This window comes from Oncorhynchus clarkii, chromosome 29 (assembly GCF_045791955.1).
Source record: "Oncorhynchus clarkii lewisi isolate Uvic-CL-2024 chromosome 29, UVic_Ocla_1.0, whole genome shotgun sequence".
Classification (NCBI taxonomy): domain Eukaryota; kingdom Metazoa; phylum Chordata; class Actinopteri; order Salmoniformes; family Salmonidae; genus Oncorhynchus; species Oncorhynchus clarkii.
In genome coordinates this window covers 19,694,261-19,982,618 of record NC_092175.1, presented here as the reverse complement: position 1 = coordinate 19,982,618, position 288,358 = coordinate 19,694,261, and the positions used below count along the sequence as shown (strand labels likewise).

Here is a 288,358-nt window from a genome sequence, read left to right as displayed (position 1 = left end):
GCCTGATCTGACTGTGTCATTACAGCCTGGCTGCAGCAGTGGAGGATGGAGAGGGACCCCAGCGTTATGTGTCTCTCTCCTCAGACATGGGTTCCCACACAGGGGCCAAGAGCCACCTTTGTTACCCACTGACCCCTCAGACAATGGTGCAATCATCAGATAATAACGTTTAGAGAAGGGGAGACGGAGGAAAGGGAGGGAGACAGAAGAGGAGGAGGGAGGGGTGATGTAACAGACAAACATAGAGGCATCATAGAGAACATTAGGGCGTTGGCTAGCTTTATCTGTTAATGTGCTGGAGGGGAAATAAAGAAGTGAAACAAATCCTGCCGGAGTGAAGATGATAAGCATCACTTATCACAGTGAGAGCCGGGCCATTATCAGTCACTGCAGCACTGCATTAGCACTATCAGTAGTTATGATGAGCAGGCCCAGTGTCCTAGATGTTTCTGGAGGTAATCATGAAACATCACAGCCAGTGTGTGAGTGACACAGATTTTACATTAATCTATCACAAACAACCTAGTTTCACGTCATATAGGGTAATACGATGAAACATAGTTCAACCATTGTAGAAATACGTTATACTACATGACCAAAAGTATGTGAACACCTGCTCGTCAAACATCTCTTTCCAAAATCATGGGCCTTAATATGAGGTTAGGACTTGCTTCCATTCAACCACAAGAGCATTAGTGAGGTTGGGCACAGTCGGCGTTCCAATTCATCCCAAAGGTGTTCGATGGGGATGACGTCAGGGCTCTGTGCAGGCCAGTCAAGTTCTTCCATACCGATCTCGACAAACCATTGCTGTATGGACCTCGCTTTATGCATGGGGGATTTGTCATGCTGAAAGAGGGAAGGGCATTCCCCACACTGTTGCCACAAAGTTGGAAGCACATAATTGTCTAGAACGTCATTGTATGCTGTAGCGTTTCCAACACTGGAACTAATGGGCCTAGCCCGAACCATGAAAAACAGCCATCCTCCACCAAACTGTACAGTTGGCACTATGCATTGGGGCAGGTAGAGTTCTCCTGGAATCCGCCAAACCCAGATCCATCTGACTGCCAGATGGTGAAGCGTGATTTATCACTCCAGCAAATGAGTTTCCACTGCTCCAGAGTCCAATGGTAGTGAGCTTTACACCACTCCAGCCAACGCTTGGCGTTGCACATGGTGATCATAGGCTTGTGTGCAGCTGCTCGGCCATGGAAACCCATTTCATGAAGCTCCTGACTAACAGTTTGTGTGCTGATGTTGCTTCCAGAGGCAGTTTAGAACTTGTTAGTGAGTGTGCTACGCTCTTCAGCACTGTGATCTAGTGTTGCCTACCACTGTTGTTGGCAATGGCAATGGCATCTAGGATTTGATACCAGCAACCCTACAGTTGCCAACTGACTTCCCGCCAGATCTTTCCCGTCGGACCTGGGATTCAACCTGCCAACCCTCCTGACTCGCTGCTCTAACCTCTACTCACCTGCCGCTCCTGGGAGAGTGAGAGTGTAAGAGAGATAACAGTTTAGTACTTTAAGATTTTTTTTCATACTCAAGCCACTTCATTTCCCTGTACCTGGAAAATTCCAATTCAAAATGTGAATATCATTAGTGTCACCAGACAATAGGCCCTCCCTCAATACCTGTGGATGTTAGGACCCTCCCCTTTAAGTAGTCTCTCTGGCTATTGGTAAGGTCACAGGTCAGGATCCCTGTCACTGTCTCTGCCTCCTCTCCTGCCCTGAAGCTGGAATGGATTAGGTCTTAAAGGGGAGGAGGTCTAGCAATAATTACTGTCTGACCCCTGCACTCTGCACTGGGAGATGGCTCTCTGGAGGGCCCCATGTCTCAATGAAGGGAGTGGGGTATTGGGCTGGTGTTGGTATGGGGAGGGGAGGTGGCTGGTGAGGCAGCAGCACACTGGTTCTCTCTCTATTTCTCTTTTTCTTTCATTCTCTATCTCTATCTCTCTCTCTCTCTCTCTCTCTCTCTCTCTCTCTCTCTCTCTCTCTCTCTCTCTCTCTCTCTCTGTCTCTCTCTCTGTCTCTCTCAGTCTGGAGAGACTCAGTCTGGTCTGGGTATAGGAAGAGCAAGACATCCAGGCTGAGGATCATGATAGCTATGAACACTAGGGCTCATTGTTCTTGACGCCCCCTACCCCTCTTCCCCCATCCCCTTACTTCCTTCATCATAACATGCCACACCACCACCACCACTCCCAAACACACACACACACACACCACCCTCCAATCCCCACACACATCCTCCCCAACCCACGCCGTGCCGCTCTCCTCCTGATCGGATGACATCATTAACAATCATTACTTGGACACCAGGAAGTGGAGAGATCTCCGGCTGGGGCTGGGGCTGGATCAGGTTAGCCTACTGGAGATGAGAGATTTGGAAATTAAATGAAAACTGGGATGGCCATTTTCAATACCTGGACAGAAAATCACTTCAGGCCTGTGTGAATTGTGTTGTTATTCTGACAACCTACCATGAAAATGAGCATCAAGGCTGTACTTTAGTTGGAAAGGAGCATAAGGATTACTGATTGAAAAAAAATCTGTAATCTTAAAGATGCACTATGCAGAAACGGCGGACCTAGTCGCTAAAAATCTAATCGTTCGGTGAATTTCAGTTTATGTAAAAAACAAGCAATGTGTAGTGTAGATAATCATTGTACCATCTAAACCGCTGTGAAATATATTTTCCATAACCCCCCCAAAAAAATATTTTCAGGTTTTTGAAGCTGGTGTACAAAACCGAAAGTAAAACATCCAAAAACTAAACTTAAAAACGGGAAGCATAGAAATAGTGCAAAGAGAATAGATCAACCGCTTCTTAGACTTGCTTTCAATGAGAATGACAGATCTATAACTATTACATTTTGTCGGTTCGCCAAATAAGTTACGTATTACAGCTTTAAGTCTCAACTGTGACATCGCCTGGAGGCATCAAGATGACAAGGATGCCTAATCAAATATTAAAGGCCATACCTTAACATTACACCACCACCCTATATTAAGTTGAGGGTTTTGATGGTGAATACCTCATGGTCGGGACAGTGGGGGTGGGGGTGATCCTTGTTTTCTAGCAGGCCTATTTGAACTGGATACCGGCCTGTGGCTTTGTGGCCATGCCTTGTGTGTGTGTGTGTGTGTGTGTGTGTGTGTGTGTGTGTGTGTGTGTGTGTGTGTGTGTGTGTGTGTGTGTGTGTGTGTGTGTGTGTGTGTGTGTGCGTGCGTGTGTGATTTGGGTGTGATTTGGGTTGGAGAGTGTGTGTGCGATTGAGCTCTGGTGTTCAAGATGAAAGGCTTTCACTTTCAGGCTGGGGGAAAGCCGACACCCAGAAGTCAGTCAGTCAGTCAGTTACAGGCCTGGCCTGGTCCATTGACGTTTCAATAACTGTCGTTCTTGTATGACACTAACCACAACTATTGCAGGACTGCTGCTGCTGTTACTGCTGTCATAGAGCATGCTGCCATGCAGAGGGCTTTCTTAGAGCTACCATTCAAGTGTAGTCAGTGAGGCGTAAGGGTGTGTGTGTGTGTGTGTGTGTGTGTGTGTGTGTGTGTGTGTGTGTGTGTGTGTGTGTGTGTGTGTGTGTGTGTGTGTGTGTGTGTGTGTGCCTGTGTTCTTGTTTATGTGTTTAATAGCATCCTGACAGGGTAGGGTATATGTAAGCTATAGAGCTCAGTGCTCTCTGAGAGAGGGGAGGAGGGAAGAGTGACACCTACTGTAAGAGTGAGGCCAGTCCTGGTGTACAGGACATCAGCTCCCTGACTATACTGTACATACAGTATGTACTGGCCCAGGATTACTACGTTAGAACACATGCTGTATATCGGTGCTCCTCATTAAGTAATAAGTCTTGAGGGGGTGTGGTATGTGGTCAATATACCACGGCTAAGGGCTGTTCTAATGCACGACGCAAGTGGAGTGCCTGGACACATCCCTTAGCCGTGGTATATTGGCCATATATCACAAATACCTGAGGTGCCTTATTGCTATTATAAACTGGTTACCAACATAATTAGAGCAGGAAAAATACATGTTTGTCATAGCCAATCAGTATGCAGGGCTTGAACCACCCAGTTTTTAATACTGTTTAACACACGTAGTACAGTGAAGTTCTGTGTGATACCAAAATATATTGTCAAACCTTACATTACAGCAATCATATGTCATTCATACTAGCTATTATTCACATCTATCACATGAGAATCAAGGACAGCATTACAGGTAATTGCAGTTGATGACATTAGCAATGTATGTTGTGTTAAAATCACTGTACATATGCTCCTAAATTGCATTCTACAAAGCATATTATTTGAATATGGTTTGACAGAAGGTGGTCCTCATTGATGAATAGGGCCCAGGTCTTGATAGGAGAAGGCTGTGCTGCACAGTGGAAGCCCTTTGAAAAGAGAAACAAAAGCTTCCCAGCTACAGTACTATGATACAGCCATCTCCAGAGACCAGGCTTGGGTGTGCTGAGCCTTTCAAACAATCAGCTCACTATACAATACTAACTCTGGCCCTTCCCCCCCAGCCATACCATTCAACTGTCCCAGCTGTACGTCATCACACTCAGGTGTCACCCCAACTAATGTTTTTTATAATTGCAATAATAGTATTAGCTCATGTTTCCCCTTTAACAGTCGATGTCTCCCCTGTGTCTTTTGTTGGTGAGGTCGCACTGACGTCTCTCTGGCGTCCTCCTAATTGACTGAGCGTGTCTCGTGAAGGGGTTCAGACTGAGCTGGTTTTCTTAAATCTGTGTGTATTGGTTTGCCTTACAATGGAGACTGACTGAGGCAGTACATTACTCTTTGTTCTCCCTCGGGTGTTGAGTGGGGTGAGGGAGCTGGTCGTTGGTCGTCTCGCCTCCAGACGGGTGAGGTTTGTGTGTTTGTGTGTGTGTGTCCTCAGCACGTTCTTTGATTCATTGTATAGACTTTAGTTACCCTTGCTGCCTTTTAGCCAAGGAAATGTATAACGTTCGTTACTTTTAATAATGTGTTTCAGTTCTTTTTTTCTTGTACTTATAATGCAATTTATTCCCTATATTTAACACCATCAGACTGAAAAACCGCCACAGCAAGAAGGTAAATGACAGAATTAGTCTTCAGTGAATCATTGTGTGCTCTAAACAATAAGACTTATGGTTCGTGGCGCAGTGGTCTATGGCACTGCGTCTCAGTTCTAGAGGTGTCACTACAGACCCTGTTTCAATCCTGGGCTTTATCACAACTTGCCATGATTGGGAGTCCCATAGGGCGGTGCACAATTGGCACAGTGTCATCCAGGTTAGGGTTTGGCCGTCATTGTAAATAAGAATTTGTTCTTAACTGGCTTGCGTGGTTAAATAAAATAAATACCAGATTATTTATGACTTGTTTATTATCGTAAATTATGAAATCAAAGCAGATGTGACAAAATAAACAAGTCAGCCACAATATGGTGTTTTGAATGCTCACGTCTTTATTTTTACAGAAATATTTTGTTTTGTTTACGAATGTGACAGAAGGATTAAATTATTTCAAATATATGACAAGAAATTGATCGGGGTGTTACATTTATTTCAATTTCAATATCTTGTAAGGGGCTCTACTTCTTGAGAAGGAAACAGATTCCTTTTGGCTTCAAAAAGTACCTGAGTTTTTAATCTCTCCAAAATCTGACAAACAAGATTACTGGTAATCTATTGCATCAAAGATACAGAATCCCTTTTCTAATATTGGATCTTAACACAGGATTAAAACAATGTACTGTCACTATACAGGTCAGATGCTCCCGAGTGGCGCAGTGGTCTAAGGCAATGCATCGTTCCAAACCAGCCTGCATTGCATCTGGCTGTGATTGGGAGTTCCATGAAGTGGTGCACAGGGTAGGCAGTCATCGTAAATAAGAATTTGTTCTCAACTGACTTGCCTAGTTAAAGGTTTAAAATATGTATTTTTTTTAAGACACAGCACTGGAAGGAACATTTCAGATTCCCTACAGGAGAGTATTGGTATCCTTTTGCCTATCGAACCTCCTCCCTCAAATGTCAATTGTTAATATATTCATAAATTTACTGTATTCCATTTATATTGTAAATGTATAGCAAAGACAATAATTTCAGACTGATAATAACTTGCTGATAATAACTCAACCACACATGCACATGAACTCACATACAGCATAATGAATAGACAGTTTTGATTTCAAAACATTGTGTTTACAATTTCACGTTTCAGAGAGTTGACTGGAGCAACAAAGCAACCAGCCTCACATTACTGTATGTCTTGTCTTGTCACATTGAAGGAACAGGTGCTTGAAGCCACACAGATCAGTGTCAGTCCAGGATTAAACATGTCTTGCAGGGATTGTGAACAGAGTTAAGAATCAGAACAATAGGACGCAAGATTACAAGTATAGATAAGATGCGGACAGTGCTACATTTGTGAGATAATCCGGCAGTGTGCCGTGGCAGAAATATCCTGGATGTGAGAACCGATTTAAGCCGAAGGGGAGTCAAACGACCTGAGGCAGGGTAGGAAAAAAAGAGGGCTGATTTCATGACTACTCTGTATCTAACACTACTGTGTGTGTTTCTGATGTTACTCATATTCCCAAAACAGTAGATGCAGTATGGGTTTCTCCAATGCAGTGTGAGCAGCCTGGTCAAATTCATAATGGGCTCAGTCTGGTAGTGTATATACAACAGTGAGAGCCTCAGAGGTGAATGGTTTGGAGAGAATTCATTAGCGTGTAGACAGGTGGCTAGTGTTACACTCCTCAAGTGAAAGTCTGCAGCTCAGCCCCTGTCCTAGTCTCTCCCTGGCCTAATGCGGTAAGCAATACTGCAGGATGACATTTCCAAAGACAGCAGGCTGCTGATTAGAAAATGGTCTGCCCTGAAACAACAGACCCTGATCTTTATCAAAGTTTAACATCCCCTTTCTTTCTTTCTTTCTTTCTTTCTTTCTTTCGTTATTTCTTTCTCTCTCTCTCTCTCTCTCTCTCTCTCTCTCTCTCTCTCTCTCTCTCTCTCTCTCTCTCTCTCTCTCTCTCTCTCTCTCTCTTGCCCTCCCTCCCTCCCTCCCTGTTATCTATCCGTTTCAGAGACCTGTGTCTCCTGGGAGACGACTATAAGTACTCCATCAGGCAAACCGCATTAGTGTAATTTTGTCCCAGGAAATTAGCAGAGCAGAGCGGCGCCAATTAGAAGTCAATAGCTGGCTTTATTAATCGAGCTAGCCATCGCACTTGATTAGATTAGGTTGGGGTGGGCTGTGTGTGTGTGTGTGTGTGTGTGTGTGTGTGTGTGTGTGTGTGTGTGTGTGTGTGTGTGTGTGTGTGTGTGTGTGTGTGTGTGTGTGTGTGTGTGTGTGTGGACTGAGAAAAGCAGGTGCAGCTGACTTGCTGATCCTGTCTCATTGCTGCCTGTCTGCGGGTCTGTCTGTCAGAGCTCAGTAATATGTTGATATTGACCTCTTCGACTGGAGGCACTTTGCAGAGACTGCAGAGAGGGCGGGAGTTAGCCTCAACAGCTATGCAGACTGACCACTCAATCAGACAAATACACTGATTGATCACCACTACCTAGAAAGCAGCAGGTAGCCTAGTGGTTAGCGCGTTGGGCTAGTAACCGAAAGGTTGCTCGTTTGAATACCCGAGCCAACTAAGTGAGAAATAAGTGAATCTGCCCTTGATCAAGACACTTAACCCTAATTGCTCTATGGTCTCTGTCAATAATGGCTTGGATGTGCAAAAATCGCATTTCCATTTCACACCATGCACACAGTATATGAATAAGGAGTGTACAGCAGAAGTCATATAGGATGAGCCATGACTAGAATACAGTACATGTGGGTAAAATAATATGTAAAGAACAGGAAAGCCTGCACACTCTTTAAGCTGCCAATTCCCCGCTTTATTGACTACGTTTCGATACGAGACAGATCTTTATCTGGCCAAACATATTGATTGCTAGTGCTCACTTCCCAAAATATATAAATTTCACTACACATGGTGGGTGTGAAAACAATTCACTTTTGTACATAGTCAAACAATAGAGAATGACATTTGCTGCATATCGAAAACCCCTTCTCGAGCAAAATCCACCTTTTGTCCGCCCAGATACAGAAATCCCTCCCTAGAAACATACTGCAGAATGGTGGAATCAGATTCTGAATTAGAAACAAGACTACAGATTCTAAAATAATCTCCCTAAAGAACAGAGGCAAGCATTGGATGAATAAAAATGACTCCACTTGGAGTGTGTAATGGTGTTGTCAGATGTGTGCGTACTGGTAGCGAAGTCAGGTGCAGGAGAGCAGAGATTTGTGATTAGGGCGGCTTCCCAGGACTCCTCCACAGGTCTGAACCAATCGTCCACCGCAGGAGCCTCGGTTTGACTCTGATGCCACGGTGCCAGAACCAGCTGGTACCCCAATACACACTGAAACGGGGAGAGGTTGGTGGAGGAGTGGCGAAGCGAGTTCTGCGCCATCTCTGCCCAGAGCACGAACGCCGACCACTCCCCCGGCCGGTCCTGGCAATAGGACCGCAGAAACCTGCCCACATCCTGGTTCACTCTCTCCACCTGCCCATTACTCTCGGGTGGAAACCTGAGGTGATGCTGATCGAGAACCCCAAACATTCCATAAACACCCCCCAGACTCTCGAAGTGAACTGGGGACCTCGATCAGACACCCGTTAGTGCCGGAAGATGTGTGTAAACAGGGCCTCCGCAGTTGGTACGGCCGTAGGGAGACCGGGCAGAGGGAGGAGACGACAGGACTTAGAGAAACGATCCACAACGACCAGGATCGTGGTGTTTCCCTGTGAGGGAGGAAGATCTGTTAGAAAATCCACCGACAGGTGTGACCAAGGCCGTTGTGGAACGGGTAAGGGATGTAGCTTACCTCTGGGCAGAATGCCTTCATATTCTGGGAACCTGGTCTGTAGGACAGGGTAAACACAAAACAGGTAAAGAACAAGGCCAACCTTGCCTGACATTCAGTCTCCTCGCTGCCCGGATGTACTCCAGGTTGCGGTGGTCAGTCCAGATGAGGAAAGGGTGTTTAGCCCCCTCAAGCCAATGTCTCCACGCCTTCAAAGCCTTAACCACAGCCAACAGCTCCCGGTCCCCAACATCAAAGTTCCACTCCGCCGGGCTGAGCTTCTTCGAGAAAAAAGCACAGGGGCGGAGCATCGGTGGCATGGCGGAACATCGGTGGCGTGCCCGAGCGCTGAGAGAGCATGGCTCCGATCCCAGCCTCGGACGCATCCACCTCCACTATGAACGCCAAAGAGGGATCAGGATGGGCCAGCACGGGAGCCGAGGTAAACAGAGCTCTTAGGTGCCCAAAATCCCTGTCCGCCACAACCGACCACTGCAGGACCCCCCTTCAGCAGTGAGGTAACGGGAGCAGCCACCTGGCCAAAACCCCGGATAAATCTCCGGTAGTAATTGGCAAACCCTAAAAATCGCTGCACCTCCTTTACCGAGTCGGCCAATTACGCACGGCTGCAATGTGGTTACTCTCCATCTCCAACCCGGATGTGGAAATGCGATACCCTAGGAAGGAGACGGCCTGCTGAAAGAACAGGCATTTCTGAGCCTTGACATACAGGTCATGATCCAACAGTCGTCCAAGTACCATGCGCACGTGTAGCGGAGTATATCAGAATGTCATTGATATACACCACTACACCCTGCCCGTGCAGGCCCCTGAAAATCTCATCTATGAAGGATTGGAAGACTGATGGAGCATTCATCAACCCGTACAGCATGACTAGGTACTCATAATGCCCTGAGGTGGTACGACCACCCCATGAGAGCCCTCTGTTGCCAGGAAATGGTGGGGTTATGATGAGCCAACTAGGGAAGGCCTAGTACCACGGGAAACACAGGAGAGTCAATGAGAAAGAGACTGATTTTCTCCTCGTGACCCCCCTGGGTCTCCATGGCCAGGGAGATGGTGGCTTCCCTGATTAGCCTGGACCCTAATGGTCGACTATCCAGAGCGTGAACTGGGAAAGGTCTATCCACAGGAATAATGGGGATCCCTAAACTAAGAGCTAACGCTCTGTCGATAAAATTCCCAGCTGCGCCTGAATCGACAAGCGCCTTATGCTGGGAATGCAGGGAGAACTCAGGGAAACAACCAGGTACAAACAGGTGGACAACAGAGGACTGGATGAGAGCGGTGCAGACTCACCTGGGATGACGCCAGAGTGCCCTGCCTGCTGCCTCGACTCCCAGAGGGACCAACCCGGCACCGACCGGCAGTGTGCCCTCTGCGGCCACAGTTGGTGCACGTGAAGGCCCCTCCTCCAGCCTCCCTACGCGCAGCCCCTCCCAACTCCATGAGCACCGGAGCGGGAGTGCTGGGAGATGGAACCGACAGAGCACCCTCAGGACGTCCAGCAGGTTATCCAACTTGATGGACAGATTCACCAGTTGGTCAAAGGTGATGGTGGCATCCCTGCAAGCCAACTCCCGTAGGACGTCCTCACGCAGGCTGCATTGATAGTGGTTGATGAGGGCCCTGTCGTTCCATCCTGCTCCGGCGGCCAAGGTCCGGAACTCTAGCGCAAACTCCTGTGCGCTCCTCGTCCCCTGCCTCTATTGGAAGAGTCGTTCCCCCGCCGCTCTACCTTCGGGCGGATGGTCAAAGACGGCCCGGAAGCGGTGGGTGAACTCCTCAAAGTGGTCCAACGCTGCGACTTCCTCTCTCCTCACGCCGTTTGCCCACTCCAGAGCTCTCCCCGAGAGGCATGAGACGAGGGTGGATACTCTCTCCCTTCTTGAGGGAGCTGGGTGAACGGTGGCCAGGTATAGTTGTAAAATTTGTTAAAGGAACCCCTCGCACTGTGCAGCCGTCCCATCATACTCCCTGGGAAGGGAGAGACGCATCCCACTGGAGCTGGATCCGGACGGGACGGGTAGAGGTTACCTTGGTTGCGCTGGTCCGAGGCGCTGGAGAGACTTCCTGTCTCTCCCAGCAGTCCATGGTCTGGACAACGCGATCCATCATGGCACCGAGATGATGTAGCATTGCTGCGTGTTCCTGGACGCGCTTCTTGACTCCTCTGACCGGGATACCTTCTCCTGCTGACTCCATGGTAGGGGTGTGATATTCTGTCAGATGTGTGTGTACTGGTAGCGAAGTCAGGTGCAGGAGAGCAGAGATTTGTGAACAGCTCACTTTATTTAGGCAAATGTGCAAAACGGGCAAAACATTCACAAGAATTATGTTTAACAATAAACATCTTCGTGAAAAATTACACGGAAAAAGCAAGCCAGTCTGGTGTGTCAACAATACACACGTAACACAAGCAATCTTACACAAAGACATGATGTGGAACAGGGGAATAAATACATGTAGATTGATTGGGGAATGAAAACCAGGTGTGCAGGGAACAGGACAAAACAAATGGATACATGAAAAATAGAGCAGCGATGGCTAGAAAGCCGGTGACGTCCGAACAAGGAGAGGAGCCAACTTCGGCGGAAGTCGTGACAGCTGTTAAGGCCGAAGTTGGTTAACCTTAATGACTATGGGAATGAGATCCGGGGACAATTGAACAATACCATTTTCTATCAGAAACTGTCACGTGACCCCACACCACTGTTCAAAGATGAGATTCACTGTAAGTTGAATTCTCTTGTTGAAAGTTGAGACATTACGCAAAAAGAATATGAGTTGATGAAAGTAGACAATCCAATCACAAGCGTTATCCATGCCTTACCAAAAATCCACAAACGACTGGATGAGCCACTAGGTAGACCTACTGTGGCCTATATTGGCTCATTGACTGAAAATATTTATTTCTAAAAACCCAGTGTGGCAATTCTGTGGACATGATTAAAACCCTTAAGACAATGCACAATTGAGAGATGGAGAGATGCTTATGGCTTGGATGTTGAATTCAGGTATAAAAATATCCCCCACCAGGGAGGCCTAGAACCTTTAGCACACTGTCTTAGTCAACGACCCACTGGTACGACCCACTAGCACTAACTGTAATGTTGCTGAGATTCTTCTGACTAAGAACTTTTTCATGTTTGAACATGACATGTTCATTCAACAGAAGGGAACTGCTATGGGTAGTAAAATGGCACCGAATTAAGCCAATCTGTATGTGGGGTTGTTTGAATGGATTTGAATGGATTTCTGCAAATATGTAAACACCACAGGAGTCCTCTTACATTTGGGAACTTTACAGTCCTATTGATCAAACAACAATGAAAAGGTAGGCTCCCTCTCCCTCACTTATGCACATCAACAACAACAAGATCAACAACAAATGCTAGCCAGGGCAAGATGAGCTAAAAATCTAACGAAGGAACATTAGATAAACCCTCTCAAACTTTTCAGCTAGTTGGCCGTCAAAATTGCACTGATAAACGATGGGGAATTGTAGCCTCCTCGTCCTTCTGCAGCTTGCCTTCCAGTGCATGCATGCTTGTCCCCACCAAGTACTCAAGCTAACTGGCTAAGGTTGGCTAGCTTGCTAGCTAGCTACTTCCAGACACAAATGAGAGAACACTTCATTCTGACCATTTTACTCGCCGTAGCAGAGCTGGTTAGGCTGTTTACATGTTATCTAGAGCGTTCTTGACTAACTATTACTTTTTCTGCATTCTTTTACTGATACTGGTCATATACAGTTTGTAAATTCATCAGTTCTGTGCTCTGGCACATTCAGACGAGAGTCTGAAATCGGAGTAGATAGCCAGAGAATTTGCGAATGCAAGAGATATACTAACTGTATAACAGTCGTTCAAGTTCTTGCTAGCTAACCAAATGACACCTGCATTTCTGGCTGTGTATAGCCACTGAAAAACGATATGCTGTGAAAAAGTCTGTCTCTCACCTACTCCTCCAATGACATGACATGACATCCTCGTAGCCGCTAGCGAGCTACAGTAGCTATCTAGCTAATGTTAGGCTTTGTGTTTTGAGCTTGCTACATAAACAGATACGCTAGCCAATTAACCACGTTATGCCTGACTTGGGATCATTGACCTTGCTAGTTTGATTGTATTGACATTTCCAGCTCTAGTTACATTCGTCAGTTTTGGTCCAGATATTGAGTTATTGAAACTAAAACTGTGAATCTCAAATGGAGGCAGCAAACAATGTACCAGGCCAGCTGTAATTTTCAACCCGATAGCAATATTTTTGCACTACCAAGAAATGTATTGGTGAATTATATTATAACCATGCATTGAACTGCATCCATCTATTCTGCCAGCAATGCCTTAGTGTACGTTACGGAACACCGAGTCAAATAGAACCTATTTTTAGGCCTATTTTTAAACCTCTTATAAAGTTGGTTTTGTAGCATACATGTGGAATTTGATATTTTTTACTGATATTATGATTGTCTGTTTGTTTCATATCTACAAAGTAGTTAAAACGCTATCAGTTCCACTTTAAACGTTAGGTCACCGGTTACTTTGTGTGCTAAACGTGAAATGTTTTTTTTGCAATGTTCACCACTGTATTAACCTGTCACACTGAGGACCTATAGGTTCACCACAGTACTAACCTGTCACATATTAATGTTTCAAGAAAGGAGTGTATACAGCCTTATTCTAAATGGATTCAATTGGTGTTTTTTCTCATCAATCTAAACACAATACCCCATAATGACAAAGCAAAAACTTTTTTCCCTTCAAATTCTTGCTAATTTATTCAAAACTAAAAACTGAAATATTACATTTACAAAAGTATTCAGACCCTTTACTCAGTACTTTGTTGAAGCACCTTTACAGCATTGAGTATTCTTTGGTATGACGCTACAAGAGATTCTCCCATTCTTCTCTGCAGATCCTCTCAAGCTCTGTCCGGTTGGATGGTGAGCTTTGCTGCACAGCTATTTTCAGGTTTCTCCAGAGATGTTCGATCATGTTCAAGTCCGGACTCTGGCTGGGCCACTCAAGGATATTCAAAGGCTTGTCCCAAAGCCACTCCTGCATTGTCTTGGCTGTGTACTTAGGGTTGTTGTCCTGTTGGAAGGTGAACCTTTGCCCCAGTCTGAGGTCCTGAGTGCTCTGGAGCAAGTTTTCACCAAGGATCTCTCTGTACTTTGCTCCCTTCATCTTTGCCTCAATTCTGACTAGTCTCCCAGTCCCTGCCACTGAAGAACATCCCCACAGCATGATGCTGCCACCACCATGCTTCACTGTAGGGATGGTGCCAATTTTCCTCCAGACGTGACGCTTGGCATTCAGGCCAAAGAGTTCAATCTTGGTTTCATCAGACCAGAGAATCTTGTTTCTCATGGTCTGAGAGTCCTTAGGTCCATGATGTTCTTCTTGGCCTTCCTTTGACACCGGGTGCTGCAGATGTCCTGGAGGGCACACACTGTGCCCCTGGTGATGCGTTGAGATGATCGCACCACCTTCTGGGTGCAGGCGGTGAAGTTGCCATACCAGGCGGTGATACAGCCCAACAGAATGCTCTCGATAGTGCATCTGTAGAAGTTTGTGAAGGATTTAGAGGACAAGACACATTTCTTCAGCATCCTGAGGTTAAAGAGTCACTGTTGTGCCTTCTTTACCATGCTGTCTGTGTGGAGGGACATTTCAGGTCCTCAGTGATGTGCACGCTGAGGAACTTGAAGCTTTTGACCCTCTCCACTGCGGCCCTGTCGATGTCTCCTGTAGTCTACGATCAGCTCCTTCGTTTTGTTGAGATTGAGGGAGAAGTTATTTTCCTGGCACCACTCTGCCAGGGCTCTCATCTCCTCACTGTGCACTGTCTCATTGTTGGTGGTAATCAGGCCTACCACTGTTGTATCGTCAGCAACTTGATGATTGATTTGGAGACATGCTTAAGCACAGAGTCAAGGGTGAACAGGGAGCACAGGAGGGAGCTGAGCATGCACCCCTGTGGAGATCAGCGTGGCTGATTTCCTACCTTCACCAGCTGGAAGTTAGGAAGTCTAGGACCCCAGTTTCACAGGAAGGTGTTCAGACCCAGGGCACTGAGCTTAGTGATGAGCTTGGAGTGCACTATGGTGTTGAAGGTTGAACTGTAGTCAATGAACAGCATTCTCACACAGGTATTCCATCCTGTCCAGGTTGGATAGGACAGTGTGTAGAGCAATGGTGATTGCGTTGTCTGTGGATCTGTTGGGGCAGTATGCATGTTGCAGTGGGTCTAGGGTCTTGGATAAGGTGGAGGTGATATCAATCGTACTAGCACTTCATGATGACAGAAGTGAGTGCTTACAGGGCCATAGTCATTTAGTTCGGTTACCTTTGCTTCCTTGGGTCGAGTAACCATGGGGGACATCTTGAAGCAAGTGGGGACAACAGACTGGGATAGGGAGAAATTGAATATGTCCGTAAACACTCCAGCCAGCTGTTGTGCATATGCTCTGAGGACGCAGCTTGGGATGCTGTCTGGACCGACAGCCTTGCGGAAGTTAAAACACTTAAATGTCTTACTCACGTTGGACACGGAGATGTGTTGATAGAATATCGGGAGCATTTTCCTCCGATTGTCTTTATTAAAGTCCCCAGCTACAATAAATGCGGCCTCAGGATATGCGGTATCCAGTTTGCACAAAGTTCAGTGTGTTTCCTCTGGGATCAGGGACACATCCTACTGCACCTGTTCTGCAAGGAAGACATTAAGAGATAAGGAAGGAGTGGAAAACAGAAGGATTGGAGGTGACAACATGTCACCTGTGCAACTAGAGATAAAACAAAAAACTCTAGATCAACTTTACTCCACACACAGAAATGTATACAAATCTCTCCCTCCATTTGGCAAATCTGATCATTACTATACTGATTCCTGCTTACAAGTAAAAACTCAACCAGGAAGTACCAGTGATGCACCCAATAAGGAATTGGTCCGATGGATGCTAAGATACAGGACTGTTTCGCTAGCACAGATTGGAAAGGCATCCAAAGGCATTGAGGAGTTTACCACATCAGTCATGGCTTCATTAATAAGTTAATCAATGACGTTGTCCCTACAGAGACCGTACATATCCCAACCAGAAGTCATGGATTACAGGCAACATCCACACTGAGCTAAAGACTAGAACTGCTGCTTTTAAGGAGTGGGACACTAATCCGTATGTTAATAAGAAGTCCCCCTACAACCTCCTACAAGCCATCAAACTGTAAAAGCGCCAATACAAGACTAATATCAAATCCTACTATGCTCATCGGATGAGGCAGGGCTTGCAAACTATCATGGATTACAAAGGGAAACTCAGCTGCTAGCTGACAAGTGAAGCTATCCAACCAGCTGAGCTAAATGCCTTCTTTGCTCACTTCGAGGCAAGCAACACTGAACCATGCATAAGAGCACCAGCTGTTCTTGATGACTTTATGATCACGCTCTCCATAGCAGATGTGAGTAAAACATTTAAATAGGTTAACATTCACAAAGTTGCAAGGCCAGGCGGATTGCCAGGATGCATACTCAGAGCATGCGCTGACCAGCTGGCAAGTGTCTTCACTGATATTTTCAACCTCTCCCTGACCCAGTGTTTAATACCTACATGTTTCAAGCAAACCACCATTGTCCTTGTGCTCAAGAACGTCAAGGTAACCTGTCTAAATGATTATCACCCAGTAGCACTCATATCTGTAGTCATGAAATGCTTTGAAAGACTGGTTTACATCAACACCTCCCTCTGCAACTGGATCCTGGAGTTCCTGACGGGCCACCCCCATGTGGTGAGGGTAGTCAACAACACATTTGCCATGCTGACCCTCAACACAGGAGCCCCTCACGGGTGCGTACTTAGTCCCTCCTGTACTCGCTGTTCACCCATGACTGCATAGCTGCGCATGACTCCAACCCCATCATTACATTTGCTGATGACACGACTGTGGTAGCCCTGATCATTGACGACGATGAGACAGCCTATAGGGAAGAGATCAGAGACCTGGCAGTGTGGTGCCAGGACAACAACCTCTCCCTCTATGTCAGCAAGACAAAGGAGCTGATCGTGGACTACAAGAAACAAAGGGTCGAGCATGCCCCCATTCACATCGACGGGGCTGTAGTGCAGTTGGTCAAGAGCTTCAAGTTTCTTGGTGTCCACGTCACTAAGGAGCTATCATGGTCCACACACACCAACACAATCGTGACGGGGAATGAAAAGATTTGGCATGGGCCCTCAGATCCTCAAAATGTTATATGTTCTTGATGTGCTGCATCACTGTTTGGTGTGGCAACTGCTTGGCAGCAAGGCACTACAGAGGGTAGTGCATGCAGCCCAGTACATCACTGGGGCTGAGCTCTCTGCCATCCAGGACCTGAGGAATGCCCTAAAAATGATCAAAGGATTTCCTTCCAGAGGGACATCAGATTCTGCAACGTACTCTGTTTTTCTGAGACTTGACATCCAAGCAGATTATGTACCAACAGCGGGTTTTACAGTTTTTTGAGCGGGCTCTCTTTGGCAAGAACAAAGGTGGTGAGCTCTGCTTTATGACCAACAACATAAGGTGCGAACGGGGAAACGTACAGGAACTTGCAAACTTCTGCTCTCCCGACTTGGAATACTTGGTAATCAAATGTTGCCCTTTTTACCTTCCAAGAGAGTTCTCAGGGATTATAGCCATGGCTGTGTACATCCCACCCCAAGTCGACACATAAAATGCTCTCAAAGATCTTAATTGTTGCGGGGAACTTTAACAAAAGTAATTTGACCACTGCTACACGCCTTTTCGACACGTGGATAAGGCCCTCTCTCACCCTCCTTTTGGCAAATCTGACCACGACTCCATTTTACTTCTCCCCACCTACAAACAAATACTCAAAATGGAAGTTCCGGTGGTCAGGTCTGCACAGTGTTGGTCCGACCAATCAAAATCCACGCTCCAAGACTGTTTTGATCACGTGGATAGGAATACGTTCCGGTTTGACTCTGGGAATAACAAATAAAATAAAATACATTTGTATTTGTCACATGCGTTGAATACAACAGGTGCAGACCTTACAGTGAAATGCTTACTTACAAGCCCTTAACCAACAATGCATTTTTAAGAAAAAAACATTTAAAAAAGTAAGAGATAAGAAAAACAATGAATTGAATGAGCAGCAGTAAATAACAATAGCGGGGCTATATGCAGGGGGTACCGGTACAGAGACAATGTGACAATGTGTCGAGGTAATTGTGGTAATTATGTACATGCAGGTAGGATTATTAAAGTGACTATGCAAGGTTAATAACAGAGAAGCAGCAGCATATGGGGGGTGAAAATAGTCTGGGTAGCCATTTGATTAGCTCCTCAGAACTCTTATAGCTTGGAGATAGAAGCTGTTAAAGCATCTTGGACCTAGACTTGGTCCTCCGGTACTGCTTGCCGTGCGGTGGCAGAGAGAACAGTCTATGAGTAGGGTGGCTGGAGTCTTTGACACCCCGTGGTATCGAGGTCCTGGGTGCCAGGAAGCTTGGCCCCGGTGATGTACTGGGCCGTACGTACTACCCTTTGTGGTGCCTTGCAGACGGAGGCTGAGTAGTTGCCATACCAGGCAGTGAGGCAACCTGTCAGGATGCTCTTGATGGTGCAGCTGTAAAACCGTTTGAGGATCTGAGGACCCATGCCAAATCTTTTCAGTCTCTTGATGGGGAATAGGTTTTGTCGTGCCCTCTTCACGACTGTCTTGGTGTGCTTTGACCATGTTTGTTGGTGATGTGGACGCCAAGGAACTTGGAGCTCTCAACCTGCTCAACTACAGCCCTGTCTTTTCCTGTAGTGCACAATCATCTCCTTTGTGTTGATCACATTGATAACGAGGTTGTTGTCCTTACACCACACGGTCAGGGTTCTGACCTCCTCCCTATAGGCTGTCTCATCGGTGTTGGTGATCAGGCCTACCACTGTTGTGTCATCAGCAAACTTAATGATGGTGTTGGAGCCGTGCTTGGCCGTGCAGTCATGAGTGAACAGGGAGTACAGGAGGGGACTGAGCACGCACCCCAGAAGGACCCCCGTGTTGAGGATCAGCGTGGCAGATGTGTTGTTAGCTACTTTTACCACCTGGGGCGACCCGTCAGGAAGTCTTGGATCCAGTTGCAGAGGGAGCTGTTTAGTCCCAGGGTCCTTAGCTTAAGGGAAGGCAGGTAGCCTAGTGGTTACAGCATTGGACTAGTAACTGGAAGGTTACAAGATCGAATCCCTGAGCTGACAAGGTAAAAATCTGTTGTTCTACCCCTGAACAAGGCAGTTAACTCACTGTTCCTAGGCCATCATTGAAAATAAGAATTTGTTCTTAACTGACTTGCTAGTTAAATACAAGTGATGAGCTTGGAGGGGTCTATGGCGTTGAACACTTAGCTGTAGTCAATGAATAGCATTCTCACATAGGTGTTCTTTTTGTACAGGTGGGAATGGGCAGTGTGGAGTGCAATAGAGATTGCAGCATCTGTGGATCTGTTGGTGCGGTATGCAAATTGGAGTGGGTCTAGGGTTCCTGGGATAATGGTGTTGATGTGAGCCATGACCAACCTTTCAAAGCATTTCATAGCTACAGATGTGAGTGCTACGGGTCGGTAGTCATTTAGGCAGGTTACCTTAGTGTTCTTGGGCACAGGGACTATGGTGGTCTGCTTGAAACATGTTGGTATTACAGACTCAGACAGGGAGAGGTTGAAAATGCCAGTGAAGACACTTGCCAGTTGGTCAGCGCATGCTCGGAGTACACATCCTGGTAATCCGTCTGGCCCAGCGGCCTTATGAATGTTGACCTGTTTAAAGGTCTTAGACACATCGGCTGCAGAGAGCATGATCACACAGAACAACTGATGCTCTCACGCATGTTTCAGTGTTACTTGCCTCAAAACAAGCATTTACTGTAAGTTATTTAGCTTGTCTGGTAAGCTTGTGTCACTGGGGAACTCTCGGCTGTGCTTCCCTTTATAGTCTGTAATAGTTTGCAAGCCCTGCCACATCCGACGAGCATCGGAGCCGGTGTAGTACAATTCGATCTTAGTCCTGTATTGACCCTTTGCCTGTCTGATGATTCGTCAGAGGGCATAGCGGGATTGAATGTGCCATCAGTGAACATCAGTGAATAACATCAGTGAATTTACCGAATATGCCAAAAATGCATGGCTGATGTGATACCGGCAAGGTGACCGGGAAAATAGTATGGTAAACACCTTTCTATTTATTTATATTCTTTATTATTACATATCACTTTGACCTGCATTGTTGGTGCTGAGAGCTTAAGATTTTCACTGTACCCTGTAATTACCCATGCAACTAATCACTCTCTCTCTTCCTCTTGCTCAAAAACCAAAAACAAATAAGCACCCAAGAAAGTGTAGACAAAAGGACATAAATGCACACAAAGATACACACAGGCTGTGTACAAGATTCCTTTACAAGGAACTTACTGTACTGTATAAAGGGTTGTAATACTACAGTTTTCGCTCAGATTTGGGTATTTTGGATCGAGATACAAGTTTTAATCACTTGTCAAGTTCCAATACCACTAAGTACAGGCCCTTCGGTACTAAGTTTCTCTTAGTGAAATCAATTTGAAATCATAGGCCCCTGGGTCTTACCAAAACATGGTGTTGAAGAACCACAACAGGGTCAACACAGCCCGCCAGCACTGAACCACAGAAACCCCACCGACTGGAATAGAAACACACACAGAAATATCTCCAGCAAGTCTCCCTCCCTCTGCAACCCAACTCTGGGGCGCCATGAGAATGAAAACCCAGTTGTACATCAGGGTGTGAATTCTCAGAAAAAAACTGTTAGGGAACATGGTGGAGTCGGTCTTTTAACACCATGCATCAAGCTATCCAGCCACCAGTGTAGTGGAGACTCCAGACGGCACCGGGAGTCTTTATTGGGCTCCGCTGGCCCAGAAATGACAGCTCCCGCTGGGCCTCATCCACAGGCTAGTGGCTAAGCTGCTATGACAGCTACATCCTTTAACATTTGCATTTCTCATTGACCATCCTCCTGGGCCCAGATCAGTGAGAGGGACTCTGGAGGGACAGAGCACTGCCGGGGAGCCCAGTGAACAACGCTGGCTGCTGGCAAAACATTGCCCTAGGTGATGGGTCTCAAATACAGGGTGGCTGCTGACGTTGGTGACGTTGTTGCTCTTACAATAATTGATCAATTATATGTGTTTATTATTTAGAGTCTAAAGCATATTTCAGTGTGCTTCAGTACATTTTAAGTGAAAAATAGATTATGAATACTGTATGTGAGTGATACAGCGAAGCCATACAGGTGGCAACCCTTTTAAAGATGGAGAGTGAACTTTGATTTGGTGATGTACAAGTCTTCTTTTCAACTTCGACGAGTTGCTAGAGAGAATTAGAAGGCCAAACCCCACAAACACACCATCTATATAAATCAATGTGACTGTCTTAATACATGTGCCAAAATATCTCTCTGCACACTTCTGACTCTGAAGTAGTGAGTTGAATAGGCAATGCAAACCCCATATAGTAAGGGCTCTATTCAATCTGCATCGCTGAAGTGTTACAGATTCCGGGATCGAAATGTTAAGGTAATTTCCGATTGAGCCGACATAAGCAGTGTTTACCGTGAATGCAATCTTTGCTAAAGTGGGAACATTATCTTTAAATTTCAATCACGCTGTGTAGCTGAATTTCCATGATGCGGATTGAATAGAGCCCTAATACTATAAATCTGTTTAGCGATGCTTGATAACAATCTATTCAACGATTTACAGCTTTAGGACTTTGTTGATCATTTCAATATGACTCTATTGTTTCCAACTCCACTCAGTGCTTTGCAAATAAATCAAATGGTCTACATGCAATCTCATTGAGCAAAATGGCCCAGTGCACTCAGCCAGTTGGACAGCTATACAGCTCCAGCCTCTGTGATCTACTGTAGGTCTGTAGCCTGCCAAGGCAATTTACTTCTCAGGACCTGAAAACCTTACACCCAATCAAAAGATCAGGAAACACCACTTCCAACCAAAATTGAATCAACGGACAACAATGCAAGTGTAGGAAAACAAAACAAAACAAGACAAAACAAGACACACTTCATATGGATCTCCCCTGTGCCCACTGGCACTGCCCAGTACCAAAGTGTGCCAGAACGCCAGGCAGGACAGGCTCTGGCATTGGGGATGTTGGAGTTTGCCAAACTATCTTGGGTTTCAAAAGGAAATGAGATCACAGATCAGATTGGTTTGTGGAGAGTTAAAAGGAAAATTGATGTCAATGTCTGAAATCAATCATTTGTGAAAAGTATAATTTCATATTTGAGGAGTTTCATCTCAGAAGCATGCTTATGATTTGTATATACATTTAGGGTGACTGATAGTGTGTCGGGAAAAAAAGATGTCTAAAAATCACTACTGCTCTGTATCAGCCTTTCTAAATCATGAAATTGTTGTTGCTTGCTTCAATAAATGTAATATGTTCTCACCCTAGTTTAAAAATACATTTTAAAATCCCCTTAAAGCTCCATCCCTGACCCTATCCAACAATGACCCCTATTCACATTGGGAACATCATGTGAGACGTACCGCGAGTTAACACGAGGACATGGCCTACTCCTAACCCCTGTAATGTCGACTCCAATGTGCCTAGAGACACGTAGAATGTGAATAAATAAAACACAGCGTAAACAAACAAAAGCCATAATCCCGGGGTTTGAACATGATACACGCTGAGTTGTGGATCTTCATAATGCTGGTTCTGTATATGTAAACTGTATATAAATCAACCGGTGATGGGTGAAGACACAAAGCATACGAGGAAAGAAAAGATGTGGTCGAAAGAGAAGTAATCTTTGGGTCTCCTACATGTTTAGAAGTCATCTAAACATGCAAGAGAAAACAATCTACCACCATAACCACAACCACAGTCAAAGCATTGGCCTGGAATACGAGGCCAGGAAGGGAGGGAGACACTTTTTCTGCTGTGTTCTACTTGACTATTCTCCCTTTGAGTAACTGCCCTGTTGAGTCACCGAAAAGTCTCCCCCTTTGTGTTTGGAGTGGCTTGTTTTTGGAGTGTCTACACGCCTATGTGTGTTTTTCCCGTCTGTAACGCCACTTCTTCTCCATCAAGTCTCATGGAGTGAGAAGAGTTTGTGTGTGAAGAGTTGTGACCTGCCGGGGCTAGTTGTCCTGCCTTATCTTTCACCATGCAGTCTGTCTGCTGTCTGTGGGAGGCTTGGCCCCCTCACCCTCAATACACATAGCTGCATTTCAAGCAGGGAGAGAACAACCGGGGTCAGCCATTAGATGACCCTGATTGAGCTGGTTGGAGGTTCCACACAAAGACATTCTAGAAGCCCTCTAGCATCCAGTCTAAACGAACAGAACGACATGCTTCCTTCTCCACCAATTACGAGGGAGTTTAGGAGGGGGAGGGTGGAGCTGAGGTTGTAATTGGTAAGGATTACCAGGGGATTATTCTACCTATAGAAACAGTAAAACATACAGATTGCACCAGGTTAGGGAGTTTAGGGAGGTGTAATTAACCACAGAGCAGGTATGTCACCGCGGTGGAGAGCAGTGAGAGGGAGATTTCTCCCAGCGTCTCCCGAAGTTGGCCATTCTTCTGTAAATCATGTGATAGGGTGAAGTTTGCGTTGGAATGCGAGTGCGTGACAGTGATGAAAGCGAGTTGCTAGACGCGCGGCGGTTGAGCTGACATGTAGCGTTGCAGACCTGTGACATGAGGAGAGCGAAGCCGCTAGCGATGAGCAGAGTCAAACAGGTTATGAAGCCAGGCAGAACAGCTGGGAGGTGACAGAAACCAGGAGCTGTCAGAGGAAGTACAAGACGTAATGTCGTCAACACGGGCGCCACCCCTTTGATGAATTCCTCCCAGACAGCTCAGGACAGCCACAGCCTGATGTACGACGTGTGTATTCTTTACACTGTCAAGAGTATTTGCACACAACAGAAGCACAGAACCCATGATGTTTAATAATCTTTACAAAGAACGTAGAAATACCTGTTTTGGTATTTCTGATGGACTACACCATTGTTTTGTTTTTATTGATTTTTAAATTGAACCTTTATTTAAGTAGGCAAGTCAGTTAAGAACAGTGGGTTAGGGGCAGAACGACAGATTTTTACCTTGTCAGCTCGGGGATTCGATCTTTCGGATACGGGCCCAACGCTCTAACCACTAGGCTACCTGCCGACCCCAAAATATCCTCCTTCGAGCCAGATTTATTGTAGTTTTGTTCATGACAATTTCCTGACAGTTTCTCCACACTGTTATTTTGCTGTTTTCACTTGTTGGATAACAAAAAGTACCTTGGAGAATAAAAAATGACGTATCATGCTACGAGAGCAAACCCAGATCAGGCAAGGTACAGAGTGGAAAGTCTTGGTACAGTATTTGGCAGCACGTTGTTGATACCATCATCTTCTCTGACAGTCTGTTACCATGCCTGAGGTACCTTTGACGTTAACAGATAGATTGGTGGCTAACCATTGTTCACGCTGATTAGAAGATTGTTTTAGCTGTCCAGGGTTTACAGACTTGTTCTGCTCTGAAAAATGTGTTTCTTATAAAAGCTTCTCATGACAGTGGGCAATTGCAAAATATGCCTTTGTAACTTGGCCTCTAATTTCAAAGAGGGTATTGAAATCCTTTGTTTAGATGGCTTACCAGAAACCTATCATGGCTCAAATAAAAAAAAAAGGTCTTTCATTGGAAATGGCAGGACTACAAATTGCTGTTATTGTGTGTTCTGTTGAGAGATAATTAGGGCTTTCTTGATGAGCTGAGGTCTCCTTAGTGCAGTGTCTAGGGTCTGGAGAGAGGTTGTGTGGAGGTAAAGGACAACTATTGGGTTTAGGACCCACTCATTATCAGTGAATAACAATGACATGAAATTTGGTATATTTTAATATACTTTAGATTCCATTTTCCAATGTTTCCTTCCCTTTCAGATAAGATTACCACTATCTGAAATTGCAATCAATTATATTAAGAAGAAAGAAATCATCTTAGATACATAAAAAACAGTGATGTAAAGTACTTAAGTAAAAATACTTTGAAGTACTACGTAAGTAGTTTTTTGGGGTATCTGTACTTTCATTTACTGTTTATATTTTTATTCCATTACAATTCTAAAGAAAAGGTGTACTTTTTACTCACATACATTTTCACTAACACCAAAAAGTCCTTATCGAATGCTCAGGCAGGACAGAATTATGGTACAGTTCACACACCTATCAATATAACGCCTTGTCATTCCTACTGTCTCTGATCTGGCGGACTCACTAAACACAAATACTTTGCTTGTAAATTATTTCTGAGTGTTGGAGTCTGTCCGTAAATAAAATAAAACACTATAAAATCATGCCGTCTGATTTGCTTAATATAAGGAATTTGATGTATAGCATTTACTTGTACTTTTTACTTTTACTCAAGTATGACAATTGAGTACTTTTTCCACCACTGTACTGAAGTACATTTTAAACCAGATACTTTTAGAGTTTTACTCAAGTAGACTTTTACTTGAGTAATTTTCTATTAAGGTATATTTACTTTTACTCAAGTATGACAATTGAGTACTTTTTCCACCACTGTACTGAAGTACATTTTAAACCAGATACTTTTAGAGTTTTACTCAAGTAGACTTTTACTTGAGTAATTTTCTATTAAGGTATATTTACTTTTACTCAAGTATGACAATTGAGTACTTTTTCCACCACTGTACTGAAGTACATTTTAAACCAGATACTTTTAGAGTTTTACTCAAGTAGACTTTTACTTGAGTAATTTTCTATTAAGGTATATTTACTTTTACTCAAGTACGACAATTGAGTACTTTTTACACCACTGATAAAAACCTTTCAAAAAAGCAGAAACTGGATGTACAGTATCAGGATATCAGGACTTGAGAAAGACCATGGCCATCTCAACTCATCACGACACCTGTCAATCACATACTGCTTACTAGATTATAAAAAGTAGTAGAATATCATTTCAGTATAAGTATCATAATGATTATAGACGGATCACCGGTTTGTTTGACCTATTCACTTTATGTAGACTGTAACTAGATGACTCATGGGAGCGGTAAGGCAAAGCTTCACGACTCCAGAGTGTCAAAAAGTTGTGTGCTGTGAGCTTTCTGCCTCAAACCAGGCAATTCACCTCTTGGGAAAGACAAGCCACACAATAAGGAACATCTGTTGGATACTCTCCAGAGGCTGAAACAGTCTTTCAATTGATCAGGCCGCAGTGTCTTAGGGCCGCTTCACGTTGAGTGTGAACTTGGAGGAGTTCGCCCTCTCCGAGTCATGTCCCCACCATGCCCTTCCTTTCTGACACACACACACACACTCCCACGCAAGCACATACATGCAAGCACACACCCACACCCAAACAAACACACACACACACACACACACATGGAAGCATGCATGCCTGTAGGCACACACACGCGCGCATGCACGGCACGTACACACACCGAAATGTAAGCGCATGCACACACACATGCACAGCCCCCTTACCCTTTCCCCTCTCCGTGCATGACTATTTATCTAAGTCTCCATCCCTGGTTGAATGGCAGTCTTTGTTGGTGACTGAAAAGTTTAATGATAGCTGCAGGCCTGATGCATTTGTGTCTGTCACTGGAAGACATTATTCTCAAGCTGAGAGTCTTCCCCATTCTGGCTTGTAGGGGAGAAGGGTTGAAGTTACGGTCAAGCCCCAAATGGGGCTGCCGTCGGTGCATTTTGACCAATCACAACGTCTCCTTCGCCCATATATCAACCGGTGTTGGTGTCAGGTCAGCTGACACCAAGGGATGACACCACACTCTCAAATACACACACACAGACTGCACTGTACACACGTACTGTACATGTTGAGCAGTCTAGCATCTTGTCATGTCCACCAATGATCAAGTTTCATATAGTGCTGACAGTTTACCATGTACTGTGACCCCAATAGAAATGAGGAAAGCTTCCTTAAACTGTATGTGTTCATGCAGAAGCACCCATTGGCTGAGCTGTTAACATGCAGTAAACAATATATACTTTAGTAGCTGTAGTTTGTCATCTCAAATTATATTGCCTTATGAACCTTACTCTGTAGACACTGCCACGTTTCTTGTTTTGTTTTCGTTAGTTTGTTCATGTATCAATAAATTAATGAACTCGAGGAGGATTGACATGGGAGGACATACTGGTATGAGGAGGCAGCGCGGCGTCGTGGATTATGATTCAACTATTCCACCTCGCCGCACTGGCAGGGCGACCGGGACCATTCAACCACTCACATGTCTCTGATTGAGAATCATACTTAGGTAGCCTGGGTTTGACTACATATGAACTGCCCTTAGTGATGGTAAACTCTGTTAGATGATCAACAGTAACCAACGAATAGGGTGATAGCAAAGGGAAGGAAGAAGCAAAAAAAGTGTAAGGGTGAATGAATGCGTCAGTAGGAGAGTACACATCATGCAGTTAGACAACATTTATTAGGGCTCCTTTGCATCAGACAGACACCTTTCATCCAAAAACGAACAAGCATCCTTATAGAACACAACAGGTAATGTGTTAGTGCCTCCACACAGCCACGCTCACACTCCTATGTCCCAGCCCCAGACAAAGTAAAGGTATCTATCTCTGTTGATCTGAAGTCACAGGAACCATTGCCTTCACCCGCCCAGCCATTATCGTGTTATAGATCTAACCCTGTGAGTTAAGTGCCCTGCTAAAAGCATATGTACACAAACATCCCTGAGTGGAATGTGGTGCGAGGCCTTTATCTCCAAGTGAATCACCCATGGAAGAATTTGAATAGAGACAATAAGTTACAGTTGACAGTTTAGGAGGAAATTGGGCAATCGTTTCAACCAGCCAGGGTGTTGTTCAACGGAAAGTGCTTGAAGACAAAAATATCTGGAGAAATGAAAACACCAACAGCGTTATGAGTTGTTAAATATATGGACGACAGCTGGGGATGGTAGTGGCTCCAGAGTCTCATCCTGTTGATGGCTGGCTGGGCTGGGAGCTGGACGCTGGGCTGGGTGCTGGGCGCTGGGCTGGGTGCTGGGCGCTAGGCTGGGAGCTGGGCCGGGAGCTGGACGCTGGGCTGGGTGCTGGGCTGGGAGCTGGGCTGGGAGCTGGACGCTGGGCTGGGTGCTGGGCTGGGAGCTGGGCTGGGAGCTGGGCTGGGAGCTGGACGCTGGGCTGGGTGCTGGGCTGGGAGCTGGGCTGGGAGCTGGACGCTGGGCTGGGTGCTGGGCTGGGAGCTGGGCCGGGAGCTGGACGCTGGGCTGGGTGCTGGGCTGGGAGCTGGGCTGGGAGCTGGACTGGGAGCTGGGCTGGGAGCTGGACGCTGGGCTGGGTGCTGGGCTGGGAGCTGGGCTGGGAGCTGGGCCGGGAGCTGGACACTGGGCTGGGTGCTGGGCTGGGAGCTGGGCCGGGTGCTGGACGCTGGGCTGGGTGCTGGGCTGGGAGCTGGGCTGAGAGCTGGGCCGGGAGCTGGGTGCTGGGCTGGGAGCTGGGCCGAGAGCTGGGCCGGGAGCTGGACGCTGGGCTGGGTCCTGGGCTGGGAGCTTGGCTGGGAGCTGGGAGCTGGGCTGGTGTTGGGGTGGGGTGGGAAGATATATAAGCAGAGGGGAGAAAGGTAACATGAGCCAGTGTGAATGGACTCATTGTTTCTGCAGCTTAATTAGGCGAGACAAGTGAGGCGTGAACAGATTCCCATCATTAGGGCCCTAAAAAGCCCATTAGAATCAATGCCACGCTCTGGTCAGACTCAATGTCTGCCATAGCAGCCCGGGCCAAGCAGGCCACTGGATACGATTACAGCCGCGCGGCTAAAACAAGGCAACTCTATAGCCACACTAACACCCGAGGTAATGCAATTGACGCCGCGTTCTGGAAAAGGGATGAGAGGTGGGCTGGGGTGAAGGGTGTGTGTGTGTGTGTGTGTGTGTGTGTGTGTGTGTGTGTGTGTGTGTGTGTGTGTGTGTGTGCGTGCGTGCGTGTGCGCGTGGTGCATGGGTGTCTGCATGTGCGTGTGTGTGCGCACATACATGTCTGCATCCGTGTGTGTGTGCAAGTGGGTGGCTGCCTGTGTGTCTGTTTGTGTAGATGTGTCTAGATTGTAGCCGGCAGGGTCCTGATAAACTGATAAACTGCTGGGATTAATGGCCACTTCTGGAGCCCAAGTGGCTCTATCAATACAGGGAAGAGCTGCCCAATCGGCCCATTGATCTGTTGTCTCGCTGGGTGCTGGGTGTTATTCCAGCACCCTGGGCCTGAGTGTTCCACAGAGGGTAGGGGCTGGGGGAGATTGGACTAATGGTGGCGCCATCCATAGACTCTCCTGGATTTGAGTACTCAGTGCATACTGCCTCTATTGCTATATGTGCAGTAACAGACTAGCTGATCCCGTACAGTTGGCTACAGCACAGTAAAGCCTGATCAAATTACAGCACATAGAGCTATGGAATTAATATAAATTAATACCAGTTAAACTTGCCCATGAAGGTGATATCCTTTGGGGTAAAGAGGTGTACAGTAGTTATCCATAAAGAAATTGAGGGTGTGATCCCTGTACATTATACTACATACATGGCAAATCTGTTTGAGTCTAAAGAATCAATGTGGTCTCAGGGCAATTCGTATCATTCTGTATGTAAATTTGTAACACTCCGTTGAGTTTGATATGTTACGTTATGTTAGGTTACATTATGAATGGAATAGCGGTCGTACGATATCATACCAATTAGAGGACGTATAGTATTATACATCTTACCCTGTCATACAATAGCATATGAATTGGAGACCAGGTTGCTTGTTGCCGTAATAACAAATGAGAATTACGTTGGCTGTTAGTGGAACTAATGACAAAGGTTAGGAGAGTTAAAACAACAAAGATTGGGTCAAGTTACATAGCAGGTGGAACATGTTAGACGGTAGCGGATTACACCAACCCATCCTCTCGACCATCCTCCCTACTTTCATTTTTAATCGTAACTAGACTATTACATAATGTACATATTGTATGTCTCTGAGGCCAGGCTGAAAGAATGAGTCTGTACAATTGTATCTGTCTGTTTTTTCCACGTGAAATATGCCAGGATTTTGTGTGAGACTAACTGACAACAAGAACATGGCTTCTGTCATAACAACAGTAGCACTTCTCTAATCCCCATTTGTCAGAGCTAAGCCTCATGCCTTTCTATATGAGGTAGTCCCAAGTAAAATCCCAATTTATTGTTCCATGGTGCATGACAGTCATGCATAGATACCATCACAGACAACAAGGGAGGGATGGAGAGGGAGAGAAATGAAGGGAGGCCGAGAAAAGGCGAGAGAGATTGAGACGGAGGGAGAGAGGGAGGAGGGAGGCAGCCTTTATCTGCTCACCTCAGGCTGTTGTTTTTGCTCCGCGGTGGCAGTCTGTGGTGGAGGGATCTCACACACTGCCTGACTGAATGGTCCCTGACCACACACACACACCCATGGTTTGCAAGATACCACACACACATACAAGTGCACACACAGAAAACCACATCTCTCCTAATGCCCTGAAGCCACATAGGGAGAAAGAGAGTGAAAGAGAGAGGAGGGTGAGATAGGGGCAAAGAGAGTGAAAGAGAGAAGAGGGTGAGATAGGGGCAAAGAGAGTGAAAGAGAGAGGAGGGTGAGATGGGGCAAAGAGCGTGAAAGAAAGGAGGGTGAGATTGGGGTAAAGAGAGTGAAAGAGAGTGAAAGAGAGAGGAGGGTGAGATGGGGCAAAGAGAGTGAAAGAGAGGAGGGTGAGATAGGGGCAAAGAGAGTGAAAGAGATAAGAGGGTGAGATAGGGTTGAAATTACTATAAAGACAAGAAGTAGAGAAATAGAGACAAAAATAGGTATTAAGAGAGACTGACAGAGAGAAAAGACGAGGTAGAAAGAGAGAAACATATTGCGAGAGAGTGAATGAGGTAGGCAGGTAGTTTGGCGCCTTCACTCTGCCCAGCGCCCCCCGGTGCAGGAGATAAAGGCCTGCTGAATATTTCATGTCTTTGACTGACAGCTCCTCAGGGTCTTAGGAGAGCCATGGCGCCCACTTTACAGCCCAGAGGAATCTCCCAGACAACCTCAACACACATCATGTGACAACACACACACACACAAAGACGCAGACACATACACGGCAGACACACACATGCACGGATGCGCATGCAGACGACACACACACACAATTCACTCCAGGCCCTGTCACCCCACCGCTATGTCTGGTGCTTAGGTGTACCAGCGGTCATCAGGTTCCAGGTATGTTTGGCATTGTGTGACTTTCAAATGTTCTTATGATTTTAAGCACATCCTTTGTAACTTGAATTGTTTCCACTCGTTAAAATACATCTGATTAATCAATTCATTATTAATGCATGATAGAGTAGACAACATGAAATCAAATAATTATTTGTCACATGCTCCAAATACAACAGTGCAACTGTCAGCAGACCTTACCGTGAAATACTTACTCACGAGCCCTTCACCAACAATGCAGAGTTCAGGAGCCTGTAAAACGGCGGCCATCCCCACCGGCGCCGTTCTCTAAAATCAATAGGAACTGTTATGTTAACGGGAAGTCACATGCTGGTTCTCTTGGTCTCTGATCAACATGTTGTCAAAACTAAAAGCATGTGTCTTCATCTTCACATTCCCTAAACCACATCTTCAACAATGTGCTGTATTTACCAAGTACCAGTACGTCACCTCTCATGTTATACTTAGTAAATCACCTCAAAATACTTTCTCACCTTAAAACCTCTTACGTATTGTGGTTCCTGTACAGGAACCAAAGTCAGCGGAAATTTCAGAGCGCCACTCGTAGTACTCGATAAAACTCAAACTTTCATTAAAACACACATGCAAGGTACTCAATTAAAGCTACACTCGTTGTGAATCTAGCCAACATGTCAGATTCGTAAAATGCTTTTCGGCGAAAGCATGAGAAGCTATTATCTGATAGCATGCACCCCCCCCCCCCCCCCCCCCCCCCCCCCCCAAAATACCTGAACGAGACCTAAACAAAAGATTTTGCGGTAGCCGGCGCTACACAAAACGCAGAAATAAAATATAAAACATTCATTACCTTTGACGAGCTTCTTTGTTGGCACTCCTATATGTCCCATAAACATCACAATTGGGTCTTTTTCCCGATTAAATCCGTCAAAATATGCCCAAAATGTCCATTTATGAAGGCCGTCTGATCCAAGGAAAATTCAACTTTACAAAAGTTCACTTTTTAAAATTAAAAAAGTTGCCTATAAACTTTTACAAATCACGTCAAACTACTTTTGTAAGCCAACTTTAGGTATTAATAAACGTTAATAATCGATCAAATTGATCACGGGGCGATCTGTATTCGATAGCAGCAAGTCTTGAAATCATCGTCCATTTTTTTCACTTTCATAATTTTCTGGGTGCACCCCAAGACAGGAAGTGCCTATACGTCATCCCACCAAGGATAAACTCGCAACGAAATGCCAGTATTGGCGACATCGTGTGGAAGCTGTAGGCGTTGTAAACGGAACCTCATCTATTTTCTATCTACACAATTTAAAGACTGGCGGATGAATATTTTTTGTGTGTTTTTGGTGAACAGTTTTCCCTGGGATTTTTACTCCTGAACACGTTCTGTTATAGCCACAGACATGATTTAACCAGTTTGAGAAACTTCAGAGTGTTTTCTATACACACATACTTATCATATGCATATACTATATTCCTGGCATAAGTAGCAGGACGTTGAAATGTTGCGCGATTTTTAACAAAAAGTTGCGAAAAGCTGCGAGAATCCGTAACAGGTTTAAAATTATTTCCATCGGTTACCTCCTGAGTCTTTCAGAGGTGAATGAAATTCCTATTTGATTAAAGTTTGACCAGGAATGACAGTTATGTCTTATATAATCGCAGTGAGTGTGATCATGTGGGCTTTTGAAGGGCTAACGGCAGAGCCATGCTACGGTAGTGTGTTGGAGTGAAATTACACTTGGCAGCCGTGTCACATTTTCCAAAAAGCTCTCTGTGATTCTCTGACAAAAAGTGTGCTCCTAAGACATTAGATCCTTTTCTTTCTTCCTTATTAGGAGGGAGCTCGGGTCAAGGTAATTTTCTGACAGTACTGGCAGCACTACTCACTAGCAGGGAATCTGCAGTAAATCAAAGAGAAATCCCTCCTAACTCTCCCTCCTCGGCCTCTCCCTACACTTCCCAGGATCCATCTCTTCTCCCATTAGGATGCATGGAGAGGCTCCTAAGCCTGAATCCCAAGGAACCGTTTCCCCGCCCCGCTGTCACATCTGACCACTCGGCCCCTGATGAGATCATTGTCTGCAGATTGCTTCCCCGTGAGGCCCCTTGGCACCCGGCTGTGTCTGGTGTGTGTGATGTGTGCTGCGTCTGGGGAACAGGCAGGCGGTTCCTCTAATCATCTCTGACACCAGTGGCTCCGCCCTTCCTAGGTCCCCACCGCCTGCCTGCCCTGGCCCAGTCTAGCCAGCCCAGCTAACTCCAAACACACCTTCCTCTTCCATCCTCTGTCCAATTGGTCTGACTGACAGATCAGCCACTCATGGGCCACAACCAGGCCCAATCACTCTCGCTCATTGACGGAAAATGGCTTCCAGAGCTGCATGTGCCGAAGGAATTAGTTCCCAGTGAGAGCTCATCCAGAGGTCAGATAAAATTGGTGAGGCAGAGAGGGGGTCATCCTGTACCATACACCCCCTCCCCCTCCCCCTCTCCCATCATCCCTCCTTCTTTAAAGGAAGAGGAAGTCAGGGGTCTGGTCTAAACAAACTCAGGATGTTGAGCAGCGTGGGGCTTCAGAGCTTTGCTTCCACTGAGGATCAAATCAGTCCCACATCCCCATCATTCGCAGGAGAAAGAGACAGAGATATCGAGAGACGTAGGTCGGGGTGCTTTGTAAGGATCCGAAGGCAAGTGGGCAATCTGCCTTTACCATCAGTCCTATTGGCCAATGTACAATCATTGGATAACAAAATAGATGAGCTACGTTCACGAAAATCCTACCAATGGGACATTAAAAACTGTAATATCTTATGTTTCACCGAGTTGTGGCTGAACGACGAGATGGATTAAATTCAGCTGCTGGGGTTTACACTGCACCAGCAAGATAGAACAGCAGCTTCTGGTAAGAAAAGGTGTGGCGGTCTGTGTATATTTGCAGACAACAGCTAGTGCACAAAATGTAATATTAAGGAACTGTTGAGGTTTTGCTCGCCTGAGGTAGAGTATCTCATGATAAGCTGTAGACCACACTATTTACCAAGAAAGTTTTCATCTATATTATTCGTAGCTGTCTATTTACCCCGACAAACTGATGCTGGTACTAAGTCCACACTCAATGAGCTGTATAAGGCCATAAGCAAACAGGAAAATGCTCATCCAGAGGCGGCGCTCCTAGTAGCCAGGGAATTTAATACAGGGAAACTTAAATCGGTTTTACCTCATTTCTACCAGCATGTTAAATGTGCAACAACAGGGAAAAAAAACTCTAGACCACCTTTACTCCACACACAGAGACACGTACAAAGAGACACGTACAAAGCTCTCCCTCGCCCTCCATTTGGCAAATCTGACCATAAATCTATCCTCCTGATTCCTGCTTACAACAAAAACTAAAGCAGGAAGCACCGGTGACTCGGTCAATAAAGAAGCGGTCAGATGACGCAGATTCTAAGCTACAGGACTGTTTTGCTATCACAGACGGGAATATGTTCTGGGATACACCACATCAATCACTGGCTTCATCAATAAGTGCATCGATGATGTCGTCCCCACAGTGACCGTACGTACAGTACATACCCCAACCAGAAGCCATGGATTACAGGCAACATCTGCACTGAGCTAAAGGGTAGAGCTGCCACTTTCAAGGAAAGGTACTCTAACATTCACAAGGACGATTACCAGGACGTGTACTCCAAGCATGCGCTGACCAACTGGCAAGTGTCTTCACTGACATTTTCAACCTAATATTAATAATATGCATGTAAATCTCTCCTGGCTGAAAGTGGAGGAGAGATTGACTTCATCACTACTATTATTTATGAGAGGTATTGACATGTTGAATGCACTGAGCTGTATGTCTAAACTACTGGCATACAACTCGGACACCCATGCATACCCCACAAGACATGCCACCAGAGGTCTCTTCACAGTCCCCAAGTCCAGAACAGACTACGGGAGGCACAGAGTACTATGTGGAGCCATGACTACATGGAACTCTATTCCACATCATGTAACTGACGCAAGCAGTAAAATAAAAAAAATAAAAAATAAAAAAGATTTAAAAAACACCTTATGGAACAGAGGGGACTATGAAGCAACACAAACATTGGCGCATACGCACACACACACACACATATACGATAACATACGCACTATACATGAACATGGATTTATTACTGTAGATATGTGGTAGTGGTGGAGTAGGGACCTGAGGGCACACAGTGTGTTGTGAAATCTGTCAATGTATTGTAATGTTTCAAAATTGTATAAACTGCCTTAATTTTGCTGGACCCCAGGAAGGGTAGCTGCTGCTTTGGCACAATAAATACAAATACAAACCTTTCCCTTACTGAGTCTGTAATACCAACATGTTTCAAGCAGACCACCATAGTCCCTGTGCCCAAGAACACTAAGGTAACCTGCCTAAATTACTACCGACCCGTAGCACTCACGTCTGTAGCCAAGAAATGCTTTGAAAAGCTGGTCATGGCTCACATCAACACCATTATCCAAGAAACCCTAGACCCACTCCAATTTGCATACCGCAGCAACAAATCCACAGATGATGCAATCTCTATTGCACTCCACATTGCCCTTTCCCATCTGGACAAAAGGAACTCCTACGTGATAATGCTATTCATTGACTCAGCGTTCAACACCATAGTGCCCTCAAAGCTCATCACACATCTAAGGACTCTGGGACTAAACACCTCCCTCTGCAACTGGATACTGGACTTCCTGACGGGCCGCCCCCAGGTGGTAAGGGTAGGTAACAACACATGCTGATCCTCAACACAGGGGCCCCTCAGGAGTGCGTGGTCAGCCCCCTCCTGTACTCCCTGTTCACCCACGCCTGCATAGCCAGGCACGACTCCAACACCATCATTAAGTTTGCAGATGACACAACAGTGGTAGGCCTGATCACCGACAACGATGAGACAGCCTACAGGGAGGAGGTCAGAGACCTGGCCGTGTGGTGCCAGGATAACATCCTCTCACTCAACATGATCAAGACAAAGGAGATGATTGTGGAATACAGGAAAAGGAGGACCAAGCACGCCACCATTCTCATCAACAGGGCTGTAGTGGAGCAGGTTGAGAGCTTCATGTTCCTTGGTGTCCACATCACCAACAAACTATCATGGTCCAAACACACCAAGACAGTCGTGAAGAGGGCACGACAAAGCCTATTCCCCCTCAGGAGACTGAAAAGATTGGTCATGGGTCCTCAGATTCTCAAAAACTACACCTCCACCATCGAGAGCATCCCTGCCTGATATGGCAACTGCTTGGCCTCCGACCACAAGGCACTACAGAGGGTAGTGCGTACGGCCCAGTACATCACTGGGGCCAAGCTTCCTGCCATCCAGGACCTCTATACTAGGCGGTGTCAAAGGGGGGCCCTAAAAATTGTCAAAGACCCCATTCACCCTACTCATAGACTGTTCTCTCTGATACCACACGGCAAGCGGTACCTGAGCCTAAGTCTAGGTCCAAAAGGCTTCTTAACAGCTTCTACCCCGAAGCCATTAGACTCCTGAACAGCTAATCAAATGGCTACCCAGACTATTTGCATTGTCGCCCACCAAATATTTTATGCTGCTGCTACTCTCTGGTTAATATCTATGCATGGTCACTAACTCTACCTACATGTACAGATGCAATCTGAAGATTACATACACTTAGGTTGGAGTCATTAAAACTCGTTTTTCAACCACTCCACAAATTTCTTGTTAACAAACTATAGTTTTGGCAAGTTGGTTAGGAAATCTATATTTTGCATGACACATCATTTTTCCAACAATTGTTTACAGACAGATTATTTCACTTATAATTCACTCTATCACAATTCCAGTGGGTCAGAAGTTTACATACACTAAATTGACAGTGCCTTTAAACTGCTTGGATAATTCCAGAAAATTATGTCATGGCTTTAGAAGCTTCTGATAGGCTAATTGACATAATTTGAGTAAATTGGAGGTGTACATGTGGATGCATTTCAAGGCCTACCTTCAAACTCAGTGCCTCTTTGCTTGACATCATGAGAAAATAAAAAGAAATCAGCCAAGATCTCAGAAAAAATTCTGGTTCATCTTTGGGAACAGTTTCCAAACGCCTGAAGGTACCATGTTCATCTGTACAAACAATAGTACGCAAGTATTAAAACCATGGGACCACGCAACCGTCATACCGCTCAGAAAGGACACGCATTCTGTCTTCAAAGGGGGTGACACCCGAGACCTATATCCATCCTGCCCTGCCTATCTAGAGTATTCGAAAGCCAAGTTAATAAACAGATCACTGACCATTTCGAATCCCACCGTACCTTCTCCGCTGTGCAATCCGGCTTCCGAGCTGGTCATGGGTGCACCTCAGCCACGCTTAAGGTACTAAACAATATCATAACCGCCATCGATAAAAGACAGTGCTGTGCAATCCAGCTGTGCAATCCGGCTGTGCAATCAGAGACCTGGCCATGGACCTGGCCAAGGCTTTCGACTCTGTCAATCACCATATTCAGACTCTATAGCCTTGGTTTTTCCTAATGACTGCCTCGCCTGGTTCACCAACTACTTTGCAGATAGAGTTCAGTGTGTCAAATCAGAGGGCATGTTGTCCGGACCTCTGGCAGTCTCTGTGGGGGTACCACGTTGTTCAATTCTCGGGCCGACTCTTTTCTCTGAAAGTATCAATGATGTCGCTCTTGCTGCGTGCGATTCCCTGATCCACCTCTACGCAGACGACACCATTCTGTATACTTCTGGCCCTTCCTTGGACACTGTGCTAACTAACCTCCAAACGAGCTTCAATGCCATACAACACTCATTCCGTGGCCTCCAACAGCTCTTAAACGCTAGTAAAACCAAATGCATGCTTTTCAACCATTCGATGCCCGCACCCGCCCGCCCGACTAGCATCACCACCCTGGACGGTTCCGACCTAGAATATGTGGACAATTATAAATACCTAGGTGTCTGGCTCGACTGTAAACTCTCCTTCCAGACTCATAATAAAAATCTCCAATCCAAAATCAAATCTAGAATCGGCTTTTGCAACAAAGCTTCCTTCACTCACGCCGCCAAACTTACCCTCATTAAACTGACTATCCTACCGATCCTCGACTTCGGTGATGTCATCTACAAAAAAACTTCCAACACTCAGCCAATTGGATCTAGTCTATCACAGTGCCATCCGTTTTGTTACCAAATCACATTATACCACCCACCCCTGCGACCTGTATGCTCTAGTCGGCTGGTCCGCTCTACATATTCGTCGCCAGACCCACTGGCTCCAGGTCATCTATAAGTCTATGCTAGGTAAAGCTCCGCCTTATCTCAGTTCACTGGTCACGAGAACAACACCCACCCGTAGCACACGTTCCAGCAGGTATATCTCACTTATCATCCCCAAAGCCAACACCTCATTTGGCCGCCTTTCCTTCCAGTTCTCTGCTGCCAGTGACTGGAACGAATTGCAAAAATCGCTGAAGTTGGAGACTTTTATTTCCCTCACCAACTTTAAACATCAACTATCTGAGCAGCTAACCGATCGCTGCAGCTGTACATAGTCCATCTGCAAATAGCCCACCCAATCTACCTAACTCATCCCCATACTGTTTTTATTTTATTTACTTTTCTGCTCTTTTGCACACCAGTATCTCTACTTGCACATCATCATCTGCTCATTTATCAGTCCAGTGTTAATCTGCTAAATTGTAATTATTCACTCCTATGGCCTATTTATTGCCTACCTCCTCATGCCTTTTGCACACACTATATATACTTTATTTTCTCTACTGTGTCATTGACTTGTTTATTGTGTCATTGGCTTGTTTATTGTTTACTCCATGTGTAACTCTGTGTTGCTGTCTGTGTCACACTGCTTTGCTTTATCTTGGCCAGGTCGCAGTTGCAAATGAGAACTTGTTCTCAACTAGCCTGTCTGGTTACATCTCAAGACATCAGTCAGGAAGTTAAAGCTTGGTCGCAAATGGGTCTTCCAAATGGACAATGACCCGAAGCATACTTCCAAAGTTGTGGCAAAATGGCTTAAGAACAATAAAGTCAAGGTATTGGAGTGGCCATCACAAAACCCTGACCTCAATACCATAGAACATTTGTGGGCAGAACTGAAAAAGCGTGTGCGAGCAAGGAGGCCTACACACCTGACTCAGTTACACCAACTCTGTCAGGAGGAATGAGCCAAAATTCACCCAACTTATTGTGGAAAGCTTGTGGAAGGCTACCTGCATCGTTTGACCCAAGTTAAAAAATTTAAAGGCAAGCTACCAAATACTAATTGAGTGCATGTAATCTTCTGACCCACTGGGAATGCGATGAAAGAAATAAAAGCTGAAATAAATAATTATCTCTAATATCATTCTGACATTTCACATTCTTAAAATATAGTGGTGATCCTAACTGACCTAAGACAGGGACTTTTTACTAGGATTAAATGTCAGGAATTATGAAAAACTGAGTTTAAATGTATTTGGCTAAGGTATATGTAAACGTCCGACTTCTGCTGTACATATTACCTCAATAACCTCGACTAACCTGTGCCCCCGCTCATTGACTCTGTACTGGTACCCCCTGTATATAACCTCGCTACTGATATATTACCGCTGCTCTTTAACTATTTGTAATATTTTGTATTTTTTACTTTTTTCCATATTTTACTTTACTCTTATTTCTTAAAACTGCATTGTTGGTTAATGTTATAGCCTCTTGTGTGCCTCAAGTTACTGTGTATATTTGTCCCTGTTAAAGTGCTAAATCATTACTCCTGTCAAAATATCATTGTTATTTACAGAAGAAGTCAGTGAACTTAGTGTTTCGCAGCGTAAATCATTTTCTAATTGAAATATCTAACACCTGAGTTCACTCCACCCCTAGAGAGATTTGATTGGCTGCAAAGGGATTCAACTCTTCCCCTAATTCCTGGCCTCCATGTTCTGTCTGTTGGAGACGATGTTGATGGAGAATTATGTGTTGTTTGTTTTAGTTTGGGGCGAGAACATATTCCGCGCTGTGAAGGTGACATGGCAGGGTGAGTTATGTGTCGTGAGGGGAGGAAATGTGAGCCTTTAAACCTTTTGAAGTGATTCCCTCACTGTCCTGCTGGCCTCAGGCAAGGCTTGTTTGAACACACTGTAGAGGGGCAAAGGGAAGACATGGAAACAAAGTGATTTGTGTGGTGTATTGTGAGACATGTGGCCGTAACCTTAACTTGTAAACCCAAATTGCATTTAATGAAATGCTTAACATGTAGTTCTAGTGCATCGCAATCAAGCTAAGAGATTTATCCACTAGCATGCCCTTTAATTTGGAAAGGTATAATAAAAAATGTAATGTACATTCCTCACAAATGTTAATGTTATATTGTCATTAATTGCTTGTTCTACAGTGATAACCCAAATAAACCCAAAGTAATTATTCACCTGTTATAACCTGACCATATTGTGAGAATTGCCTTGAGATATGAGTCTGGGTTAAAGTAGCAGATGTCACTTGCGTAACAACAATAGTCTTTAAACTAGCTGTACGCCGCCTGTGAGTACAGTAGCTTATTAACTAAGTGTACATGCTGTCTGGTGAATAACCTGACTGTACTGCCACCGATTCAAAGTTCACATTGGGGACATGACCTCAGAGGTAAATGGTGTGCACCCTCTCCTCTCTGAGACAAAAGCTAATGATGCAGAAAACAGACCAGGGACTTTCCTGCCATGCAGCCTGAGTATCTCCCAATGCTGTGGCTTGTTGAAGGGTCTGGTAAGAAGGAATAATAAGAAAATCATCCAGCATGCACATGGGACTGGGAAAACACCCAGTGAAGTGATGCTAGGCTAGAGAAACAATCATATGCACTATGGGCTCTCAGGCACTCCCAGGGCCGGGCTGTGCTGTCTGCTGGCTGAGGATCTTGTGCCTGTCTTGGAGCCTCTCCAGAGTGAAGAAGAGCCCCGGTAATTACAATGGGAGGCATGAGGAGTCATTACAAGTCATGTCCCAGGCATGGTAGACTGTGACCTCTCCCAAAACGCACCAAACCGGAACCATACATCACCCCTTCATCCTCACACCCTCTCATTTGGAACATTTAGAAGCCCTGGGGTTTTGGCAAGGAGAGATGGAGCTTCATGTGTGTATGTGGATGTAAAAGTGCCTTGTGTTCTGTCTCTCTGTGTACAGTGGAGGGAGTCCCATGAGTAAGCATCAGCATGTGTGCGGAGCGGAGCGGCACGATTCTCCCCTCCTTTCTCTGCTCTCTGTCTCCTTCACCTCATCACCCCTCTCACTCTCTCTCATCGGAGGGAAGGTAAGGAAGCGGATGGAGCATTGCAGCCTGGTTTATTTAGCGGACAGGGGTTCAGAGTTGAAAGGGAAGTGGGTGTGTGGTGGGGAGATGGAGGGAGGAAGGGAGGAGGGGTGATGTGTGAGCAGGGGAGTGTGTGGTGTGGTGGGCGTGGGAGAGAGGGATGAGATGGGACCACATATCTCTAATGGAACGTTATGTTTGACATGGGGGCTGGCTGATATAGGAGGAGGATGGTGGAGATTCCTGGAGTTTGGCTGACACACACACACTCACACACATCCCCCTGAAGTGTGCCCCTCCGTGTCAGCCGAGTGGCGCTGTGCTTTGATCTCAGCTCCGAGGGTCAGAAATATCTCCCTCTCTCTCTCAATCTCTCTCTCTCTCTCTCTCTCTCTCTCTCTCTCTCTACCTCCCTCCAGCCATCTGCCTGCCAGGGAAGAGGCTCGACTGCCTCAGGGTGTTTAGGTTTAGGAGGGATCCTAATTTCCTCTTCTAATCATGACATCGTCCTGCCTGAATAGGTTAAAGATGTTGCCAGGATATTCTCCGCTTCCTCACTCCAGCAGGGCCCAAATTAGACACATTACATACTTCCCCAGTGTGAGATAACATTTAACCCATTTCCTCGCTGAAAAACCGTAAGTGTGTGTGTGTGTGTGTGTGTGTGTGTGTGTGTGTGTGTGTGTGTGTGTGTGTGTGTGTGTGTGTGTGTGTGTGTGTGTGTGTGTGTGTGTGTGTGTGTGTGTGCGTTTGCGTGTGTGTGTGTGTGTGTGCATATGCACGTGTGTATCAGTGGAAGCTGCTGAGTGGAGGACGGATCATAATAATGGCTGGAAGGGAGCAAATTGAATGACATCAAACCACATGGAAACCATGTGTTTGATACCATTCCACTAATTCGTCTCCAGCCCGTCCTCCCCAATTAAGGTGCCACCAACCTCCTTTGGTGTGTATATGACTGTGTTTGTCGTATGTGGCCACAAACTAGCATTCCCCATATGGTGGGATCAGATTCTGAGGTAATTCAATAGTGGAGAATAAGTTGAGTTGAGCTCCTCCCCCATCACGGACATGATTAAAGACTTGACTGATTAGAGGTGAAGAGTGGCCATGGCCCACTCAGCTTGTCAATAACAGTTAGACTCACCTCAATGCTGTTCTGACCAGCCTGTCTCTCTGTCCCCACCACCCACTAACCATTTTCCATCTGAAACGTAACGCCTATCTGTCATGCATTTGACAGTTTACAGTTGATACACATATCAATAGTTCAAATTTTATACTCATGTTAAATACAGTATTTGCTAAATGTGAATACTAGTATTTGCAACAGAATTTTTTTTTAAATGCATTGAATTGATAGGTTTTCACCAAACTTTGACAGTGTGCAATCAGCCCTTCTCAGTCCAGCGTGTATGGCACAGGTTCAAAACCCAGCGGCTTTGTTTCGATCAGAATCTCTCCAGGGCCTTGTGAGTAATGAGAGGCCTAAATTAGAATCCTAACTCTTCATTTCAGCTGCGTCTGTGCTCGGCCATCAACTAAACAATACAACAATGACAATTACATAATTCAAGCCCTGAGAAATGTGTCCATATTGCCACAATGAGTGTGGTTCAAGAAGTAGCAAGGCCACAAGATATGACTGTCTTTCATCCCAGATCTCGTACACAATTGACTCATGTTAAACGCATGGTCTCTGGTCATAAATGCCGGAGCGCACAGTTTTCCACAGCAGGTCAAGCAGACATGATTTATTTGCTTTAGCACTGTTGAACTGCAATGCAGAGTCTGTACTCGCATCACGAAGACATGATGACATGATAAAGAGAGAACTGCAAATTATACATACCAATCATCATAACATATGTATAGACTCTCCATCTCCTACTATTTTATCTAGATGTTGCATGAATAGGTATGTGGGTATGTATGGAGGAGTGGGATGAAGAATAGTGCATCCATAAAGATTTTCACCTCAAACAACCATGTGTTTTCCATAAAATCATACTTCACAGGATTTTTATGACAGGGCTGTTGCTTCGAGATCTCTCTGAGGCAGTATCTGTAGTCCGTCCCTGAAGGCAACACACACTACTCGAGGCCTGAAAGACAGCATGACAGAGCAGCACCAGTTAAGGAGAGGAATGTTCCGGCTTCTTCTGCCAAACAACATGGGGAGAATCCAGTCCAGTTCCTTTTTGTAGTTCTGGTGTTTTGCGTGAGGAGAAAACATGCTTGAAAACAGGAATGAATTAGAAATGGAACTAAATTAAAGCGTTATGATATTTCAACATTTGTGGTTTGTTTAATATTAGTACTAGTCGATCCCAATGCGCTGCATTGAGTTCTGTGACTTCATAATATGTTCTTTCACAAAATGCAACTTTTTGTATCACAGTTTTTTAACTCATAATTATGGACAGCATGTAGAATGCAGATCAAGTAGACTATATTCCCTAAATATAGTATATATATTCTATATTCCCTAAATATACTATATACATACTGTATTCCCTCTTGGGCTAAGATTTTCTTGTACATTATAATAAACTTGTGCCTGACAGCATTGAGAATGCTTTCTACAAATGAAGAGTTTATTTACAAAACGGTATATCCACCAATTTTTCACATTTGTTTTTTTTGCATCAGAAATGATTGCTTATGGGTACCTTTATCTGCATGTAAAATATTACTGTTCTCAGATTTAGAACTCATAGCTTTTAGAAGTGTATTAAAATCAGTTGCAAAACGCTATGTCAATTTCTTAGCTGGAATGGGATGTTATATATGCTGTATATTTAACATATAAATTAAACCCATCATAAATCCAGCTTCATGCTATAGTGCAGGGGTATACATGTATATATATATATATATTATATATACTGTATATATATTAATTTAGTCATGTCACATACAGCGAAAGACACTCATTCATTGTGATGAATTAGCATTGAGCAGGAGAGATAGTTTTATTGAGAAAAGCAGAGGGAAGTTTCAGTAGCATTTAGCATGTACAATACATAACCTTTCAAGTTGGTTTTACATTAGGAAATAGGAGAATGATAGTGTGCATGAACTCTGCATGTACTAACCTTTATAGGGGGATAACAGAGGGGTACAGGGAACATACAGCCGGTTTCAGTCTCTTACCTTCGTCTTTCACTCACCACGGAACCTCTGGAGTCTACACTCCATATGCTTTAGGAAGCAAATAGTCCCAAAAGAACATCCGAAATGACAAACTGCTGGTAAGACCAGCCTGTTGAGCAAGTTAACATGATTCATCTATGCTAGTAAGTCGTAGAACCCAGTACACATAACTTTTTTTATATGCCGTCATCTAGAATCTATCACATATACCAAACAAACCATTTATTTTGTTCCACTATCTATTTGTGTGTTTACCTTTGACTGTCGTGTGTACCCTTTGAGTGAAAGATGAGAGAAAAGGTCGGAGGGAATTGAATTCTTTGTAGCCTGCTGTTCCCAGTCTCTATGGCGTAGACAGCTGGGCGCCCTGTACAGTTAAGATCACAGGCCTTGATAACCTGGCCCTTGATTTATGGACAGCATGAGCTTTTGCAATCACCTAATGAGGGAAACTAGAGTGTTTACATGTTTATTAAATAGCTAGAACCAGCTGGGACTGGTCGAGAAAACAGCATCTATAATAATATTTCTGTTTCCGTCACAGCCCACCTTAACCCCATGCTGGACAGTTTGGTCTCACTGAATCAGATGGCTTTGAATAAAGAGAGAAATCGAGGCTGTTTGGCTGTTAGCTGTGTGGACTGGACAGAGAGGATGGTTGATTTGGAGAACACCTCACAGTCAATGTGGCACCATGAGTAATTGAGTGATGGCATGGCCACGTTGGTGCTGAAAATACCTGTAACCCTGTTTCACAGTTGTGGTTATTGTAGCAGCTACAATGTCGCTATTGAAGTCACTGTTGCGAAGAGGTACTTCTGTTTACAACTTTCCTCTAATTGGAGGGCTTTGCATCAAGAATGACCTCAATGTATTAGAAATAGAAATGGTAAGCAGTTTGTGCATAATTTGTTGACTACTTTTTGTTCCAAGTAACCTTGCAGTGTTGTGTTAAGGGCTGTACCCTCTAGTTTTCCTGCCAAAGGTACTATAAGGAAAGGCTCATGGTTCTAGGAACAACAATAATACCAGTGATACTAAACTGGATTTTCCTGAAAACAGAATGCCCTTTGATGGGGTCAGCCTGGGAAAAAAAGAATGCCCCATATCTCTGTGTTTTCACATGCTTAAAAAAAAAAGAAAGGATCACAAATCGATAAAGGGGAAAAGAACACAAACCTGCATGTTTTCTTCCTCTTTGGCCAGGCATACATATTTTACGATCTCCAACAGTCCTGTTGTCGGTTTCCCCCCCTGAACGAAATACTTTGCTGTTCTCATTACAGGAGGTCATGCAAAGTTTTCTCAGTAGGGGCCTGTCTACCCCGAGGCTGTTCTCAGCCAGAGAAGCCTGGAACTCACATGGTACTGTACTCACAGCCAGCCCTTGGCTTCAGTTACCGGGACTTAAATGTTTAACAGCTCTCAGTCGACTAACATAAACAAGCTACTTGCAGGCTCTTTTTGGGACACGTAAAGACACTTTCAGGAACAGTGCTCGCTGGAAATTATATCTTGTAATCCCTGCTCTTCGTGCCTCTCTTAAAAGTGCGAGTAGGAACAAGTGGGGGTCATGCTTTTTACTGCAGTGGCGACAGGGGGGCTTTCGCTGCACTCGTATCAACCCTCTCCCTCTCTCTCTTGCCTTCGTCTGTTCCCCCGGCCTGCCGAGATGAAGACGAGACCCCACCACCGCCCTTCAAACCTCCACCTCATCCTCCACCCCCTCTCTCCTCCTGGCCCTTCCCATCACAGTCTCTGGAATACCTCAGCACCTGGGAAAGATTCCCTGCAATCCAAAAAAGTTAATGCACAACAGACGCCCTTTCTCCATTTGGCCTTGTAAAACCTTTGCACACCAATTCCTCTTTCCATCAGAGCGATGTAATTGTCCGTTTTCTTTAAAGAAACGGGGGTAGCAGCCGAGTGGTCATGAAGGCTTCCAGAGCAGCATGTCTGTCAACCAGCCAGAACCACTGACCTACAACCACTGGCTCTGGGGGGGTTATAGAGTATGTTAGTCCACTGGCTCTCGGGGGTTATAGAGTATGTTAAACCACTGGCTCTTGGGGGTTAAAGAGTATGTTAGTCCACTGGCTCTTGGGGGTTATAGAGTATGTTAAAACACTGGCTCCCTCCCTGGGGTTATAGAGTATGTTAAACCACTGGCTCTTGGGGGCGGGGGTTATAGAGTATGTTAAAACACTGGCTCTTGAGGGTAGGCATGGCATGAGAGTTCAAGATTACATTGATTTGACAATGTTCCTTTGTATTCCTTTGTACACAAAAAAACTATTGTACAATTTCACATAACTAGTTCATCTCATACTCATCCTTTAGATATTTGTTTGACCAAATATTCCCTCTTACAGCAATAACAGAAACATGAAAGAAATCCACTCCACATTCATCACAACTAAGTTAGTTACTCAGTTAGTTTAGTAACTATAGTCACAGACCTTCAAAGTCCTGCTGTGTTTTGGGTAGTCATTTTCCCTCTTAGGGATTAGCACCTAGAGCTACAGGCACATTTATGTCTCATCCAATCACCAACGGCGCTTAATAAATCCAGACCTTGGGTGTACTGAAACCAGAAACACACTCCCCCTATGAATCTAACACTAATGGTTCCTACAGGCCCCCACCTCCTATTTACACACACACGCACACATGCACGCACGCACGCGCACACACACGCACGCACGCACGCACACACACACACACGCACGCACGCACGCACGCACGCACGCACACACACACACACACACACACACACACACACACACACACACACACACACACACACACACACAGCAGCCATGGCAGCAGATTAACACAGGCTCTGTTCACGGCAGTGCGACCTTGGGACACCACTAGCGCCAGACCTAGTCTCCAGCTACTCCCTCAGAGGTGGCGTGGAAAGGCAGCCGGCGCTCCCAACAAGTCTCTGCCCCAGCAAATCACTCATTTTCATACAATTACCTCCCTCTCCCTTCCTGCGCATGGCTGGGTGCGAGTGTCGCCCGTCTGCCTGCCATTGTGTGCTAATTTTAGGCCCATTATTTGAAGTAACAAATGTGTGCCGGGCAGAGTCACTTTCACATTAATACATTGCACCCGAGGGGAAGTCTTCCCCCAGCTATGGATCAAAGGTCCCCTCTATTGTATGCAACTTCCTGTTTCCCTTTTTAGTTGCAGGTTGTTGTTTTTTCTCGCCCTGCTCCTCCTGTTGGTTCACAGCCCACAGCACTGAACCTCCTCAGACGACGCCATGACGGACAAGCGTGAGAATCTGACCTTTCACCCCTCGGCGGCGTGAGGGAACAGGTGATTTGTGGGAAGAAGAACAGGAGGTGACAAGAGGAGAGCTCATGATCCTCACATATATCTTGGGTCGCAGGGTAAAATCTGTTTTCCATTGTCTTATTCTCAGTGGAGGAGGTCATTTATGGCAAAACACCTCATCATACTGTATATCTGTGGTTCATCGGCTGGCCGCAGTGTTTCGTGTTAGATGATTTAAGACAAAGTTGCCTTGGCCTTATGCGGAAGTCTTTTCCAAGTGAGTTTAATCTCATAAATCGAACAATATACTGTATGTTAGATTAATGGTACCAAAACAGTTCTGCAGCATTGAAGGTCCCCAAGAACACAGTGGCCTCCATAATTCTGAATTGGAAGAAGTTTGGAACGACAAAGACTCTTCCTAGAGCTGGCCGCCCAGCCAAACTGAGCATTCGAGTGAGAAGGGCCTTGGTCAGGGAGGTGACCAATAACTCGATAGTCACTCTGACAGAGCTCTAGAGCTCTTCTGTGGAGATGGGAGAACCTTCCAGAAGTACAACCATCTCTGCAGAAGTCCACCAATCAGGCCTTTATGGTAGAGTGGCCAGACGGAAGCCACTCCTCAGTAAAAGGCACATGACAGCCCACTCTCTCACCATGAGAAGCAAGATTCTCTGGTCTGTGAAAACCTGGCACCATCCCTACGGTGAAGCATGGTGGGGGCAGCATCATGCTGTGGGGATGTTTTTCAGCGGCAGGGACTGGGAGACTATTCAGTATCGAGGCAAAGAAGAACGGAGCAAATTACATAAAGACCTGCTCCAGAGCTCTCAAGACCTCAGAATGAGGGCGAAGGTTCACCTTCCAACAGGACAACGACCCTAAGCACACAGTGGCTTCGGGACAAGTCTCTGAATGTCCTTGAGGGGCCCAGCCAGAGCCCGAACTTAAACGTGATCAAACGTCTCTGGAGAGACCTGAAAAAGCTGTTCAGCAACGCTACCCATCCAACCTGACAGAGCTTGAAAGGATCTGCAGAGAAGAATGGGAGAAACTCCCCAAATACAGGAGTGCCAAGTTTGTGGTGTCTTACACAAGAAATCGCTGCCAAAGGTGATTCAACAAAATACTGAGTAAAGGGTCTGAATACTTGTGTAAATGTAATATTGAATGTTTTACATTTTTTATAAATTAGCAAACATTTCTAAAAACCTCTTTTTGCTTTGTCATTACAGGGTATTGCGTGTATATTGATGAGGGGGGGAAACAATTTCATCAATTTTAAAATAAGTATTTTTTTAATTTTTAATTTTACTTCCCTTTTTTCTTCCCAATTTCGTGGTATCCAATTGTTAGTACTATCTTGTCTCATCGCTACAACTCCCGTACGGGCTCGGGAGAGACGAAGGTTGAAAGTCATGCGTCATCGATACACAACCCAACCAAGCCGCACTGCTTTTTAACACAGCGCGCATCCAACCCGAAAGCCAGCCGCACCAATGTGTCGGAGGAAACACTATGCACCTGGCAACCTTGGCTAGCGTGCACTGCGCGCGGCCCGCCACAGGAGTCGCTGGTGCGCGATGAGACAAGGATATCACTACCGGCCAAGCCCTCCCTAACCCGGACGACGCTATGCCAATTGTGCGTTGCCCCAAGGACCTCCCGGTCGCGGCCGGTTACGACAGAGCCTGGGCGCAACCCCAGGGTCTCTGGTGGCACAGCTGGCGCTGCAGTACAGCACCCTTAACCACTGCGCCACCCGGGAGGCCTAAAAAATAAGTCTTTAACCTAACAAAATGTGAAAAAAGTCAAGGGGTCTGAATACTTTCCGAAGGCACTGTACATGTAATGTTGACCTTGTACATCTGTTGTTGTACTATGACCTCACCATCAAACTGATCTGAATCTATTTGACCTTGTCCTCAGAAACCTTTATTTTACAAGCATCTGTCCTTTCCTATTCCACCACATACACACACTACTCTCCAGTGCCCTTCACTCTGGCCTTATGCCTCAGAGTTTGTGGGCAACAAAGAGCGATGGAGCAATTGACAGCTAAGCAGAGAGAAGTCTCACTCCCTCTAGCATCACAGAGTGACCATCACGCCATTGTGCTCGAATGAAACGCCCTTGAAGCCTGTGAAACCAAGGACGTTGTGAGTTCACGACATCACTTCCTGAGCCCTTTGATGAGAGCTCATACGGGGAACGTTTGTGAAGGATTATAGAAATGTTTTGCATTTGGGCAATACCGCTGCAATGTTGCCACTTATAAATGTCTTTATAGTTTCCTCTGTGTAGTCATTGTAGCATGCTGACCGAATTAGCAAGAGAGACGCACTGATAAGCAACTAACGGGGCATTTGGTGGAATGGTTATTTCACGGAATGGTTGTTTTTTGTTTGTCATCATCTATTGAGAAACAATGGGCTCAAATCTTGTCTCGAAACCTGAGCTTTCTTGAACATTTAATAAGGGTAAATTAGAACGTTATGCCTAAAATGTATTGGTCTAACGAGCAAAGAAGCTTAATAGCGGGAAAAACATCATGATCTGTTTATAGCAGCCCTTTCAAGTGGTTCCCCTGTCCCTCATTTAGGCTTTTGTTCTCCAACGACAGAGCATAAACATAAGAGTATAAACCTGGTTAATGAGTGATGTCACAAAAGCCCTGTACCCAATGCCAGTTCACCAGAAAGAGCCTGAACAACAGCCTTTGAGTAACCTCCACTCACTAACAGGGTCATACACACCCACATGTATACACACACGCACACGCACAGATACACACACGCACAGATACACACACACACAGTCTGAGTCAGAGGTAAACAAAAGGCAGGATATGAGTGCGGTGGCATAGGGGCCTGTATGGCCAAAGACTGAAGGTGATAGGGACTCTCATCCAAACTTCTCATTAGAGAGAGGAGTAGGGCCTTGGAGGGGGTGAGGGTGGGGGTGGAGGAGGTGGGAGTACTCTACCAAAGCCCTGTGGACTCTTATGATGAGGGAGTCGCTCGCATTGCTCATGAGACTTTAGGTCAAACACTCCACTTCCAGGTCTCATGAGCCTATGTGTGTCACAACTGCATTGCGGATGGTCACAGAGGAATATAGGGTTTAAAAATAAACGTAATTCCTTTCCTTCTTGGTATAGTAATGTATTATGTACTGTAGATGTGCAGTGATATCTCCAAAGGGTTACAGGTTACATTTATGATCAATTCATGAGCCAACAAAACATCTTCATTTTGATAAGCAGAAAAAGCTGTGGATTAATGTTAGGCGCACAGGCCAAATTACTGTTACCTAATAAGATTTAAAGACCAAACAAATATCATAAGAGATAGGAAAATTGATTGATTCAAGTTGGCACGCTTCCAGTATAACACTTTCTACACACAGTAGTAAGAAGATGTTTTTTTCCTGAAAAGTGCAACGCTTCATTGAAGTCATGTAAAATAAAGTACAGACCCCCCAAAATATTGCCATTATGAATGTAACTGTTATACATTCATTTGCAGTACTGGAGATGGATACTGACCAAGTGATGGCTCACCCGTGGTTTGTCAACCTCTCTGCTGGGCCCTGCATGTTTCTCCCGTATCAGTCCTGAAGCAGACAAATGTCTCACCCTGTTACCAAGCTGACTCCCTGTAAGACCACAATCTGTTCTGAAGAACAAATACAGACAAATTGACTTTATCCTCTTTTTCTAAAGTTCAGAGGCCTGACACACACAGAGGCACAATGTCTTTGAGCATGTGCGTGTCGCGGAGGGGCTTAAGGGGACATGGGTAGATGATGGGAGGGTGGAGTGGTGAAGTGGGGGGTAGCGGGTTACTGCGGGGAGGGGAGAGTGGGGGTCACCGTGCCCCTAGGCCCAGGCTCTGCGTTTGGCCACAGAGGCCAGCATTGGGGATGGGGGCTCTGGGAGTTAATTGCTAGTTTGGAGGCTGAGGCTAAGTGGTAGTGACAGTATATGTGGCTGGAGCCAGTGAGCTCCTGCTGCATATTCACTCTGTCTAACAGCATCGCAGCATCTGTCAGTGCTGCGCAGGCGGCGGGGCCGGCCGGGGTCCTACAGTACACAGTGCAGCAGGGAGAGACCGTGTGGGGAGGGAAGGAGGGGACATGGAAACAGGCATGGGGATGGACAGGGTGATTCAATAGGACTGGATAGACTTATAGATGATGGTGTGTGTGTGTGGGGGTTTACACTTGACAGAAACATCTGTCAGAAAGAGCAGTGAAAAAAGCCACAACAGATCTGAAACACCATTACAGCCATCGAGGTGATGAAAGCTGAACTAAAAAGATACTGTCAGTTGTCATCTGAGATGACCACATGCATCAACAGGAAGTTGGCATACCTGGGCAGTGGGCACGCAAACCAAGGGCTGTGGTGGTGTCATTACAGCAAGAATAGACATAACATAAGTAGAATTGAGCAGGGTTAGGTTACAACCAACTGCATTTGTTGCAAGACAAACTGTCTTTGAATCTACTGGATCAGACAAATACAATTAGTCTATAAGTATTTTCATCCAAACCCATCTTCTCTAGTCCATTCCTTTGTCCTCCTGCTATATGAGACAACTCAAGGCTGGCCGTGAGGTAGCATCTGGCTTCATGCCAGCATTCACCTGCCCTTGGAGCATGAAGAGCATGAGGTCTAGGGGCATGAGGAGGAGGTCAGGGAGGGAAGAGCCAGACAGCAGTGGGGGCCCAGTGGAGGCCGAGGGGGTCTGATGCAGCGAGGGCTGACTCAGTGCGGCCCTCGTGCTAATTGTGGCCCTGAGATATTATTGCACCCCAGGTCCAGGTCAGGCCTGGCCCCAGTAAGGTTACACTGGCCCTCTTAAACCTGTTGTTGCCCGCCGCTCCATAAAAATAACACCTCATAAATATGGCCCACTTGGGGGTTGGTTTACCTTGGAAAGCGTCAACTCTGAACTCTGCCCTTTGAACTCCTAGTCACCTTGGTCCAGCCGCCTGCCTGCCTGTCTGCCTGCTTACCTACTAACTACCTAACTTCTTGCCTGACTGCCTGCATGCATGCCTGCCTGCTAACTGCCTGCCTGCCTGCTAATGTCCCATCAGTTCAGTGTCTAGTTTTATGTACATTTGATTGAATTGTCCGCTAACGTAAATTCAACATGAAATCAACAAAACATATTAACCCTGTCATTGGAAAAATTAATTCCTTTATGTTGATGACTTTTTACACATCCAATCAGTTTTGCACATTGATTCAACATTACCACATTAGCTAGGTGGCTAGGTGGCCAACATTAGCTAGGGTAGGGGTTGGGGTTAGGGTCAGGGGTTAAGGTTAGGGTTAGGGTTAAGGGTTAAGATTAGGATTATAAGGTTAGGGCTAGGGCTAGGAGTTAGGGTTAGGGGTTGTCCGTGATGTGATTCGAACATGCAATATTTGGGTTGCTTGACGTTTGCATTATATTCCAATTTGTTGTGGCTAATGTTAGCTAGGTGGCTAGGTGCCTAATGTTAGCTAGGCTAGGGGTTGGGTTTAGGGTCAGGGGTTAGTGTTAGGGTTAAGGCTTGGGCTATGGGTTAAGGTTAGGGCTAAGGTTAGGTTTAGGGGTTAAGATTAGGATTAAGGTTATGTTTCAAGTTAGGCTGAGGAGTTAGGGTTAAGGTAAGGGTTAGGGGAAGGGTTAGCTAACATGCTAAGTAGTTGCAAATTAGATCAAATGTAGTAAGTTGTTGCAAAGTTGTTAATTAGCTAAAATCCTTAAGTTAACCGCGATGTGATTCGTACACGCAACCTTTGGGTTACTAGACATTCACGTGAAACACCCATCCATCCTCCCAGATCAACTTCCCTGGTTTTGTTTTTGACTTAACTAACCTTCTGTCTTACATAACCACACCAAACATAACATCATACTAATTTGAGTGTCACAGATTTACGTTTACTATGTTACCTCTTGTCGTTGAGGCCAGCCTGGCCCAATGGGGTCTGCCTGTCTGATTGCCTGACTACCTGGGGAGCAGGGGAACAGAGGAGAGAGTCAGCTGTATGCGTCTGACCCTTCGTCTGACTATTCTGAGAGGAACGGTGTACAGGTCCAGTGATAACTCTCTAACCTGTCAGTTGTGAGTACAGTCCTTTGCTGAGGTACTCATGGAAACATCACAAGCAACCTTTCAGACATTGACATTTATTTTTTCCACTTGGTCTATAATTCTTAGGTGAAGGTGTATTTATATATTATTTGTATATCAAAATACATGACATTTGAGAAAATCACATTCAGGTTCCATGCCAATGTAAAATGCGAAAGCATGTAATTCTTCAATGCAACCTCTAGCATTCTGCAATACTAAACATTGGATACTGTATTCCCATTGGAGATTAGTCAGTCTCTGCCAGATTATTCTTCACAATTGTTGGAGACAATCCCCATTGAGAAATGGCATACAGTACATAACCCCAGTAATGTTAAACCACAGTCATACCACAGCATCCCAGACTCTTCAAAACTGTATCGTATTAGCAGGCCTCCTGTCAAATCACAGCCATTGTTTTTTCCTGTATCATAAAGATGAGGAAAGTATGAGGTTGTTTTGTATCATACACGACTCCCTGAGCAATTGTGGATCACAGACTTATTTCAAATGCACACATAAACACTCTCTTACTCTCAACCTCAACTAGTGAAAGAGCCTGGGTTTGGCCATAGCATTCATGCGTGCCCTATCCTTGTAACAAGGCTGATTTTAATAAGGCCTTATTTGTCATTAAGGTGAGTAATGAGTATACTGGCCGAGTGGGCCCAGAGGGAGGCATCAAAACAGTTCATATTGTTTTAGACCATATTTATTCAGCTGCAGGAGCCTCATTACCAAAGCCCTATTCTCCCCCGCTCTCTCTCCCTCCATTTTCTCCTTCTTTTGCTTCTTAGGGTCCTACATAGGAACAATAGGTGTACAATTAGCCAGGGCCGGGAGGGCGAGCGTTTGATGTCCCCCTGGAGTGGTTGCTGTGGTGGTGAGGCTAGGAGGGCCAGGGATGGCTGCATGGGCTCTTGCTTTACTGGTTTCTCTGAAGCCTTATTTGCTCCCAGCACACAAAAGCCAGGCTATAAATAAGCTGCTGGCGGCCACAATATGCCAGAAATAATGTTTATCTTTCCCTCCTAAAGCATAGGGCCCTCATTAGCTCCCGAGGGCGCGGGGAGAGAGGCGGGAGCCGCCATTCAGCCACTTTACCCCCTCTGCCCTCTGCTCCTCTTTACTCTCATCCTCCCATCTCTCACTCCGCCTGTCATTAGACGCCTGTAGTGTAGTGTAGTGCTGGGAGTAGTGGTGCCTGTGTGGTACATGAGAAATCTCTGTGGTAGGGGGGCTGTGATGGTGGAGATTCTCTGACTCTGTTTTTCAAACATTCATATATCCAAGAGAAGAACCACATTCAAATGAATCAATAAAATGCATTGTCATCTTGAAGTGCAGTTCAAGTACAGGTACCATAAAACCATTGCCAAGCATGGCATGCATTTTCATGGCAGAAGTACTTGACAGAAGAATGACACACATAATTTGGATTTAATATTACTTCCAAACAGTACCATCTTCCCTCAACTTACACAGAAAGCTTTATTACATCAAAAGTATTGTTATTTATTTTGTTTGTAAACAAAAGATGCTTCCTATAAATTAAATCTGACATTTAATTTAATCGGGATGTCAACTCCTTTCAAATCCTTACAATCATTTATCCCTGTGATCTGCGCCATCACTATGACATCACTAAGCCATCACTATGCCATCACTGTGATAATAAGACTCTACTAAAGGCAACCGGCCCTTACAGGCGTTAATTTGATCCAATGTAGTTAAATATTTTAGGACAGACAGTAAAGCTACCACCAAATAACAAGCTCAATTTGGTCTATGCTAATCTTCTCAAATCCAGAGCATTTTAAAAAATATGTTTAAAATTTCCTGTGGGATCATGCTTTCCCTTGGAAATTCAATGATTTGATAGGCCTACAATGAACCCATGTCACCCACAACTTAATACATGCCTGCAGTAGGCCAAGGCCAAATCTTTAGGCTAAACCATTTATTATTGAATTCGCACAGAAAATGATTTGGTTGCAAATGCAATTGAGGTCATGTAAATAATTGTTAGGCTACTCATTTTGTATCCACAGGTGGCACGCTGTGTGACCATGAAAGCCTGCATCTGAACCTGCGCTGTAAAATCATGTGGCTGCGTACTAGACCATGGAAGGCCCTTCATCATTGACATAAAAATTACTAATGTGTTGCATAATTGCCATTGCAATTTGGAATGCTCTTAGGCACTGCATCTCAGTGCAAGCGGTGTCACTACAGTCCCTGGTTCAAATCCAGGCTGCATCACATCTAGTCGTGATTGGGAGTCCCATAGGGCGGCGCACAATTGGCCCAGTGCTGGCCGGGGTAGGCCGTCATTATAAATAAGAATTTGTTCTTAAATAAAGGTTAAATAAAAAAATAGAAAATATAAAGTTCAGTCAAAGAGAATTATGGGTTTACAAATTGGCCGTGAAAGCAAGGTTACCCATAATAAGGATCATTCCATAAACAGAAAAAGAATGGTTAAATAGCACGAAAAACAGAGGAATATAAAGAGGCCAGCTGTATGTCCCCGGACAACAATCTTCTCTTGAACCTAAACTGAAGGAAATTGGCACAAAGTTGTTGGAGAAAACCCCACTGTCAGTTTGTGGCTTACTGTATTATAATATAGATCATGATCTCAACCCCTTTTAAATCCTTTCTAAGATAATGTATCACCGTGATTTACACCACCACCATGCCATTACTGTGGCAATAAGACTCTATGTTTGCTTACTAGTCCCGCTCACCTGCCGACAGCCTGATCAGTGGCTACCTCTCTCAGTACCCACGTCCCTGTGGGGCTCAGATGGCATGCACTGCTTTGACGTCCCCAATACGCCCCACCAAAAGGCCAACCATTCAGAGCTAAAGGCCAGAGTGGGTCCCAGCCAAGGGGGTGGAGCGGGGGTTTCTCGAATGGAAACTCAGGCCTGTAACAGGGCCAATTCGTGGGTGAACGTGAAACACAGAGCGGAAATTTAATTGCATGCATGCTTTGTGAACGCACAATGGAGTCCTGTAACATTTTAGGAGCCATATGAATTGGTCTGAAAGCGGGTTGTTGAAAATGTGCAGTGTTCAGTCCCCATCAGCTGCCCTGGCAACGGAGTGCCGGAGCATTTCCATCGTGATGGAGGCCAAGTTCATGGGATTTGTTGCATGACAGGGGCCGTAGGTTTACTATCATACACATTTCTTTATATGTGAGTGTGCGTTCACTGACATTCAGTGTTACTGGTAAAACAGGGTACGATCAGCACGGACAGTTTTATTGTCAAATTTTTCACCACTGTGACCACTTCATTGTGGAACCGTACTATAATGGATTGGAATGCTCCCATCACTATGAAGTCGACTGAAATACTAAAGGGAGAGAGTGTTTTCTATAATGAATATTTTTGCTAGATAGGTGAAAAGTAGTGTTTGAACATAAACATCAAGCAAGTGATCCATCCCTGATCATATCATACTGTATCTTGGCTGATTCTGCCAGTGCAATGACATGCTACATGCTAATGCAGTGCATGAGGAAAACATGTTCTGTGGGCATTTGATCGTGAATTTGACATTGATGATAATCTACGCCTGGCATAATGCTCTGTGTGTGTGTGTCTGTATATGTGTGTTCATGTGCATGCGCAGGGTAGGGGTAAGTGCAGTGGCATTGTTTCATGTATGCTGTGACAGAGCTGTTCTAATTGATTTCTGTCTGAAAAAGCCCTGCACTTATTTTAGCGTGTCTTTGTGTAGCAGCAGAGTGACAGAGTCAGCTCCAAAGAGCTGAAGGTTGTTTTTTTGGCTGAAATAAAGAGCCCTGCAGTGCACACACACACACACACACACACACACACACACACACACACACACACACTTAAGGTTTAGTGATGCCGGGTGTTTGTTATAAATTTCACTCTAACTTCACTGTGACTTTGATCTGTGATGCTGCTGACGGGAGACGGTGTGGGGGACTGTTTGATTTCGTAAAGGATGAAGGAGGATTTAGAATATGGTACATAAAAGCGCATTTCTTTGTTGGGAAAGCAAAGGGAGATAGAATGGTGTATTGAAGTGCTGGGGTGATGAGGAGGGTGTTGAATCATTCTTCTCCTACACACACAGACACACTCACACACACTCACACACATTGGATAGAGACCCTATTGAGGGGAATATTATAGATGGACCTAGTGTTCACAGACCAAGGACTGAGCCTACCTACCTCACAATGCCATCCCACACAAAGCTTCAGTCGCCCTCAAAACAAATTGATAGTTTTTTACACTGATGGTAAGGAGAACACGCATGGCAGGAGAGAATGCAATAAAGGCCATCGTGATGATCACAGAAAGTGGGATGACATTGAATGAGATTAAACATTTCACTGCACGACCCACAGTGGAGGCTTTATTTTATGGGGTGAATGTTTTTTTTTAACATGGTCAATCTCTTAAGACTGCCAAAGAGTTTCCATTCCCCTGTCACATTCTAGCCTTTCTTCTCCTCCCCACCCATCCACTCTGGATGCTAATCTCTAGGCTGAGGTGTAGCCCTGCTTTCGCATATGGGTGGGGTATTGGGGGTCAGGCAGGCTGGGAGTGTTGAATACCTCCTCATGACAGGCTTTTTAATGCAAGTCAGGCAAGAGAAAGTAGTGGGAGAGAAATAGAAGCGGAGAGCGAGAGAGAGAGATAGAGAGATCTCAGTATCTCCATACTTATGGCATAAGGTATGAATACACACACACAATACAAACTATGACAAGAGGGCCAAAGCACTGGAAACCTGTATACTGCAGTCTTATTCACAGCACAACAGGACCGCTTCTATGTGCCAAGTTTTTCTTCAATACCAGGTGAAGGAGGGGAGAGAGAGAGAGAGAGAGAGAGAGAGAGAGAGAGAGAGAGAGAGAGAGAGAGAGAGAGAGAGAGAGAGAGAGAGAGAGAGAGAGAGAGAGAGAGAAGTGGGGAGAGGCTGACCCCGCTAAGGCAGTCTAGTCCAGTAATATCTCTATAATAAATCAGTGCGCAGCATGACAACAATAATCCCAATGAGAGGATTGATTGGTAGGGCCCAAACAAACTAGGAGATTGAAAAACGATGATGTACTTTGCATATGTTTTTATGAAACAAGTGCTATTTGTATTGTTGGTGCTAGCTGTTATGGAGTATGAAGGAGGAGTCAAATGCCAATACAGCCTCTAGCCAGATCTCTCAACCTGATGAAACACAAGAATAATCAGATTTGGACAGAGGCTTTCGGGAGTGGCAGTTCACGGTCCCTAAGTCCTGGGTGATGATATGTCTGTAGACAGAACAATAAGTACTTCTAAGGATGAAAGTCCTGGCTAGGTTTTCCTCCGAGGGGGGGGTGTATTGTGACTTGTCACTACATCATCTGAGCAACTTCCAAGGAAACAGGGAAGGGAGAAAGCAATGATGTAGCAAGCACAGCATAACCTGAGATTGTGTGTGCAGAAAGTAATGGTGACTTCAAGTTAAGTTTGTGTTTTTGAACATATGCACACTGTACAGGGTGTATTTGTGGGATGTCATGTTCTATGCGTGTGTGTGTGTGTGTGTCCCACATTGTCCCTTGTAGAGGAAACCTTGGGTGTCAATCAGTCAGTAACTCAAAGTTGTTCAAAGTTGTTGTAAATGTCGAGTTTGTTTAAGGTTAAGAAATCTTACGGTTAGGCATTTACTAAGAATGGTTAAGGTAAGGGTTGTTTGGAATAGGCTTCAAACCGAAATATCAAAAAAACACTTTCTATCACTGCATTTGAATCAGTGGCAGATGCTGACGCACATCAGCAATCCCCGTCCAGCAAAACCCAAACCTACTTGAAGGTAACAGCGCTCAATGTTGCCCCTAGTGGCCGGTTTCCACATCATCTCCCGACGTCCTCAGACATGTGTGGACGTCGAATATGGACTTGTATAACGAGTGACCTGGCTGGGTGGGATACCATTCAGTTAGTGGAGGATTGAACCCCTTATGCAGATGAAAATTGGTTATGGTTCAAGGGTCAAATTATTCATAAACAAAGGACTGAACTGTACAGGCCAAGTGTAGCTTGTTATAATCATTGTTAACATGGCCTACTTCATTTTTCGTATAGGTACCTAGCCAATGCATTACACAATTGCCCTTTACCTGTTGTAGGATTTGACCTTCTTGGAGCTCATTTGCAGGGGTATAATATATTAGCAAAATTCAACTGAATATAAACTTTGGGCTCTATTCATTTCAATAGGGAAGTTTTTTTGGAAACACTTAACAACATGTTTCTTTCACTGGCAGAATATTATTTAGCCTTATCTGAGAATCTTGAGAATAGCAGTTACTTTACTATAGAAGATTGGGCCAGGCTACACAATGTGACAGTCTACCATAAAGCACGTCACATTCAGGAGAGATTTTCAGGTGATGGCAGAGCAAATGTCTGTGTAACCAATATTGATCCATACTGCTTAGCTTGATGAATGAGAGAGGAGAAATAGAAGGATAGAGAAGAGGAGGAGGAGGAGGAGATGTGAGGGGAAGTGAGTGAGTTAGAGCGATTCCAGACGATTGTAATTCCAGGAACTCCATTTCGTGGGTATTGGTGATAACGTCTGTGGAAAGATGATTTGTAACCTTGCCCATATCTCTCACCCCAAAGTTACTGCACCACTGTACACTTTGATGTTAGGGAGGGGAGGGCATTCTAGTTTTTCGGTGTGAGCGTGGTGTGCATGGTTGTGTGAAGGCGAGCAGTATACTATACAGCAGCAACAGAGCAAAGAAGGTCTTGGCTCATAAAAGCTTTCCTGTGGAGCAGTGAGAGAGAGAGAGGCAGATACTGAGAGAAAGAACTCCATCTAAAATGTATTTCTAAGGTGACTCAAACCTGACTGGTTTATAAAGTCATATAGCAATAGGCCATTTTCATCTACATAAGAGAAAGGAGATATAGAACTTTGATGATCAATAAAAACGAATGAGCAACTTTAAATGAGTACTGAATATTGTCACTGCTATAATAAGAAATAGCCTAAAATACTTTAATATAGAATAAATGTTCAATAAAATCAATAAGATTTAAATCATATTATTGCCATTGTCAAGATAAAAACGGGATCAAAGGTCATATAAATCCAATTCAAAAAGCATTATTAAAAAATATAGCGTTTACAGTATGCATACGGGACTACACTGTCCTGAACTGGGTTCAGTTGCATGCTGATAAATTGCACTAATCGATGTTAGTCTTTTTTCGGCATAGACCAAAATGTGTCAACTTCTTAACGTTTCTGTCTGACAAACAACTGCATTTAAAAAGTAGCTAGCTATGTTACCTGACAAATTAGGTTACTTGGAAAAGTGTGGACGTGGCCGAAATGTATACACCTAATTGGGACATAAAAATAAAAAAATTCAGTAATGAACAAAATGACACTATTATTTAACACACTGTTTAATCTCGATTATCCATCAGGCTTTATTTCAAGTTGAAATAAACAGTAGCATTCTCTAATATTTTAAAAACAAATATCAAACTTTAAAGGTTATATAATCTATACAATGACTGCCTCCATTTCTGCCGCTCCAATAAGATTCCTTAACGGTTATTTATCAAACAGTATTGTAATTAGTATTATTATGATTTTCATATATCCTATGTGTAGGCTTATTGTGATAAATATGTGTGAATATGATTATGATAAAACGGTGCCTTAGCGCCATGCAGTGGTGGGATACATTTTCAAATAAAATACTTTGAACCTAGAGGGTCAGAGACTACTTACATGGAGCTAGTTGATTTATTGAGCACCGTGTGTAAACCCGTTTCTCGGTGTTGTCGTAGGAAGTGTAATTGTATAACATTTTATTAGTTCACTTTAATAATGCTATTCTAAATCTGATCTATTGCGTGCCTATCTAAATAGGCCTGTCTAAGTAAATATGCATTAGCCAAAGTTGGTGTACATTTTTAGACAGTATAGCCTATATCTTACAGTATTTGTTTGATGGAAAATACGCTATGTAAATGTAGGAGGGTGAAATGTCTACACTTTTCAGTTAATCATAATAAGAGCATTGGTCCATTGACATATTCTCAAGTTTTAAGGGTATTTAAATATCCTATAAAGTGTCTCATGAAAATAATCTAAACAAACTTTGATTCATCCTAAAAGTCTACATTGATGTAGAAAAAGTAAAAGCTACAAGTCTGTAAAAAAAATCCATCGGAGAAAAATGGGGTCGATCAGGTAAAATTGTTAGAATAACTTCCGCTCTCCTCGCCAATTGCTAAGAAAACTCAGAAACCCCTGCCTCCTATATAATGACCCAGGCAATTTTAGCTCCAGGAGACATGTACTGGGGAAAGTAGAAAATGTTCAAGGCGACCTTTTGAGAATATGTTTTTTCTCTCAAAAAGTTTGAACAAGTTCAGATGCCACGCTGACGGAGATGGTCTTCAAGTAATGACGGCTGCGGTGTTGGTGGGCGACTGACTCCGGGTGTCACCAGCTCTGGGTTTTAATTTTGACACAAGCAGTTCTACCTAACCCGTTTTTTAAATGCTTATTCATTTCTGATGTAATATGTTCTAATATAATAACGTTATGTATTAATTGTTCGTTTTTTCTAAAAAAGAAAAACATTCATGTTTATACATCTTTATTGTAGGCTATTGTATATGTACATTTGCATAGCCGAATGAAGGACTTTTTCCTCGTTTATTTTGCATATCCTGATTGTTAAATAAATAAACAGTGATGATATCAAAATGTCAGTGAAATATCTTCTCACACAGCAAATATCAAAGTGTCCGTCTAAAATAAACAGATCAAATAAATAAAACCAACTACATTTCAAAGGAATATATTATTAAACTTCGTTGTTTAGGCATATTAAATGATAGGCTGTGAATTAACAATTATAAATGAACAACAACTAGCTAGTGTAGCCTAATGTAAGTTGTTCTTGTATATTTCATGGTATAAAAATGTAAATTATTGAAGCTGATTAAATTGGAAAGCAGTGTTAGTGATCATGAAAAATAAGAATTTCACGGTGGAATATAATTTAGCTCTCATAGTTCTTGTCAAGCCAATAATGTATGCTTGCAGTCGCTTATCTGTGTCCGCATGCCTTCAGCAAAGATTTTTCTGCCACAGTTTCAAAATCAATTGCGGCACAGACATTCAGGTATCTAATATCACTTCCACGTCTTTTCAACTGTTTAGACATTTAGGAGATACGGGTGTGAAAAGTTTCCAAAATTATGGTTGCAAAATAGGCTAAATCAGTTGTAGGAGAAATATAATTTAAGCTGATTTTATTATTCTATTTTCACACCAAAGAAACAGAAATAGACTATAAAGTGAAATTAGGTGAATTGTGCATATTATAATACTTTTTTGGAAGGCTTTCAAGTTATGCATACAGTAGGTAGAAACAATCCCTTAGTTAAAATCCTATGGTGATTTATTTTTGAACAGGTTAAGGTGAAATCAAAACAACAAACTGTTTGCCTTTATCTTCCTTCTCTTATGTTCTACCATTCATTACAGCCAAACATATCCTGCAACATTATTCTCAGCTAACAACAGCATGCACTCTCCACAGGTTGTGAGGACCCACAAAACAACCTAGTGTATACACTGTGTATACGCAGTATACACTGCATATACAGTATGAATATAATGTGCATTAAAAACACTGAATTCATACTCTGCTATGAACTATGGGGTCATACAATAATACCCTCCAATCAACATCAAATGCCTTCAAGTTCTTCTCAGAATTCCCTCTTTGTTGGAGATAGTCTACATTCATTGAATGAATCATCAAACTGGCCACAGACAGCATAATAATTCTCACTCCTTTCTCTTATTTTTCAGGGTATTTTTTCATGGAAGTTTTGCACATGGAAAGCCATCAATTAAACCTTTTTTTCCCCCACCATTAGAATTAGATATGGAATGGAGCAGAGGAGTGTAGAGTGGCGACTGTTCCTCACTAACGCCTGGCCGGCCGGCGGAAAGGGGAAACCCCACATGCAACTGTTTAAAAGAAGAGTGCGCTCTCCATCTTCCTTTGTCAGAGGCCCTACTGACAGTGGGACACATCTGTTGCATAGAAATAGAGACTGCTGACTAAAAACATAGGCAGTCAGAAGGCTGCCAGCTTAAAAAGAGAATGTCAAAACATTAACCTCACTCTCCAACAGGTACAAGATAAGAAGCTTGACTCTCCAAAGTCTCTTCTTTACCCTTCAGTGTCCTTATCTATCAAGCGTGTATCTGTCTGGGTCTGTGTCTGTCTGTGTGTATGCACATACGCGTGTGTCTGTTTCCGTGCATAGGTGTGTGTGTGTGCGTGTGTGTGTGTGTGTGCGCGCGCGCGCGTGTGCATGTGCGTGTGTGTGTGTATGTGTGTGTGTCCGTGTCCATGCATGTGTGTGTGTGTGTGTAGCTCATGTATGTGTGAGCAACTGGAGCTACCACGTCTACAGTACTGTTTCTCTTCTGTCTCCTTGCCATTTGATCTGGGAGCAGAGAACCTTTCCTTTGTGTTCCTTGTTGTGTTTGTCCACTTGAGTGAAAAAGGAATTTTTAGGGGCTCATTTCTCCTCTCAGTTTACCCTACAACGGCTGCTTGGTGATGCTTTTATGATTAATAAGGCCAAATTAAAACCAGAGAAGGCAGAGAATAGAGATAGAGGAGCTACAGTGGTCTGCTAGAAAGCATTAGAAACAAGGCAGGATCCGTGGGATGGCTATTTCTGCTATCGATGACGTGCTCTTCTCTAATGAAACCTGTTGAAAAAGACAAATGGTTGTGGCGTTATTGTAATGAGTGTACAGACTTCCACTTTGTAGTGCTTTTAGACCAACAGTGGGCCGATAGCACACGTAAACAATGCATTTTTTGCTTGCATGCCGTCATCAAGGCACTCTAGCAACAGTATTAGTCTATCAGTTGAAATTAGTTTGGCAAACATTAGTGTTGTTTTACAGTGCAATGCCAAATGCCAACCCAAATGAGGTAGAGAAAATAAAACATGCAAATTCTCTGCTTCTAGTCATGCTTAGTTGATTATATTTTAGATATAGTTCTGGGGAATATGCAAGGATAGAAAGCTAGTTAATAGATTCAATATGTCTTCCTTGTTGCCTATCTATGTAATGATCAAGAGAAGATCCTGGCTTTGATATCAATCACGTTTTCAAATGAAACTTGAATGGACTAGCAGAGGAGAGACAGAGAGACAGAGAGACATATTTTCAGGAGATTGCAGTGTAAGTGCCTGCAGCAAGACCTTGCATTTATGTGGCACTCTGAATTGGTGCCTCGCTCTGTGGGTGTGTGCCCATGGGTGTGTGCCCATGACAGTTTGTGTGGTTACACCCATTGTTAATTTCAGATCCCATTAATTAAGAAAGAACATCATGTGAAATAACTTGAATGCGAGCTACTGCAGTGTGGCTTATAGAAATGTAATGGCTCATCTGTCTCTGTGTGATCTGTTGGACAACAACTCTCCCTTGTGGAGAAATAAAGCACTGCGGAAGTGCAAAACAAGGCAATCCTCACAGTCAATTGTCCTGTGGTCTCAAAAACATAACCTTTAGGATCCTATTTCATATGTCAAATCCTTTCTAATACTTGAGTTTAATTGAGTTTTGCCTGGAACAATGGTGTCAATAGACTAATCCCAAAAGTGCAAATCCCAAACTATATCAAGCTCGTTAACATATTTGACTGTTGTTTACTAATAACTGGCCTTGTATTGTTACTGACTTACAGAGTTTTAGAGGGGTTTCCCTTCACTTAACCTCTGTGGAAATTTGGATGTTCAATGTTGATGTAAAGATTTACAGTAACAATGTGCTCTAATCTAGAATCCACCCATCTCAGGAGCAAACACTCAGGACTATCCTGATCAAATTATTTGTGCTCGGCTGTTTGATTAAATCCATGAAAACAAAAAATGTGCTTTTTGGTCTTCATTTAAGGTTAGGGTTAGGCATTAGGGTTAGCATTGTGGTTAAGGTTAGGTTTAAGGTTAGATTAGGTTTCAAATCAGATTTAATGACTTTGTGTCTGTGCCAACTAGTGGACACTCTGCAGAGCTGCCTCCAGAACAAGATTCATGATGAAAAACACTAACCTGCGCTTTTTTTTTCATCACATACTGTACATCCCCTCATGACTACCACTTAACCCATTTCAATAAAACCAGGAAAACAGAAACCATCTCTTTTGCCAAATGTGCAACCCAAGCCCCAGATTCCCCTCAGATGTGTCAAATTCCATTCAATAAGAATCTCAACATCCCAGCTGCCTAAGCGCTCTCAGGTAAATCTTCACTCTGTGCATCATCACAGGGGATTAATTCGCTTCAATATTTTATTCCCAGAGGAAATGACAGATTGTTTTTGCGTGGAGCCTATTTGATGTTGGCTCAGAAGAGACTAATACTCTGGGCTTTGAAGTCCCCAGCGCTTCTATCTCCCTCTATTTACTTTGGCTGAAGTGTTAAGTGGAGTTTTCATTTGGCCTGAAGGATGTAATAGCCTGCGAATGAAAGATTTACAGGAAAGGAAACTGCAACACTGCCACTGCGCACTCCTTTTAGGCCCCGGAAACGAAAACGATTTATGCAAATGTAGAACAGAGTCCGAAAACACTTGCAGACAAAATCAGATGTTTTCCAACAGGCTGCCAAATTGGCAGATTTTCTATCGCTTCAACAGGGAGCCTGTAAACAAAAGCTTTTAATGGCTCTCTGCTTGGAGAGGAAGCTTTGCAGGAGCTAGTCCTTGTAGCCATCTGGAAGATAACACAGGTTTTAGATGGCTGGCAAGCCTCACACAGGGAGACTGGAGATCGATCTTAGGAAATAATATTAGGGCTAATATAAGATACAGTACTTGCTCTGAGAAAATAGTGATGTTTCACTCGGATTTTGGGTGTGTTCTTCTTTTTTTTGTCTCCATGGGAGTTAAATGTAGGATAATTAGTTGACAGAGATGAAATATCATTACACTTTTGAATAATAAGACTTCCATGTTGATAATCTTTTATCATATTATAGCTTACAGACAGGTTTCCCCATGGTGGCCTGCTGGTTGTTATATTTTGTTATACAAAAAAGTATATATATATATATGTGTGTGTGTGTGTGTTTATTATTGTTTATTTTTTCATGGCTGTGCATAAAAGACTGTAAAAACACCAGGATATCAGCTCCAACTGATTAAAATGTTGGAAATCTGTTCCCATGATTTCCCACACATAATACAGAGACATGTGATCGTATACAAATGTAAGCAATATTATGTTTTAGACAAAATGTTATCTGTTAGGGCTTCTTGCAGTCGATTTGCAGTCTATAAATGATTTGTAATTATGTTCCAGCCCCCCCGTCCATCCACTCAAGAACAAATTGGCCCGCGGCTGAATCTAGTTGATGATCCCTGCTATAGAAGATGCCGAGGTCTAATCCTTTAAGGTGATGCTTTACAAGTTGATGGCTGACCATCTTACAACAGGTAATGATTTTAACTGTACACATCAGTAACTGAGGCACATAGTAGACATGTGGTCAAGGTGAATGGCCAGTAGTGGAGGCTGCTGAGGGTAGGGCGGCTCATAATAATGGCTGGAACGGAGCAAATGGAATGGCATTTAATACCATTCCACTTACTCCACTCCAGCCATTATCATGAGCCCGTCCTCCCCAATTAAGGTGCCACCAACCTCCTGTGATGGCCAGGCCCTGCCCCAGAACGGGACTGACTGACCCTCTACAGTGGTCATAAATCTAACTGCCTTTGAAAAGCAACATCTAAAACGTGTCTGTGCAATAAATATGAAAACAATGTGAAGCACGGAGGAGAATCCTGCCATGACCCTAAGCAGCAGACCCTTCAGATCATAGCTCCAGTCGCAGTCAAGTCCAGGGTGTTTGGCAGGGTGCGACTCACAGAGACCAGAGCCCCCCTTCTAGCCATTGCTACGCTGACGCCGTGCCTCAGTATATGTGTGTCTGTCTGTCTGTCTGCATGAGCGGCCCTTTGGTGTTGAACTGATGATGAATCAAAGTCTGCACCTGTCACCTTATAAACCCCACAGACCCCCAAACTACTCCAGCCCAGACTACCCATGCCCCCCTCCAATGCTGAGCATCAACCCTGACCTACAGCACGGCTCCAGTCCCTCCCCTGACCTCTCTGTGACCCCCAGAGTATCAGGACTCAGCTCCAAATCGGACCCACCACGTTGTCCCTGGCCATGACAGACGCCACACAGCCATCCGGAGCTGGGGAGACCCCTGGTCCCGGACAGACAGACGCCACACAGCCATCCGGAGCTGGGGAGACCCCTGGTCCAGGACAGACAGACGCCACACAGCCATCCGGAGCTGGGGAGACCCCTGGTCCCTGGCAGACAGACGCCACACAGCTATCCGGAGCTGGGGAGACCCCTGATCCCAGACAGACAGACGCCACACAGCCATCCGGAGCTGGGGAGACCCCTGGTCCCGGACAGACAGACGCCACACAGCCATCCGGAGCTGGGGAGACCCCTGGTCCCGGACAGACAGACAGACAGACCACCAACTCTAAAGTGTGTGTGTGTGTGTGTGTGATGGGGCATGTTCATCCCAGCTTCACCACATGCACAAACACATACACACACAGGGGCACACACACACACACACACACACAGGGGCACACACACACACACACACACACACACACACACACACACACACACACACACACACACACACACACACACACACACACACACCATCTCCATATCCACACCAAAACAGTGAAGCTACAGCCCCCAGCTGCCTCCACATCTGAGGAAGAGGAGATGTCAACACAGCACATGACTCTCTCACTAAAGTCACACCTGAAACAGTCTGGACCATCTGGAGCGACAGCCTGCCTGGCTGAAAAAAGGACGGCTTGATAAGCTCTGTTCACCAGACTCTGTTTGGGAACAATGTACCAGGCAGGAGTACAATGTGAGAAGAGGGAGACAAAAGTTGTTGTGAAGAAAACACTTGAGATGTGAATGTCAGAGCAGTCTGTCTTATCTTCACCTAGCTTTTGACAACAAAGACTATTGTAGGTAACATGTATAAACCTAGGTCCCACTTCAATCGAATAGTCCCCGAATGGATGTTCTATAGATGATAATACTACCAACAAACCACCTACTGCAAATCTGTTGACACCCAACAGCTTGGTTAGGGTTAGTTAAGGCATTACTGCTGTAAGTAGTATTGTATTACTATGTATTACTATAGGGTTAGGGTTGAGGGTGAGGGTTGAACTGGGATGCGGACATGTAGCTACGGTTTGGGTTAGTGGACACCCAGTGGTAGAGGACTATCCAAGTGTTACCCATTCTTTTTTCAGAAGTCGTTCCTTGTTTTCCCTGCAGCCTGCACATTTAGAATCTAAGTACACTAAATCTATCTGCAAATTATTCATAATTTGTTGGGGGAAAGGATACCTTATAAACAATATTGAACCTCTATAGTGACCTCTATACGATACCACTATAGAGAACCTTGTCCCTCATTTAGGCAGACGTTTTTCAGGAGGGGATAAAATGTAATTGAGTGCTAATTGTATTTGCGCTAACAGCCACATTTTCAGGGCAGGTCCTCAGTTGTATTGTCCAGTCTGGAGGCCATTTGACTGCAGCCGCGAGTGGCGGTGAGGCACATACTGTAGCAGGTGAATGAACATGTCCTAAAAGCCATCTGTGGATAGTGCAACAACTCAATTAGTCAACTTCCTCTCGGCACGGCCGAACAGTGGCCATTAGACAACCTTGCCACACCAGGAGTGACTCTTCAGTGCTTTTCACCAGACCTCGTTGTCCTCCTCCTCCATGTGCCTGCTGCCTTACATCTTGACTTTTCATTTGACCCTGAGTCTCTGACCTCCACTCTGGCTGGAGGGAGAATCATTAGGCAACACTTCCGTGCACTCATGCTCCTGAGTCCTGCACTCTCTGAAACACAACAGCACTCCTCCCTTCTAACCTGCACTCTAAAGCCACAGGATGTGGTGCTTTAAAATAATTAAATACGCTGACACAAAAAGGGTGCACCTTGAAAACAGCTGGTCCTACAGAAGGTATTTTCCTTTCATCTGATTGATTAGAATATATCGAATAGACATGCTACTAAGCAGGTTTCAACAGCTGAGCTGCACCCCGCTGCATTGCCACCGATGGACCCTCCTTTGTGTGATGAGTTAAAGACATGCAAAGGCAGGACAACGTCTCAATCAGCACGAGGTCGACTTAATCAAATTTCAGTGTTGCCGCTGGCCTGGAGCTTACAGTAGCCTTCTGCTGGATTGATAGATGGCTCATTTGGTAAATTGTGATTAAGAGCTGGCATTTTGATGGGAATTAATGTGGGAACACCTTGTTTTGCATACAGAGCGTGTGGCACTGCCCGGGCCCCGGCAATCTGTCTCAGTCTGTCACGGACACAGACAACTGTCTCTGAGTGTCACTGCTAATGTGAAGGTCAATGTGACCACAATATATTCCTCCAAAAACATGATTCACATAGGAAGTGTCACCTATACTCCCTCTCCGCCCTCTAGGTCATCAGGCTGCTGATTATCCCGCGAACCTGTCACCATCGTCTCGCGCACCTGCGCCTCATGACACTCACCTGGACTCAATCACCTCCTTGATTATCTTCCGTATATCTGTCACACCCATTGGTTCTTTCCTCAGGATAATTGACTGTGTTTACATGTTGGTGCGTTGTTTGTGGTTTGTGTTCTTTGTTTCTTAATTTATTAAAACACTAACTCCCTGAACTTGCTTCCTGACTCTCAGCGCACTCGTTACAGGAAGTCCTGACCTGTGGCACAGAAAAACAGATCTACAATATGTGTACAGTATGCACTGTGTGTAGAGGTGCAAGGCAACTGACACTATCTGTCATCTTTCTGTTTTGTTTCAATGAGTCAGAAACAGAACTGTTTTTGTAAGCACAACGGTGTCATACTGATAATCATCTCCGATAAGGGCTGATGAAGATGTGGTGTTAATGAGAGAACAAGGGCTGGTACAGTAACACTAAAGAGCAGCTCTCAGGATGTCTCCCACATAGTCTGTAATATGGAGGCCAACTCTCAGCATGTCTCCCCCATAGTCTGTAATGTGGAGGGCAGCTCTCAGCATGTCTCCCACATTGTCTGTAATATGGAGGGCAGCTCTCAGCATGTCTCCCCCATAGTCTGTAATGTGGAGGGCAGCTCTCAGCATGTCTCCCACATAGTCTGGAAATTGGAGGGCAGCTCTCAGCATGTCGCCCCCATAGTGTGGAAATTGGAGGGCAGCTCTCAGCATGTCTCCCACATAGTCTGGAAATTGGAGGGCAGCTCTCAGCATGTCTCCCACATAGTCTGTAATGCGGAGGGCAGCACTCAGCATGTCTCCCACATAGTCTGTAATGTGGAGGGCAGCTCTCAGCATGTCTCCGCCATAGTCGGCAATGTGGAGGGCAGCTCTCAGCATGTCTCCGCCATAGTCGGCAATGTGGAGGGAAGCTCTCAGCATGTCTCCCCCATAGTCTGTAATGTGGAGGGCAGCTCTCAGGATGTCTCCCACGTAGTCTGTAATATGGAGGGCAGCTCTCAGCATGTCTCCCACATAGTCTGTAATATGGAGGGCAGCTCTCAGCATGTCTCCGCCATAGTCGGCAATGTGGAGGGCAGCTCTCAGCATGTCTCCGCCATAGTCGGCAATGTGGAGGGAAGCTCTCAGCATGTCTCCCCCATAGTCTGTAATGTGGAGGGCAGCTCTCAGCATGTCTCCCACATAGTCTGTAATATGGAGGGCAGCTCTCAGCATGTCCCCCACATAGTCTGTAATGTGGAGGGCAGCTCTCAGCATGTCTCCCACATAGTCTGGAAATTGGAAGGCAGCTCTCAGCATGTCGCCCCCATAGTGTGGAAATTGGAGGGCAGCTCTCAGCATGTCTCCCACATAGTCTGGAAATTGGAGGGCAGCTCTCAGCATGTCTCCTACATAGTCTGTAATGTGGAGGGCAGCTCTCAGCATGTCTCCCACATAGTCTGTAATGTGGAGAGCAGCTCTCAGCATGTCTAATACATAGTCTGTAATGTGGAGGGCAGCTCTCAGCATGTCTCCCACATAGTCTGTAATGTGGAGAGCAGCTCTCAGCATGTCTCCCACATAGTCTGGAAATTGGAGGGCAGCTCTCAGCATGTTTCCCACATAGTCTGTATTGTGGAGAGCAGCTCTCAGCATGTCTCTGCCATAGTCGGCAATGTGGAGGGCAGCTCTCAGCATGTCTCTCCCATAGTCTGTAATGTGGAGGGCAGCTCTCAGGATGTCTCCCAAGTAGTCTGTAATATGGAGGGCAGCTCTCAGCATGTCTCCCACATAGTCTGTAATATGGAGGGCAGCTCTCAGCATGTCTCCCACGTAGTCTGTAATATGGAGGGCCGCTCTCACCATGTCTCCCACATAGTCTGTCATATGGAAGGCAGCTCTCAGCATGTCTCCCACATAGTCTGTAATATGGAGGGCAGCTCTCAGCATGTCTGGCACATAGTCTGTAATATGGAGGGCAGCTCTCTGGATTTCTACCACAGTCTCCAATAAGGAGGGCAGTATCTCAGCATGTCTCCCACATAGTCTGTAATATGCAGGGCAGCTCTCAGCATGTCTGGCACATAGTCTCCAATATGGAGGGCAGCTCTCAGCATGTCTCCCACATAGTCTGTAATGTGGAGGGCAGCTCTCAGTATGTCTCCCACATAGTCTGTAATATGGAGGGCAGCTCTCAGCATGTCTCCCTAATAGTCTGTAATATGGAGGGCAGCTCTCAGCATGTCTCCCACATAGTCTGGAAATTGGAGGGCAGCTCTCAGCATGTCTCCAACATATTCTGGAAATTGGAGGGCAGTTCTCAGCATCTCCCCCACAATTCTGTAATATGGAGGGCAGCTCTCAGCATGTCTCCCACATAGTCTGTCATATGGAAGGCAGCTCTCAGCATGTTTCCCACATAGTCTGTAATATGGAAGGCAGCTCTCAGCATGTCTCCCACATAGTCTGTAATATGGACGGCAGCTCTCAGCATGTCTCCCACATAGTCTGCAATATGGAGGGCAGCACTCAGCATGTCTCCCACATTGTCTGTAATATGGAGGGCAGCTCTCAGCATGTCTCCCCCATAGTCTGTAATGTGGAGGGCAGCTATCAGCATGTCTCCCACATAGTCTGTAATGTGGAGGGCAGCTCTCAGCATGTCTCCCACATAGTCGGGAAATTGGAGGGCAGCTCTCAGCATGTCGCCCCCATAGTGTGGAAATTGGAGGGCAGCTCTCAGCATGTCTCCCACATAGTCTGGAAATTGGAGGGCAGCTCTCAGCATGTCTCCTACATAGTCTGTAATGTGGAGGGCAGCTCTCAGCATGTCTCCCACATAGTCTGTAATGTGGAGAGCAGCTCTCAGCATGTCTCCTACATAGTCTGTAATGTGGAGGGCAGCTCTCAGCATGTCTCCCACATAGTCTGTAATGTGGAGAGCAGCTCTCAGCATGTCTCCCACATAGTCTGGAAATTGGAGGGCAGCTCTCAGCATGTCTCCCACATAGTCTGTATTGTGGAGAGCAGCTCTCAGCATGTCTCCGCCATAGTCGGCAATTTGGAGGGCAGCTCTCAGCATGTCTCTCCCATAGTCTGTAATGTGGAGGGCAGCTCTCAGGATGTCTCCCACGTAGTCTGTAATATGGAGGGCAGCTCTCAGCATGTCTCCCACATAGTCTGTAATATGGAGGGCAGCTCTCAGCATGTCTCCCACGTAGTCTGTAATATGGAGGGCAGCTCTCACCATGTCTCCCACATAGTCTGCAATATGGAGGGCAGCACTCAGCATGTCTCCCACATTGTCTGTAATATGGAGGGCAGCTCTCAGCATGTCTCCCCCATAGTCTGTAATGTGGAGGGCAGCTATCAGCATGTCTCCCACATAGTCTGTAATTTGGAGGGCAGCTCTCAGCATGTCTCCCACATAGTCTGGATATTGGAGGGCAGCTCTCAGCATGTCGCCCCCATAGTGTGGAAATTGGAGGGCAGCTCTCAGCATGTCTCCCACATAGTCTGGAAATTGGAGGTCAGCTCTCAGCATGTCTCCTACATAGTCTGTAATGTGGAGGGCAGCTCTCAGCATGTCTCCCACATAGTCTGTAATGTGGAGAGCAGCTCTCAGCATGTCTCCCACATAGTCTGGAAATTGGAGGGCAGCTCTCAGCATGTCTCCCACGTAGTCTGTCATATGGAGGGCAGCTCTCAGCATGTCTGGCACATAGTCTGTAATATGGAGGGCAGCTCTCTGGATTTCTATCACAGTCTCCAATAAGGAGGGCAGTATCTCAGCATGTCTCCCACATAGTCTGTAATATGCAGGGCAGCTCTCAGCATGTCTGGCACATAGTCTGTAATGTGGAGGGCAGCTCTCAGCATGTTTCCCACATAGTCTGTAATATGGACGGCAGCTCTCAGCATGTCTCCCACATAGTCTGCAATATGAAGGGCAGCACTCAGCATGTCTCCCACATTGTCTGTAATATGGAGGGCAGCTCTCACCATGTCTGCCACATAGTCTGTCATATGGAAGGCAGCTCTCAGCATGTCTCCCACATAGTCTGTAATATGGAGGGCAGCTCTCAGCATGTCTGGCACATAGTCTGTAATATGGAGGGCAGCTCTCTAGATTTCTACCACAGTCTCCAATAAGGAGGGCAGTATCTCAGCATGTCTCCCACATAGTCTGTAATATGCAGGGCAGCTCTCAGCATGTCTGGCACATAGTCTCCAATATGGAGGGCAGCTCTCAGCATGTCTCCCACATAGTCTGTAATGTGGAGGGCAGCTCTCAGTATGTCTCCCACATAGTCTGTAATATGGAGGGCAGCTCTCAGCATGTCTCCCACATAGTCTGTAATATGGACGGCAGCTCTCAGCATGTCTCCCACATAGTCTGGAAATTGGAGGGCAGCTCTCAGCATGTCTCCCACATAGTCTGTAATATGGAGGGCAGCTCTCAGCATGTCTCCAACATATTCTGGAAATTGGAGGGCAGTTCTCAGCATCTCCCCCACAATTCTGTAATATGGAGGGCAGCTCTCAGCATGTCTCCCACATAGTCTGTAATATGCAGGGCAGCTCTCAGCATGTCTGGCACATAGTCTCCAATATGGAGGGCAGCTCTCAGCATGTCTCCCACATAGTCTGTAATGTGGAGGGCAGCTCTCAGTATGTCTCCCACATAGTCTGTAATATGGAGGGCAGCTCTCAGCATGTCTCCCTAATAGTCTGTAATATGGAGGGCAGCTCTCAGCATGTCTCCCACATAGTCTGGAAATTGGAAGGCAGCTCTCAGCATGTCTCCCACATAGTCTGAAATATGGAGGGCAGCTCTCAGCATGTCTCCAACATATTCTGGAAATTGGAGGGCAGTTCTCAGCATCTCCCCCACAATTCTGTAATATGGAGGGCAGCTCTCAGCATGTCTCCCACATAGTCTGTCATATGGAAGGCAGCTCTCAGCATGTTTCCCACATAGTCTGTAATATGGAAGGCAGCTCTCAGCATGTCTCCCACATAGTCTGTAATATGGACGGCAGCTCTCAGCATGTCTCCCACATAGTCTGCAATATGGAGGGCAGCACTCAGCATGTCTCCCACATTGTCTGTAATATGGAGGGCAGCTCTCAGCATGTCTCCCCCATAGTCTGTAATGTGGAGGGCAGCTATCAGCATGTCTCCCACATAGTCTGTAATATGGAGGGCAGCTCTCAGCATGTCTCCCACATAGTCTGGAAATTGGAGGGCAGCTCTCAGCATGTCGCCCCCATTGTGTGGAAATTGGAGGGCAGCTCTCAGCATGTCTCCCACATAGTCTGGAAATTGGAGGGCAGCTCTCAGCATGTCTCCTACATAGTCTGTAATGTGGAGGGCAGCTCTCAGCATGTCTCCCACATAGTCTGTAATGTGGAGAGCAGCTCTCAGCATGTCTCCTACATAGTCTGTAATGTGGAGGGCAGCTCTCAGCATGTCTCCCACATAGTCTGAAATGTGGAGAGCAGCTCTCAGCATGTCTCCCACATAGTCTGGAAATTGGAGGGCAGCTCTCAGCATGTCTCCTACATAGTCTGTATTGTGGAGAGCAGCTCCCAGCATGTCTCCGCCATAGTCGGCAATTTGGAGGGCAGCTCTCAGCATGTCTCTCCCATAGTCTGTAATGTGGAGGGCAGCTCTCAGGATGTCTCCCACGTAGTCTGTAATATGGAGGGCAGCTCTCAGCATGTCTCCCACATAGTCTGTAATATGGAGGGCAGCTCTCAGCATGTCTCCCACGTAGTCTGTAATATGGAGGGCAGCTCTCACCATGTCTCCCACATAGTCTGTCATATGGAAGGCAGCTCTCAGCATGTCTCCCACATAGTCTGTAATATGGAGGGCAGCTCTCAGCATGTCTCCCTAATAGTCTGTAATATGGAGGGCAGCTCTCAGCATGTCTCCCACATAGTCTGGAAATTGGAGGGCAGCTCTCAGCATGTCTCCCACATAGTCTGTAATATGGAGGGCAGGTCTCAGCATGTCTCCAACATATTCTGGAAATTGGAGGGCAGTTCTCAGCATCTCCCCCACAATTCAGTAATATGGAGGGCAGCTCTCAGCATGTCTCCCACATAGTCTGTCATATGGAAGGCAGCTCTCAGCATGTTTCCCACATAGTCTGTAATATGGAAGGCAGCTCTCAGCATGTCTCCCACATAGTCTGTAATATGGACGGCAGCTCTCAGCATGTCTCCCACATAGTCTGCAATATGGAGGGCAGCACTCAGCATGTCTCCCACATTGTCTGTAATATGGAGGGCAGCTCTCAGCATGTCTCCCCCATAGTCTGTAATGTGGAGGGCAGCTATCAGCATGTCTCCCACATAGTCTGTAATATGGAGGGCAGCTCTCAGCATGTCTCCCACATAGTCTGGAAATTGGAGGGCAGCTCTCAGCATGTCGCCCCCATTGTGTGGAAATTGGAGGGCAGCTCTCAGCATGTCTCCCACATAGTCTGGAAATTGGAGGGCAGCTCTCAGCATGTCTCCTACATTGTCTGTAATGTGGAGGGCAGCTCTCAGCATGTCTCCCACATAGTCTGTAATGTGGAGAGCAGCTCTCAGCATGTCTCCTACATAGTCTGTAATGTGGAGGGCAGCTCTCAGCATGTCTCCCACATAGTCTGAAATGTGGAGAGCAGCTCTCAGCATGTCTCCCACATAGTCTGGAAATTGGAGGGCAGCTCTCAGCATGTCTCCTACATAGTCTGTATTGTGGAGAGCAGCTCTCAGCATGTCTCCGCCATAGTCGGCAATTTGGAGGGCAGCTCTCAGGATGTCTCCCACGTAGTCTGTAATATGGAGGGCAGCTCTCAGCATGTCTCCCACATAGTCTGTAATATGGAGGGCAGCTCTCAGCATGTCTCCCACGTAGTCTGTAATATGGAGGGCAGCTCTCACCATGTCTCCCACATAGTCTGTCATATGGAAGGCAGCTCTCAGCATGTCTCCCACATAGTCTGTAATATGGAGGGCAGCTCTCAGCATGTCTGGCACATAGTCTGTAATATGGAGGGCAGCTCTCTAGATTTCTACCACAGTCTCCAATGAGGAGGGCAGTATCTCAGCATGTCTCCCACATAGTCTGTAATATGCAGGGCAGCTCTCAGCATGTCTCCAACATATTCTGGAAATTGGAGGGCAGTTCTCAGCATCTCCCCCACAATTCTGTAATATGGAGGGCAGCTCTCAGCATGTCTCCCACATAGTCTGTCATATGGAAGGCAGCTCTCAGCATGTTTCCCACATAGTCTGTAATATGGAAGGCAGCTCTCAGCATGTCTCCCACATAGTCTGTAATATGGACGGCAGCTCTCAGCATGTCTCCCACATAGTCTGCAATATGGAGGGCAGCACTCAGCATGTCTCCCACATTGTCTGTAATATGGAGGGCAGCTCTCAGCATGTCTCCCCCATAGTCTGTAATGTGGAGGGCAGCTATCAGCATGTCTCCCACATAGTCTGTAATGTGGAGGGCAGCTCTCAGCATGTCTCCCACATAGTCTGGAAATTGGAGGGCAGCTCTCAGCATGTCGCCCCCATAGTGTGGAAATTGGAGGGCAGCTCTCAGCATGTCTCCCACATAGTCTGGAAATTGGAGGGCAGCTCTCAGCATGTCTCCTACATAGTCTGTAATGTGGAGGGCAGCTCTCAGCATGTCTCCCACATAGTCTGTAATGTGGAGAGCAGCTCTCAGCATGTCTCCTACATAGTCTGTAATGTGGAGGGCAGCTCTCAGCATGTCTCCCACATAGTCTGTAATGTGGAGAGCAGCTCTCAGCATGTCTCCCACATAGTCTGGAAATTGGAGGGCAGCTCTCAGCATGTCTCCTACATAGTCTGTATTGTGGAGAGCAGCTCTCAGCATGTCTCCGCCATAGTCGGCAATTTGGAGGGCAGCTCTCAGCATGTCTCTCCCATAGTCTGTAATGTGGAGGGCAGCTCTCAGGATGTCTCCCACGTAGTCTGTAATATGGAGGGCAGCTCTCACCATGTCTCCCACATAGTCTGTCATATGGAAGGCAGCTCTCAGCATGTCTCCCACATAGTCTGTAATATGGAGGGCAGCTCTCAGCATGTCTGGCACATAGTCTGTAATATGGAGGGCAGCTCTCTGGATTTCTACCACAGTCTCCAATAAGGAGGGCAGTATCTCAGCATGTCTCCCACATAGTCTGTAATATGCAGGGCAGCTCTCAGCATGTCTGGCACATAGTCTCCAATATGGAGGGCAGCTCTCAGCATGTCTCCCACATAGTCTGTAATGTGGAGGGCAGCTCTCAGTATGTCTCCCACATAGTCTGTAATATGGAGGGCAGCTCTCAGCATGTCTCCCTAATAGTCTGTAATATGGAGGGCAGCTCTCAGCATGTCTCCCACATAGTCTGGAAATTGGAGGGCAGCTCTCAGCATGTCTCCCACATAGTCTGTAATATGGAGGGCAGCTCTCAGCATGTCTCCAACATAGTCTGTAATGTGGAGGGCAGCTCTCAGCATGTCTCCCACATAGTCTGAAATGTGGAGAGCAGCTCTCAGCATGTCTCCTACATAGTCTGTAATGTGGAGGGCAGCTCTCAGCATGTCTCCCACATAGTCTGAAATGTGGAGAGCAGCTCTCAGCATGTCTCCCACATAGTCTGGAAATTGGAGAGCAGCTCTCAGCATGTCTCCGCCATAGTCGGCAATTTGGAGGGCAGCTCTCAGCATGTCTCCCACATAGTCTGAAATGTGGAGAGCAGCTCTCAGCATGTCTCCTACATAGTCTGTAATGTGGAGGGCAGCTCTCAGCATGTCTCCCACATAGTCTGTAATGTGGAGGGCAGCTCTCAGTATGTCTCCCACATAGTCTGTAATATGGAGGGCAGCTCTCAGCATGTCTCCCTAATAGTCTGTAATATGGAGGGCAGCTCTCAGCATGTCTCCCACATAGTCTGGAAATTGGAGGGCAGCTCTCAGCATGTCTCCCACATAGTCTGTAATATGGAGGGCAGCTCTCAGCATGTCTCCAACATAGTCTGTAATGTGGAGGGCAGCTCTCAGCATGTCTCCCACATAGTCTGAAATGTGGAGAGCAGCTCTCAGCATGTCTCCTACATAGTCTGTAATGTGGAGGGCAGCTCTCAGCATGTCTCCCACATAGTCTGAAATGTGGAGAGCAGCTCTCAGCATGTCTCCCACATAGTCTGGAAATTGGAGAGCAGCTCTCAGCATGTCTCCGCCATAGTCGGCAATTTGGAGGGCAGCTCTCAGCATGTCTCCCACATAGTCTGAAATGTGGAGAGCAGCTCTCAGCATGTCTCCTACATAGTCTGTAATGTGGAGGGCAGCTCTCAGCATGTCTCCCACATAGTCTGAAATGTGGAGAGCAGCTCTCAGCATGTCTCCCACATAGTCTGGAAATTGGAGAGCAGCTCTCAGCATGTCTCCGCCATAGTCGGCAATTTGGAGGGCAGCTCTCAGCATGTCTCTCCCATAGTCTGTAATGTGGAGGGCAGCTCTCAGGATGTCTCCCACGTAGTCTGTAATATGGAGGGCAGCTCTCAGCATGTCTCCCACATAGTCTGTAATATGGAGGGCAGCTCTCAGCATGTCTCCCACGTAGTCTGTAATATGGAGGGCAGCTCTCACCATGTCTCCCACATAGTCTGTCATATGGAAGGCAGCTCTCAGCATGTCTCCCACATAGTCTGTAATATGGAGGGCAGCTCTCAGCATGTCTCCCACATAGTCTGGAAATTGGAGGGCAGCTCTCAGCATGTCTCCTACATAGTCTGTAATGTGGAGGGCAGCTCTCAGCATGTCTCCCACATAGTCTGTAATGTGGAGAGCAGCTCTCAGCATGTCTCCTACATAGTCTGTAATGTGGAGGGCAGCTCTCAGCATGTCTCCCACATAGTCTGTAATGTGGAGAGCAGCTCTCAGCATGTCTCCCACATAGTCTGGAAATTGGAGGGCAGCTCTCAGCATGTCTCCTACATAGTCTGTATTGTGGAGAGCAGCTCTCAGCATGTCTCCGCCATAGTCGGCAATTTGGAGGGCAGCTCTCAGCATGTCTCCCACATAGTCTGTAATATGGAGGGCAGCTCTCAGCATGTCTCCTACATATTCTGGAAATTGGAGGGCAGTTCTCAGCATCTCCCCCACAATTCTGTAATATGGAGGGCAGCTCTCAGCATGTCTCCCACATAGTCTGTCATATGGAAGGCAGCTCTCAGCATGTCTCCCACATAGTCTATAATATGGAAGGCAGCTCTCAGCATGTCTCCCACATAGTCTCCCATATGGAGGGCAGCTCTCAGCATGTCTCCCACATAGTCTGGAAAATGGAGGGCAGCTCTCAGGATGTCTCCCACGTAGTCTGTAATATGGAGGTCAGCTCTCAGCATGTCTCCCACATAGTCTGTAATATGTAGGGCAGCTCTCAGCATGTCTCCCACATAGTCTGTAATATGGAGGGAAGCTCTCAGCATGTCTCGCAGGTAGTCTGTAATATGGAGGGCAGCTCTCAGCATGTCTCCCAAATAGTCTGTAATGTGGAGGGCAGCTATCAGCATGTCTCCCACATAGTCTGTAATGTGGAGGGCAGCTCTCATTATGTCTCCCACATAGTCTGGAAATTGGAGGGCAGCTCTCAGCATGTCGCCCCCATTGTGTGGAAATTGGAGGGCAGCTCTCAGCATGTCTCCCACATAGTCTGGAAATTGGAGGGCAGCTCTCAGCATGTCTCCTATATAGTCTGTAATGTGGAGGGCAGCTCTCAGCATGTCTCCCACATAGTCTGTAATGTGGAGAGCAGCTCTCAGCATGTCTCCTACATAGTCTGTAATGTGGAGGGCAGCTCTCAGCATGTCTCCCACATAGTCTGTAATGTGGAGAGCAGCTCTCAGCATGTCTCCCACATAGTCTGGAAATTGGAGGGCAGCTCTCAGCATGTCTCCCACATAGTCTGTATTGTGGAGAGCAGCTCTCAGCATGTCTCCGCCATAGTCGGCAATGTGGAGGGCAGCTCTGAGCATGTCTCCCCCAAAGTCTGTAATGTGGAGGGCAGCTCTCAGCATGTCTCCCACATAGTCTCCCATATGGAGGGCAGCTCTCAGCATGTCTCCCACATAGTCTGGAAAATGGAGGGCAGCTCTCAGGATGTCTCCCACATAGTCTGTAATATGGAGGTCAGCTCTCAGCATGTCTCCCACATAGTCTGTAATATGGAGGGCAGCTCTCAGCATGTCTCCCACATAGTCTGTAATATGGAGGGAAGCTCTCAGCATGTCTCCCAGGTAGTCTGTAATATGGAGGGCAACTCTCACCATGTCTCCCACATAGTCTGGAAATTGGAGGGCAGCTCTCATGATGTCTCCCACATCGTCTGTTATATGGAGGGCAGCTCTCAGCATGTCTCCCCCATAGTCTCCAATATGGAGGGAAGCTCTCTCCATGTCTCCCACATAGTCTGTAATGTGGAGGGCAGCTCTCAGCATGTCTCCCACATTGTCTCCCATGTGGAGGGCAGCTCTTTAGCATGTTCCCACAGTCTCCAATATGGATGGCAGCTCTCAGCATGTCTCCCATGTAGTCTGTAATGTGGAGGGCAGCTCTCAGCATGTCTCCCACAAAGTCTGTAAAATGGAGGGCAGCTCTCTGGATTTCTACCACAGTCTCCAATAAGGAGGGTAGCTCTCAGCATGTCTCCCACATAGTCTGTAATATGGGGGGCAGCTCTCAGCATGTCTCCCACATAGTATGTAATATGCAGGGCAGCTCTCAGCATGTCTGGCACAGTCTGTAATATGGAGGGCAATTCTCAGCATGTCTCCCACATAGTCTGTAATATGGATGGCAGCTCTCAGCATGTCTCCCACAAAGTCTCTAATATGGAGGGCAGCTCTCATCATGTCTCCCACATAGTATGTAATATGCAGGGCAGCTCTCAGCATGTCTGGCACATAGTCTCCAATATGGAGGGCAGCTCTCAGCATGTCTCCCACATAGTCTGTAATATGGATGGCAGCTCTCAGCATGTCTCTCACAAAGTCTGTAATATGGAGAGCAGCTCTCTGGATTTCTACCACAGTCTCCAATAAGGAGGGCAGCTCTCTCCATGTCTCCCACCTAGTCTGTAATATGGATGGCAGCTCTCAGCATGTCTCCCACAAAGTCTCTAATATGGAGGGCAGCTCTCATCATGTCTCCCACATAGTCTTGAAATTGGAGGGCAGCTCTCAGGATGTCTCCCACATAGTCTGTAATATGGAGGGCAGCTCTCAGCATGTCTCCCACATTCTCTGTAATATGGAGGGAAGCTCTCAGCATGTCTCCCAGGTAGTCTGTAATATGGAGGGCAGCTCTCACCATGTCTCCAACATAGTCTGGAAATTGGAGGGCAGCTCTCAGGATGTCTCCCCCATAGTCTCCAATATGGAGGGAAGCTCTCTCCATGTCTCCCACATAGTCTGTAATGTGGAGGTCAGCTCTCAGCATGTCTCCCACATAGTCTCCCATGTGGAGGGCAGCTCTTAGCATGTTCCCACAGTCTCCAATATGGATGGCAGCTCTCAGCATGTCTCCCATGTAGTCTGTAATGTGGAGGGCAGCTCTCAGCATGTCTCCCACAAAGTCTGTAAAATGGAGGGCAGCTCTCTGGATTTCTACCACAGTCTCCAATAAGGAGGGCAGCTCTCAGCATGTCTCCCACATAGTCTGTAATATGGAGGGCAGCTCTCAGCATGTCTCCCACAAAGTATGTAATATGCAGGGCAGCTCTCAGCATGTCTGGCACATAGTCTCCAATATGGAGGGCAGCTCTCAGCATGTCTCCCACATAGTCTGCAATATGGAGGGCAGCACTCAGCATGTCTCCCACATAGTCTGTAATATGGAGGGCAGCTCTCAGCATGTCTCTCTCATAGTTTGTAATATGGAGGGCAGCTCTCAGCATGTCTCCCACATAGTCTGTAATATGGATGGTAGCTCTCAGCATGTCTCCCACATAGTCTGTAATATGGAGGGCAGCTCTCAGCATGTCTCCGACATAGTCTCCAATATGAAGGGCAGCTCTCAGCTTGTCTCCCACATAGTCTGTAATATGGAGGGCAGCTCACAGCATGTCTGGCACATAGTCTCCAATATGGAGGGCAGCTCTCAGGATTTCTTCCACATAGTTTGTAAAATGGAGGGCAGCTCTCAGCATGTCTCCCACATAGTCTGTAATATGGAGGGAAGCTCTCAGCATGTCTCCTACATCGTCTGAAATGAGAAAGGCAGCTCTCAGCATGTCTCCCACATAGTCTGTAATATGGAGGGCAGCTCACAGCATGTCTGGCACATAGTCCCAATATGGAGGGCAGCTCTCAGGATTTCTTCCACATAGTTTGTAAAATGGAGGGCAGCTCACAGCATGTCTGGCACATAGTTTGTAATATGGATGGTAGCTCTCAGGATTTCTTCCACATAGTTTGTAAAATGGAGGGCAGCTCTCAGCATGTCTCCCACATAGTCTGTAATATGGAGGGCAGCTCTCAGCATGTCTCCCACATCGTCTGAAATGAGAAGGGCAGCTCTCAGCATGTCTCCCACATAGCCTGTAATATGGAGGTTAGCTCTCAGCATGTCTGCCACATATTCCCAATATGGAGGGCAGCTCTCAGCATGTCTCTCTCATAGTTTGTAATATGGAGGGCAGCTCTCAGCATGTCTCCCACATAGTCTGTAATATGGATGGTAGCTCTCAGCATGTCTCCCACATAGTCTGTAATATGGAGGGCAGCTCTCAGCATGTCTCCGACATAGTCTCCAATATGAAGGGCAGCTCTCAGCTTGTCTCCCACATAGTCTGTAATATGGAGGGCAGCTCACAGCATGTCTGGCACATAGTCTCCAATATGGAGGGCAGCTCTCAGCATGTCTCCCACATAGTCTGTAATATGGATGGCAGCTCTCAGCATGTCTCTCACAAAGTCTGTAATATGGAGAGCAGCTCTCTGGATTTCTACCACAGTCTCCAATAAGGAGGGCAGCTCTCTCCATGTCTCCCACCTAGTCTGTAATATGGATGGCAGCTCTCAGCATGTCTCCCACAAAGTCTCTAATATGGAGGGCAGCTCTCATCATGTCTCCCACATAGTCTTGAAATTGGAGGGCAGCTCTCAGGATGTCTCCCACATAGTCTGTAATATGGAGGGCAGCTCTCAGCATGTCTCCCACATTCTCTGTAATATGGAGGGAAGCTCTCAGCATGTCTCCCAGGTAGTCTGTAATATGGAGGGCAGCTCTCACCATGTCTCCAACATAGTCTGGAAATTGGAGGGCAGCTCTCAGGATGTCTCCCCCATAGTCTCCAATATGGAGGGAAGCTCTCTCCATGTCTCCCACATAGTCTGTAATGTGGAGGTCAGCTCTCAGCATGTCTCCCACATAGTCTCCCATGTGGAGGGCAGCTCTTAGCATGTTCCCACAGTCTCCAATATGGATGGCAGCTCTCAGCATGTCTCCCATGTAGTCTGTAATGTGGAGGGCAGCTCTCAGCATGTCTCCCACAAAGTCTGTAAAATGGAGGGCAGCTCTCTGGATTTCTACCACAGTCTCCAATAAGGAGGGCAGCTCTCAGCATGTCTCCCACATAGTCTGTAATATGGAGGGCAGCTCTCAGCATGTCTCCCACAAAGTATGTAATATGCAGGGCAGCTCTCAGCATGTCTGGCACATAGTCTCCAATATGGAGGGCAGCTCTCAGCATGTCTCCCACATAGTCTGCAATATGGAGGGCAGCACTCAGCATGTCTCCCACATAGTCTGTAATATGGAGGGCAGCTCTCAGCATGTCTCTCTCATAGTTTGTAATATGGAGGGCAGCTCTCAGCATGTCTCCCACATAGTCTGTAATATGGATGGTAGCTCTCAGCATGTCTCCCACATAGTCTGTAATATGGAGGGCAGCTCTCAGCATGTCTCCGACATAGTCTCCAATATGAAGGGCAGCTCTCAGCTTGTCTCCCACATAGTCTGTAATATGGAGGGCAGCTCACAGCATGTCTGGCACATAGTCTCCAATATGGAGGGCAGCTCTCAGGATTTCTTCCACATAGTTTGTAAAATGGAGGGCAGCTCTCAGCATGTCTCCCACATAGTCTGTAATATGGAGGGAAGCTCTCAGCATGTCTCCTACATCGTCTGAAATGAGAAAGGCAGCTCTCAGCATGTCTCCCACATAGTCTGTAATATGGAGGGCAGCTCACAGCATGTCTGGCACATAGTCCCAATATGGAGGGCAGCTCTCAGGATTTCTTCCACATAGTTTGTAAAATGGAGGGCAGCTCACAGCATGTCTGGCACATAGTCTGTAATATGGATGGTAGCTCTCAGGATTTCTTCCACATAGTTTGTAAAATGGAGGGCAGCTCTCAGCATGTCTCCCACATAGTCTGTAATATGGAGGGCAGCTCTCAGCATGTCTCCCACATCGTCTGAAATGAGAAGGGCAGCTCTCAGCATGTCTCCCACATAGCCTGTAATATGGAGGTTAGCTCTCAGCATGTCTGCCACATATTCCCAATATGGAGGGCAGCTCTCAGCATGTCTCTCTCATAGTTTGTAATATGGAGGGCAGCTCTCAGCATGTCTCCCACATAGTCTGTAATATGGATGGTAGCTCTCAGCATGTCTCCCACATAGTCTGTAATATGGAGGGCAGCTCTCAGCATGTCTCCGACATAGTCTCCAATATGAAGGGCAGCTCTCAGCTTGTCTCCCACATAGTCTGTAATATGGAGGGCAGCTCACAGCATGTCTGGCACATAGTCTCCAATATGGAGGGCAGCTCTCAGGATTTCTTCCACATAGTTTGTAAAATGGAGGGCAGCTCTCAGCATGTCTCCCACATAGTCTGTAATATGGAGGGAAGCTCTCAGCATGTCTCCTACATCATCTGAAATGAGAAAGGCAGCTCTCAGCATGTCTCCCACATAGCCTGTAATATGGAGGGCAGCTCTCAGCATGTCTGCCACATAGTCCCAATATGGAGGGCAGCTCTCAGCATGTCTCTCTCATAGTTTGTAATATGGAGGGCAGCTCTCAGCATGTCTCCCACATAGTCTGTAATATGGATGGTAGCTCTCAGCATGTCTCCCACATAGTCTGTAATATGGAGGGCAGCTCTCAGCATGTCTCCCACATAGTCGACAATATGGAGGGCAGCTCTCAGCATGTCTCCCACATATTTTTAAATTGGAGTACAGCTCTCAGCATGTCTCCCACATAGTCTGTAATATGGATGGTAGCTCTCAGCATGTCTCCCACATAGCCTGTAATATGGAGGGCAGCTCTCAGCATGTCTGCCACATAGTCCCAATATGGAGGGCAGCTCTCAGCATGTCTCTCTCATAGTTTGTAATATGGAGGGCAGCTCTCAGCATGTCTCCCACATAGTCTGTAATATGGATGGTAGCTCTCAGCATGTCTCCCACATAGTCTGTAATATGGAGGGCAGCTCTCAGCATGTCTCCCACATAGTCGACAATATGGAGGGCAGCTCTCAGCATGTCTCCCACATATTTTTAAATTGGAGTACAGCTCTCAGCATGTCTCCCACATAGTGTCCAATATGAAGGTTAGCTCCCAGCATTTCTCCCTCATAGTCTGTAATATGGAGGGCAGCTCTCAGCATGTCTCCCACATAGTCTCCAATATGGAGGGCAGCTCTCAGGATTTCTTCCACATAGTTTGTAAAATGGAGGGCAGCTCACAGCATGTCTGGCACATAGTCTCCAATATGGAGGGCAGCTCTCAGGATTTCTTCCACATAGTTTGTAAAATGGAGGGCAGCTCTCAGCATGTCTCCCACATAGTCTGTAATATGGAGGGCAGCTCTCAGCATGTCTCCCACATCGTCTGAAATGAGAAGGGCAGCTCTCAGCATGTCTCCCACATAGCCTGTAATATGGAGGTTAGCTCTCAGCATGTCTGCCACATATTCCCAATATGGAGGGCAGCTCTCAGCATGTCTCTCTCATAGTTTGTAATATGGAGGGCAGCTCTCAGCATGTCTCCCACATAGTCTGTAATATGGATGGTAGCTCTCAGCATGTCTCCCACATAGTCTGTAATATGGAGGGCAGCTCTCAGCATGTCTCCGACATAGTCTCCAATATGAAGGGCAGCTCTCAGCTTGTCTCCCACATAGTCTGTAATATGGAGGGCAGCTCACAGCATGTCTGGCACATAGTCTCCAATATGGAGGGCAGCTCTCAGGATTTCTTCCACATAGTTTGTAAAATGGAGGGCAGCTCTCAGCATGTCTCCCACATAGTCTGTAATATGGAGGGAAGCTCTCAGCATGTCTCCTACATCGTCTGAAATGAGAAAGGCAGCTCTCAGCATGTCTCCCACATAGCCTGTAATATGGAGGGCAGCTCTCAGCATGTCTGCCACATAGTCCCAATATGGAGGGCAGCTCTCAGCATGTCTCTCTCATAGTTTGTAATATGGAGGGCAGCTCTCAGCATGTCTCCCACATAGTCTGTAATATGGATGGTAGCTCTCAGCATGTCTCCCACATAGTCTGTAATATGGAGGGCAGCTCTCAGCATGTCTCCCACATAGTCGACAATATGGAGGGCAGCTCTCAGCATGTCTCCCACATATTTTTAAATTGGAGTACAGCTCTCAGCATGTCTCCCACATAGTCTGTAATATGGATGGTAGCTCTCAGCATGTCTCCCACATAGTCTGTAATATGGAGGGCAGCTCTCAGCATGTCTCCCACATAGTCTTTAATATGGAGGGCAGCTCTCAGCATGTCTCCCCCATAGTCTGTAGTATGGAGGGCAGCTTTCAGCATGTCTCCCACATAGTCTGTAATATGGAGGGCAGCTCTCAGCATGTCTCCCACATAGTCTGTAATATGGAGGGCAGCTCACAGCATGTCTCCCTCATAGTCTGTAATATGGAGGGCAGCTCTCAGCATGTCTCCCACATAGTCTCCAATATGGAGGGCAGCTCTCAGCATCTCCCACATAGTCTGTAATATGGAGGGCAACTCACAGCATGTCTGGCACATAGTCTCCAATATGGAGGGCAGCTCTCAGCATTTCTCCCACATAGTCTCCAATATGGAGGGCAGATGTGATCGGGGGTCTGAGGTGTTGATCCAATTCACAGGCTCCTGTGTTGACAGAACAGAGGGAAAGCATTGAAACATGCTAACAGGCCCTCTCCTCCCCTTTCCTCTTTTCTACTTAAAGGCAGATAGCATAATATTGGTACACCACACCATTCCAAGCACTTGACATATAATCAGTGACAACATGCCAATGGAATCAATGTCTGGGACTAATCACGCAGGCTGTCTCAAATTTAATGAGAGTACTCTGAGTGGCACTGTCCCAAATCATATAAAGATATCAAAAGATTAATGAATCCAGTGTCAAATAGAAGAACACACACACTCAAAGGGAATTCATTTGTCAAGAGTTTTAATAATTTACTAAAAAAAAGAGTGTAAAAGTCACAGATCTCTTCTCCAAGATTGATCTGTCTCATATTCAAAGTGATGGCAGATGTAACAAATTTGCAAACTTGTCCTCTTTTGTACTTTAGTGTACAAGTATTGGCATTACACCCTTGGCTGTATTTGAATGAGACTTCATATGCATATATTTATATTTGAAAATACTTCATAGGAATCACTTAATATAAAGTAAATCAAACCGACGTGAAATGTACAGCCTTGAGAAATTCCCAAAACACAGCTGAAAATTGTATACAAACATGCTAGGAATTGTACAAATAGCAGGGCTATTTGAGTGGAGGGGCTCAAGGAATAGGCTTTTCTGATGGTTTGCTTGACATCATTTGGGACCACCACTGAAGTAAAGCATATTAGTTAAATATACAACACCCAAGTAACTCTCAAATACATAACATTAAAGTCTATTGCCTATTTCAAGTTTATTTAGCAGGAGAAGAGAGACACTTTATAAATATATCTTTGCAGTATTGAGAACCTTAACTGAAACGGATTCAATAAAAAGGCTAAAAGTCAACATTTCAATAATTGAAAAAGTTTAAAAGTATAGAACTAAAATGCATTGTCTTTAATAAAAGATGTATACTGTATTTGCCTCTTCAAAAAGAAAGTTATGTATAAACACCCACCACCATCACCATCATGTGGTTGTTTTAGAGAGGTAATATATATATATATTTATATACATATATATATATTTGAATTTATATGCATTATATACTATATATAAATATGGCATTTTAACAATTTTTGTTACAATTTCCTTTAAAAGGACAATTTCCATTTCCGACCCAAAGGCGATTGATATTAAATTTGGAAAGGGCCTTGATCATTTTTCTGTGTTCAAAATGGGTTTTAAATATTAAAAATAAGTCTCAATTCTTTGCAAATATTTTTTTTTACACTATAAAGATTTGTCAACTAGTATTCAGTGTGTTCATATCTACAGCAATACAACTGTCACTTCCAAAAGTAAGGAAAAAGTGTCATTATCAAATGCTTTTCCCCTCATAGGAAATGTTTGTGTTCTTCACCCTCTTATGAATGTTGGTATGAATTTCATTACTAAACTTTGAGTCATTACAACCACAGTTCTATACAAATGTGTCAAATCGAAGGTAAGAAGCTGCTGTGTTGCTGTGGTCATTTGGTTCCCTGGTTGTGCAGTGTGGGGCAGATACAGGACTTTTATGCATGTGACTCCCAGGCTCCCATCCTACATGATTTTATAGCTCCCAGGGTATCACTGTCATGGCTGGTAAGGGACAAGGTCCAATTCTTCATGCAGGACCATACTGTAATTCACATAGTCCACCCTTTAACATGTCTTCTCCATGGCTTCAAAACATCTTCAGTCTCACAGGAACAGGGTGGAAAGTCCTCCTGTACAACAATGCTGATCTGATAATGACAAGTGTAACACTGAAATGTCCTATTATGACAATAAAAAGGGCATAGTTGGATATCTCCATCTTCTCTCTCAGGCTGTATGTGCCTTTTCAACGTACAATGGTTGTTGGCACATCACCACATCTTACAAGAGACGTTTTCTAAAGGTAAGAATTGCACTAGGCTGGTCTCACGGCTGACCAAACTGTTCATGTTCAAAAGTCTCTGTACTGTACATAGGCGTTTGTTTGTTTTCCCAACCAAGGACCATCTGTTGTTCTCCTGCCACCATTTTGGCCATCAATCCACTGAAATATGGCCACGATTCGATCACAGATCGCATGATAACACCAGGTGTAAAAGGGGTCCATAAATCTCGTCCCATGCGTTCATTCATTAAAAGAAAACAGACCTCCAGCGCTCTCTGGTGTCCAGGCAGAGGCATTGCAGGCAGGCAGGCACACATGACCTCAGAGGCCATGGATTGTACAGTACTCAGTTTCCTCAGCTGTCTGTCGGTAAGTCCCATCGCTAGAGCATGTTGAGGATGGCATTGTACATCTGTGTGAGCACGGCCAGGTGGACGGGCAGGCAGGAGCGGCGGTCCTGGGTGGCAGGGTTACACGTCAGCCACGAGAGGGCGTTGTACTGCTCCAACACAAACCTACAGCAGGACGCAAGACATGAGCACCAGGGTTTGGGGTTAGAGAACACATAACATGAACATACATCATAGTAGATGAAGTGTTGTCCTCAACAGCCTACACATGATGCAGGCATACAGCTACTACTTCACCATAGAGGACAAGTCAGTGACAATGACAACTTATGTGTCGGAGTGAGAGAAGAGGAGATGTTGGGGTGTTACACAGTAGGAGAAGGTAGGATGGGATGGGCAGTGGGTACAGGACATACAGCAGAGACCTACTAACCTGAGCACGTCAGAGGTGGTCTTGGAGTCCAGAGGGTGAGGCGTCCTCTTAGCGGTCTTGTCTGAGCTCGTCTGAGTGGGCTCGTCTGATTGGGCTGTGGCGATGGAGATGTGGTGGTGTAGCGATGCCTGGAGGGAGAAAACACACAGTAAGTGGCTAAACACACACAGACGTACACACACAAAAGAATGAATGCACACGCCCCCCACCGGCACAAACAAAATCAACGAGTTCATGGATCCCTTACCTTGAGGAAGAGTGGACACTGGTTCTGAGCCTGAGGGCAGGAGGCCCAGAACCAGTGAGGCAGGCTGTCGGCCTGGGCAGTGGAGACGTAGTATCCAAGGGCTAGAGGCTGCTGCTTCAGCTCCTCCGGAGGGTTCTCCCTGGACAGAAGCCTCTCTCCCTGACTCTGGAGGAGCACATGGGACAGACGGAACATTAATACTGGGGGCAACATGGCTGCCAAAGACCAGACCACACAGCTGCTCTATTTTCGACTATAACAGATGTCTGTGTACTGAACATTACAAGTACACCATAGGATTTTAGTTATGGACCATAGCGCCACACCATAACACAGGCGAAACTCACCCCGCTGAAGAGTAACAGGCTGACCACGTGGTTCTAAGTAAATGTAGAAATCTATGTTATTAAATTATTGCACCCACACTGCTCGAGCGCGCCAAAGAGCGTCTGAGTTGCCAAGGGCTAAAATAGAAATCAGTTCTATTTCTGACGCATATCGCGCTGCAAGTCCTGCCTCTCCCATCTCCTCATTGGTTTATAGAAGCAGGTACCCACGTGCCATCTCCTCATTGGTTATACCCACGTGGGTGACTGAAAGACGAATGAGGTCTGTGGTGTTAATGCACCTAATTTATGAAAGTTGTCAATTGCAATATAAAGTCAAGAGAAGAAAAGGCCTGGAAGGAAGAGAGATGACTAGAAACAATTCGGTTGATCATTTTATGTGTGGATTAATTGGTGGAGTAGAGGACCTGCATTTCAGGTAAAATAACAACTCAATGTTTATATCCCAGGACAAATTAGCTAACAACAGCAAGCTAGCTAAATAGGACAAATTAGCTAGCAAGTGCAAGCTAGCTAGCTAAATTGCCATACATGTTTAATGCTTTTCAACCTGTCCCCAAATTAATATAATTGGTTCAGAGTTTGTTTTGATATTTTAACCTGCGTGTCGTGATCACGTTTGATGTGGGGGGACAAAATACATTTATGCACAATGGCGCACAGCCGGATTGGGTTCCGTGTAACAGATTCCGTGATAGAAATGTAAGGTCATTTCCAATTGAGCCTGCATTCGCAGTGTTTCCCGTGAATGCAATCTCTGCTAAAGCGGGAACATTGCCTTCAAATTTGAATCACACTCTAAAGCTGATTTTCCACGATACAGATTAAATAGGGCCCTCACTGTTATTTTAAAGCAGGATTCTAGAACATTCCAATATTCTAGAATCCACCAACAGTATCAGGAAAAGTTCTGCATAATTCACATGAATCGAGTCCCAGCCTGGTTCCTGAACTCACCCTGTTATGCTGGAAATGTGAGCTTCCCCCCATGCCAGAGGGGGAGCCAGGGGAGGGTACTGGGGAGGTGTTCGGGGAAGGGTGAAGGTTGAGAATGTCATGTCCTATGTCATTCTCCAGCTCATCGGGGAAAGGCAGGTCGAACATGTCATCTGGAGACAAACACAGTCAGCTATAGACGTACACATGTAACTTGTCATACACAAGAGGTGTAGACTACACCGTGTAGTCCAGTGTATCTTCTTCTGAAACCATTAAGGCAGTGACAGTTCCAAAGGGAGCATGCAAACAATCCTTAGACAATTGTGCACCCTGGTGGGTTTTCATTTCTTTTTAAATCAGCTTTTTGCTTTGGCGGACGTTATTTTTACATTGACATTTGTCTATAAAACTCACGAATGCAGCTGTTTATGTCAAATGATTTTGTTTCGTACTTGTAGCACTGTTTTTCCTGAAAATAAAATGGCATTGTGAGGCTAACTATAAGGGCTGGTCATGCGGATAAATGAAGGTTTGATAAATGAAAAGCCTTTTTTTGCTGGGGCCTCGGGACTGACAGGGATAAAAATAGATAAATAGGTAGGCACTTATGTGTGAACTGCATAGAATAATAAATCCAGCAACAGCTACTGTAAGATACTGAGTACACAATACCTAGTTACTGATATTAAACCTTGCGATTTCCAGCTCAAGTATATAGTTTTAGATATTTTTATTGTCTCTAACATCTAGGTTGTATTGATTAACCTTGCATCTAAATGCACTCTGCACTATGCTCCAGTATGACACTCCCAGTTAGGGAGTGCCAACATGGAGGTCTAATGTGGAGCCCTTACCGGCGTTGTCCTCTGTGGGGTAGGAGCTGGCGGCCAGCTGGGTGGTGGCGGAGGTGGGGAATACCAGGATGTGGGTACAGGAAGCATCCTGAGGGGTGTTCAGCTGGGACGTCTGCAGGTTGAGGGCCGTGCTGCGACCAAACACCGAGCCCATTGTAACCGCATCTGCACACACAAACAATTTATTATCAATATGTTATGTAAGGTTGCATTGTGATTTACCTCAATAGAGCTTGCGGTGTGTCGGCAAAGACATCAGTTGAGAGTGCTAAAGTTTCTATTGCTGTGCACAATGTCTTGCAGTGCAGAGTGTCTGTACTGTAAAATCCACTTGGCAGAACCTTGCAATCTCTATTATGTCTGCATTACCGTGTGCTGTGAAGTGAGTGTGGCAGAACAAAGTGCTCCTTCAATGTGTGGAAGTGTAATGTGTTCCCTGAGCGCAGTAATGTGTCTGCTCCTTGGTGTTGTGCAGAGCTAACCCTCCACGCATTACTACTGCCATCTCTATTAAGATCGTACAACCTCTGTACTGTACTGTGCATTGGGGCTAAACACACTATTACACTGTGCACCTCTGGGTCATAACATGGTGTATCTGCAACCCCAGGGCTCTTAGAGTGAGCTTCTAAAACATCTATTAATTATGTCTATTCCATTTTTAGATCTGAAAGGTACATTAAACACATCATCAATGGGCCGGCCCAGCGTGCTGATGCTGCTGTTGCTAACCTGGCATTACCACGATGGAGCCCTGGGGCTCCATGGCAACCAGGCAGGCGCTGAGGATGGAGGGGGAGTCCGCGGAGGAGATGCCGCACATACGACACGCCTCCTTCAGCTGGCGACTGATGGAGTGGAGGGAGTGCTCCCCCAGGAGAACGCTCCAGTCTGGAGGGAAGGAGGCATGGGAGAGGGGGGGAGAGGGGGAGAGAGTTAGGTCAATACAGGGAATGGTTCTACAGTCTACTGTCATCTCCTCTGGATCAACTGAAATGATGTTGCTGAAAATATAGAGATTTAAAAAATCTGCCCTAAACAATATCAGTAACAATACCACCAGCTTCAGCTTAACTTAAAACGTTGTCATGATCCACCTTGGAGATTTCTACAGCAAACAGCAAGGGCAATGAGACAGAGTTAGGCATTCTATACTGTTCTATACTGAACTCACCTTTCAGTTCCCCGTGTCCTAGTCTGCCCAGCCGACCAATCACGATCCTCCATGGCAGTGAGGTCATCTGGATGATGCCGACACACCAGTCCCATAACTTCTGCAGCCCCATCTTCCTGGCCGAGACCTTGGGCCGCCGCACTCTGAAGAGGAGCAGGGAGAGAGGAGAAGAACATTTGGTAATGTCTGCATAGCATTACCATGGCATAACCTGTATTAATTCAACAACCAAATAGGTGCAGATTGTGAAATGCTACAATAGTGTCTGACTTTACTCAATTTAATATAGCCTAGCATACTTTGAAGACACAATGAAGGACAAAAAAGCCCAGGGTATATTTCACATTATCACAACTAGCACATTATCACAATTAGCACACACCTCTCCATTGATATCCTCCACTCTCCCAGGCCCTGAGTAACTGAGTGACTGACTGATTGACTGACTGTACCTGTTGGGCACGTCGATGTTGATGATGCAGGTCTCCAGTAGCTCTCCCTGTTGGTCGGTGCAGGAGACCAGGATCCAGCGCTGGTCGTGGGACAGGCAGTAGCCCACAAACAGCACGTTGTACCTAGGAGGGATCTCTGCCCACACCTCCCCTGGCTCCGGCATCTTGGCACGGGTAGGACCCAGAATGTACGGGGGAGAGTAGCCCTGTAGAGGGCTGGGGTGCTGGGGAGGGGACAGGGGGAGAGAGAGAGAGAGAGAGGTAGAGAAAGAGAGTAGGATTGTGAGAGAGTTGAAATGTTTATTTACAAGTTAACACAATGAGTCCCCTTCTAAACATTGTGTGTGATTGTCACGTTCACTGGAATAATTATCGGACCAAGATGCAGCGCGATATGGTTTCCACATATTATTTATTAGAAACGCACAAACAACAAAGCAAGAACGAAACAAACAACGAACCGTAACAAAGAGGTATAAAACACAGGTGGAAAAAATTGCTACTTAAATATGATCCCCAATTAGAGACAACAATAGCCAGCTGCCTCTAATTGGGAATCATACCAAACACCAACATAGAAAAACTAAACTAGAACCCCACATAGAAAATAATAACTAGAAAACCCCCCAGTCACGCCCTGACCTACTCTACCATAGAAAATAAGGGCTCTCTATGGTCAGAACGTGACAGTGATACCAATCATAAGTCTGTGTGATTACCGGGGACTACGCTAGAGTTGTGAGACAAGGGCTGATCATGAAGGGGCCTGGGGCCGAGTCTTTTATACTAAATCTGTAGAATCCAAATGGTTTGAGCTACAAACTACTAAAAGCTGAGACTCATGTTCAACATGTTCTACTCTATGATGCTCACAAGCTACACAAGAGTGGTTAAAAGGTAAGGAAGGGGTTATTCTACATAGATCATAGGAAATCCCAGGACATAGTGTCTATAGTACTGTAATTAGCTCACATAGTTGCTGTCAAACTCCAAACGCTTGTCACTGACTAGTTGGACATTCATTTCCCAGTGAGCAAACAATGTCTGTACTTACAGCATTCATATACATTCATTTTTATCATGTTTTTGCTTTGGCGAACCTTCATTTTATATTGACATTTGCCATTGAAACTCATGAATGCAACTGTTTATGTCAAGTTGTTTGGTTTTCTACTTGTAGCCCTGTTTTTCCTGAAAATAAAATCGTAAAAAACACTTAATTGGGAGGCTAAATATAAGGGCTGGTAATGTAGATAAATGAAGGTCAGGTAAAAACGAAAAGCCTATTTTTGCTGGAGTCTCGGGGACTGATAGGGTTAAAAATAGATGAGAGATGTATAGATAAATGGCTAGGCACTTATGTGTCTAAAGCCTGTGTCTGTTTAAATGGGTGTCCATGTCTCAGCCCCCGGTAATCAGCCCCCGGTAATCACACAGACTTATGGTTGGTCTCACACATAATGCTTAGAAGGGTTTGGGGGTAGCAACACATCTACCACGCTGATCCTCAATACTGGAGCCCCTCAGGGGTGCATACTCAGTCCCCTCCTGTACTCCCTGTTCACCCATGCCTGCATGGCCAGGCACAACTCCCACACCAGAAATTAAGTTTGCAGACGACACAACAGTGGTAGGCCGACAACGACGAGACAGCCTATAGGAAGGAGGTCAGAGACCTGGCAGGGTGGTGGCAGAATAACAACTTGTCCCTAAACGTAATCAAGACAAAGGAGATGATTGTGGATTACAGGAAAAGGAGGACCGAGCACGCCCCCATTCTCATCGACAGGGCTGTACTGGAGCAGGTTGAGAGCTTCAAGTTCCTTAGTGTCCACATCACCAACAAACTATCATGGTCCAACCACATCAAGACAGTCGTGAAGAGGGCATGACAAAACCTATCCCCCTTCAGGAGACTGAAAAGATTTGGCATGGGTCCTCAGATCTTCAAAAGGTTCTACAGCTGCAACATCGAGAGCATCCTGGTTGCATCACAGCCTGGTACGGCAACTGCTCAGTCTCCGACTGCAAGGCACTACAGAGGGTAGTGCGTGCGGCCAGTACATCACTAGGGCTAAGCTGCCTGCCTTCCAGGACCTCTACATCAGGCGGTGTCAGAGGTGGCCCTAAAAAAATTTAAATTTCCCAGCCACCCCAGTCATAGACTGTTCTCTCTGCTACCGCATGACAAGCGGTACCGCCTACAAGTCTAGGACCAAAAGGCTTCTCAACAGCTTTTACCCCCAACCCCTCTTCTACGCTGCTACTACTCACTGTTTATTATCTATGCATAGTCACTTTAACTAAACCTACATGTACATATTACCTCAATTAGCCCGACTAACCGGTGTCCCCGCACATTGGCTACCATGACTATTTGCATTGTGTCCCGCCACCCGCCACCCCCCACCCGCCAACCCCCTCTGTGACATTGCTGCTACTCTCTGTTTATCATCTATGCATATTCACTTTAACTCTACCTACACGTACATATATCCTCTATTAGCCCGACTAACCGGTGCCCCCGCACATTGACACTGTACCGGTACCACCTGTATATAGCCTCGCTACTGTTATTTTCACTGTCATTTTACTGTCTTTTTTGTATTTCTTTACTTATCTATTGTTTACCTAATACCTATTTTTTTACTTAAAAATTGCACTGTTGGCTAAGGGCTTGTAAGTAAGCATTTCACTGTAAACCTGTTGTATTTGGCACACGTGACAAACAAACTTTGATTTGATTTGAAGCCTTACCTCTGGGCTCTTAAGCACAGATTCTAGAGTGGAGGCGGGGCCGAAACCGGTCAGAGACTTGATGTGTGTCTTTGTGGGTAGGAGGCGTCTGCACTGAGAGTAGGCTGAGAAGGCCAGGGAGCGCAGGTGCTGCAGGTACAGAGGGCTCTCACCACTGGCTGGCTGGAGCAGGTACTGACAAGGCACCACCTGGACAACACATAGGGAATGAATGAACACTGGTATGAGAGCAGCTTGACCTGGGGAGATATTCATTACTGTTGGAAGAACATGCCAGAATACGAACATGCCAGAATACGTCTGAAATGGAACCCTATTCCGTATATAGTACACTCCATTTGACCAGAAGGCTCTGGTCAAGAAGAGTGCACTATACAGGAATTAGGGTGCTACCCACAGTCTCTGTCTCTTTACAATCTATACAATCATAATATTTAACGATACAGAAGCTATAGAGAGAACAGTAGGGTATATGAACCTACCTGTAACACCAGAGCTGGTCTCATGCTCTCCGGCAATGTCTTTAGCATCTCTGTGTAGCAACGCATCAGCCCTAGTAACCACACACTGCCCACCTCCACCTCCTCTCCCTCCTCCTCCTCTCCACCTCCTCCGCCATCCCTCGCTCCGCCTGAGCAGAGGAAGGGGTCCACCACATAGATCACGATGGCCGGGGGGTGGGCGTGGCTATCGGCCGAGTCCGCCAAAGTGGGAATGCCGATTCGCTCCCGCTCTGCCAAACTGGTAAATTAGGAGAAGACATGATTAATATCCCACTATCATAACAACATAGAATACTGAATAATAACATAGAATACTGAATGATAACATAGTAATACAATAGCAATATAGAAGCATATATGCCCTAGCATAGATTTTCACCTCTCAGGGGTCTCTGCTGGCTGGCTGGGTGGGGGTGGTGGTGGTGTGGCATTGGGGGTAGTCTTGGCCTCAGCGGCCCCTCCTTGGGTAATCTCTGCTGGGCCTGGTTGGTCCGAGGCTGCTGCCGTGGGGGTGGGGGTGCTTCCTGAGCTAGGGGCTGCCGCGGGCTCTCCCTCAGCAGGGGCCCCGGGGCCAGAGGGGAGCTGGCTGGAGGAGGGGGCAGGCTGGGCTGAGGAGGGTGTAGGGGCTAAGGGAGGCTGATGCTTGGGGGGTATAAACAGACTACTGTCCAAAGACAGGGCAGACAACTGTGGACCTGGGTGGAGGAAAACATAGAGGGGAAGTTAGAGATGAAATGCACAGAGTAGTTTGTGTAATACCAATTTAGTAAGACCTGAAAAACACTACATGACAAAAAGCATGTGGACACCAGTCTCCACTCTTCTGAGAAGGCTTTGCATTCAGCCACAAGAACATTAGGTGTTTGATGGAGTGAGGTCAGGGCTCTGTGCAGGCCAGTCAAGTTCTTCCACACTGATCTCGACAAACCATTTCTGTATGAACCTTGCTTTGCACACATGGGCATTGTCATGCTGAAACAGGAAAGGTCCTTCCCCAAAGTGTTGCCACACAGTTGGAAGCACAGAATTGTCTGGAATGTCACTGTATGCTGTAGAGTTAAGATTTCCCTTCACTGGAACTAAGGGGCCTAGCCCAAACCATGAAAAACAGCCCCAGACCATTATTCCTCCTCCAACAAACTTTACAGTTGGCACTATGCATTGGGGCAGGTAGAGTTCTCCTGGCATCCACCAAACCCAGATTAGTCCGTCAGACTGCCAGATGGTGAAGAGTGATTCATCACTCCAGAGAACATGTTTCCACTGCTCCAGAGTACAATGGTGGCGAGCTTTACACCACTCCAGCCGACGCTTGGCATTGCGCATGGTGATATTAGGCTTGTGTGCGGCTGCTTGGCCATGGAAACCCATTTCATGAATCTCCTAACAAACAGTTATTCTGCTGACATTGCTTCCACCGGCAGTTTGGAAATCGGTAGTGAGTGTTGCAACCGAGGACAGACGTTTTTTTTACACGCTTCAACACACGGCGGTCCCATTCAGTGAGCTTGTGTGGCCTGCCACTTTGCAGCACTTACAGTTGACTGGGGCAGCTCTAGCAGGGCAGAAATGTTATGAACTGACTTGATGGAAAGGTGGCATCCTATGACAGTGCCATGTTGAAAGTCACTGAGCTCTTCAGTAAGGCCATTCTACTGCCAATGTTTGTCTATGGAGATTGCATGGCTGTGTGCTCAATTGTATACATCTGTCAGCAAAGGTTGTGGCTGAAAAAGCCATATCCACTAATTTGGAGGGGTGTCCACATACATATGTAAATATAGTGTCTCCACAGAGAGTTAGGTCTATATCACATAAACATCACAAGGGGAGGGTTAATAGGTACAGTAGCATAAACGATAGAATAGAATGCAATCATAAAGCTCAGTTTCTTACCTAGCTGCCTTCTGCAGGCTCGGGCATAGAGTTTAAGTTTTCTGAGGTTGTCGATGTGTTGCTGTCCAGCCCAGGGCCCTGTGAACCACTGGTCTATCTGCTCCTCCTCCTGCCTCTCCTTCTCTTTCTCCTTCTCTGTTTCTGTCTCTGTGTCCACTGCCCCCACACGCACCAGGCCATCTCTGGACACCTTGGCCAGGGGTCTGTGTTTCCCCAACCGACATGTCTGAAAATGGACATAGGCAGGGGTCAAGGGCTATAGATCATATACGTAGTATCTCAGCTTGATTGCATACATCTTCACATATTTACTGTATATTCTGAAAGAAAAAAGTAAGAATTTCCTGGACAAGAGGGTTGTGATACAGTAGATGTAGATGACAGGACCTACCTCGTAGACAGCGCTGAGCTCCTGGAAGAAGACCTGTGCCCCAGCCAGCAGGGTGTCAGAGTTGGGGCAGAGCACCAGGAAGGCCACGTCTCTCTGTCCCCCGTACGGTTCCAACAGCAGCTTCTCCCAGAAGGGCAGCGCCAGGGGCGACAGCGCCAGGAAGTTACGGTCATAGTAGTCGTAGTAGCCCAACAACAGGGTGGGAATAGGCAGAGGCTCTGGCGACTCCTCGGACCCTGGTCAGAAGCAAGATGATGCATGTGAGACATTGTACTGCATTATGGGATGCTTGACTGGACTAGCTAAAGGTCTAATTTTCTAAAATTCTTATTCGATTACATTTCTCATGTCATCCTTTGTACTGGCAATATCAATATAATACAGGGCCTACTCCTACATTGACATAAGAGCATGATCCAGTAAGGGCTGCTAAGAAACATTGCAAACCAAATCAAATATCTTTGCACTGACAATATTGTTAATATAACGTAGGGCCTACTCTGTCAGGTCGACTCCAAAACTCCTAATCTTAAATTCACATCTCACTTCACATGCTGAAATCCAGACGAAAATCGGGCCCAAAGTCATCCACAGTTAATGTGGCTGCTAAAATACACCACAAAGCAAATCACTAGAGACTGAACAGTGTCCCTGGTGGCTTACCGTAGGAGCCCCGTCCAGCCATCTTGTGGAACTGTTGCCATGTGAGCGGTCCTTGTACGTGCTGGATGTTCTCCCAGGTCCGGCCCATCCGTTTCTTCTGGATGGCGTCCTGGAGGTAGGGCTGCAGCGACAGCAGCATACGCACCACGTCCTGGGATGACAGCATACTGATGTCCAGCACTGGGGAGAGACAAGGAGACACACACACACACACGCACACACACGAGAACACAAACAAATACATACATTACATAAATACACATCATACACATTGAACGTCACATCACACAACAGTCCGAAACTTACAAAGAGAAACATGGATTTAAACTTTGAGTGAATGGATTGATCTTGCTTGTTTTTCCCTTATAAGAAAAAAAAGGCATTTGTCTCTATAACTCTGTAATCAGTTCACCACACATAGACATCACCACTGGCACCCTCCTACTACTACACTCTTAGAAAAAAGGGTTCCAAAAGGGTTCATATGTCCTCATAGGATAACCCTTTTTGGTTCCAGGTAGAACCCTATGGGGACAGCTGAATGAACCCTTTAAGGTTCTAGGTGGCAACGTTTTTTCTAAGAGTATATCATCTCTTGGCATCCTTTTATCATCCCAGCCAGATCACTCCTCCTTACTATTGGTGTGAGGCCAGGAATGTAGAGCGCTGCTCCTCACAACAGCCGGATCTACTTTCCCTCCGGCGGGGTTATCCACATACTGCTGTCCCTGTACCAGCGCGTTGTAACACTCCACACACGCATCACTGCCATCCGCCCACTGCTTGTCAGCCATCCAGCTCTGGAGCAGGGCCCCCTGGCGGCCGTTGCAGGAGCAGGAAGGAGGGAGGTGCATGGAGGCTAGGGAGGAGATGGGCTGGGAGCACTGCTGCTGGAGGAGCACCATAACGGAGGAAGGGGCAGGGGAGGAGTCCTGGGGGCGCTTGGCCCGGGGGTCTGCCATGGGTGGGTCTCTGCGGCAGAGCGCCAGTCTCCTCTCAGCCGCCTGGCCCACCTCTGAGCCCCTCCCAAAGATGTCCAGCTCGTCCTCCAGGAAGAGGCCCGTGCCGTGGGCCAGCCGGCGGTTGACGATGGCGCTGAAGCCACACATGCAGCGGTACTGGTCCTCAAGCGTGGAGTCTGGGATGTACACGCCCACGTCAGCGCCCTTCACATTCATGTTGCAGGCGCAGATGCAGCAGCTGTCAAAGTTGCGGTCTTTGAAGACATTGAGGACTGAGTCAGAGAGAAGCAGGGCGGCGTACAGGCTGTGGGCCTCGGGTATTGGGGGGCTGGACGTATGGGGCTCAGCTACGGAGCTCATAGGCAGGCTGGTGGAAGGCGTGGAGGTAGGGGAGCTCAGCTCTGTCCCGGTGCCCTCCTGCTTCACCGAGCCCTGCCCGCTGGCCGTGCCAACGCCTCTGGGGGTGCGGGGGGTACGAGGGGTGGGGACAGAAAAGCGGGGGGTGGCAGGGGAGGGTGAGGGGAGGATGCCACCGGTGGTGCCCACGGACAGGGCGCTGGCACTCAACTGGGCATACTCCTGGTCCCCAACACTGGGGATGTTGCTGGAGGACAAACACACAAAGAGGAATTGGTGATCAGACAGAGCAAAATACTTATCCCCAAACCTTCAAATTATACTGTCCATAAAAACTCCTCCTTAACATTTTATTGATAGCTGTAAATTTAGTATGGTAACGCTTAATAAATATTTTATGAACATCCATCCACCTTTAATAGAACTGGTACAGTACTTACACATATCCATCTCTGATGAATGGGGTGTGATGAGAGGGCGGCAGGGAGGAGTAGTGCTCCATCTTGGGCAACAGGGCCCAGGAAGGCCGGTAGTAACACTGGTCAGGCAACTTGAGGGGGGGCAGACACTGGCTGGGGAGGGTCCGCAGCGGAGCAAACATGGAGCAGCCCATCTGTGGCTGGACGGAGGGGACACGGTACACAAATGAGAAGTCCTGAAGAGGGGGATGGGGAAGGAGAGCTCATTGCAAATGGGTCCCCACAGTAACAGGTCACAATGAGAGACAATTAGCACTTAATTAACACTGTCATGAGTTCAAACAGGCTGTGTGAGATTTGAGGTGTATTGAGAGGTTCAGGTATTTGGTTCCACATACCAGTAAGTCCCCTAGCAGGCCAGGTCAGCAGGTACAGTATAAACATGCTACAGCAACATCAGACAAGATCAAACCAGGCAGTAAGGTTTACATTAAGACTGGTAGGCTGCATAGTGCCCTGTAGCTACTTTATTTTAAAGGCCCAATGCAGATATAATTTATGGGTAACCTGTAAGTACCTTTTTTGCCAATTTTTCCATAAAAATGGGAAAAAATAGTTTTTTAGCAAATAACTTTTTCTCAAACAATAATTTTGATACGACTGTCTGGGAGTGGTCTAAGGGGTGAGGCAAAACTGAAAATTAGATGTTATTTGGGGAGAGGTTTGGAACTCTCTTTGTTATTGGTTTATTAACTAATATACCACATGGTGATGTCACCATGGAAAGCCGAAATTCCCGCCCATGCAAACCTGCTGATTAGAAGGTCCTGTGTAGATTATACTTTCAACCAGCAACTATAAGGAAATAACACTGGTAAAAAAAATCACACTTTAAGCGTTAGTTTCATCACCTGTTGTACAATATGATACAAAAACAGGAAAACTGAATTTGGACTGCACTGGGCCTTTAAGCCTTTTCACCATTCTATCACTAACCATACCACTAACCATATCTACCAATTTGACAACATCAATAGATTACATGGTGTCACTTTTCATGGGACTCATCTCACTACACAAAGTCAAACATATTATTTTTTAACATGGTAAAGTAAAACATAATTGTCTGTAATCTACAGTAGTCTTTCTGCATATACTACAGACTTAATCCTGTCCATTCCCATTGCTTCTGTGATGCCTCACCTTGATGTCCTCAGGTTTGGGACTGGCCATGCCCTCTTCCACCTCCATCCGGTACTCCTGGAGCTGGGTGGAGGACAGGGGGCCCAGGGGGTGGTCGGAGCCCACCGAGGGGGCTGGGGGCTCTTGGCTGGGGATGTCGCGGTATGTCATGATGGGGGAGAAGGCCGGGTGCTGCTCCAGGGAAGGGGGTGTGGGAAACATCCGCTGGAGGTCTGCTACTGCTGAATGGAGAGAGAGAGAGAGATGGGGGGAGGAGATGAGGGGTGGAGCGAGAGAGAGAGAAAGAGAGAGAGAGAGAGAGAGAGAGAGAGAGAGAGAGAGAGAGACAGCGAGAGACGGACAGCGAGAGATAAGAGAGACATAGAGTGATGATGTGAGAGAAGGAGTAGAAAAAACAGATGATTTTTCCCAGGTCACGCTAAACTCAGCTAAGATAACATGCATAAGATAACAAACAAATCACGTATACATGTAAAGCTGGACTCACTTGAAGGATAGGGCACAGCCACCCTCCCTTCCCTCCGATCTTCACTTCCTGATACCAGGACCCTGGCTGTGTGCTGGTTGGGGCAAGTAGTCTATATATTATTATAAAACACAGATGTAAGTAGCCTTGGATAAAAGCGTTTGCTAAATAATATATATTATGTATTGTGTATTATGTATTATGTATTGTGATGTTGAGTGTATTACATTTTGTGTAAAGCGGGAATGAAAATGGAACAGATTTTAGACATGCAGTAATTCTTAGAATGTTTCTCACCCTAAGTTCCTCCTCATCCTCGTCGAAGATGTTCTCCAGGTCTGAGATGAGGACCACCAGATCAGTCTCCCTGGTTAGAGAAGGGTTTTGGGCTTTGGCCGCCGCATCATCCTCCTGCGGTGAGTCATCATCTAGAAACGCACAAACAAGACCATCAAAGACAACGCTCAGAACACACACTATGATCAATGTGTTGGGGAACATTTTTCATTTAGAATAGAATTTGTATTCCTCACCAGCTTTGGGAGCAGAGCTAAAGATGGACATGGCGTCTTTCCCATCAGGCAGTGCACCGTTGCTGATCTCCTCTCCCTGGAAGACAGACACACTGTATTTAATTTATTCGCCCTTTCTAGCTTGGGTGTCAATCAACAAATGGAACTTTCACTGGTAACAAGAGCCTTACTTTGGGGCCTCTTTTGTTGGGGTCTCTGCCCTGGCCCTTCAGTCTCTTGGAGGTGGGGAAGCTGTACTCGATGTCTCCCTCCTTGAAGTCGTAGGGGTCATCCCCGGGGTCCCCCGGCTGATGCAGGAGACCCAGGGTCTGGATGTGTGCCCTAACACACTCCTCCGAGATCTTGAAGCGCTTCTGTGTCTGCATGAATAGTCTGGAAGGAAATAAGAAAGGAAACTTAGAGTGATCAAGTCTGTGCGTATGTGTGTCTTTGAATGAGTAATTAATGCACTGATCTCACTCTCTCTCACCTCTTCAGTGCAACTCCCTCAGTGGCCTGCGTCTCTGTCTTTACTTCCACTCTGTCACTGGGGAGCTCTGGAGGCCTGAACCCAGCCTTATCAGCCCTGGGAGTCCTGAAGCCTCTCCACCAGCCTGCCCCAGCCTCCCTCTCCCTGGGCCCCAGAGGGGCTGCATACAAAGCCGTCTCACTGGGTTCCATCCCCCCCATCCCTGACGCCCCATCCGGAAAGGGGGCCATGCCCAAAGAGGTGTTCAGTACCTCAGGGTCCTGTCCCCCCCGTGGATGGGGGCTGAGCGTGGGGGGTAATGGGGAGACAGGGGAGTGGAGCAGGGACTCTGGAGCTTTCCTGCCGGCGGAGAGGGGCTTGGGGTACTTGCAGCTGGGCATGGGATCCAGGGGAGGGTCCAGGCTGACTAGGCCGAGCTGGGACCCTCCAGATGAGTCTTGTTCCAGGCAGGCCTCCTGGCCCACAGAGAGGCGGTGGTGGAAGGGGGTCATGGCGGCGGCTCTCTTCGGCTGTTTGTCGGCTTTCTCGGGTTTGTCCGTGGCCTTGTGCTTGGGCAGGGAGGGAGGGGGGAGGGCCGGGCCAGAGGAGGGGGTGGGGTTGGCACCAGACGGAGGGTTGGCAGAGGAGGTGTTGGTCTGCTGCTGCTGTTTCTGCTGCTTTAACCTTCAGGAAGAGAAACAGGATCAGATGGCAGACAGAACTAGAGTGGCAGGTGAGGATGCTGTTTTTAAAACTTTTCGTATATTGTACACGTTCAACCCGTATTGTACACGTTCAACATATCTGAATCATATCATATAAAAAATACCAACATTCAGAAGACAAATATATATATTTTCACCATGTTCACATTATTTCTACACAATCTATTTCAATATGCTCCACATAAGTAGCACTAGACTTTCGGTTAAAAGCCTAAAAATGAAGCCCAGATGTCTAGCTGGCTGGTGCCATGCTGCCGTGCTAAACGGCTGGGGCACTACCCCCAGATGCCAACCCCCATGCCAACCTGGAGCAGCTGCATGGTGCCCTCTCCTCTGGGTCGGTGAAGTCCCAGGTGGGCACCCCATTTGGTGCCTCCTTCTTTGGCGTCACGCTACTGGGCCCACTGTATCTATGGGCACACAGAGAGGTGTGAGGGCGCCAGTCGTGTCACTGCACATCAACAATAACAATCCCACAGCAGATGCCAGAAGATAAATAGTGCTTTGCCTGGATCTGGGCCTCGGTTAGCCAGCAGCCAATCTGGACACTCACTTGTGTTGCAGTTGGTTAAGATAACACTCCTTCCACGCCTGATGCACCACCTGATTGGTCAGTTTCTTCCCAGAATGCTTTGGGCTGTTGGTGACCCCCATGGCACTCTCCTGGGCAGGGAGGACGCTGGACACCGTTGTCACAAAGCCACTGTCCGCTGAAATAAACAACAGATGACATTATTCAGTGGAGTTTGCTCCCTTGGGCAAGGCTGTGGGTGGATGTTTTAATAGTGCATAGCAGGATACACTTTACTAGGACTCTTCAGCCATTGAAAAATTGTAATAAGACACTCAAGATTTACTCTGCAGCTATAGCGGTGTTTGTTTGTTTGTATCAGCTGTTTTATCTCCTAATTTGTAAGACTTTCATTAAGAAGACTTAATTGAATGTGGATTAGGATGCTGAGGATTCAGTTTCAGTGAGTTACAAACCAATCTCATTTGTCTGAGGTCCTACATCTTCAGCAAAATATCTGTATGTGCAGCCCAATTCTCAAAGACTTTGTCCTAGATGAGGACTCCATAATACACACAGTAATCAATATAGTAACTTCTTCTGTGCGTTATTTCATATGAAGCGTATGGATTGAGTAATGAGGACAATTATATGGATTGTATTGCATTTAGAGTTGAGTCATGGATTGCAGTATTGAGTTGTTTTGTTGAGTAAATAGTGCTGATTCAGAGATTATGTTATTCGTTCTGGGAATGCAATTATTTAGGGTGAATTTCTGGAGTTTTTGGTGGTGACATGGTGTGTGTGTGTGTGTGTGTGTGTGTGTGTGTGTGTGTGTGTGTGTGTGTGTGTGTGTGTGTGATTGCATGGGTGGGTGGGTGGGTGTTTGAGTATGTGCTCTATGTCTATTTAAGTGTAAATGTGTACGGACATGAGCATGTGTGCACAGTATGTGTGAGCACCTGCGTGTGTCTGTGTGTGTGTTTCAGTACCTGAGCAGGGCTGTTCAGGTGAAGTGGGGGGTGTGAGGGGAATGCTGCAGTGTGATGGGTCTCTGCTGCCCCCCTGGGCTCCCGGTGCAGGTGGGGGCTCCTCCACAGGCAGGTCGCCTTGGGCAACCAGCACAAAGGCTGCTGGGTAGATCATCCTCACACCACCTACAAGAAGACGAAAGAGTTGAGTTTAAATCCCTCCAAACACTCACACCTATACACGTCACATACTTTCCCTGTAGCCTATACAACCAGGGCTGCATTGCATTAGCTTATCCTTGCATGGCCTACAGTTGCTGGCTGGTGCTGGGGCTTAGGGAGGTCTGATTCCAAGCAGTCCTAATCAATGATGAGGGGTCAGGCAGCCAGTCAATGGGTTGATTAGATGGTGCTGTGTGTCTGTCACTTCCTGGAGCTTCCTTGAAGTCTCCTCTCCTTTACTCCCCTGGCTTCTCTTCTCCTTTCATTTTAACTCCTCTCTCCTTCCCTCCTCTCCCCTAGTCTTTCCTCCCCTCCTCTAGTCTTTCCTCACCTCCTATTCCCTAGTCTTTCCTCCTCTCCTCTCTCCTAGTCTTTCCTCCTCTCCTCTCCACTAGTCTTTCCTCCCCTCCTTCCCCTAGTCTTTACCCCTCCTATTTCCTAGTCTTTCCCCCTCCTATCCCCGAGTCTTTCCTCCCCTCCTCTAGTCTTTCCTCCCCTCCTCTCCTCTAGTCTTTCCTCCCCTCCTATCCCCTAGTCTTCCCCCCTCCTCTCCTCTAGTCTTTCCTCCCCTCCTATCCCCTAGTCTTTCCTCCCCTCCTCTCCACTAGTCTTTCCTCCCCTCCTATCCCTTAGTCTTTCCTCCCCTCCTTCCCCTAGTCTTTCCCCCTCCTATCCCCTAGTCTTTCCTCACCTCCTCTCCTCTCCTCTCCCCTAGTCTTTCCTCCCCTCCTATCCCCTAGTCTTTCCTCCCCTCCTCTCCTCTAGTCTTTCCTCCCCTCCTCTCCACTAGTCTTTCCTCCCCTCTCCACTAGTCTTTCCTCCCCTCCCCTCCTCTAGTCTTTCCTCCCCTCCCCTCCTCTAGTCTTTCCTCCCCTCTAGTCTTTTCCCCCTCTCCTCTCCACTAGTCTTTCCCCCCCTCCTCTCCTCTAGTCTTTCCTCCCCTCCTCTCCACTAGTCTTTCCTCCTCTCCTCTCCACTAGTCTTTCCTCCCCTCCTCTCCTCTAGTCTTTCCTCCCCTCTTATCCCTTAGTCTTTCCTCCCCTCATGTCCCCTAGTCTTTCCTCCCCTCCTATCCGCTAGTCTCCCACAATCTCTCTCCTAGTCTTTCCCCCCTCCTATCCCCTAGTCTCCCCCCATCCCCTAGTCTTTACTCCCCTCCTATCCTCTAGTCTCCCCCCCCCTATCCCCTAGTCTTTCCCCCCCTCGTATCCACTAGTCTTTCCTCCCCTCCTATCCCCTAGTCTTTCCTCCCCTCCTCTCCACTAGTCTTTCCTCCCCTCCTATCCCTTAGTCTTTCCTCCCATCCTTCCTCTAGTCTTTCCCCCTCCTTCCTCTAGTCTTTCCCCCTCCTCTCCTCTAGTCTTTCCTCCCCTCCTCTCCTATAGTCTTTCCTCCTCTCCTATCCCTAGTCTTTCCTCCCCTCCAATCCCCTAGCCTTTCCCCCTCCTATCCCCTAGTCTTTCCTCCCCTCCTCTCCACTAGTCTTTGCTCCCCTCCTATCCCCTAGTCTTTCCCCCTCCTATCCCCTAGTCTTTCCTCCCCTCCTCTCCACTAGTCTTTCCTCCCCTCCTATCCCTTAGTCTTTCCTCCCCTCCTTCCCCTAGTCTTTCCCCCTCCTATCCCCTAGTCTTTCCTCACCTCCTCTCCTCTCCTCTCCCCTAGTCTTTCCTCCCCTCCTATCCCCTAGTCTTTCCTCCCCTCCTCTCCTCTAGTCTTTCCTCCCCTCCTCTCCACTAGTCTTTCCTCCCCTCTCCACTAGTCTTTCCTCCCCTCCCCTCCTCTAGTCTTTCCTCCCCTCCCCTCCTCTAGTCTTTCCTCCCCTCTAGTCTTTTCCCCCTCTCCTCTCCACTAGTCTTTCCCCCCCTCCTCTCCTCTAGTCTTTCCTCCCCTCCTCTCCACTAGTCTTTCCTCCTCTCCTCTCCACTAGTCTTTCCTCCCCTCCTCTCCTCTAGTCTTTCCTCCCCTCTTATCCCTTAGTCTTTCCTCCCCTCATGTCCCCTAGTCTTTCCTCCCCTCCTATCCGCTAGTCTCCCACAATCTCTCTCCTAGTCTTTCCCCCCTCCTATCCCCTAGTCTCCCCCCATCCCCTAGTCTTTACTCCCCTCCTATCCTCTAGTCTCCCCCCCTATCCCCTAGTCTTTCCCCCCCTCGTATCCACTAGTCTTTCCTCCCCTCCTATCCCCTAGTCTTTCCTCCCCTCCTCTCCACTAGTCTTTCCTCCCCTCCTATCCCTTAGTCTTTCCTCCCATCCTTCCTCTAGTCTTTCCCCCTCCTTCCACTAGTCTTTCCTCCCCTCCTCTCCTATAGTCTTTCCTCCTCTCCTATCCCTAGTCTTTCCTCCCCTCCAATCCCCTAGCCTTTCCCCCTCCTATCCCCTAGTCTTTCCTCCCCTCCTCTCCACTAGTCTTTGCTCCCCTCCTATCCCCTAGTCTTTCCCCCTCCTATCCCCTAGTCTTTCCTCCCCTACTCTCCTCTAGTCTTTCCTCCCCTCCTCTCCTCTAGTCTTTCCTCCCCTCCTATCCCCTAGTCTTTCCCCCCCTCCTATCCCCTAGTCTCCCACAATCTCTCCCCTAGTCTTTCCCCCCTCCTATCCCCTAGTCTCCCCCCTATCCCCTAGTCTTTACTCCCCTCCTACCCTCTAGTCTCCCCCCCATCCCCTAGTCTTTCCCCCCCTCCTATCCACTAGTCTTTCCTCCCCTCCTATCCCCTAGTCTTTCCTCCCCTCCTATCCCCTAGTCTTTCCACCCCTCCTCTCCACTAGTCTTTCCTCCCCTCCTTCCCCTAGTCTTTCCCCCTCTTCTCCTCTAGTCTTTCCTCCCCTCCTCTCCTCTAGTCTTTCCTGCTCTCCTATCCCTAGTCTTTCCTCCCCTCCTATCCCCTAGTCTTTCCTCCCCTCCTATCCCCTAGTCTTTCCTCCCGTCCTATGCCCTAGTCTCCCCCCTCCTATCCCCTAGTCTTTCCTCCCCTCCTCTCCTCTAGTCTTTCCTCACCTCCTCTCCTCTCCCCTAGTCTTTCCTCCCCTCCTCTGCACTAGTCTTTGCTCCCCTCCTATCCCCTAGTCTTTCCCCCTCCTATCCCCTAGTCTTTCTTCCCCTACTGTCCTCTAGTCTTTCCTCCCCTCCTCTCCTCTAGTCTTTCCTCCCCTCCTATCCCCTAGTCTTTCCCCGCCTCCTCTCCTCTATTCTTTCCTCCCCTCCTATCCCCTAGTCTTTCCTCCCCTCCTCTCCACCAGTCTTTCCTCCCCATCTCTCCTCTAGTCTTTCCTACCCTCCTCTCCTCTAGTCTTTCCTCCCCTCCTCTCTTCTAGTCTTTCCTTCTCTCCTCTCCTCTCCTCTAGTCTTTCTTCCCCTCTTATCCCCTAGTCTTTCCTCCCCTCCTCTCCACTAGTATTTCCTCCCCTCTTATCCCTTATCCCCTAGTCTTTCCCCCTCCTCTCCTCTAGTCTTTCCTCGCCTCCTCTCCTCTAGTCTTTCCTCCCCTCCTCTCCTCTAGTCTTTCCTCCCCTCTTATCCCTTAGTCTTTCCTCCCCTCCTATCCCCTAGTCTTTCCCCCTCCTCTCCTCTCGTCTTTACTCCCCTCCTCTAGTCTTTCCTCCTCTCCTATCCCCTAGTCTTTCCTCCCCTCCTATCCCCTAGTCTCCCACAACCTCTCCCCTACTCTTTCCCCCCTCCTATCCCCTAGTCTCCCCCCTATCCCCTAGTCTTTACTCCCCTCCTATCCTCTAGTCTCCCCACCCTATCCCCTAGTCTTCCCCCCTCCTATCCACTAGTCTTTCCTCCCCTCCAATCCCCTAGTCTTTCCTCCCCTCCTCTCCTCTAGTCTTTCCTCCCCTCCTATCCCCTAGTCTTTCCTCCCCTCCTCTCCACTAGTCTTTCCTCCCCTCCTATCCCTTAGTCTTTCCTCCCCTCCTTCCCCTAGTCTTTCCCCCTCCTCTCCTCTAGTCTTTCCTCCCCTCCTCTCCTCTAGTCTTTCCTCCTCTCCTATCCCTAGTCGTTCCTCCCCTCCTATCCCCTAGTCTTTCCTCCCGTCCTATCCCCTAGTCTCCCACAATCTCTCCCCTAGTCTTTCCCACCTCCTATCTCCTAGTCTCCCCCCTATCCCCTAGTCTTTACTCCCCTCCTATCCTCTAGTCTCCCCCCATCCCCTAGTCTTCCCCCCCTCCTATCCACTAGTCTTTCCTCCCCACCTATCCCCTAGTCTTTCATCCCCTCCTATCCCCTAGTCTTTCCTCCCCTCCTTCCTCTAGTCTTTCCCCCTCCTTCCTCTAGTCTTTCCCCCTCCTCTCCTCTAGTCTTTCCTCCCCTCCTCTCCTCTAGTCTTTCCTCCTCTCCTATCCCTAGTCTTTCCTCCCCTCCTATCCCCTAGTCTTTCCCCCTCCTATCCCCTAGTCTTTCCTCCCCTCCTCTCCACTAGTCTTTCCTCCCCTCCTATCCCCTAGTCTTTCCTCCCCTCCTCTCCACTAGTTTTCCTCCACTCCTATCCCTTAGTCTTTCCTCCCCTCCTTCCTCTAGTCTTTCCCCCTCCTTCCTCTAGTCTTTCCCCCTCCTCTCCTCTAGTCTTTCCTCCCCTCCTCTCCTCTAGTCTTTCCTCCTCTCCTATCCCTAGTCTTTCCTCCCCTCCTATCCCCTAGTCTTTCCCCCTCCTATCCCCTAGTCTTTCCTCCCCTCCTCTCCACTAGTCGTTGCTAACCTCCTATCCCCTAGTCTTTCCCCCTCCTATCCCCTAGTCTTTCCTCCCCTACTCTCCTCTAGTCTTTCCTCCCCTCCTCTCCTCTAGTCTTTCCTCCCCTCCTATCCCCTAGTCTTTCCCCCCTTCCTCTCCTCTAGTCTTTCCTCCCCTCCTATCCCCTAGTCTTTCCCCCCTTCCTCTCCTCTAGTCTTTCCTCCCCTCCTATCCCCTAGTCTTTCCTCCCCTCCTCTCCACTAGTCTTTCCTCCCCTCCTCACCTCTAGTCTTTCCTCCCCTCCTCTCCTCTAGTCTTTCCTCCCCTCCTCTCCACTAGTCTTTCCCCCCCTCCTCTCCTCTAGTCTTTCCTCCCCTACTCTCCTCTAGTCTTTCCTCCCCTCCTCTCCTCTAGTCTTTCCTCCCCTCCTATCCCCTAGTCTTTCCCCCCTTCCTCTCCTCTAGTCTTTCCTCCCCTCCTATCCCCTAGTCTTTCCCCCCTTCCTCTCCTCTAGTCTTTCCTCCCCTCCTATCCCCTAGTCTTTCCTCCCCTCCTCTCCACTAGTCTTTCCTCCCCTCCTCACCTCTAGTCTTTCCTCCCCTCCTCTCCTCTAGTCTTTCCTCCCCTCCTCTCCTCTAGTCTTTCCTCCTCTCCTTTCCCCTAGTCTTTCCTCCCCTCCTATCCCCTAGTCTCCCACAATCTCTCCCCTAGTCTTTCCCCCCTCCTATCCCCTAGTCTCCCCCTATCCCCTAGTCTTTACTCCCCTCCTATCCTCTAGTCGCCACCCATCCCCTAGTCTTTCCCCCCTCCTATCCACTAGTCTTTCCTCCCCTCCTATACCCTAGTCTTTCCTCCCCTCCTCTCCTCTAGTCTTTCCTCCCCTCCTATCCCCTAGTCTTTCCTCCCCTCCTATCCCCTAGTCTTTCCTCCCCTCCTCTCCACTAGTCTTTCCTCCCCTCCTATCCCTTAGTCTTTCCTCCCCTCCTTCCCCTAGTCTTTCCCCCTCCTCTCCTATAGTCTTTCCTCCCCTCCTCTCCTCTAGTCTTTCCTGCTCTCCTATCCCTAGTCTTTCCTCCCCTCCTATCCCCTAGTCTTTCCTCCCCTCCTATCCCCTAGTCTTTCCTCCTGTCCTATCCCCTAGTCTCCCACAATCTCTCCCCTAGTCTTTCCCACCTCCTATCCCCTAGTCTCCCCCTATCCCCTAGTCTTTACTCCCCTCTTATCCTCTAGTCTCCCCCCTATCCAATAGTCTTTCCCCCCCTCCTATCCACTAGTCTATCCTCCCCTCCTATCCCCTAGTCTTTCCTCCCCTCCTCTCCACTAGTCTTTCCTCCCCTCCTATCCCTTAGTCTTTCCTCCCCTCCTTCCCCTAGTCTTTCCTCCCCTCCTCTCCACTAGTCTTTCCTCCTCTCCTATCCCTAGTCTTTCCTCCCCTCCTCTCCTATAGTCTTTCCCCCTCCTATCCACTAGTCTTTCCTCCCCTCCTCTCCTCTAGTCTTTCCTCACCTCCTCTCCTCTCCCCTAGTCTTTCCTCCCCTCCTCTGCACTAGTCTTTGCTCCCCTCCTATCCCCTAGTCTTTCCTCCCCTACTGTCCTCTAGTCTTTCCTCCCCTCCTCTCATCTAGTCTTTCCTCCCCTCCTATCCCCTAGTCTTCCCCCCCCTCCTCTCCTCTAGTCTTTCCTCCCCTCCTATCCCCTAGTCTTTCCTCCCCTCGTCTCCACTAGTCTTTCCTCTCCATCTCTCCTCTAGTCTTTCCTACCCTCCTCTCCTCTAGTCTTTCCTCCCCTCCTCTCATCTAGTCTTTCCTCCCCTCCTATCCCCTAGTCTTTCCTCCCCTCCTATCCCCTAGTCTTTCCTACCCTCCTCTCCACTAGTATTTCCTCCCCTCTTATACCTTAGTCTTTCCTCCCCTACTATCCCCTAGTCTTTCCCCCTCCTCTCCTCTAGTCTTTCCTCGCCTCCTCTCCACTAGTATTTCCTCCCCTCTTATACCTTAGTCTTTCCTCCCCTCCTATCCCCTAGTCTTTCCTCCCCTCCTCTCCACTAGTCGTTGCTAACCTCCTATCCCCTAGTCTTTCCCCCTCCTCTCCTCTAGTCTTTCCTCCCCTCCTCTAGTCTTTCCTCCTCTCCTTTCCCCTAGTCTTTCCTCCCCTCCTATCCCCTAGTCTCCCACAATCTCTCCCCTAGTCTTTCCTCCCCTCCTCTCCTCTAGTCTTTCCTCCCCTCCTCTCCTCTACTCTTTCCTCCCCTCCTCTCCACTAGTCTTTCCCCCCCTCCTCTCCTCTAGTCTTTCCTCCCCTACTCTCCTCTAGTCTTTCCTCCCCTCCTCTCCTCTAGTCTTTCCTCCCCTCCTATCCCCTAGTCTTTCCCCCCTTCCTCTCCTCTAGTCTTTCCTCCCCTCCTATCCCCTAGTCTTTCCCCCCTTCCTCTCCTCTAGTCTTTCCTCCCCTCCTATCCCCTAGTCTTTCCTCCCCTCCTCTCCACTAGTCTTTCCTCCCCTCCTCACCTCTAGTCTTTCCTCCCCTCCTCTCCTCTAGTCTTTCCTCCCCTCCTCTCCTCTAGTCTTTCCTCCTCTCCTTTCCCCTAGTCTTTCCTCCCCTCCTATCCCCTAGTCTCCCACAATCTCTCCCCTAGTCTTTCCCCCCTTCCTCTCCTCTAGTCTTTCCTCCCCTCCTATCCCTTAGTCTTTCCTCCCCTCCTTCCCCTAGTCTTTCCCCCTCCTCTCCTATAGTCTTTCCTCCCCTCCTCTCCTCTAGTCTTTCCTCCCCTCCTATCCCCTAGTCTTTCCCCCCTTCCTCTCCTCTAGTCTTTCCTCCCCTCCTATCCCCTAGTCTTTCCCCCCTTCCTCTCCTCTAGTCTTTCCTCCCCTCCTATCCCCTAGTCTTTCCTCCCCTCCTCTCCACTAGTCTTTCCTCCCCTCCTCACCTCTAGTCTTTCCTCCCCTCCTCTCCTCTAGTCTTTCCTCCCCTCCTCTCCTCTAGTCTTTCCTCCTCTCCTTTCCCCTAGTCTTTCCTCCCCTCCTATCCCCTAGTCTCCCACAATCTCTCCCCTAGTCTTTCCCCCCTTCCTCTCCTCTAGTCTTTCCTCCCCTCCTATCCCTTAGTCTTTCCTCCCCTCCTTCCCCTAGTCTTTCCCCCTCCTCTCCTATAGTCTTTCCTCCCCTCCTCTCCTCTAGTCTTTCCTGCTCTCCTATCCCTAGTCTTTCCTCCCCTCCTATCCCCTAGTCTTTCCTCCCCTCCTATCCCCTAGTCTTTCCTCCTGTCCTATCCCCTAGTCTCCCACAATCTCTCCCCTAGTCTTTCCCACCTCCTATCCCCTAGTCTCCCCCTATCCCCTAGTCTTTACTCCCCTCTTATCCTCTAGTCTCCCCCCTATCCAATAGTCTTTCCCCCCCTCCTATCCACTAGTCTATCCTCCCCTCCTATCCCCTAGTCTTTCCTCCCCTCCTCTCCACTAGTCTTTCCTCCCCTCCTATCCCTTAGTCTTTCCTCCCCTCCTTCCCCTAGTCTTTCCTCCCCTCCTCTCCACTAGTCTTTCCTCCTCTCCTATCCCTAGTCTTTCCTCCCCTCCTCTCCTATAGTCTTTCCCCCTCCTATCCACTAGTCTTTCCTCCCCTCCTCTCCTCTAGTCTTTCCTCACCTCCTCTCCTCTCCCCTAGTCTTTCCTCCCCTCCTCTGCACTAGTCTTTGCTCCCCTCCTATCCCCTAGTCTTTCCTCCCCTACTGTCCTCTAGTCTTTCCTCCCCTCCTCTCATCTAGTCTTTCCTCCCCTCCTATCCCCTAGTCTTCCCCCCCCTCCTCTCCTCTAGTCTTTCCTCCCCTCCTATCCCCTAGTCTTTCCTCCCCTCGTCTCCACTAGTCTTTCCTCTCCATCTCTCCTCTAGTCTTTCCTACCCTCCTCTCCTCTAGTCTTTCCTCCCCTCCTCTCATCTAGTCTTTCCTCCCCTCCTATCCCCTAGTCTTTCCTCCCCTCCTATCCCCTAGTCTTTCCTACCCTCCTCTCCACTAGTATTTCCTCCCCTCTTATACCTTAGTCTTTCCTCCCCTACTATCCCCTAGTCTTTCCCCCGCCTCTCCGCTAGTCTTTCCTCGCCTCCTCTCCACTAGTATTTCCTCCCCTCTTATACCTTAGTCTTTCCTCCCCTCCTATCCCCTAGTCTTTCCTCCCCTCCTCTCCACTAGTCGTTGCTAACCTCCTATCCCCTAGTCTTTCCCCCTCCTCTCCTCTAGTCTTTCCTCCCCTCCTCTGCACTAGTCTTTGCTCCCCTCCTATCCCCTAGTCTTTCCTCCCCTACTGTCCTCTAGTCTTTCCTCCCCTCCTCTCATCTAGTCTTTCCTCCCCTCCTATCCCCTAGTCTTCCCCCCCCTCCTCTCCTCTAGTCTTTCCTCCCCTCCTATCCCCTAGTCTTTCCTCCCCTCGTCTCCACTAGTCTTTCCTCTCCATCTCTCCTCTAGTCTTTCCTACCCTCCTCTCCTCTAGTCTTTCCTCCCCTCCTCTCATCTAGTCTTTCCTCCCCTCCTATCCCCTAGTCTTTCCTCCCCTCCTATCCCCTAGTCTTTCCTACCCTCCTCTCCACTAGTATTTCCTCCCCTCTTATACCTTAGTCTTTCCTCCCCTACTATCCCCTAGTCTTTCCCCCTCCTCTCCTCTAGTCTTTCCTCGCCTCCTCTCCACTAGTATTTCCTCCCCTCTTATACCTTAGTCTTTCCTCCCCTCCTATCCCCTAGTCTTTCCTCCCCTCCTCTCCACTAGTCGTTGCTAACCTCCTATCCCCTAGTCTTTCCCCCTCCTCTCCTCTAGTCTTTCCTCCCCTCCTCTAGTCTTTCCTCCTCTCCTTTCCCCTAGTCTTTCCTCCCCTCCTATCCCCTAGTCTCCCACAATCTCTCCCCTAGTCTTTCCTCCCCTCCTCTCCTCTAGTCTTTCCTCCCCTCCTCTCCTCTACTCTTTCCTCCCCTCCTCTCCACTAGTCTTTCCCCCCCTCCTCTCCTCTAGTCTTTCCTCCCCTACTCTCCTCTAGTCTTTCCTCCCCTCCTCTCCTCTAGTCTTTCCTCCCCTCCTATCCCCTAGTCTTTCCCCCCTTCCTCTCCTCTAGTCTTTCCTCCCCTCCTATCCCCTAGTCTTTCCCCCCTTCCTCTCCTCTAGTCTTTCCTCCCCTCCTATCCCCTAGTCTTTCCTCCCCTCCTCTCCACTAGTCTTTCCTCCCCTCCTCACCTCTAGTCTTTCCTCCCCTCCTCTCCTCTAGTCTTTCCTCCCCTCCTCTCCTCTAGTCTTTCCTCCTCTCCTTTCCCCTAGTCTTTCCTCCCCTCCTATCCCCTAGTCTCCCACAATCTCTCCCCTAGTCTTTCCCCCCTTCCTCTCCTCTAGTCTTTCCTCCCCTCCTATCCCTTAGTCTTTCCTCCCCTCCTTCCCCTAGTCTTTCCCCCTCCTCTCCTATAGTCTTTCCTCCCCTCCTCTCCTCTAGTCTTTCCTCCCCTCCTATCCCCTAGTCTTTCCCCCCTTCCTCTCCTCTAGTCTTTCCTCCCCTCCTATCCCCTAGTCTTTCCCCCCTTCCTCTCCTCTAGTCTTTCCTCCCCTCCTATCCCCTAGTCTTTCCTCCCCTCCTCTCCACTAGTCTTTCCTCCCCTCCTCACCTCTAGTCTTTCCTCCCCTCCTCTCCTCTAGTCTTTCCTCCCCTCCTCTCCTCTAGTCTTTCCTCCTCTCCTTTCCCCTAGTCTTTCCTCCCCTCCTATCCCCTAGTCTCCCACAATCTCTCCCCTAGTCTTTCCCCCCTTCCTCTCCTCTAGTCTTTCCTCCCCTCCTATCCCTTAGTCTTTCCTCCCCTCCTTCCCCTAGTCTTTCCCCCTCCTCTCCTATAGTCTTTCCTCCCCTCCTCTCCTCTAGTCTTTCCTGCTCTCCTATCCCTAGTCTTTCCTCCCCTCCTATCCCCTAGTCTTTCCTCCCCTCCTATCCCCTAGTCTTTCCTCCTGTCCTATCCCCTAGTCTCCCACAATCTCTCCCCTAGTCTTTCCCACCTCCTATCCCCTAGTCTCCCCCTATCCCCTAGTCTTTACTCCCCTCTTATCCTCTAGTCTCCCCCCTATCCAATAGTCTTTCCCCCCCTCCTATCCACTAGTCTATCCTCCCCTCCTATCCCCTAGTCTTTCCTCCCCTCCTCTCCACTAGTCTTTCCTCCCCTCCTATCCCTTAGTCTTTCCTCCCCTCCTTCCCCTAGTCTTTCCTCCCCTCCTCTCCACTAGTCTTTCCTCCTCTCCTATCCCTAGTCTTTCCTCCCCTCCTCTCCTATAGTCTTTCCCCCTCCTATCCACTAGTCTTTCCTCCCCTCCTCTCCTCTAGTCTTTCCTCACCTCCTCTCCTCTCCCCTAGTCTTTCCTCCCCTCCTCTGCACTAGTCTTTGCTCCCCTCCTATCCCCTAGTCTTTCCTCCCCTACTGTCCTCTAGTCTTTCCTCCCCTCCTCTCATCTAGTCTTTCCTCCCCTCCTATCCCCTAGTCTTCCCCCCCCTCCTCTCCTCTAGTCTTTCCTCCCCTCCTATCCCCTAGTCTTTCCTCCCCTCGTCTCCACTAGTCTTTCCTCTCCATCTCTCCTCTAGTCTTTCCTACCCTCCTCTCCTCTAGTCTTTCCTCCCCTCCTCTCATCTAGTCTTTCCTCCCCTCCTATCCCCTAGTCTTTCCTCCCCTCCTATCCCCTAGTCTTTCCTACCCTCCTCTCCACTAGTATTTCCTCCCCTCTTATACCTTAGTCTTTCCTCCCCTACTATCCCCTAGTCTTTCCCCCTCCTCTCCTCTAGTCTTTCCTCGCCTCCTCTCCACTAGTATTTCCTCCCCTCTTATACCTTAGTCTTTCCTCCCCTCCTATCCCCTAGTCTTTCCTCCCCTCCTCTCCACTAGTCGTTGCTAACCTCCTATCCCCTAGTCTTTCCCCCTCCTCTCCTCTAGTCTTTCCTCCCCTCCTCTAGTCTTTCCTCCTCTCCTTTCCCCTAGTCTTTCCTCCCCTCCTATCCCCTAGTCTCCCACAATCTCTCCCCTAGTCTTTCCTCCCCTCCTCTCCTCTAGTCTTTCCTCCCCTCCTCTCCTCTACTCTTTCCTCCCCTCCTCTCCACTAGTCTTTCCCCCCCTCCTCTCCTCTAGTCTTTCCTCCCCTACTCTCCTCTAGTCTTTCCTCCCCTCCTCTCCTCTAGTCTTTCCTCCCCTCCTATCCCCTAGTCTTTCCCCCCTTCCTCTCCTCTAGTCTTTCCTCCCCTCCTATCCCCTAGTCTTTCCCCCCTTCCTCTCCTCTAGTCTTTCCTCCCCTCCTATCCCCTAGTCTTTCCTCCCCTCCTCTCCACTAGTCTTTCCTCCCCTCCTCACCTCTAGTCTTTCCTCCCCTCCTCTCCTCTAGTCTTTCCTCCCCTCCTCTCCTCTAGTCTTTCCTCCTCTCCTTTCCCCTAGTCTTTCCTCCCCTCCTATCCCCTAGTCTCCCACAATCTCTCCCCTAGTCTTTCCCCCCTCCTATCCCCTAGTCTCCCCCTATCCCCTAGTCTTTACTCCCCTCCTATCCTCTAGTCGCCACCCATCCCCTAGTCTTTCCCCCCTCCTATCCACTAGTCTTTCCTCCCCTCCTATACCCTAGTCTTTCCTCCCCTCCTCTCCTCTAGTCTTTCCTCCCCTCCTATCCCCTAGTCTTTCCTCCCCTCCTATCCCCTAGTCTTTCCTCCCCTCCTCTCCACTAGTCTTTCCTCCCCTCCTATCCCTTAGTCTTTCCTCCCCTCCTTCCCCTAGTCTTTCCCCCTCCTCTCCTATAGTCTTTCCTCCCCTCCTCTCCTCTAGTCTTTCCTGCTCTCCTATCCCTAGTCTTTCCTCCCCTCCTATCCCCTAGTCTTTCCTCCCCTCCTATCCCCTAGTCTTTCCTCCTGTCCTATCCCCTAGTCTCCCACAATCTCTCCCCTAGTCTTTCCCACCTCCTATCCCCTAGTCTCCCCCTATCCCCTAGTCTTTACTCCCCTCTTATCCTCTAGTCTCCCCCTATCCAATAGTCTTTCCCCCCCTCCTATCCACTAGTCTATCCTCCCCTCCTATCCCCTAGTCTTTCCTCCCCTCCTCTCCACTAGTCTTTCCTCCCCTCCTATCCCTTAGTCTTTCCTCCCCTCCTTCCCCTAGTCTTTCCTCCCCTCCTCTCCACTAGTCTTTCCTCCTCTCCTATCCCTAGTCTTTCCTCCCCTCCTCTCCTATAGTCTTTCCCCCTCCTATCCACTAGTCTTTCCTCCCCTCCTCTCCTCTAGTCTTTCCTCACCTCCTCTCCTCTCCCCTAGTCTTTCCTCCCCTCCTCTCATCTAGTCTTTCCTCCCCTCCTATCCCCTAGTCTTCCCCCCCCTCCTCTCCTCTAGTCTTTCCTCCCCTCCTATCCCCTAGTCTTTCCTCCCCTCGTCTCCACTAGTCTTTCCTCTCCATCTCTCCTCTAGTCTTTCCTACCCTCCTCTCCTCTAGTCTTTCCTCCCCTCCTCTCATCTAGTCTTTCCTCCCCTCCTATCCCCTAGTCTTTCCTCCCCTCCTATCCCCTAGTCTTTCCTACCCTCCTCTCCACTAGTATTTCCTCCCCTCTTATACCTTAGTCTTTCCTCCCCTACTATCCCCTAGTCTTTCCCCCTCCTCTCCTCTAGTCTTTCCTCGCCTCCTCTCCACTAGTATTTCCTCCCCTCTTATACCTTAGTCTTTCCTCCCCTCCTATCCCCTAGTCTTTCCTCCCCTCCTCTCCACTAGTCGTTGCTAACCTCCTATCCCCTAGTCTTTCCCCCTCCTCTCCTCTAGTCTTTCCTCCCCTCCTCTAGTCTTTCCTCCTCTCCTTTCCCCTAGTCTTTCCTCCCCTCCTATCCCCTAGTCTCCCACAATCTCTCCCCTAGTCTTTCCCCCCTCCTATCCCCTAGTCTCCCCCTATCCCCTAGTCTTTACTCCCCTCCTATCCTCTAGTCTCCACCCATCCCCTAGTCTTTCCCCCCTCCTATCCACTAGTCTTTCCTCCCCTCCTATACCCTAGTCTTTCCTCCCCTCCTCTCCTCTAGTCTTTCCTCCCCTCCTATCCCCTAGTCTTTCCTCCCCTCCTATCCCCTAGTCTTTCCTCCCCTCCTCTCCACTAGTCTTTCCTCCCCTCCTATCCCTTAGTCTTTCCTCCCCTCCTTCCCCTAGTCTTTCCCCCTCCTCTCCTCTAGTCTTTCCTCCCCTCCTCTCCTCTAGTCTTTCCTGCTCTCCTATCCCTAGTCTTTCCTCCCCTCCAATCCCCTAGTCTTTCCTCCTCCTATCCCCTAGTCTTTCCTCCCCTCCTCTCCACTAGTCGTTGCTAACCTCCTATCCCCTAGTCTTTCCCCCTCCTATCCCCTAGTCTTTCCTCCCCTACTCTCCTCTAGTCTTTCCTCCCCTCCTCTGCTCTAGTCTTTCCTCCCCTCCTATCCCCTAGTCTTTCCCCCCTTCCTCTCCTCTAGTCTTTCCTCCCCTCCTATCCCCTAGTCTTTCCCCCCTTCCTCTCCTCTAGTCTTTCCTCCCCTCCTATCCCCTAGTCTTTCCTCCCCTCCTCTCCACTAGTCTTTCCTCCCCTCCTCACCTCTAGTCTTTCCTCCCCTCCTCTCCTCTAGTCTTTCCTCCCCTCCTCTCCTCTACTCTTTCCTCCCCTCCTCTCCACTAGTCTTTCCCCCCCTCCTCTCCTCTAGTCTTTCCTCCCCTACTCTCCTCTAGTCTTTCCTCCCCTCCTCTCCTCTAGTCTTTCCTCCCCTCCTCTCCCCTAGTCTTTCCCCCCCTCCTCTCCTCTAGTCTTTCCTCCCCTCCTATCCCCTAGTCTTTCCCCCCTTCCTCTCCTCTAGTCTTTCCTCCCCTCCTATCCCCTAGTCTTTCCTCCCCTCCTCTCCACTAGTCTTTCCTCCCCTCCTCTCCACTAGTCTTTCCTCCCCTCCTCTCCTCTAGTCTTTCCTCCCCTCCTCTCCTCTAGTCTTTCCTCCTCTCCTTTCCCCTAGTCTTTCCTCCCCTCCTATCCCCTAGTCTCCCACAATCTCTCCCCTAGTCTTTCCCCCCTCCTATCCCCTAGTCTCCCCCTATCCCCTAGTCTTTACTCCCCTCCTATCCTCTAGTCTCCACCCATCCCCTAGTCTTTCCCCCCTCCTATCCACTAGTCTTTCCTCCCCTCCTATACCCTAGTCTTTCCTCCCCTCCTCTCCTCTAGTCTTTCCTCCCCTCCTATCCCCTAGTCTTTCCTCCCCTCCTATCCCCTAGTCTTTCCTCCCCTCCTCTCCACTAGTCTTTCCTCCCCTCCTATCCCTTAGTCTTTCCTCCCCTCATTCCCCTAGTCTTTCCCCCTCCTCTCCTATAGTCTTTCCTCCCCTCCTCTCCTCTAGTCTTTCCTGCTCTCCTATCCCTAGTCTTTCCTCCCCTCCTATCCCCTAGTCTTTCCTCCCCTCCTATCCCCTAGTCTTTCCTCCTGTCCTATCCCCTAGTCTCCCACAATCTCTCCCCTAGTCTCCCCCTATCCCCTAGTCTTTACTCCCCTCTTATCCTCTAGTCTCCCCCCTATCCAATAGTCTTTCCCCCCCTCCTATCCACTAGTCTATCCTCCCCTCCTATCCCCTAGTCTTTCCTCCCCTCCTCTCCACTAGTCTTTCCTCCCCTCCTATCCCTTAGTCTTTCCTCCCCTCCTTCCCCTAGTCTTTCCTCCCCTCCTCTCCACTAGTCTTTCCTCCCCTCCTATCCCTTAGTCTTTCCTCCTCTCCTATCCCTAGTCTTTCCTCCCCTCCTCTCCTATAGTCTTTCCCCCTCCTATCCCCTAGTCTTTCCTCCCCTCCTCTCCTCTAGTCTTTCCTCACCTCCTCTCCTCTCCCCTAGTCTTTCCTCCCCTCCTCTGCACTAGTCTTTGCTCCCCTCCTATCCCCTAGTCTTCCCCCCTCCTATCCCCTAGTCTTTCCTCCCCTACTGTCCTCTAGTCTTTCCTCCCCTCCTCTCATCTAGTCTTTCCTCCCCTCCTATCCCCTAGTCTTCCCCCCCCTCCTCTCCTCTAGTCTTTCCTCCCCTCCTATCCCCTAGTCTTTCCTCCCCTCGTCTCCACTAGTCTTTCCTCTCCATCTCTCCTCTAGTCTTTCCTACCCTCCTCTCCTCTAGTCTTTCCTCCCCTCCTCTCATCTAGTCTTTCCTCCCCTCCTATCCCCTAGTCTATCCTCCCCTCCTATCCCCTAGTCTTTCCTACCCTCCTCTCCACTAGTATTTCCTCCCCTCTTATACCTTAGTCTTTCCTCCCCTCCTATCCCCTAGTCTTTCCCCCTCCTCTCCTCTAGTCTTTCCTCGCCTCCTCTCCACTAGTATTTCCTCCCCTCTTATACCTTAGTCTTTCCTCCCCTCCTATCCCCTAGTCTTTCCTCCCCTCCTCTCCACTAGTCGTTGCTAACCTCCTATCCCCTAGTCTTTCCCCCTCCTCTCCTCTAGTCTTTCCTCCCCTCCTCTAGTCTTTCCTCCTCTCCTTTCCCCTAGTCTTTCCTCCCCTCCTATCCCCTAGTCTCCCACAATCTCTCCCCTAGTCTTTCCCCCCTCCTATCCCCTAGTCTCCCCCTATCCCCTAGTCTTTACTCCCCTCCTATCCTCTAGTCTCCACCCATCCCCTAGTCTTTCCCCCCTCCTATCCACTAGTCTTTCCTCCCCTCCTATACCCTAGTCTTTCCTCCCCTCCTCTCCTCTAGTCTTTCCTCCCCTCCTATCCCCTAGTACTTCCTTCCCTCCTATCCCCTAGTCTTTCCTCCCCTCCTCTCCACTAGTCTTTCCTCCCCTCCTATCCCTTAGTCTTTCCTCCCCTCCTTCCCCTAGTCTTTCCCCCTCCTCTCCTCTAGTCTTTCCTCCCCTCCTCTCCTCTAGTCTTTCCTGCTCTCCTATCCCTAGTCTTTCCTCCCCTCCTATCCCCTAGTCTTTCCCCCCTCCTATCCCCTAGTCTTTCCTCCCCTCCTCTCCACTAGTCGTTGCTAACCTCCTATCCCCTAGTCTTTCCCCCTCCTATCCCCTAGTCTTTCCTCCCCTACTCTCCTCTAGTCTTTCCTCCCCTCCTCTGCTCTAGTCTTTCCTCCCCTCCTATCCCCTAGTCTTTCCCCCCTTCCTCTCCTCTAGTCTTTCCTCCCCTCCTATCCCCTAGTCTTTCCCCCCTTCCTCTCCTCTAGTCTTTCCTCCCCTCCTATCCCCTAGTCTTTCCTCCCCTCCTCTCCACTAGTCTTTCCTCCCCTCCTCACCTCTAGTCTTTCCTCCCCTCCTCTCCTCTAGTCTTTCCTCCCCTCCTCTCCTCTACTCTTTCCTCCCCTCCTCTCCACTAGTCTTTCCCCCCCTCCTCTCCTCTAGTCTTTCCTCCCCTACTCTCCTCTAGTCTTTCCTCCCCTCCTCTCCTCTAGTCTTTCCTCCCCTCCTATCCCCTAGTCTTTCCCCCCTTCCTCTCCTCTAGTCTTTCCTCCCCTCCTATCCCCTAGTCTTTCCCCCCTTCCTCTCCTCTAGTCTTTCCTCCCCTCCTATCCCCTAGTCTTTCCTCCCCTCCTCTCCACTAGTCTTTCCTCCCCTCCTCACCTCTAGTCTTTCCTCCCCTCCTCTCCTCTAGTCTTTCCTCCCCTCCTCTCCTCTAGTCTTTCCTCCTCTCCTTTCCCCTAGTCTTTCCTCCCCTCCTATCCCCTAGTCTCCCACAATCTCTCCCCTAGTCTTTCCCCCCTCCTATCCCCTAGTCTCCCCCTATCCCCTAGTCTTTACTCCCCTCCTATCCTCTAGTCTCCACCCATCCCCTAGTCTTTCCCCCCTCCTATCCACTAGTCTTTCCTCCCCTCCTATACCCTAGTCTTTCCTCCCCTCCTCTCCTCTAGTCTTTCCTCCCCTCCTATCCCCTAGTCTTTCCTCCCCTCTTATACCTTAGTCTTTCCTCCCCTCCTATCCCCTAGTCTTTCCTCCCCTCCTCTCCACTAGTCGTTGCTAACCTCCTATCCCCTAGTCTTTCCCCCTCCTCTCCTCTAGTCTTTCCTCCCCTCCTCTAGTCTTTCCTCCTCTCCTTTCCCCTAGTCGTTCCTCCCCTCCTATCCCCTAGTCTCCCACAATCTCTCCCCTAGTCTTTCCCCCCTCCTATCCCCTAGTCTCCCCCTATCCCCTAGTCTTTACTCCCCTCCTATCCTCTAGTCTCCACCCATCCCCTAGTCTTTCCCCCCTCCTATCCACTAGTCTTTCCTCCCCTCCTATACCCTAGTCTTTCCTCCCCTCCTCTCCTCTAGTCTTTCCTCCCCTCCTATCCCCTAGTACTTCCTTCCCTCCTATCCCCTAGTCTTTCCTCCCCTCCTCTCCACTAGTCTTTCCTCCCCTCCTATCCCTTAGTCTTTCCTCCCCTCCTTCCCCTAGTCTTTCCCCCTCCTCTCCTCTAGTCTTTCCTCCCCTCCTCTCCTCTAGTCTTTCCTGCTCTCCTATCCCTAGTCTTTCCTCCCCTCCTATCCCCTAGTCTTTCCTCCCCTCCTATCCCCTAGTCTTTCCTCCCGTCCTATCCCCTAGTCTCCCACAATCTCTCCCCTAGTCTTTCCCACCTCCTATCCCCTAGTCTCCCCCTATCCCCTAGTCTTTACTCCCCTCTTATCCTCTAGTCTCCCCCCTATCCAATAGTCTTTCCCCCCCTCCTATCCACTAGTCTATCCTCCCCTCCTATCCCCTAGTCTTTCCTCCCCTCCTCTCCACTAGTCTTTCCTCCCCTCCTATCCCTTAGTCTTTCCTCCCCTCCTTCCCCTAGTCTTTCCCCCTCCTCTCCTCTAGTCTTTCCTCCCCTCCTCTCCTCTAGTCTTTCCTCCTCTCCTATCCCTAGTCTTTCCTCCCCTCCTATCCCCTAGTCTTTCCCCCTCCTATCCCCTAGTCTTTCCTCCCCTCCTCTCCTCTAGTCTTTCCTCACCTCCTCTCCTCTCCCCTAGTCTTTCCTCCCCTCCTCTGCACTAGTCTTTGCTCCCCTCCTATCCCCTAGTCTTCCCCCCTCCTATCCCCTAGTCTTTCCTCCCCTACTGTCCTCTAGTCTTTCCTCCCCTCCTCTCCTCTAGTCTTTCCTCCCCTCCTATCCCCTAGTCTTTCCCCCCCTCCTCTCCTCTAGTCTTTCCTCCCCTCCTATCCCCTAGTCTTTCCTCCCCTCGTCTCCACTAGTCTTTCCTCTCCATCTCTCCTCTAGTCTTTCCTACCCTCCTCTCCACTAGTATTTCCTCCCCTCTTATACCTTAGTCTTTCCTCCCCTCCTATCCCCTAGTCTTTCCTCCCCTCCTCTCCACTAGTCGTTGCTAACCTCCTATCCCCTAGTCTTTCCCCCTCCTCTCCTCTAGTCTTTCCTCCCCTCCTCTAGTCTTTCCTCCTCTCCTTTCCCCTAGTCTTTCCTCCCCTCCTATCCCCTAGTCTCCCACAATCTCTCCCCTAGTCTTTCCCCCCTCCTATCCCCTAGTCTCCCCCTATCCCCTAGTCTTTACTCCCCTCCTATCCTCTAGTCTCCACCCATCCCCTAGTCTTTCCCCCCTCCTATCCACTAGTCTTTCCTCCCCTCCTATACCCTAGTCTTTCCTCCCCTCCTCTCCTCTAGTCTTTCCTCCCCTCCTATCCCCTAGTACTTCCTTCCCTCCTATCCCCTAGTCTTTCCTCCCCTCCTCTCCACTAGTCTTTCCTCCCCTCCTATCCCTTAGTCTTTCCTCCCCTCCTTCCCCTAGTCTTTCCCCCTCCTCTCCTCTAGTCTTTCCTCCCCTCCTCTCCTCTAGTCTTTCCTGCTCTCCTATCCCTAGTCTTTCCTCCCCTCCTATCCCCTAGTCTTTCCTCCCCTCCTATCCCCTAGTCTTTCCTCCCGTCCTATCCCCTAGTCTCCCACAATCTCTCCCCTAGTCTTTCCCACCTCCTATCCCCTAGTCTCCCCCTATCCCCTAGTCTTTACTCCCCTCTTATCCTCTAGTCTCCCCCCTATCCAATAGTCTTTCCCCCCCTCCTATCCACTAGTCTATCCTCCCCTCCTATCCCCTAGTCTTTCCTCCCCTCCTCTCCACTAGTCTTTCCTCCCCTCCTATCCCCTAGTCTTTCCTCCCCTCCTCTCCACTAGTCTTTCCTCCCCTCCTATCCCTTAGTCTTTCCTCCCCTCCTTCCCCTAGTCTTTCCCCCTCCTCTCCTCTAGTCTTTCCTCCCCTCCTCTCCTCTAGTCTTTCCTCCTCTCCTATCCCTAGTCTTTCCTCCCCTCCTATCCCCTAGTCTTTCCCCCTCCTATCCCCTAGTCTTTCCTCCCCTCCTCTCCTCTAGTCTTTCCTCACCTCCTCTCCTCTCCCCTAGTCTTTCCTCCCCTCCTCTCCACTAGTCTTTGCTCCCCTCCTATCCCCTAGTCTTCCCCCCTCCTATCCCCTAGTCTTTCCTCCCCTACTGTCCTCTAGTCTTTCCTCCCCTCCTCTCCTCTAGTCTTTCCTCCCCTCCTATCCCCTAGTCTTTCCCCCCCTCCTCTCCTCTAGTCTTTCCTCCCCTCCTATCCCCTAGTCTTTCCTCCCCTCGTCTCCACTAGTCTTTCCTCTCCATCTCTCCTCTAGTCTTTCCTACCCTCCTCTCCTCTAGTCTTTCCTCCCCTCCTCTCATCTAGTCTTTCCTCCCCTCCTATCCCCTAGTCTTTCCTCCCCTCCTATCCCCTAGTCTTTCCTCCCCTCCTCTCCACTAGTATTTCCTCCCCTCTTATACCTTAGTCTTTCCTCCCCTCCTATCCACTAGTCTTTCCCCCTCCTCTCCTCTAGTCTTTCCTCGCCTCCTCTCCACTAGTATTTCCTCCCCTCTTATACCTTAGTCTTTCCTCCCCTCCTATCCCCTAGTCTTTCCTCCCCTCCTCTCCACTAGTCGTTGCTAACCTCCTATCCCCTAGTCTTTCCCCCTCCTATCCCCTAGTCTTTCCTCCCCTACTCTCCTCTAGTCTTTCCTCCCCTCCTCTCCTCTAGTCTTTCCTCCCCTCCTATCCCCTAGTCTTTCCCCCCCTCCTCTCCTCTAGTCTTTCCTCCCCTCCTATCCCCTAGTCTTTCCTCCCCTCCTCTCCACTAGTCTTTCCTCCCCTCCTCTCCTCTAGTCTTTCCTCCCCTCCTCTCCTCTAGTCTTTCCCCCCTCCTCTCCTCTAGTCTTTCCTCCCCTCCTCTCTTCTAGTCTTTCCTCCCCTCCTCTCCACTAGTCTTTCCTCCCCTCCTCTCCTCTAGTCTTTCCTCCCCTCCTCTCCTCTAGTCTTTCCCCCCTCCTCTCCTCTAGTCTTTCCTCCCCTCCTCTCTTCTAGTCTTTCCTCCCCTCCTCTCCACTAGTCTTTCCTCACCTCCTCTCCTCTAGTCTTTCCTCCCCTCCTCTCCACTAGTCTTTCCTCCCCTCCTCTCCTCTAGTCTTTCCTCCCCTCCTCTCCTCTAGTCTTTCCCCCCTCCTCTCCTCTAGTCTTTCCTCCCCTCCTCTCTTCTAGTCTTTCCTCCCCTCCTCTCCACTAGTCTTTCCTCACCTCCTCTCCTCTAGTCTTTCCCCCCCTCCTATTCCCTAGTCTTTCCCCCTCCTCTCCTCTAGTCTTTCCTCCCCTCCTCTAGTCTTTCCTCCTCTCCTTTCCCCTAGTCTTTCCTCCCCTCCTATCCCCTAGTCTCCCACAATCTCTCCCCTAGTCTTTCCCCCCTCCTATCCCCTAGTCTCCCCCTATCCCCTAGTCTTTACTCCCCTCCTATCCTCTAGTCTCCACCCATCCCCTAGTCTTTCCCCCCCTCCTATCTACTAGTCTTTCCTCACCTCCTATACCCTAGTCTTTCCTCCCCTCCTCTCCCCTAGTCTTTCCTCCCCTCCTCTGCACTAGTCTTTGCTCCCCTCCTATCCCCTAGTCTTTCCCCCTCCTATCCCCTAGTCTTTCTTCCCCTACTGTCCTCTAGTCTTTCCTCCCCTCCTCTCCTCTAGTCTTTCCTCCCCTCCTATCCCCTAGTCTTTCCCCGCCTCCTCTCCTCTATTCTTTCCTCCCCTCCTATCCCCTAGTCTTTCCTCCCCTCCTCTCCACCAGTCTTTCCTCCCCATCTCTCCTCTAGTCTTTCCTACCCTCCTCTCCTCTAGTCTTTCCTCCCCTCCTCTCTTCTAGTCTTTCCTTCTCTCCTCTCCTCTCCTCTAGTCTTTCTTCCCCTCTTATCCCCTAGTCTTTCCTCCCCTCCTCTCCACTAGTATTTCCTCCCCTCTTATCCCTTATCCCCTAGTCTTTCCCCCTCCTCTCCTCTAGTCTTTCCTCGCCTCCTCTCCTCTAGTCTTTCCTCCCCTCCTCTCCTCTAGTCTTTCCTCCCCTCTTATCCCTTAGTCTTTCCTCCCCTCCTATCCCCTAGTCTTTCCCCCTCCTCTCCTCTCGTCTTTACTCCCCTCCTCTAGTCTTTCCTCCTCTCCTATCCCCTAGTCTTTCCTCCCCTCCTATCCCCTAGTCTCCCACAACCTCTCCCCTACTCTTTCCCCCCTCCTATCCCCTAGTCTTTACTCCCCTCCTATCCTCTAGTCTCCCCACCCTATCCCCTAGTCTTCCCCCCTCCTATCCACTAGTCTTTCCTCCCCTCCTATCCCCTAGTCTTTCCTCCCCTCCTCTCCTCTAGTCTTTCCTCCCCTCCTATCCCCTAGTCTTTCCTCCCCTCCTCTCCACTAGTCTTTCCTCCCCTCCTATCCCTTAGTCTTTCCTCCCCTCCTTCCCCTAGTCTTTCCCCCTCCTCTCCTCTAGTCTTTCCTCCCCTCCTCTCCTCTAGTCTTTCCTCCTCTCCTATCCCTAGTCTTTCCTCCCCTCCTATCCCCTAGTCTCCCACAATCTCTCCCCTAGTCTTTCCCACCTCCTATCTCCTAGTCTCCCCCCTATCCCCTAGTCTTTACTCCCCTCCTATCCTCTAGTCTCCCCCCATCCCCTAGTCTTCCCCCCCTCCTATCCACTAGTCTTTCCTCCCCACCTATCCCCTAGTCTTTCATCCCCTCCTATCCCCTAGTCTTTCCTCCCCTCCTTCCTCTAGTCTTTCCCCCTCCTTCCTCTAGTCTTTCCCCCTCCTCTCCTCTAGTCTTTCCTCCCCTCCTCTCCTCTAGTCTTTCCTCCTCTCCTATCCCTAGTCTTTCCTCCCCTCCTATCCCCTAGTCTTTCCCCCTCCTATCCCCTAGTCTTTCCTCCCCTCCTCTCCACTAGTCTTTCCTCCCCTCCTATCCCCTAGTCTTTCCTCCCCTCCTCTCCACTAGTTTTCCTCCACTCCTATCCCTTAGTCTTTCCTCCCCTCCTTCCTCTAGTCTTTCCCCCTCCTTCCTCTAGTCTTTCCCCCTCCTCTCCTCTAGTCTTTCCTCCCCTCCTCTCCTCTACTCTTTCCTCCTCTCCTATCCCTAGTCTTTCCTCCCCTCCTATCCCCTAGTCTTTCCCCCTCCTATCCCCTAGTCTTTCCTCCCCTCCTCTCCACTAGTCGTTGCTAACCTCCTATCCCCTAGTCTTTCCCCCTCCTATCCCCTAGTCTTTCCTCCCCTACTCTCCTCTAGTCTTTCCTCCCCTCCTCTCCTCTAGTCTTTCCTCCCCTCCTATCCCCTAGTCTTTCCCCCCTTCCTCTCCTCTAGTCTTTCCTCCCCTCCTATCCCCTAGTCTTTCCCCCCTTCCTCTCCTCTAGTCTTTCCTCCCCTCCTATCCCCTAGTCTTTCCTCCCCTCCTCTCCACTAGTCTTTCCTCCCCTCCTCACCTCTAGTCTTTCCTCCCCTCCTCTCCTCTAGTCTTTCCTCCCCTCCTCTCCTCTACTCTTTCCTCCCCTCCTCTCCACTAGTCTTTCCCCCCCTCCTCTCCTCTAGTCTTTCCTCCCCTACTCTCCTCTAGTCTTTCCTCCCCTCCTCTCCTCTAGTCTTTCCTCCCCTCCTATCCCCTAGTCTTTCCCCCCTTCCTCTCCTCTAGTCTTTCCTCCCCTCCTATCCCCTAGTCTTTCCCCCCTTCCTCTCCTCTAGTCTTTCCTCCCCTCCTATCCCCTAGTCTTTCCTCCCCTCCTCTCCACTAGTCTTTCCTCCCCTCCTCACCTCTAGTCTTTCCTCCCCTCCTCTCCTCTAGTCTTTCCTCCCCTCCTCTCCTCTAGTCTTTCCTCCTCTCCTTTCCCCTAGTCTTTCCTCCCCTCCTATCCCCTAGTCTCCCACAATCTCTCCCCTAGTCTTTCCCCCCTCCTATCCCCTAGTCTCCCCCTATCCCCTAGTCTTTACTCCCCTCCTATCCTCTAGTCGCCACCCATCCCCTAGTCTTTCCCCCCTCCTATCCACTAGTCTTTCCGCCCCTCCTATACCCTAGTCTTTCCTCCCCTCCTCTCCTCTAGTCTTTCCTCCCCTCCTATCCCCTAGTCTTTCCTCCCCTCCTATCCCCTAGTCTTTCCTCCCCTCCTCTCCACTAGTCTTTCCTCCCCTCCTATCCCTTAGTCTTTCCTCCCCTCCTTCCCCTAGTCTTTCCCCCTCCTCTCCTATAGTCTTTCCTCGCCTCCTCTCCTCTAGTCTTTCCTGCTCTCCTATCCCTAGTCTTTCCTCCCCTCCTATCCCCTAGTCTTTCCTCCCCTCCTATCCCCTAGTCTTTCCTCCTGTCCTATCCCCTAGTCTCCCACAATCTCTCCCCTAGTCTTTCCCACCTCCTATCCCCTAGTCTCCCCCTATCCCCTAGTCTTTACTCCCCTCTTATCCTCTAGTCTCCCCCCTATCCAATAGTCTTTCCCCCCCTCCTATCCACTAGTCTATCCTCCCCTCCTATCCCCTAGTCTTTCCTCCCCTCCTCTCCACTAGTCTTTCCTCCCCTCCTATCCCTTAGTCTTTCCTCCCCTCCTTCCCCTAGTCTTTCCTCCCCTCCTCTCCACTAGTCTTTCCTCCTCTCCTATCCCTAGTCTTTCCTCCCCTCCTCTCCTATAGTCTTTCCCCCTCCTATCCACTAGTCTTTCCTCCCCTCCTCTCCTCTAGTCTTTCCTCACCTCCTCTCCTCTCCCCTAGTCTTTCCTCCCCTCCTCTGCACTAGTCTTTGCTCCCCTCCTATCCCCTAGTCTTTCCTCCCCTACTGTCCTCTAGTCTTTCCTCCCCTCCTCTCATCTAGTCTTTCCTCCCCTCCTATCCCCTAGTCTTCCCCCCCCTCCTCTCCTCTAGTCTTTCCTCCCCTCCTATCCCCTAGTCTTTCCTCCCCTCGTCTCCACTAGTCTTTCCTCTCCATCTCTCCTCTAGTCTTTCCTACCCTCCTCTCCTCTAGTCTTTCCTCCCCTCCTCTCATCTAGTCTTTCCTCCCCTCCTATCCCCTAGTCTTTCCTCCCCTCCTATCCCCTAGTCTTTCCTACCCTCCTCTCCACTAGTATTTCCTCCCCTCTTATACCTTAGTCTTTCCTCCCCTACTATCCCCTAGTCTTTCCCCCTCCTCTCCTCTAGTCTTTCCTCGCCTCCTCTCCACTAGTATTTCCTCCCCTCTTATACCTTAGTCTTTCCTCCCCTCCTATCCCCTAGTCTTTCCTCCCCTCCTCTCCACTAGTCGTTGCTAACCTCCTATCCCCTAGTCTTTCCCCCTCCTCTCCTCTAGTCTTTCCTCCCCTCCTCTAGTCTTTCCTCCTCTCCTTTCCCCTAGTCTTTCCTCCCCTCCTATCCCCTAGTCTCCCACAATCTCTCCCCTAGTCTTTCCTCCCCTCCTCTCCTCTAGTCTTTCCTCCCCTCCTCTCCTCTACTCTTTCCTCCCCTCCTCTCCACTAGTCTTTCCCCCCCTCCTCTCCTCTAGTCTTTCCTCCCCTACTCTCCTCTAGTCTTTCCTCCCCTCCTCTCCTCTAGTCTTTCCTCCCCTCCTATCCCCTAGTCTTTCCCCCCTTCCTCTCCTCTAGTCTTTCCTCCCCTCCTATCCCCTAGTCTTTCCCCCCTTCCTCTCCTCTAGTCTTTCCTCCCCTCCTCTCCACTAGTCTTTCCTCCCCTCCTCTCCACTAGTCTTTCCTCCCCTCCTCACCTCTAGTCTTTCCTCCCCTCCTCTCCTCTAGTCTTTCCTCCCCTCCTCTCCTCTAGTCTTTCCTCCTCTCCTTTCCCCTAGTCTTTCCTCCCCTCCTATCCCCTAGTCTCCCACAATCTCTCCCCTAGTCTTTCCCCCCTCCTATCCCCTAGTCTCCCCCTATCCCCTAGTCTTTACTCCCCTCCTATCCTCTAGTCGCCACCCATCCCCTAGTCTTTCCCCCCTCCTATCCACTAGTCTTTCCTCCCCTCCTATACCCTAGTCTTTCCTCCCCTCCTCTCCTCTAGTCTTTCCTCCCCTCCTATCCCCTAGTCTTTCCTCCCCTCCTATCCCCTAGTCTTTCCTCCCCTCCTCTCCACTAGTCTTTCCTCCCCTCCTATAGTCTTTCCTCCCCTCCTATCCCTTAGTCCTCCCCTTTCCCCCTCCCCCTCCTCTCCTAGTCTTTCCTCCCCTCCTCTCCTCTAGTCTTTCCTGCTCTCCTATCCCTAGTCTTTCCTCCCCTCCTATCCCCTAGTCTTTCCTCCCCTCCTATCCTCTCCTCTCCCACAATCTCTCCCCTAGTCTTTCCCACCTCCTATCCCCTAGTCTCCCCCTATCTAGTCTTTACTCCCCTCTTATCCTCTAGTCTCCCCCCTATCCAATAGTCTTTCCCCCCCTCCTATCCACTAGTCTATCCTCCCCTCCTATCCCCTAGTCTTTCCTCCCCTCCTCTCCACTAGTCTTTCCTCCCCTCCCTAGTCTTTCCTCCCCTAGTCCCTCCCCTCCTCTCCTCTAGTCTTTCCTCCTCTCCTATCCTAGTAGTCTTCCCCCCTCCTATCCCTAGTCTTAGTCTTTCCTCCCCTCCTTCCCCTAGTCTTTCCCCCTCCTCTCCTATAGTCTTTCCTCCCCTCCTCTCCTCTAGTCTTTCCTGCTCTCCTATCCCTAGTCTTTCCTCCCCTCCTATCCCCTAGTCTTTCCTCCCCTCCTATCCCCTAGTCTTTCCTCCTGTCCTATCCCCTAGTCTCCCACAATCTCTCCCCTAGTCTTTCCCACCTCCTATCCCCTAGTCTCCCCCTATCCCCTAGTCTTTACTCCCCTCTTATCCTCTAGTCTCCCCCCTATCCAATAGTCTTTCCCCCCCTCCTATCCACTAGTCTATCCTCCCCTCCTATCCCCTAGTCTTTCCTCCCCTCCTCTCCACTAGTCTTTCCTCCCCTCCTATCCCTTAGTCTTTCCTCCCCTCCTTCCCCTAGTCTTTCCTCCCCTCCTCTCCACTAGTCTTTCCTCCTCTCCTATCCCTAGTCTTTCCTCCCCTCCTCTCCTATAGTCTTTCCCCCTCCTATCCACTAGTCTTTCCTCCCCTCCTCTCCTCTAGTCTTTCCTCACCTCCTCTCCTCTCCCCTAGTCTTTCCTCCCCTCCTCTGCACTAGTCTTTGCTCCCCTCCTATCCCCTAGTCTTTCCTCCCCTACTGTCCTCTAGTCTTTCCTCCCCTCCTCTCATCTAGTCTTTCCTCCCCTCCTATCCCCTAGTCTTCCCCCCCCTCCTCTCCTCTAGTCTTTCCTCCCCTCCTATCCCCTAGTCTTTCCTCCCCTCGTCTCCACTAGTCTTTCCTCTCCATCTCTCCTCTAGTCTTTCCTACCCTCCTCTCCTCTAGTCTTTCCTCCCCTCCTCTCATCTAGTCTTTCCTCCCCTCCTATCCCCTAGTCTTTCCTCCCCTCCTATCCCCTAGTCTTTCCTACCCTCCTCTCCACTAGTATTTCCTCCCCTCTTATACCTTAGTCTTTCCTCCCCTACTATCCCCTAGTCTTTCCCCCTCCTCTCCTCTAGTCTTTCCTCGCCTCCTCTCCACTAGTATTTCCTCCCCTCTTATACCTTAGTCTTTCCTCCCCTCCTATCCCCTAGTCTTTCCTCCCCTCCTCTCCACTAGTCGTTGCTAACCTCCTATCCCCTAGTCTTTCCCCCTCCTCTCCTCTAGTCTTTCCTCCCCTCCTCTAGTCTTTCCTCCTCTCCTTTCCCCTAGTCTTTCCTCCCCTCCTATCCCCTATCCACAATCCCCTAGTCTTTCCTCCCCTCCTCTCCACTAGTCGTTGCTAACCTCCTATCCCCTAGTCTTTCCCCCTCCTCTCCTCTAGTCTATCCCCTAGTCTCCCACAATCTCTCCCCTAGTCTTTCCCCCCTCCTATCCCCTAGTCTCCCCCTATCCCCTAGTCTTTACTCCCCTCCTATCCTCTAGTCTCCACCCATCCCCTAGTCTTTCCCCCCTCCTATCCACTAGTCTTTCCTCCCCTCCTATACCCTAGTCTTTCCTCCCCTCCTCTCCTCTAGTCTTTCCTCCCCTCCTATCCCCTAGTACTTCCTTCCCTCCTATCCCCTAGTCTTTCCTCCCCTCCTCTCCACTAGTCTTTCCTCCCCTCCTATCCCTTAGTCTTTCCTCCCCTCCTTCCCCTAGTCTTTCCCCCTCCTCTCCTCTAGTCTTTCCTCCCCTCCTCTCCTCTAGTCTTTCCTGCTCTCCTATCCCTAGTCTTTCCTCCCCTCCTATCCCCTAGTCTTTCCTCCCCTCCTATCCCCTAGTCTTTCCTCCCGTCCTATCCCCTAGTCTCCCACAATCTCTCCCCTAGTCTTTCCCACCTCCTATCCCCTAGTCTCCCCCTATCCCCTAGTCTTTACTCCCCTCTTATCCTCTAGTCTCCCCCCTATCCAATAGTCTTTCCCCCCCTCCTATCCACTAGTCTATCCTCCCCTCCTATCCCCTAGTCTTTCCTCCCCTCCTCTCCACTAGTCTTTCCTCCCCTCCTATCCCTTAGTCTTTCCTCCCCTCCTTCCCCTAGTCTTTCCCCCTCCTCTCCTCTAGTCTTTCCTCCCCTCCTCTCCTCTAGTCTTTCCTCCTCTCCTATCCCTAGTCTTTCCTCCCCTCCTATCCCCTAGTCTTTCCCCCTCCTATCCCCTAGTCTTTCCTCCCCTCCTCTCCTCTAGTCTTTCCTCACCTCCTCTCCTCTCCCCTAGTCTTTCCTCCCCTCCTCTGCACTAGTCTTTGCTCCCCTCCTATCCCCTAGTCTTCCCCCCTCCTATCCCCTAGTCTTTCCTCCCCTACTGTCCTCTAGTCTTTCCTCCCCTCCTCTCCTCTAGTCTTTCCTCCCCTCCTATCCCCTAGTCTTTCCCCCCCTCCTCTCCTCTAGTCTTTCCTCCCCTCCTATCCCCTAGTCTTTCCTCCCCTCGTCTCCACTAGTCTTTCCTCTCCATCTCTCCTCTAGTCTTTCCTACCCTCCTCTCCACTAGTATTTCCTCCCCTCTTATACCTTAGTCTTTCCTCCCCTCCTATCCCCTAGTCTTTCCTCCCCTCCTCTCCACTAGTCGTTGCTAACCTCCTATCCCCTAGTCTTTCCCCCTCCTCTCCTCTAGTCTTTCCTCCCCTCCTCTAGTCTTTCCTCCTCTCCTTTCCCCTAGTCTTTCCTCCCCTCCTATCCCCTAGTCTCCCACAATCTCTCCCCTAGTCTTTCCCCCCTCCTATCCCCTAGTCTCCCCCTATCCCCTAGTCTTTACTCCCCTCCTATCCTCTAGTCTCCACCCATCCCCTAGTCTTTCCCCCCTCCTATCCACTAGTCTTTCCTCCCCTCCTATACCCTAGTCTTTCCTCCCCTCCTCTCCTCTAGTCTTTCCTCCCCTCCTATCCCCTAGTACTTCCTTCCCTCCTATCCCCTAGTCTTTCCTCCCCTCCTCTCCACTAGTCTTTCCTCCCCTCCTATCCCTTAGTCTTTCCTCCCCTCCTTCCCCTAGTCTTTCCCCCTCCTCTCCTCTAGTCTTTCCTCCCCTCCTCTCCTCTAGTCTTTCCTGCTCTCCTATCCCTAGTCTTTCCTCCCCTCCTATCCCCTAGTCTTTCCTCCCCTCCTATCCCCTAGTCTTTCCTCCCGTCCTATCCCCTAGTCTCCCACAATCTCTCCCCTAGTCTTCCCACCTCCTATCCCCTAGTCTCCCCCTATCCCCTAGTCTTTACTCCCCTCTTATCCTCTAGTCTCCCCCCTATCCAATAGTCTTTCCCCCCCTCCTATCCACTAGTCTATCCTCCCCTCCTATCCCCTAGTCTTTCCTCCCCTCCTCTCCACTAGTCTTTCCTCCCCTCCTATCCCCTAGTCTTTCCTCCCCTCCTCTCCACTAGTCTTTCCTCCCCTCCTATCCCTTAGTCTTTCCTCCCCTCCTTCCCCTAGTCTTTCCCCCTCCTCTCCTCTAGTCTTTCCTCCCCTCCTCTCCTCTAGTCTTTCCTCCTCTCCTATCCCTAGTCTTTCCTCCCCTCCTATCCCCTAGTCTTTCCCCCTCCTATCCCCTAGTCTTTCCTCCCCTCCTCTCCTCTAGTCTTTCCTCACCTCCTCTCCTCTCCCCTAGTCTTTCCTCCCCTCCTCTGCACTAGTCTTTGCTCCCCTCCTATCCCCTAGTCTTCCCCCCTCCTATCCCCTAGTCTTTCCTCCCCTACTGTCCTCTAGTCTTTCCTCCCCTCCTCTCCTCTAGTCTTTCCTCCCCTCCTATCCCCTAGTCTTTCCCCCCCTCCTCTCCTCTAGTCTTTCCTCCCCTCCTATCCCCTAGTCTTTCCTCCCCTCGTCTCCACTAGTCTTTCCTCTCCATCTCTCCTCTAGTCTTTCCTACCCTCCTCTCCTCTAGTCTTTCCTCCCCTCCTCTCATCTAGTCTTTCCTCCCCTCCTATCCCCTAGTCTTTCCTCCCCTCCTATCCCCTAGTCTTTCCTCCCCTCCTCTCCACTAGTATTTCCTCCCCTCTTATACCTTAGTCTTTCCTCCCCTCCTATCCACTAGTCTTTCCCCCTCCTCTCCTCTAGTCTTTCCTCGCCTCCTCTCCACTAGTATTTCCTCCCCTCTTATACCTTAGTCTTTCCTCCCCTCCTATCCCCTAGTCTTTCCTCCCCTCCTCTCCACTAGTCGTTGCTAACCTCCTATCCCCTAGTCTTTCCCCCTCCTATCCCCTAGTCTTTCCTCCCCTACTCTCCTCTAGTCTTTCCTCCCCTCCTCTCCTCTAGTCTTTCCTCCCCTCCTATCCCCTAGTCTTTCCCCCCCCCTCCTCTCCTCTAGTCTTTCCTCCCCTCCTATCCCCTAGTCTTTCCTCCCCTCCTCTCCACTAGTCTTTCCTCCCCTCCTCTCCTCTAGTCTTTCCTCCCCTCCTCTCCTCTAGTCTTTCCCCCCTCCTCTCCTCTAGTCTTTCCTCCCCTCCTCTCTTCTAGTCTTTCCTCCCCTCCTCTCCACTAGTCTTTCCTCCCCTCCTCTCCTCTAGTCTTTCCTCCCCTCCTCTCCTCTAGTCTTTCCCCCCTCCTCTCCTCTAGTCTTTCCTCCCCTCCTCTCTTCTAGTCTTTCCTCCCCTCCTCTCCACTAGTCTTTCCTCACCTCCTCTCCTCTAGTCTTTCCTCCCCTCCTCTCCACTAGTCTTTCCTCCCCTCCTCTCCTCTAGTCTTTCCTCCCCTCCTCTCCTCTAGTCTTTCCCCCCTCCTCTCCTCTAGTCTTTCCTCCCCTCCTCTCTTCTAGTCTTTCCTCCCCTCCTCTCCACTAGTCTTTCCTCACCTCCTCTCCTCTAGTCTTTCCCCCCCTCCTATTCCCTAGTCTTTCCCCCTCCTCTCCTCTAGTCTTTCCTCCCCTCCTCTAGTCTTTCCTCCTCTCCTTTCCCCTAGTCTTTCCTCCCCTCCTATCCCCTAGTCTCCCACAATCTCTCCCCTAGTCTTTCCCCCCTCCTATCCCCTAGTCTCCCCCTATCCCCTAGTCTTTACTCCCCTCCTATCCTCTAGTCTCCACCCATCCCCTAGTCTTTCCCCCCTCCTATCCACTAGTCTTTCCTCACCTCCTATACCCTAGTCTTTCCTCCCCTCCTCTCCTCTAGTCTTTCCTCCCCTCCTATCCCCTAGTCTTTCCTCCCCTCCTATCCCCTAGTCTTTCCTCCCCTCCTCTCCACTAGTCTTTCCTCCCCTCCTATCCCTTAGTCTTTCCTCCCCTCCTTCCCCTAGTCTTTCCCCCTCCTCTCCTCTAGTCTTTCCTCCCCTCCTCTCCTCTAGTCTTTCCTGCTCTCCTATCCCTAGTCTTTCCTCCCCTCCTATCCCCTAGTCTTTCCCCCTCCTATCCCCTAGTCTTTCCTCCCCTCCTCTCCTCTAGTCTTTCCTCACCTCCTCTCTCTCCACTAGTCTTTCCTCCCCTCCTCTCCTCTAGTCTTTCCTCCCCTCCTATCCCCTAGTCTTTCCCCCCCTCCTCTCCTCTAGTCTTTCCTCCACTCCTATCCCCTAGTCTTTCCTCCCCTCCTCTCCACTAGTCTTTCCTCTCCATCTCCCCTCTAGTCTTTCCTACCCTCCTCTCCTCTAGTCTTTCCTCCCCTCCTATCCCCTAGTCTTTCCTCCCCTCCTATCCCCTAGTCTTTCCTCCCCTCCTTTCCACTAGTATTTCCTCCCCTCTTAAACCTTAGTCTTTCCTCCCCTCCTATCCCCTAGTCTTTCCCCCTCCTCTCCTCTAGTCTTTCCTCGCCTCCTCTCCTCTAGTCTTTCCTCCCCTCCTCTCCACTAGTCTTTCCTCCCCTCTTATCCCTTAGTCTTTCCTCCCCTCCTATCCCCTAGTCTTTCCCCCTCCTCTCCTCTAGTCTTTCCTCCCATCCTCTAGTCTTTCCTCCTCTCCTATCCCCTAGTCTTTCCTCCCCTCCTATCCCCTAGTCTCCCACAATCTCTCCCCTAGTCTTTCCCCCCTCCTATCCCCTAGTCTCCCCCCTATCCCCTAGTCTTTACTCCCCTCCTATCCTCTAGTCTCCCCCCCATCCCCTAGTCTTCCCCCCTCCTATCCACTAGTCTTTCCTCCCCTCCTATCCCCTAGTCTTTCCTCCCCTCCTATCCCCTAGTCTTTCCTCCCCTCCTCTCCACTAGTCTTTCCTCCCCTCCTATCCCTTAGTCTTTCCTCCCCTCCTTCCCCTAGTCTTTCCCCCTCCTCTCCTCTAGTCTTTCCTCCCCTCCTCTCCTCTAGTCTTTCCTCCCCTCCTCTCCTCTAGTCTTTCCCCCCTCCTCTCCTCTAGTCTTTCCCCCCTCCTCTCCTCTAGTCTTTCCTCCCCTCCTCTCCTCTAGTCTTTCCCCCCTCCTCTCCTCTAGTCTTTCCTCCCCTCCTCTCTTCTAGTCTTTCCTCCCCTCCTCTCCTCTAGTCTTTCCTCCCCTCCTCTCCTCTAGTCTTTCCCCCCTCCTCTCCTCTAGTCTTTCCTCCCCTCCTCTCTTCTAGTCTTTCCTCCCCTCCTCTCCACTAGTCTTTCCTCACCTCCTCTCCTCTAGTCTTTCCTCCCCTCCTCTCCACTAGTCTTTCCTCCCCTCCTCTCCTCTAGTCTTTCCTCCCCTCCTCTCCTCTAGTCTTTCCCCCCTCCTCTCCTCTAGTCTTTCCTCCCCTCCTCTCTTCTAGTCTTTTCTCCCCTCCTCTCCACTAGTCTTTCCTCACCTCCTCTCCTCTAGTCTTTCCCCCCCTCCTATTCCCTAGTCTTTCCCCCTCCTCTCCTCTAGTCTTTCCTCCCCTCCTCTAGTCTTTCCTCCTCTCCTTTCCCCTAGTCTTTCCTCCCCTCCTATCCCCTAGTCTCCCACAATCTCTCCCCTAGTCTTTCCCCCCTCCTATCCCCTAGTCTCCCCCTATCCCCTAGTCTTTACTCCCCTCCTATCCTCTAGTCTCCACCCATCCCCTAGTCTTTCCCCCCCTCCTATCCACTAGTCTTTCCTCACCTCCTATACCCTAGTCTTTCCTCCCCTCCTCTCCTCTAGTCTTTCCTCCCCTCCTATCCCCTAGTCTTTCCTCCCCTCCTATCCCCTAGTCTTTCCTCCCCTCCTCTCCACTAGTCTTTCCTCCCCTCCTATCCCTTAGTCTTTCCTCCCCTCCTTCCCCTAGTCTTTCCCCCTCCTCTCCTCTAGTCTTTCCTCCCCTCCTCTCCTCTAGTCTTTCCTGCTCTCCTATCCCTAGTCTTTCCTCCCCTCCTATCCCCTAGTCTTTCCCCCTCCTATCCCCTAGTCTTTCCTCCCCTCCTCTCCTCTAGTCTTTCCTCACCTCCTCTCTCTCCACTAGTCTTTCCTCCCCTCCTCTCCTCTAGTCTTTCCTCCCCTCCTATCCCCTAGTCTTTCCCCCCCTCCTCTCCTCTAGTCTTTCCTCCACTCCTATCCCCTAGTCTTTCCTCCCCTCCTCTCCACTAGTCTTTCCTCTCCATCTCCCCTCTAGTCTTACCCTCCTCTCCTCTAGTCTTTCCTCCCCTCCTCTCCTCTAGTCTTTCCTCCCCTCCTATCCCCTAGTCTTTCCTCCCCTCCTATCCCCTAGTCTTTCCTCCCCTCCTTTCCACTAGTATTTCCTCCCCTCTTAAACCTTAGTCTTTCCTCCCCTCCTATCCCCTAGTCTTTCCCCCTCCTCTCCTCTAGTCTTTCCTCGCCTCCTCTCCTCTAGTCTTTCCTCCCCTCCTCTCCACTAGTCTTTCCTCCCCTCTTATCCCTTAGTCTTTCCTCCCCTCCTATCCCCTAGTCTTTCCCCCTCCTCTCCTCTAGTCTTTCCTCCCATCCTCTAGTCTTTCCTCCTCTCCTATCCCCTAGTCTTTCCTCCCCTCCTATCCCCTAGTCTCCCACAATCTCTCCCCTAGTCTTTCCCCCCTCCTATCCCCTAGTCTCCCCCCTATCCCCTAGTCTTTACTCCCCTCCTATCCTCTAGTCTCCCCCCCATCCCCTAGTCTTCCCCCCTCCTATCCACTAGTCTTTCCTCCCCTCCTATCCCCTAGTCTTTCCTCCCCTCCTATCCCCTAGTCTTTCCTCCCCTCCTCTACACTAGTCTTTCCTCCCCTCCTTCCCCTAGTCTTTCCCCCTCCTCTCCTCTAGTCTTTCCTCCCCTCCTCTCCTCTAGTCTTTCCTCCTCTCCTCTAGTCTTTCCCCCCTCCTCTCCTCTAGTCTTTCCTCCCCTCCTCTCTTCTAGTCTTTCCTCCCCTCCTCTCCTCTAGTCTTTCCTCCCCTCCTCTCCTCTAGTCTTTCCCCCCTCCTCTCCTCTAGTCTTTCCTCCCCTCCTCTCTTCTAGTCTTTCCTCCCCTCCTCTCCACTAGTCTTTCCTCACCTCCTCTCCTCTAGTCTTTCCTCCCCTCCTCTCCACTAGTCTTTCCTCCCCTCCTCTCCTCTAGTCTTTCCTCCCCTCCTCTCCTCTAGTCTTTCCCCCCTCCTCTCCTCCAGTCTTTCCCCCCTCCTCTCCTCCAGTCTTTCCTCCCCTCCTCTCTTCTAGTCTTTCCTCCCCTCCTCTCCACTAGTCTTTCCTCACCTCCTCTCCTCTAGTCTTTCCCCCCCTCCTATTCCCTAGTCTTTCCCCCTCCTCTCCTCTAGTCTTTCCTCCCCTCCTCTAGTCTTTCCTCCTCTCCTTTCCCCTAGTCTTTCCTCCCCTCCTATCCCCTAGTCTCCCACAATCTCTCCCCTAGTCTTTCCCCCCTCCTATCCCCTAGTCTTTACTCCCCTCCTATCCTCTAGTCTCCACCCATCCCCTAGTCTTTCCCCCCCTCCTATCCACTAGTCTTTCCTCACCTCCTATACCCTAGTCTTTCCTCCCCTCCTCTCCTCTAGTCTTTCCTCCCCTCCTCTCCCCTAGTCTTTCCTCCCCTCCTATCCCCTAGTCTTTCCTCCCCTCCTCTCCACTAGTCTTTCCTCCCCTCCTATCCCTTAGTCTTTCCTCCCCTCCTTCCCCTAGTCTTTCCCCCTCCTCTCCTCTAGTCTTTCCTCCCCTCCTCTCCTCTAGTCTTTCCTGCTCTCCTATCCCTAGTCTTTCCTCCCCTCCTATCCCCTAGTCTTTCCCCCTCCTATCCCCTAGTCTTTCCTCCCCTCCTCTCCTCTAGTCTTTCCTCACCTCCTCTCTCTCCACTAGTCTTTCCTCCCCTCCTCTCCTCTAGTCTTTCCTCCCCTCCTATCCCCTAGTCTTTCCCCCCCTCCTCTCCTCTAGTCTTTCCTCCACTCCTATCCCCTAGTCTTTCCTCCCCTCCTCTCCACTAGTCTTTCCTCTCCATCTCCCCTCTAGTCTTTCCTACCCTCCTCTCCTCTAGTCTTTCCTCCCCTCCTATCCCCTAGTCTTTCCTCCCCTCCTATCCCCTAGTCTTTCCTCAACTCCTTTCCCTAGTATCCCCTAGTCTTTCCTCCCCTCCTATCCTCTAGTCCTCCTCTCCCTAGTCTTTCCTCGCCTCCTCTCCTCTAGTCTTTCCTCCCCTCCTCTCCCTATCCACTAGTCTTTCCTCCCCTCCTATCCCCAAGTCTTTCCTCCCCTCCTCTCCTCTAGTCTTTCCTCTCCCTCCTTTCCTATCCCCTAGTCTTCTCCTCCCCTCCTCTCCACTAGTCTTTCCTCCCCTCCTATCCCTTAGTCTTTCCTCCCCTCTAGTCTTTCCTCCCCTCCTCTCCTCTAGTCTTTCCTCCTCTCCTATCCCTAGTCTTTCCTCCCCTCCTATCCCCTAGTCTTTCCTCCCGTCCTATCCCCTAGTCTCCCACAATCTCTCCCCTAGTCTTTCCCACCTCCTATCCCCTAGTCTCCCCCCTATCCCCTAGTCTTTACTCCCCTCCTATCCTCTAGTCTCCCCCCATCCCCTAGTCTTCCCCCCCTCTTATCCACTAGTCTTTCCTCCCCTCCTATCCCCTAGTCTTTCATCCCCTCCTCTCCTCTAGTCTTTCCTCCCCTACTCTCCTCTAGTCTTTCCTCCTCTCCTATCCCCTAGTCTTTCCTCCCCTCCTATCCCCTAGTCTTTCCTATCCTCCTCTCCTCTCCTCTTTCCTCCCCTCCTCTCCCCTAGTCTTTCCTCCCCTCCTATCCCCTAGTCTCCCCCCTCCTCTCCCCTAGTCTCTCCCCCTCCTCTCCTCTAGTCTTTCCTCCCCTCCTCTCCACTAGTCTTTCCTCCCCTCCTTCCCCTAGTCTTTCCCCCTCCTATCCCCTAGTTTTTCCTCACCTCCTCTCCTCTAGTCTTTCCTCCCCTCCTCTCCACTAGTCTTTCCTCCCCTCCTCTCCTCTAGTCTTTCCTCCCCTCCTATCCCCTAGTCTTTCCTCCCCTCCTCTCCTCTAGTCTTTACTCCCCTCCTCTCCTCTAGTCTTTCCTCCCCTCCTATCCCCCAGTCTTTCCCCCCCTCCTATCTCCTAGTCTTTCCCCCCCTCCTCAATACTAGTCTTTCCTCCCCTCCTCTCCACTAGTCTTTCCTCCCCTCCTATCCCCTAGACTTTCCTCCCCTCCTCTCCTCTAGTCTTTCCTCCCCTCCTATCCTCTAGTCTTTCCCCCCCTCCTATCCCCTAGTCTTTCCCCTTCCTATCCCCTAGTCTTTCCTCCCCTCCTCTAGTCTTTCCTCCCCTCCTCTCCTATAGTCTTTCCTCCCCTACTATCCCCTAGTCTTTCCTCCCCTCCTCTAGTCTTTCCTCCCCTCCTCTCCTCTAGTCTTTCCTCCACTCCTCTCCTCTAGGCTTTCCTCCCCTCCTCTCCACTAGTCTCCTCCCCTCCTATCCCCTAGTCATTCCTCCCTCCTATCCCCTAGTCTTTCCTCCTCTCCTATATCCTAGTCTTTCCTCCTCTCCTATCCCCTAGTCTTTCCTCCTCTCCTCTCCCCTAGTCTTTCCTCCTCTCCTCTCCCCTAGTCTTTCCTCCCCTCCTCTCCCCTAGTCTTTCCTCCCCTCCTCTCCTCTAGTCTTTCCTCCCCTCCTATAGTCTTTCCTCCTCTCCTCTCCCCTAGTCTTTCCTCCCATCCTCTCCTCTAGTCTTTCCTCCCCTCCTATAGTCTTTCCTCCCCTCCTATCCCCTAGTCTTTCCTCCCCTCCTCTCCACTAGTCTTTCCTCCCCTCCTATCCCCTAGTCTTTCCCCCTCCTATCCCCTAGTCTTTCCTCCCCTCCTCTCCTCTAGTCTTTCCTACCCTCCTCTCCACTAGTCTTTCCTCCCCTCCTATCCCCTAGTCATTCCTCCCCTCCTATCCCCTAGTCTTTCCTCCCCTCCTATATCCTAGTCTTTCCTCCTCTCATATCCCCTAGTCTTTCTTCCTCTCCTCTCCCCTAGTCTTTCCTCCTCTCCTCTCGTCTTTCCTCCCCTCCTATCCCCTAGTCTTTCCTCCACTCCTATCCCCTAGTCTCCCCCCTCTCCCCTAGTCTATCCCCCTCCTATCCCCTAGTCTCCCCCCTCCTCTCCTCTAGTCTTTCCTCCCCTCTAGTCTTTCCTCCCCTCCTCTCCCCTAGTCTTTCCTCCCCTCCTCTCCCCTAGTCTTTCCTCCCCTCCTCTCCACTAGTCTTTTCTCCCCTCCTCTCCACTAGTCTTTCCTCCCCTCCTCTCCACTAGTCTTTCCTCCTCATATCCCCTAGTCTTTCCCCCTCATATCCCCTATTCTTTCCTCCCCTCCTCTCCCCTAGTCTTTCCTCCCCTCCTCTCCCCTAGTCTTTCCTGCCTCATCTCCACTAGTCTTTCCTCCCCTCCTCTCCCCTAGTCTTTCCTCCATTCCTCTACTCTAGTCTTTGTTCCCCTCATCTCCACTAGTCTTTCCTCCCCTCCTACCCCCTAGTCTTTCCCCCTCCTATCCCCTAGTCATTCCTCCCCTCCTCTCCTCTAGTCTTTCCTCCCCTCCTCTAGTCTTTCCTCCCCTCATATCCCCTAGTTTTTCCTCCCCTCCTGTCCTCTAGTCTTTCCTCCCCTCCTCCTCTCTAGTCTTTCCTCCCCTCCTCTCCTCTCCCATAGTCTTTCCTCCCCTCCTATCCCCTAGTCTTTCCCCCTCCTATCCTCTAGTCTTTCCCCTTCCTATCCCCTAGTCTTTCCTCCCCTCCTCTAGTCTTTCCTCCCCTCCCCTCCTCTAGTCTCTCCTCCCCTACTATCCCCTAGTCTTTCCTCCCCTCCTCTAGTCTTTCCTCCCCTCCTTCCCCTAGTCTTTCCCTCTCCTATCCCCTAGTCTTTCCCCCCTCCTATCCCCTAGTCTTTCCCCCCTCCTATCCCCTAGTCTCCCCCCCTATCCCCTAGTCTTTCCCCCCCTCCTATCCCCTAGTCTTTCCTCCCCTCCTATCCCCTAGTCTTTCCTCCCCTCCTATCCCCTAGTCTTTCCCCCCCTCCCCTCCTATCCTCTTTCCTCCCCTCCTCTCCTCTTTCCTCCCTTCCTCTCCCCTAGTCTTTCCTCCCCTCCTATCCCCTAGTCTTTCCTCACCTCCTCTAGTCTTTCCTCACCTCCTCTCCCCTAGTCTTTCCTCCCCTCCTCTACCCTAGTCTTTCCTCCCCTCCTCTCCCCTAGTCTTTCCTCCCCTCCTCTCCCATAGTCTTTTCTCCCCTCCTCTCCTCTAGTCTTTCCTCCCCTACTATAGTCTTTCCTCCTCTCCTCTCCTCTAGTCTTTCCTACCCTCCTCTCCACTAGTCTTTCCTCCCCTCCTATCCCCTAATCTTTCCTCCCCTCCTATCCCATAGTCTTTCCTCCCCTCCTATCTCCTAGTCTTTCCTCCTCTCCTATCCCCTAGTCTTTCCTCCTCTCCTCTCCCCTAGTCTTTCCTCCTCTCCTATCCCCTAGTCTTTCCTCCCCTCTTATACCCTAGTCTTTCCTCCCCTCCTATCCCCTAGTCTCCCCCCTTTCCCCTAGTCTATCCCCCCTCCTATCCCCTAGTCTCCCCCCTCCTCTCCTCTAGTCTTTCCTCCCCTCTAGTCTTTCCTCCCCTCCTCTCCCCTAGTCTTTCCTCCCCTCCTCTCCCCTAGTCTTTCCTCCCCTCCTCTCCCCTAGTCTTTCCTCCCCTCCTCTCCACTAGTCTTTCCTCCCCTCCTCTCCACTAGTCTTTCCTCCTCATATCCCCTAGTCTTTCCCCCTCATATCCCCTAGTCTTTCCTCCCCTCCTCTCCTCTAGTCTTTCCTCCCCTCATCTCCACTAGTCTTTCCTCCCCTCCTCTCCCCTAGTCTTTCCTCCCCTCCTCCCCACTAGTCTTTCCTCCCCTCCTCTAGTCTTTCCTCCCCTCCCCTCCTCTAGTCTCTCCTCCCCTACTATCCCATAGTCTTTCCTCCCCTCCTCTAGTCTTTCCTCCCCTCCTCTCCTCTAGTCTTTCCTCCCCTCCTTCCCCTAGTCTTTCCCTCTCCTATCCCCTAGTCTTTCCCCCCTCCTATCCCCTAGTCTCCCCCCCTATCCCCTAGTCTTTCCCCCCCTCCTATCCCCTAGTCTTTCCTCCCCTCCTATCCCCTAGTCTTTCCTCCCCTCCTATCCCCTAGTCTTTCCCCCCCTCCCCTCCTCTCCTCTTTCCTCCCCTCCTCTCCTCTTTCCTCCCGTCCTCTCCCCTAGTCTTTCCTCCCCTCCTATCCCCTAGTCTTTCCCCCCCTCCCCTCCTCTCCTCTTTCCTCCCCTCCTCTCCTCTTTCCTCCCTTCCTCTCCCCTAGTCTTTCCTCCCCTCCTATCCCCTAGTCTTTCCTCACCTCCTCTAGTCTTTCCTCGCCTCCTCTCCCCTAGTCTTTCCTCCCCTCCTCTCCTCTAGTCTTTCCTCCCCTCATCTCCACTAGTCTTTCCCCCCCTCCTATCCACTAGTCTTTCCTCGCCTCCTCTCCCCTAGTCTTTCCTCCCTTCCTCTCCTCTAGTCTTTCCTCCCCTCCTATCCCCTAGTCTTTCCTCACCTCCTCTAGTCTTTCCTCGCCTCCTCTCCCCTAGTCTTTCCTCCTCTCCTATCCCCTAGTCTTTCCTCCCCTCCTATCCCCTAGTCTTTCCTATCCTCCTCTCCTCTCCTCTTTCCTCCCCTCCTCTCCCCTAGTCTTTCCTCCCCTCCTATCCCCTAGTCTCCCCCCTCCTCTCCCCTAGTCTCTCCCCCTCCTCTCCTCTAGTCTTTCCTCCCCTCCTCTCCACTAGTCTTTTCCTCCCCTCCTTCCCCTAGTCTTTCCCCCTCCTATCCCCTAGTCTTTCCTCACCTCCTCTCCTCTAGTCTTTCCTCCCCTCCTCTCCACTAGTTTTTTCCTCCCCTCCTCTCCTCTAGTCTTTCCTCCCCTCCTATCCCCTAGTCTTTCCTCCCCTCCTCTCCTCTAGTCTTTACTCCCCTCCTCTCCTCTAGTCTTTCCTCCCCTCCTATCCCCCAGTCTTTCCCCCCCTCCTATCCCCTAGTCTTTCCCCCCCTCCTCAATACTAGTCTTTCCTCCCCTCCTCTCCACTAGTCTTTCCTCCCCTCCTATCCCCTAGACTTTCCTCCCCTCCTCTCCTCTAGTCTTTCCTCCCCTCCTATCCCCTAGTCTTTCCCCCCCTCCTATCCCCTAGTCTTTCCCCCCCTCCTCTCCTCTAGTCTTTCCTTCCCTCCTATCCCCTAGTCTTTCCTCCCCTCCTCTCCACTAGTCTTTCCTCCCCTCCTATCCCTTAGACTTTTCTCCCCTCCTCCTCTCTAGTCTTTCCTCTCCTCCTCTCCTCTCCCATAGTCTTTCCTCCCCTCCACTAGTCTTTCCCCCTCCTATCCCCTAGTCTTTCCCCTTCCTATCCCCTAGTCTTTCCTCCCCTCCTCTAGTCTTTCCTCCCCTCCTCTCCTATAGTCTTTCCTCCCCTACTATCCCCTAGTCTTTCCTCCCCTCCTCTAGTCTTTCCTCCCCTCCTCTCCTCTAGTCTTTCCTCCACTCCTCTCCTCTAGGCTTTCCTCCCCTCCTCTCCACTAGTCTTTCCTCCCCTCCTATCCCCTAGTCATTCCTCCCCTCCTATCCCCTAGTCTTTCCTCCTCTCCTATATCCTAGTCTTTCCTCCTCTCCTATCCCCTAGTCTTTCCTCCTCTCCTCTCCCCTAGTCTTTCCTCCTCTCCTCTCCCCTAGTCTTTCCTCCCCTCCTCTCCCCTAGTCTTTCCTCCCCTCCTCTCCTCTAGTCTTTCCTCCCCTCCTATAGTCTTTCCTCCTCTCCTCTCCCCTAATCTTTCCTCCCATCCTCTCCTCTAGTCTTTCCTCCCCTCCTATAGTCTTTCCTCCCCTCCTATCCCCTAGTCTTTCCTCCCCTCCTCTCCACTAGTCTTTCCTCCCCTCCTATCCCCTAGTCTTTCCCCCTCCTATCCCCTAGTCTTTCCTCCCCTCCTCTCCTCTAGTCTTTCCTACCCTCCTCTCCACTAGTCTTTCCTCCCCTCCCATCCCCTAGTCATTCCTCCCCTCCTATCCCCTAGTCTTTCCTCCCCTCCTATATCCTAGTCTTTCCTCCTCTCATATCCCCTAGTCTTTCTTCCTCTCCTCTCCCCTAGTCTTTCCTCCTCTCCTCTCCCCTAGTCTTTCCTCCTCTCCTCTCCCCTAGTCTTTCCTCCCCTCCTATCCCCTAGTCTTTCCTCCCCTCCTATCCCCTAGTCTTTCCTCCACTCCTATCCCCTAGTCTCCCCCCTCTCCCCTAGTCTATCCCCCTCCTATCCCCTAGTCTCCCCCCTCCTCTCCTCTAGTCTTTCCTCCCCTCTAGTCTTTCCTCCCCTCCTCTCCCCTAGTCTTTCCTCCCCTCCTCTCCCCTAGTCTTTCCTCCCCTCCTCTCCACTAGTCTTTCCTCCCCTCCTCTCCACTAGTCTTTCCTCCTCATATCCCCTAGTCTTTCCCCCTCATATCCCCTATTCTTTCCTCCCCTCCTCTCCCCTAGTCTTTCCTCCCCTCCTCTCCCCTAGTCTTTCCTGCCTCATCTCCACTAGTCTTTCCTCCCCTCCCCTAGTCTTTCCTCCCCTCCCCTAGTCTTTCCTCCCCTCCTCTCCCCTAGTCTTTCCTCCATTCCTCTCCTCTAGTCTTTGTTCCCCTCATCTCCACTAGTCTTTCCTCCCCTCCTACCCCCTAGTCTTTCCCCCTCCTATCCCCTAGTCATTCCTCCCCTCCTCTCCTCTAGTCTTTCCTCCCCTCCTCTAGTCTTTCCTCCCCTCCTATCCCCTAGTTTTTCCTCCCCTCCTGTCCCCTAGTCTTTCCTCCCCTCCTCCTCTCTAGTCTTTCCTCCCCTCCTCTCCTCTCCCATAGTCTTTCCTCCCCTCCTATCCCCTAGTCTTTCCCCCTCCTATCCCCTAGTCTTTCCCCTTCCTATCCCCTAGTCTTTCCTCCCCTCCTCTAGTCTTTCCTCCCCTCCCCTCCTCTAGTCTCTCCTCCCCTACTATCCCCTAGTCTTTCCTCCCCTCCTCTAGTCTTTCCTCCCCTCCTCTCCTCTAGTCTTTCCTCCCCTCCTTCCCCTAGTCTTTCCCTCTCCTATCCCCTAGTCTTTCCCCCCTCCTATCCCCTAGTCTCCCCCCTATCCCCTAGTCTTTCCCCCCCTCCTATCCCCTAGTCTTTCCTCCCCTCCTATCCCCTAGTCTTTCCTCCCCTCCTATCCCCTAGTCTTTCCCCCCCTCCCCTCCTATCCTCTTTCCTCCCCTCCTCTCCTCTTTCCTCCCTTCCTCTCCCCTAGTCTTTCCTCCCCTCCTATCCCCTAGTCTTTCCTCACCTCCTCTAGTCTTTCCTCACCTCCTCTCCCCTAGTCTTTCCTCCCCTCCTCTACCCTAGTCTTTCCTCCCCTCCTCTCCCCTAGTCTTTCCTCCCCTCCTCTCCCATAGTCTTTTCTCCCCTCCTCTCCTCTAGTCTTTCCTCCCTTACTATAGTCTTTCCTCCTCTCCTCTCCTCTAGTCTTTCCTACCCTCCTCTCCACTAGTCTTTCCTCCCCTCCTATCCCCTAATCTTTCCTCCCCTCCTATCCCATAGTCTTTCCTCCCCTCCTATCTCCTAGTCTTTCCTCCTCTCCTATCCCCTAGTCTTTCCTCCTCTCCTCTCCCCTAGTCTTTCCTCCTCTCCTATCCCCTAGTCTTTCCTCCCCTCTTATACCCTAGTCTTTCCTCCCCTCCTATCCCCTAGTCTCCCCCTTTCCCCTAGTCTATCCCCCCTCCTATCCCCTAGTCTCCCCCCTCCTCTCCTCTAGTCTTTCCTCCCCTCTAGTCTTTCCTCCCCTCCTCTCCCCTAGTCTTTCCTCCCCTCCTCTCCCCTAGTCTTTCCTCCCCTCCTCTCCACTAGTCTTTCCTCCCCTCCTCTCCACTAGTCTTTCCTCCCCTCCTCTCCACTAGTCTTTCCTCCTCATATCCCCTAGTCTTTCCCCCTCATATCCCCTAGTCTTTCCTTCCTCCTCTCCTCTAGTCTTTCCTCCCCTCATCTCCACTAGTCTTTCCTCCCCTCCTCTCCCCTAGTCTTTCCTCCCCTCCTCCCCACTAGTCTTTCCTCCCCTCCTCTAGTCTTTCCTCCCCTCCCCTCCTCTAGTCTCTCCTCCCCTACTATCCCATAGTCTTTCCTCCCCTCCTCTAGTCTTTCCTCCCCTCCTTCCCCTAGTCTTTCCCTCTCCTATCCCCTAGTCTTTCCCCCCTCCTATCCCCTAGTCTCCCCCCCTATCCCCTAGTCTTTCCCCCCCTCCTATCCCCTAGTCTTTCCTCCCCTCCTATCCCCTAGTCTTTCCCCCCCTCCCCTCCTCTCCTCTTTCCTCCCCTCCTCTCCTCTTTCCTCCCTTCCTCTCCCCTAGTCTTTCCTCCCCTCCTATCCCCTAGTCTTTCCCCCCCTCCCCTCCTCTCCTCTTTCCTCCCCTCCTTCCTCCCTTCCTCTCCCCTAGTCTTTCCTCCCCTCCTATCCCCTAGTCTTTCCTCACCTCCTCTAGTCTTTCCTCGCCTGCTCTCCCCTAGTCTTTCCTCCCCTCCTCTCCTCTAGTCTTTCCTCCCCTCATCTCCACTAGTCTTTCCCCCCCTCCTATCCACTAGTCTTTCCTCACCTCCTATACCCTAGTCTTTCCTCCCCTCCTCTCCTCTAGTCTTTCCTCCCCTCCTATCCCCTAGTCTTTCCTCCCCTCCTATCCCCTAGTCTTTCCTCCCCTCCTATCCCCTAGTCTTTCCCCCCCTCCCCTCCTATCCTCTTTCCTCCCCTCCTCTAGTCTTTCCTCCCTTCCTCTCCCCTAGTCTTTCCTCCCCTCCTATCCCCTAGTCTTTCCTCACCTCCTCTAGTCTTTCCTCACCTCCTCTCCCCTAGTCTTTCCTCCCCTCCTCTACCCTAGTCTTTCCTCCCCTCCTATCCCCTAGTCTTTCCCCCCCTCCCCTCCTCTCCTCTTTCCTCCCCTCCTCTCCTCTTTCCTCCCTTCCTCTCCCCTAGTCTTTCCTCCCCTCCTATCCCCTAGTCTTTCCTCACCTCCTCTAGTCTTTCCTCGCCTCCTCTCCCCTAGTCTTTCCTCCCCTCCTCTCCCCTAGTCTTTCCTCCCCTCCTCTCCACTAGTCTTTCCTCCTCATATCCCCTAGTCTTTCCCCCTCATATCCCCTAGTCTTTCCTCCCCTCCTCTCCTCTAGTCTTTCCTCCCCTCCTCTCCTCTAGTCTTTCCTCCCCTCCTCTCCTCTAGTCTTTCCTCCCCTCCTCTCCTCTAGTCTTTCCTCTCCTCTAGTCTTTCCCCCTCCTATCCCCTAGTCTTTCCTCCCCTCCTCTCCTCTAGTCTTTCCTCCCCTCCTCTCCTCTAGTCTTTCCTCCCCTCCTCTCCCCTAGTCTTTCCTCCCCTCCTCTCCTCTAGTCTTTACTCCTTACCTCAATGCACCCTGAGAGACAACACTTGTCCCTTAAGAACTCTGGATCCACCACTTATTAACCACCTCCAGTACTATTTATCCTCATACAGACAATGGCTAATTTAAGCTGAGACTAAAATCGCTGTTGTTTCCTGTTGTTCCCTCTTTTGGTCTGATAACGATAGTACATTTCAGTAACACAATAAAAATACTCTTGACCAATAGCCTATTCTCACCTATAGCATATTATTCATATACAGTGTCTATATAAACACCAAAGTGTGTCCATTCAGTTACAAGCAAAGGTGGCAAGAGTTTTTTGAGTGTCACCGTACTTACCTACGATGACCTCAACGGCCACATGGCTGTGTGGGTCATATGGTCGGTCAGTGCCCTCCCTCTCGGCGCCCATGCCCCCCGTGCCTGCGCCCCCTTCTCTGTGGCGCTGAAGCACCATGGGGTAGAAGTAGCTCCACTCCTCCATCAGTTTTCTTACAGCTGGGTCACTCATCTTATAGGCTTGGCCAGTCAGGGAGCCCGCCAGACCGTACGGACTCAGGATCACTGCACAGGTAACAGGTGGAAGGATGGCCAGACAGACAGAGAGTCAGATAGATGGACTACAGAGGTACAGTATATCAGAAAGGACCATTGTCATGTTGTATTTCAGAGATTTGACTACACATAGTTATAACAGTGATGCTCAGGCTAAAACAGAGGCAGATAAAGACATCCAGTGGTCGGTGGGCTCCTATGTCTCTCTGTCCTCCCTGAGTATCTCACCTTGTACAGGGGCTGAGGAGATCTGGGCCAGGCGGGTGTGGTCGTCAGTGATGTGGTAGGCAGGCTGGTGCTGGGCGACTTCTACGCTGGTGCACACGTTACTCTCCCCATGCAGGAAGAAGGTGAAGGAGCACGACAGGTGCTCACTGTAGGGACAGAGAACACACAAAGACAACATCAGTCATAGTCCTACAGCAGAGTACCCTGTTCGGAGCTGTCAAGTACAATCAAGTAACATGGCAAAGTTGTTGGCCAGAGATCTTGGCCAGAGATTTCTGGAAATACTTTCCAATATGTTGCTGTTATAGCATGTAGTTACTTGATAACTAGGATAACTGAAATACACGGAAACTACAAATTAGTCAAATGTGACTTACAGATTTCTACATACAGTAAGGTAAAAAAACATATAATTTGTCTTTTAAAAACCTTGGCTTTTCATAAAAGCATATAGGCTTATTGTTCATCTTCCAACCTATAGGTCCTTATTGTGGGGATAAATCCTAATTTCCCTATGATTGATTGCAGTAATGTTTATGTATGGCCTCTACTCTTTGCAACACTTCCTGGATTTATCACGGTGGTCTTTCCTTTATCACACATGTGTAATAGCTAACACATTACTGCAATCTACTGTTTATCTGAGGATGGGCTGGACATCATTAACCACGAGATTGCTCCATTAATGTACTTTTTTTATTTTTTTTATCTATAAACCCCATCGCCTGGCTAGCCATATTTATACATCAGCAGTAAATAAACCCAGCATGTAACCTCCATGTGATTACCCTGCTGCCTAGTGCCTATGCAATATCTCTGTAACCCGAGGAAACTGGCCTATGTTAGAGCCATGATGGATCACCAATTCAACACACAGTCCAATACCAAAGCCACACATCTGGAATATAATGTTTTGGAATAGAATTAAGGACAATATCTCAGGGAGCCAGAAGGTACTGTATCTTGTTACAGTAATGTTATTCACTGTTGATGTGACCTGAAGATGGCGCTGAGCGATTGGGGAGAGAGGCCAGTTTCTCTCCTACATAAACATTCCTCACGCCTACCAAGAAAAACATAGCGTCATAACAGCAGGCGGTTCCAGCACTGCTATCCAGACTCACACACACTGAAGCACACACACACCACACATACACACTTCCTGATTTTCCCGTTACTGCATCAGGCCAATAAACTCCCACTGGCCTCTGTTCTATAGAACTACACCTCCAATCTCAATCCTTTCAGTCTCTACAGTCCTCCTCCACCCGCTCACTGAACGCCATATGAAGAGCTATTTATAGCTGTGAGGGGCGCCTTTGGGGGACAGTCTGTAGTCAAGAGTTCAGTCAGCCCACCAACACACACACACACACACACAGTCGGTTTGGGCCTAGCCTTGGCACTACTGTATGAAAAGCATGCTTTGTTGTCTGATGCTGCCTCCCTATGGTGACCGTGCATCACTGACCAGTGTGAACTCATCCATAAGAGTGGGCAACAGCTCACAGGCGTTTGGGATGTAGTCATGTACAGAAGAATGCAGTGTGAGCACAATACCTCCCCTACTGTAGGGAACAGTATAATGTAGTATGGCACAATACCTCCCCTACTGTAGGGAACAGTATAATGTAGTATGGGCACAATACCTCCCCTACTGTAGGGAACAGTATAATGTAGTATGGGCACAATACCTCCCCTACTGTAGGGAACAGTATAATGTAGTATGGCACAATACCTCCCCTACTGTAGGGAACAGTATAATGTAGTATGGCACAATACCTCCCCTACTGTAGGGAACAGTATAATGTAGTATGGGAACAATACTTCGCCTACTGTAGGGAACAGTATAATGTAGTATGGGAACAATACTTATCCTACTGTAGGGAACAGTATAATGTAGTATGGGCACAATACTTCCCCTACTGTAGGATACTTCCCCTACCGTAGGGAACAGTATAATGCAGTATGGGCACAATACCTCCCCTACTGTAGGGAATGTAGGAATGTAGGAATGAATGAATGACAGTAAGAATGTTTGGTGGATTTGCTAAACTTCTTCTAAATTGTCACCTCTAGTTTTCATATTTCTATTTTCTTAGTGGCCTAATGAAAAATACTTAAGACAAAATATACTATTTTTTTTATTGTTCCCCTTAGTTTTACATACTGAAAATAAACACTTTATCAACCAATCATAAATACAATCTACATCTTAGTCATTTAGCACACACTGAGTGCATACATTTTGGGGCTTTTTCGTACAGGTTCCCGTGGGAATCAAACCCTTGCATTGCAAGTGCCATGCTTTACCAACTGAGACACACGGGACTCTAAACTATAAACGCTATAACTTTGACAATTGTCCTCTCATACACTTTCTATCACCTCTGGAGTGTCTCCAATTCCACTATCTCTACACACCGTTAATACGTCTGTGTCAGCAGCTCCCACAACTTCCTCTTCACGTTGGTCATTTTATTTACTCAACAGTCAACCCCCCGGTTTATACTCAAAAGGACATTAGTCCTTTCCATGACCCTTTCTCCTGACCACAGCCAGAGCAGGAGATCAAGGGAAATCTCCATGAAAAATGTTCAGAACATAATATCACCGCCCAGCTAACTAGCTGGCTTCTCCCCTCCCTCCTCATCTATATTGAGGAAGTGAAACATCCAGCAATCAGAACACTAGCTGAGTCTTTTCATATTTCAACAGTGTGGCAGCGGGACGTGAGCTGAAAGTCTACAACCCAGACAGACTGGCTAACAGCGCTTGGTAAATCTACTGCTGCACATACAGCTGTTACACTGTACCAAATACTTCCACAACATGGGGCATGATAACAATAATGACAATACATGTAATCACAACAATCATAAGATAATGCTTTGCTCCATTTCAAGCAACAATCCGAACCGACAAGATCAAAATGGCACTTGACTGACCACGAGAGCAGCTACACAACTAGAGGATCTTATAACCGTGAGATTGATGCAGCCTGTCCTTTCCAAAGGAATTTTCCTGCAGAGTAAGCATGTGTGTGTCAGTGTGTGTGGACACTGGGTTCCCTGCCTGTTTCCTAGGGGGTGCTTGTGCAGTACCGTGTGCCATACGATGCTCTAGTGGCAGGCAGGCAGGAAGGCAGGCTTGGCGGAGATGTGCTTTGTACTGTATAAGCCGGGTATTAATAAATGATGGTGAAGCCTAGCCCCGGGGCTGACAGGACTGGAGGTAGAGAGAGGGGAGAGGGAGTGAAAGCAGCAAGGAGAGAAAGAGAGCGCTAGAGAGAGGAGAGAACAGGTGAGCGATTGAGAAAAAGAGGAGAGAGCGAGAGAAGGAGAGAAAGAGGAGAGGGGGAGGTGAATAATTCAACGCCACACACTCTCAGATTCCGCCGCACTTAAAGCTGAGATCACAGCCAGGTTTAATGGCTTGGTAGTGAGCACAATTAATGCTTTTATGCTCAAAGCAATCAGACACTGCAGAGCAGGATAGGACCCAAACACAGCCACTTCATCTGGGTTGTTCCACGAAATGAGTGCCTTTTGAGTACCTTTGATATTTTAAGTAGAAATTGTGCACCAATATTGATTTCTAAAAGCCTCTTAAATTAAATGAAGTGCCTTTTAATATAGAACACATGTAGAATGAAATCAATCTGATGTTCTATAGGAATAAAGCTAAACTGCCAAAATACTGCACCATCTGTGACTTCTAGGAAGATTTTAACCCACTTGACCCCAAGATTTCTCCTCCTTTTCACCATCATTGTAAAGCCCTTGCTATTTTGTTGCTTTGAGAAAGTCAAATGTGAAGATGATCTATTTCATGTGATTCACATACGTCTGTCACTCTTTTTAAGGTCAACCCTGTTACGTGAACTGAACTCTCGTTTTAATATGGGGAACCTATTTCTTTTTTTGAAAAAATGTAAAAAGGAACATTGAACATCTAATAGTAATTAATGTCTAGTGTAAAAGCAGCTGAGCTGGTTCTACTCTTTTTGTCTATTTCTAGTGTTTTGTGGTGGAAAACTGAGTGGGCTGATCATAACACTGTTACCCATGGATTACATTCAATTACCACACCCTGTTGTACAAAACAAGCTTCCATTCCCCCTTGTTGCAAGGGGATTCATTGCTATTTGTATTCGACTCCTTTTGTGTAACTTAAATATTTACAGTGAAATGTTTGCTTACGAGCCCTTCCTAACAACGCAGAGTTAAAGTCTAAACCCGTTGTATTCGGCGCAGATGGCAAATTCCATTTGATTTTATTTGATTTAAGATGAACTCGTCATCCCTGTTACTTTATTTGGCACTTACTAGGCACGTATTATTCTTTTTTTACCTCTTGAGATGGGAAAACGTGTTTTTATGAAGTTGAACATGTGCTCTTTATGATAGAATGTTAAAATTAGGTTACACTTCTCAAAAGGCACCGAATTGGTGGAATGACCCATATACTGTACTGTGTGTATGTGCATGTGTGTGCGCCAACATATATTTGTCTTAGCTGAAAGCCCTACATATCAACGGTTGTTTGAACACATGTACGTTAGATTCAGTGCACACACAGAGCATGACTTTGTTCCGTACAAGAGCCACTGATGATGTCTACGAGATGACAACATGTGTTCCTGTGACATTGGCACCACACTGAGCAGCCTGCCACACAACACGGACCAGCACCACTGGGGGGTCTGAACAATGGCAAGTAAATGCATCAGAGAGCACTGTGTTCATCTCAATAGCAATCCATTCTCTTGCTGATGTTTAATGTAAAGTACTGGCTCTGAGTGAGTGAGTGAGTGAGTGAGTGAGTGAGTGAGTGAGTGAGTGAGTGAGTGAGTGAGTGAGAGAGAGAGAGAGAATCATATAGGGGAGAGTAATAAGATTGTGTTCTGGCTAGATTTCATTATCCACACTAGTGTGCATATTAAGCACACCTTGGGCATTTATACTGACTAGCGAAATGTGAATCTCCAGCCGATGAGCCCCACTAATCGGTTCCACCACTTCACTGACCTGACTTTGCCTCTCTGCGCCACCACGGAATCTCAATTGTGAATTATGTTAATCTGTCTGGGTGATGATGACTGTTACTAGACGACCGGGCCGCTCCAATCTGCTCTGACTTCTTTACAGATTAACAGAACGACGCTGGTGCTCGTAACCTGACAATGACCAATAGGAAGGCCCTCTGTCTCCTCTCCCATCCCTTCCCAACGCCTCTCATTTTAACCAGGAAATCAGGAGAATGCAGCCACCCAGCCTTCTGCATTATTCATTAGCTGTCTGGTGGGTGGCCTTAGCCTGTGTTGCTGCTAGCTAGCACAATGTTAGCTCTTAAACACAAAGAGAGCCATTTATATGGCTGCTGCTGTCCAATGAGGTGACTCCTGGTTCAAGGACACATTAGTTGTACATGTCATGTACATACACAGTACACACACCGGTGTCCTTTTGAATTATTAAAAAAAAGCACCACACATTTAGCCTGGTTGCCATCTCTGTTCAGCAAGCTATTACATTACATCTCTGTTCAGCTAGCTATTACATTACATCTCTGTTCAGCTCGCTATTACATGACTTCTCTGTTCAGCTTGCTATTACATTACATCTCTGTTCAGCTAGCTATTACATTACAGCTCTGTTCAGCAAGCTATTACATTACATCTCTGTTCAGCAAGCTATTACATTACATCTCTGCTCAGCAAGCTATTACATTACATCTCTGTTCAGCAAGCTATTACATTACATCTCTGTTCAGCTAGCTATTACATTACATCTCTGTTCAGCTAGCTATTACATTACATCTCTGTTCAGCTAGCTATTACATTACATCTCTGTTCAGCTAGCTATTACATTACATCTCTGTTCAGCTAGCTATTACATTACATCTCTGTTCAGCTAGCTATTACATTACATCTCTGTTCAGCTAGCTATTACATTACAGCTATGTTCAGCTAGCTATTACATTACATCTCTGTTCAGCTAGCTATTACATTACATCTCTGTTCAGCTAGCTATTACATTACATCTCTGTTCAGTAAGCTATTACATTACATCTCTGTTCAGCTAGCTATTACATTACATCTCTGTTCAGCTAGCTATTACATTACATCTCTGTTCAGCTAGCTATTACATTACATCTCTGTTCAGCTAGCGATTACATTGCATCTCTGTTCAGCTTGCTATTACATTCCACTCCTTGCCACTCTGACAAATGACAGACCATCACACATTGATCAATGGAAATAACTCTCATTACTATTTTATTTGAGTGTTTTTAGTGGTCAGGGCTTTAGATAGACAGCGTGCGACCTGGAATAACAGATATATCATATGCTGCATTTAATATATTACAGGAACCCGGGGCTTAAGGAACGTCTCTGTGGATGGTAAATAGCCTACAGTCAAGCTAGACAGAATTTGGAGAGCTATGAAACAAGGATGCGGTGGCTGCTGTGCTGGTGTGATATATAATCTGTATTTCTATTGATCCTCTCTCTCTGCTCAGTGACTGAGGTGTTTACTGACGCTATAAGAATCCCAGAGGATAAAGGAAATGTTTCCCTCTGCTTTTTGTCACTCAATAAACGGGCCTATTAAATGATTGATAGTGTGGTGGTGAAGGAGATGGGGAGGTGGGCAGCTAGGGGCCATATCATGGGACAACGAAGGCGCGATACGGGAAAAGAATACTGACAATTATTGTCCACATTTTGCATGTAAGAATTTCCACCAGAATTTCTGCTAGAAATGAAACAATTCTGACCCCAACCCTGACGGTGTCAAAAACAAGTCTAGCATTATCACAGGTCACATCGTCTGGTATTGTTCCATTCCCCAGTAGAGTTGTTGTTCAGCTGAACAGTAGTATGTCTGTGAGTCATCATGATGCATTAAGTCACTAAGTGGTAAATTGACGAGGCATTACTCTGACATGATCCTATTTGAGAAATAAATCAGTGTGTGTTCTATGTTCTATGCTGCACTCATCCCATCCTTTACAATGCTTATGTAAACCACAAGGAATTAACCTGATCACATACAAATGAAGAGAAATAAAGAGAAAATTCTGATGCCATTAATAGAATTCCTAAGCAGCGGTATGCAACATGCTGGTTGGTGAATCACTGGCAGAAAAAGGCATAGTGTGTCCTCTTCTTCTTTCTCTCCATGCTCTTCAGTCATCTTCCACTTGAAAGGGGGCTAAGCTGAGCAGTATCCCACAAAGAGAGCCCGGCGCTTAAAAAGGAGGGAAACTTCTTGTGACGCGACTGATCCACACAACTCTACCCTACACGTAGAAAAAAAGGTTCCAAATGGGTTCTACTGCTGGTCCCATAGGATAACCATTTTTGGTTCTAGGTACAACACTTTTTGGTTCCAGGTACAACCCTTTTTGGTTCCAGGTAGAACCCTTTTGGGTCCCATGTAGAGCACTCTTTGGAAATGGTTCTACATAGAACTCAAAAGTCTTCTACTTGGAATCAAAAAGGGTTCTTCAAAGGGTTGTCATATGGCAGTGGTCACCAACCAGTTGATTGCGATCGACTGTTCGATCTCTGAGGCATTCGTAGTCGTTCACCAAACATTTCTGTAAAAAACATTCCTACTTGATTCAGCAGCCCCAGCACCACAAAGCAGCCCTAGCATTCCTACTTGATTCAGCAGTCCTAGCACCACAAAGCAGCCCTAGCATTCCTACTTGATTCAGCAGCCCTAGCACCACAAAGCAGCCCTAGCATTCCTACTTGATTCTGCAGCCTTAGCACCACAAAGCAGCCCTAGCATTCCTACTTGATTCCGCAGCCCTAGCACCACAAAGCAGCCCTAGCATTCCTACTTGATTCAGCAGCCCTAGCACCACAAAGCAGCCCTAGCATTCCTACTTGATTCAGCAGCCCTAGCACCACAAAGCAGCCCTAGCATTCCGACTTGATTCAGCAGCCCCAGCATCACAAAGCAGCCCTAGTATTCCTACTTGATTCAGCAGCCACAGCACCACAAAGCAGCCCTAGCATTCCTACTTGATTCAGTAGCCCTAGCACCACAATGCAGCCCTAGCAATGCTACTTGATTCAGCAGCCCTAGCACCACAAAGCAGCCCTAGCATTCCTACTTGATTCAGCAGCCCTAGCACCACAAAGCAGCCCTAGCATTCCTACTTGATTCAGGAGCCCTAGCACCACAAAGCAGCCCTAGCATTCCTACTTGATTTAGCAGCCCTAGCACCACAAAGCAGCCCTAGCATTCCTACTTGATTCAGCAGCCCTAGCACCACAAAGCAGCCCTAGCATTCCTACTTGATTCAGCAGCCCTAGCACCACAAAACAGCCCTAGCATTCCTACTTGATTCAGCAGCCCCAGCACCACAAAGCAGCCCTAGCATTCTGACTTGATTCAGCAGCCCCAGCATCACAAAGCAGCCTTAGTATTCCTACTTGATTCAGCAGCCACAGCACCACAAAGCAGCCCTAGCATTCCTACTTGATTCAGCAGCCCTAGCACCACAAAGCAGCCCTAGCATTCCTACTTGATTCAGCAGCCCTAGCACCACAAAGCAGCCCTAGCATTCCTACTTGATTCAGGAGCCCTAGCACCACAAAGCAGCCCTAGCATTCCTACTTGATTCAGCAGCCCTAGCACCACAAAGCAGCCCTAGCATTCCTACTTGATTCAGCAGCCCTAGCACCACAAATCAGCCCTAGCATTCCTACTTGATTCAGCAGCCCTAGCTTCACAAAGCAGCCCTAGCATTCCTACTTGATTCAGCAGCCCTAGCACCACAAAGCAGCCCTAGCATTCCTACTTGATTCAGCAGCCCTAGCACCACAAAGCAGCCCTAGCATTCCTACTTGATTCAGCAGCCCTAGCACCACAAAGCAGCCCTAGCATTCCTACTTGATTCAGCAGCCCTATCACCACAAAGCAGGCCTAGCATTCCTACTTGATTCAGCAGCCCTAGCACCACAAAGCAGCCCTAGCATTCCTACTTGATTCAGTAGCCCTAACACCACAAAATCAGTGTAACCGTTTCAAACCATTTCATGTGTCTGAAGGTAGAACTCTGGATACTCGGCAGGCCCAGAGAACAAATATATCTCAAATCACCATGCCTGTGCAAATTGACTCGCGCCATAGGCTGTAAAAAGAAGCCTCGAGCGCACAGCAAAGTTGACACTGTGAGATTTCAAAACTTTTTAAACCCTGACTAAAGAGACTAAATGAATACAGCAAAGAGCTGCTGTTTTTAGAAGTAAATTCATGTTTAAGTTGTTATTCAGGACTGTCAACACTACTATAAGCCATAAAATGCATTTTCTCCCTACTTCCACTCACACTACAACCAGCACTGCAGTTACAATGAACGAGTAGCCTATTGCAAAGTGTTCCAATAAGCTTGAGTTGTTATTATTAGCAGCTGTGTCTTTTTTAATATTGAGGAATATTTTACTTTCTCTGGTCCTAGGAGTAACAACATGAATTGGTGCAAGAGGCAGAAATAATGCAATGTGAATTGAGTTTCGCCATAAACTTAAAGACTGTGTCCCCTTTTCTTAGCAGAGGGAGGAAGTGAGAGGCAGTTTCATCGCTGCTCCCTCCCTCCCTCCCTCCCTCAAATCAAATCAAATTTGACCATCAGATCCAGGCCAACAGTCCAGTAAAATGTTATTATGCTCATTCATTCAGCTGTGCCTCACAAGTAATACAACAAATTATTTATTACCAGTGTGATCATTTACCTAAAATTATTTTGAAATATAATTTCTAAATATTCTGAAAATATCAACGTTGACAGGGCAATTCAAGCAGAGCCAATATGCAGTGATAATCTATGTTAATGTTGCATAAGCTAGTGTTTTTTAAGTCATGATTTCAAAAAACTCTTGAGCGGTAGAGCTTGGCTTGCTTTTGGGCACAGAAAGTGATCTGAACTCGGAAAAGGTTGGTGACCCCTGTCCTATGGGGACCGCTTAAGAAGCCTTTTAGTCTCTAGATTTTTGTTCTAAGAGTGTACAAGTGTATCACCACGAAAACTGTTGGATGCACATGCCTGCGCTGCTCCAGGAGCCCTACACACACACCTGCACATGCACACACACTCAAGATCACACACACAAACACACACCAGGCTTATCTCAGAGCAAGCCCTCCTCATCCCTTAGCAGTGTGCCACAATCACTGAGGCAGTCAAGCCAGCAGAATGAACTGCCAGTGATCTGTTCCATCCTCTCAGTCACACGCAATGGGAAACAATTAACATGCCACTCTGAGATGCATCTCTATGGATGTAAAGCGGAGGGGGAGGAAGGATGCGGGAGAGAGAGGGGAGGGAGGGAGAAAGGAACGAGAGACAGATGGGCGAGAGACAAGGGACGGGAGAGAGAGAGCTGGGAGACAGATTTGGGAAGGAGAAGGACGGAGGGGAGAGGGAGAGGAGAAAGAGGGAAAGAGAAGGGGAGGGAGAGAGTTCTTATTTTTTTTACTTTCCTGAGGTAGCGGCGTGACCTTGTGATGTAGCCTGACAGCAAATGTCCGTTGCCAGGGAGATGGCTAATGTCTCAATGTCATTGGCTCCCTCCTGGCCGAGGGGAGCGAGGGAAGTCATCCAGACAGCCTTACACCAGGAGCATCACGCACGCACACACACACTGTAAAGACACATGCACACACACACACACACTGTAAAGACACATGCACACACACACACTGTAAAGACACATGCACACACACTGTAAAGACACATGCACACACACACACACACAGTAAAGACACATGCACACACACACACACTGTAAAGACACATGCACACACACACACACACACACTGTACAGACACATGCACACACACACACTGTACAGAAACACGCACACACTGTAAAGACACACGCACACACTGTAAAGACACACGCATGCACACACACCAATATTCATACACACATGAGCAGTGTTGGTATTATGCAAAGAAAAATTAATTCTCACACACTACAAAACCCACATTGTACAGTACCTAAAAAGGGGAATTCTTTGTCTGGAAAACATAACCAGAGAGTGAGTTGAGAGGACCAGAGAATAACTTTGCCCCTCACCACTGAATTGTGAACATACTGTACAGTGTCAGTATGCATATCACCATATGCACAGAAAGAAATGCATATGAATGAAGGTAGTGCAGCCGAACAAACGTCTATGTTTAGCATGCATAGAGTACAGGAGAGGAGGAGAAGCCCTGCTGCCTGAGTCTTCAATACACTCCAATCATTCAGCTGTCTCTGGTAATGCTTCGTTCTTATCTATGTTTTAACTCTCCACAGATATCTCTCTCTCCCTTTCACTCACTCCCTTCTTCTCTCTCACTCCCTCTCTCTGTTTCTCTTTCTCTCCCTCTCTTTCTTCCTCTCTCTCTCACTTCCTCGCTCTCTCGTTCTCCCTCAGCATCTGATGCAATCCGTAACCAACACACAATCTCTTCCTGACTCTCAGACACAAAGAGAGAGAAGAGAGGGAGTGTGTGCCGTGCAAGGGGAGGGGGGCATATCTCCATAGATGTGCCAATCCTTCCCATGCCCTACAGGCACACAGGAATAAACACCAGAGACACTGCCAAAGCCCAGAACACGGGCAGACAGGCGGATACTGCCCATTAGCGCCCCCTATGAGACAGAGAGGGGATAGCTTCTCAGTGGACGTGTATACAGGACAAGGCAGAGTAGGTACAAAGGAGACAGCAGCAGTAGCACACGCTCAACTGAGCAATGCTCCAATGTGCATGATGTCACTGATAGATGGGCCCTGTGAATTGTTTTGTGGGTTGGTCATGTCCAGTGCATCTGTGTGTGTGTGTGTGTGTGTGTGTGTGTGTGTGAGTGAGTGAGTGAGTGAGTGAGTGAGTGAGTGAGTGGATGGATGGGAAAGTAGTGTGTGTATGTGTGTGAGTAGGGGGGGAGTAGTGTGTGAGTAGGGGGGAGAGTAGTGTGTGTATGTGTGTGATAAGGGGGAGAGTAGTGTGTGTATGTGTGTGAGTAGGGGGGAGAGTAGTGTGTGTATGTGTGTGAGTATGGGGGAGTAGTGTGTGTATGTGTGTGAGTAGGGGGGAGAGTAGTGTGTGTATGTGTGTGAGTAGGGGAGAGTAGTGTGTGTATGTGTGTGAGTAGGGGGGAGAGTAGTGTGTGTATGTGTGTGAGTAGGGGGGAGTAGTGTGTGTATGTGTGTGAGTAGGGGGGAGTAGTGTGTGTGCATGTTTTTTTATTGGAATTTTAATTTATGTTCAGACATGCCATTGTTCAATTGAGTGTGATCACCATTAAGAGTGAATGTGTGAGTACATCTAGATGTGTGCGTTTGTGTTTGTGTCTGTCTGTCTTTCAGACTGGATGTTGAGGAATGGTGCAGTGTCCCCCCTCCCTCTTTTTTGTCTCTCTCTCCGTCTCACTCCCCCCCCCCCCCTCTCTTTCTTTCAGTCTGTTCAATAATTCACAGGAAGGCAGTGGGGCAGGCTTGGCAGGGGGTGCGCCAGCTGACAGTGTATTCAGACAAAGCTGTCAAACTGGAGAAGAATCACGTGGGTGCAACAGTGGCTAATCCCCCCCTATCCTCCCTTATCTGTCCCTTCTTCACTAGCCATTCCTATGGCAGATTTCTGCCCCCCTTAGGACCCTCCCTCATACATGCACATGCAGACGTACGCAAACACACACAGAGAGAGAGAGAGAGAGAGAGAGACGCACACACAAACACCCTGGCCTCTCAGAGCCTAGCATGGGGGCTAACCAAATTTGGTCTCTCTGGGAAAGGCCTGCACTCTCGAAGCCCCAACCCAGCCCCACCCTCACAACCCCCTCCCCTTCTCAGGGGAAAGACAGCTCCTTATTGTTCTAAGGAGTGTCAAGCGGTGTCACATTTGTCCAACCCCCACAGCTCCAGCCCCCTTTTCAAAGCTTCAAAGAGCTGTATCCACCCTCCACTCTAGACACACATCCTCATCATCACACAGCAGCAGCAACACACAGATCCCATCACTGTAACTCAACACATCTACCATTCCCCTTGTTCAGGACAGTTTCCGTTCCTCCTCCTTCTTCTCACTTCTTCACTCACTCACTCACTTGCTCTCGCTCCCGCACTCCTTCAGAGTGACAGAGTTCCTCCTCTCTGTCGTCCAGCTCTTCCCCGGAGCGGAGGCATGCAAGTGTTTTTCTTTTCTCTTTTCTGCTCTCCTCTCTCTGTCGCTCTCTCTTTCTCTCGCTCTCTTCTCTCTCATCATTTTCTCGTTGCACAGTCAAAGCAAAGACAATGCCGTCTTAATAGGCAAATTAATTAGCAAGCAGCAATTTCACTCATTAAAAACGGAAACTAACTGCGGCACAATAAAGACAATGTTGGCACTAAACGCAGCGCAGAGGAAGACATGATTTAGAGAAGACATCCAGGACAGTTTAGGACTCCCACACACTTGAATTGTGATTGATTGGTGGAGCTGCCATAGCTCAAATGACTATGAGGCAATGCCAGTGTTCTTTTGTGAGGCTCCTTTTCTCAATTGGTTAGTTAGAGGATGTGTCTAAAACCATTACAACAAACAGAGGCTAAATGCATAGCCGCAGGAAGTACGGGTGCTACAGCATATATGTTTTTTGACAAATTTGCAATTTATACATTTTTTTAAACAGAAAGACCTTATTTACATGAGTATTCAGACCCTTTGCTATCAGACTCGAAATGGAGTACTGTTTCCACTGAATATCCTTGAGATGCTTCTACCACTTAATTGAACTCCACCTGTGGTAAATTCAATTGATTGGACATGACTTGAAAAAGGCACACACCTCTCTACATACAGTGCCTTGCGAAAGTATTCGGCCCCCTTGAACTTTGCGACCTTTTGCCACATTTCAGGCTTCAAACATAAAGATATAAAACTGTATTTTTTTGTGAAGAATCAACAACAAGTGGGACACAATCATGAAGTGGAACGACATTTATTGGATATTTCAAACTTTTTTAACAAATCAAAAACTGAAAAATTGGGCGTGCAAAATTATTCAGCCCCTTTACTTTCAGTGCAGCAAACTCTCTCCAGAAGTTCAGTGAGGATCTCTGAATGATCCAATGTTGACCTAAATGACTAATGATGATAAATACAATCCACCTGTGTGTAATCAAGTCTCCGTATAAATGCACCTGCACTGTGATAGTCTCAGAGGTCCGTTAAAAGCGCAGAGAGCATCATGAAGAACAAGGAACACACCAGGCAGGTCCGAGATACTGTTGTGAAGAAGTTTAAAGCCGGATTTGGATACAAAAAGATTTCCCAAGCTTTAAACATCCCAAGGAGCACTGTGCAAGCGATAATATTGAAATGGAAGGAGTATCAGACCACTGCAAATCTACCAAGACCTGGCCGTCCCTCTAAACTTTCAGCTCATACAAGGAGAAGACTGATCAGAGATGCAGCCAAGAGGCCCATGATCACTCTGGATGAACTGCAGAGATCTACAGCTGAGGTGGGAGACTCTGTCCATAGGACAACAATCAGTATATTGTATATTGCACAAATCTGGCCTTTATGGAAGAGTGGCAAGAAGAAAGCCATTTCTTAAAGATATCCATAAAAAGTGTTGTTTAAAGTTTGCCACAAGCCACCTGGGAGACACACCAAACATGTGGAAGAAGGTGCTCTGGTCAGATGAAACCAAAATTGAACTTTTTGGCAACAATGCAAAACGTTATGTTTGGCGTAAAAGCAACACAGCTCATCACCCTGAACACACCATCCCCACTGTCAAACATGGTGGTGGCAGCATCATGGTTTGGGCCTGCTTTTCTTCAGCAGGGACAGGGAAGATGGTTAAAATTGATGGGAAGATGGATGGAGCCAAATACAGGACCATTCTGGAAGAAAACCTGATGGAGTCTGCAAAAGACCTGAGACTGGGACGGAGATTTGTCTTCCAACAAGACAATGATCCAAAACATAAAGCAAAATCTACAATGGAATGGTTCAAAAATAAACATATCCAGGTGTTAGAATGGCCAAGTCAAAGTCCAGACCTGAATCCAGAATCGAGAATCTGTGGAAAGAACTGAAAACTGCTGTTCACAAATGCTCTCCATCCAACCTCACTGAGCTCGAGCTGTTTTGCAAGGAGGAATGGGAAAAAATGTCAGTCTCTCGTTGTGCAAAACTGATAGAGAAATACTCCAAGCGACTTACAGCTGTAATCGCAGCAAAAGGTGGCGCTACAAAGTATTAACTTAAGGGGGCTGAATAATTTTGCACGCCCAATTTTTCAGTTTTTGATTTGTTAAAAAAGTTTGAAATATCCAATAAATGTCGTTCCATTTCATGATTGTGTCCCACTTGTTGTTGATTCTTCACAAAAAAATACAGTTTTATATCTTTATGTTTGAAGCCTGAAATGTGGCAAAAGGTCGCAAAGTTCAAGGGGGCCGAATACTTTCGCAAGGCACTGTATATGTAATGGGCACCCAGATGCTGCGTAGGCAACACAATAATATCAGATATTAGGTGGCCCGGGGTTTTTTTGCGGCCGCCTTCCGCGTCGGCTACTATATTGCAATATTAAAATTCTCGATCTCTTGCAATATTCTCAGAGCCACCTTGTTGATGCCTTGCTTCAATATTCGCAGAATGTTTCCCAACTTTGGGGGGAAGCGCACGAGACAACTGCATTGTCATAGTACACTGTATATGCCAGTCCTTCATATAGCCTATAGCAGGGGGTTGGCAACATTTTTCATATGATTGCCAATTTACAATTGATCCTACTATTTATTAAAGAGCTGCATGCCAGTTATGATTTTCATCTAAGCATTGTAGGCTGCTCAACTGTGCCCCAAAAAATGTCTAACTTCCCACAAATAGAATAATTCTAGCTGGCGCTGATAATTCAGCGGTGATTGGTGTGGCCTTAATGCGTAGATTTTCCTTTAGAATTTCATGATTTTCTTAATTCCTTGGTTGAGTTTGTTTGTCTTTATGTGTCTTTGTCGATTATAGGCCTAAGTAAGTCCTTTGATGTATGCCTTTATTTCAATGCATGTCCAGGATTTATCTGGCATAGTTTGCATTCACAGTCAGCTGTTTTTATGCTCCCGTTACTATCACATTGATGTCGGTATTTGAAGTCGGCCTTGATAGCGTGTTTAATGCATCTATTTCATGTTGCACTGCATGCGTGTTCCACAAGTAAATGAGTCAATGTAGCCTACTTCTCGCGGCTATGGCTGAGTGGTCTCTCGCTCTCTCTCTGCATGCTGTGTCCTAGCCCTTGAAGGAGTCACACTCAATTCTTTCAACACCTTTGGAATTGTGCCACAGCTTGCATCTTTATCACTGGGAACCTCTCCACAGCTACTTACCGTAGGAGAGGATCTCACTCCTAAAAACATGGATATGGAGAGTTCTCAAACTGCAACTCAATGTATTTGCATAATTGTAACTAATTATCATGTGTCATGATCATCTGAAACCCTCTTGCAAGATGTCTTTGAGTTAAAATGTTTCCTGTAACCAAACAGATAGGAATATGTGTCTAATTTATGAACAGCTGCAATTAAATCCATCTTACATAATGTTTTTTTTTTAACTGTCAATAATGCACCAAACTTCAAGCTAAGCAAAAAGCGGAGTTAAAACAACAATTCCCCTCTCCTGTGCTCCTCTGTTCTGTATGTCTCTGGCAGGCACACACACACACAGCCACAAATCCCTCCTCTGCTCAGCTCTCACACCTCACCAACGCTCGCTACCCCTCTCTCAATAGTCTGACACTCAGGCAGTCTGGCGGACCAGTTCTCGCACTCTCACACACAGGAGCTGAGCCGTCGTCTGTCTCACAGCACGAGCCTTTCCCACCTTTCCCACCTGCGAGCGCAGTGACATGATCCCATGGGCTCACAGCCAGGTGCCGCGAGGCAGTCAGAGGTGTCACCACATCCCAGGCAGGGTGGGAGCAGCCGGCGCATGGCAACCATTCACACCGCCTGTCTGTCACACCCCCGGACCCAGCATGGGGGCAACGTTCCCCCAACGTCAATCTAGTTATCACCGTGTCAGAGCAACGTGGCGCTGATGCCGTGAGGAGGTTGTGTGCGGGATTGAGAAGGATGGTTAAACTCACCTGGTGCCCATATGCTTCTCCTCCAGCTCATATGGCTTGACAAACCACTTCCCAATCCTCACAAAGTCCTTGTCCATCAGACACCTGGGGGAGGGGAGACATTAAACATCTGTATCACAGTATATATATAATATACACACACATATACATGCACATAGACACATACTGTACATAGAGATTGGCACACACATACCCAATCAGGGAAGAACAGAGAATGGAATAGAATAGATTTGTTTTCATACCTAAACACTCACATCAATGGAGTTACACAGTACCATTAGATGAAGACTCTATTTAAGGCTTTATGACAATGCAATATAGAGCAGCGGTATAGAGTTGGAAGAGAGGAGGAGGTAGACTCAAGGTAATAAGAAGGTTCATTCAGCCTGCCCCCCCTATGATGATCATTGATGTTTAACTTCATTCAAACCAAATATGTGCTGGTTCATATAGCTTTACTGGAGTTATTGATTCAGTCCAGGTTTTAATTGGATTATTACTTTATTAGTCTTTTAACCGTTGGTGGTCTCTATTTTTGTCAGCATTATTTCCTTAGCAGTTGGTGGGAGTAGAAATGGTTATTAAGCAGAAATAGCCTATGCCTAGACTGGGAATATTCAGCTTACTTTACGTGATACTTTACATATATGACATGGGATGAGCTGACAAGTCATTTTCCAAGTGGCTCATGGGAAATGTAGTTGTACTGTACCTCTCCAGCAGGTTGTGAATGGCCTTGAACAGGAGGGTCCGGCATTCATATGACAGCCCACACTCCCATAGTCCCTCCTCAGCCACTGGAAGACAGGAAGAGAAGATGGATGGGTCAGCAACTGGTGGATACAGTGAAGTCAACACATTTCATACCATAGAAATGGATTGAATAGAATAGGCCTGGAACCTCTAACCCTGGCAATTTGACTGGAAAACAGATGGGTACACTCGTAATGGCTGCCTGGTATGGTGACGCAATAATGTCCATGGTAATATAGAATGTTCATTCAAATGACGCTAACTGATTTGCTCATGCAATGGAAGGTATTTTTTGTCATGTCAGTTGAGTTGATTCAACAAATCTCAGCACAGACTGATAGGTACACTTCCTAATTTACTTCCTGCTTTGCTCCTACGTAAAAAGAAAAATACAGGTTAAGAAAATGTAATGATCCATGCGGCAGGGTTTGAAAATAAACAAATTCATGGGACGAGCGCCATTGATAATTACTACTAGCGCTGTTACTAACTAGCAATGTTGGTTCCATGTTTGCAAAGAGTTATGGTATATTAGAATCCCCTCGTCTTAACATGTGTCATCCTGAACTACATTTCTTCCACAGAGAAAGATAGAGGACTCATCTTTATATCTGTGCCATTAATGGGTCTGTGACAGCATGGGCATTGCCATTGAGGCTACAACCCCTGGGAATCCCCACCCAGTTGACTATGTTAACTACTTTAAAGCATGGAAGCATGGTGGAAGCTCTCAATGGCAATGTCCATGCTAAAACGGGTTATATCCATAATGAGTCCTCTATCTATCTCTATGCTTTGCTCCTATGGGAACACTCGCAATGGCCACCAGTCCACCCATTACCATTATGACTTGAATGGGGATGCCCGTTCTATTCATTCTATTTCTGTTCATACACTCAAACACATTGCACAGACACACAGGAGAAATTCTCTATTGACTGTAATGCATGCCAAAAGCAGAGGAGGCTTCTAGGAATACAGATGAATTTTACCCACAGACACAAGTATCTACATGTACTGTACACCCATCAACAGACTGACTCATCAGATGCCCTGAACCACAGTTACAGTATCTACCATACAAGTTAAACCACTGTGGAGCACTGTGGGAGAACCTAGAAGTACACTTGCGTGCGCTGCATCTGTGTTTGTGTATCTGTGTGTGTGTGTGTGTGTGATCACTGTGCCTCTGTAAAGCTGTCAGGTCCACTGCACCAGCGCCACTGTCAACCCGTGTGCAGCTGTCAGCTCCAGTTAACCAGCGCTGGGAGAGACAGTGTGCTGCAGAGTGTGTGTCTGTGGGCCAGAGGCCACGCAGGGAGGCAGGAGAGGAGAGACAAGGAGAGGAGAGGCGGGCAGCACCACGCGCAGATGCCAGCCCTGACAGCCCAGCAGCGCTCAGGAGAGTCGTCAGGGTGACAGCGCTTAGTTCCAGTTCTTGCCATGTCAGCAGCCAGCTTAAATGTGACTTGTGTGGAGTAGTGGATGGATCCTACCACTACTGGTTCCCCCATTCTTCCTTCTTCCCAGAAGAGGAACGGCTACTGATAGCTCTAGTGTTTTTTGTTCTCTGCCTTACCTGGAGGGCGATTGGCAGGGATGGGAGGCTTGTGAGTGGGTGTTGTGTTTACTTACAGGGTAGTGGCAAACAAAAAGCACTGGGTGGGTACACGGGGGAAGGGAGCAATGGATGGGGGGAGGAAAATGGGAGGCACATGGATGATATTTATTTTTTCTTTGGGGGTTGTGTTTTCTTGCTTTTTTGATATTTCCCTCCCTTTTTTCACACTGGGGTGAATGAAATTTCCTTACTCGCCAGAATTCCAGGGTAACCATGGCAACACTGGCTGTGAGAACACAGCTCCCCGGTATTCAATTCCACCGCCACCCCCCCTCTCTCTTCCTCCCTCCTTCTATCCTCTCCTTCTTCATCTGTTCTATTGCTTCCAACACCCCCACCCCCTTTCCTCCCCTCCTCCCTCCCTCGTTCATTCCCGATCCAGGGCTCAAACAGGAAGCTTAGCTCCAGCCAGCTATTCTACAGGGAAGAGTGGTCCATGAGCGGAATGCCAACTCTCCAGAAAATCCAGCTCATTAGCTCGCCCCTTTCTCTCTCCAATCCCTTTTTCACAATGCCAATTCGCCGCCAGTCGCCTTCATCTATCTACCCTACCACTTCCCCTTCTCCCTCCAGTCCTTTCCCCCTTCTCTCCCCCTCTCTCACATTCACTCAACCCACCACCTCCACGGAGCACGCCCAGGTTCTCAACCCCTCTTCACCCAGGTTTGAGTCACCCTGCCTGGGGAAATTCTCTCTCCTGCCCAGCCACATCCAGCCACAGCCACACAATGAGCTCCCTACCTCTGGGAGCCATCCGTAAGGAAACTGAACTGATGTGATCAACTCGTTGGTTATGTATTTCTGACTGGTTTAGATTAAAACACTGACAACAGCAAAACATCGCTCCTCAGAGTGCAGGTATCAACTGATGCTATTCCCGAGATCACAACTTGTAAAAGAAGTCTGGAATTCCTTTCGCCACTCCCCGAGCCTCGTGAATGTCATTACAGCTATTGTTTACATTGCAGTCACCGAGGAGCTCGAGCTGCACCTTATCGAGCCTTCAACACAAGGTGTGACTATTTCTGTCTTGTGCACACACACACACACACACACACATACACTCACAAACGCACACACGCATACACACTCGCAAACACACACACACACACACACACACACACACACACACACACAGGTAGAAACTGGAGTGTGAAATCTGATCTGAGATATTTAACTATTCAAATCCTTCCTGGTAACAGTGGGCTTATGTTTGACAAACATCTGCAGAGTAGCAACAAGTCCCCGCCAATCACTCCTCTATGTGATTGCTGTGCTTAAAGAGGTGAAATGTGTGGAACAGTGAGGTGAGATGTATAGATCCTTATCTAGATGAGTGTTACAGTATATCTGGTCCTCTCCTCTCAGCAGGGCCTCAGCAGGGCCTCGGCAGGCTCCTGGGAAGTGGAGGAAGCACCACCTCACAATGTAAGCTGTGGATGATAACCGTCAACGTTGTCAGGGTGGCCGCATAGTTTAGTTTCACTTCTCCATTTCAGTTGTGCGTGCAGCTCTCAGATGTGTGACTCTCAGATGACACAGATAAGGAGAATGAGAGAGAAAAGGGAGGAAGCATGTTTGGTGTTTCTGTGTGCTCAAGAACTGAGTGAAAGTGAGAGTACCTGTCACTTTGTTTGTTGTGTAGCGGCATTTGTATCATCTTGTGCGAACTTGTCTGTGTGCCTGGGCTCATTTGTGTTGTGTGGATTTGTGTTTGTGTGCATCTATTAGTGCATGCAGATGTGTGTACTCGTATCAGTGTGTGCTGTGTAGGGAATGAGCGCTGCTTTAGTGCGTGATGGCTTCATTCCCAGTGCAAAGACGTGTTAATTTCACATGCCCCGCCCCCCTCGCCACAATGCTGCTCTGCTGCCCCCCCCCCTCAATCTCTCAATCAATCGCTCTTTTCTCCCTTCCCCTCTACCATTACATCTATATAAACTGAACCTTCCCCTTACTCAGATTGACAGATACTACAACAGACTTATCTATGCCTTACTTTCTGAGACTGCTTAATGCTACTTAACTGTTATATTGTATACTACATCTCATATTATTTTGCATGACTATGTATGCTGCAATTCAGCTTTAAGCTGAAAATGTGTACAATTCAAAATAAACCTTAATTCCACCCCCTGTCTCTTCCTATTCCTCTACCTCTTCTTCACTCTCTGTCCCTCTGTCCTCAATCTCCCCCAATATCGTCCTCTCCCCCCTCCTTGCCTGGTCCAGCCTGTCTGCATTAGCTGACCACCACCACTAGAGGGAGTGTCCACTGTCCACACACAAAGATGCTATTGATCCAGGCTACAGAGAGGAAGAGAGGAGAGGAGAGGAGAGGAGAGGAGAGGAGAGGAGAGGAGAGGAGAGGAGAGGAGAGGAGAGGAGAGGAGAGGAGAGGAGAGGAGAGGGAGAGGGAGAGGGAGAGAGAGAAGGGCATTCTATTCCATAAAAAGGACTGCAAAATTCGACATACCAATTAGGATCTGGCTAAAAATACTTGAATCAGTTATAGAACCCATTGCCCTTTATGGTTGTGAGGTCTGGGGTTCGCTCACCAACCAAGATTTCACAAAATGGGGCAAACACCAAATTGAGACTCAGCGTGCAGAATTCTGCAAAAATATCCTCTGTGTACAACGTAGAACACCAAATAATGCATACAGCCGATACCCGCTAATTATCAAAATCCAGAAAAGAGCCGTTAAATTCTACAACCACCTAAAAGGAAGTGATTCCCAAACCTTCCATAACAAATCCAACAGCTACAGAGAGATGAACCTGGAGAAGAGGCCCCTAATCAAGCTGGTCCTGGGGCTCTGTTCACAAACACAAACACACCCCACAGAGCCCCAGGACATCAACACAATTTGACCCAACCAAATCATGAGAAAACAAAAAGATAATCACTTGACACATTGGAAAGAATTAACAAAAAACAGAGCAAACTAGAATGATATTTGGCCCTAAACAGAGAGTACACAGCAGAATACCTGAACGCTGTGACTGACCCAAACTTAAGGAAAGCTTTGACTATGTACAGACTTAGTGAGCATAGCCTTGCTATTGAGAAAGGCCGCCGTAGGAAGACCTGGCTCTCCAGAGAAGACAGGCTATGCGCACACTGCCCACAAAATCAGGTGGAAACTGAGCTGCACTTCCTAACCTCCTGTCCAATGTATGACCATATTAGAGACACATATTTCCCTCAGATTACACAGATCCACAAAGAATTTGAAAACAAACCCGATTTTGATAAACTCGCATATCTGCTGGGTGAAATACCGGGGTATGCCATCACAGCAGCAAGATTTGTGAACTGTTGCCACAAGAAAATATTTACATTTCATTTTTATTGTTTATATCACTTTTGTATATTATCTACTTCACTTGCTTTGGCAATGTTAACATATGTTTCCCATGCCAATAAAGCCCCTTGAATTGAATTGAGAAAGAGAGAGAGAGTGTGTGAGAAAGCGAGAGAGTGCGAGTGAGAGAGAGAGAGAGAGAGAGAGAGAGAGAGAGAGAGAGAGAGAGAGAGAGACTACAGTCCTCTATTAGGTGGACTCTCTCGCTCACAAATGTTTCAAGGATCAATAGAGCCAGCGGGCCTAGTGTCTGGCGGTGTGTCTGTCTATCTCTCTGGCTGTGTGTGTGTGTGTGTGTGCGCATGTGACACACAGCAGCTTTATTAATGACCTGTCGGACACTACTGTATGTCTAAACAGATGCAGAAGAGAGGGGAGAGAGAGAGAGAGAGAGAGAGAGAGAGGGGCTCATCTCATGGGCATGGCGTGTCAGTGTGGGACCCCTCATTTACTAATGGGCCTACAATGCCATTAGAGCAGATCACCAGTTTGGGTAATGGGGCAGGACACACGGTGTGTGTGTTAGGGCTGGCATAATTACCATATAACCATGTAACTGACGGTTATGGATGAAGCCGGTCATGAAATAAAATGTAAAAAAATGTAAAGAACATTTGACTGAAGATGGGACTGCCAGCCATTCAGGCATTTGAGTCCATTCGTGCGGTAATGTGGACTCTTAACAACGTGATAAAACTTTGTTGCTCCTTGCTGAAACAAGCAAGATGTTGTAGCAAATGATTCTCCCCTGTAGCAGAAGCAGCAGCACACATACAGATAGAATGAATAGAACGAGCTTGGAACCTCTGACCCTGGCAATTTGAGTGGTAAACTAATGATTAGTGCTCTTAGTGATGGCTAGTCCGCGGACGAATCATTATTTTTTAACTGACTCTTTTAACTGACTCGACAGTCATGATACATTTTTCTGAGTGACTCTGCTGAGGCCTTGCTGAGAGGAGAGAGCCAGAGAGTGATTTTTCAGAGTACATTTTTGTCGTTCGTGTGACTTGCAATTAATTCTACATCAGTATTACCACGCGCTCCTTGGGTGACTCTGGAGACGTCCCCAGACCAACAACTGACCTGACATGCAGTATACAGTGCCTTCGGAAAGTACTCAGATCCCTTGATTTTGTCCACATTTGGATACGTTACAGCCTTATTAAAAAATGTATTACATCATTTTTCTTCCCATATCAATCTACAAATAATAACACATAATGATAAAACAAAACCACATTTTTTTTTAAACATTTGCAAATGTAGTAAAAATAAAAACAGAAATACCTTAATGACATACAGTGGGAAGAAAAAGTATGTGAACCCTTTGGAATTACCTGGATTTCTGCATATATTTGTCATACAATTTGATCTGATCTTCATCTAAGTCACAACAATAGACAAACACAGTGTCCTTAAACTAATTACACACAAAATATTGTATTTTTCTTGTCTATATTGAATACATAATTTAAACATTCACAGTGTAGGTTGGAAAGAGTATGTGAACCCCTAGGCTAATGACTTTTCTAATGCGATTGGAGATGAGATTGGAGATGTTGGTTAGAGCTACCCAGCCCTATAAAAAACACTCACAAAATTTGAGTTTGCTATTCACAAGAAGCATTGCCTGATGTGAACCATGCCTCAAACAAAAGAGATCTCTAAAAGCCTTGATGTTCATCAGTCCACTGTAAGACAAGTTGTCTATAAATGGAGAAAGTTTAGCATTGTTGCTACTCTCCCTAGGAATGGCCGTCCTGCAAAGATGACTGCAAGAGCACAGTGCAGAATGCACAATTTATTTCACCTTTATTTAACCACATAGGCCAGTAGAGAACAAGTTCTCACTTACAACTGCGACCTGGTCAAGATAAAGCAAAGCAGTAAAACATCAACACAGAGTTACACATATACAAATGTACAGTCAATAACACAATAGTGTGGGCCTCCCGGGTGGCGCAGTGGTTAAGGGCGCTGTACTGCAGCGCCAGCTGTGCCGTCAGAGTCCCTGGGTTCGTGCCCAGGTTCTGTCGTAACCGGCCGCGACCGGGAGGTCCGTGGGGCGACGCACAATTGGCCTAGCGTCGTCCGGGTTAGGGAGGGCTTGGTCGGTAGGGATGTCCTTGTCTCATCGCGCACCAGCGACTCTTGTGGCGGGCCGGGTGCAGTGCGCGCTAACCAAGGTTGCCAGGTGCACGGTGTAGCCTCCGACACATTGGTGCGGCTGGCTTCCGGGTTGGATACGCGCTGTGTTAAGAAGCAGTGCGGCTGGTTGGGTTGTGTATGACTTTCAACCTTCGTCTCTCCCGAGCCCGTACGGGAGTTGTAGCGATGAGACAAGATAGTAGCTACTGCAACAATTGGATACCACGAAATTGGGGAGAAAAAGGGGTAAAAAATTTAAAAAATAAACAAAAATAAAAATAACACAATAGAAAAATCTATGTATAGTGTGTGCAAATGTAGAACAGTAGGGAGGTAGGCAATAAATAGGCCATAGAGGCGAAAAAAATACAATTTAGCATTGACATTGGAGTGATAGATGTGCAAGTAGAGATATTGGGGTGCAAAAGAACAAGAGGATAAGTAACAATATGGGGATGTAACGATATGGGAATTTGTATGCTATTTACAAATTGGCTGTGTACAGGTACATTGATGGGTAAGCTGCTCTGACAGCTGATGCTTAAAGTTAGAGAGGGAGATATAAGACTCCAGCTTCAGTGATTTTTGCAATTGCAATTTTGCAATCGAAAATGACATCGCCAAAGTCAAGGATTGGTAGGATAGTCAGTTTTACAAGAGTATATTTGGCAACATAAGTGAAGGAGGCTTTGTTGCGAAATAGGAAGCCGATTCTAGATTTCATTTTGGATTGGAGATGCTTAATGTGAGTCTGGAAAGAGAGTTTACAGTCTAACCAAACACCTAGGTATTTGTAGTTGTCCACATATTCTAAGTCAGAACCGTCCAGAGTAGTGATGCTAGTCAGGCGGGCGGGTGCGGGCAGCGATCGGTTGAAGAGCATGCACTTAGTTTTACTAGCATTTAAAAGCAGTTGGAGGCCATGGAAGGAGTGTTGTATTGAAGCTCGTTTGGAAGTTTGTTAGCACAGTGTCCAAAGAAGGGCCAGATGTATACAGAATGGTGTCGTCTGCGTAGAGCTGGATCAGAGAATCACCAGCAGCAAGAGTGAAATCATTGGCATATACAGAGAAAAGAGACGGCCCGAGAATTGAACCCTGTGGCACCCCCATAGAGACCGCCAGAGGTCCGGACAACAGGCCCTCCGATTTAACACACTGAACTCTATCTGAGAAATAGTTGGTGAACCAGGCGAAGCAGTCATTTGAGAAACCAAGGCTATTGAATCTGCTGATAAGAATGCGGTGAGTGACAGAGTCGAAAGCCTGGCCAGGTCGATGAAGACAGCTGCACGGTACTGTCTTTTATCGATGGCGGTTATGATATTGTTTAGGACCTTGAGCGTGGATGAGGTGCACCCATGACCAGCTCGGAAACCAGATTGCATAGTGTAGAAGGTACGGTGGGATTCGAAATGGTCGGTGATCTGTTTGTTAACTTGGCTTTCAAAGATTTTAGAAAGGCAGGGCAGGATGGATATTGGTCTATAACAGTTTGAGTCTAGAGTGTCTCCCCCTTTGAAGAGGGGGATGACCGTGGCAGCTTTACAATCTTTGGGGATCTCAGACGATACGAAAGAGAGGATGAATGGGCTAGTAATAGGGGTTGCAACAATTTCGGCTGATCATTTTAGAGAGGGTCCAGATTGGCTAGCCCAGCTGATTTGTTGGGATCCAGATTTTGCAGCTCTTTCAGAACATCAGGTGTCTGGATATGGGTGAAGGAGAAGCAGGGGGGGGGGAAGTTGCTGCAGGGGGTGCTGAGATGTTGGCCAGGGTAGGGGAAGCCAGGTGGAAACCGCGGCCAGCCGTAGAAAAATGCTTATTGAAATGATCGATTATCATAGATTTATCGGTGGTGACAGTGTTTCCTATCCTCAGTGCAGGGCAGCTGAGAGGAGGTGCTCTTATTCTCCATGAACTTTACAGTGTCCTAAAACTTTTTGGAATTAGTGCAAAGGATGCAAATTTCTGTTTGAAAAAGCTAGCCTTAGCTTTCCTAACTGACTGAGTATATTGGTTTGTGACTTCCCTGAAAAGTTGCATATCATGGGGGCTATTCGATGCTAATGCAGAATGCCACAGGATGTTTTTGTGCTGATCAATGGCAGTCAAGTCTGGGGTGAACCAAGGGCCTGCATGTTCTTAGTTCTACATTTTTTGAATGGGGCATTCTTATTTAAGATGGTGAGGAAAGCACTTTAAAAGAGCAACCAGGCATCCTCTACTGACTGCATGAGGTCAATATCCTTCCAGGATACCTGGGTCAGGTCGATTAAAAAGGCCTGCTCGCTGAAGTGTTTTAGGGAGCGATTGACAGTGATGAGGGGTGGTCGTTTGACAGCGGACTAATTACGCGTGCAGGCAATGAGCCAGTGATTGTAGCTAGTAGCTAGTCAGCTGGCTAGCTTATGATTGGGGTTTCCGGTTCTAAAGTATAAAAAATAGCAGATCCGTACCACATTAGGTGAGGCGGGTTGCAGGAGAGTATGTTCAGTCCGTATATGGAAATTGAGATAAAAAAAATATATACAAAGAAAATGATATATACACGGGACGGGACAAGACAAAACAGACATCCAATTGCTACGCCATCTTGGTTGGAGAATGAGGTTATTGAGGTTAATATAACCTCTTAAGTCGACCCCCTACTTTTTCGAACATTCTGTTAAAAATCGCGCAACATTTCAGCGTCCTGCTACTCATGCCAGGAATATAGTATATGCATATGATTAGTATGTGTGGATAGAAAACACTCTGAAGTTTCTAAAACTGGTTAAATAATGTCTGTGACTATAACAGAACGTGAACAGCAAGCGAAATCCCAAGAAAAACCTGGTCACAAAAACCACAGAAAAGTATTAATCCGCCAGTCTCTGAATTGTTTATTGCAAGCAAAAATATATAGCCGGGAGCTTGCAGTTCCTACAAAAACGTCATTTTCGTTGACAAAAATCCTTTGTGTAATGACAAATAGATCCTTCATTTCGTCCAGCATACAGGAAGAGACTTTTGGAAGAGAGAGAAAGGACAACGTTTTCTTGAGTAGCTGCTATTGAATACAGATCGCCCAGTGATCAATTTGATTGATTATTAACGTTTACAAATACCTAAAGTTGGGTTACAAAAGTAGTTTGAAGTGTTTTGTCAAAGAATATAGGCAACTTATATAATTTTTAAAAATGACGTTGCATTTTGGAACGGAGCTTTTTCCTGAACCAGACAGGCTATACAAATGGATATTTTGGGCATACATGGACGGATTTAATCGGGAAAAAGACCCAATTGTGATGTTTATGGAACATATAGGAGTGCCAACAAAGAATATCATCAAAGGTAATGAATGTTTTATATTTTATTTCTGCGTTTTGTGTAACGCCGGCTACGCTAATTCTTTTGTTTACGTCCCCTTCATGTATTTTGGGGTGTTGCATGCTATCAGATAATAGCTTCTCATGCTTTCGCCGAAAAGCATTTTAAAAATCTGACTTGTTGGCTAGATTCACAACGAGTGTAGCTTTAATTCAATACCCTGCATGTGTGTTTTAATGAACGTTTGAGTTTTAACGAGTACATTTAGCATTTAGCGTAGCGCATTTGCATTTCCAGGTGTCTAGATGGGACGCTTGCGTGTCGGGTCGACGTAAGTTAAGAAGAATCTTAGAGTGTCAGCTAAAGACTTACAGAAATCTCTGGAACATGCTAACATCTCTGTTGATGGGTCTACGATACGTAAAACACGAAACAAGAATGATGTTCATGGAAGGAAACCACGGAAGAAGCCACTGCTGTCCAGAAAAACTACATTGCTGCACGTCTGAAGTTCGCTAAAGATCACCTGGACATTCTGTCGACAGATTAAACTAAAGTTGAGTTGTTTGGAAGGAACTCGCAACACTATGTGTGGAGAAAAAAAGGCACAGCACACCAACATCAAAACCTCATCCCAACTGTAAAGTATGGTGGAGGGAGCATCATGGTTTGAGGCTGCTATGCTGCCTCAGGGCCTGGACAGCTTGCTATCGTCGACGGAAAAATGTATTCCCAAGTTTATCAAGACATTTTGCAGAAGAATGTAAGGCTATCTGTTCGCCAATTGAAGCTCAACCGAAGTTGGGTGATGCAACAGGACAACGACTCAAAACACAGAAGTAAATGAACAACAGAATTGAGTGGCCAAGCCAGAGCCCGGACTTAAAACCAACAAACATCTCTGGAGAGACCTGAAAATAGACTTCCAACTTCATTGGCTGATCCCTCCTTGTGACCTTGTTGGAGTCATGTCCAACCTGGTCATCAGGAGGGATCAGCCAATCGTGAAGAAGAAAATTGACTACTTCAAACTGGAGATGGTCTCAAAGGTGTTGCCCATGCTGTCACAGATGCTATAATGGCACAGATACAAAGATGACTCCTCTATCTAGCTCTATGGGCATTACTGACTCAAATTAATGAAATGTGAGTCGTAAGATTCGTTCTTTTGACTTAACGAGTCGAAAATATCCGTCAGTAAAAAGATCCAAACTTCCCATGACTAAGTGCTATGTGGAATCCTTGGGATGTCCATACATAAATCCCTTACCCTAACCCTAACCCTAACCCTAACCTTAACCTTAACCCTTACAATTTCAACTTCAATGGGGTAGAGACATCCCAAGGATATCGGATAGCAAGTTGTAACGTCTGCTTCCTACTCACACCCTCAAACACCTAGATCCCCTGAACGCAGCTCACTTTCCAGGCCACTTTCCAGCTCACAGTCTCAAACAGTTAGATCCCTTGAACGCAGCTCACTCTCCAGATCCCAATCACCTGAATTCTAATCACCTGATCAAACACATGTGTGTCATTATCACTATTTAGCTCAGTTTTTTGAACCCCATCACTGTGAAGTATTGTTTGTTTTGTGACACAAGTCTTTCAGAGCTCTGTTTTTCCCGTGACTTACATATGATAGTTTTTGCCTGCCTCACTAATGATGCCTTTTTGCCTATTTCTTGCCTGTACTTTAACCTATCGGATTTCCTGTTATCTACCTATTGTCGGATCTCCCGGACTACGTTACTTGCGTTTTCCCTACCTGTACTGTTGCCTTTGGACCCCCTGTGTATGACCTTCTGCCTGCCCCTGGACCCAGTTACCTACTGGTCCTGTGGTCCTTTTCAATAAACACCTGCTGGGCCCTGCGCTTGAAACTAGCTCTCTGTCTCCCCTTGTGTTCATTATACAAGGACAGTAAACTAATGGGTACACTCGCAATAGCTGCCTGGTATTGTGATGCAAGATTTTCTATGGTAATGTAGAATGTTCCTTCAAATGATAACAGCTGTGGCTCATGTAATGCAATATATAGTATATTTTGTCATGTCAGTTGAGTTGAATCAACAAATCACAGGCTATTTTGATTGGTACACTTCTTGCTATTACTTTGTGCTTTTACTTCCAGCTATTAGTCCAGGTCGATAATATACAGGTTAAGACAACGTCATCACAAATCTGGGACCAGCGCTGTTGCTAACTACCAGCGGCATTGCTAACTAGCATAGCTGATCCCCTTGTTGCAAAGAGTTACGGGATATTAGAATCTTGTTAACTTAGACTATGTCAGCTTCAACCTAGCTTTTAGTCTAGGTTGAAGATAACAAAGGTTAAGACAAGAGGATTCTTGTATCCCATAACTCTCTGCAAAAATGAGGAAGAATTCTCAACTAAGGGACCAGAGATGCTTGTTAGCACTGGTCCCATAAATCTGTTAATTTTCAAAAGCATCCACATAGAATCATATGTAGCAACCTGGGTATCTTCAACCTAGCTTTTAGTTCCTGCTTTGCTCATATGGGCACGCTCGCAATGTCAGCCAGTCCAACCATTATGCCATCATTGACTTTAATGGGGATGCCTGTTCTATTCGTTATATTTCTATGGCAGAACATGCAGTCAGGAGCGGAGGTGAAAATGTACGTCTTTTGTATTACATACACATATACAGTACCAGTCAGGTTAGGACACACCTACTCATTCAAGGATTTTTCTTTATTTTGACTGTTTTCTACATTGTAGAATAAAAGTGAAAACATCACAACTATGAAATAACACACATGGAATCATGTAGTAACCAAAAAAGTGTTAAACAAATCAAAATATATTTTATTTGAGATTCTTCAAAGTAGCCACCCTTTGCCTTGACAGCTTTGCACACTCTTGGCATTCTCTCAACCAGCTTAATCTGGAATGCTTTTCCAACAGTCTTGAAGGAGTTCCCACTTATGCTGAACACTCCGGCCAAACCCTCGCCTAAGCCGGCCTACGCTGGGCCAATTGTGCGCCGCCCTATGGGACTCCCGATCATGGCTGGTTGTGATACAGCCAGCGATCGAACCAGGGTCTGTACTTACACCTTTAGCACTGAGATGCAGTGCCTTAGACCGCTGCACCACTCGGGAGTTCAAAAGTTTTGATGTCTTCACTATTATTTTACAATGTAGAAAATAGTAAAAATAAAGAAAAACCCTTTGAATGAGTAGGTCTGTCCAAACTTTTGACTGGTACTGTATATATATATATATATTGTGCTATTCTAACCGTATATATTGTGCTATTCGAATGGTTATTAAGGTGACCGTGGTCATTTGGCTGGCCGCCATGCAAAATTCCATGACCATCACAGCCCGTGTGTGTGTAGGGAGGGGAATCCGCCATCACACATTTAAGCAGACAATGCACAATGGCAGGTGTGTAATGTTCCCTCTTCCCATCGCTGGGATATAGACCCATGCTGGGGTTTTGACTTCACAGAGAAGTTGTAGCACGGAATGTGCTCTTATAATCTCATTGGATGCTCAAAATCTGGTTGGGTTGTTGCACGATCTTCTGAACTTTAAAGGATGTTAGGCTCTGACCATGTGTGACCACTGAGACTCCGTTCAAAATGAATGAATCAAGCAGATAACATTAACCTGAGTAGGATCTCTCGTCTATGGATGGATATGACATTTCATCCACCCGTCATGTCTATTTGAGACTGTCCTGACTAACTTGTCAGTGTTAAATGAGGATCCGTGGTTTTACATTCCAAAGTGGTAAACAGTCTGTTGTAATATGAGTCCATACATAACAGCTTTGCAGGATAACACAGGTACTGTTGGAGCGAACACAAAAAATGTATCCGGTGACCGTATATCCCTGTGTCACTGGCTACACTACAGCCCAGTGATGTAACAAGTACCAGACAACCACTTATAAAGGAGACAGAGCACAAAGCAAAGCTGGCCAAAGGACTGAGACTGAGGTAGAGGAGAGGAGGTGAAGAGAAGAAGAGAGGAACTCCCACTCCTCCTCTCCTTTCCTCTCGTCTCCACTCTGTGTGATCCACCAGCTCTTCAACACTGAGCTGAACAGCAGCGGGGCTTAAACCAGCAAACAATTGAGTGCAGAGCAAACAGAGCGCTGCTCCCCTGACAGAGAGAGGGAGAAAAAGCCGTGGCTGCTGGCACATGCCCAGGAGCGCTGAAGATGACAACGTCACTTAGATCTGTCTGGCCTCCAAAATACACCACTTTTTAATTTCCAACAGGAATTAACTGGGGATTTAAGTTCTCGCTGGCTTTCCCCCAGCGCCTTGGCGAATGAAGAGACTCTATCTCTCTTTAGCTTGGACGCAGCCCCCTTTAAACACCAATGCATTTGTTTCAGGTGGGAGTTTGGCATATTAATGCCAAATATTGGGGCGGCAGGTAGCCTAGTGGTTAGAGCGTTGGACTAGTAACCGAAATGTTGAAAGATTGAGCTGATAAGGTAAAGATCTGTCATTCTGCCCCTGAACAAGGCAGTTAACCCACTGTTCCTAGATCGTCATTGAAAATAAGAATTTGTTCTTAACTGTCTTGCCTAGTTAAATTAAGAAAAATAATAAATTGGACTCAATCTGTTAAGAGATGAAGGGCAGTCTGATGGTGGTCCAGATGACTGGGGTGGCCGACACTTTGCCTACAGCCCCTCACCTGTCACAGGGTTCAAGACAGGGGGTCAGGGTGTCACAGGGTTCAAGACAGGGGGTCAGGGTGTCACAGGGTCCTCCCCCCACTAGCAACCCCTCAACTCCCCACTACACACACACACCCTCCCCCCCTCTGTCTCTGACATCACTACAAACAGAAATGTTCAGCTGCAAAACCACAGCCTTCCCAGCACAAGCTGTCCTCTCGTACCATCTCTCCCTCTCTTTTTTTCTGTCTTTCTTTATTTCTCTCCCCCTCTCCTCTTTTCTCTCTCCACAGAAACAGGCAGCAGCTCCTCCGAGCATCTGTTCTTTCTGGCTCGTCCCCCAGTTGTTGCTGCGGCTGCAGCTTTTCTCAAAAGCATTGTGCAACAACCGCCTCTCTCTGCCCTTCTTTCCTTCTCTCTCTCTCTCTCTCTCTCTCTCTCTCTCTTACTATCTTCCTCCTCCTCGGGCCCCAGGACCGCAACCACCCACTGCTGCCTGGCTAGCATGAAAGGTTGTCATAACGTTTCGGACACTCCACAATGCTACCCGACGGCAGTGTAAGAAACAAAAACATCACTCTCCCATGTTTTAAGTTTGGTGTCGCAGTTCTAAAAGAGATCCTGATTCCTAATGGGAGTTTTCCTGGAATGGGATAACACACTGCTATGCTGTCATTTCCCAAACAGTTTTTGCGCTGTTGAGGCTAGCTAAATAGTTTTTATTATAAACAACATGGTTTTGATAGGAATCATTCAGATCGTTTTATGGTTCCGACTTAGGAGGAAACGGTGTAGCCGTAGGGAGACTTAAGGGGGTGCCAGAGGGGCGACTGCCTGACTTGGAGCTGCAGGGAAGGGATTGCTCCGTTCTGTTCTGCCAATACAAGGGCTGTCTCATCTGTCAGACCTGACCCACAGTCAAGACCTTTCACAGGGAAATACCTCTCTCTTTCGTCTCTCGCTCTCTCCCTCAATTTCAATTCAATTTAAGGGCTTTATTGGCATCGGAAACATATGTTAACATTCCCAAAGCAAGTGAATAGATAAAACAAAAGTGAAATAAACAATAGAAATGTACGGTAAACATTACACAAAAGTTCTAAATTAATAAAGACATTTCAAATGTCATATTATGTGCAAATAGTTCAAGTACAAAACCGAAAATAAATAAACATAAATATGGGTTGAATTTACAATGGTGTTTGTTCTTCACTGGTTGGCCTTTTCTTGTGGCAACAGGCCACAAATCTTACTGCTGTGATGGCACACTGTGGAATTTCACCCAGTAGATATGCGAGTTTATCAAAATCGGGTCTGTTTTCAAATTCTTTGTGGATCTGTGTAATCTGAGGGAAATATGTGTCTCTAATATGGTCATACATTTGGCAGGAGGTTAGGAAGTGCAGCACAGTTTCCACCAGATTTTGTGGGCAGTGTGCGCATAGCCTGTCTTCTCTGGAGAGCCAGGTGTTCCTACGGCGGCCTTTCTCAATAGCAAGGCTATGCTCACTGAGTATGTTCCTTTAATTTGGGTCAGTCACAGTGGTCAGGTATTCTGAAACTGTGTACTCTCTGTTTAAGGCCAAATATCATTCCAGTTTGCTCTGTATTTTTGTTAATTCTTTCAAATGTGTCAAGTAATTATCTTTTTGTTTACTCGCGATTTGGTTGGGTCAAATTGTGTTGCTGTCCTAGGGCTCTGTGGGGTATGTTTGTGTTTGTGAATAGAGCCCCAGGATCAGCTTGATTAGGGGACTCTTCTCCAGGTTCATCTCTGTAGGTGATGCCTTTGTTATGGAAGGTTTGGGAATCGCTTCCTTTTAGGTGGTTGTAGAATTGAACGGCTCTTTTCTGGATTTTGATCATTAGCGGGTATCAGCCTAATTCTGCTCTGCATGCATTATTTGGTGTTTTACGTTGTACACAGGGGATATTTTTGCAGAATTCTGCATGCTGAGTCTCAATTTGGTGTTTGTCCCATTTTGTGAATTCTTGGTTGGTGAGCGGACCCCAGACCTCACAACCATAAAGGGCAATGGATTCTATAACTGAGTCAAGTATTTTAAGCCAGATCCTAAATGGTAAGTAAAATTTCACATTCCTTGTGATGACATAGAAGGCCCTTCTTACCTTGTCTCTCAGATCGTTCACAGCTTTGTGGAAGTTACCTGTAGTGCTGATGTTTAGGACGAGGTATGTATAGTTTTGTGTGCTCTAGGGGCAATGGTGTCTAGATGGAATTTGTATTTGTGGTCCTGGCAACTGGACCTTTCTTGGAACACCATTATTTTGGTCTTACTGAGATTTACTGTCAGGATCCAGGTCTGACAGAATCTGTGCTGAATATCTAGGTGCTGCTGTAGGCCCTCCTTGGTTGGGGACAGAAGCACCAGATCATCAGCAAACAGTAGACATTTGACTTCAGATTCTAGTAGGGCGAGGAAGGGTGCTGCAGACTGTTCTAATGCCCTTGCCAATTCGTAGATATATAAACTAAGCAAAAAAAGAAACGGCCCTTTTTCAGGACCCTGTCTTTCAAAGATAATTAGTAAAAATCCAAATAACTTCACAAATCATCATTGTAAAGGGTTTAAACACTGTTTCCCATGCTTGTTCAATGAACCATAAACAATTAATGAACATGCACCTGTGGAACGGTCGTTAAGACACTAACAGCTTACAGACTGTAGGCAATTAAGGTCATAGTTATGAAAACTGAGGACACTAAAGAGGCCTTTCTATTGACTCTGAAAAACACCAAAAAGAAAGATGCCCAGGGTCCCTGCTCATCTGCGTGAACGTGCCTTATGCATGCTGCAAGGAGGCATGAGTACTGCAGATGTGGCCAGGGCAATATATTGCAATGTCCGTACTGTGAGACACCTAAGACAGTGCTACAGGGAGACAGGACGGACAGCTGATCATCCTCGCAGAGACAGATCATGTTGTTACGCTCGTCGAAATGATCGGACCAAGGTGCAGCGTGGTAGGCGTACATTTTGTCTTTATTAAAAAAGAACACCTAAAAACAACAAAAGGGAAAGGAACGTAACGTTCGGTAGGCTACACAGAGCTGTACAAAAACAAGATCCCACAACATAGGTGGGGAAAAAGGCAAACTAAGTATGATTCCGAAACAGAGACAACGATAGACAGCTGCCTCTGATTGGGAACCACACTCGGCCAAACACAAAGAAATACAAAACATAGAATGCCCAGCCCACATCACACCCTGACCTCACCAAATAGAGAAATAAAACGGCTCTCTAAGGTCAGGGCGTGACACATGTGTAACAACACCTGCACAGGATCAGTACATCCAAACATCACACCTGCGGGAAAGGATGACAACAACAACTGCCCGAGTCACACCAGGAATGCACAATCCCTCTATCAGTGCTCAGACTTTCTGAAATAGGCTGAGAGAGGCTGGACCCAGGGCTTTTAGGCCTGTTGTAAGGCAGGTCCTCACCAGACATCACCGGCAACAACGTCGCCTATGGGCACAAACCCACCATCGCTGGACCAGACAGGACTGGCAAAAGTGCTCTTCACTGACGAGTCGCGGTTTTGTCTCACCAGGGGTGATGGTTGGATTCGCGTTTATCATTGAAGGAATGAGCGTTACACTGAGGCCTGTACTCTGGAGCGGGATTGATTTGAAGGTGGAGGGTCCGTCATGGTCTGGGGCGGTGTGTCACAGCATCATCGGTCTAAGCTTGTTGTCATTGCAGGCTATCTCAACGCTGTGCATTACAGGGAAGACATCCTCCTCCCTCATGTAGCACCCTTCCGGCAGGCTCATCCTGACATGACCCTCCAGCATGACAATGCCACCAGTCATACTGCTCATTCTGTGCGTGATTTCCTGCAAGACAGGAATGTCAGTGTTCTGTCATGGCCAGCGAAGAGCCCGGATCTCAATCCCATTGAGCACGTCTGGGACCTGTTGGATCGGAGGGTGAGGGCTAGGGCCATTCCCCCCAGAAATGTCTGGGAACTTGCAAGTGCCTTGGTGGAAGAGTGGGGTAACATCTCACAGCAAGAACTGGCAAATTTGGTCATGAAGAGGAGATGCACTGCAGTACTTAATACAGCTGGGGGCCACACCATACTGACTGTTACTTTTGATTTTGACCCCCCCCCCCCCCCCCTTTTGTTCAGGGACACATTATTCCTTTTCTGATAGTCACATGTCTGTGGTACTTGTTCAGTTTATGTCTCAGTTGTTATGTTCCTACAAATATTTACACATGTTAAGTTTGCTGAAAATAAACGCAGTTGACAGTGAGAGGACGTTTCTTTTTTTGCTGAGTTTATGTTGAACAGGGTGGGGCTTAAGCTGCATCCCTGTTTCACCCCATGGTCCTGTGGGAAGAAATGTGTGTGTTTTTTGCCTGCACACTTGTTAACCGCACACTTGTTGTTTGTGTACATGGATTTTATAATGTCACTTTCCATCAATTTGTATAGCAGACCCTCATGCCAAATTGAGTCCAACATGTTTAAATCAACAAAGCATGAGAAGACTTTGCCTTTGTTTTGGTTTGCTAATTAGGGTGTGCAGGGTGATTACATGACCTGTCTTACGGTAATTTGGTAAAAAGCCAATTTGACATTTGCTCAGTACATTGTTTTCACTGAGGAAATGTATGCGTCTGCTGTTAATGATAAAGCAGAGGATTTTCCCAAGGTTTCTGTTGACGCATATCCCACAGTAGTTATTGGGGTCAAATTTGTCTCCACTTTTGTGGATTGGGGTGATCAGTCCTTGGTTCCAAATATTGGGGAAGATGAGCCAAGAACTAAGGAGCTAAGGATGATGTTAAAGAGTTTATGTATAGCCAATTGGAATGTGTCTGTATATTTTATCATTTAATTGAGGATACCATCAACACCACAGGTCTTTTTGGGGTGGAGGGTTTGTATTTTGTCCTGTAGTTCATTCAATGTGATTGGAGAATCCAGTGGGTTCTGGTAGTCTTTAATTGTTGATTCTAAGATTTATTTTTGATCATGTATATGTTTTTGTTCTTTGTTCTTTGTTATATTCTGTCTTTCTCTGCCTCTCTCTCTCCCTACTCACCCTGTCTTTGAAGCCTACAGACGGATAGTGTGGGTGCCCCAGCCAAACATCCCGAACACACACACACACAGGCACAAAGACCCAATATAATGGAGGAGAAGGATGAAGAGGAGAGGGAGGTAGAGGAAAAGGAGGGAAAAGAGGGAGAAATCTGGAGTCAATTAGGGGAGTGAGCCAGAGCTCTCACATAGTTGTGTGTCAGTGAGGCGGTGTAGAGTGGAGAGGAGAAGTGGAGGGGGTCTGTTCTCTCCTAACTCTCCACCCACTACTCAGAGCCACACGGCACCACTCTGGATCAGGGGTAGTCACATTACACACAACCCCTGGCTCTGCCCTCCTGAACAGGGGTCAGTGCTGGGGTTGAAGGGAGTGTCTGGCTCCCATCCAGGCCATGTCAACACAACAGGCCTGAGTCTGCTTTTAAATCAGTCTTTCAACTCAAATATGGTACCTAGCCTTGCCTTCTAGAATTAGCCTTGTTCTACCGTGTTTCGTTTAGTGTTAATCTGTTTTATCTCCTACTGAGAAATGTGTCTCGGATCAGATTCCTTACCAAACAAGCCATGTGAAGGAACTGCTAGGCTACAAAGCTGCCATGTGAAGCCTACCAGGCAAGAGGAAAAATACAACACATACAAAGCAATAGGTCTTCCACATCACCTCTCTCTCAGACACACACACATTTTACCAGGCTGCTGTGTGGTAAGGCTAGCTGAGAGGTCCCCAGGGGCCCGGTCTCTTCACCTCTGACTGGGAGATCTATGGAGTCCCCCTAACAAGAACTAATGTTGTTTTATTCATATCACCATCCACGCTGCCATGATCATTCTCCTACAGCAGAAAAAGAAAGCACTCCCTCGCTCCCTCAGACAAGCTGAACACTCCATGTGAAAATAGGGATCCATTACGCACAACCAGCTGTACATTACACACACACACACACACGCACACACACACGCACACACACACAATGAGAGAATCATTACACAATAACTACAGAAAAGACACAGATCATGTATGAAACCAGGAGCGTAAGTGTATAATTGAGAACAACATAGAAGATTTATACAGTACAGGGCGGGACTACACTCACTGGGATTCTACATGACTACAGTGTATGTTTGATAGTCTTTCAGTTTCATTTTACCAAGAAGCTTTAATGGTTTGTTCTGCTTATTATTTTAAAGCAACATAAGCCTACCGCAGGTCAAACCCAGCACATATTTGAAGAAACATATTTGGTGTACCATAATTGTTATCATAAAAATACATAATAATAATTCCTTCATTCCAATAATTATGCAATTTTTCAAGCTTGTCATTGATTCTTAACATTAACAACCCTACACTGAACTCATTCAACATTTGTCAAATTTGATCCTCTCCGATACAATCTGATTTCCGCCATGTTGGGGCTCTCGAGTGGCGCAGCGGTCTAAGGCACTGTATCTCAGTGCAAGAGGCGTCACTACAGTCCCTGGTTTGATTCCAGGCTGTATCACATCCGGCCGTGATTGGACGTCCCATAGGGTGGCGCACAATTGGCCAGGCGTCATCTGGGTTTGGCCGGGGTAGGCCGTCATTGCAAATAAGAATTTGTTCTTAAATGCAAATATATAAAATGTATATTTAATATGCGGTACTATATTATAGCCACATTGAGGCCAGTCTTAGAGCTGTGTAATCTTACAAACCAGCTGATCTAGTTAGGTCTGACCGCATTAAACAAACAGCAGAGGGATGGAAGGATTAAACACTAATGTAAACAGTTAATACAGCAGGCCAGCCTGACTCCTGTGTGTCTGTCAGAGAGAAAGAGAGGAGGGTGAACTCAGAGGGAGGAAAAGAGAGTGGGAATATTAGGGCAGAACAGAGACAGTAAAAGAGAGCAACTATACAGAGAGAGTGGGGATGAGAGAGATTGTGATTGACTCTCTCTCTCTCTCTCTCTCTCTCTCTCTCTCTCTCTCTCTCTCTCTCTCTCTCTCTCTCTCTCTCTCTCTCTCTCTCTCTCTCTCTCTCTCTCTCTCTCTCTCTCTCTCTCTCTCTCTCTCTCTCTCTCTCTCTCTCTCTCTCTCTCTCTCTCTCTCTCTCTCTCTCTCTCTCTCTCTCTCTCTCTCTCTCTCTCTCTCTCTCTCTCTCTCTCTCTCTCTCTCTCTCTCTCTCTCTCTCTCTCTCTCTCTCTCTCTCTCTCTCTCTCTCTCTCTCTCTCTCTCTCTCTCTCTCTCTCTCTCTCTCTCTCTCTCTCTCTCTCTCTCTCTCTCTCTCTCTCTCTCTCTCTCTCTCTGGAAGAGCCACTATGGACCTAGGAACCCAGCCAACCCTGCCAATCCAGAAAAGAGGAAAGCCAACAGAGTTATCCAACACGGTTACATCATTTGACAGTCACTTATCTTCTCTGTCCCAGCTCAGCGCAGATGACAAAACAGACACACACACACACCCCAGAGTGACCCAATTTCCTTTAGACCTGGGTGTTGAGTGTAAATCTCGCCATTTACAGTAAATAAATAAATGCAACATAAATGCCTGTTTGGACTGACGAGGGACATTAAACTGTGATAGATCTAGACCAGGGTTTCCTAAACTCAGGACCCCAAGGGGGGCACGTTTTGTTTTTTCCCTAACACTAAACAGCTGATTATTTGAATCAGCTGTGTAGTGCGATGGCAAAAACCGAATGAGCCCTTTGGGGTCCCGAGGACCCATTTTGGGAATCCCTGATCCAGATATATATATTTTTAGATTCTTCTTATGTAATTATTGTCACGACTCCTACCGAAGGTGGCTCCTCTCCCTGTTCAGGTGGCTCCTCTCCCTGTTCGGGTGGCACTCGGCAGTCGTCGTCACCGGCCTACTAGCTGCCACCGATACCTTTTCCCTTTTCTGTTTGTTTTGTCTGTTGAGTTTCACCTGTTCCTTGTTGAGGTTGATTAGTTGGGCTATTTAAGCCGTTAGTCCCGCCGGCTCTTTGTGCGGGCGTAACTATTTTTCCCAATGTGTTACTGTGTGGCAGTACGTATTGTGTTGGGCATTTGTTATTTGTGCGCCCGGAATTCTTGGCGAGCGCTATTTTTTCCCTGTGCGTAATAAACGCTATCCTGAACTTTCTGCCTCCTGCGCCTGACTCCGCACCCCACTACGCCCAGATCGTTACAATTATAATAAAAGGAGAGAAGAACTATTTTAAAACGTGTATTTTTCCATATCTAGACACACCCTATGTTTGAATAAAGTCAATTATATGTAGGCTACTAAAGTTGTCGGATGCTTTAAGCACTGCGATTCAAAATGAAGACACACAAATTACTAAAGAGGCTTTTACAGATTCTGCCGTTACGCTCCTGAAGTTGCTGATAACGGGCAATCTTTTCCATTTGGAGTGCCAAGTTATCTTACCATTTCTACTGATCTATGTGCTGAGTCGTCATCTACTGATGATTTTCATATGCACATTTATTTAATTTATAATAAAGTCTTCATATCTCAAAATCAATGTCACGTGGTTAATTAAAATTGTACAAATCTAAAAGTAACTTCTAGTGCCATTGCCCATATGTAAAAAATAGCCTACAAAAAGCCAACAAATAAAAATGTTGGAGCTTGCAGGTAGAAAATATCCTGATAAAAATATATATCCTATACATCACATTGGCTACGCATAGGCTGTCTGCAAGGAACTTCAAACATTGTATTAACTATTAACTTGGTCCGGCCCCAAGCTTGCAACAACATATAAAATATTCTGGGCCCTCCAGAGTTTCCCGCACCAGTGAGCTCCGGACAGACATACACAGCTATAGGCTATTTGCGCAAGGGATAAGAAGTAATCAGGTAGGCCTTTTTATGACGTTTCCACAGGATCAGAGCATGATATTTTTTTCTCCTTTCACACAGTGGTTATCGAAAGGGAGAGAGCAGGAAAGATTATTCAAGTAGGTTACGTTGAGGAACTATTGTCATTCTCAATGGATGTAAAAACAGACTTTGTTTACTTGCCGTTTGAGGCAAAGAAAAAATGACTTTGAAAAGCTCCACAGTGATGGTGAGTTAAGACAATCAGAAAGAGTATCAGATCTCCAAATGGGCACATTTATAAGCCCACATTTGCATGCAGGCCAGGAAGCCTAGGCTTACTTTTATGCGTAATCAGGTGTGCGTCCTTACTCAAGATTGACAGGAGCGCTCCAAACAAAACACAATGAATACATTGACAACTGGTAAATGGAATGAAATAAACCCAAACTCTTTTCTCACAAGTGTAGCCTAGGTTCTGCACTCTGCAAACAACGTGTCCACTACTACAATAACAACGGTAAGACTGTAATAATAATATATTGAACGCATTAACAGAAATGACCAGAACCAAACAAACAATGTAGATTCGAAATGATGGTAATTAACGGTAAATGTACTACTGATGATACTGGTGTGGCATCCGGCGGCCTCCACAATGGATTAGTCCACTCAGACAGGTGTGAATCAGACAGGTGTCTGGTGTGCCATAAACATTTTTTATATATTTGCCACTGCTCGACTAAAAAAATATTGGTCGACCAACAGCATTTCGACCAAACAATTGACCAGTCGACTAAATGGGGTCAGCCCTAAATCATATACAGCCTTCTGTGACAAGCCATATGTGTGGCCAAACACACACAAGCAACGTAAAGAGGATGTGGAAAGTCAATGGCACTCAATCAAAGTCCCATTATGCCGTTGAGATGAAATAACAAGTCAAGGAGTTTTTAGACTAGCACACCTTACAACCTGCTCTGGATCTAATACGCTTTGTGTTCTAACTCATTTAAGCCATGACATTAATACACACACACACACACACACACACACACACACACACACACACACACACACACACACACACTCACACACACACACACACACAGGCCTGATGATGCCTGCTCAGGCCAGGATACAATCAAAAAAAAATTAAAGGTGTGACTTTGGCCTCATAGGCTGTTCGCTCTGAGAAGATGCTCCTTGCCAACAGGCCTGAGTCCAACAGGGAAGAAAAAACTGCAGGAATTGTAGTATTTATACCTTCAAATATTGTGTTTAACATTTGGCTCATGCACTTTGGAGGGACTACATGTGAAGTGGGAAAGTACAGTGGGTCTTCTTTTGTGTTGAATACCATCCTGACCATGTCACAGCTTCAGCCTTAGTCAGACTCTTCATATCCATCGTTGTTTTGCAGAGTGAAGTGATGCTTTCTTCAACATCCACTCATCTTGACGTTCCAGACACACAGGAACCTGGAGAGTCAAGCTCTTGTCTTAAGGCACTAGTGGACATGCACAGACCTGACTCTCCACGAGGACCGCAGTACTACCGCAGTCATTATCAGAGGCCACACGGTAAACTCATTCTACCTTCAATTATAAAAATTGGCTATGTTCATAATGCAATGGCTTCATGTCTACATCCCAAGAGTGGTGGGCAAAGCCACAGGTTTTGTGTCCACATGCAACATTAACGCTATGTAAATATTACATCTTGTGTAACTATGTATATCCAAAAAAGGATGAATATTCATAAGTATGGTGTTAGATTCTAGCTTGTAGTGTACTTATTCATGTTACCATACTAGAACTCGTGAATTACTTTACATGTTTAAGGAATGTATATGTTTGGGGTCAATGAAGGGTAGATGGGAACTAGGAATATGGAAAGTTACTGAGAGTAGAAAGTTCCTATTCTGTTTCTAAGGAGGGAGGTGAAGGGCAGTTGTTCGTGTCTGATAAGGCAGACCGGCTGCGGAACTAGGGAGGAGCGAGGAATGTGTCTCGAGGTCAAATCAACAGAGGAAGTGAGAAGAAATCTCTAGGAGGGGGGGTCAGAGAGGCCCACCACAATGACTCTCATACTACAGTCCTATCTAACACATACACTTCCATGCCCACAAAGCTTTTAGTAACAGGCAGGTCTGTAACTACACCAGTGAGAGGAACCAATTCAATTCCTGCCTAGCAACAGAGATGTATTGGTTGTCTAGATGTGTAAGGAGCCATGAACACCATGAAGAAGGACTTCCTGTAGCACTAATTCCACAAAGTTTTGGGACACTGTAAAATCCATGGAGAATAAGAGCACCTCCTCCCAGCTGCCCACTGGCACCACCGATGAATCTACAATAATCTCTAATTTCAATAAGCATTTTTCCACGGCTGGCCATGCTTTCCACCTGGCCACCCTTACCTCGACCAACATCTCAGCACACCCTGCAGCAACTTGTCCAACCCCCCACCCACCCTGACCCAAATCCAGACAGCTGTTGTTCTGAAAGAACTGAAAAATCTGGATCACTACAAATCAGCTGGGCTAGCCAATCTGGACCCTCTCTTTCTAAAATTATCCGCCGAAATTGTTGCAACCCCTATTACTAGCCCATTCAACCTCACTTTCGTATCGTCTGAGATCCCCAAAGACTGGAAAGGTGCCGCGGTCATCCCCTTCTTCAAAGGGGGAGACACTCTAGACCCAAACTGTTATAGACCGATATCCAACCTGCCCTGCCTTTCTAAAATCTTTGAAAGCCAAGTTAACAAACAGATCACCGACCATTTCGAATCCCACCGTACCTTCTACACTATGCAATCTGGTTTCCGAGCTGGTCATGGATTCACCTCAGCCACGCTCAAGGTCCTAAACAATATCATAACCACCATCGATAAAAGACAGTACTGTGCAGCCGTCTTCATCGACCTGACCAAGGCTTTCGACTCTGTCAATCACCGCATTCTTATCGGCAGACTCAATAGCCTAGGCTTCTCAAATGACTGCTTCGCCTGGTTCACCAACTACTTCTCAGAGTTCAGTGTATCAAATCGGAGGGCCTGTAGAGACCTTGGCAGTCTCTATAGGGTGCCACAGGGTTCAATTCTCGGACCGACTCTTTTCTCTGTATATATCAATGATGTCGCTCTTGCTGCTGGTGATTCTCTGATCCACCTCCACGCAGACGACACCATTCTGTATACATCTGGCCCTTCTTTGGACACTGTGCTAACAAACCTCCAAATGAGCTTCAACGCCATACAACACTCCTTCCGTAGCCTCCAACTGCTTTTAAATGGTAGTAAAACTATACTCTTCAACCGACTGCCTCCTGCACCCTCCCGCCCGACTAGCATCACTACTTTGGACGGTTCTGACTTAGAATATGTGGACAACTACAAATACCTAGATGTCTGGTTAGACTGTAAACTCTCCTTCCAGACTAACATTAAGCATCATCTTTATACTACCCACCACTGCAACCTATATGCTCTATATCTATCACTCCAGTATGAATGCTAAATTGTAATTATTCTCAACTCTAGGGCCTATTTATTGCCTACCTCCCTACTCTTCTACATTTGCACACACTGTACATAGATTTTTATATTTTTATTTTTTGTGTGTTATTGACTGTTTATGTGTAACTCTGTGTTGTTGTTTTTGCTTTGCTTTATCTTGGCCAGGTTGCAGTTGTAAATGAGAACTTGTTCTCAACTGGCCTACCTGGTTAAATGAAGGTCAAATAAAAAAACATTTTTTTTTTTAAATGCAGAAACATCGGTGTTTTACCCAATAAATGACTGGGTTTATACTTTTGGGGTGTGCGACTCTCTTTGTTTTAATATCTTAGTTTATTCGCTGTTAGTAAGCACCTCTACACTAAATCATTTTCTCTGGGTGTGCGCCGGCTCAGTTGGTGAATAAACTTAGTTTGAGATTTTTCTAGTTGTAAGTTTGAGTTTTTACTTAGTTTGTTAAGAGCCTAACAGTTGGCATTGTCGGCAGGATTCACCACGATTTACAGTCGAACTAGAGAGTCCGAATCAGTGGAGCAGGAGCTGGCACCAAAAACAAGGTAGGCACAGTTCCTACACCTGTTACCATTCATTCTGACATATTGCGGAGATGAGAGTCATAAGCTGAATAAAAAATGATAGGATACGGATCTAGAAAGCCTGAGTTTATTCAATAGGCCCGTTGTGTTACGACCGGTTGTAGATTTAGGGTAAGTCCCGAAAAGGGACGTCACTGTGGAGGGTAAATCCCAGAAGGGTAAGTCCCGAACATGGTGGTCCTGCGGAGGGTAAATCCCAAAATGGTAAGGCCTGAACAGTGTGGTCCTGCGGAGGGTAAATCCCAAAATGGTAAGTCCTGAACAGGTTGGTTCTGCGGAGGGTAAATCCCAGAAGGGTAACTCCCAAACAGGGTGTTCTCTGCGGAGTGTAAATCCTGAGTGGGTGAAAGCCTCAGTGGCCTTGAGGCCATAGAGTGTGTGTGTGTATGGATAAATTGTGATGCTTGTGTACTAGTATGATAGGTTATAGAAAAGTACTATATTGTTTAAATGTTGTTAATGAGTAGATCTGTCTCGATGAGTGTGAAGTGAATATCCAACAGAGATTGGTAACAGTATATACAGGAAACATTGGGATGGATTAAAACACAAACGATTAAAGAGTGGAGGGAGGACTGTGGCCTCCCTGTGAACAGAATTCATCATGTTTTGTTTTATCTGTAACTAAAACCTTTTTGTTAGTGATTAAGATTTGGCAAAGTGAAAACTAACTAAATGTTTATTTTCTCTTTTAGGAGAGGATAGGGTGTCCCTATCTCTCCCTTTGAAATGTTTCCGGTGGCTGTTGCCTGGGGAGAGCAGTTAGTGAAATTCTGTAGCTATTTTAAGTATAAAGGTACCAAGATCTAGCCATAAAGGGAGCTCCCAATTAAGTAAGGCCTGGCCATTTGTTTGTTTTTACCCTACATTTTACCACACAAGCCAGCACACATACACAACCCACCTATTATGAATATTTGTTAGTGATGTTAATACATTGTCTGATTTATTGTGTGGGTTCTTCACAAGTTAGAAAGGATAGTTAGTAAAGGGCACAAGTTAGTAAAGGGAACACAAATGACATTTTCTGAAGTATCTATTGTCCAAATTGTGGTTGCACAGGTGAGTTCTCCTGATAATGAATACATTGAGAAACCCAATGTAAACCTGGTACACAGAATGTTTGAAATATTTGAAATGTCTTCAAATAATGAGTCTGAAGTACAGGGAAAGAAAAATGGAAAGAACACTAACTTAATGGTGTTGAATGACCTCTGACCTTACTTTCTGATGAGGCCTGATCACCCTCGCCAGAAAGGCTAGAGACATTGAGTGAGATTTAAGTATAATATGTAAATGCTGGTAAATATGAAGTGTATTGCTGGTGTTTTGTTTGTTTTGTTTTTGTATTTGCTTCAGTACAAATGTCACCAGATTGGGCCTGCTGTATGGTTGGGATGTCTCCCTAAGGGTTAGCCCTCTAACTCCCTGACCATGTAACTCTGCGGTGAGGTCACCAATATGATAGGGGAGTATAAGCCAATTTGCAAAATGGTTATGCTTTTGGGAGCACAGGGCATTAAGGGTGCTCCAAGTGCTTTACATAGATGAAAATAAACATTGCAAATGTTAAATGGCGAAACAAAAGTCATAAAAAAGTGAAAATAACATCATTTGAGTTTTATTTTATGAAAAAAATTATAAAGAAACACCATTAAGCTACACAGTCCAGCGTCATGTGCTGCATTCCAATGTAATGGAAAGCCCTTTCTCCCTCCACATTAACCTTCCTGTTAAACTAGAGCCACTTCACTCCTTCATTACCTCACAATGGGCCTCGAGGTGTGATCCAGGGCACAAGGGCACCAGGGCAGCCATTGAGAAGCTTAGTGATTCCACAGGTATTCCCTGCTCCCCCTGTCTCTCTCTCTCCACTATTGCTGGGAGGAGCTTGACAAGAGAACTCAGCCAAGAGGAGAGGAGAGAGATAGAGAGGGGGGGGGGGGGGGGTCCAGAGAGAGAGAGGGGAGGGGGACACAGAGAGAGACAAACACAGAGAAAGAGAGGGAGAGAAAGAGGGAGAGACAGAGAAGGGGGAGGTGCTGTACTATCCTCTTGCCAAGACTCCCACTCATTCCCAGCAGAGCGGAGCACCAGGGGAGGAGAGGAGAGCTGGCCCCTCGACAGGATCCACTCAGACACACAGCATGTTCACAGCCCAGACCGGGACCCAGACCCAGGGCTTGCCTACTTAGACAACACCAGCCAACAGATAGACAGACCTCTCTGGACAGCACCGGTCCCTCTGGGTCTCCCTGCTGCACTCACATTAACCTTGTACTGTAAAACACCTACAGTACTAACGCACTGCAGCAACAGGCAAGGAATGGTGGTGCCTGTCTACCACTGTTTTCCCGGGGAAATGGGTTTGCCCATTTCTGGCTGCTCATTGTGGCTGAGGTGTAAAAATGAACAGCTGAGTGATTTAGCTGGTATAATAATAGCATGACATGCATTATGCACGATGTACTTTCATAAACAGATCATCTTTAGATGTTCACTGTTTGTGTAATGCACAAAGGATACGGATGAAGTACCCTTATGTGATTGTTTGAATGCATTAAAGAGCACCACTGATTACTCACTTACAGCATAAAACCTCAGCCATGAGTGTGTCGGCTTTCAGTATCCATTGGTGTAAATTATATACTTTAGCGTAATTACTGTATTCATTAACAAATTACTGCGGTATATTTGAGGGACTAGTCTGATATGGTAGAATAGTTTCTGGTGATATTATTGCCTTAGAATAACTGTTTTTATTATGTGATAAACCATTACTATTGACTTGTGGGGGAAATCAGTGGAGCTGTTACGGCACATTCTGGCTGAGGAGCTTATACAGTACGTCCACTCCACCTGGCAGCCGACCACTGCACTGTGATCAAAGGCAGGAGGAGTCCAGGAAATGCAGTGAAGCTGAATTCCTGATTTTGGACATCGTTAGAATAACTATACACAAATGCATTGATTGTGTAGCTCTGGCACTGTGTAATGTATAACGAGGAATGTGATGATATACACAAATCTGAACATGATAGTAACAGAACATAATGATAAAATAAATAATTTGGTGGGTGATAATATTTGTCCACATGTACAAATGTGTATTATACGCATGTGTGAACTGCAAATGTGTTTTTTGCATATCCCCCTGAGACACCCTCGGAGAGTGGGGTCATGGCCAGGGTCAGCCATTATCAATGCCGCCCCTGCAGCAATTAGGGTTAAGTGCCTTGCTCAAGGGCACGTTGACAGGTTTGTCACCTTGTCAGCTCAGGGATTCAAACTATTGGCCTTTCAGTTAATGGCCCAACGCTCTAACACCTGATATATACTTGTAATGAATACTCAGGGAGAAAAAGGTGTAGATTCCCTCGCAGATTGCAGCAGATGTTTTCAGGAATCGTGGTCACAGGCAGGCAATGGTCATACACAAGTAGGCAAACAGGCAGGTGAAACAAAACTAGGACTGAAGGCTATAACTGGTTCTCACAAATGAGCTAGGAAAAGGCTTAGTAGAGTCAAAACGAACAATACCTCACAAAGGCACAAGCAGAATGAACTGAACCACATAAGGAGCTGGTGAGACCAGGTGAGTAACTAACACAGGTGAAATTAAATGAAAAAATGAAAGACAGGGCTACGTTCAAGAACACAAAGAAACAGAACACAAGGTTGACTAAGAAAATAGATACAGAGCCTTACAATACTCTGGACTTGTAAAATGGTATACCGTATCACGCAACTGTCCAATAATAATTCTGTAACAAATTATACATTGATGTCAATGGGAGATTTCTGCAAAAGTTGGAAGTTAGGACTCTATTAAGATTTTTGTGGGCTACAATTTGAATTCCTAATTAGGGCATTACATTACAACATTTAAAACCTATGGCATTTTGAAACAGTGAGAACCACAGTCGATTGATTCATTGAAATTACACATCAAATGGAGGATAGATCACTCAGAAGTCTGTTTTATTTGATTGTGAAATGTTCTGTCAGAATAAATGGGTAATATTTCTGAAAGGGAACACAATGACAAAAACATTCACAATGTGTTCCTTTGCTGTCAGATTAAGCATATTTTGGATAGATGTAGAAAGTGTTCTCTAGATTGGCAATCTCTCCAAGACAGAGCACGGAGAGAAAAAAATTGAAGTACAGCAAGTACTTTAAACATGGGCCCGACCACAAATACAGATGCAGGATCTTAATTTGAGCCAGTTTGCTACAGCAGGAAAATAATCCTGCAGCAACAGGAAATGTGAATTATTATGTGGATAAAATGTTTTTGTACAGGTTGATACATGTTTAGTTACGGAAAATCAAGTCTGACATTTTAAAGTGGAAATGACAAACTTTAGAAGCATTTCAAAACCTTGAATACACTACAAGTTTGCATTTCCTAAGGTGCAGGGAAATTCTCAGCAACAAAAGAGTGATCAAATGAAGATCCTACATTAGTACTTCCACCCAGACACTGGTAGACAAGCAGCTACACAACACCATGTGGGCTCTCTCCCACTCCCTCCCTCCATCAGTCTGTATGTCCGTCTCTCCTCCCTCCTCCCTGTCTTTTTCCCCTCTTTTCCTCTTGCCTTTCCCCTCTCCCAACTTGCACTCCCTTTGCCTCGTTCTCTCGCTCTTACTCTCTCACACACACACACGCGCACACGCACACACACACACACGCACGCACGCACGCACGCACGCACACACACACACACACACACACACACACACACACACACACAAAGCCCTCATTCTTTCAGTTGGTGGCTTTTCTTTCAAAACCGAAGGCTTGTGGAGGGAAAATGTACACTCCCCCCTCTGTGCAGCTGGGAACAATCTCCCCCTCTACTTTGTCATCACACACACACATTCTCTCTCTGTCTCTCTCCCTCTTTCTCTCTTGCTCTCTCTGTCTCTCACACAGACACACACTGCTCGGGGTCAAGGGGGTCACAGACCACGCCCGTGAAGCCTGCGAGAGGAGGAGAGGATGGGGGAGGAAATCAGAGACACAGTCCCTACTCGCAAATTTACGTACAAATAAACAGCACTGAGGCTGTTTTTCCTCAACTTGCCCTGCTCTTTTCACTCCCTGCTTTTCTTTTCTCTCTCGGTCGCTGTACCTCCCTCTCGCCCTACTCTCGCTCACTTAATACCCATCTCTCACTCCCTACCTCCCTCCCCCTTCTCTCGCTCCTCCTTCTCCACCTTCCCCCTCTCACTCTGTCTTTTTTTGCTATCATGGAATTGGTATTTTCCAAAAGTGACTCATTGTTTCACTAGCCAGGGCCAAACTGTAAAAAGTCAGAGGCTGCAGGCAGCAGTTTCACTCCTCTCGGCAGCGTGCATTCCTTCAGGGGGCTCTCAATTATCTCGGGCAGGTTCTGTTTGTTGGGGACAATTACCCGTAGTTCATTTTTTCTACATGACTGCTCGCTCAAAGTCCCATTGTGACATGTGTCAGAGCGACCTAGTTCACAATTCAGGCACAAACTCAAGGTATTATTCATCCCTGTTCTTTAGCTCCCCTCACAGTCACCGCCGTTTGAGTCAACCTCCAGGAACAAACATGGCCATGTTGTTAAATGTTATGAGGGTGCCCTGTTCCGAGTATACCCTGTCACTTAAAGCCCCAACATCACAGAGAACCAAAGAACAAGGGAGGAGGAAAAAGAAAGCATGAAAGAACGCCAGCCTAAAAGAGGAGGGAACGATCAGCAGGCAGAGAAGACCACGTGGATGGATGCCAAGTAAAACTCATTGACACAGAAAAGTCTGAGGAGCAATACTTAATCAGGCCTTTATTAAAATCAGATTAAAGGGGCTAGTCTCTCGCTGGGCTCCCCTCAGCTCAAGAAGAGGAACAAAATGGAGTAGGATCTTCATTTGAGCCAGTTTGCTACAGCAGGAAAATAATCCTGAATCATTATGTGGATTATAATTTTTTTGTATGAGGTTGATACAGTGCATTTTTTGTTAGAGCAAATCAAGTCTGACATTTCAAAGTGGAAATTACAAACTTTAAAAGCAAATACACTACACGTTTCATTTCCTGCCGTGCAGGAAAATTCTCAGCAACAAAAGAGGGATCAAATTAAAATACTACATCTGTACTGGTGACTCAAAGGGGTCCACAGGTACTGAAGGGGTTGAGGAGTTGTTTAAACAAGGCAGAATATGCCAGCCTTAAAGCGATCACCATAGTTGTATTGCTTTTATTGTATACTCTGACATCATTTTGGAGACTAATTTAAATCAGGATTTCCAAGGTCTATAGGTTTTAAACTGTAATGACTGTAACAATTGCAGGAACTCTGGTGACACGGAATGCCAGTCATTCATGTGTATAATGACTAATTAAATGATCTATCATGAATAGATACAGAACTAAAAACAGATGTTCACAATGAAAAAACATAGAAATTTCTCTCTCTCTCAAACATACATTTTGTTTCAGTTTAATTTATCTGCATAAGCAAAGCACAAAGCTAACCATACTGTGCATGTCATTGTTATTTAAAGAAAGTTATTGAAACAGGACTTGAGATCGAATTACAAGAGTTCTTCCACTGATGGACATTTGCCAAACAGTGGTCATTTTCAATAAGACATTGTACATCCTGAACATGTTTCTTTCCTGTCCATTCTGCAGCAGTAGCTCCAACCCTTTCAGCCCCTTCCTGGGGTTGACCCTCTTTACCCCTATTGGACAGTTGCCTTGTTGACCTAATCTCTTACATCCAACCTCCAATCCCTTCTTCACATCTCCAGTCATACCTAGACTTGAAAAGCTACCGGTAATTTACCAAAGTTACAGGAATCTTCAGTAATTTAGGTAATTAACAGAAAATAAATGGCAATCTATCGTAACTTTGGTAAATTATACTTTAATAACTTTTTTTTTTAAATGCATATTTAGTATACAATTTTAAATCTGTGTTCGTATTGTCCATGAGTTTGTAGTATATAAACAATATGGTTCAAGAGAAAATAGCTTAATTAATTGCCAAAAAAGCATCTAATCAACAATGGCATTATTTTCAACTAACTCTTCAACTCTTGCAACTATTGAAGTTTTTCACAACTGTCACCAGTTTGATGCCAAAACATTGACAACAAATACATATTGACATAGCAAAATAAATACAAGTGTGTAAAAAAAAATATATATATATTTCATGCTTAAACACCAATGGTATTCACAAAGTTGATGGTTTATATTTAGGATAAAGCTTTAAAGCTTTGTCATTCTATTTTTATTTTAGAATCATCTTATTTAATTATGTTATATGTTTGACATGTGATAAATCCACACAGAGGGACAGAGATAATTACAGACACCTGGCATAAACTGAAGTACCCAAAAGGAACACAAAATGTATTGTGATAGATTAAATAAAATCCTTGAAAGACACCAAAATTCTGGTAGCTTACTGGTAAACTTAGAAAATGTCCAGTAATACACCCTCCCTTTGCAACTCTAGTCATACCTTCACTAAATGCTTTCCTAACAACACAACAACACTTTTCTGAAATCACTCTCCCACACACACCTTATCAGGCCCCAGTCAGAAACATGAACAGGATATTCTGCCAAAGCACACACACCATTCCCTGTTAAACATTCAATGTGCATTCAAGATCTGTTAATAGTGTTTAGACTGAATGTAATTTGTTTAGGGGTATCAAATCCCACCTTGGCTATGTGTGTAGGATCATATTTACCACACAGCTGGTAAAGTGAGGCACGCTATGACTAGGAGATTAGGAGGGGGAAAGTAACAATGTCTGGCGTTTCACCTCTATAATGCCTAGGTCACATCTCCCAGCACCTGTCTATAACATTCAACTAGCTGGCAACTTGTGGATGGAAAGACAAAAGAACACATTGAGGGGAAGAAAGAGAGAAAACTGTCAAAAGGGAAGAGCCCAGTGTTTTACTTCCTCCCTCCATTCATTGGCTCTCTCTTTCTTTCGCTCAGGGAGCTATATTTAGCACATGATGTATGGCAGTGAGATCACTGAAACAATGGCAATGTCTCAGACAGCAGGACAGAGGGAGAGAAAGGAGGACAGAACAGTAAGGTATGGAGAGAGAATAATAAGGGACGCTCTGGGGGAAGTACCTTCTGTCCATACAGATGTAGGATCTTAACTTGAGACAGTTAGCTAACGTGGAAACTTAATCCAGCAGGAACAGGAAATGTGAATTATTATGTGAATTATAATTAATGGCCATTTTTTGTAGGGGTTGATACATTTTTCCTTAGTGCGTTCTGACATTTTAAAGTGGACATTACAAGATTTAGAAGCCTGCTGTGCAGGAAAATTCTCAGCAACAAATGAGTAATCTAATTAAGATCCTATATCTGTACACTCTTAGAAAAAAAGGTGCTATCTTGAACCTAAAAGGGTTCTTGGGTGTCCCCATAGGATAACCCTTTGAATAACCCTTTTTGGTTCCAGGTAAGACACTATTGGGTTCCATGTAGAACCCTTTCCCTAAAAGGTTCTACATGGAAGCCAAAAGAGTTCTACCTGAAACCAAAAAGGGTTCTCCTATGGAGACAGCCGAAGAACCCTTTTGGAACCCTTTTTCTAAGAGTGTAGACACCAATGCAACACCTATCTGTACATTCCAACATGCAACAATGTTGTGACCCCTCCATACTGTATATTATGTCAATCTAAAATAATTATAACAACTTCACATTTTTATCAGAGACAGTAGCTGGGTAGATTTAAGTGAATATTTAAACAATGAAAAGTAACAGAAACCTTATCTTTTATTTATTTGTCCCTTATAAATACAGGTGATCCCAATTGAGATAAAATAACAATTTTTCTAAGGATTTTCAAGGGAGACATAACCCAGGATGGCAGCAACATTTTTTTAAACTACTAATAGAATCCTAGCCAGTACAAACAAATATAGCCAAAAAAATACAGCCATAATAATCATATGCACTGATGCCATTCTGGCTAGTGGAGCAGGTGGTGGGAAGGACCTTGGTACAGTACAGACTACACACAAGAGATGATGTGATCACAGTGAGACCGTACAGGTGGAGGCAGAGGTGAGACTTCCTCCAGGGCTCAAGTACACACACAAATCTGGCATTGTTTATTTCAGTGAACAATTACCTGGGAACCTTACAACCTCTGGCAGCACAGAAACTCCTGGCAATTACAGACACACACACACACACACACACACACACATCCCTTATGGCTTCACAAATCATGGCAGGCAGCTTTCCACCTAGGGCCATAGCCCCTAAGCTCTCTGCTCTGACAGAGGTAACGTTTCTGTCTGCTATCTTGCACAGGTTTCCATGCTGTTGTTGTGAATGACAAGCCTCCAGTCATATCAGTTCTGTTCATTCCCTCTCTCGTTTTATAAGAGATTTAATTATCACAGATTATTTTCTCAGGATTGTCAGTCTGATCCACTTGTTGTGTTTGGATCTTTATTACCCCATCTCATCCTACTGATAAAATCTCTCTTTATTAACTCCTTTCATGACCTACTTTCCATTTGCTGCTTCATCAATTTGCTCTCATTTCCAGTGCAAATTTGTGGTGGAATAAAAATACACCGGATTAGCCTGGAATGAGTGTTTCAGTCAGATAATGAAAAGTGTAGTGTCTACTACAGTGTATTTACAATTAACTTTAATTTGAGCATAAGAATGTGGTTAAAGTAACACTGGCCTAATCAATAACCACATCAAATTAAATGATGTGAGGAGATTGTCTTTCCATATTCATAACACTTGAGTGAATACGCTGATGTGGCTCCTGATCCTGACATGATGAGGTGATTCATTGCGTTCCTCTCCCCCTCTCCATTCACCTTGGACACATGCTGTTCAGGTGCAGGAGCAGAAGCAGCACTGACTGGTGCTCAAAGTCAACCATCAAGTCATAGTGCCCTTCAGCAGTCTGCCAGAGCCTCCAACACAGTGCAACCCATCATGATTGGAATGGGTTCTCCTCTCCTTGGCAATCAGCAATTAGTACTGGGAGGTGTGCTCTTCGCCTCTGCTAGGCAATTAGCAATTAGTGTTAGTACTTCAGTCCCGTTTTTTCAGAGGCAGCTGTCAGCGGCGGTCGTATCAGTGGCGGTCTCGTCGCCGAAACAAAGACGGTTCTGCCAAGTTGTTCTGCTGAGTTATTAGAGGAAGGAAAGAGAGGAAGGCTCCACACCACTCTATCACTTGAGTATCTTACCTAGTTGTTTGCAGATGATCTCATTTTGCTATTTTGTAGCTTTGGAAACGATGTGTGTGTCACGCCCTGATCTGTTTCACATGTCCCTGGGATTGTCTCCACCCCCTCCAGGTGTCGCTTATTTTCCCCAGTGTATTTATCCCTGTGTTTCCTGTCTCTCTGTGCCAGTTCGTCTTGTATGTTTCGAAGTTAACCAGCGGTTTTCCTGTTCTCCTGCTTTTTGCATTTTCCTTTTTCTAGTCCTCCCGGTTTTGACCCTTGCCTGTTTCTGGACTTTGTACCCGCCTGCCTGACCATTCTGCCTGCCTTGACCACGAGCCTGTCTGCCACTCTGTACCTCCTGGACTCTGATCTGGTTTTTACCTTTTTGCCTGTCCACGACCATTCTCTTGCCTTCCCCTTTGGATTAATATACATTGTAAGATTCCAACCATCTGCCTCCTGTGTCTGCATTTGGGTCTTGCCTTTTGCCTTGATAGTGTGTGTGTTTTCTATACCTGTTCACTCCTCTCCCTGTAGGCTTTACAGACGCTCCCCACCCCTTGGCAACAACCCATTGTGATGGGAAATGTTATGTTTGTGCTTTTCTAATAACCAAATCGACTGGGTTCATGCAAGTGACTGATAGATTGTGCCTGGGAGGAATCCTCACTATTAGTATCTGCAATTTGGCAGTACGCCCAGAACCTTGTTTTGAGAACAAAAGGGATATCTCAGTTTCAAGGTCTCAGCTTGGCGAGAAGCCTTGTGAGGTATTGGTTGGTCACATGCAAATGTTAATGATTAAATAATTAAGAATAATGAATAAGCTAAATCATGCAAATATAACTTGTCTGTAGCAGTATATAAGAGAACTAACGGGACTGCTCCGGTGGAGCTCCTGACCGACATGTGTACTATGGTGCATTGAGTTGGTTGGAACCTCTCCAGCAAGCTGATAATAAAGATTATTAATTTAACCTTTTCACACATGAGTTCCAGATATCTCTAACGGTCTCACCCAAGCGATAGTTGTTCAATGCACGTGATGTCAGAATGGACTCACTCTTACAAAATGTGATAGTTACGCAACAGGACAGTTAACACGCGCTGCCTGCTAATTATCTATAGGCTATGTTTCAACTTGTCAATTTCAAATGATATTCTAACAAGTTTAATTTTCAAACAGTTTGAATTGAGGTGTGTTCTGCCTCCTCATTGATTCACAAAGAAGTAGCCCATTTCAAAGTTGCAGACAGTTTCTCCTCTTTGAGGAGAGCCCACGCACTCCACCAACGTTTCTACAGATCAAGTACGCAGACATTTGCACTGTCTGGTGCGAATTGGCACATTTTCTGGGTGGCGCTCGCATTGCCATCCTTGTTGATTTCCTTACAAATAATAACTTTGGACATGTGTGCGTTCCTATAAAATGTTTCTGTGAAAGAAAAGTGTGGCGAACTTAAATGCTGACTGTTGCGTCACCTGAAACTGGACGTTCTAAATAAGCATTCTAATCACACCGGTTTGAGTGTACGATGCAGGAACCACTGTAGAATGATCACACCCGTTTGTTGTTACCTGTGAAAAGGTTAATATTGACTTCTCGTGTCCCTGGAGGTCCTTTCCAAGTCATGGTGTTGAAACTCCACAAAAATTAATTGTTGGGGAAATTACCACCAGGGACACATGAAGTCAATCTTAAATTAATAATTCTTTAACAGCAAGCTGGAGAGGTCACAGTCAAACCTAGATGCATAAAATACAGGTCTGAAGTGTGCTCCACCGGGGCAGTTCTGTACTCTTATACACTACCAGTCAAAAGTTTTAGAACATCTACTCATTCAAGGGTTTTTCTTTATTTTTTACTAATTGTAGAATAATAGTGAAGACATCGAAACTATGAAATAACACAAATGCAATCATGTAGTAACCAAAAAAGTGTTAAAACAAATCAAAATATGTTTTATGTTTGAAATTCTTCAAATAGCCACCCTTTGCCTTGATGACAGCTTTGCACACTCTTGGCATTCTCTCAACCACCTTATTAAAAGTTCATTTTTCCATCTTAATGCATTTGAGCCAATCAGTTGTGTTTTTATTTAACTAGGAAAATCATTTAAGAACAAATTCGTATTTACAATGTCAGCCTACACCGGCCAAACCCGGACGACGCTGCGCCAATTGTGCGCCGCCCTATGGGACTCCCAATTACAGCCGGTTGTGATACAGCCTGGATTCAATCCAGGGTGTCTGTAGTAATGCCTCTAGCACTGAAATGCAGTACCTTAGACCGCTGCACTTCTCGCTGACAAGATAGGGGGGTATACAGAAGATAGACCTATTTGGTAAATGTCCATATTATGTCAAGAACAGCTCAAATATGCAAAGAGAAACGACAGTCCATCATTACTTTAAGACATTAAGGTCAATCAATACATAACATTTCAAGAACTTTGAAAGTTTCTTCAAGTGCAATCGCAAAAACCATCAAGTGCTACGATGAAACTGGCACTCATGAGGACCGCCACAGGAATGGAAGATCCTGAGTTACCTCTGCTGCAAAGGATAAGTTCATTAGAGGTACCAGCCTCAGAAATTGCAGCCCAAATAAATGCTTCATGTAGTTCAAGTAACAGACACATCTCAACATCAACTGTTCAAAGGAGATTGTGTGAATCAGGCCTTCATGGTCGAATTGAAACCACTACTAAAGGACACCAATAAGAAGAAGAGACTTGCTTGGGCCAAGAAACACGAGCAATGGACATTAGACCGGTGGAAATCTGTCCTTTGGTCTGGAGTCCAAATTTGAGATTTTCGTTTCCAACTGCCGTGTCTTTGTAAGACGTGGTGTGGGTGAACCTATCATCCTGTCACTTCCTCCTCTCCACCTTATCTTCCTCTGTATAAGCCACTTTCTTTCACTCTAAATTTCAAGCTTCTGCTAGAAAACTATTTTCCACCTTCGCCTCCCACCTTAATCGTCTCAACTTTGTCAACCACTTTGAAAAGAAGGTTGAAGGCATCAGCTCCTCATCCACTGGTCCCACTCCCACAGAACTACCCTATGCTTTGACCCCTTTCTCCCATCTCCCTTGATGAAATCCTGCAACTAGTGAGGTCCGGCTGCCCAACAGCCTGCCCATTCAACCCCATCCCCTCGCTCCTTCTCCAGACCATCTCTGAAGTCCTTCTCCCATTTCTCACTTCCCTCATCAACTCATCCCTGACCACTGGCTGCGTCCCCTCTGACTTCAAAATGTCTAGAGTCGCTCCCCTCCTCAAGAAACCAACACGCAACAGCTCTCACATAAAAAACAACAGATATCGTGTATTTATTTTCTTTCCAAAACACTTGAGATTGCGGTCTCTGACCAACTCTCTCACTATCTCTCTCAGAATGATCTTCTTGACCCTAACTAGTCAGGCTTCAAGACGAGTCACTCAACCGAGACTGCTTTCCTCTCTGTCACGGAGGCTCTCCACACTGCCAGAGCGTACTTTCTCTCCTCTGTTCTCATCTTCCTAGATCTATCCGCTGCCTTCGACACCATGAACCATCAGATCCTCCTCTCAGGGCTGGGTGTCAGGCTTTGCACACTCTTGGATTGCATCCTACCTGGCAGGCCGCTCCTACCAGGTGACGTGGATAGGATCTGTGTCTGCACCATGTACTCTTACTACTGCTGTCCCACAGGGCTCGGTTCTAGGCCCTCTCCTCTTCTCTCTATACACCTAATCACTCCGCTCCACGCTGACATGGTCTCTCCTATCATTGCTATGCGGATGACACTCAACTACTCCTCTGGCACCCAGGGGGCGGCAAGCATCTCTGCATGCCTGGCAGATATCTCAACTTGGATCTCGGCCCACCACCTCAAGCTCAACCTCAACAAGACAGTGCTGCTCTTCCTCCCGGGGAAGGCCTGCCCGCTACAAGACCTCTCCATCACAGTTGACAACTCCACGGTGTCCCCCTCAGAGTGCAAAGAACCTTGGCACGACCCTGGACAAAACCCTGTCATTCTCTGCAAACAGTGACTCCCTCCTGCAGATTCATGCTCTACAATATCTGTAGAGTACGACCCTACCTCACTCACAAAGTGTTGCAGCTCACACAGAAACATATCTGCAGCCCGCCTGGTGTTCAATCTTCCCAAGTTCTCCTATGTTTACCCGCTCCTCCGCACACCCAACTGGCTTTCAGTCGAAGCTCGCATGCATTACAAGATCATGGTACTTGTCTATGGAGAAGCAAGAGGAACTGCCCCGCCCTACCTTCAGGCTATGCTCAAAACCTACACCCCACCCGAGTACCCCGTTCTGCCACCTCTGGTCTCTTGGTTCTCCCACCCCTATGGGAGGGCAGCTCCCGCTTAGCCCAGTCAAAGCTCTTCTCTGTCCTGGCACCCCAATGGTGGAACCAGCTTGCTACTGAAGCTAAGACATTAAAGTCCCTGCCCATCTTCCGAAAACATCTGAAACCCTACCTTTCCAAAGAGTATCTTAAATAATCCCACAGCACCCCTTCTCGCACCTAGCTATTTTAAGATGAATGCACTAACTGTAAGTCGCTCTGTATAAGAGCTTCGGCTAAATGACTTACAGGTTAGGTAGCATAAACATAACCACATGTAACATATGGATTTGCAATATAATACGCAAAAATAAATCCCAATGCAAAGTTACACCATACTTTTGTATTTTCAAGTTATCACATAAAACTGATCAGAATGCAGAAGTCATGCTGGAAAAAAAACATTTGAGGACCCAGCAAGCCAGCTTATTGTAACAGATCTCTTCGTCGTCTGACGACGAGTATGAAATATCGGACCAATGCGCAGCGTGGTAAGTGTCCATGTTAATTTATTAACTGAACACACAAAACAAAATAACGAAGTGAATGGAAGAAATGAAACAGTTCTGCGAGGTGACATTCACTCAACAGAAAACAAACACCCACAACCTAAATGGGGAAAACAGGCTACCTAAGTATGATTCTCAATCAGAGACAACGAACGACACCTCTGATTGAGAACCATACTAGGCCAAACACATAGAAATATAACAACATAGAAAAAAGAACATAGACTACCCACCCCAACTCACGCCCTAACCAACCTAACACAAAGACATAAAAAAGGAACTAAGGTCAGAACGTGACACTCCAACAGAAATAACTTCAAATGTATAACTAATTTGCACTCACTACTACTGGTTTTAATAACATCAGCCAACTTACAAGTAAATACTTTAGGAATTTAATGTTACAAATCAGCTTGCAAGGTTGTTAGCTTGCTAAACTAAAGTTTTGGAAATACATAAGGCCATCTGCATCCTATGACTCGCACTGTCCCCTTTCCTCCCGGAACAATTTCCATGACAGCTTACACTCGCGATCAGTGGAGCCTACTCAGAGGAGGAAGGGGAGGACCATCCTCCATGATATATTTTTATTTTTATGTAAAACATTTAAAATTATCCTTTTTAGATAAAATATAATCACATCAATAAAAATGTATTTAAAATACACTACTTTGCAATGAAGGTCTACAGTAGCCTCAACAGCACTATGTAGGGTAGCACCATGGTCTAGCCGGAGAACAGCTAGCTTCCGTCCTCATCTGGGTACAATGACTTCAATACAAAACCTAGGAGACCCATGGTTCTCACCCCCTTCCATAGACTTACACAGTAATTATGACAACTTCCGGAGGACGTCCTCCAACCTATCAGAGCTCTTGCAGCATGAACTGACATGTTGACCACCCAATCAAATGATCAGAGAATGAATCTAGTACTGAAAGCATAAGCTACAGCTATCTAGCTAGCACTGCAGTGCATAAAATGTGGTGAGTATTTGATTCAAAGAGAGAGAAAGACAATAGTTGAAGAGTTTTGAAGAAATTAAAAGATTCTTCCAAAATTAAGGAGAAGCAAGAAAGAGAGAGAGATTTTGGTTGTTTTTTTTTTCACTTTGTTTCACCTACTTAGCTATCAAATGCAGCTCGCTAGTTTAGCCTAATCAAACACCCTGCTCAAACAGCGGGATGCTATCTCAACTAACTAGCTAGGACTATCCAACACAACACTGGAACTCTTCCAATCTTGTTTCTCATGGTCTGAGAGTCTTTAGGTGCCTTTTGGCAAACTCCAAGCAGGCTGTCATGTGCCTTTTACTGAGGAGTGACTTAAGTCTGGCCAAGGTCTGATTGGGGGAGTGCTGCAGAGATGGTTGGAAGGTTCTCCCTTCTCCACAGAGGAACTCTAGAGCTCTGTCAGAGTGACCATTGGGTTCTTGGTCACCCCCCTGACCAAGACCCTTCTCCCCCGATTGCTCAGTTTTGCCTGACGGCCGGCTCTAGGAAGAGTCTTGGTGGTTCCAAACTTCTTCCATTTAAGAATGATGGAGGCCACTGTGTTCTTGGGGACCTTCAGTGCTGCAGAAAGTTTTTGGTACCCCACGCCAAATCTGTACCTCGACAAAATCCTGTCTTGGAGCTCTACGGACGATTACTTCGACCACATGGCTTGGTTTTTACTCTGACATGCACTGTCAACTGTGGGACCTTATATAGACAGGTGTGTGCCTTTAAAAATCATGTCCAATCAATTTAATTTACCACAGGTGGACTCTAAACAAGTTGTAGAAACTTCTCAAGGATGATCAATGGAAACAGGATGCACCTGAACTCAATTTCAAGTCTCAGAGCAAAGGGTCAGAATACTTATGTAACTGTACCTGAATTTGTAACTGCACTGTACCTGAATTTGTCCAATAGAAACTCTCGTTTGCAACTGTTGGACTAATGATTACACCCTATATCAGCTAGATGTAGGCAAGAGTGTGCAAGGCGATATTGAATGTCACTTCAAATTTTTCTCTCGACCTGTGTGCACCTACGTTGTAAACTTTCATTCTAAACCTATCCATGTTACATTGAACTGGGTGAATGGCATATGAATGACAGTCATCCAATATGCTGTAATAGAAATAAGATCATACTCATGAAAAAAGCGTCCCTTCTCATCTTAACCAGTTGGATTTAGGGGGCGCTATTAAAAATGTTGGATTAAAAACGTTCCCGTTTTAAACAAGATATTTTGTCACGAAAAGATGCTCGACTATGCATATAATTGACAGCTTTGGAAAGAAGACACTCTGACGTTTCCAAAACTGCAAAGATATTGTCTGTGAGTGCCACAGAACTGATGTTACAGGCGAAACCCAGATAAAAAAAACAACCAGGAAGTGCCGCATTTTTTTAAACCGCCTCATGCTAATGACTCCTTATATGGCTGTGAATGAGCTACGAATGAGCTTACGTTTTCCACGTTTTCCCCAAGGTGTCTACAGCATTGTGACGTCTTTTTAGGCATTTCCCTTGAAGAATGGCTGTAAGGGACCATATATGGCATGTGGTCACATGGTGTCTCCCGCAGAAAACCTTGCGTAAAATACTGAGGTAGCCATTTTTCCAATCGCTTCTTATGAGAAACCAACTGCCTCGACGGATATATTATCGAATATATTTGTTAAAAACACCTTGAGGATGGATCCTAAACAACGTTTGCCGTGTTTCTGTCGATATTATAGCTTATTTTGAAAAAAGTTTGGCGTTATAGTTGTAGCATTTTTTGGTCGATTTTTGAGCCAAGCATGGTGAAGAAACGGGAGCTTTTTCGCCTACAAAAATAATCGTTTTGGAAAAAAGGAACATTTGCTATCTAACTGGGAGTCTCCTGAGTGAAAGCATCCGAAGTTCTTCAAAGGTAAATTATTTAATTTGGTTGCTTTTCTTATTTTTGTGAAAATGTTGCCTGCTGCCAGCAGAGCCTAGCATAGCATTATGCCATGATAAACTTACACAAATGCTTGTCTAGCGTTGGCTGTAACGCATATTTTGAAAATCTGAGATGACAGTGTTGTTAACAAAAGGCTAAGCTTGTGTTTGAATATATGTATTTCATTTCATATGCGATTTTCATGAATAGGAAAAGTTTCTAGGGGTATTTATGTCCGTTGCGTTATGCTAATGCATTTGAGGCTATGATTACGCTCCCGGATACGGGTTTGCTCGTCGCAAGAAGTTAAACGCCACTGTTCGCAACGTACTGGTAGATCGGTAGGAAATAGAGGTTGCGGGCTTCACATTCAAGCTCAGCACATCACCTGTTTTCAGTCAGTCTCATTCTGAATCCTGCCATTCATTGGGTATACTAAGCCATCAAAGTCCTCTGGGGTGAAATGAGCACCGCATACAGTAGAAATGTGCATGGTTCCCATACTCCAATCCGCTCGCTTCAACCAGACAAACTGTTCCGACTTTGAAGCTTGCTTCTCGGTTTTGGGCCACATCGGAGTTGTAACCACGACCTTGTGGGTATTACTTCACTATGTGGGTATTACTACACTAGCTACAAATGACGGAAAACTACTACAACGCTCCCTCGCTCGACTACCACAGGAGAAAAAGAGTTGCAGTTTATATGGTTTCTTCTTTGTGGATGTACATAGTAGCTCACCAGCGCATTGTCAAACATTATGAGCTAAAGAACCAATCTGACCCTGGACCAGTGAAGGGGATCAGATACACAATGTGAGTCGAAGGTATGGCAAAGCAGGGCCTAGTTGTTCTAGGTCAGAGATAAGGCAAACCCGAGTAATTTTAAGAGAGCTCGGCCAGGTTTCAGAACGGATGCCATGTTAGCACCTTTTTTCTCTAAATGTTGGTGCTGTAACCAATGACATGTATTAGCCCTAGATGACAGACGGGGCACTGTTTTGAAGCCACAGTGCAGCCATTCTGGTACTCCTCCATTGTAAAAATAATATATTTTTGATTTTGGAAGCTATATAAATAACTAGTATATTTTATTAAGACACCTTAATGCATACTTTTAAATTATATTATGTGAACTGAACATACATTTGTTGATACTAATGATACTGATACTAGAAATACATAAATACATGGCATTTTGTCCTTGAAACATTTTATTGAAATACTGTAGAAATCCATTCATTCCTATGGAGGACTGCTCCTTCTGAGGAGTAGCAATATTGCGGCCGGTGGCTTCATTAGCCATTAAATAGCATCAGCCATCGAGGATTTATACACATCATTGGATGCAACAATAAGAGATCGCCTCCGACAATTCCCTTTGAAATGATCCGCTGTAAACAAGCAAATGAGGATGTGACTTGAACAAATGTTTTTATTTCATATCATTACGAATAATGTGTTTCCAAGTCGGTACTGTGTTGAGGTGTCAGCACATTGCATATCTACTTGCACTGGACATCTTCATAGGCTTTGAAAACTATCAGAAATAAACAGCACACGGTGGAAGTGTCAATTATTGCTTAGCAACGGCTATGGAGGAAAAAGTGGCACTCTCAGAACGTTCAGTCAGAATCCGCATTGGCCCAACTCTATATACTGTACGTGACTCTGGGGCAAACTGGGTTATGGTAGTCATGACAACACTAATATCAATAGTCCCATCTAATAACCACACAGTCAAATGTAATCATTACAGTAGGTTAAAATATTCCGATTGCCATGAGGTGTTGACCGGATATCCGTGGACACAGATTGACTCATCTTACAGCACGTCACAGCCTCTCAGGCTGCTTACTGCACATGCATGACACGGCCCACACCGTAGGGCACAGGCACATACTGATAAATAACTTCTCCTCCTCAGCAAACGGCCAGAACTAGATCAGATTACCCCCTCACCACCCTTACAAAAAGAGTCATCTCAGAAATAAAGAAATAAGAGATTTTCATAAAGCAGTACTAGTGAGATAGTGAAAATATAGGGCAATTCCACCAGGTCTTAGGACCCTGGGGAAGCTAATCGCAGAGCCACATGCATTGGGCATGATGTTTAAACACTCCACTGGTTCGACATTGAGCCAATGACAATGGCATACAGAGCCGGGCTGAGAGAGCGCCTGAGACACTGATACCTGAACACAGATGGAGCATGTGTGGACTGTTGTCTGAGGTACCAGATTTATTGAGATGTTCTGCCACTGCAAAGATTACACAGCTCAATTGAATATCAGAGCTAAAGCATGAAAGTGTATTTTTTCAGGTACCTTTGCAGTAACTTTGCAGTGATGTAAAAGCTTAGTACATCTGGCTCACAATGAGTATGTATCAATTTTTAGTGCTCAGGGGGAAAGGGCAGCTCACAGCACACCACACAGTGACCATGGGCTAGGTCAGAGGACAATCATTCTGGCAAATTGCATAATCCGGATTAAACAGAGAAATTATATTACTAGAGCTCTTTTTTCACTTAGATATTTACTGAAAACCATATACTCCAAACTGTAAATACAAGCTATGAAATAATGACATTATCATTAAATGTATCAACCTGATTACCACGTTTAAAATGAAAACTCAAACATATGCAATGGTATCACTGTAATTAATATTGCATACAATTATTTCATAATATTGAACTGTAAAAAGTATTCCGTATAACAGGCAGCCTAGGAATTAGGCTATAACATCATCCTTAGCTACACCGTATCGCCTCATATTTAGCTAAACCACATCAAAACACGAGTCAGTTAGTCAGGTTTTTTCCCCCTCTAAAGCATTATATCTGGCCTCTGTGTTCCTGTTCTGAGGTGCTCTCCCTCCCAGAGACAGAGGTCTCCCAGCCAGCCCATTACAATGTAACCAGGTCTTTGTCCTGTGCTCTATTCAGCTCCCTCGACCTTTGGCTCCCTGTGGCTCCCGGCCAGCTGCACAGAGGTCCCTGTGTGGAGACATGCCAGGGGAAAATGCAGGAATAATTGGAGGGGGAAAAGAGGAGGTTAGAGGAGGGGACAGGGTATGGTGGGGCACCCAGGGTCTGGAAACCCTCGTGCTCTTGGGGAGTTCAGAGCGGATTCTAAGGAATGGAGGGGTGAGGGGGGGTTAAGCATGTTTGGTTTGTGAGTGACCGAGTGAGGGAGGGGACTGGATGTCTTGGTAATGGAGGCCACAGTATAGCAGTCCTACGCTCTGGGAAGAAGAAAAAAAAACACTGCATATTTTTCTCCCACGCTTTATCTGATAAGCAGGAAGCCCTGCCTTCCCTCCCTGTTCTCTGCCATAAAACACACACACATACACACCAGCCTGCTAAAGCCTGCTCAGACCAACAACCAATCAAAAATAATTTAAAGAAGGTGTGACTTTGGCCTCTTAGGCTGTTCACTTTGAGAGCATGTTCTGTGCCAACTGTACAACAGGTTTGAAGAAACTATAGGAAACCTGAAATATTGTGCTTAATATTTGGCTCATGTGCTCTGGAGGGACAACGTGAGAAAGTGGGAAAGTTAAGTGGGCTTCTTTTGTGTAGAATACCCTCTCGACCATATGACAGCTTCAGCCTTAGTCAGACTCTTCATGTCGATAGTGTTTTGCAGAGTGAACACAGAGGATCCAAGCTTCCCCTGCTGAGTGCTGACGGACTGCCTCTGCAGCGGTAGAGAAACATCAGCAGCAGTGAAATCTTGCAGAGGTTATGCAATCAGCAGCAGCACCACAGTGTTTTCTCCTGCATACACTTTTTTGGACAATGAGGAGAATCGATAAGTGTGGCCCAGTGGCGAGGAATGACTGGGGAGATTAGATTAGTGGACTTGCCCCATGCTGCCCCCCTCTTCCTCTTCACTGTTTTATGTAACTCCAGGTCAGGAGAGAGAGAGATACACTATGAATGTTTCTCCCTCTGTTGCTTTTGATTTTCATAAATAATCCTCCTACAACAACAAACTCTTTGTTTAATTTGGCATGTCAAGAGGGTCACAATTGTTACTAATAATCCAGATGCTCATAAATATCAATAGTTGTAATTTTGCACATATTAATAATGCATTTCACTACATTTCAAAGACGGACACATTTCTGAAGTTTGGATCTACTGAAGCGTTCAATATCTCTGGGACTCAAATAGACTCACACTTCCTACAGCCAACAACAACAATTGAAACAGTAGTGGTTACACATCTCTGCATTCAATATGAACAGTAGATCTCCGACCACAGACGGGAAGACACACGCACAAGATCCAGCCACGCTGACCCATGCAGAAGCATTCCCACTCATTAGTGTCACCTTCCATTAACAAATGAAGATGAGAAAGCGGGAAGATTGCTCTCGCTGCTCCTGCCTTCTCATCTCTATCTCTCCACTAGACCACCCCTTCTCCTTACTACTAGTTCTCTTCCTCCTCTATCATCCCTTCTCCCTCTCTCTGCTTAACTCATTCCTCTTCTCTCATCCCTTCTCCCTCTCTCTGCTTTACTTATTCCTCTTCTCTCATCTCTTCTCCCTCTCTCTGCTTTACTCATTCCTCTTCTCTCATCCCTTCTCCCTCTCTCTGCTTTACTCATTCCTCTTCTCTTCTCTCATCCCTTCTCCCTCTCTCTGCTTTACTCATTCCTCTTCTCTTCTCTCATCCCATCTCCCTCTCTCTGCTTTACTCATTCCTCTTCTCTCATCCCTTCTCCCTCTCTCTGCTTTACTTATTCCTCTTCTCTCATCCCTTCTCCCTCTCTCTGCTTTACTCATTCCTCTTCTCTCATCCCTTCTCCCTCTCTCTGCTTTACTCATTCCTCTTCTCTTCTCTCATCCCTTCTCCCTCTCTCTGCTTTACTCATTCCTCTTCTCTTCTCTCATCCCTTCTCCCTCTCTCTGCTTTACTTATTCCTCTTCTCTCATCTCTTCTCCCTCTCTCTGCTTTACTCATTCCTCTTCTCTCATCCCTTCTCCCTCTCTCTGCTTTACTCATTCCTCTTCTCTCATCTCTTCTCCCTCTCTCTGCTTTACTCATTCCTCTTCTCTCATCCCTTCTCCCTCTCTCTGCTTTACTCATTCCTCTTCTCTTCTCTCATCCCTTCTCCCTCTCTCTGCTTTACTCATTCCTCTTCTCTTCTCTCATCCCATCTCCCTCTCTCTGCTTTACTCATTCCTCCTCTCTCATCCCTTCTCCCTCTCTCTGCTTTACTCATTCCTCCTCTCTCATCCCTTCTCCCGCTCACTGCATTACTACCAAAACCTTTCCATAAACCAATCCTTCACTTCCTCCTCTTGTCCCTCTTATCTTTCTCTTCCCCTGGCTTAGTCAATAAGCTAGTTCCCTGCTGCAAGCGTGCAGCCAGATATTGCAAATGTTTCTATAAATAGAGGAGATAGTGCTGACAGTGGCACTCTTTCAGGTGAGATATCTCTCGGTAATGCACACACACACACACACACACACACACACACACACACACACACACACACACACACACACACACACACACACATACAGGATCTAAACAACAGCAAAAAAAATCGCACGTAGGGAGTCTTACTGTGTGCTTCATTACAGAGACTTTCCTGAGCCAGCACAATGCCACACAACACAAGACAGTAAAACACGGACCACACAACGCTACACATCACTAAACATAAAGCCCCTTTTCCCCCAAGTCACTGACCCCACAGCACAGCATGAGCACTTTTAATAAAATGCCTATTCAACTGTCACTCTCAAGGTCCACATGCAACAAACCCAGAGGGTGGTGGTAGCCTACTGGAGGGATGGGGGGATAGAAAGTGGAGAGCAAGGGAGGTCAGAAGAAGGGGGGAGAAGATGAGCATATGACTGCGCAACAGCGATCAGCAGCGGCGGGCTCACCTTCCAGCTCGTGATGGATGACGTCAGAGAGGTTGGGCTCATCGCCCCACCAGAAGATCCACAGCTCCTTGGCGTCAGGCTTGACTTTGCGGCGCCACACACACAGCAGGTTGGCCTGCACACAGCGTATGAAGCTGCGCAGCACCGGGTCATCCTGTGCCGGCGCTGAGATCACCGGACCGTACTCGCCACCGCCGCGGAAGCTGTAGCACCGCCATTTGATGCCCGTCAGCTCCGCCTGGAGAAGAAAAAGAGAAAGAGTGTGTTATTATTATTTCTGCATACTGTCATTATTTTGTGTTATCATAATTAGTATCAATAAAGTGAATTTAATTGAACTGCAATACATAGAGAGAGACAGAGAGCTTTGAATTTTTGTATCTGAATACTGTAATTATTTTTGTATTATCGTAAAAACGAATTAGTATCAATAAAGTTGGTTGAATTGTAATTGAGTGGTGGATTACTGTAATGAAGGAGATGAGTGGCCTCAATATGACATAACCAGGATATAATACACAAGGATTGGTCCCGCTATAATTGAACATGTTCACCTCAATGACTATGCTCTCTAAACAGTATTGTACTATGGCCTTCCTGCTAACAAGGGTTCTGATTACTGCCTTGTAAAAAAAAATTGAATAAATCCACTGCTACTACTATTATTCTATTCACATGATTCATATTTTAATTTCACCAGAGCTGTTGTAAAAATGTATATACTGTATAGTATGACACTGAATAAGCAGGTGTGAGAGAGAGAGACAATGAGAGAGTGATTAATAGAGAGCAACAGAGAAAGAAAGAAAGAAAGAAAGAAAGAAAGAAAGAAAGAAAGAAAGAAAAAAGAAAGAAAGAAAGAAAGACAAAGAGCGAGAGAAGAAGGGGGGAGAAATTGTGTCAGGGTCAATCACCGCAGCATAGCCAGTATCTGACATCTTCTCAATTTCATTTGATGGAATAAAACGCATTTATGTTGTCTATCAGAGGGCTGGGGGAGCGAGGCAGCAGACAGCCTTGTCAAATAGGATGTTTGTTCAATCTATCGATGAGCAGTAAAAAGGCACCCCCACTGCACCAGGGAGAGGGATCTTTAATCAGATGTGAAAACACCAATGACACCGAGGATAGATTTTCTCAGAAAGGTAAAACAGTCTGGCTTGGGTGGAATATTGTTGTCATGTGTACAGTCTGTCTTTTCCCTTCTGTGGTTTGGGTTTTATTTAAATACAATAAACAATGGGGCCATTGATCCATATTAGGGAAGTTATGGCTGAAAACCCTGAAGTCCCCACAAGAGACATTGAGCTTTTGAACGCAACTCAATAACAGAGTCGTCAAATTATGATCCAGTGTGGGTGTCTATGAAGAACAAGGCTGAAAATGAACATCTCACAAAGGCTGTGTTCAATACCCACAGAAGCAGATTTGGCAGGATAAGGGAGATCGCTCTGTGAGCCACACTGCCAGGGCTAGGCTTCTCTCCTGTGTTCAGCAAGCTGTGAGGGCCTAGCTTGGCACGCCGTCCTGGCTGGCACCACGCCACCCCTCACCAACTTGGAGAAAAGAATACTATCTGTCCCATTGGAGTTTGATGGAAGAACCGGTCAAATGGACAGACACACGCAGGAAAATGTGTGTACTGTGTGTACTGTGTGTGTACTGTTTGTTTGTGTGAGTGTTTGTTTGTGTGTGTGTGTGTGTGTGAGTGTGTGCGTGCGTGCATGCGTACACGCAAGTGTGGTTGTCTGTCTGTACAGTATAGCATACGAGTGTGTCACAGACAGCCCCTGTGAAAAAATGTAGCTCGTAATTACAAACCCACTCGTCCATAATGACAGAGTGTGTGTAATCTGAGATATAAACATTGACACGTCGATAATCTGGCCTAAAAATAGTCCCGCCGGAGGTCAAGGATGTGCTTCTCCCAAAGCAGAGGAGAAGAAATCCGACATCGGCCCGAGGACGAGTCACTCTCTGTGAATGTCAAAACCTTAGAGAGAGTCTGACAGGGGTCACTTCTAAACCTGAAACAGGATCACTGGGAGGCCATGTAGTGTCTTACTATGGCTGAGACTGCACTAGACTCCCCCTACGCATCACATATCAATAACCCCCATGATGACCCCATTGAACCGTGAAGGAACTCCTGCTATAAGCTAATCTAATGGCACAGTACCTCACACACACACATGCAAATACATACACACACACACATGCACACAGTCCAGAGCTGTGATGCAGACTAAGGGCGCTCAATTTTAGAGGCACATTTTCTGGTTGACAGTCAGCGAGAATAATTTTGTCCAATGATAACAGGCGTGATGTGATAATGAGGTGTGTGTGTGCAGGCCCTGGGCAGGTTGCTGTGCAGCCTGGGAGCCAAGAAGCGGAAGTGAGAGGGCTAGTGACACTTTATCCCTCATACATCGAGGGAGCATAAATCACTCACAACATGTGCAAACAACCAGTTTCCTCCAAATCAATTTTTTCCACAAGTAATAAAAACAGAACTGTTTCATGCACCTTGTTTACTGACCCTCTGCTCTCTCATCTCTTAATGAACACAGTCACGGAGAGGACCTTCCTCTAACCTCCATTACCTCGCTTTTCTCTTCATTCGTCTCTCTCGCTTTTCTCTCTCTCTCTCTGTGACAGTGCTGCCTATGGTATTATACATCCTGTGATTGATAACAGCAACAAGTGAGAAGTGCAATCTCTCCCTAGTCTGTGGAGAAGAAGAGAGAGTCTAACTGTGAGCTTTCAGTGCATATCTGTGTTTCAGGTATCAACCAATAGAAGATCCTTCCCCAGAGGTCATACAGAAAACACTAAGCATCTGGTTGTAATCAAACACATATGGGAGTCAAAGCTTCTCCTCTGGTGAACCTTTGGCACACACACATAGCTGGAATTGCAAGTAGTGTCCAGTCAGGAACATACAGTACAGGCACACTTATATAATGTAGTAATGTAGATGTTACATCTACTGGTTTGGGTTCACTGTATTACGCCTCAGCAAACCAGCACATCTCAGTATGTTGATTTTGAGTATGCTGTATACAGTAAACATAGTGTACACAACCTAATAGAAACCTATAGACTCTGAACAGGAGACACATAATAACAGGTAAAGCCCCATAACACAGGTTAAAAGGTTTCCACACAGACAGGAAAGCACACTTGACTCAAGCTTCAACTTTGAGGTCAGCGACCGACAGAAAGGTGAAGCCACAAGAGTGCTCGTGGAGCGAGAAAACATTCAGCTTATTGTCCTGCCTTAACCTTTTACTGCAGTGGGCTAAATCATGGTCACACAGAGTGTTTCTTGGTAGTCTTAAACAAATCTACTTTGAAACCACAGTATACACCTCACTACACATGGTTATGGGCTTTAAAAAAAAGAAGACGCCTGTACCATGTCAGATATAGAGTTGAAATGTATTACATTTTGAGATTGCATCCCAATATTACACTTTATATACATCACAGAAGACTGATATATAACAAAACCGTTTGACATAGAAAAAATGTATTTCGGCAGTTTAAAAGAAAGTATGTTTATTAATTATGAAATTATGAAAAATATGAATAACATTCCACCCATGAGGTCACTAGGTCATTTGACTGCAGGAAAGGGCTAGCAACTTGGAGCGTTGCGGAAAACCTCTACGAGAGACGTAGGGAATGGATTTTACCTCCATGCCGCAAAGGCCATTATACCTCCACGCTGAAAGACGCGCGTGCTCATGCACACAAGGCACTGCAACAGTCTGGAACAGAAAGGTGTGCATTGAACACAAGGTCATGCAAGACAACACACGCAGAGGCACGACTGTATAGTTGGTGGGGAACACTTCCTTCCTTCCCCTTCCATGACAAACAACACTGTTAGGGCACTCTATTGTTTCGTTACACAAACCCACAGGTAGCCAATCATAAAAAGCAGCCTTTTGTAAGCAGCGACAACAACAAAAAATATAGCACAGAGTTGTCTGGAGTTCATACACTCTTGACGTATTATCAACACACAATGCTATCTTTTCCGTCTGAATGTTAAGTTCAGTTTAGCAAACAGCTTGAGTTTTAAAAAAGTAACTTCCTCACTATTTAAGGCCATTTAGTATTTTTAGAATGTGGGTGTCTTGAACAGGAGCGTCTCCTCACCAGTCGGGAGATGAGGACCTGGTATCAAAGCCGCACCATCTGAATGATGAGAGAGTGTAACACAGATACCACTCTAGGATCCTTGTAGCAACGTAAGAGCGATAGAGTTGGACAGAGGAGAGCACTTTAGGCAATAGAGAGACAGCTGATATATCAGCAGCTTTACCTATCAAAGCTTCTGTGAAACACTTTCTGTCAGGGTGGCATTTTCCGCCTGTCAAATATCTGAAGACACTTGCCATGCTGCCAATATGTGGGGTTTGTTTAACTGACAAGCTGCTTTGGAAGGTCTACAATACTGTAGACACGACACTCACATATCATCCAAAAGGACTCAACAGAGTCAAATCCATTTAGCTCAAATTTAGAAAATAATCTGAAATTCAAGTCATAAATAGATTTCACATGAATTGGAAAATATTTTTATTATTTTCAGAAAATTATTGCTCAACTCCTGAAATGATTTGATTTGGAAACTGAAATGACCTTTACCCTGTAGTCTGTGTTGAAAAATGTAACTATTTTGAAAACCAGAAAGAATCTATTTTCCGCATGGCCAGGGAGGGTTGCAGACACTGGAAGTCCTGAGAGCCTATAAGGACCAGTCTGATTGACTATGAGAAATCAGAACAGGCTAGATCCCCCTTCTTCAATTAGCCCATTGAATTCAAATTAACCCATATTACCGCCTGCTTTTTTCCCTTTTGCATTGTACGGTGCATAGGGAGCTCTGCAGATATGAGCATAGCAGAGGAGACAAGACAGGAACACAAAAGCACGAAACAGGTGCAGAAAAGGGCCTCTAAGGCTCTCGGCACTAAACAGGTGCTTTTATTCTGCCCTCTGCCGGCACCTCTACAAGGCCCTACAAAGGAAGGGGCGTCATTTGATCGTGTTTCTGTTGTAGGATCTGGCCCTAGGAGGCAAGCAAGCCAAGCGACCTAATTAGAGCTACACCCGTCCCCGGGGGCAGAGTGACGGATGGACCTGCCAATCAGCTGTGGCTCACACTGCGGAGAGCTGCAATCAACCTCTGACTTCTCACCTGATGCAAGGGGAGGGGGGCGGGACATGAGAAGGAGGAAGACCAATGAAGAAGAGGGAGAGAGGCCACACATAGCCAGTGTTTGGTGTGGCAAACAAATGCTGACAAACAAAGACATGGGGCCATACTGTTGGGTTCAATCTTAAACGGAGGACCTACCTAAAACAGTGGCCCTGCTTAACGTGAATTATTAATGAGCAAATACATTTACCAGAAGTGTGTCTCCAGCGCAACTTAATTAACTGTGACAGGCCAGAAGAAATACACCAGGAAGAAAAAAGGAAGTAAAAACAGTTGCTAGGCAACATACACAATCTGTAAGACTTCGGCAACTTATTCAATTTTCAAGATTCTGTCTCCAGGGTTACTGCAGAAAGATAACATTTCAAGCAGTTTAGGGGTCTGTTCTGTTGACTGAAAATTACAAAGGGATGTAATTCTCCATCTCTGGCCCTCCCCTCCTTCTCTCTCTCCGGTAACACCTGCATTAGCTACCATGCACCTGAAATTCACTGTCTCTGATTGGAATAATAATAATAATGACTATATCCAGCACAATATAAATGTCAGGAAAGCCCCTGACTTAACAGAAGCAGCACATTAATATCCAACTATACTGAACAAAAATATACATTTTCAGTAAAACGCAACATACAACAATTTCAACGATTTTACTGGGTTACAATTCATATAAGGAAATCACTCAACTGTAATAAATTCATTAGGCCCTAATCTATTTATTTCACATCACAGGGAAGGGGCACAGCCATGGGTGGGCTTCGGAGGCCACATGTCCACCCAATTGGGAGCCAGGCCCAGCCAATCAGAATTATTTTTTTAGCACAAAAGGGCTTTATTACAGACAGAAATACTCCTCAGTTTCATCCGCTGTCCGGGTGGCTGATCTCAGACAATCCCGTAGGTGAAGAAGCCAGATGTGGAGGTCCTGGGCTGGCGTAGTTACACGTGGTCTGTGGATGTGAGACCGGTTGGACATATTGGACATACATTCCTGCAGTTGCACACTCACTCAAAACTCAAGACATCTGTGGCATTGTGTTGTGTGACAAAACTGCACATTTTAGAGTGGCCTTTTATTGTCCCCAGCACAAGGTGCACCTGTGTAATGATCATGCAGTTTAATCAGCTTCTTGATATGCCACACCTGTCAGGAGAAATGTTCACTAACAGGGATGTAAACAAATTTGTGCACACATTCTGAGAGAAATGCGTTTTTTGTGTGTAGGGAAAAATTCAGGGATATTTTATTTCAGCTCATGAAACATTGGACCAACACTTTACATGTTGCATTTATATTTTTTCAGTATATAAGATAACTCTGAAGGTTATGACTGTGCTTTTGTTATGAACAATTTGACATTATCCAGATGTACTGACTTCATTGAGCACTGCAAGGAGGCAGCAGAGATGTGTTCAACATTTAAATTGGACAGATGTAAATGAAAGTCTGAAATATGATATAAATAATTGGATGTCGCCTATGTAATTAAAAGTGAATGCAAATTGAATGCCTACAGAAAAAATAACAAGTCCTATGTTCATGAACCTAACATGACTTGCTTCATTACACTAAGTAAACAACAGAAACAGACATCAATAGCCCACCTCTCTCTGTCTGCAGCGCTGGCATTACAGAACCATGCACTGACACCTGAACAGGTTTAGACCTGCAGCTCACTTCTCTTCTGCCTGTAATCTGATGTTTGTTTACCAAGTGGGAGTGGCAGCATGGAATCAGAGCCATGTCTCTCGCAACATCTTAACACAGCCTAGCATGACCTTCAAGTACTCCAGTACAATTCACTCTGGGCTGCTTCCCTTACATACCTATAGTTTCTCTTGTTCATAAGGGAACATCTAACCCTTTAGGTTCTAGATAGCATATTTTTTTGTATCATCGCTGAGGCTCAATACGCACTGCATGACAAGGCATCGACTATATTGACTATATTGACTCCAACGTGTCTCCACATTATATTGGAAATCCCATTCACCGTGTGTGCCAGGGCTGAGATTGAGTGTGCAAATGTTCATTACCATGTGAAAAGGCCGGATGTCTGCTAATTTAAGATGAGAGCACACTTGTGGCAGCAGCGCGGCACAAATCAATGCGCTGGCGATGGTTTTCAAATCAACAATCTGGACCTAGCATGTTCGTTTCCCCGAGAGTACACCGCTGATTCATTGGGGACCATTTCTCAATAGGACATGACCACATCGTTATTAGACTTCACAACCGCATAACAAAAAGTATTTCACCTAGCTACTCTTATCCCGGACACTCTTCTGTGGCTTTAAACAGCCTTTAACTGGAGTATAACTGTTATTGAATCGCAGCCAAGTACCATATATTGGCTAAACTGTCAGAAGCACAAATAATATTAGCCCAGTTACAAGCCGAGAGAGATAGCTCCTTTAAATGGAAATGCTCTCTCTATCAAGATTGCTGGGTCAATTATGGTAATTACAAAAGGCTTCTCAGTGCTGCAGTAACAAAGACCACAACATCTGTAAAACATCCTTACAGCATCTCTGGATGACACCTAATCCTCTCCCAGTCACAGCGTGTTGATATCCAAACAATCAAGCTTTTAAAACACAGTATCAAGTTCACATATGAGAAATCGCATCATGGAAATCATGATAACAGATTTCCAAAAGCCAGCATTATGGTGGGAAAACAGTGTGGTGAAACTCTATCGAGCCATATGAAATAGTGTGAGGGGAAAAACTAAGTGTCACCCAAACAGGTTGTGTCCCTTTGATGGAGATAAAGAGGGCAGTCCTGGCTGAGGAGCATCACAATGTTAGACATCCCCTCAGTAGCAGCCACAGCATCAGCCTCACCACTGCTCATTCCTGCCAAGTCCCCTTTCCCACTCTCCCTTCTGTCGCCCTGTATGCAGGAACACCAGAGGGCTAAGAATAGCACACAGCTGGCACTGCAGGGCTGACATATTTCAGAATCAAGCCACTGTTCTCCAAAATATCTCCCACCCACCCCATTCATGCCGTTACCATCCCTGTCCCACTCCCTGTCCCCATCCCTGTCCCACTCCCTGTCCCCATCCCTGTCCCACTCCCTGTCCCCATCCCTGTCCCCATCCCCATCCCTGTCCCCATCCCCATCCCTGTCCCACACCCTGTCCCCATCCCCATCCCTGTCCCACACCCTGTCCCCATCCCCATCCCTGTCCCACACCCTGTCCCCATCCCTGTCCCACACCCTGTCCCACACCCTGTCCCACACAGGACCAAGTTGGCTACCTCTCCCCTCTTTTTCAGTCGTACTTCAACTCTCTGGCAGGGCTGAGACAGGTCCCGCTCAGACAAGATCTATGGCCCACCACCCAGGATTTATATCAAGGGATTGGTAGCAAAGAGAGGCCTCTTTCTCTGCCTTCCCCTCCCTCAATCATTATGCCCACCCCTGTGAAATGTGAGAAGGCTCGTTAATAGATTGATTTGTAATGGAGTAATCTATTGGGCCGGTTGTGTGTGTGTGTGTGTGTGTGGGGGGGGGGGGGGGGGGGGGGTAAAGTGGGTCTGTGTTGAGCTAAGGATGTTATCTCGGAAGGATGATATGGGGGGACAAGCCCCCACTGAGTAGAGCCCTGTTGTGATGACAGGGATCCCCATGCAGTGACATAGGGAGATTAGCTAACTCTACACACAGCCTTTCCAAGTGAGGCCAGGGCAAACTGTCACTACACTATAGCAAGAAGACCAGCCAAGGAAGGCTGGAGTTGGTCTTGGTTTGGCTACTAGAGCACTGATAAACAGAGAGCTATAGCTGGCCAGATGGAGAAAGACCACAGGGCATTGGGCTAGAGATCTACACTCTTAGAAAAAAAGGTGCTATCTAGAACCTAAAATGGTTATTCGGCTGTCCCCAAAAGAGAACCCTTTGAAAAAACATTTTTGGTTCCAGGTAGAACCCTTTTAGTTCCAGGTAGAACCCTTTTGGGTTCGATGTAGAACCCTTTTCACAGAGAGTTCTACATGAAACCCAAAAGGGTTGGGGACAGCCGAATAACTCTTTTGGAACCCTTTTTTCTAAGAGTTAGCATCCCAGAATTCCTGGCTTGATGCTCTTTTAGTACTTAAAGAACAAAGTCCCGGGTGAGCACATAGTAGTAATCCTCTAACATTTGAATACTGGCCATTATTATAGCTCCTTATGAGCAGGGCCACTAAGTAACCTAAATACAGTGGGTCATCCTGTTCAATTGTATTAACCAGCTCATCTCTTATCTTATTCCCCTCGCTCTCCATCTTACACGGTTGGTTATCATTATACATGCATGGACCTCTATTGGAATACAGTTTGTCTAATAAGCACCTCTTAGCTGATCACATTATACCTCCACTTGACGACACTTAATTACCAGTGTTTCACTCCGAGCATCCCTGTCTGGGGGACAGGAGGACGCCATTAATTAAAGCAAGAAAATCCAACCTATGTTTGTACAAGCGTACATGTCCCTGTGTGTGTGTGTGTGTAAATATGTTTATGAGCATATTCTGATACCTTAGTGTGTTTTTGCAAGCATGTGTGTGTGTTTGCTTCCCCCTGTGTGTGTGTGTTAGCTTGTGTGTTTGTGCACATGCTGATGCTCCCTGCGTCATGGGCTGTGCGCTCCTTGTGTTTCATATTTTAGCAGTGACTCAAGCATGAGTCAGTATAAAGAACCTGCCCAAGCTAGAGGGACAGCCATGATCTCTCTCCCTTTCTCTCTCTCTCTCTCTCTCTCTCTCTCTCTCACTTTCTCTTTCTCTCAAATGGGCCGAGGCTAGCGCTCAGGAAATACACATCACACATAATACTTCCCTCAAACGAAAACAGATTCCCCTGCTCCGCTCGTTCACTCTCTAACTGCTTTTATCCAGCACTAGAAAGAAAGACAGATTCTTCTGCCTTAAACAAGACTGCTTAAGTTCTTTCTTCGTACCCCTCTTTCTTAGGCTCCTGTTCATTCTTTTTCTAGGATTTTTTTGGTCGTACCAGTCATGATGATACTGATACTTTACATTTTTAACAGCCTTTCTCTCACAATGCAGTTGACATAGGCTGACAGTAATCTGTTTCTAATGAATATATGCTGCTTAATGCTAAACCTTTTAGGTGTTCTATTGACATGGTCAATAATAATAATAATAACACGTATTAAATCATTCAGACAAGGTTACTGCACAGTGGCATGGTGTTCAACAGGCTGTCAGAAAATTACTTTCACTGGTAAAGCACCAACTTTACATAAACTATGCTGCACATACATGACCCTGAGACCGAGGTGTGAACATATTTAAATATAATATACGTGCAGGAACTGTCACCATGTAAACACAATGACAAATATGGTACACAATAGTCATTATAGAAGTATTAGCAGTAATACAAAAGCAATAGCGCATGAAACATGACTCTAAATTCCGGCTTTTCTGTTTGACCTCAGCACACTGCAGTGAGCGATCTCCCCATCTCTCTCCCTCCTTGACAAGACACTGGTTTGTCATTAGTGCTCATCTGACTTTGACTTCCTGACAGCCACCACAGTAACTAACTGCTGTGCCTCTAACCACTTATAAATATTCAGAACAACAAGCAGACTTTCCTCTTCCCTCTCACCTTTCTGTTCACACAGACAGAGAGAGCGTGGAGCCTTGCCAGCCCTCTGCACAGCATAGCATAATAATGCAGGGGGAGTCTTTTGGAGGGAAAACACTGGGCATAGAAAGTTGACAAAAAAAACAATCACTGTTTTACTCTGTTTCCACAGGCCCGCTGAAAGCGAGAACCTGACAGGGGAGCTCTGGTGACTGCACTAAACGCACTTAAATTTGATCTGATTAAATGAATGTATACCAACAGAGAGCACTAAATCAATCAAGAGGGCGTCCCTGAATTTGCACGGTATTGGATAAATCTCCTGCAAAGGTTTTCCTCCTCTCCTCCCACACTCGCTGGCCACATTGGTGGAAAGGTTCGCCTGCTACCGCGAACCCTCACAAACCACACTGAGAGCGTGACTGTAACTAGTGTAGTGTCGGAGGCACAATGCTACTAGAGATGAACATGACTATCAGCATCATAACCTAAAATGCCCCCAGGACCCCTATTGTTGTTGTGGCTCCTGACCCCATGCCCAAACTCAATCCACATGCCTTTCCACTTCAGTGCATGTAGTAGTAGTGCAATGCAGTTAACTCTGTGAGTGCAGGGTCAAACTCAGTGAAGTTGAGAAACGTTTGGGACATGGAGAGTTGGGATTGAATCAAGGCCATAACAGAAACTTGTGAATTCCGCTAATGCATGTAAAATGAAAGGTCTGTTTGATAATCTGAGCAAAGGTTGCATATAATCTTCCAATAAGGACTTTGAAAGTGGAAATCCTGTTGTTAACTTGAGACATGCTACTGGCAGACAGCTCATGTTTCCTTTCTAGGACAGAACACATTACTTCACCTGCACTTTGAGCAGAGGGGTAAAGGGTTGAATAAATAGCTTTTGAATACCTCTTATTTCATATCAATCCAGGTATAATAATTGCTTTGCGTACCCTTCGGTGTCATAACCTGCTGCTCTTGAGTGCTCTGTTTGGGCAGTAGCCTAGGCCTATGGTGGCCTTTGCATTGCTACTATTACAAAATGATTTGCAGAAAATCAGGAAATGCCTCACATTTTTCCACCAACTCAAAAAATACTTGAGAGGCTACAGTGGAAATGCTTTTTCCACGTGAGTTGTTGAGAAGTGCAGTTCGGAGAAAGTGTTCCAGGTTTTAGTGTAAGTCTTAATATGCCTAGCTATTCTTCATTGTTTTGTCTGTCTTGATTTTTAAGTATGTCTGCTAGTTCAATCTGTCTACACAATGTCACATCACTAGGCTACCATGCTGTCGGCTAAGAAAAAGCAATAGTGGCATAATTTGGTGAATTTAAAATAAATTATAGGCCTAGAAATTAAAGTGTGACATGAACAATAAACTGGCAATATTAGGCTACTATTTTTTATGAGGCTGTATATATTTGAACAAGCTACAAAACAATGTAGGCCTAGTGTTAAAGCCCGTGAAGTATAATATAGTTTCATAATACGTTTAGTCATAAAAAAAATACAGTAGTTTTCCTAGACCAGTGGCTCGCGTTAATGATTGGTTAATAACGGCCCCGACAATTGGTTCACCTTTGTACTGCGAGTGCAGATCTAAAGCTTGCCTACTACGGTCTTATGACTTGTCGCTCACGCCTCGCTCATGTCTTTATGTGCACCCATTATTTGTTTTACTGTACCAGAGAGAAGAGGTTGGAGTGGCAGTCTTCAAGGCTTGCCCCGTTAGCCACCCAATTCGCTGCTGTAGTCATAATCGTCCGCCGATCGGGTCGTCAGTGCAGGGCATTTCGAAATCCTTGATCGGTATCAAAACCGAGCAGTGGTGACAAATCGGTTTCCTCACAAGTCTGCCACGCCACCGCCAAAACACGGGAAATTGTCTAACAGATCAACAGCTAACCTCAAGTAGCCCAATTATTTTGTCAACAATGAAAGAATTCCAAATGTATCAATAACCCGCGTTGACTGTATACCAAACTAATGGTTTCTTTTCGTACATCCAAGTGGGTTCGCAGATCAGAACATTGTTACAGTCCAGCTCAGGCGATCCAAACCTGATCATTGTCGAACGCAGAAAGCAGGTAGGCTAGGCTAAAATGTATCCGTGTCTTAATCCATGGAGAGAAATGTCAATCCGTTTCCATTCCAGTCTTTCTGATGGTAGCCCTACTTTAATAATTAATTTTAAAAAATGTACATATATGTATAATAGTGTAATCCATGTGAAGTCGATCTATTACTTTCTTCCAGCGCGTAAAACCCCATCAAAACGAGTGCTTATTCCGATAACTTCTAGAAAAACACGGTAGTTTATTACGCGTTTATTATCCCCTAATTGAACACGAAATCGACCGTTTAGGTGTTGGAGACCAGTCAGCTGCGAATTGCATGCAAGAAATCTAAATTCGATTCCCAGCCGCACAAGCTAATGCACCAGTTGTGATAGTTTTCTAGAATTGCATGAGCTATTAATAGCTTTCTTTCTTACCACCACCGTCCCCCTCACAATGTAGCCTGCCACACACAACAGGCAACTGTGACTGGAATGTTTAATCCTTGTTTCACTTTGCAAATAACATCAGACTGCAAAATAAAATATTGCTCTTTGGTCGGGTAACCCAAGGTGGACAGGAGTCGATGGTCTCGCAAACAAAAAGTCAATTCAATATGTCAATGTGAAACGTTTTCTTATTTCTTCAAACGAAAAGTATACTCAATCCACCAGAAGGAAAACGGCAGCAGTAGACCGAGGTTTTTTTTTTTTTAATCCATCCTTCCTTTCTCTTTTATATCATTACGAAATGTCCTGCCAGTTTCCTAGTAATTAGACCTCGAAATATTTATTTAGCTTGAAATAACAATAGCTGCAGTAATGTATCCAAGAAAACGTTGACAATCCAGTAATGGTGACAATCCCTGTCTGACGTTATGATTGTCAAATAAATGCTGCACACTGGTCAGATGAGTCTAGTCTCCTTATCTCCCTCTAAAAAAACGTGGAAAATTACGTGTTCCATCTTAAAGCACCATTTATGATGTGAAAATCATACATTAAACCGTCGATGATATGCGGTGTTTCTCATCAAGTAATTCAGAAGCAGCGAGTCCCTTTCCAGGCATTGTTTATGTCTCAATCAGTGTCTTTGCTGTAACATTCGTAAGTGAGTGTGTGTGTGTGTGTGTATGTAGGAATATGTGTGGCTCTCACACTGTGTGTATGTGAGTGTGTACTACTGAGTGCTTACGCGAACAGCAGCCCACCACGCATAGCAATGTAATGGCGGCCGGCAGGCTACGAGAGACTCGCTTTCCCATTTGGCCAAATAGAGTCCTCACGTGATCAAAGTAAGGGATTACAGCACTGTTTAGATTAAAATCTTTGATACAGGCCTTGATGCGACGCTAGAGGCGCCAGTGGCTCTCACTGGCAATCAGCTGTCATCTAACCACATCACACATTATCTCCCCTATTGTTACAGTGTATTGTTGCGTTGTTACATTGTTACGCTTAACAATAGAACGGTTCCAGTGAATGTATCAATGGAATCATTACCAGGCCTACACATGTTATTGTTACATCACTGTTGCAATTCCTTCGTTGGTAATAGACTGTGTTGCATTATGATATTACATAATGTAACCATTCACAGCAGAGCCTTCTATTTACAGGGTTTCCAGGTGATGTCATAAACAAGGAAAGTCAGAATCACCCAATGACTACATCCATGATAGTGTCACAATCAAAAGTTTTAATGTCACATCTACAAGTACAGTGAAATGCCTTTCTTGGAAGCTCTAAACCCAACAATACAGTGATCAATAACAATGTAGTACTAAAAATAACAAGGTAGAACAAAACACAGGAGATATACAAATAAGAAATAAGAAGAGCACAATAAAGTAAGTAAGCATACTACATACATGGTCAGTTCCAGCACCATATTTACAATGTGCAGGGATCCTGGATAAATAGAGGTAGATATGTATATATTTGATATAGATATATATATATATATAGATATATTGTATTTAACCTTTATTTAACTAGGCAAGTGTAACGGTTTTCTTTAGGTGAAGGAGAGTCGGACCAAAATGCAGCGTGGTATTCTTGATAAATATTTAATGATGACGAAAAAACGAACAATACAAAACAAGAAACGTAACGTGAAAACCTATACAGCCTATCTGGTGCAAACAAACACAGAGACAGGAACAATCCCACCAAACACTCAAAGAATATGGCTGCCTAAATATGGTTCCCAATCAGAGACAACGATAAACACCTGCCTCTGATTGAGAACCACTCCAGACAGCCATAGACTATGCTAGATACCCCTTCTAAGCCACAAACCCAATACCTAACAAAAACCCCAAGACAAAACACACCACATACAAAACCCATGTCACACCCTGGCCTGACCAAATTAATAAAGAAAACACAAAATACTAAGACCAGGGCGTGACAGCAAGTCAGTTAAGAACAAATGCTTATTTTACAATGACGACCTACCCCGGCCAAACCCTCCCCATAACCTGGACGATGCTGGGCCAATTGTGCGCCGCCCTATGGGACTCCCGATGACGGCCAGTTGTGATACTGGCCGGAATCAAACCAGGTTCTGTAATGACGCCATCTCTTAGCACTGAGATGCAGTACCTTAGACCACTGCACCACTCGGGAGCCTGATGCCTAGTCACCTTATAAGGGTAAGGTCAGTATATATGATAAACAGAGTAGCAGCATGTGAGTGGGTGTGTGTATGTGTAGAGTCATTATAAATGTATGTGCATATTGTGTGTGTGAGCAAATGATAGTGAGTGTTTGTATGTGTGTTGGAGTATCAGTGTGCGGAGTGTGTTGGGCCCTGTGATTACATAGAGACAAAAATAAGAATCAAATACAAGGGTCAACACAGACAGTCCGTGTAGCCATTTTGTTAGCTCGTTAGCTATTTTGCAGTCTTATGGCACAATGATAGAAGCTGTTCAGGAGCCTGTTGGTGTCAGACATGATGCACCGGTAAAGCTTGCCATGCGGAAGCAGAGACAACATTCTATGGCTTGGGTGGTTGGATTTTCCAGGGCTTTATTTCACACCTCCTGATATAGAGGTCCTGGATGGCAGGGAGGTTGGCCACGGTGATGTACTGGGCTGTCCACACCGACCTCTGTAGCGCCATGCGATTGAGGGCGGTACTATTTCCATATCAAGTAGTGACGCAGCCAGTCAAGATGCTCTCAATGGTACAGCTGTATAACTTTTGGAGGATTTGAGGACCCATGCCAAACCAAGAAAATGGTTTGGAATGCATTTCCTGCTTCTACAGGAAAATAAAAGTAAGGCATTTGATATATCTGACATTGTTTAATATAAATATTGTCAGCCCCAAATATTGTTATATAATTATAATACAGTTTATACAGGTTTTATACACACTTTCCATATAAAATAGCCTCTAACATATATGTAAACAGACCATAAGTGTCTAGATATTTGTTTTCTGTGAGTGTAATAACATGACACAATATCAGTAGTTGTTGCATGTACAACTTGTCTAAGTCCTATCATCAACTGATTCCAGAAACTGTATGGCTGTGGGTTGACTGGATTGTTTATATGGAATGTTGGCATATTGGCAGTATGTTATCATTACTCTAAAACTGACTGGCTAGCTAACTAACAAACAAAATGTGTAGATAATCTTTAAAATGTAGTGTTTTACACAATATCGTAACACATCACTGTCTGACCATGGTTGTGTAACGAACTTCTTCGTCTGATGAACAGGAAAGATCGGACCAAATCGCAGCGTGGTAAGTGTCCATGTAAATTTAATATCACTGAACACAAAATACAAAATAACCAAGTGAAACAACTAAATGAAAATCGAAACAGTTCTGAATGGTGAAAACACAGACACAGAAAACAACTACCCACAAAACCCATGTGGGCAAGAGCTACCTAAGTATGGTTCTCAATCAGAGACAGCGGCAGACAGCTGTCCCTGATTGAGAACCATACCCGGCCAAAAACAAAGAAATACAAAAACATAGAAAAAAGAACATAGAATGCCCACCCATGTCACACCCTGGCCTCACCAAATAGATAATAAAAAGCCTCTCTATGGCCAGGGCGTGACAGGTTGACATACTCCCACACCAAAATGGCTGACCTTTTATACTGTCATAATAGTGCATGAGCAAGGGGGGTCTGTCAGGCTCGCCGGGGGTGAAGAGGATATTTTTTTGAAGGTCTACGTCCCTAGAGTTGGAAAATGTGTGATAACAGTGCAGCAATGGCAGCTTTTATCACTCTTTCTTTCATCCCTCCATCCCATTAAGTTTCCCATATGGTATTCAACAAGTTATTGCTCATGTACTGTATACCCTTTCATCATATATCATTGGAAAGTTTAGATTCACAGCTATCCATCAGACACAGTTTTGGAATGTTCAGATCAACCAAACTTTGACCTTTGACCTCTAAGGTACATATGAGGATGACCTGTATAAATTGCTTATTAAAGGAAACTCTGATACATTTTAAACTTAGTTTGACCAGTGGTTCTGAAAAGGTCATGGAAAATGATATATAATATAACCAACTTTGAAAGCACCAGCTACAACTATTGTTTAAAAATCAACCATATTCTGTATAAAAGTGCTATATAAAATAAATATATGATTATTATTATTCATATTGCGCCATTGACATGAGAATGTTGGAAGCTTAGCCAAATATTTCCTTATAGTGGGGTGGCTATATTTTTGGATTACCATATTTCACACACACAGCTATTACAGGGGTTTAAAAAGATGTGTAGATATACAGTGCCTTCAGAAAGTATTCACACCCCTTGACTTTTTCAAAATGGTGTTGTGTTACAGACAGTTTAAAATGGATTAAATTTAGATTGTGTCACTGGCCTACACAATAGAAGGGATAATGTGAAAGTGTAATTAGAAATGAATAGCTGAAATGTCTTACGTCGATAAGTATTCAAACCCTTTGTTATGGAAAGCCTAAATCATTTCAGGAGTTAAACATTTGCTCAACAAGACACACAATAAGTTGCATGGACTCACTTTGTGTGCAATCATAGTGTTTAACATTTTTCAATGCCTACCTCATCTCTGTACCCCACACATACAGATAATTGTAAGGTTCCTCAGTCGAGCAGTGAATTTCAAACAGATTCCACCACAAAAACTAGGGACGTTTTCCAGTGACTCGCAAAGAATTGGTAGATGGGTAAAAATGAAAAAAAAGACATTGAATATCCCTTTGAGCATGGGGAAGTTATTAAATACACTTTGGGTGGTGTAGTAATACACCCAGTCACTACAAGATAAAGGCGTTCTTCCTAACTCGGTTGCTGGAGTGGAAGGAAACTGCTCAGGGATTTCTCCATGAGGCCAATGGTGAAAGGAGTTTTTACAGAAAAAAAATATTCCAAAACATGCATCCTGTTAAAAACAAGGCACTAAAGTAATACTGCAAAAAAATTTGGCAAAGCAATTCACTTTTTGTCCTGAATTCAAAGTGATATGTTTGGGTCAAATCCAATACAACACATTACTGAGTACCACTATATATTTTCAAGCATAGTGGTGGTTTCATCATGTTATGGGTATGCTTGTAATCGTTAAAGACTAGGTAGTTTTTCAGGATAAAAAATAAACAGAATGGAGCTAAGCACAGGTAAAATCCTACAGGAATCTGGTTCAGTCTGCTTTCCACCATACACTGGGAGATGAATTCACCTTTCAGCAGAACAATACATTAAAACACAAGGCCAAATCTACACTGGAGTTGCTTACCAAGAATACAGTGATTGTTCCCTGAGTTGCCGAGTTACAGATTTGTCTTGAAACTACTTGAAAATCCATGGCAAGACCTGAAAATGGTTGTCTAGCAATGATCAACAGCCAATTTGACAGAGATTGAAGAATTTTGAAAATAATAATGGGACAATGTTGCGCAATCCAGGTGTGGAAAGCTCTTAGAGATTTATGCAGAAAGAATCACAACTGTAATTGCTGCCAATGGTGCTTCTACAAAGTATTGACTCAGGGTTGTGAATATTTATGTAAATTAGCTATGTCTGTATTTCAGTTTTGACACATTTGCAAAAATGTCTCAAAACATGTTTTGACTGTGTCATTATGGGGTATTGTGTGTAGATGGGTGAGATTTTTAATTTATTTAATCCACTTTGAATTCAGGCTGTAACACAACATTAAGTCAAGGGGTATGAATACTTTCTGACTGCACTGTAGAGCATAACAGGATTGACACATTAACCGTTTGTGGGGCAGTTAATCTCTGAACAGTGCCTGAAAGGCAGCACTGTCTCCCAGGCTGCGCTGTCCCCCAGGCTGTGTGCCACCCCCAAGACCAGAGCCGATCGCATGCAAGGAACAACGATCCGTTGAGCCACATTCAAACAGATCCAGACTGGTTTGTTGTAGATGAGCAATCTTTTTATGTTTGTTAGCTAGCTACCAGGGCTGCTTTTCAAGCTCACTTGGCTAGCTAGTCTTGCGAGCTAGTTAGCTAGGTTGTCTTGGTAGCTAGCTAGAAAGCTAGCTAGTTATCTATGCTGGTTGTTAGCTTGCCTAACTAATATGTGTATAATTATAAGGGACACTTCATGTTTTGAGGATAATATTTACAGAGCTCCATTCCTGACAGGCTGATCAGATTAGCTTTCAGCCTCAGAGCTTGATCAGATTCAATATCAGCTTCAGAGGCTTATAAATCCGGATGCTGTTGTAACAGATGTGAAACGGTTAGCGTGGGCGCTAAATAGCGTTTCAATCAGTGACGTCACTTGCTCTGAGACCTTGAAGTAGTAGTTCCCCTTGCTCTGCAAGGGCCGCGGCTTTTGTGGAGCGATGGGTAACGATGCTTCGAGGGTGACTGTTGATGTGTGCAGAAGGTTCGCGCCCGGGTATGGGCGAGGGGACGGTTTAAATTTGTACTGTTACACTGTCTTGTAGGCTGTTTCATGATTAACGCTCCTAAATCAAAGTGCTTTATAGGCTGATGCATATGATCCAGTGGCTGAGCTGTATGCCAGTCTGATCAGATTCAATATCAGTCTCGAATACTCAGGATGGATGCCGCCTTGTAGGCTGTTTCATGAGAAAAGCTTCTTGCAGGCATACAGTATTAGCTATCAATGTGCCTTATAGGCTGATGCATATGATCCTGTGGGTGAACTCTATAGCTTCCCAGGCTCATCAGATGCAATAGAAGCCTCAGAGACTGATAAATCAAGATGCTGCCTCGTAGGCTGTTTGATGAGCAAAGCTCCTCGCAGGCATATTAACAGTCAGTGCCTTATAGGCTGATGTATATGATCCAGTGGGTGATCTCTATTCTTGCCAGGCTGATCAGATTCAATAGCAGCCAGAGGCTCATAAGTTAGGATGATGCCTTGTAGGCTTTGTAATGAGCCAATTTTGTGTCTATCCATATGAATTGGGTCAAGACTGCTACCTGACCTTCATTGTAGTCCTTCTTCAATCAATGTTTGGATGTACTACTTTGTTTCACTAATGCTTTTGTCTTTGTCTAATTAGATGTGTGATGGTTGACCGTAACATTAAATAAATCAAGTAAATCAATTCAGTCCACAGTGTAACTTTTCTGGTTCCATGTACTACAAGTAAGTATCATGAAAATATCTGACAGCCTCCTTTCAAAATTCAGCATCACAATGATTAATTGAAATATTTACATATGAACATGCTTGCCAGGCTAATTGGCATGCTAATTGGTTTACATAGGCCTACAGTGATTGCCATTTGGAATTGAAAGGGTAATTTAGTCCTAAAAAGGTAGGCGTAACAAGAAATAGTAACAGGCTACACATGGTAGGCTACATGGTGTCACTGAAGCATTGCAGTACAGTAAGTTACGCATCTGATATTGTGTAACATAATATTGATTCAACTTTAATTGGTGCACTCCTTAGTCCTGATGTAAACATATTGCACATCCTTCTACTAGTACATAATAGCCCTGACACTTCTGAAGAATGAGGTTGAACAAATGTTTACCTCTCTCAAATTCATAGTCATCGGAGAAATTCCCACCAATGACGAGACAAATCCAGCTGTGATTGTAACTAATTCAGCAGAAGATCATATGTCAAAGAAGTGCACAAAATACATTTTAAAAAATACATAAGCGATTTGAGCAGTTGGTGTGATGGTCCTGATTACAAGCCCTCATTAATTCAACTGTTAAACGTGCACCAACTTGTCTTCGGAAGTTTCGCGACAGGATGTAGAATTCACAGGAGGTTGGTGGCACCTTAATTGGGGAGAAAGTGCTCGTGGTAACGGCTGGAGCGGAATCAGTGGAATGCTATCAAATATATTAAACAACATGGTTTCCATGTGTTTGATGCCATTCCATTTGCTCTGTTCCAGCCATTATTAGAAGCCATCCTCCCCACAGCAGTCTCCACTGGTAGAAAGGGGAAAACTGAGAGGCTCCACAACTATAGTAAACGTATACAGTTGTCCAGCATTCAGTCCATTTAGGCTTTGTCAGTGCTGTGCTGATGCTGCAATGTCAATCAGAACAGAAAACGTGTGCATGTTTTAGTAAACTGTCGATTTTCCCCCAAAAAAATTCAATGAATGTTATTGTCCAACAATACAAGGTTTCAATCCAGAGAAGGTACATTTACCGTAGATGCATTTATCTGTAGATGCATGGACAACCAAGTTATTTTATGCTATTCTGTCTCACTCGCCATGTTCTTTGGGTGATAAACATTCTGCCTGAGGGGGAGCGGTCCAGAATGAGAGCTGAGGGGGAGCGGTCCAGAATGAGAGCTGAGGGGGAGCGGTCCCGAATGAGAGCTGAGGGGGAGCGGTCCAGAATGAGAGCTGAGGGGGAGCGGTCCAGAATGAGAGCTGAGGGGGAGCGGTCCAGAATGAGAGCTGAGGGGGAGCGGTCCAGAATGAGAGCTGAGGGGGTAAAGCGGCAGAGCTTGACCTGTGGCAGAATGGATAACATGTATTTAAAGTTAAAGTTGATGTGTCTCTATTCTTGTTCATATTTGCCATTTCATCCACTAGAAAGTGAAGGCGGAGCCTGCAGCGCCCCAGTCGAAGGGGAGGGGACAAGGCAGAGGGGAGAGAAAGAGAATGACTAGTTGCCCAGAAAGAGCAGAGAGGACTCAGAGAGTACGTAAACTCTCCTTTGGACAAGCTGCTGGAAACCAACTACATTAGAGGAGAGGGTTTTTATATTAGCAGAGCAAAGCAGTTTTATTTTTAAGTCAATGTGGCTGGCGAAGTACCGACAAGACAACCATAAAAAATCTGACAATTTTGTGAGGTGACGAAACCCCTCTTTCTAGAAGCATGAACAAAATCTGTATTAGAACACTATCCGCTAACACCACTTACAGTATGTTCATATGTCCTGTCATGCTTCTCTTCAGGCGTATGTCCTAGCCCCAAACCCAGACCAGCCTGAGGACTTACCTGTCTTAGGTGTGGGGAGATTAGTTTTCTTATCAAGACTACAAAGGATTTCCCCTGTGGGTTGCACTTGAACTCTTATTTAAGCACTGCTGTTTTTTTTGTTGCTATTCCAACACACTGGCTATTGTGTACATTTTGCTGTTATTTCTCCTCCCGGCTTGTGTTCTGATAGAAGCACTGTGGAGGCAATGTTGAATTAGACCTGTGACAATAGATGCACTGTTGAAGATGATGGCTTGTCTCGTCTTACTCTAGCGTCATTTATATCTGGTGCCAACATGGGTGTTTTGTCCTGACCTTGTCCATATCCTGATTGAGCCCATATTTCTAGTCCCTCTTAAGAAATGAAAACAAAATCTACATTTGCACAAACTGTAAGTAGACTGGGCTCCTGTAGAACTTCTGTAGAATTCCAGAATCCCAGAATTCCAGAATCCCCGGCTCAGCATAGTAGAGGAGCTCCAACTTTGGGTATGGAGTGACTGAAGGGACCAAATGCACACAGTTACACCCAGGCAGAGAGAAATGGGACACAGATCATTCACAGCAAATCCTCAATAATACTATATCTGCTTCTTTTCATTAAAGACTCTAAAAGAGAGATTAAACTCAACATGAAACTATTTCAAAGATTCTACTGAGTTACAGTTCATATAAGGAAATCAGTAAATTTAAATACATTCATTAGGCCCTAATCTATAGATTTCACATGACTGGGAATGCAGATATGCATCTGTTGGTCCCAGATTTAAAAAAGGTAGGGGCGTGGATCAGAAAACCAGTCAGTATCTGATGTGAACACCAACTTGCCCTTATGCAGCGCGACACATCTCCTTCACATAGAGTTGATCAGGCTGTTGATTGTGGCCTATGGAATGTTGTTCCACTCCTCTTCAATGGCTGTGTGAAGTTGCTGGACATTGGTGGGAACTGGAACATGCTGTAGTACACGTCGATCCATAGCATCCCAAACATGCTCAACGGGTGACATGTCTGGTGACTATGCAGGCCATGGAAGAACTGGGACATTTTCAGCTTCCAGGAACTGTGTACAGATCCTTGTGTCATGGGACTGTGCATTATCATGCTGAAACATGACGTAATGGCGGCAGATGAATGGCATGACAATGGGCCTCAGGATCTCCTCATGAGAATCTCTGTGCATTCAAATTGCTATCAATAAAATGCTTTTATATTCGTTGTCCGTAGCTTATACCTGCCCATACCATAACCGCACCGCCACCATGGAGCACTCTGTTCACAAGGTTGACATCAGCAAACCGCCCACACGACGTCCGTCTGCCATCTGCCCGTCTGCCTGTCTCCCATCTGCCCGGTACAGTTGAAGAGCACACTTCTCCAGTGTGCCAGTGGCCATCAAAGGTGAGCATTTTCCCACTGAAGTCGGTTACAACGCCGAACTGCAGTCTGGTCAAGACCCTGGTGAGGACGAAGAGCACACAGATGAGCTTCCCTGAGACGGTTTCTGACAGTTTGTGCTGAAATTCTTCAGTTGTGAAAACCCACAGTTTCATCAACTGTCCAGGTGGCTGGTCTCAGACAATCCGGCAGGTGAAGAAGTCAGATGTGGATGTCATTGTTGGATGACTAACAAGACTATCTAGCCAAGTGAGCTTGCTAGCAGCCCTTCAAAAAGCTAACTAACAAACACAAAAAGATTATTATTCTACAACAACTCAATCTGAAATAATATCAGTGATACATCAGTATAAAGTAAAACATGTGAAAGATGCTAGCCTAGCTATATTACATTATTTCCTCTAGGCTTCAGCTTTCTTGCTCTGTTTGAATGAGACTATCTGGCTCGTTGTCCCTTACATGTGACTGCTCTGGTCCTGGGGGCGGAACGCAACCTGCGAGACAGTGCTGCCTGGCAGGCACTGTTCAGGCTTAAGTGAGTGCATTAACCCCACAGCGCATTAACCCCTCAGAAGTATTTTTCCAATATGGCTGCCAAACAACTCAATGGGTCTTATTCAATACATTTTGCATGACTATACCTGTATGAAATATAATTGTAGCCCAATAATATCTTAAAATGTTTATAGTGATGTAGAATACACAACCAAATGAGCCAGGTGTGCCAGATTTATAAACTTTAAAATACATCATTTTGAATTTGAAATCAAAGGTTTTATATGAGGCAACACAGAATGTCACCTTTTATTTGAGGTTAATTCATACATATCTGTTTAACCATTTAGAAATGAAAGCACTTGATGTACACTACATGATCAAAAGTATTTGGACACCTGCTTGTCAAACTTCTCATTCCAATATCATTAATATGGAGTCGGTCCCCTCTTTGCTGCTATTACAGCCTCCACTCTTCTGGGAAGGTTTTCCACTAGATGTTGGAATGTTGCTGCAGCGACTTGCTTCCATTCAGCCACAAGAACATTAGTGAGGTCGAGCACTGATGTTTGGCGATTTGGCCTGGCTCGCAGTCGGCGTTCCAATTCATCCCAAAGGTGTAGGGTTGTGGATCAGGAAAGGGCCTTCCCCAAACTGTTGCCACACAGTTTGAAGCACATAATCGTCTAGAATGTATGCTGTAGTGTTAAGATTTTTCTTCACTGGAACTAAGGGGCCTAGCCAGAACCATGAAAAACAGCCCCAGACCATTATTCCTCTTCCACCAAACTTTACAGTTCACACTATGTATTGGGGCAGGTAACGTTCTCCTGGCATCCGCCAAATCCAGATTTGTCCGTCGCTCTGCCAGATGGTGAAGTGTGATTCATCACTCCAGCAAATGCGTTTCCACTGCTCCAATGGTGGCGGGCTTTACACCACTCCAGCCAACGCTTGGCATTGCGCATGGTGATCTTAGGCTTGTGTGCAGATGCTCAGCCATGGAAACCCATTTCATGGAGCTCCCGACGAACACAGTTCTTGTGCTGACGTTGCGTCCAGAGGCAGTTTGGAAGTCGTAGTGAGTGTTGCAACCAAGGACAGGTGATTTATTTTGTGCTACGAACTTCAGCACTTGGCCTGTCCCATTCTGTAAGCTTGTGTGGCCTACTACTTCACGGCCTAGACGTTTCGACTTCACAATAACACCACTTACAGTTGGCCCGGGGAAGCTCTAGCAGGGTAGAAATCTGACAAACTGACATGTTGGAAAGGTGGCATCCTATGACGGTGCTACTTTAAACATCTCTTAGCTCTTCAGTAAGGCCATCCTACTGCCAATGTTTGTCTATGGAGATTGCATGGCTGTGTGCTCGATTTGATACACCTGTCAGCAATGGGTGTGGCTGAAATAGTATAATCCACTATTTTGAAGGGGTGTCCACATACTAAATATAGTGTATCTAGTCCCCCCATTTGAAGGTGTCATAAGTATTTGGACAAATTCATTTAAAGTGTATTACATTTAGTTCAAAGGTAGTATTTGGTCTCATATTCCTTGCACACAATAATTACATCGAGCTTTACAAACATTTTGGAGGCATTTGCTGTTCCTTTTGATTGTGTTTTGGATTATGTTGTGCCCAATAGAAATTAACAGTAAATAATGATTTGCGTCATTTTTGAGTGGCTTTTATTGTAAATAAGAATATCATATGTTTCAGAATACTTCTACATTAATGTGGATGCTACCATGATTATGAATATAAGTGAATGTGTCCAAATCCTTTTGACACCTTCACATCGGGGGACTAGATACTGTACATGAAGTGCATTCATTTCTAAATGTTAAAACAGATATGAACATACCCTAAAATAAAAGGGGGCATTGTTTAGTCTACTGTCGCCTCATGTAAAACATTTGATCTCAAACCTAAAATGCTTGAGTATAGAGAAAAATTAAAAGTTTTAGCTTCACTGTCCAAATAAATACGTAGGGGAGTTTACATCATGAGATGGTGATAGCTATTGCATTTAATAGCCTAGTCATGCTGTTATTCATGCTGCATGTGTTGAGGAAACACCTGACATATCTGGCCAGCAAATATACCACTTTGGCGTCTTGCCTTGTGTTTCGAGCTGAAGAGCAAAGAGAAAAACGAAGATATGAATCAGATGGGTGAGAGCTCAGCCTCCTCGTCGTTATTGATCCCCTGCTCAGGGAACAAGCCAGAATTCATTTGTACTTTTTTTCCCCTCCTCGTTCAATACCTCCTCCAGGCCTCCAAAGGACTCTCCCATGTAGCGTTACACTACACATTTGTGTTTACTAGCTAGACGGCTCATACAGTGAAGTGCTATCCACTTAGTTGAATCTATTTCAGTACAACACATTCCTAATCACAGCCAGCGTATCTCAGTGACGTGAGCTAGATTAGAATGGAAACAGGCATTACTGTAATGATTGCATCTAATGCCTGTGTCTAGACTCTGGTTAGTCTTGTTAAGGTGTGTTTGTGTGTTCCCTCCTCACACCCCAAAAACACCTGCAGAGACAGTGGACATAAATCCTTGGACTCACTGCTATCAACAACTACTCTAATAATTGGAACGGAAGTGCTTTTCGTTTTGTTTTGATAAATGAAGGACATTAAGCCACCTGTGTCTACAAATAAAGACATGGAACTTTGTGTTTCACTTAAGTCCTTGCAAGCGTTACCTCTTAGAAAAGCTTTGCTTTAGGTGGAGAAACCATCATGAATCATTTATCGTTTCAATAGTTTGATAGGCATGACCTACATAAATCTTGCAGACAAACACAACAGCGTAATGGCTGTGTTAGTTGGAAGGTAACACAGTGTGCAAAGCAGGCCCTTAAAAGGGTTGTAATCATGGCATAGTGACTGTGCTTTAAGTGCCCTAAAATAATACAGAAGAACACTATCTTCATTACTGATTGATTGATCATCACTAGGTGGTAAATCAACAAAAGCCTCAGCAGATTCCTCTATGGGCAGACGTGAGTTTCTCTTCCCTCCCGAGCCCAATACCTCTCTGGCATTTCCTGGAGTACAGGGTGTCTCACAGAAGAATAGATGGTCTGCATTATAATGAACACAGGCTGACACCAGCTCATCCATCATTCCACCCAAGAAAATTATAGCAGTCCAGCGAGAGAGAGAAAGAGAGCGAGAGAGCGATAGACAATTCGAGCCACTTCCCAAAGCACTGCTGTGGCTACAGGTCTCCTGATATCTCTGCAGGCTGTCGTCACCTTGTTGTTTTCTCGTATATTATCTACAAGGACCTGCCTGATTGTTTGGCCGTGTCAATTTATTACGGTGTAATATATTTTCATGTTCATCATACAATTATGTTTGTAGTTGTTTCAGTATTTGTTCCACAATATTTGATGTGTTGTGACTGTTCTCCTTTTGTTATATGTGCCGGGTCCCGTTACCCTTCCTGGTTTATGTGGCACTGCTACGAATTAATATGATGCATGTCTGTGTTAGTGAGAAGAATGTAGCCCCCTCGCCAAGGTCCTATCTCCCCCAGCATGAGTCTACTGTGCCAAATATACTGTAATTCTCCCTAATCTGGCATTATTTTCCAGCATGTGGCGCTTCCATGATTTTATGTGCTTGCCACATGCCTCTGTAAAGCTCGGAAGCTTTGTCTTTGGGCACTGAAACACAAACTAATAACTCATTCACTGCTTTAGAAGAATATATTTTGGCCTTATTTTAGCGTTTGGCTTGTACCAACATACTGCATCAGAAAGGGTACTAGGCTGTGGTGTCGATGTGCTTCTCTGTGATTTGGAGGGATAAGCTCAAAGGGCTTTGTAGGCTCTGTCATGTGATAGATCATTCAAAAGAGTATCAAGCATTATTACATGTCAATTTCAAGGACAACTATGTTAATCAAACTGGATGTTAGATATATTCCAGCAAAGAGAACTGCATAGACATGGCTTGAAAGGCTCTGTCAAATTTGACCCTTGATTATTTGAGGCAGAAATCAGTTACCTTTGTTAGGTGTTTTTCATTGACTTAATTAAAATATAAAATACTGTCATAGTTTCAGGCTGATTGTCTCGCTTTATTTCTTCATATTTTAACTAGGAATGCATATTTCATATTCACAAAGAAATTGACAACTTCATCAATGTTTTTCCCTGAAGCCCTAAATTATTCATGTAATCCCTATTTGGCAGAAACGAAGCAAAGTAGTGAAATGTGTTATGAAAATGGCTTCATTTCTTTCTCCAGGCTAGTTAAAAGTATTTAAGACTCCAACTGAAATTAAGAGCTGTTCCATAAACCCCCAAACAGAATATTGACTTCAAAATTAAATGTGATTTGGTTGTTTATGTCAAGCACACTTTCTCCATTGACTAGGACATTTGTTTTCAAAAACAACCCGAAGTATATACATGTACAGTACCAGTGAAAAGTTTGGACACACCTACTCATTCAAGGGGTTTTCTACATTGTAGAATAATAGTGAGGATATCAAAACTATGAAATAACACATACGGAATCACGTAGTAACCAAAAAAGTGTTACATATTTCATATTTTAGATTATTCAATGTAGCCACACTTTGCCTTGATGACAGCTTTGCACACTCTTGGCATTTTCTCAACCAGTTTCACGAGAAATTATTTTCCAACTGTCTTTAAGGAGTTCCCACATAAGCTGAGCACTTGTTGGCTTCTTTTCCTTTCACTCTTCGGTCCAACTCATCCCAAACCATCTCAACTGGGTTGAGGTCGGGTGATTGTGGAGGCCAGGTCATCTGATGCTGCATCACTCTCCATTCTTGGTCAAATAGCCCTTACACAGCCTAGAGGTGTGTTTTGGGTAATTGTCCTGTTGAAAAACAAATGATAGTGGGACTAAGTGCAAACCAGATGGGATGGCGTATCGCTGCAGAATGCTGTGGTAGCCATGCTGGTTAAGTGTACCTTGAATTCTAAATAAATCACTGACAGTGTCACCAGCAAAGCACTCCCACACCATCACACCTACTCTTCCATGCTTCATGGTGGGAACCACACATGCAGAGTTCATCCGTTCACCTACTCTGTGTCTCACAAAGACACAGCAGTAATCTGAGGTGCAATTAACTCTAATGAACTTATCCTCTGCAGCAAAGGTAACTCTGGGTCTTCCTTTCCTGTGGCAGAATTTCCACTTCGCTGCCCCTTATGATGCCACCTGAACTAAATCCAGCAGGAGTTCCTCATACATGATGTAACGCTTATGGCCAGCTCACTTTTTAACTTCTCCAGACACATTTAAAAAAAAAGAGAGAGCAACACTGAGACCTACAGAGCATTCCAGGCACATCATACTTTACAGCATAAAATCAACTATCACTATAGTATCACAAAACTCAATCTGTTACACTTTTCCCACCTTGGAATGAAGACGAAATGGTTCTGTGATGGAGGCAATATGGTTAACCCTATCAGCCCATGCCAGATTGACATTTGACCCTTTGTGTGGTTTTTGCTCTAACCTCTGAGGGCATTTATTAAGCTAACACATAGTGATCCACCTGTGTTTGAAGTATTACTCCTAGCACTTTGTCTATTTTTAGATTCTCTACTAAGCAGTTATTGGTTATATTCTTGGTTATTGATACAAACATACAAACACAAATTAAATGTACGGTATTGGACATTCTGTTCAAGACCATTGTTCTTGATGTCCAGTCATTTCCAATTGCAACAAATTACTGTATGCTCACAATGACAGCAATTTTTATATACATGTACATATACCGTGCATTCAGACCCCTTCAATTTTTCAACATTTTATTACAGCCGTATTCTAAAATGGATTAAATTAATGTTTTTCCTCATCAATCCACACACAATGCCCCATAATGACAAAGCAAAAACAGGTTTGAACATTTATAAAACAGAAATACCTTATTTACATAAGTATTCAGACCCTTTGCTATGAGACTCGAAATAGTGCTCAGGTACATCCTGTTTCCATTGATCATCCTTGAGGTTTCTACAACTTGATTGGAGTCTACCTGTGGTAAATTCAATTGATTGGACATGATTTTTAAAAGGCACACACCTGTCTATATAAGGTCCCACAGTTGACAGTGCATGTCAGAGCAAAAACCAAGCCATGAGGTCAAAGGAAGTGTTCGTAGAGCTCCGAGAGAGGATTGTGTCGAGGCACAGATCTGGGGAAGGGAAGCAAAACCTTTCTGTAGCTTTAATGGTCCCCAAGAACACAGTGGCCTCCATCATTCTTAAATGGAAGAAGTTTGGAATCACAAAGACTCTTCCTAGAGCTGGCCGTCCAGACAAACTGATTAATCGGGGAAGAAGAGCCTTGGTCAGGGAGGTGACCAGGAACCCAAGTCACTCTGACAGAGCTCCAGAGTTCCTCTGTGGAGATGGGAGAACCTTCCAAAAGCACAACCATCTCTGCAGCACTCCACCAATCAGGCCTTTATGTTAGACTGGCCAGACGGAAGCCACTTCTCAGTAAAAGGCACATGACAGCCCGCTTGGAGTTTGCCAAAAGGCACCTAAAGACTCTCAGACCATGAGAAACCAGATTCTCAGGTCTGATGGAACCAATATTGATCTCTTTAGCCTGAATGCCAAGCGTCACGTCTGGAGGAAACGTGGCACCATCCCTCCGGTGAAGCATGGTGGTGGCAGCATCATGCTGTGGGGATGTTTTTCAGCGGCAGGGACTGGAAGACTAATCAAGATCAAGTGAAAGATGAACGGAGCAAAGTACAGAGAGATCCTGGATGAAAACCTGATCCTTCTCCTTCCAACTGGACAACAACCCTAAGCACACAGCCAGGACAAAGTAGGAGTGGCTTCAGGGCAAGTCTTTGAATGTACAGCCAGAGCCAGGACTAGAACCCATTCCAACATCTCTGGAGAGACCTGAACATAGATGTGCAGCGACACTCCCCATCCAACCTGACAGAGCTTGAGAAGATCTGCAGAGAAGAATGGGAGAAACTCTTCAAATACAGGTGTGCCAAGCTTGTAGCGTCATACCCAAGCAGACTCGAGGCTGTAATCACTGCCAAAGGGATATTTCAGTGTTTTATTTTTGAATAAATTTGCAAACATTTGTGTAGATTGATGAGGGGGAAAAGTATTTAATACATTTTCAAATAAGACTAACCTAACAAAATGTGGAAAAAGTCAAGGGGTCTGAATACTTTCCGAATACAGTGTATATACAGTCAGCCACCAATTGTGCAAGTTCTCCCACTTAAAGATGAGAGGCCTGTAATTTATCATAGGTACACTTCAACTATGACAGACAAAATGAGAAAAAAAATCCAGAAAATCACATTGTAGGATTTTTAAAATTATGGTGGAAAATAAGTATTTGGTCAATAACAAAAGTTTCTCAATACTTTGTTATATACCCTTTGTTGGCAATGACAGAGGTCAAACGTTTTCTGTAAATCTTCACAAGGTTTTCACACACTGTTGCTGGTATTTTGGCCCATTCCTCTATGCAGATCACCTCTAGAGCAGTGATGTGTTGGGGCTGTTGCTGGGCAACACAGACTTTCAACTCCCTCCAAAGATTTTCTATGGGGTTGAGATCTGGAGACTGGCTAGGCCACTCCAGGACCTTGAAATGCTTCTTACGAAGCCACTCCTTCGTTGCACGGTCGGTGTGTTTGGGATCATTGTCATGCTGAAAGGCCCAGCCACGTTTCATCTTCAATGCCCTTGTTGATGGACGGAGGTTTTCACTCAAAATCTCACGATACATGACCCCATTCATTCTTTCCTTGACACGGATCAGTCGTCCTGGTCCCTTTGCAGAAAAACAGCCCCAAAGCATGATGTTTCCACCCCCATGCTTCACAGTAGGTATGATGTTCTTTGGATGCAACTCAGCATTCTTTGTCCTCCAAACACGACGAGTTTAGTTTTTTACCAAAAAGTTATATTTTGGTTTCATCTGACCATATGACATTCTCCCAATCTTCTTCTGGATCATCCAAATGCTCTCTAGCAAACTTCAGACGGGCCTGGACATGTACTGGCTTAAGCAGGGGGACACATCTGGCACTGCAGGATTTGAGGCGGCGTGTGGCGGCCTGGCGGCGTAGTGTGTTACTGATGGTAGGCTTTGTTACTTTGGTCCCAGCTCTCTGCAGGTCATTCACTAGGTCCCCCCGTGTGGTTCTGGGATTTTTGCTCACCCTTCTTGTGATCATTTTGACCCCACGGGGTGAGATCTTGCGTGGGAGCCCCAGATCGAGGGAGATTATCAGTGGTTTTGTATGTCTTCCATTTCCTAATAATTGCTCCCACAGTTGATTTCTTCAAACCAAGCTGCTTACCTATTGCAGATTCAGTCTTCCCAGCCTGGTGCAGGTCTACAATTTAGTTTCTGGTGTCCTTTGACAGCTCTTTGGTCTTGGCCATAGTGGAGTTTGGAGTGTGACTGTTTGAGGTTGTGGACAGGTGTCTTTTATACTGATAACAAGTTCAAACAGGCTGACTAAATACTTTTTTGCCCCACTGTATATAATTATGCATTTTTTTGTCCGCTTGAATAAGCAATGTACCCTCAAAGCAGCCTTATCCAGTTGATGATTCTTGTTCGGTCACCATTTCAAAGATGTAGCTGAACGTGTATTAATGTAGATTTCTGGCATCATTTTTCTAATTTCCTTCCCCTATTTATTTTATGGTTTAATTGATATGCTCGGTTTCTTTTTGTTTTCACTTTTGGTCTGAGGTAGAATCATTCATGAAAATCAATCTACACATACACTGCTAACCAAATGTAGACTTCAGCTGACCTCAATAAAGCCACCAGTGTGGATAAAACACTAATTATTGACCTTAATGTGACCCGTCAATGAGCTTAACCATTTATAAATCTACCATGACCAAAATGTTTTCTAACCTACTCCACTCCATATAATTATTTAGTATCTTGTGTCAGAGAATCATGTGGTACTTGTAACATTCTGTAAAAATATGAAATGCCAGCATCTCTGCTCTGTGTATATTCTTCAGTTGTTTTAGGTACGGTTGTTGATTCCTGGTCTACTCATGGGAGCAGGAGGGACCTTCATTTTCCCTACGAACAACAGAATTACACTTTGGGTAATTAATGTACAAAGAAAACATTAAAGTAACTGCTAAATAAAATAAATACCGACATAGTGTCTTAATAGGGAATTGGGCCACAAGCACATCTTCAATGCACCTTGGTATAGATTCTACCAGACGTCTGGAACTCTATTGAAGGGATGCCACACCATTCTTTCACAAGAAATTCCATCATTTGATGTTTTGTTGATAGTGTTTTCCACTGTCTCAGACGCCGTTCCAGAATCTCCCATAATAAGTGTTCAATTAGGTTGAGATATGGTAACTAAGATGGCAATGGCCTACAGAGCCTTCAGAAAGTATTCACACCCCTTTCCCTACATTTGTTACAGCCTGAATATTAAATGGATTACATTTAGATTGTGTCACTGATCTACACACAATGCCCCATAATTCCAAAGTGGAATTTTGTTTGAAGAACATTTTCGAAAATGATAAAAATATGTCAATCTGAAATATCAATAAGTAATCAACCCCTTTCTTGTGGTTGCTTAAATACGTTTAGGAGTAAAAATGAGCTTAGCAAATCACATAGTAAGTTGCATGGACTCATTCAGTGTTCAATAATAGTGTTTAATATTATTTTTTAATAACTACCCCACACAAGGTAACCTGCCTAAATGACTAACGACCGGTAGCACTCACATCTGTAGCCATGAAGTGCTTTGAAAGGCTGGTCATGGCTCACATCAACACCATTATCCCAGAAACCCTAGACCTACTCCAATTTGCATACCACCCTAACAGATCCACAGTCAACACTGCCCTTTCCCAGCTGGATAAAAGGAACACCTATGTGAGAATGCTATTCATTGACTTCAGCTCAGCGTTCAACACCTTAGTGACCTCAAAGCTCATCAATAAGCTAAGGACCCTGGGACTAAACACCTCCCTTTGCAACTGGATCCTGGACTACCTGACGGGCCACCCCCAGGTGGTAAGAGTAGGTAACACCACATCTGCCACGCTGATCCTCAACACAGGGGCCCCCAAGGGGTGCGTGCTCAGTCCCCTCCTGTACTCCCTGTTCACTCATGACTGCACGGCCAGGCACGACTCCAACACCATCAAGTTTGCCAATGACACAACAGTGCTGCTACTCTGTTGTTCTCATTTATGCATAGCTTGATCCCCGACAATGACGAGACAGCCTCCCGGGAGGAGGTCAGAGACCTGGCCTTGTGGTGCCAAGACAACAACCTCTCCCTCAACGTGATCAATACAAAGGAGATTATTGTGGACCACAGGAAAAAAAAGAGGACCGAGCACGCCCCCCATTCTCATCAACAGGGCTGCAGTGGAGCAGGTTGAGAGCTTCAAGTTCCTTGACGTCCACATCACCAACAAACTAACATGGTCCAAGCACACCAAGACAGTTGTGAAGAGGGCATGACAAAACCTATTCCCTCTCAGGAGACTGAAAAGATTTGGCATGGGTCCTCACATCCTCAAAAGGTTCTACAGCTGCATCATAGAGAGCATCCAGACTGGTTGCATCACTGCCTGGTATGGCAACTGCTCGGCCTCTGACCGCAAGGCGCTACAAAGGGTAATGCGTACGGCCCAGTACATCCCTGAGGCCAAGCATCTAGCCACCCAGGACCTCTATACCAGGCAGTGTCAGAGGAAGGGCCTAAAAATTGTCAAAGACTCCAGCAACCCTAGTCATAGACTGTTCTCTGCTACCACACGGCAAGCGGTACCAGAGCGCCATAGCTTGGTCCAAGAGGCTTCTAAAGAGCTTCTACCCCCAAACCATAAGACTCCTGAACATCTAATCAAATGGCTTCCCAGACTATTTGCATTGTCCCCCCCCCCCCCCCCCCCCCCTCTTTTACATCGCTGCTACTCGGCTGTTGTCATCTATGAATAGTCACTACCTACATGTACATATTACCTCAATTACCTTGACTAAATGGTTACATCCGCATATTGACTCTGTACCGGTACCCCCCCATATATAGTCTCACTATTGTTATTTTACTGCTGCGAATTAATTATTTGTTACTTTTATTTCTTATTCATATATTTTTTTAAACTGCATTGTTGGTTAGGGGCTCTTAAGTAAGCATTTCACTGTTGTATTCGGCGCAACGTGACTAATACAATTTGAATTGATTTGAAATGTCAAGCACAGATTCAACCACAAAGACCTGGGAGGGTTTCAATGCCTCACAAAGTGAACGATTGGTAGATGTGTAAAAGAAAGAAAAAAAAGCAGATGCTGAATATCCCTTTGAGCATGGTGAAGTTATTATTTACATTTTAGGTATCAATACACCCAGTCACTACAAGATACACGAGTCCTCCCCAACGCCGTTGCCGGAGAGAAAGGAATCTGTTCAGGGATTTCAACATGGGGCTAATGGTGATTTTAAAACAGTTCCAGAGTTTGGCTGTGACAGGAGAAAACTGAGGATGGATCAACAACTTTGTAGTTACTCCACAATAATAACCTAAATGACAGAGTGAAAAGAAGGAAGCTTGTACAAAACCAAAATATTCCAAACCATGCATCCTGTTTGCAACAAGGCACTAAAGTAATACTGCAAAGAATGTTGCAAAGAAATTAACTTTTTGTCTTGTATAAAAAGCATTATGTTTGGGGGAAATCCAACACATCACTGAGTACCACTCTCATAGCATGGTGGTGCTGCATTATGTTATGGGTATGCTTGTCACTGGCAAAGACTAGTTTTTCTGAAAGAAAAAAAAAAAAAGGAAACCTGGTTTAGTCTGCTTTCCAACAGAATCTCGGATTCTCAACAGACTCCTTCCAGCAGGACAATAACCTAAAACCCAAGGCCAAATCTACATTGGAGTTATACAAGACAAGATTGAATGCTCCTGAGTGGCCTAGTTACAGTGTTGACTTAAATAGTCTTGAGAATCTATGGCAAGACTTGAAAATGGCTGTCTAGCAATGATTAACGATCAACATGACCGTTTTTAAAAGATGGCCAAATATTGTACAATCCAGGTGTGCAAAGCTCTTAGACTTATCCCAAAAAGAATCACATCTGTAATTGCCACCAAAGGTGCTTCTCTACAAAGTGTTCACTCAGGGGTGTGAATACTTACGTTATTTGCAAACATCCCTTTTTCTTTATGGGGGAATTTGTGTGGGTGGGTGGTTTTTATTTTTGATTTATTCCGGCTGTAACAACATGTGGCATAAGTCAGGGGGTATGAATACTTTCTGAAGGCGCTGTGTGGTTTACGTTGTTTTCATGCTCACCGAACCATTCAGTGACCACTCGTGCCCTGTGGATGGGGGCATGCCATGGTGGCCAAAATACCGGCCTGCCCAGCATTTCTATACATGACCCTAAGGGATGTTCATTGCTTAATTAACTCAGGAACCACACCTGCGTGGAAGCACTTGCTGTCAATATAGTTTGTATTGACAGCAGTGTTTCCATTATTTTGACAGTTAACTGTAGTAACTACAGGTCATCAGTCAACATGATTGAGTCATTTTCATTCTACATGCCATATTCTATTTTTAACATAAGCATTAAGTACTCATAACTTTAGTGAAGAAAATAATCTGTGCAATTTTAGTACCGCAATTGTACAAAATTCTGTTTTAGTCATTTAGATATTAGGCTACTTAAGAAATAACAAGTAAATAAAATTATAGCCAAAGTACCAAATAATTGTGTTGGCTTGTCATGCATTGTTATGAGTGGGACGACTGGGGTGTGGGGATGGGGTGGGAGCTAAAGGGGAGGGGTTATCTTGGCCTTCACTACCCAGGCACAAATCAAAGAGGGATGTGGCTATCGGAGTGACAGATGAACAATACTCCCCTTTTCCCAGACCCTGTGAACACCCCCATCCATCACATACGGGGAAATTACTTCAATTCATCAGCTCTGTTTCCGTCGGCCTCTAAATAACACCTGATATTGCTCAAGGGAGCCAGCCTCATAACATGTACAGTATGTGTATTTGATCTGGGGGGAGGTCCTCTCACAACCCTGAATTAAAAACGTACTATCACACTGTACCGATACACCTCGCTCCAACCTGCCAATCAGAACATACTTCTGATTATGATCATTAAGAGGGGAATCTAGACCGTGGTGTGAAAATGGATTTGAGGGAATGAGAAACAGGTACTGATTGTTGGTTGGTGTCTGATGCTTTGCCATTAAAATGGTGCTATGCTTTTGTATATAGGTAACACCAACATAGTGTCTAAATAGTGCATTGGGCCACAGGGTCAGATTGGTCATCTGGCAATTCTGGAAAATGCCAGATGGGCTGAATCAGTTGTTTGTTGGGTGGGCAGCTCGAAATTGACACAGATATATATATATATATATATATATATATCACAAAAAACGTGACATTGTGTGGTCATTTAAAAAAAAAATATTGCGCAACTTCTCAGTTATACTAATCTATAATGAGCCTGATCAATGTGCAACCGCCAACCCCCCGACCAAGATGGGCCAGACCAGTTCTGATAATCTGAGTTTGCGTGACAGCTCAGCCTCAAAGTCAAACACGGCATCAGCAAAGAGACCTGCTCCGATTCTGTCATCAGTTACACAGCCAAACGGAAAGAGTGCCTACTTAGAAAGACATTCTACATTGTCACCATACTCAAAACGTCCTGTTTTAGACAGCTAAAACCATGATTTGGTCAAACAGTAAAGTACATTATCCTCATGCAATGGAAGTGTCTGCTTCGCTGGGGCATGCTGCTGTGATGAGCGAGCCACTCTCCTCTCCTCCCATGCAAAATTACTTTGTGGGAAAAACAGCTTTAGAAGCTTCGTCCTTGATGAATCAACGCTTTCTGTAGGTGTAATATAGACAAGATTTGACCGATATTTAACTAGTCCAACGCTCTAACCACTAGGCTACCCTGCCGCCCCCTCTCTTGCATTGGATGTGGGGGGGGGGGGGGTGCAAAATGCACACCAGCCACTGCGAGGGCAAAGGCCTATACTGTAGGTCTCAAGGGTAGTAGCCTACAATGTTTTTAGGACACATTTACTGGATGTAATTCATCTATTGACCAAAAAAACGAATCTGGAAATTCCAGAGCTCTAGTTTAACAATGTATAGCAATTATAGACTAATTGTCAACCCGAAATGTCAAGCACTAGAATAGGTTCAGTAAAATACAGTGAGCTACAAAAGTATGATAGTGTTTTGGGTCTGTACTCCAGCACTATGGATTTGAAATGCTACAACTAAGGTAAACTGCAGACTGAGCTTTAATTTGAGGGCATTGTCATCCATATCGGGTGAACCGTTTAGAAATTACACCACGTCGTCTTGCCCCCCCCCCCCTTGTCATCTCCAGTGGTGTTTCACAATTGTATTTGTTTTAAACGAGCTGGTTAAAGAAAGAAAAAAAAAAAACATGTCTTGTCAGTCTCTCTGGCACAGAAATGGTTGAGACGCTATGCTGTACTGCCAATGTGTCAGTACTACTGCCTGTCTAGGTAGGGTCAGGGTGTGTGTAGGGATGGGGTGTTTGCATGACTGGTGGCCTGCCGAGGGGGGCTGAATTATTGTCCCAGTCCGGCCACCAGAACAGCATAGTCCCATTTGCATGGGAAAGCATCATACACCAACAAACCAGCAGCCAGTTCTCCAGTCTAGATTCATTTCGGCTTCCGCTAACCCATTTTTTAGTGGACTAGAGTCCCCTTAATTAGCATAATCAGAACTATGTTCTGACTGACAGGTTGGAGAGCAGTGCATGTACACAGTGTTAGTAAGGTTTCCAATCAGGGTTGAGAGGACCAGCCCTAGATCAAACACATGAGGCGCCCTTGACCAATATCAGGTGGCATTAGGAGGCCAAAGGAGACAGCTGAGGAATTGAATTATTCTCCCTGTATGTGATGGGCATTCACAGGGGCTGGGAAAAGGGGGACATTGGTACGACGGATGAACAATTGCCCCTTTCCTCTGATTTGCGCCTGGGTAGTGATGGTCTCTGATTCTAGCGCAGAGCACACCACATGTTAATGTGACCCCTGGTGGTATGCAAGTGCATCCTTAAAGTTGTCCTGAAGCCACAGCAGAAAGAAACATTTTTTGCAGTAGTTCTAGTTTCTGAAGGTGTAGCAAGCAGTCAGGAGCACCACCAGTTGTCACAATGTGACCCCATGGCCATCACCAAAACAAGATCAATGATTTTAGCCTAAATGACACTACCAACCCTAACATGGGAGAAGAACATAACGCATCCCAAAGGAACACCTTTGACTGCCTGGAATCTCCTAGGTCCAGATGAATTGTAGCACATAGAATTCCCAGTAGCAAGCGGTTCACTGACAAGTCAGTGAATTGCGAGGCCCTCTTGTGGACATTTCATGTAATCTATTTACACATCAGTGTAGGACTTTACAAAGGCAGGAAGAAACATTCATGCAATCATTTATTGTCAAACCAATCAGAACAAAAAGCAAATTTGTTAACATTTTGTTAATAGGTCTCTGCTGGGCCAGTAGCCTATTCTACCACCCCTCCACACACACATGTAGTAGCCCACAGACAAAGCTCCCATAGCAGTCAGCAACACTAGAGGGACCACCAGTAACAAGAGCCAGACTGGACACACCGTCAGTTGACCTGGAAAATACAATATATTTCGACTTAGTTGATGACCTACTTGGACCTTACAAACAATGCTAAGCCATAATGTGGGCAGCGCAAAATATGGCTTGTAAACATACCTCAAGTCCAGGGATGGATGAGCGCTGTACTCATTACCCGAAAGAACAAATTGAAATACTGCTAGCTTTGATGAGCTGGCCTTTTCAGCCTCATGCTAGGCGAAAGTAGCCAATTGGATTACATGAAAAGGCAACACCTAGCATTGGGGTAGCTGTTATGGAATCCAAGGGGTTGCTATAGCCTAACTTTAGCTAGCGCTAGGACAAAAAAGCAGTTTAAACTAGTATTTCAATCTACAATGTGTCACGTTGGATTATAGAGTTATGTTTGAGACATTTCCGGGGCCACACTGACCACATTATGATAGCCGAGCATTGACCCAGGGGTGTAGTCGTTAGGCCAAACAGTTGCAAAGAACAATGGACAAGTTACGTCCCTCCCTGTTCATTTCCATTTAAGAAGCATTTCACAACAGAATGAATACACCAGAAATGTACTTCTGGTCCTCAGATCAAAACAATGTCTACACAAACTCAATAAAAAGGTGATAACTGAATGAGTGGGAGGACATCAGCTCACCTTGTTCCTCTACACCAGGAGTCTCATCCGAGTCATAGGGCTGCAGCTCATCCGAGTCATAGGGCTGCAGCTCATCCGAGTCATAGGGCTGCAGCTCATCCGAGTCATAGGGCTGCAGCTCATCCGAGTCATACGTTTGTGGAATCTCCACAGAGATGGTCCACTGGTCTACATTGTACCTTAATTGTGGAACTCCTAGAGGTAGTGGAGGGAAAAACAGAGCTGAAACAGGTCAGAGGCACACCTAACTTCACTGCTTTTTGTATAAAAATATAATTTAAAAAACAGGAAACAGCTAACTTAATAAGTTTCCACATTGCAAAAGGAAAATGAATGCAAGCTTTAAAAATGGTAGAGCCAGACTTAAATAAACATTAAGCCAGTTATCAAATTGTTTGGCATACCTGTTTGGGCCACAGTTGTGGCCACAAGCATCAAAAACAGAGCACTGTTGATAAAGAACATCATTCTGACTATATTCCTGCACTCAGGCCACCTGGACTTTTTATGTGAGTAGCTAATGCAGTTAATTAAAACAAGTGCTGTCAGCTGTGGAACGCTTACTCAATCAGGACGAATTACTAACACTAGTTGAACTCATTGAGCTCTTTGATTTGATTGGTTTTGATAGTGGCACTCTAGGCATTTTATTGGTTAATCTATGTTGTGTTGCATTGTTGCAGTACAATCTGCAGGGAATGAAAGAGGTGACTGCACCACAGAGATAGAGAACTCTGTATCTTTGTATATGTTCCATTGAGGCTACCTCCATTTTGAAGTAGTACATTTTCTTCTTCAAGACTGGCTGATGCCTCCTGATGAGCAGGTTGGACATGACTCCAACAGGGCCACCAAGTGGGATCAGCCAATGAAATTGGAAGCCCCACCCAGTTGACTATATTAACATCAAGGAAGCCCTCAATGGCACGCCCCTGCTAGCATGGCCTTTTGGCCACTAGAGGCCTCTATCATTCTCCATTGACCACACATATTTTTTCTAAATGCACCCAAAGTCGTTTCAAATGAATGCAGACATTTGTCCAACATGTTAGACCTTAGTGACTAACCTCAAACACTGAACAATATCTCTTGGCAAGAGTTATCAATCATAATTCCCCAGAGGAATGCTACTGTGACAGTTCTGTGCTACTTGTTGCCAGTAAGTGTGTTGTCATAACACATCCATAGTTACTCATTTCTTTCTGACACTGCAGCATAAAAGGAATGTTAAACTGTGATATGGATTTTTGAAAGTTAAATTACTCTCTGCAATAATGTTTTGGCTGTGTATGAAGGGTTGCCCATTCATTAAAACAAAGATTATTATTCTCGCTTATAAACTGTTAAAATATGTAGAACATTGTTTGCACATACCAATGCTTGAGGAAAGAAATAAGGCAACATTATTGATTTATACAATATAGGATATGTTGTTTTTCTAGAGTATATTTAAAAACAGTTTCAAAATAGGGGAATAACTAGATAGTGGCACATTACAGTATATCTTTCAGTTTCAATGATAAAATGTGTTTGAACTTTTTTCATACTAAAGAAAATGTCAAATGTTTTCAGTAGCTGGTTTGAAAACATATTTGAATATTAAGGCTAAAACATTGGAAATAAAACATGTTATAAAATAAGTGTCTCTTACAAGTGTTAAATCTTTGAGGAAAATGTTGTGGAAACAACAGTTAAACATTCCCTTATGTTTCCAGCATGAAAACAAATCTGTTAAAAAAAGACATGGAAATACAGTATGACATTTGATTTTGTGACGATGTGGACAAATGATCTGAAAGAGGAAATGTTCACAAACTATCACAAAGCTGTCGAGTTTTGTTGCCTTTGGCTTTTTCACATTCACTAAGAATTAAACAATATATAACAAACACAGGAATTGACTTATAACAAAATTTAAATAACAATTATTGCTGAATGTTAGTTCTGGTGTATGAACAATTGGCAACATTTCCCAGTATGTCACATTCACTTACACATTCCAATCGCAATTCCCATTTTTGTGTAAAATGACTTGTTTTTGTTGCATAGTGCAGCACAACAATGTATACTGATGGGTAGCCTTGGCAATAATGATATGTATTTTATGCATAATCTTTTCATACGCTTTCTGCATAGGCCATGTTACACAATTATTACAATACTTTCTATACCTAAAATGTCACCAAAGGAACTGAATCATTACTGCTAACAAAAACTTAACATATATTCTGTTCAACTCAGTGTTGAATGGCAAGGGGCAAAAAAGCTCTGAGGTTAATCTCAAGACTGAACATTGAAAAGTGCATCACACTATACTCTGTCAAGCTTTATTCAAAGTGACAGACAACTGTGCATTGTCATTCTTTCTGTAATAAACAAAAAAACTAAGATAAATGTTTACTTGTAATGAAAATAGGTTCTCAATGCCAGGTATGATGACACTGACCCGAATGTTTCCTGAATATGGCTAACAGCAAGAGCTACCTGGATACATGCCAAGTGGAGGTCTGAACATGAACAGGTGGGCACTGCAGGCCAGTAGCAGCTAGGGGTATTCAACTCCAGTCCTGGAGGGCAACACTGTCTACTGGATCTCTATTCTCCCTGATACAATGTAATTGACGGGCCGAGGAGTCCTAAGTCCCCCTAACGTGGGAGTTGAAAATAAAAAGATGACAATAGGGTTGAAAAAGAGGGGCATAGACAACTGTGGACTCTGGAGGACTGGAGTTGAGTAACCCTGCTGTGTTGGCTTCACAGTGACGTTAGTAGAGTGATCAGCAGAGGCTTCAAGCTGGCTACAGGATGGATGTGGTCCTTTTAGTCGTGCTTCTTTCCTATAGACTGACCGTACGAAGGCTGGAGTCCAGTAGGAAGTCCACTCCCCTGTGGAGCATAGAGACAGAGAAGGGCTTTAGGGTTTGAGTTAGCAAGGATGGGACCTTACCTCAGACACAATTTACAAAGCCACTCGTGAACCCAGAGTTCCATATGTTGAACGAATAAAGGGGGGAACATTTGTTAATAAAGTGTCCTGGCTCCCTACAGCCATTACCAAGTGCATATATGCCGATAGATATAGTTTTAACTATGCACTCACTGTGAATGGCCGCACTAGGTGGGTGAATACACAACAAATTGGCCAGTGTTGATTTTTCAGTGTAACATTTCTAGTTTTGATTAAGGGGTTAAATTCACTCTATAAAAGTGAAAGTAACACTCAGTGGTGTAAAATAACCCCCAGTTTTGGTGTTAATAACAACTGCTAGGGTAAAATTAGGCCATCGAAGTAAGGCTTTATGATATACAGTTGAAATCAGAAGTTTACATACACTTAGGTTGGAGTCATTAAAACTTGTTTTTCAACCACTCCACAAATGTCTTGTTAACAAACTATAGTTTTGGCAAGTCGGTTAGGACATCTACTTTGTGCATGACACAAGTAGGTTTTCCAATAATTGTTTACAGGCAGATTATTTCACTTATAATTCACTGTATCACAATTCCAGTGGGTCAGAAATGTATATACACTAAGTTGACTGTGCCTTTAAACAGCTTGGAAAATTCCAGAAAATGATGTCATGGCTTTAGAAGCTTCTGATAGGCTAATTGACATAATTTGAGTCAAATGGAGGTGTACCTGTGGATGTATTTCAAGACCTACCTTCAAACTCAGTGCCTCTGCTTGGCATCATGGGAAAATCAAAAAGAAATCAGCAAAGAACTAATAAAAAAAATTGTAGACCTCAACAAGTCTGGTTCATCCTTGGGAGCAATTTCCAAACTCCTGAAGGTACCACATTCATCTGTACAAACAATAGTACGCAAGTATAAACACCATGGGACCACGCAGCCATCATACCGCTCAGGAAGGAGATGCGTTCTGATCCTAGAGATAAACGTACTTCGGTGGGAAAAGTGCAAATAAATCCCAGAACAACAGCAAAGGACCTTGTGAAGATGCTGGAGGAAATAGGTACAAAAGTATCTATATCCACAGTAAAATGAGTCCTATATCGACAGAACCTGAAAGGCCGCTCAGCAAGGAAGAAGCCACTGCTCCAAAACCACCATAAAAAAAGCCAAACTACAGTTTGCAACTGCACATGAGGACAATGATTGTACTTTTTGGAGAAATGTCCTCTGGTCTGATGAAACAATAATAGAACTGTTTGGCCATAATGGCCATTGCTTGTAAGCCGAAGAACACCATCCCAACCAAGAAGCATGGGGGTGGCAGCATCATGTTGTGGGGGTGCTTTGCTGCAGGAGAGACTGGTGCACTTCACAAAATAGATGGAATCATGAGGAAGGAAAATTATGTGGATGTATTGAAGAAACATCTCAAGACATCAGTCAGGAAGTTAAAGCTTGGTCGCAAATGTGTCTTCCAAATACACAATGACCCCAAGAATACTTCCAAAGTTGTTGCAAAATGGCTTAAGGACAACAAAGTCAATGCATTGGATTGGCCATCACAAAGCCCTGACCTCGATCCAATAGAACATTTGTGGGCAGTACTGAAAAAGCGTGTGCAAGAAAGGAGGCCTACAAACCTGACTCTGTTACACCAGCTCTGTCAGGAGGAATGGGCCAAAATTCACCCAACTTATTGTGGGAAGCTTGTGGAAGGCTACCCGAAACATTTGACTCAAGTTAAACAATTTAAAGGCAATGCTACCAAATACTAATTGAGTGTATGTAAACTTCTGACCCACTGGGAATGTGATGAAAGAAATCAAAGCTGAAATAACTTATTCTATCTACTTTTATTCTGACATTTCACATTCTTAAAATAAAGTGGTGATCCTAACTGACCTAAAACAGGGAATTTTCAGGAATTGTGAAACTGAGTTTAAATGTATTTGGCTAAGGTGTATGTAAACTTCCAACTTCAACTGTGGGTAATGCAACATTTACTGTGTAGGCTGTATCTCAAAGCCATGCAAGATACTCTGGTTGTAAAACAGTGGAGCCAATACAGGGAGTTTGAATTTCTCTGCTTTTCAGCAGAGGCCTTTTGCTTTCAAAACAGTGTTTTCTCCACAATCGCATGTTGTCTGCTGTTCGTGACAGCAACTCCACAATCAGCTGTTTGAGAAAAGCTGTGGGCTGCCCAAATTGCAGGTTTCCTGACAGAACAAATTGCATTCAAGTGATAAAACAAAACAGCACTTTTTTTTTAGGAAGCCAATGACCTGTAATTTCTAAATAAATGTAATGCATACCAGAGGTGGGGAAGTCCATAGGGATGGCAGAAGCAGAGAGGGGGAATCCCTCCCACCCCCCTACAAACTGAACCCTGAATATACCTCTTCAATGAGACCTCATGGATTGAGATAAATAAGAATGGTGGCTACACATCTAACATGACATAAAGTAGGCTACCAAGCCTTAAAAAATTATATGACAGAAGCAAAGGTGTGTGTGACTCCTAATATGACACTTAAATAGATGCATACATTTTTTTTTAAATGTCATGTTGTTAACTAAGATAATGTGGGAATTGTTCATCTCAATGGGCTGGTGTGGTGCACACACACACACACACACACACACACACAGGCAGGCTTAGACATTTAACTGCAAACTAATTCCTTGACAAACTTGGGCCATAAACATCGAATTGCAAACGTCCCTAAGTGCACACTCTTCCCCCCTGTCACTCGCAGAGTTTCTCTTGCTCTACCTCCTTTCTTTCTCACACACGTTTATCATGCTCTCTCTCTCGAACATACACGGAGTGTACAAAACATTAACAACACCTTCTTAATATTGAGTTGGGTCATGGACTTTACAAGGTGTCGAAAGCGTTCCACAGAGATGCTGGCCCATGTTGTCGCCAATGCTTCCCACAGTTATGTGAAGTTGGCTAGATATCCTTTGGGTGGTGGACCATTCTTGATACACACGTGAAACTGTTGAGTGTGAAAAACACAGCAGCGTTACAGTTCTTGACACAAACCGGTGCGCCTGGCACCTACTACCATACCCCGTTCAAAGGCACTAAATATTTGTGTCTTACCCATTCACCCTCTGAATAGCAAACATACACAATCCATGTAAATTTCACCTGGATTCTTTATGTTTTGTACACTCAGTGTATATCTGGCACACATGTACACACACACTTAACCCCCCACCAACACACACACTGACCTGTCGATAGGGTGGATGATGAAGGGAATGGTGGAGAAGCCGATGGCCATGGTGGTCCACTTGCGTACGGAGAGGGGCAGGTGCGTGGTTCTTCCTAGGAGGTAGAGAGAGGCAGCACACACACAGTTGATGGTGAAGCATGGGATAGCGACCGAAGCCAGGGCCTGCCATACAAAACGTGTCCACCACCGCTGCAGCTACCTTGGTTCTCTTCCCTGGGTTGTCACCATGCTCCTACAGAACAGGGATAGATAATTGCACAACCGAATGCATTCAACCAAAATGTGTATTCTGCATTTAATCCAACCCCTCGGAATCAGAGAGGTGCAGGGGGCTGCCTTAAATTGACGTCAACGTTGGGGGTTAACTGCCTTGCTCAAGGGCAGAACGGCAGATTTTTCCACCTTGCCGGCTTGGGAATTTGAACCGGCAACCCTTCGGTTACTGGCCCAACGTTCTTAACTGCTAGTTTACCTGCCGCTCCAAGAGACCATAAAGCTTTGCTTTTACAAAAAGTCCTTCCTTACCACAGCAGCCTTCTTCCCCTTGTCCAAATCATCAGCGGAAACATACACGGTGGCAACCGCACGTGTGGCCCATACAGCGCTCAGTGGCGCCAGGGCACGGAAGGCCTCCCCCACCTCATTGGCATAGCCTGTCAGCACAAGATTACATGCCAGGGTAAGATACGAGTGTAATAAGGCTTTAACTGCCTCACTGTTGTGAGAGGCCTCTACACAAATCATAGCCAACCCTCACCGGAGGAGAGTTGGGGAGGTAAAACATAATGTATTAGAATAATAATTCAAATTTCCCTCTTGGACCTCTGCCATATAAAGGGGGGTACATTAATATAGACTTTTGTTCAGTGTTCTGCTTATTAGCAGTAACCCCCCTGACACAACTCTTTCCCTAGAATGGGCGGTGACCTTTGGAGCAATATGCACCGTCTGCTCCAACAGGGTTGGAATGACTAATAATGCCCTTGGTCTGTCATTAGTACGCAGCTGTTGGCTGCTGCTGAACCTGTACTGCCACCCTGTGGGCAAACATTAGGCCAACGTTAGATCCGTAGGCCTTTTTTATTTAACCAGGTAAGCCAATTATGTACACATTTTTATTTACGATGATGGCAAGAGGCCTCATGTGAGGATGGGGCTGGAATTAAAAATAAATAAAATAGTAAGACAAAATGGACAACACAGACAGAAGACACATTTTGTAACATGTTGTGCTGCTGCCATGCTATGATGTTGTCTTAGGTCTCTCCTTATTTATTTAATTAGGCAAGTCAGTTAAGAACAAATTCGTATTATTACAATGACGGCCCCGACGATATTTTTATTTTATTTTTGGTAGGCTGTCATTGTAAATAAGAATTTGACTTTAACAGACTTGCCTAGTTAAATCAAATACAAATAAAAAAAACACTAGCAACAGCACAACTGCATTATTGGTTAAGGGCTTGTAAGTAAGCACCTGCTGTTGTATTCGGCACAAAATACAATTGACATATACCATTTGATTTGAAATACAACAGAAAACCATGCAGAATGTCGTCCCCGCGAATGACGCAGCGCCCCCCGTGAATATCTATGGCAAGACATAATTCACCTACGTTTCGTCAAAATCTTGCCAGTCAAACAGATCAAGAAATAAACATGTGCCCGTTATAGCGCCACCGTGTGGTTGATATGAATGTTCTCGCATATGTTGAGTCTTGACAATGTTTGCAACGTGTACCAAATTGAGTTACAATACGAAAATCCTTGACTGATTTATATGCATTTATGTGGCAGACCACACAACTGTGTATTAGGTACTAGTCTGGAAAATATTGCACTGAGAGACCTGTGGTCTGCCAGATAACATATGAACGTTCATACAAATCGGTAATTCGGTGCCAGAAGATCAGCAGTTTAAGTGTTTTCCCCTCAAACGAAATTCAAAATGGCGGAAATCAATGCAAGTTTGCCGGGTCGCTATGCCAAGACGCACCCAAGTTTCGTCAAAATCGGACCAGTGCCGTCTTGAGATATCGCGCGTTACCAATTTACGAACAAGGACAGACCCCTCCCCGATTTAATGGTCGATAGCCACATGGTACATAAGGCGATGCAAACTACTGACGTCGTTGATTCTAGTAGTCACTCGATGTCTCAACAACCTGTTCATTTGTGATATACCTGGAGTTACATTAAATGGGATAGGGGCAAACGTTTAAAAATAGCTAATTTTGAGCAAGAATCAGTCAAACATTCGTAAATTCGCTCTGGGTATCTACTCCCAATTTCAGAGCACTCTCGCCTGAGTGTGCAGGGAGCAGAATTTACGAATTTACGAACGCTCAGCCTGAACACCGACTGAATATGGCCGTTGTCAGTAAACATCGGCAAAAAAAGCGTCATTAAATCGTTGACAGCAGCACGGTCACCAACGTTCTGGATAACATGAGAAGAGCCGAAACAGCTCTGCTCGGACGACTAAAATGGACACAGATGTTCTCATTTGTGTCTGGAAGTAGCTAGCCAATTAGCGTGGTGCTTGATTCCTCCGCCTGAGCGTCCAGTGTGCGCTCTGAATTTACAAAAGGACAATCTGACAATGCTCCAGAATTTACGAACGCCAAGAGCGCACTCTGGCACTCCAGATTTAATTTAAGAACACACCCCTAGTCATCATGACACATTGTGTTCACAGCCTATATATGCTAGTGCTGTGAAAAGGAAAATAAATAAAATGGTATCAATAGTGTTGTACTCTGGGCTCCAATTGCGAGCTTCTTGGTCGTATATGCTCAAAAACACTTCGCTGTACGACCTGGAATATTGATTTGATCAGTGTGCCTATAAGAATATTTACCCACATAATACATTGAACGGCAACATATTTGTGGTGTTGGAAACAAGCAGTTGTTCAATTTAGTGTTTTGTGTCCGACGCGCTCCGGTTGTTGTTGCATTTGTATCATATTTGGCCGGAGAGATGGTTCTAGAACTTGAGAGTTTACAGGAAATTCAACAACCCTCAGAGGACAGTGGAATTTGATAAGACTGCTTCTTTCAAGGGCGACTGCAATTCCTGATGTTTTTTTTTACTTCCTGATTTGGTTGATTAAAAATGCTATTGCACATGACTCAGTTGTTTTCAGTTGTGTGTTCGCATGTGGGAAGAGTTAGCCAAATAATTTCGCCAATTACTGTAACTTCAGCCAGCTGGTGTGCAACCGTGGAAATGTTGGTTTGCCTTTGGATAGCCTATCTCTGGGGTTAGGGAGTGTAAATAAATGACAATGTAAATTAGTCTATTTTAATGTTGCAAACCTTTTACATTTTCTCATTAAATGCTTTCAATATTTGTGAATTCATTTCTACAATTTATAGTTGGTTTGAGGTTTAAGTCATTGACATTTGGAGCTATTGGAATTTTAACATATTGTCCCATGTACATTGTGTAATTTACTGATGGTCCCAAACTAGCCCTAAAGTTAACCAAAAATGACCATAGACATTACGATTGGGTCACATGCAGCTGTACTCTGAATTGATTATTACTTGTGTGCTGCCAGCTGTGGGCAGGATTTACAAACCCAACCTCCATTCACATTGTGATACAGTCATGACCACAAGTCTCACAAAACTCTTCTGTTTTGGACGAGATTGACTTTATGACCAATTATCCTATTTGCAATTTTAAACAGTAGAATAAAATGTTTCTGACGGAAAATGTACGGGAAACTGTTTCCTGTCTGGAAAGCCCTTAAGGGCTAAATGTTTTTTTTTCTTTACTAAAAACAATAATCACTTTTATCAACTTCCACTGTCCTCAAAGAGTTGAATTTTTCTCCTTATTCATGCACCTTGGTTGGGGAGCGGGGTAGCAGCAGTGTTCACTTACCTTTACGCTTCACCTGTGAGAACCATAAGAACGGACAAGTCTGACTCAACTCCATCCATAGAGTTGAGCTGAGACTAGAGTATGTATTTCAGCAACAACAAAAAATACATGCAACAACAAACATAGATACACGGTTATGGTTTAAGATTTGAATGGTTTTAAGTATCGACTGCATAGCAACTCAAGGGTGTCTGAGGTTCAACTCAACTCTAGTCAGCACTCAACTCTGTGGATTAAATCTTTGTGGAGTGGAGGTACTTGGCTACTTCCATCATGGTTGCACCTTTACAATTTAAAAATATATTTATATTTCACACACTTTATTTAACCAAGTAGGCTAGTTGAGAACTGCGACCTGGCCAAGATAAAGCAAAGCAGTTAGACACAAACAACAACACAGAGTTACACATGGAATAAACAAACATACAGTCAATAATACAGTAGAAAAAGTCTATATACAGTGTGTGCAAATGAGGTAAGATAAGGGAGGTAAGGCAATAAATAGGCCATAGTGGCGAAGTAATTACAATATAGCAATTAAACACTAGAGTGATAGATGTGCAGAAGATGAATGCGCAAGTAGAGATACTGGGGTGCAAAGGAGCAAAATAAATAAATACAGTATGGGGATGAGGTAGTTGGATGGGCTGCGTACAGGTGCAGTGACCTATGAGCTGCTCTGACAGCTGGTGCTTAAAGTTAGTGAGGGAGATATGAGTCTCCAGCTTCAGTGATTCTTGCAATTAGTTACAGTCATTGGCAGCAGAAAACTGTAAGGAAAGGCAGCCAAAAGAGGAATTGGCTTTGGGGGTGACCAGTGAAATATACCTGCTGGAGCACGTGCTACGGGTGGGTGCTGCTATGGTGACCAGTGAGCTGAGATAAGGAGGGGGGGTTTCACCTAGCAAAGACTTGTAGATGACCTGGAGCCAGTGGGTCTGGTGATAAGTATGAAGTGAGGGCCAGCCAACGAGAGAGTACAGGTCACAGTGGTGGGTAGTATATGGGGCTTTGGTGACAAAACGGATGGCACTGTGATAGACTGCATCCAATTTGTTGAGTAGAGTGTTAGAGGCTATTTTGTAAATGACATCACTGAAGTCGAGAATCGGTAGGATAGTCAGTTTTACGAGGGTATGTTTGGCAGCATAAGTGAAGGATGCTTTGTTGTGAAATAGGAAGCCGATTCTAGATTTAATTTTGGATTGGAGATGCTTAATGTGAGTCTGGAAGGAGAGTTTACAGTCTAACCAGACACCTAGGTATTTGTAGTTGTCCACATATTCTAAGTCAGAACCGTCCAGAGTAGTGATGCTGTACGGGCGGGGAGGTGCGGCCAGCGATCGGTTGAAGTGTATGCATTTAGTTTTACTTGCATTTGGAGGCCACGGAAGGAGAGTTGTATGGCATTGAAGCTCGTCTGGAGGTTAGTTAACACAGTGTCCAAAGAAGGGCCAGAAGTATAGAATGGTGTTGTCTACGTAGAGGTGGATCAGAGAATCACCTGCAGCAAGAGCGACATCATTGATGTATACAGAGAAGAGAGTTAGCCCGAGAATTGAACCCTGTGGCACCCCCATAGAGACTGCCAGAGGTCCGGACAACAGACCCTCCGATTTGACACACTGAACTCTATCAGAGAAGTTGTTGGTGAACCAGGCGAGGCAGTCCTTTGAGAAACCAAGGCTGTAGAGTCTGCCGATAAGAATGTGGTGATTGACAGAGTCGAAAGCCTTGGCCAGGTTGATGAATACGGCTGCACGGTATTGTCTCTTATCGATGGCGGTTATGATATCGTTTAGGACCTTGAGCATGGCTGAGGTGCACCCATGACCAGCCCTGAAACCAGATTGCATAGTACGGTGGGATTAGAAATGGTCGGTGATCTGTTTGTTAACTTGGCTTTCGAAGACCTTAGATGCAATGCAGAAAACTAGGTTAGGCAAACTGTTCAAAAGTTATGATTCATATTACTGGAGCTACATTTTTGGTGGGTCACATTTTGTAATTTCATAAACCATGTCGTGGGCCGTGTTAAACTAGCCTCCTAGTGGACCACTAACTATTTGTTGACCTGATACCTTGTCCAGTCATGTAGCTGGCTAACAACCTGGTGATGTGACCAATGGCCAATAGGCTATGGTTTAAGATGGTTTTGGAAGAAAAGAAAGGAGCTGGATAGCTACTCCAGGAGATGTGCTTCAAAGATAGGATAGGCCTAATCTCCTTCTCTGGTGTTCCTATACTGTTTTGTGCTGGGAGTACCAGTAAATTTGGAGCACCAGTGCTAGAACTTGGGAGCAACAGAGCTATAGCTTGGGTACCCCAGTCTGTTTTTCTAACATTCTAGAACTTGCCACTCCTTGTCATGCCAATGTCATGTTTGGTATCAAAAGGAGTTGGCATGAAAGTATCTCACTAGCTTGAAATCTTGCCAATGGAGCTAGCAAACTGGTTTGTACGTTGTCAAGGAGAGCTGCCACAGCTGTTTGCGATCAGAGGACTATTGGTTTGAGCCTGGTAAGGGGACAGGGCCACTGGGACCAGACTACCAGTGCTACCAAAGAAAAAGATCATTTAGAGCCCTGCTTGTAGCCTTCTTCTCCTAACACACTGGCAGCACTAAAAAAACATTCAATGCACACAGCAGCCCTTCGCTATCTTTCTTATCAGGTGAACAGAGTCCAATTCTGCCACTTCAGTGAATCTGTGTCTGGAACAGGTTATGGTACTCATTATGCCAGAACAGTAAATTCTGAGCACAAATGACATATTCTGTAACACTGTATCTGTCATTTCCCTTTTTCAACTACCACACAGGCTACTGAATGTGTTTTACAATACACTGATCGACAATTGATTGGTGTTGTAATAACTTTTTAAAGATGCTTCATTTGCTAAACATTAAGCTCTAGTTATAGGCTAGATGTTTATGTGGCTACTTAAGGAGGCTCCAGAGCCGTTTGTGCTTCTGAGATAATAAGCCAATCAAATCAAAGTGCTTTATTGGCACAATCAAACAACCTGCATGAAAACAGCTAAGATAAGATCAAGTCTATGTCCCAGAGCTGCAGTCTGTCTGTCTGTCTGTCTGTCTGTCTGTCTGTCTGTCTGTCTGTCTGTCTGTCTGTCTGTCTGTCTGTCTGTCTGTCTGTCTGTCTGTCTGTCTGTCTGTCTGTCTGTCTGTCTGTCTGTCTGTCTGTCTGTCTGTCTGTCTGTCTGTCTGTCTGTCTGTCTGTCTGTCTGTCTGTCTGTCTGTCTGTCTGTCTGTCTGTCTGTCTGTCTGTCTGTCTGTCTGTCTGCCTGCCTGTCTGTCTGCCTGTCTGTCTGTCTGTCTGTCTGCCTGCCTGCCTGCCTGCCTGCCTGCCTGCCTGCCTGCCTGCCTGCCTGCCTGCCTGCCTGCCTGCCTGCCTGCCTGCCTGCCTGCCTGCCTGCCTGCCTGCCTGCCTGCTGCTCCAGCACATCTACAGGATAAAGCTTTCAGATATCCTGCTGTAACACACAACTTCAGCTCAGCAAAGGGGGAGGTGAGAGTGTGAGTGACAGAGAGAGAGAAAGACACAGTTTTATCAGAATGACGACGGAAGCGATGGATGCCGTTTTACAGGTCCTAACCAATTGTGCTGTTTATGCGTGTTTTTTTGTATTGTTTGTAACTTATTTTGTACATAAAGTTTCTATGAAAATAAAGAGAGTCAAACACTCCAATAAATTACTGGGAGTTTATATATGGGGTGTGGGACTCTATTTTTATAGTTTAGAATTTATTTGTCATTAGTCAGCACCTCCACACAAAATAATTGTTCTGGGAGTGAGTCAGCTCATTTTTTTTATTGTACATAATGTTTCTGCCCCCATCTCTTATTACCGAAAATAGCTTCTGGTTATCAGAACAGTGATTACTCACTTCAAACTGGATGAAGATTTTTTCTTTAACGACGTGAAAGATTTACTCCAGGTATCTGACCAGGCCCAAATCCCCGTCATTTGCACGAAGAGTTGACGCTGATATAGGGGACTCAGGTCGTGGTGCCTTGTGAGAATTCGTCGGCGAGTGGGTAACCCGCCCGCCTCAACCATCCATACTATTTGTCAACATGCAATCATTGGAAAATATACTGGATCAGCTCCGTTCAAGACTATCTTACCAACGGGAGATTAAAAACTGTAATATCTTATGTTTCACAGAGTCGTGGGTGAACGACGACATGGATAAAATACAGTTGGCTGGTTTATCCGTGCATCAGCAAGACATAACAGCTGCCTCCGATCAGACAAGGGGTGGCGGGTCTGTCTATATGTCAATAACAGCTGGTGCGCAAAATCAAATATTTAGGAAGTCTCAAGGTTTTGCTCACTTAAAACCTGTTATGGCTAGGCGTTCCGCTAGCGGCACACCTCGACAACATCTGGTCAAATTGCAGAGCGCGAAATTCAAATTACAGAAATAGTAATATTTAACATTTATGAAAATACAAGTGTCATACATCAAAATAAAGCTTAAGTTCTTGTTAATCCAGCCGCTGTGTCAGATTTCAAAATGGCTTTACGGCGAAAGTACACCATGTGATTATCTGAGGACAGCGGCCTGCACACAAAAGCATGAAAAAAAAATTTCAACCAGGCAGGTGCGCCACGAAAGTCAGAAATAGCGATAAAATAAATGACTTACCTTTGAAGATCTTCTTCTGTTGGCACTCCAAAAGGTCCCAGATACATCACAAATGGTCCTTTTGTTCGATAATGGCCTTCTTTATGTCCCCAAAAACTCAGTTTAGCTGGCGCGCTTCATTCAGTAATCCACCGGTTTCCCTCCTTCAAAATGCATACAAAAATAATAAACTTTTCCAAACAAGTCAAACAACATTTATAATAAAACCTCAGGTACCCTAATATGTAAATAAATGATACAGTTTAAGATGGAGAATCGTTATTGTCTTTACCGGAGATAAACAAAGAACGCAGCCAAAATGGGAGCCACATAGAAAAACTACAAATTCTAGCTAATTTTTCCAAAAACAAGCCTGAAACTCTTTCTAAAGACTGTTGACATCTAGTGGAAGCCTTAGGAACTGAAATTTGGGAGGATTTCGCCTCATAATAAACATGACAGCCATTGGAAATAGTGGTAGACTGATTTTTTCTCCCGATGGTTTGTCCTCGGGGTTTCGCCTACCATATCAGTTCTGTTATACTCACACATTATTTTAACAGGTTTAGAAACTTTAGAGTGTTTTCTATCCAAATGTACCAATTATATGCATATCCTAGCTTCTGGGCCTGAGTAACAGGCAGTTTACTTTGGGCACGTTTTTCATCCGGACATTAAAATACTGCCCCATAGCCCAAAGAGGATAAGTAAGAGCTGTTAACACCATGAACGACCTCGATAAGCCCCCAGAACACTAAATAAGAAATAAAAATAAACCCCAGAACACTAAATAAGAAATTAAAATAAACCCCAGAACACTAAAGAATAAATTAAAATAAACCCAGAACACTAAATAAGAAATTAAAATAAACCCAGAACACTAAATAAGAAATTAAACATGTGTACTGTGATCCTCGTGTCAAGAACACAATGACAAAACCATCGAAGACATTCTTTGGGATGCCCCTGATTGTTTTAATGGAGTGCGGGATATGAGTGACGGCCATATGGGTTACATTTTCCAACCGGACGATTCAACAGTGAAGATTTTCACAAACAGCGGCCACAGCACCCTTTTTCAAATAAAAGCAGGGAGTTTTTCTCCTGGATGAGAGAATGGCTTAAGATACGTCTTGCGCTATGCCAGATCAAACAGGCCCTGAGTGGGACAACTCTGCCGAGGTACGCACTGGAAGAGGAAATCTGCGGGCGAGATTATTTGAAAGCCATAAGAATCTCTTCAGTGGCGTATAGTCCCGACTCCAAAGTGGCAATTTTAGGTTGTGCCGAATTCAATAGTTCCAATGCAACCAAATCAGTTAGTTCGTATGTATTTTTAAAAGCCTGCACGGAGGTCAACTATATTGTGCCTGTCTTTAGCTTTAGGTGGAGGGATTATCATACATTCCTGATGAAACAACTTGTCAAGTGTCTAGGTGATGCAGGTAAGGCGGAGTCAGGCGCAGGACACAGATATGAGTAATATTCGTAACTTTACTCAAACACAAAACAAAATATTCCAAGAAGGAGAAAATATTCCAGCTCACAAAGTCAAGACAACTAAACATGAACAAACACGCACAAAACCATGGGGGAACCAGAGGGTTAAATAGGGAACAATAATTATGGAATGGAAACCAGGTGTGTACAATAAAGACAAAACAAATGGAAAATGAAACGTGGATCGGTGGCGACTAGAAAACCGGTGACGTTGACCGCCAAACGCCACCCGAACAAGGAGAGGGACCAACTTCTGCAGAAGTCGTGACACAACTGGAAAATCTTTTCCAACATCGTGAACAATTACGCCGATGGGCGCTTCTATCCTTAAGGTAGAGTATCTCATGATAGACCACACTATTTACCAAGAAAGTTTTCATCTATATTCTGTCTATTTACCACCACAAACTGATGCTGGCACTAAGACCACACTCAACGAGCTGTATAGAGCCAAAAGCAAACAAGAAAATGCTCATCCGTAGGGGGCACTCCTAGTGACCGGGGACTTTAATGCAGGGAAATTTAAATCCTTTGACCTAATTTCTAACAGCATGTTACATGTGCAACAAGAGGGGGGAAAAAACTCTAGACCACCTTTACTCCACACAGAGACGCGTACAAAGCTCTCCCTCGCCTTCCTTTTGTCAAATCTGACCATAATTTTAATCTTCCTGATTCTCGCTTACAAGCTAAAGCTAAAGCAGGAAGTACCAGTGACTTGCTTAATACGGAACTTTTGCTAGCACAGACTGTAATATGTTCCGGGACTCATCCGATGGCATCAGTCACCGGCTTAATCAATAAGTGCATTGATGACGTTGTCCCCACAGTGACCGTACGTACGTACATACCCCAATCCCTCTATGCCCTCAGAGGAACCATCAAACAGGCAAAGCGTAAATACTGGACAAAGATTGAATCCTACTCCACCGGCTCCGACGCTCATTGGATGTGGCAGGGCTTGCAAGCTATTACAGACTACAAAGGGAAGCCCAGATGCAAGCTGCCCAGTGACACAAGCCTAAAAGACGAGCTAAATTACTTATATGCACACTTCAAGGTAAGCAATACTGAAGCATGCATGAGAGCACCAGCTGTTCCTGATGACTGTGTGATCACGCTTGCCATAGCTGATGTGAGCAAGAACTTTAAAACGGGTCAACAGACGGATTACCAGGACGTGTACTCTGAGCATGTGCTGACCAACTGGCAAGTGTTTTCACTGACATTTTCAACCTGTCATTCCAGAAACCCTAAACCCACTAAAATGTGCATACCCCCCCCCCCCCCCCCCCCCCCCCCCCCACCCAACAGATCCACAGATGAAACCATCTCTATTGCAATCAACACTGCCCTTTCCCACCTGGACAAAAGGAACACCTATGTGAGAATGCCGTTCATTGACTACAGCTCAGCGTTCAACACCATAGTGCCCTCAAAACTCATCAATAAGCTAAGGACCCTGGGACTAAACACGTCCCTCTGCAACTGGATCCTGGACTTCCTGACGGGCCACCCCCAGGTGGTAAGGGTAGGGAACAACACATCTGCCACGCTGATCCTCAACACAGGGGCCCCTTAGGTGTGCGTGCTTAGTCCCCTCCTGTACTCCCTGTTCACCCACGACTGGGTGGCCAAGCACGACTCCAACACCATTATCAAGTTTGCCGACAACACAATGGTGGTAGGCCTGATCACAGACAATGATGAGACAGCATATAGGAGGAGGACAGGTCAGGAGGAGGAGGTCAGAGACCCTACAGTGTGGTGCCAGGACAACAACCTCTCCCTCAACGTGATCAAGACAAAGGAGATGATCATGGAAAAGGAGGGCCGACCCCATCCCCATTCTCATCAACGGGGCTGTAGTGGAGTCGGTTGAGAGCTTCAAGTTCCTTAGTCTCCACATCACTATCATGGTTCAAACACACCAAGACAGTCGTGAAGAGGGAATGACAATGCCTATTCCCCCTCAGAAGACTGAAAACATTTGGCATGGGTCCTCAGATCCTCAAAAAGCATACCGCCTGGTATGGCAACTGCTCTGCCTCCAACCGCAAGGCGCTACAAAGGGTAATGCGTACGGCCCAGTACATCCCTGAGGCCAAGCGTCTAGCCACCCAGGACCTCTATACCAGGCAGTGTCAGAGGAAAGCCCTAAAAATTGCCAAAGACTCCAGCCACCCTAGTCATAGACTGTTCTCTTTGCTACCGCATGGCAAGCGGTACTGGAGTGCCAGGTCACAGCTTCTACCCCCAAGCCATAAGACTGCCAAACAACTAATCAAATGGCTACCTAAACTATTTGCAGTGACCCCCCTCCCTTTATTTTTACACTGCCGCTACAGGCAATTTATTATCTATGCATAATCACTTTACCCCTACCTACATGTACATATTACCTTGACTAACCTGTACCCCCGCACATTGACTCAGCACCGGTACCCACTGTATATAGCCACGTTATTGTTCTTTTATTGTTGATCTTTTATTTTTACTTTAGTTTATTTAGCAAATATTTTTCTTAACTCTTGTTTTTCTCAACTGCATTGTTGGTTACGGGTTTGAAAAGTAAGCATTTCACGGTAAGGTCTACTGTACCTGTTGTATTTGTCGCATGTGACAAAACATTTGATTTGAAGACAGGGAGAGGGCAAGGAGAGAAGCGGTTGGAGACAGGTATATGAGAATGAGAGAGAAAGACAGAAGGCTGTGCATGCAGGCTGTATCAGTCAGCTGGCCCAGAGAAGGAGGAATCGGAACACGCTGCATTCAGGTCTTAGTTATTCCATTGTACTGGATCTAATACATATTAGCATTTTACCTACATTCACAAGTGTCATAATTTTTTATGATATACTGTGAAAAACTCTTGGCTGCTGGCTCTGTCACTTTCAGACATGCGCAGAGCAGACTGAAAGCAACAGGGTAGCTCTTGACTTGAACCACAGGGGATTTCTGTAAAGAGAGAGTAATCCAAAAGGCACAAACACACCCCTCGACTTTCAATTGGCACAGTTGACCAGTATGTATTCTCTCCTGATTGGCTCTGTGGTGCACAGTCTGGCATTCTGACTAAAGTGCCAGAGGCATGAGGAGAGACATCCTCCTTTGTATTTATGGGAACAAAATTATGGGAACAAAATTATGGGAACAAAATTTCCGAACACTTTGGATCCAATTCTTGGATAGTTAGAAAACACAATGCATCAATACAACAAAAAAAACATTCTAATTACTGTCCTGAGTAACCTCAACCTTGTTGGTCTGTGGGTGTTTGGGCCAATAAAGTGCCAACTCAATTCTAGCAGTGACGAGTCTCTCATGCCCCTATGAACGGGGACACAGGGCAATAGTTTTTAATCTAAACCAGACCTTTTTAACTGGAGTACACTAACCCCTAATTGTGGCTCTTTTATTGACACACAGTAGCAGTTTACCAGATAAGAAGTAAAGAAGATCAATAAGTAGATTGTTGGAAGGGTGTATTATGTCCTGTGCTGGCCACATTGTCATATCCATTCTGGATTCGGAGTGGTAAAATCATAGCTGAAAAATGCCTCTATGTACAGTGCCTTGCGAAAGTATTCGGCCCCCTTGAACTTTGCGACCTTTTGCCACATTTCAGGCTTCAAACATAAAGATATAAAACTGTATTTTTTTTGTGAAGAATCAACAACAAGTGGGACACAATCATGAAGTGGAACGACATTTATTGGATATTTCAAACTTTTTTAACAAATCAAAAACTGAAAAATTGGGCATGCAAAACTATTCAGCCCCCTTAAGTTAATACTTTGTAGCGCCACCTTTTGCTGCGATTACAGCTGTAAGTCGCTTAGGGTATGTCTCTATCAGTTTTGCACATCGAGAGACTGAACATTTTTCCCATTCCTCCTTGCAAAACAGCTCGAGCTCAGTGAGGTTGGATGGAGAGCATTTGTGAACAGCAGTTTTCAGTTCTTTCCACAAATTCTCGATTGGATTCAGGTCTGGACTTTGACTTGGCCATTCTAACACCTGGATATGTTTATTTTTTGAACCATTCCATTGTAGATTTTGCTTTATGTTTTGGATCATTGTCTTGTTGGAAGACAAATCTCCGTCCCAGTCTCAGGTCTTTTGCAGACTCCATCAGGTTTTCTTCCAGAATGGTCCTGTATTTAGCTCCATCCATCTTCCCATCAATTTTAACCATCTTCCCTGTCCCTGCTGAAGAAAAGCAGGCCCAAACCATGAGGCTGCCACCATCATGTTTGACAGTGGGAATGGTGTGTTCAGGGTGATGAGCTGTGTTGCTTTTACGCCAAACATAACGTTTTGCATTGTTGCCAAAAAGTTCAATTTTGGTTTCATCTGACCAGAGCACCTTCTTCCACATGTTTGGTGTGTCTCCCAGGTGGCTTGTGGCAAACTTTAAACGACACTTTTTATGGATATCTTTAAGAAATGGCTTTCTTCTTGCTTACACACAGGTGGATTGTATTTATCATCATTAGTCATTTAGGTCAACATTGGATCATTCAGAGATCCTCACTGAACTTCTGGAGAGAGTTTGCTGCACTGAAAGTAAAGGGGCTGAATAATTTTGCACACCCAATTTTTCAGTTTTTGATTTGTTAAAAAAGTTTGAAATATCCAATAAATGTCGTTCCACTTCATGATTGTGTCCCACTTGTTGTTGATTCTTCACAAAAAAATTAACAGTTTTATATCTTTATGTTTGAAGCATGAAATGTGGCAAAAGGTCGCAAAGTTCAAGGGGGCCGAATACTTTCGCAAGGCACTGTATGTGTATACATTTTCCCCCAAGACAGAACTGCCAAAGGAGGTGGTGTTGCAATCTACTGCAGAGTTCTGTCATGCTATCCAGGTCTGTGCCCAAACAGTTCGAGCTTCTACTTTTAAAAATCCACCTTTCCAGAAATAAGTCTCTCACTGTTGCCGCTTGTTACAGACCCCCCTCAGCCGCCAGATGCACCCTGGACACCATATCTGAATGAATTGTCCCCCATTTATCTACAGAGTTTGTACTGTTAGGTGACTTAAACTGTGAAATGCTTAACACCCCGGCCATCCTATAATCTAAGCTAGATGCCCTCAATCTCACCCAAATGATCATGGAACCTACCAGGTACAACCCCAAATCCATAAACTCCGGCATCCTCATAAATATCATCCTGACCAACCTGTCCTCTAAATACACCTCTGCTGTCTTCAACCAGGATTTCAGCAATCACTGCCTCATTGCCTGCGTCAAACGACCACCCCTCATCACAGTCAAACGCTCCCTAAAACACTTCAGCGAGTAGGCCTTTCTAATCGACCTGGCCCGGGTATCCTGGAAAGATATTGACCTCATTCCGTTAGTAGAGGATGCCTGGTAATTATTTAAAAGTGCTTTCCTCACCATCTTAAATAAACATGCCCCATTCAAAAAAAATTAACAAAGAACAGATGTAGCCCTTCGTTCACTCCAGACCTGACTGCCCTTAACCAGCACAAAAACATCCTGTGGCGTACTGCATTAGCATCGAATAGCCCCCACGATATGCAACTTTTCAGGGAAGTTAGGAACTTATCGGCAGACTCAACAGCCTTGGGTTCTCAAATGACTGCCTCACCTGGTTCACCAACTACTTCTCAGATAGAGTTCAGTGTGTCAAATCGGAGGGCCTGTTGTCCAGACCTCTGGCAGTCTATATGGGGGTGCCACAAGGTTCAATTCTCAGGTCGACTCTTTTCTCTGTATACATCAATGATGTCGCTCTTGCGGCTGGTGATTCTCTGATCCACTTCTACGCAGACGACACCATTCTGTATAATTCTGACCCTTCTTTGGAATCTGTGTTAACTAACCATGCAACTCTCCTTCCGTCGCCTCCAACTGCTCTTAAATGCAAGTAAAACTAAATGAAGGCTCTTCAACCGATCACTGCCCGCACCTGCCCGCCCGCCTAGCATCACTACTCTGGACGTAAAATATGTGGACAACTACAAATACCTAGGTGTCTGGCTAGACTGTAAACTCTCCTTCTAGACTCATATTAAGCATCTCCAATCCAAAATTAAACCTAGAATTAGCTTCCTATTTCGCCACAAAGCATCCTTCACTCATGCTGCCAAACATACCCTCGTAAAACTGACTATCCTACCGATCCTTGACTTGGCAAATTGGATGCAGTCTATCACAGTGCCATCCATTTTGTCACCAAAGCCCCATATACTACCCACCACTGGGACCTGTATGCTCTCGTTTGCTGGCCCTCGCTTCATATTCGTCGCCAAACCCACTGGCTCCAGGTCATCTATAAGTCCTTGCTAGGTAAAGCCCCACCTTATCTCAGCTCACCGGTCACCATAGCAGCACCCACCCGTAGCACGTGCTCCAGCAGGTATATTTCACTGGTCACCCCAAAAGCCAATTCCTCTTTTGACCGCCTTTCCTTCCAGTTCTCTGCTGCCAATGACTGAAACTAATTGCAAAAATCACTGAAGCCGGAGACTCATATCTCCCTCACTATCTTTAAGCATCAGCTATCAGAGCGGCTTACAGATCATTGCACCTGTACATAGCCCATCTGTAATTATTTTGCCACTGTGGCCTATTTATTGCCTTTACCTCCCTAATCTTACTTCATTTGCACACACTGTATATAGACTTTTCTATTGTGTTATTGACTGTATGTTTGTTTATTCCATGTGTAACTCTGTGTTGTTTGTGTCACACTGCTTTGCTTTATCTCGGCCAGGTTTCAGTTGTAAATGAGAACTTGTTCTCAACTGGCTTACTTGGTTGAATAAAGCTGAAATAATAAATACAAAAATTCTGTATGTGGGAATGTCTTATGTCCGTTCTACATGTAGTGTTGGTACATGGAATATTCCTCAACTGCCTATATCATAAATTGCTATTGCAAATATAAGTATTATGTTCAACAACTGACATTTTCAAATATTATTTTGACAAACACACTTTGGTGCTTACAATTCATTCTCTATTGTCATAGATTTGGTGGGCACTGTCATCTGTGATCTTTGTGATATGACTTTCTTTTAGTACTGATGAAACTGTCACTTAACATTTTTTTCTT

At 46.0% G+C, this 288,358-nt stretch overlaps 2 protein-coding genes and 1 pseudogene across 4 annotated transcripts; all 3 read right to left on the bottom strand.

The window, feature by feature from the left end:
• Positions 1-77,988: 77,988 nt before the first annotated feature.
• Positions 77,989-80,555, bottom strand: LOC139388170 (dynein heavy chain-like). The gene is made up of 3 exons (XM_071134740.1): positions 79,851-80,555; positions 78,717-78,972; positions 77,989-78,428 (listed from the first exon to the last, which is right to left on the bottom strand). The coding sequence occupies exons 1-3, from the start codon at positions 80,553-80,555 to the stop codon at positions 77,989-77,991; spliced, it is 1,401 nt and encodes a 466-aa protein (XP_070990841.1).
• Positions 80,556-89,312: 8,757 nt separating this feature from the next.
• LOC139388040 (mediator of RNA polymerase II transcription subunit 13-like) lies at positions 89,313-238,396 on the bottom strand. Of its 3 annotated transcripts, none has more exons than XM_071134535.1 (31): positions 236,977-238,396; positions 224,453-224,690; positions 172,355-172,439; positions 171,643-171,726; positions 154,485-154,630; positions 154,041-154,265; positions 108,519-108,683; positions 107,569-107,725; positions 107,321-107,425; positions 106,312-106,974; positions 106,013-106,214; positions 105,843-105,918; positions 105,607-105,737; positions 105,331-105,403; positions 104,844-105,064; positions 103,662-103,876; positions 102,540-103,468; positions 101,903-102,082; positions 101,240-101,475; positions 100,849-101,074; positions 99,332-99,647; positions 98,932-99,190; positions 98,450-98,638; positions 95,693-95,916; positions 95,241-95,383; positions 94,799-94,957; positions 94,067-94,231; positions 93,231-93,382; positions 91,927-92,091; positions 91,680-91,807; positions 89,313-91,411 (listed from the first exon to the last, which is right to left on the bottom strand). In XM_071134535.1, the coding sequence occupies exons 1-31, from the start codon at positions 237,046-237,048 to the stop codon at positions 91,279-91,281; spliced, it is 6,462 nt and encodes a 2,153-aa protein (XP_070990636.1). In that variant the 5' UTR covers positions 237,049-238,396; the 3' UTR covers positions 89,313-91,278. The 3 variants fall into 3 exon arrangements, with proteins under 3 accessions (XP_070990636.1, XP_070990638.1, XP_070990637.1); XM_071134537.1 differs by having other exon boundaries at positions 103,662-103,840; XM_071134536.1 differs by having other exon boundaries at positions 104,844-105,061.
• A 29,482-nt stretch (positions 238,397-267,878) lies between these two features.
• LOC139388168 (mitochondrial fission process protein 1-like) lies at positions 267,879-275,388 on the bottom strand (annotated as a pseudogene).
• Between the last annotated feature and the right edge of the window lie 12,970 nt (positions 275,389-288,358).

Coding starts and splice junctions, on each gene's coding strand:
- LOC139388170 (XM_071134740.1), bottom strand. CDS start 80,555: ATGCTGAGAGCTGCCCTCCATATTACAGACTATGTGGGAGACATGCTG. Junction 78,973..79,850: donor CCCTCCACATTACAGACTAT/GTTGGAGACATG, acceptor TCCTTATTGGAG/ACTGTGGTAGAAATCCAGAG. Junction 78,429..78,716: donor CCTCCAAATTGCCGACTATG/GCGGAGACATGC, acceptor TCCAATTTCCAG/ACTATGTGGGAGACATGCTG.
- LOC139388040 (XM_071134535.1), bottom strand. CDS start 237,048: ATGACTACAGCAGCGAATTGGGTGGCTAACGGGGCAAGCCTTGAAGAC. Junction 102,083..102,539: donor TTCCTGGCCTCACACCAATA/GTAAGGAGGAGT, acceptor GTCTCTCCCCAG/TGCTGGACATCAGTATGCTG. Junction 99,648..100,848: donor AGCCTGCAGAAGGCAGCTAG/GTAAGAAACTGA, acceptor TCCTCCACCCAG/GTCCACAGTTGTCTGCCCTG.